At 29.8% G+C, this 251,851-nt stretch overlaps 10 protein-coding genes across 26 annotated transcripts in view; 5 read left to right on the top strand and 5 right to left on the bottom strand.

Annotated features, from left to right (window-relative positions):
* The first annotated feature begins 44,656 nt into the window (after positions 1-44,656).
* LOC107437364 (tubulin beta-4 chain) lies at positions 44,657-58,569 on the top strand. 2 transcript variants are annotated; one of them, XM_016049345.4, is made up of 7 exons: positions 44,657-44,950; positions 47,442-47,550; positions 50,079-50,189; positions 51,449-51,693; positions 54,538-54,941; positions 56,694-56,926; positions 58,239-58,569. In XM_016049345.4, exons 1-7 carry the CDS (start codon positions 44,894-44,896, stop codon positions 58,421-58,423), a joined length of 1,344 nt encoding a protein of 447 aa, XP_015904831.1. In that variant the 5' UTR covers positions 44,657-44,893; the 3' UTR covers positions 58,424-58,569. The 2 variants fall into 2 exon arrangements, with proteins under 2 accessions (XP_015904831.1, XP_071042832.1); XM_071186731.2 differs by lacking the exons at positions 44,657-44,950; positions 47,442-47,550 and adding an exon at positions 49,119-49,148.
* Positions 58,570-60,735: 2,166 nt separating this feature from the next.
* Positions 60,736-83,989, bottom strand: csul (protein arginine N-methyltransferase 5). The gene is made up of 17 exons (XM_087152323.1): positions 83,719-83,989; positions 81,104-81,222; positions 79,165-79,250; positions 76,122-76,253; positions 73,431-73,579; positions 72,609-72,822; positions 71,239-71,322; positions 71,071-71,142; positions 70,911-70,988; positions 69,066-69,124; positions 68,817-68,939; positions 68,046-68,221; positions 66,737-66,846; positions 64,996-65,089; positions 64,784-64,900; positions 63,945-64,009; positions 60,736-61,083 (listed from the first exon to the last, which is right to left on the bottom strand). The coding sequence occupies exons 1-17, from the start codon at positions 83,808-83,810 to the stop codon at positions 60,931-60,933; spliced, it is 1,923 nt and encodes a 640-aa protein (XP_087008449.1). The 5' UTR covers positions 83,811-83,989; the 3' UTR covers positions 60,736-60,930.
* A 4,641-nt stretch (positions 83,990-88,630) lies between these two features.
* On the bottom strand, positions 88,631-113,388 carry LOC107437358 (uncharacterized). 12 transcript variants are annotated; one of them, XM_071186734.2, is made up of 14 exons: positions 113,277-113,388; positions 111,356-111,439; positions 109,810-109,921; positions 108,487-108,539; positions 104,642-104,791; positions 103,244-103,363; positions 101,461-101,492; positions 101,178-101,346; positions 99,813-99,895; positions 96,801-96,822; positions 95,179-95,911; positions 92,445-92,518; positions 90,648-90,730; positions 88,631-88,807 (listed from the first exon to the last, which is right to left on the bottom strand). In XM_071186734.2, the coding sequence occupies exons 2-14, from the start codon at positions 111,398-111,400 to the stop codon at positions 88,786-88,788; spliced, it is 1,698 nt and encodes a 565-aa protein (XP_071042835.2). In that variant the 5' UTR covers positions 111,401-111,439; positions 113,277-113,388; the 3' UTR covers positions 88,631-88,785. The 12 variants fall into 12 exon arrangements, with proteins under 12 accessions (XP_071042835.2, XP_042904259.2, XP_042904256.2 ...); XM_043048325.3 differs by having other exon boundaries at positions 101,178-101,376; positions 113,277-113,376; XM_043048322.3 differs by having other exon boundaries at positions 101,178-101,376; positions 112,882-113,301.
* A 4,699-nt stretch (positions 113,389-118,087) lies between these two features.
* LOC107437366 (dymeclin) lies at positions 118,088-124,044 on the bottom strand. Of its 3 annotated transcripts, none has more exons than XM_016049347.4 (2): positions 123,884-124,044; positions 118,088-120,448 (listed from the first exon to the last, which is right to left on the bottom strand). In XM_016049347.4, the coding sequence occupies exon 2, from the start codon at positions 120,439-120,441 to the stop codon at positions 118,474-118,476; it is 1,968 nt and encodes a 655-aa protein (XP_015904833.2). In that variant the 5' UTR covers positions 120,442-120,448; positions 123,884-124,044; the 3' UTR covers positions 118,088-118,473. The 3 variants fall into 3 exon arrangements, with proteins under 3 accessions (XP_015904833.2, XP_015904834.2, XP_042904262.2); XM_016049348.4 differs by having other exon boundaries at positions 123,738-124,036; XM_043048328.3 differs by lacking the exon at positions 123,884-124,044 and adding an exon at positions 123,231-123,254.
* A 212-nt stretch (positions 124,045-124,256) lies between these two features.
* On the top strand, positions 124,257-128,626 carry sotv (exostosin glycosyltransferase sotv). The gene has a single exon (XM_016049346.4). The coding sequence runs from the start codon at positions 124,534-124,536 to the stop codon at positions 126,631-126,633; it is 2,100 nt and encodes a 699-aa protein (XP_015904832.3). The 5' UTR covers positions 124,257-124,533; the 3' UTR covers positions 126,634-128,626.
* Positions 128,627-133,315: 4,689 nt separating this feature from the next.
* Positions 133,316-146,619, bottom strand: Nop60B (dyskerin pseudouridine synthase 1 Nop60B). Its single transcript, XM_087152319.1, has 13 exons — positions 146,494-146,619; positions 144,852-144,904; positions 143,473-143,559; positions 142,415-142,756; positions 142,119-142,245; positions 141,156-141,286; positions 139,208-139,351; positions 138,798-138,918; positions 137,565-137,683; positions 136,395-136,495; positions 136,200-136,275; positions 134,224-134,355; positions 133,316-133,446 (listed from the first exon to the last, which is right to left on the bottom strand). The coding sequence occupies exons 1-13, from the start codon at positions 146,525-146,527 to the stop codon at positions 133,393-133,395; spliced, it is 1,521 nt and encodes a 506-aa protein (XP_087008445.1). The 5' UTR covers positions 146,528-146,619; the 3' UTR covers positions 133,316-133,392.
* Positions 146,620-152,856: 6,237 nt separating this feature from the next.
* On the bottom strand, positions 152,857-199,395 carry LOC107437369 (uncharacterized). Of its 3 annotated transcripts, none has more exons than XM_016049351.4 (7): positions 199,262-199,395; positions 172,133-172,199; positions 164,473-164,574; positions 161,699-161,783; positions 157,771-157,793; positions 155,181-155,244; positions 152,857-153,622 (listed from the first exon to the last, which is right to left on the bottom strand). In XM_016049351.4, the coding sequence occupies exons 2-7, from the start codon at positions 172,166-172,168 to the stop codon at positions 153,576-153,578; spliced, it is 357 nt and encodes a 118-aa protein (XP_015904837.3). In that variant the 5' UTR covers positions 172,169-172,199; positions 199,262-199,395; the 3' UTR covers positions 152,857-153,575. The 3 variants fall into 3 exon arrangements, with proteins under 3 accessions (XP_015904837.3, XP_071042848.2, XP_015904838.3); XM_071186747.2 differs by having other exon boundaries at positions 199,000-199,299; XM_016049352.5 differs by lacking the exon at positions 199,262-199,395 and adding an exon at positions 180,814-181,145.
* Positions 199,396-199,465: 70 nt separating this feature from the next.
* Positions 199,466-221,349, top strand: PQBP1 (poly-glutamine tract binding protein 1). The gene is made up of 7 exons (XM_087152318.1): positions 199,466-199,821; positions 203,245-203,518; positions 205,772-205,872; positions 214,549-214,607; positions 215,718-215,817; positions 218,943-219,009; positions 221,090-221,349. Exons 1-7 carry the CDS (start codon positions 199,755-199,757, stop codon positions 221,256-221,258), a joined length of 837 nt encoding a protein of 278 aa, XP_087008444.1. The 5' UTR covers positions 199,466-199,754; the 3' UTR covers positions 221,259-221,349.
* Positions 221,350-228,144: 6,795 nt separating this feature from the next.
* LOC107437362 (uncharacterized) lies at positions 228,145-236,006 on the top strand. The gene is made up of 2 exons (XM_016049343.4): positions 228,145-228,235; positions 234,531-236,006. Exon 2 carries the CDS (start codon positions 234,603-234,605, stop codon positions 235,833-235,835), a length of 1,233 nt encoding a protein of 410 aa, XP_015904829.3. The 5' UTR covers positions 228,145-228,235; positions 234,531-234,602; the 3' UTR covers positions 235,836-236,006.
* Positions 236,007-244,613: 8,607 nt separating this feature from the next.
* LOC107437370 (putative acyl-CoA-binding protein) overlaps positions 244,614-251,851 on the top strand; it is a 19,961-nt gene continuing 12,723 nt past the window's right edge. Inside the window, exon 1 of the mRNA XM_043048333.3 lies at positions 244,614-244,888. Within this exon, the coding sequence (XP_042904267.1) occupies positions 244,874-244,888 (15 nt within the window). The 5' untranslated portion in view covers positions 244,614-244,873. The remainder of the gene's footprint in view (positions 244,889-251,851) is intronic.

The raw sequence follows: 251,851 nt of genomic DNA, 5'->3' as shown, positions 1-251,851 counted from the left end.
AACGAGCGTCTCTTGTCTGAAAGCAAATTTTTATACCAGGAGAAGCTTCTTTCAACGTCTACTGATGTTATTGGTGCGTACTTGAAAAGGACGGTCACACTTACTGACAATTCTTCTTCAATTTGAAAAGATGTTGCTTCACCTGTTAATATCCTAGAGATTTTCTTCATTGTTTGGAAGCCAGTGTAATAATAAAAAATAATAAAAATTAGAAAAAATTAACAAAAAATTTAAAAAATGCTTTAAAATGCAAAATACGCCCCAAAATTTAAAGAAAATGCCCTATAAATCTCAAAAAATGCTCTAAAAGACAAAAAATGTCTAAAAATGCAAAAAATACAGAAAAATGCAAATGTCATCAAAATCCGGGCTTTAGTAATGAAGTATTAGGTTTTACTCGGAGTTATTATTATTTTTTTTTATTTCTAGCTGCAGCACTTGATGTGTATATCATTCGCTGGAGTGTAAAGACACTCCGCACAATTTTCCGGAGTTGTAGCATCGCAGAACATTAGTAGCGTATTTGTCTTTATGTTAGTTGGCTTTAGTATCGGTTGAACAAGGATGATACACCAAAACACAATCCAAAATACAATATTTATTACTACTATTAACAACAACAAAAAACTGTTGAGTGTTTGGAGTAGGTGTGATCCATTACGATTTTAAGAAACATTGCTTATCGATCGCAATAAAAAAATACTACAACTTTTTAGTGGAAAGGATGTAAAAACTTTACGAGAGATGGCTTATATATGATCAATAATTAATTCCATCATTTATTAGATCCATCAATGCATCAATTAATCTAAACTATCAATTATTTGAATATTATTTATTTAATTGTTGGGAAGATTGGTTTTCAGCATCATATATACATTCGATTAACTTCGTAGCTGGATACGTGATGTTATCTCTATATCGTGCATATTCTAAAAACCATAGAACACTGACAATGTGTGCGCAAATACACTATATCCAATGCTTCGCACAAGCGCGCTTCAAATACTTTTCACCACCTTGACCGTTGTCGATATCTTTTGTGTTTGGGGCTCCCTTTTTCGAAAACTATCTATTTTTGGAATTAGAGTCAATGAGAGCCGCGATGGCTCAGGGGATAGAGCGTTCGCCTTCTAATGAGGTGAACAATGTTCGAGTCCCAGCGATGGCTGGTCGATACGAATTCCGCATCCAGCTTGCACCGACCACAGTGCTCGCGGAAAATATACTCAGTGGTAGACGGATCATGGGTTAGAGTCCCCTTGCCGTCATGCTAACAGTTGGATGTTCTCGTGGTCTTCCTCCCCATGCTACGCAAATGCGGGTAGGCTCCATCAAAAAGTCCTCCACGAAGGCAAATTTCTGCCAATGCTCGATCCAGGAGTTCCTTTGTCTTCTGGATTGGGTTCAAGATTACAAGGCTACGGAGTTGAACATTAGTAGTCGTAAACCCATAAAATTGGGTCGGCTGTTCAACGACAGTTATAAAAAAAGTAAAATTCGAGTCAGTGAGAACTTTTGCTCAGAATGTTTTGAACAACAATATATATCTTTATATATAAGAAGAGAGTGGAATGATAACACATAGCCAATCACAGAAGACTTCTGGTTAGTAACGCACAAAACAGCCAATCAAAATTGAGAACGCATGTATGTGAAAAGGTAATAATTTTTAATAATGCTGTTAAAAAATACAAAATACAAACTGACCTCAAATAAAACTCAGAGGACTTCGAATCAAATAATTAAGAAAATTCTACAATTGGGTATAATATGAAAAAAACACAACTACTTCGATTTAGTAGGAACAACATATGACGCAATGCTAAACGAATGGAATTTAGTTGTTGTTTATTTAGTTATTGTTATTAGTAGTTGTTGTTATTTGTTTTAGTTGTTGTTGTTTATTTAGTTGTATTTAGTTTCAATAACTTTTCTTTATAATGCAATAAAATCTGGCGAGCAGCTATTTAAACGATCGAACACTTCGTTTGTTTATTTGTGGCTTGAAGTTAGGCTCGCAAAAAATGCCGTTCATGGGTTAAATTTAGTAGGAACAACACAACCTGTGACGTAGGCTATATTATACCCAATTGAGCAATTACTTGCAATGGTATTTGCTTTTGAAATATTACCTAAAATCAACTTATAAACATTACGTGTTTTAATTTGTTTGTGATTTTTGTAAAGTTTTTTTTTCATCAGGCTTTAATTGTTTTTAGTTTAAAATTTAAATTACTGGGGGAGGAGAGATAAAGCACCATATAGGGAGCGTCCGGCATCCTATAAGATCAACAATGATTTGAGTTATGCTCTACCAGGCGTGCTTCGGATACGGAGATGGCTAATGCCCTATAGTAATGTGTTAAATAATATTGCTTCCTCGCTTTATATAAGTTTATAATATTGTTTGTATTGAAATTGCTTTATATAAGTTTATAATATTGTTTGTATTGAAATTGCTTTATATAAGTTTATAATGTTGATAATAAGTTCCTCTGACATTTTACAATCCTATCATATTCTCTCTATGTGATGTTGGTGCAGAAAAATTGCCAGCTAATGTATATTAGCCAGCTAATCTACATCAGCCAGCTAATATATAATTGCCAGCTATAACCAGGAAAACGACTTTAAGTTTGTTCACGAAGCGAACGAAAATGTAATTGCATAGCAATTATCGGGGGTTGGCGAACGGTAGTGAGCAAGGGGCGGAGCCCTCTAGTGTATATATAAGTATACAACAATATACAGTAAGTTTTTTTTTTCTTTTTAAATATTATTTTAACTCATGACTAAACACCTCATAGGCTGTTTAGAGCCCGTATTCTCATAAAAATAATATTTATTTTCAATTCTTCCTGTTCATGCTGCAGTTGAGAAATTTTGATTCTAATAATACAACAATAAAAAAATAAAAATTTTCTCCCTAAAAAAATCAATTCTTGTTTTTTTCACACATCATAAAAAATAATTGGTTTCTATTTGTTGTCTTTCAAAATAATCGACACATCATGGTAATAAATTGTGTTTTCATTTTATAAGCTTTATTTCATCATTTTTGCAATTCAAATAAATAAAAATATTTCTGATGATATGATGAGTTTTAAAAATTATACACCTTTATCTTTTATAAAATGAACTACATGGTCGCACACACAAAATTTAACGGTCCTTAATTCAGAAAAAATACATTAAATTTTGATTACCTCGTCGTAAGTGACAAAGCAAATTGTTGCGAATGCATTATATGCATAATATTATTATGTGCAACTAAATAGGCATTCTAACTGACAGCCTATACCGTGTTTCTAAACATTTAATATTTAATTAGGCTATAATCACGGTAGCAGAATTTGCAGAGTAAATCTGCATTATAGTCTTCATAAATTTAAATTTGCATGTGACCCTAGCGCAATCAGAAAGATGCTATCATTATAAAAATTAAGTTTAATCTAGCATGTGTGTAGCAAGATTAGCACATAAAAGGTGAATAGAAATTATTTTAAAATTGTTAAGAATTTGTTATTTTGATTAAAAAACTTTATCCACTTTTAAATGAATGGAATAATTGAAATTATAAAAATGGGATAGTTGAAATTATAAAATTGGAATAATTGAAATTATGAAAAAGGGAATAATTGAAATCATAAAAATGAAAGAATTGAAATTATAAAAATGGAATAATTGAAATTATAAAAAAGGGAATAATTGAAATTATAAAAAAGGGAATAATTGAAATCATAAAAATGAAATAATTGAAATCATAAAAATGAAATAATTGAAATTATATAAATGAATAATTGAAATTTTGAAAATGGAATAATTGAAATTATGAAAATGGAGAAAGTCCCTTTACGGTATTTAGAGTTTCAGTACAAGTAATTAGATTTTTCGGAAATTAACAATAAATTTTTTAAATTCTCCATGTTTTGCAAATTTTTTATTTTTCAAAATTCCAAATTCGCAGAATTTTATCGACCTTTAAATAAAAGAACTAGAGAATAATTGAAATTTAAAAGAAATTCAATAGCTAAAATTACAAAAAGGGAATAATTGGAATTATAAAAATAGAATAATTGAAATTATAAAAATGGAATTATTAAAATTCTAAAAATGGAATTCTAAAAATTCTAAAAATGGAATAATAAAAATTATAAGAAAGGAATAATAAAAAGGGAATAATAAAAATTATAAAAAAGGAATAATTGAAATTATAAAAATGGAATAAATCCTTTTACGGTAAATAGAGTTTAAGTACAACAAGTAATTAGAGTTTAAAAATTACAAGTAATTAGAATTTAAGAATTTATTTTTAGCATTTTTTTTCTGTAATTTTTTTATTTTATGAAATTCCTGTTTCCTCAAAATTTTATCCACTTTTAAATGAAAAGAAATGAGGAATAATTAAAATTTAAAAGAAATTCAGTAACTGAAATTATAAAAGGGGAATAATTGAAATTATAAAAATGGAATAATTGGAATTATAAAAATAGAATAATTGAAATTACAAAAATGGAATAAATCCCTTTACGGTAAATAGAGTTTTAGTACAGCAAGTAATTAGAGTTTAAAATTACGAATTCATTTAAAAAAAAAAATTATTTTGTAAATTTTTTATTTTATGAAATTCCAGTTTCGCAATATTTTATCTACTTTTAAATCAAAAGAATAACGGAAAAATTCTAATTGTAAAAATGGAATATTATGAAAATGGAATACATCTATGACTTTTCAAGAATAATTTAGATATTCCACTTTGATTTAATGTTTTAATAGTTAATTTACTTCTTTGTTTCTTTTTTGCTTTTCTAAATTGGATTCATTTCATGATTAGATTCAAGAATGATATATTGTACACAACTAAACAATATATATCCTGGTTAAATCATTCAGTTTATAGGTTTAACAATTTGACTCCAACAACTACCAGGTATTACCTTAATTAGTTTGCTTTCTCAAGCATTTTTGGTTAAATAATACTAATAATAATACTTTTATTAAAAATTAAGATTTTATTAATCTAAAAAATTTATAAATATAAGTAATAATAATGCTTTTATTATAAATTTAATATTTTTTCCGTTGAGGATGTCAGGAAAAAAAATAGGCTTAAAAAAAAGAAATGAAAAAAAATGAATAAAAAAACCAATTTCATACTTTATCTGCTATTTTTATAAAATTATCTTGCACACATTTCGTACAATGTTCAAGAATCGTTTAATCTGATACATTTAGTAATTCACAACATTTTCCTGTTGTTTGCATGAAAAATTATTGGTTGGTGATGTGTTGATAAGTAATGTAAAGTTTCACTTTCACAATAACTATTTTATTTTATAACCGTCGTTGAACAGCCGAAGAAAATTTTTGAGTTTACGACTGCTAATGTTCGACTTCGTAGCCTTGTAATTTTGAACCCATTCCAGAAGACAAGGGAACTCTTGGATCAAGTATTGGGAGAAATTTGCCTTCGTGGATCCCCTTTTGATAGAACTAGCCGGCATTTGCGTTACATGAAGATGAAAACCGTGAAAACCTCCCACGGTTATTCTGGCTGCTAGGGGACTGTAGCATATGATCCGTCTACCACTGAGAATATTTTATGTCAGCACTGTGGTTGGTGCGTGCCGGGTGCGGTTCGTATCGACGCCATCGCTGGGATTCGAACTTGGTTCACCTCATTGGAAGGTTAATGTTCTATCCCCTGAGTCACCACTTCTCCATAATAACTATTAGTTATTGCATTAAAGCCTTCTGCTCTAACAATTTCATTTCGCGGGAAACATTCTGAATTTTCTCATTAATATTTTGTTGTGGCCTACAATTATTAAGTTTTATTTTAATTGTGAAATTTTATTTAAAGCATCAAATTATATTATACCTTATTTTTCTACGTGAAATTAAAGAGAATAAAGCGTTAATAAATTATGACTATCACTTATTATTCATATATACTAGTAGGCTCCGTACCTGCTAGCTGACGCTCTTCAAGTCCCAATAATTGCTATGCAGACTTACATAGTTTGCTTACATAGTTGGGTCGAAAATTATAAAAAAGTGCTTACGTAATATTTGAGGGTCCCTTATTGTGGTTGCGGCATATATATTCAATTCCCTTTTAAAAAATTAACATGTTTTGTTTGTAAGCATGGTAGGAGTTTATATTCTGCTGATAAATGTGAAGGAGGAGTGTAAAATTGTCAAAAAGAGCTTACGTAATATTTGAACGGTGTATCCCTTGTTGCGGCGAATTAAAACCGCAGCACATTATCATTCTAGGTTTAGTTATTTTAGTTAAATCGATATTTTTAAGTCCGTACGAATAGATGTTTTTTTACTTACTTATTTATTTAAAAACAATTGAGCACAATGATATTTGTGCATACAAAATATTGAAAGAGTTCAGTACTTTCAATGAAATGAAAAACATTTTGCTTTTTTTTCTTTTTTTTTGGAACTAAAAAACATTTTTCTAAATCATTACATGCAACATTACAAAAACATAAAGTTTAAAAACAAGTTCAAGTTACGTATAAAAAAAGGAAAAAAATACAAAAACTATTCTTCATAAAAAAATCCAAAATAGTAGTAAGGTATGTAAATTTTTTTGTTTGCGTCGATATTTATAACATGAAATCTTTTGTCATCCCGTTGACGCATAATTTTTATTAAATATATTTTCATTCTTTTTTATTATTATTCTGCATTAATTTTACTCAAAATAGGTGAAAAATATTATATTTAGCACCTTAATGATCTTATGAAAAACAGCCTTAGTGAAAATATAAACATTTAAAGACCTCTACGAAAGCTAGTTTGTCCCTTGACAAGAGTTCCCTTGTCTTCTGGATTGGGTTCAAAACTACAGAGCTGCAGAGTTGAACATCTAAGAGTTGGATCAACTGTTCAACGTCAGTTAAAAAGGAAAGAAAAAACACTACTCTTGAATACATTTTGATTTAACAATCGGACGTTCTGGAACTCCATCTTGATGGTTCGAGGTGTGATTTAAAACACACTAATTAATAAGTGTAAGCGATTTTTTAAGTTATGAAATCAGACACATGAACACATTCTCTTACTAAATAAAATAATAAATATTTACTAAAATTTATTTTCCTTTTGATAAACGAATATTATGATTGTGTGGAAAGATTCGCTTAAAAACTTCTAGATACGTGGGGAAATACACATAAAATAAAATCAACATTTGGGGATCCTATCTTTGGATCGCTCTCCTGACCAAACTATGGGGATCATACTTCCCAGATTGCGGCAACAACAACAAAAATGTGATTTCTTGATTTGAAAAAAGAAAATGAAATAAATCGAATCAAAACTTAAAAGGTTGGATATTTAATGATAGTAAGTGCAGAAAATTATTAAGAGTCAGATACCTATTACATTGTTTTAGAACCGTCGTTGAACAGCCGACCCAATTTTATGGGTTTATGACTACTTATGTTCAACACCGTAGCCTTGTCACTTTCAACCCTATCCAGAATACAAAAAAAACTCCTGTACCAAGCATTGGTTCAAACTAGTCTTCGTGGAGGACCTTTTTGATGGAACTAAACCACATTTGCTCTACATGGGGAGGAAGACCGCGAGAACCTCCCTCGGTTAGCCTGATAGCAGAGGGACTCAACCCATGATGATCCGTCCACCATTGAGGATATTTCACGTCAGCAATGTGATCGTTGCAAGCAGGATGCGGAATTCGTATCGACCAGCCATCGCCGGGATCGAACCTCAGTTCGCCTCATCGGAAGGCGAACGCTCTATCCCCTGAGCCATCGCGTCTCCTATTACATTATTTTTTTTATAACCGTCGTTGAACAGCCGACCCAATTTTATGGGTTTACGACTACTAATGTTCAACTCCGTAGCCTTGTCATTTTGAACCCTTTCCAGAAGACAAGGGAACTCCTGGATCGAGTATTGGGAGAAATTTGCTTTCGTGGAAGACTTTTTGATAATGCTAACCGGCATTTGCGTTGCATGGAGAGGAAGACCACGAGAACCTCCCGCGGTTAGCCTTACGGCAAGGGAACTCTGATCCATGATCCGTCTACCGCTGAGGATATTTCACGTCAGCATTGTGGTCAGTGCAAGCCGGATGCGGAATTCATATCGACCAGCCATCGCCGGGATCGAACCTCAGTTCGCCTCATCGGAAGGCGAACGCTCTATCCCCTGAGCCATTGCGGCTCCAGTTGCATTGTTTATTATCATTATTTATCAATAACCTTTTGACGATTTGTTAAATTAGTATTAAAATTCTAATCCGTTTTTCGGAAGTAAAAATGCGTGCCAAATACAAAATTTAAAAAAAAAATTTTAATTAAACACTTCCGATTTTTGAATTATACAATACTTTTTTTTAGAACATTTCGACATAAGATTAATGGCATTCCATCAACACAAAATTTTCTTCTTTTCATACAATTTTCTAGAAGCTGATAAAAAAAAAATTGATGTCGTTGAAATAAAATCACAATTAAGCGATAAAAAAGTTGGAGGAACGTTTAATAGCCAATTCAGAAAACACGCTTTTTTTCCCATAATACGTCTCAGATATTCTACTTATATTCGATAAGGTAACCGCGCATTAGGTAAACAAATAAGATAAATAGATATAAAAAAAATTACGTTTTAAGGAAATTGTTTGACGTTTGTTATGCGGAAAATGTGATTTCGATCTTAGCCCTATTTTGTAATCAGCATTTATAATTTAGTTTAAAAGCTCTTTTAAATACTCGAGATTTCATTAATTTTAATAATTGTCTTATGCTTATGAATTATTAATTTGAAAATTAACCTCTTAAAAATTTATTTATATAGATTTTTTGGAGTTGCTATCTGTATAAACGAACAAAATATAATTAAGGATCGTGACATGACGTTTCACCATCTAGTAATTGACGACTAACGTTGTTTGGCGTATTTTGATTTATTTGCACATGTAATAGGAAATAAGATAGATATTTTTTTCTACAACAAATACGTTCGTATTGAATACTAAATATGGTTGTTAAATTTTTCTACAATGCACTGCTTAGGCATCCTTAGGAAGCTTAAAACTGCACCCCATTTATGTAATATTTTTTTAATATAATATATTAAAAGCTCGATATAAAGAGTATACCTAATTACAAAAGGTTCGCTATTATCACGAATTTCCAAGTAACCGTTAAATTAAAGATAGAAAAACTGTATGTTTATAACAAGTTAAAAATTACTGGCGTGCCGCTATTATGACAAAAAAATATTTTAGGAAAATATATTTTTCTACTGTTAAGCTCACAATGTCATACGAAGAAGGTTTAAACAGAAATTAAATATTTTTTGAGTGGAAGTAAAGCTTTTCTGGAAGCAAATAAAAACTGAAACATCTAATATATATAATTCTCTTACGTGGCTCCCAGATTTTGGCTGTATTTCTTTTCCGCATGTGGCAACGTTTGCTTTGTTTTGTTTACTCTACTATTTCTCTTACACGGCGAATCGACCAATGATTGCCGCTAAAAATGTCACATGCCAAATCTAGCTGAGGTGGCTCAACATATAGCGCTTTTAAAAACGGAAACTTAAATAACCGGAGAGCATCAGCTGCGGCAATCTCATACTATTAAGCTAGGCAGAAGTGAGTAGTCTTTGTCGATAGATCTCTATTTTAGTATTTTGTCAAAAGCGCTTTTTTTTCACGAATTTATATATTACGAATTTATTTGACGATTTTTGACTTATATCACGAATTATACTATAGCACATTTCTAATAGGTTTAACGAATTACATGTCATTTATTTGAATTCAAATTTATTTTAATGACTTAGTATTTACTAAAACGATGTAATTTTTTTTAAAAAAAAAGTTTTTATATGGATTTGAATGATTGTTTTGAATTCTTAGAATTTTGTGCATTTGCAATGTACCGAAGTTAGTAACGAGCGCAGCGAGCTTGGTTTGCGAAACAAACCATATAAGATTGCGTAGCAATTTTCGAGGGTTGGCGAGCGTTAGCGAGCAGGGGGCGCAGCCCACTAGTTTTAGTTTATTTCTAGTATTAACACAAAGCAACAAATGAGCACTGCTTCCTTTTCACGTTTTTATTCCCTTGCTCTTATAAAGCAGTGTGATGCCGACCTCCAGCAAAGTTTTCTTCTTTCTAACAAAAGTTATTCGCTCAGTTCTGCTGATTTATATTATTTCATTGCCGGCGGTGTACAGTCGACTCGATTCTGAGTTTACGATTACCAATGTTCAACACCATAGCAATTTTGCACCAACCCAGAAGACAAGAGAACTCCGGGATCTGTCATTGGAGCAAACTGACTTTTCTGATAGAGCCAACCAGTTATGCGTTACATGGAGCGAGAAACCACGAAATCCTCTCGCAGTTAGTCTGATTGCTAGGGAACTCTAACACATGATCTCAGAGGATATTTTACGTCAGCACTGCTGTCGGCGCGAGTTGTGAGCAGAAATCATATCAACCAGCCACTGCTGGGGCTCGAACCTGAGACACCTTATTGAGAGACAAACGCTCTATACCCCAAGAATAATTAAAACCATCATTCACTGTTATCAATGACGTCAGAAGTTATGGCAGTTTATTCTATTTTTTTCTTGCCAAAACTTATTACGATTTGAAAACTTGTTGAAACATTCTTGCCGTTAACAATTCTGCCTTTCATAAGGAAGCGCAGAGCAACAAATTTCAGTCGACCATATGTTTACAGAAACAATCTAACTCCAAACAAGGAATTTAAACTAAAATACAGTTGTTCAAAATGAAAGAAATGTATAGTTAGTCTAAGGAAAGAACTCCTCTCACCACCAAGTTGAAGCTCGCTTCTGTCGCTATGGAAACAAGACATAGCGCATTTCAAAGAGGGGAGTTCCTCTCTCCCCTGATTCCTTTTCTCTTGCAGACCCGAACCAAAGCCCGTCTTTAATATTCACCCAATACCCTTACTTGAACTACCTCGTAACCATAGTCATCGCCGCTGCTCCAGATGAATAGCAGGGAAAGTTCTTTCCATAAACAGGCTATATGTCTTTTTCGTTTTTAGACTTTTTATCGCTATTTTAACATTGAACATGCGTATTTATTTGTAATGTCAAGCTCACTATAAAGACAATTTCATCTCTGCTATTATGATATATATATATATATATATATATATATATATATATATATATATATATATATATATATATATATATATATATATATATATATATATATATATATTTGAAAAATGTAATTTTTATTTCTGTTTGAATGCAACGAAATCGATTAAAACGTAATCGTCGAAAACGTAAGAAATCGTTTTACAAAACGATTACTTGAGTCCTGGTGGATCAGGGAAGAGAACTTCGCCTGCCGATGAGGGGACCCGAGTTTGAATCTCAGCGATGGCTGGTCAATACGAATTCCTCACCAAATTCCTAATAAAGAAAATTCATAAGAAAGTTAAGGTATTCCATTCAAGTTAACTTTTAGGCAGTTTTAAAGCATATAAACATCTTATTGGTGACTAGTAGATTTTTTTTCCTATGATAAAATAGCGAAGAAATAAATGCTTTATTAAATATCTATATACAGAAGGAAAAAAAGAAACTAAAAATTAACATTTTTCATTTTAACGTAACAATTAAAAATGTTGTTTTTAATGTCACGTGCCTATATCAGCATGTCTGTTTGGTGAAACAAAGTGAATTTTAAAGCGAAGGATGCGTTTCTTATTTTTCAGTGGCGCATTCTATGACCAAGAATACGACTTCAGCCACATGTGCGTCACAACCCGTTTATAGGACGGACAAATTCATACAACCATTCATTCATTCATCCACAGATCGTAATTTTGACCTGAACCAAAGAACGGTCAATCTCCCATTCAGCACTACAGATGTATATCTTGTCATGAAAACATGGAGGACTTTATATGACCCGACAGATTTATAGCGCACCACTCTCCATTGACCACTCACGGAGTCTTCAGCCGGATGGGATCGAACCCATGACTTCTTGGACATGGGCCGTATGCCCTACTAACCAGGCTATCCCTGCCTACAATTAATAATAAATCGAAGATCAATTAAGTTTAATTAAGTGATTTTTTTTTTAAAGAATTGCCTTTTCTCGTTTATAAATAAAATTCGCATTTTTCTGTCATTATTTTATCAGATGTACCCTACTTTTTTTTATATCATGTAATATATATGTAAGACAATATAAATTAAGCGAATTTTTTTTTTCTTTTTTATTATGCGATGTGACTGCAACAATTTTCTAAAATTATGCAGACAGGTTGCGGATAACCCAGAAAATTACTTAATCCCCTTCAGAAAAAAAGGGTAAAAAAAATTAATAACGTTTATTCGTGCAAATTTTTTTTAAAGAATTGCATTGTCGCATTTAGAAGTAATAACTCTTCCAAGTAAATTATTTCTAAGTAAAATTCGCATTTTCTCTCATTATTTAAAGGTCAGATTTCAGGATATCAGAGGTACCCTTACTTTTTTTCATATCATGTATTATATGCATATATGGCAACGTTACTTTTAAAAAGTAACGAGTAAAAGTACAAGTATTTTTAAAAAAAGTAACGAGTAAAAAGTAAAAAGTTCTTATTTTAAAAAGTAACGAGTAAAAAGTACAAGTAAAAGTACAAGTACTAAACAAAAAAAGTAACGATTTAAAAGTACATTTCTAGGAAATCGAAAATTCAAAGTAACCTAAAATTTTATTGAATAATATTCTTATGTTCTTTAATGTTTTTGCAAAATTGTTGTTATTTATTTAATTATTTTTAATTTTGAAAGTTATGGATATTAATTTATTTTTAAATTCGGAAGAATATTATTATATAATTTTATAATATAATCGTATAATATAATTTTAAAATCAAATATAATTTTTTCAAACTTTTTATGGATTTGCACGAAAAAGAAATTTTATCTATTGATTTTAATTTTTAGTTTCTTATTTTTATTTATTTAAATTACCATTGATTTAAAATTGTTTTACTCTTTAGAAACGCGTTTTAAAAAGCACAGTCATAAACAAAGCAAACACGGGGTTTCAGATAACTTTGTGATCTTTGAGCTAGTAAAAAATAATTGAATGTGCAGTATAAGTTGAAACAGAGGATATTTAAACAGGAAATTAGCTGTGAATGCATATAGATTGCACATTAATTTTATAAATTAAAAAAACATAAGCATTTTTTTAATGTAATTTTTAAATTTTTTTTTTTTAGAAAGCTTACCGAGTTTTAGAAAAAAGTAACGATTTTATTCGATATTTCCGTTACAAATACTTGTACTTTTTCCCTGAAAAAGTAACGAAAGTACAAGTAAAAGTACTAAATTTAAAAAGTAACGAAGTACAAGTAAAAGTACGTACTTTTTACTTGTACCGGCGGTACAAGTAACGAAAGTAAAAGTAGTGCCATATATGATTATATGTGTAGGACATTATAAATTATGAGGAAAAAATATTTTTAAAATTATGCGATCTGACAGAATCAATTTTTTTCAAATTATGTGGACAAGTGGTTATGTGCTACCCTGTTAAATAAGAAAAAACTTTCTTTGGAATAAATAATTTATTCATGCAAAAAAAAAATATTATATCTAAATATTGGCAAAAATAAAATTTTGTGTCACATGGTCTAGTTGTTATAAACTTTAACTTGGAAACTAAATGATTTTTCAAGTTTTCCTTACGACTCCAAAATTTAAATTCAGAATGATGAATAAAACTTTTAATTTTTTTTATAAATGAATTTTTTCTTTAAATTTAAGTTTTTGTTTGAAATAAAAAAATAAAAAATACATTCATGCAAAAGAAATATTAAATCTAAATATTGGTAAAAATAAAATTTTATGTCACGTGGTCTTATTGTTATTAACTTTAATGAAGAAACTGGATGATTTTACAGGTTTTCTTACGACTATATTATAAATGAATTTTTTCCCTTAAATTAAAATTTTTGTTTGAAATAAAAAAAATTTATTCATGCAAAAAAAAAAAAATTTTAATTGAATATTGAATATTGGCAATAATATAATTTTATGTCACGTGGTCTTGTTGTTATAAACTTTAATGTAGAAACTGTATTCCTTAAAAAATTATTTTACAGGTCTTATTGCAGCTTCATAATTTAACTTCAAATGATGAATGAAACTTTAATTTATTTATTTTTTACGAATGAATTTTTTTTCTTTAAATTTAAATTTTGTTTTCTTCCTTCAGATTCTTTGTTTCTAGTTGAATTGTATCTTTCTTTCTTTCTTTTACCGAAATAGCAACGGAAGAAGGCTGTTAAACCTTGGAAACTGAGAATCCAACGAAACTTAAACATTAAACTTTCAAATAGAGCGAATCCTTGTTGTTAAATGAGGCTTCCATTTTAAATTAAACTTCAATATAAAGTTACAGCATTTTGCATAGCTGCTAGTTTATGTTAAAAATCCAGCACCAGTTTACTTCATCAATTTATCTACGAATTTTTACTTAACTTACTACTAAGTTTATTGGTGTATCAGGTCTATTTTATGGGCTTTTTTTATAGCTTCGCGTCTATATAATTAAATGGATCATTAATTTTCATTTAAATCTCAGGAAGCTTCTGCTTGACATTTTAATGCCCACACTGAAAAATCACTGATGTAAAAAGGTCCTTAATCGTCAGCTAAAAATATGTAAGAAATATTTAAAACTTTTCTATAAAAACACATAAAAACTGTTTTAAAAAATAATTAGTATTTGTAACTATCGAAATTTCAAGCATTTTATTACAAAAAATATTTATTTGCAATTATTCGATCAATTTTTTTGATATGATCAAGTAGATGAAAAAACTAAACATTAAAACACTTCAGCACACCTAAATTTCTTAACTTGTTATACAAACTGTGTTTCCGGCGACAACATGCGAAACTGAAAGACATTTACCATACATCCAACATAAGGGTAGGGTATACCTTGTGAAATGTAGCTTAAAGCAAAAAGCAATGTGAATAAAGTACACATGAAAGTACAAAAATTCACTTATCTATAGTTATAGTCCTATAAACAAGAACCTACCCCAGGTGCGCCAAGGGGGTACACTTGCATCCCCCTGGTTTTTGTTAAACAATTATAGAGATACAGAAAAACAATTTTGCTATAAAAAAAATTTTATCAAAAATATTTTTATTCAAAAACAAATTATTAAGTAATTATTGATGCATAGCAATTAAAAAATTGTTTAATCAAACATGAATTGTAATCGTTTTGTTAGCTGTCCAAATCAGTTTATAACTTTTTCAATTAATTCTGGGTCATCTTTGATTCTTTTCTTATGCACACTGAGGATGCACAAACTACACTGGTGTGCAAAACTTAAGCAACAAGTGCGTTTTTTGTCATAACTTTACAAGAAATCATCCGATTGACATGAAATTTGAATATGATGTACATTATTTTGTACTTAAACGACGGTAAAAGAATAATGGCGCAGAAATTAATATAAAGCTTAAAGTAGGGTATGGAACAAAAAAAGGCTTTATTTGACATATAGTGGCGTTACACATGATTGCCTGAAGAAGCGCAAGTACAACTGGCAGATGTTCCCTAGTATGGGATATGCAATCCCCTTACTGTAATTGTTGCTTGGCATCGTCTCTCCATGCTAAGCACCAGGTTATCCAGGAGTTCTTGGGGTAAACGTCTCCATTCCTCCTTTAACGCATCTTTCAGCTGATGGGTGTTACCAGGAGGATACTGTCGTGTTGCAAGACGTCTCCCTAATGCATCCCATACATGCTGTATGGGATTTAGATCTGGAGAATAAGATGGCCAATCCATTCTTGTGATATCTTCACTTTCCAGTAGCTCTTGAACATTAGCAGTACGGTGTGGCCGGGCATTGTCATCCATAAAAATGAAGTCTGGTCCAATGGCCCCTCGGAACAGACGCACATGGGGTAGGATTACCTCATTGCAGTAGCGGTCTCCAGTTACAGAACCTCGGTCGAAGATCTGAAGCTCAGTCCGCCCGTTCAACATAATGCCACCCCAGACGACAACTCCAGGATCACCGTAACGATCTCTCTCCGCGATGTTATTGAACCTCTCTCCAGATCAACTGACGTTGAGAATCGCTTGTAGCACTAAAACGACTCTCACCTGTGAAGAGGACGCGACTCCATTGATGAGGTGTCCAGGTTTCGTGTTCTCTGCACCACTCTAAACGGTACCGCCGATGGCTAACTTTTAAAGGTATGCAGCAGGGCTCGAAAAACAGCCCGTCCGCCCGTCCTCGACGGTCAAAAATTCTCCGCGGACAACGAATTTCTCGAATCCGACGTCCGCGCGGACGGCCATTTTCTCGTTAATGTTCGTGATACATTTTCAATTTTTGTTATCTTACAAGAGTCTTGTAAGTTACAAGGCAGCAAAATGACCCACAATACAGCAACATACTGCGCATATATTGATGTTTTCTCTGTCTGGGAGTACTGCAGCGGTTGAAAGGGGCTTTGTAGCAATAAACTTACAAAAAAACACAATACGTACTGGTCTTAAACAAGAAGCTTTAATAGCAATTATGAACATCTACCTAAATGGAAAACCCCTTTCAGATTTCTGTTCAGAAACCTCTGTAAATCATTGGCTTGATTGTGGAACTGGCAAACGTCATATTTGATTCATTTAAAAAACGCAGTACCATCGGATAACTTGACATTCCAGATAACTTGACCCTTGTCATTTAAATTATTTCATAAAAAAAATACTAGGTTACTATTAGTAACCTAGTATTTCTTTTATTACTGTATAATGTAATCCTAGTAACGACTAATTCATTGTGCAATTTATATAAATGCTTGTAATAAATAGGAGAAAATTATATTTTTATTTATTTAAAAGCGACGGGTTAGTTTCAACGGAGGACGGGTGCATTGTTGGACAAGCCGTCCTCGGGGACGGGTAAAATTTCTGAGTTTTTTCGAGCCCTGGTATGCAGCGTTCAGGACGTCTAGCAAATAAGCCACCTTTGTGGAGGCGTCTGGCCACTGTAAATCTTGATACTTGTCGTCCTGTGGCTGTGCACAGTTGCTGAGATATGGCGCTCGCTGACTGAAAACGGTTTCTTTTCGCCTGGAGGACAATGTAACGGTCATCTCTTGGTGTTGTTTTCCTTGGACGGCCACCACCAACCTTCCGAACAGCTGTTCCAGTAGTTTTAAAGACATTCCAAGCACGAGAAACAACACTTTTGTTGATCCCGAACTCTTCGGCGACACTGGTCACACTACGCCCCTCCTCAAGCTTCCCAATCATTCTTCCTCGAGTAAAGTCGTCTAAATGATTTCTTGAAGGCATGTTTCACAAAACAAATCACTTGCACTTGCAGCGAATGTCTTTAACTACGGTGCTCTTCATCCTTTTATCACAGCTTTGACCTGCGCGCGCTGACCCACAAGGTTTACGTACACTTACATCACCTACGACGTTTTATTTCTAAAATTTGTATACAAATAATCCTTCTACTGAATTACGTGCATATTATACTGCAATTTCATGGCTATCTTATACTTTCTTGGGGAGCTGTGGCCGTAAAACCACTTGTTGCTTAAGTTTTGCACACCAGTGTACTTAATCTCTCGTGAGACATTGTAGACTGATTCCATGTTTTGATGCGTCGCATTGTACTAAAAGTGCGTTCAATAGTGCACGTAGTAGTTGGAAGAGTTAGGCCAATTTTGATTGCCCCCGCAACAGCTGGATAAAACGGTGTGGCCTGAGTAATTAAATCGATGTATTCGATGAATTCATGAAAATTTTCTCTATTAAAAAATGAAGAAAGTTAACAGATGAAAATATATGTAATAACAAAACAAAATGTAATGACAGAATATTTAAATTTTTTAATTTTTTTTTTTGGGGGGGGTAAGTTTGTTAGAGGGTTACACCCCCTCTTATATTATTCTGCCGGTGCGCCCTTGCGCAAGACGTTAACAAGATTTTGACGTTTAGACACTGAGTTTTCGGTAAAACAAAAATCCTAACTTATCAGTGGTACGCTACAGCGTGCAAAACTGAAAGGCATTTACCATACATCCAACGTAAGGACAGGGTATGCTTTGTGCTATGCAGACTAAAGCAATGTGAATAAAGCACACATGAAAGTACAGAAATTGACTTACCTATATATCTACAATTCTATAAACAAGAACCTTCCTCAGTGCTTAAACGTCAAGATTTTGAAGCAATACACTTAAACATGCAAGATTTTGACGTTTAGACACTGAGTTTTCGGAAAAACAAAATCCTAACTTATCAATGCTACGCGACCACATTCAAAACTGAAAAGCATTTACCATACATCCAACATAATACTTTGTGCTATGTAGACTAAAGCAAAAAGCAATGTGAATAAAACACACATGAAAGTACAGAAATTGACTTACCTATGTAGTAACAGTTCTATAAACAAGAACCTTCCTCAGTATCTAAACTTCACGATTTTGACACAAGACGCTGAGATGTTTGTAAAATTTTGAGGTTTAGACACTGAAGAAGATTCTTCTTTATAGAACTGAAACTGTAGTATGTCAATTTATGTACTTTCATGTGTGCTTTATTCACATTGCTTTCTGCTCTACAATACACGGTAATAATTTGATAAGGTGAAATAATTTCATTTTATTATTATTACAGTCTTACCTCGCTATAATGAACCCGGAATATGATGAACACTCGATTGTAGAGCACGTTTTAGTGGTCTCGTTCAAACTGCTTTTTAACTATAAATGTGTTCAAACTGCTTTTTAACTTCAAACTACTTTTTAACTATAAATGTGTTCAAACTGCTTTTTAACTTCAAACTACTTTTTAACTATGTATCTTTTTAACTATATATATGTAACTTTTATAATGGTATTCCATTCGCATATAGTGAACATCTCAGGAATCGGTAGTTCATTTATAATGGACGCAAATTTCTTTTTGCGGTTATTTAAATAAATTATACAAAATTTTTAGGCCTCTATTGTAAGTATAGAATTACAACTTTAAATTAAAAATAAAGCAATGACATTTACAAGGGAGAGATTAAAACGAGTCATTTCGCTGAAATGAATAATGCGTGTGTATCCCAAAACAGACACATGAGAAAGCGGATTGGTTGTTCAGAAATTCCAGATTTTAATTACTACTTTCTTCAAAAAAATAAAGGTAATAGAAGTTTTAAAAAATGGCGAAAACTGAAAAAAAACATCTGGAAAATAAGGGGACAACCACTTCGTAAAATAGTGATTACTTTGAACTTTACCTTACTTTCCAATTGCAAATTTCGTTATGGGAAGAAATTCGCTGTAAGGGAATTCAGTTCGAGAGGTGCTACATTTTTACTTAGGTAATAATTTGTTGTTGCTGCTATTTCTAATCCCAGATGGTGTAGCATAGCCACACCATCTCCAACAAGGAATTTTCTGCCCCGGGCCCCAATTAGGCCAAGTCGGGCCCTGGTGAAGTCCCTTATAGATTGCTACAAGATCAGACATAAAGACACAGCAACTGTCAGAATTTCTGATCCCGAGATCAATTGTACAATTAGGTGTCTCAGTATGCACGCCACTTCCAGAAACACCACCGTTTACCCTAATGCCATCAGTGTATACCTTCAGTGTCTAGTAAATTCAGGTAAATCAGTCCCTTGTCAGTTTAGAAATGTATTTGCTTTAGGGCAGACTTAAAACAAGAAAAGGGTTTTAAGGAATGGAGTTCCATGTCATCAGAAAAAATTCCCATGTCTCTTACCAAGAGAAAAGTTTTCTTTAAACGCTTATTGTTATGCCAAGAGTGGAGAAAGGCAGAAGTTCGAAATAATGATTGCAATAGTATGTTATTTGCTTTATAAATTATGTTCTCAACTTTAAACGCTTATTGTTATGCCAAGAGTAGAGGTAATAATTTATGAAGCAAATTATGAACAATTGCAATCACTATTTCGAACAATAATACTGAATATTGTTGCAAAGATTTCGGACTATGGGTCCCCAGTTGGTTTACTTTATCGGGGTTTTACTACGTAATTATTTGTGGTTCTTACAGGTAACTTTATTAGATAAGGCAAAAAAATTTTTTACTTACATTGGAGATTAATGTAGCCTCAAAAGTACGTATTCCGATAACGTTTTTTCTTCTTATTAATATATAGTTTAAATCACAATCACATTGGAGATTAATGTAGCTACAAAAGTGCGCATTGATACATGCAATTTTGTATAGTTTTAATCATTCACGTTGGACATTAATGTAGCAGCAAAAGTGCGTATTCCGATTAGCAATTTTTTATAGTTTTAATCATTCATTCACGTTGGAAATTGATGTAAAAGTACGTATTCTGATGTTTTTTTTATAGTTTTAATCTTTCACACTGGAGATTAATGTAGCTACAATGTGTCTATGCAATTTTTTATTGTTTTTATCGTTCACATTGGACATTAATGTAGTCACAAAAGTGCGTGTTCCGATAAACAATTTTTTATAGTTTTAATCATTCGCATTGGAGATTAATGTAGCTACAAAAGTGCGTATTCCGATTAGCAATTTTTTATAGTTTTAATCATTCATTCACGTTGGAAATTGATGTAAAAGTACGTATTCCGATGTTTCTTTTTATAGCTTTAATTTTTCACACTGGAGATTAATGTAGCTACAAAAGTGTGTATATGCAATTTTTTATTGTTTTAATCGTTCACATTGGACATTAATGTAGTCACAAAAGTGCGTATTCCGATAAGCAATTTTTTATAGTTTTAATCATTCGCATTGGAGATTAATGTAGCTACAAAAGTGCGTATTCCGATAAGCAATTTTTTATAGTTTTAATCATTCACATTGGACATTAATGTAGCAATTTTGGAATTTTATTTAAACTTATAAATTTTTTTTTCGGTTTTGATCAATATCTGCATTAATAACATTGAAGATAAATGTAGCTACAAAATATCTTTACATGAGCGATTTTAAATTTTAGTTAATCACCTTTAAGTTTTTTTATTTGAATAAATCAGGCTGGAAGTTAATGCTGCCAATAAAATATGTAATCCATTAAGCTACTTTTTAATGTTCTAATCAGTCACAGTGGAGATTAATGCAGCCGCAGAAATATTTATTTCGGTAAGCAGTATTATAAGTTTCAATCAATCTTTTGGAGATTAATTATAAAACACTCATATATGTATACTGATAGTTGATTTTTCTTTTATTTTATTGCGTTGGAGGTTAATGAAGCAACGCAAATATGGATTTTGTTCAGTTTCAATCAATTACTTTGTGGGTTAAAAGTCCCTAAATTATACGTTTCGAAAAACGACTTTTTAAAAAAAAAAAATTCTGAAGTTTTAATCTTATTAGAGTTTAATATAGCTTTCAAAATGTGTATTCCGATATGTAACTTCTTTCCCTTTTAATTAACTGCATTGCACGTTAATATAGAAACTAAAATATGTATTCCGATAAGTTTTTTTTCTTTCCTTTTTTTATTATCTTTTTATTTTAATTAATCAGGTCAATTTATACCAAACAAGAATGTATTCCAGTAAGTGACAGTTTTAAATTCTAATCTATAACAGTGGAGATCTTTATATAACCACAGAAATATTTATTCCAATAAGTTTTAATCAATCATTTTGGAGGTAAGTGTAGCCATGACTGAAACTTGTATTCTGGTAAACAATTCTTTTTCTTCTTTATTTTTCTTTTTATATTTTTTCTTTTAATAAACCATGTTAAAAATTAATGTAACCAAAGAAGTATGTGAGATTAGTGTAGTCACAAAAGTATGCATTTCGGTAAAAGACTCTTTTTCTCCCATTCATTTTTCGTTCTTCCTTGTTTTTTTATTTTAATAAATCATGTTGAAGATGAATGTAATCAAAGAAGAATGTGTTCTGATAGGTAATCTCCTTATATTCTAATCAATCACAGTGGAGATTAATGCCGTCAAAGAAATATTAATCCCAATTGACAATTTTTTTTAAATATTTATCAATTGCTTTAGAGCAGTGTTTCCCAACCTTATGACTTTTGTGTACCCTTTCTAAATTTTTCGTAACGCTGTGTACCACTAATAAGAAAATGAATGTATTTTTTATTATAAAAAATTGCACAAAAATTAAAAATCACAACTGGCTGTTGACACCATTATTGACTGTTAGCTCTGCAAAAAATAGCCAATAGAAAAATACGTAGCCGTAAATTTTTATGGCTAGTTTTGTTTTTAAATAAATTTTTTTGAAATTTTCGTTTGTTGCAAGATATTTCGCATAAGAACGCTTACCCCCGCTAAGCTGTTCCCGTACCCCTGGGGGTACGCGTACCACACTTTGGGAAACACTGCTTTAGAGGTTAGTGTAGTCATTGAAATACGTATTCCGGTGACTCTTTTTTTTTTCATTCATTTTCCTTTCTTCCTTTTTTTATTTTAATAAATCATGTTGAAGATTAATGTAACCAAAGAAGAATGTGTTCTGATAGGTAATCTCCTTATATTCTAATCAATCACAGTGGAGATTAATGCAGCCAAAGAAGAATTTATTTCATTGAACTAATTTTTTTAATCTTTTAATCAATCCCTTTGGTATGCATATCCACTGATTAGTATAGCCACTGATAGATGTATTCTGGAAAGCTATTCCATTTTCTCAAATTTCAATTACTGGTTTTTATTAAATCAATAAACTATCCAACACACTTTCACTTATTGGCAAATTCATCAAAAGCAATAATAACATATTATTAATTGTAGTTTCCGTAAGGAAGAAAACAAATGAAATTTAACAAAGATTTTAATACTGAAATTGATTTTTAAATGACAATAGTGTTTAAGTTACGGCTGAGCAAATCTAAAACACTGCTCTGAACAGCATCTTGTATGGTCAAAAGCGTATCGTAGAAGGAAGAGGGAGATAGCGTGCCTACAGGTAATGATTTTTAGAGAACTAAACGCGAACAAAAGATCAAACGTGTTTTTAAGCGGGATGGAATGGCTATTCCGACACGTTGCAGCAAGGTATTTATGACTGTGTCGTTTTGCATGAGTAATTTAAACATGCGAACATCAGCGTAAAACCACAGTCGTACTTTTTTGGGGAAAGAATAGGGCGGCAAGTTTGGCGCGATACCGAAAAATCTATTTCTGCCCTCCTTTTATTTATGTTTTGTTTTGCTATTGTTAATAACTGCATACAAATTGGTCCAAATAACGAAGGCATTTTAAAAAGAATTTTAGAGAATGCTATTGTCCGCTTTCTATCTATTTATCTTATTATGTCAAACACTAATGCGCTTATTGTTGAAAAGCCGATGAAATTTCTTTTTCTCGTTGGCAACGAAACACTGAAAGATGAAGCGAGTAAGGCACGAGCACTTAAGGTTGTTTTTCAAAGGTTCTGTTGTAGCTAGAAATGATACTTTTTTCCGAATAATACGCTGTTTTTTTAACTGTTGTGAGTTAGCTACAGTTACTTATGACTGTTAGGTCAAGTTCAGTACAGGCACAGCGCCGTATAATTCTGGAAGAAAGCGCAAAATGTTATTATGGAGAAGAGCCACTGTTTAGAGAAAGCGAAAAGCGTGCTGCATTATCTAGGAATTGATTTTGATAAATTTTCGTCTTGGTGGCAAAAATGCCCATCAAATAGATGATTTTCAACAAAAAAATGTTTAATAACTTTTTAAATGTTAAGCAAGTTTGTTCTAAAGACCAGATGTAATTTTGCATAACAATATAAAAAAATTTTTCACGAAATCGCGTGAATATTTCCAAGGAAATCGTATTTTAAAAAAGTCGAATATTTAAAATTCAATTTCTCATGAACTATTCAGCCGATTTTGCCCAAATTTTACATTTTACCAAGTAAAATTACATACTTTAAATAAAATGACGGAAAAAATTGTAAAAGCTAAAATTCAAACTTTTTTTTGACTATTATTAAATGAAATAATAGAAAATAATAAATATCCACTAAAATGTATCTTTACATAGAATTATCTTTGGAAAAACAAATGTCGTAATTGTGTGCAAAAATTTTTCAATCCGCTTAAAATATCTAGATATGGTGAAATAAGCAAAAAGTAAAATTAACTACAAGGGGTTCAAACCTTGGATCCCTCTCCTGACCAAACCATGGGCTATCCCCCATATTTTGGGATTTAGAAATCCGAATAGGTCGAAAAAAAGGTATATTTGTTCAGGGAAAATAAGTTTAGTGTCTGATTTCGTAAGTTAAAATATCGTCTGTCTTAACTAATTACCATATTTGAAGATATCTCCTCGAGCAATTAAGATTAAGCCCTGGAACGTGAAGATCCGATCATTAGATCAAAAGTTATTTTAGGGTGGTCCGTTTTTTTTATTTTGCTCTCTTTTCTCAGCATCGAAACTAGGTATTGCTGTAATTTTTTTTTTTTTACAGAATGTTTAAACTGCGAAGAACTGCTAATTATGAACTGAGAATTTTGAATTTTTAAAAAAGTTTCATCATATTCAAACTGGATCGTTTTCAATAATAATTCAGGTGAATATCACAAATAAGTCAGGAGCCAAAACCAATCCCGCTTTGATTCTGTTTCTGGATTACCGTTTCTGGTAGTGTGGTGGTGGATTATCAAATTCGTCGTCCCCGTAATCTTCAAGTTCAGATTCTTCATCTGAATCATCAGGATTGAGTTTAAACCTTCTGGAAAAGATTTATTTGAAAACTTTTCAAGCCAATCGAGATCAAAATTAACATTTTAGGATTGTTACAATGGTGTTTGAAGGAGATTGTAAGCTGCATCATACACCCGTTTCGGATTCACAAGTTCATACATGAAATAGGATTTGAAAACTAGGCGTTTTTTTTCCAATTTTACATGAATAGTGAATGAATCATTTATATTGCGTGAAAGACAGTCTACGGTCTTGTGCAAGTTATTAAGTACGTTGATAATGGATCCTTTTATCCCTAACTGGTGATCAAAACCCAGATGTCGTATTTGCATGAAAGGGGTTCGGAGAGCCACCATTCGCTCTACGGTAGGGTTCAATTCTGCCAACCACTTTGGTTGTTTAGGATAACGAAAACCGTAATTGACTGCTAAAGGAGAAATTTTCGGTCCAAAAAAAAAAAAAAATTAGACAACAGACATTTTGCTAATCGGTAACCTGAGATCGCCTTTCAGCGATAATTCTTTTTTTTTTTTTAAATATATATATTAATATTTTCATAGATTTAAAAAAAATTGTCTTTTTGCTAATTGTTTAGGAAAAATTTAAAATATTTTATGTTCTTCAGCAGCTATAGATATTTTTTTAATGAAACTGATAAAAAAATACTTTTATTCTGTTTTAGACATGCCTTTCGTTATAGAAAATGACTTAACATTTTTACTGAAATTAGCGCAATTTAAAATAATTTTTTTAAATAAATAATTATCGAAATCCCGCCATTTTAAGAGATAAATACAAGTAATACTTCTATTGTTGGACTTCATCTGTCTATGAATGACTTTTGGATGGTTTTTGGACAAACAAATACGTTAAAGGATTATTTTGCAACTTAAGAGTCTTTCAGGTCAATGCGATTTTGCATTCTTTCCAATATAGTTTAACCCGTTTCAAGGCCGTGGTAAGTATACTTACCACCAAGGGCGCCGGCAGAATAATATAAAAGGGGGTGCAACAAACCACCCCCTAACAAACTCCCCCCCCCCGAAAAAAAATTAAAATATTCTGCTATTACATTTTGTTTTGTTATTACATATTACTTTCATCTGTCAATTTTTTCAAGATACATTTTTTCATTGTAAGCAAGATATTTAAAAAAAAAAAGCACGAATTTCTTGTACTTGCAAATTTTGCCCGGAGAAACTGTATCGATGGCGCTGGCATAGCTACTGACTTTGAAACACTAATAACTACAAACAGTAGTTTCGTATACTAACGTGTTTGTCCACGCTTAACATTGGTCTTTATGGTGTTGATGAAGTTTTACAGTTGTGAGAAGTCAGTTTGTGTTATACACCTTTGCAAACTAAATAACTAATAGAAAATATAATATTATTTATATTTTATTAAATGAAATTTAAAAATATAGCTTAGATATCTGCCAAGTTTGTGCATACTCAGTGTGCATAAGAAAAGCATCAAAGATGACTCAAAATTCATTGAAAAAGTTATAAACAGATTTGGACAGCAAGAAAGCCGATTACAATTCTCTTTTGATTAAACAATTTTTTAATTGTTATGCATCAATAATTACTTAATTATTTGTTTTTCAATAAAAATATTTGTTTAATAAAAAAATTTTATAACAAAATTTTTCTGTATCTCTTTAATTGTTTAAAAAAAAGGCAGGGGGGGGGCAAGTGCACCCCCTTGCACCCCGCTGCCGGCGCCCTTGCTTACCACCACGTTTTACCACTTTTAATTTAGGTTTCCATTTTTCAATGACTTCAGCTTTCTTGAGGTGAGTTTGAATAAAATTGGTAACCATTTGTTACTTTTAAAAAACGTATAAAAGTTATAAATACATAATTCCTTTTGAAGTTTGTAGCATTTAAGGAATTTATTTTATAAATAAAGAAAAATAAAAGTCAGTAAGTTCCTAATAGGTCATGTTAAATATATTTACCACCAAAAAAATGGCATTTTTATAAACTAAATGAGTTTTTTTTTTTTAATATATCAATTACTGTTCTTAAAACAATTTCAATTCCAAAAATATTTTAATTTACCTTTACTAGAAATAAAGGGCCCGTTAAAGGGTTAAAGCCTTCAGAGATTTGAGGGACCTGTAGTAAATAAAGAAAGAAAATAAGCATTTTTGAACAACTTATGCTGGAAACTATAACAATAAGCTTGCAACTTGTATCGATTACTTTGGTTATTACTTGCAATAATTGCATAAAATTTTGTAATCTTAACTCAAATATTTGTGGAGATATTGACTTTTTTGTAAAAACATAACTAATCTTTTTACTTTCACGTTTTTTTTTTTTTTTTTTTTTTTGCTATAGCTTTAAAAATATTCAAAAAATTAAACACAATTTTGGAACAATTTTTAATTAATTACAAATTATTGTTTTAAAATTTGAAATTTTTTTTTTTTAAATTACGCAAGATATGAGCATTTAATATATTTCTTTCATACTGCGCATGCGCAAAAAAACATTTTTCTAAAAAAATTTCATTTTTGTAGTGAGTTGTATTCTGTCACTAATGAAAAAATTCCGATTTGAATGCCTTGAAAATTTTAAATGTTTCTAGCAATTTTCTAAACAGTTTTTGTAATTTTAAAAAGAAAGCCTTGAAGAATAAGGGTCTTTTCACAAAGACAAAATTTAATAACGAATGATAATACCTTACAATTATCTTCCTGGCACCAAAATGTGTTGATATATGGAAAGAAAGCATACATTTATTCATTTTCAAACATGCATTTGTAAAAGATTCATTCTTACGGAAAAACACGATTTAAAATTATATTCAATTGATTTAAAATCCTATATAGCGGTTCCTATCAACGCTATTCAAAACCGCACAGCGCGTCTCGTATTTTACGATTTTTTTATTTTTATCTAATACGCGATAATTCAATTATTTAAAAAGTGTTTTTGCTCATAAAATTTTTAGATTTCTATTTTCAGCTTTTTTTTTTTTTTTTTTTTTTTTTTTTTGTTACCAAGATCTTCCCTCTGTAATGGAATTAAAATAGAGTTCTATAAAAATGAAACATTAAAAAAGAAAAAAACGTGATTTTTCGAACAAATTTCACCAAAATGAAGTGGCGATGAAGGGTTGAAAATAATTACAAGAGTTAATCAATGCGTGCAGAAAGTTTTTTTAATTGAGATTTTGTGTCCGCTGAAAGTATTTCATTTTATCAAAATCTAGGTTAAACCCCGACTATATAAATCTAGTACATAATAGAGAAACTCTATAAATAAGTCTGCTTTCGCAGAAATTTTTTAATTCGGTTAAAGAAGTTCTCGACATATAGCGAAATACGCAAAAAGCAAAATTAACATGAAGGGATCCAAACTTTGAACCGCTCTCCTAACAAAACTATGGGGACTACATTTCCAAGATTGCCGTAACCCCCTATATTTTCCTCCTGAAATCCGTTGGAAAAAAGATATGTTTATTCAGAGAAAGTACGTTTTCGTGTCTGATTTCGTAACTTAAAATATCGTTAGCACTAATTAATTAGTATATTTGATTTCATCCCCGTGAACCATTAAATTTGAGTCCAAGTATGTGAAAATCCGATTGTTTGATCAAAAGTTATTCTGAGTATTTCGCTTATTCATTTTTTTTAACGTTTGTTTTTATTATTTTCTTTATTTATTTATTCATCTTTTTTTTTTACGTGTTGTTTTCTTTTTCCATCTAAATTAAATAAATTTAAAAAAAAATCTCCTCCGATGCGCATCGTGAAGTCACGTGACACACAAGCAATACCACACACAAAGGGCAAATGCAATTATTAAATATATCAGGGTGAGGACTTCTTTTGAATGCGTTTGACGTCATCTGACGTCACGCTCGAATCTTTCAGAAGAAAACAACCTTCTCACTTTGATGTTTAATTTACTCTAGACTTATAAATCAGTTGAGGTCCAGTAAAAATGACAAGACGCAGCTCAAAAATAGTTCCTCGAAGGTCCGATTCCCACAATATGCTTCAAGGTACTACGTAATCACTATCCATAGGTATAATTTTAAAGAATTCAAATAAAGCAACGAATTCCATTCTCTTCCTTTGCGAGAGGGGGGACAGGCATCTACCACGGCACGGAACGCTTTTGTGGTTCACTGCAATTATCTTTCAAAAAGTTTTTTTATTTATTTATTTATCAGGCCTACATTTAGACGGCATTACTTTGAGAGGAAACGAAAAGGGTAATAATTTTAAATTTTTTTTTTTTTTTTTTTTTGATTATTTGACCGCCTCTAAATCTTCATTTTTCTTGAATTTTTTAAAGCTTCAGAAGGCTCCGCTCAACAAACCCCGCAATTGATTCTTATCCACCGTTGTTTACTTCTTCTTAAATGTCAATATTTTCCAGATAAACGCAGAACGTTTTGGCTTCAAAACATACAATTATTTTAGCTTTATGTAAGAACAATTTGTTGTTTTAATCTTGACGAAATGGACAATTACCAGGATTTGAAAAAAAATAGCCATTTGAAGGAAATTTACCTAAAAAACATTGAATGTGCGACTCAATCAGAAGAAATAAATTCGAAGAATTTTGCTGGTTGACGAAACTTATAACAACTCAAATGGGGAATGGGTCATATCGCTCTTTAATAGGTTTTTTTTAATTATTATTATTTTTTTAAAATTTCACTATAAATCTTAAGATTTATACTTGATAACACGTAATTCTCTCTCTATCTTCCTTTCTTTCGTTTCTTTCTTTTTTTTCCTTTTTTTTTCTTCTTTTTTTTTCCTTCCTTTTTTCTTTACTATTTTTGAATCTACTCAGTTGCAAGAAACAAAGATCTCGAAAGAGAAAAATACATTTTTGACAATAATAGATAAATCGTCAATATTAAAGCAAAAAAGTTAGAGAAATTCTCAAATTAGAGCTTAAATTTGCACTAACTTACAAACAAATGGGAATTTCGGAAGAAAAAAATTGTGTTAAAATTATAATTCAAAATAGTCCTATCACTTTTTTCCCCCTTCTTGCTACTTTTGAATCTACTCGAGCGCGAGTTTATAAAATGAAGAAGCAAAGACCTCGTGAGGGAAAAATAATATTTTTATAACAATAGATAAATGGTCAATATTTAAAGCAAAAAAGCTGAAAAAAATCTCGAATTAGCGCTTAAATTTGAAATAACTTTCAAACAAATGGGAATTTCGAAAAAAAAAATATATTGTTAAAATTGTAATTCAAAATGATCCTATCACTTTTTTCTTCTTTTTTTTCTTTTTGCTACTTTTGAATCTACTCAAGTGCGAGTTTATAAAATGAAGAAACAAAGATCTCGTGAGGGAAAAATAATATTTTTATAACAATATATAAATCGTCAATATTTAAAGCAAAAAAGCTGAAAAAAATCTCGAATTAGCGCTTAAATTTGAAATAACTTTCAAACAAATGGGAATTTCGAAAAAAAAAATATTGTTAAAATTGTAATTCAAAATGATCCTATCACTTTTTTCTTCTTTTTTTTTTCTTTTTGCTACTTTTGAATCTACTCAAGTGCGAGTTTATAAAATGAAGAAACAAAAATCTCGTGAGGGAAAAATAATATTTTTAGAACAATATATAAATGGTCAATATTTAAAGCAAAAAAGCTGAAAAAAATCTCGAATTAGCGCTTAAATTTGAAATAACTTTCAAACAAATGGGAATTTCGAAAAAAAAAATATTGTTAAAATTGTAATTCAAAATGATCCTATCACTTTTTTCTTCTTTTTTTTTCTTTTTGCTACTTTTGAATCTACTCAAGTGCGAGTTTATAAAATGAAGAAACAAAGATCTCGTGAGGGAAAAATAATATTTTTATAACAATAGATAAATGGTCAATATTTAAAGCAAAAAAGCTGAAAAAAATCTCGAATTAGCGCTTAAATTTGAAATAACTTTAAAACAAATGGGAATTTCGAAAAAAAAATATTGTTAAAATTGTAATTCAAAATGATCCTATCACTTTTTTCTTCTTTTTTTTTCTTTTTGCTACTTTTGAATCTACTCAAGTGCGAGTTTATAAAATGAAGAAACAAAGATCTCGTGAGGGAAAAATAATATTTTTATAACAATATATAAATCGTCAATATTTAAAGCAAAAAAGCTGAAAAAAATCTCGAATTAGCGCTTAAATTTGAAATAACTTTCAAACAAATGGGAACTTCGAAAAAAAATATATTGTTAAAATTGTAATTCAAAATGATCCTATCACTTTTTTCTTCTTTTTTTTTCTTTTTGCTACTTTTGAATCTACTCGAGCGCGAGTTTATAAAATGAAGAAGCAAAGACCTCGTGAGGGAAAAATAATATTTTTATAACAATAGATAAATGGTCAATATTTAAAGCAAAAAAGCTGAAAAAAATCTCGAATTAGCGCTTAAATTTGAAATAACTTTCAAACAAATGGGAATTTCGAAAAAAAAAATATATTGTTAAAATTGTAATTCAAAATGATCCTATCACTTTTTTCTTCTTTTTTTTCTTTTTGCTACTTTTGAATCTACTCAAGTGCGAGTTTATAAAATGAAGAAACAAAGATCTCGTGAGGGAAAAATAATATTTTTATAACAATATATAAATCGTCAATATTTAAAGCAAAAAAGCTGAAAAAAATCTCGAATTAGCGCTTAAATTTGAAATAACTTTCAAACAAATGGGAATTTCGAAAAAAAAAATATTGTTAAAATTGTAATTCAAAATGATCCTATCACTTTTTTCTTCTTTTTTTTTTCTTTTTGCTACTTTTGAATCTACTCAAGTGCGAGTTTATAAAATGAAGAAACAAAAATCTCGTGAGGGAAAAATAATATTTTTAGAACAATATATAAATGGTCAATATTTAAAGCAAAAAAGCTGAAAAAAATCTCGAATTAGCGCTTAAATTTGAAATAACTTTCAAACAAATGGGAATTTCGAAAAAAAAAATATTGTTAAAATTGTAATTCAAAATGATCCTATCACTTTTTTCTTCTTTTTTTTTCTTTTTGCTACTTTTGAATCTACTCAAGTGCGAGTTTATAAAATGAAGAAACAAAGATCTCGTGAGGGAAAAATAATATTTTTATAACAATAGATAAATGGTCAATATTTAAAGCAAAAAAGCTGAAAAAAATCTCGAATTAGCGCTTAAATTTGAAATAACTTTAAAACAAATGGGAATTTCGAAAAAAAAATATTGTTAAAATTGTAATTCAAAATGATCCTATCACTTTTTTCTTCTTTTTTTTTCTTTTTGCTACTTTTGAATCTACTCAAGTGCGAGTTTATAAAATGAAGAAACAAAGATCTCGTGAGGGAAAAATAATATTTTTATAACAATATATAAATCGTCAATATTTAAAGCAAAAAAGCTGAAAAAAATCTCGAATTAGCGCTTAAATTTGAAATAACTTTCAAACAAATGGGAACTTCGAAAAAAAATATATTGTTAAAATTGTAATTCAAAATGATCCTATCACTTTTTTCTTCTTTTTTTTTCTTTTTGCTACTTTTGAATCTACTCGAGCGCGAGTTTATAAAATGAAGAAGCAAAGACCTCGTGAGGGAAAAATAATATTTTTATAACAATAGATAAATGGTCAATATTTAAAGCAAAAAAGCTGAAAAAAATCTCGAATTAGCGCTTAAATTTGAAATAACTTTCAAACAAATGGGAATTTCGAAAAAAAAAATATATTGTTAAAATTGTAATTCAAAATGATCCTATAACTTTTTTCTTCTTTTTTTTCTTTTTGCTACTTTTGAATCTACTCAAGTGCGAGTTTATAAAATGAAGAAACAAAGATCTCGTGAGGGAAAAATAATATTTTTATAACAATATATAAATCGTCAATATTTAAAGCAAAAAAGCTGAAAAAAATCTCGAATTAGCGCTTAAATTTGAAATAACTTTCAAACAAATGGGAATTTCGAAAAAAAAAATATTGTTAAAATTGTAATTCAAAATGATCCTATCACTTTTTTCTTCTTTTTTTTTTCTTTTTGCTACTTTTGAATCTACTCAAGTGCGAGTTTATAAAATGAAGAAACAAAAATCTCGTGAGGGAAAAATAATATTTTTAGAACAATATATAAATGGTCAATATTTAAAGCAAAAAAGCTGAAAAAAATCTCGAATTAGCGCTTAAATTTGAAATAACTTTCAAACAAATGGGAATTTCGAAAAAAAAAATATTGTTAAAATTGTAATTCAAAATGATCCTATCACTTTTTTCTTCTTTTTTTTTCTTTTTGCTACTTTTGAATCTACTCAAGTGCGAGTTTATAAAATGAAGAAACAAAGATCTCGTGAGGGAAAAATAATATTTTTATAACAATAGATAAATGGTCAATATTTAAAGCAAAAAAGCTGAAAAAAATCTCGAATTAGCGCTTAAATTTGAAATAACTTTAAAACAAATGGGAATTTCGAAAAAAAAAATATTGTTAAAATTGTAATTCAAAATGATCCTATCACTTTTTTCTTCTTTTTTTTTCTTTTTGCTACTTTTGAATCTACTCAAGTGCGAGTTTATAAAATGAAGAAACAAAGATCTCGTGAGGGAAAAATAATATTTTTATAACAATATATAAATCGTCAATATTTAAAGCAAAAAAGCTGAAAAAAATCTCGAATTAGCGCTTAAATTTGAAATAACTTTCAAACAAATGGGAACTTCGAAAAAAAATATATTGTTAAAATTGTAATTCAAAATGCTCCTATCACATTTTTTTTTCTTTTTGTTACTTTTGAATCTACTCGTGAGCGAGTTTATAAAATGAAGAAACAAACTGCTTGTTATATTATTAATTTATCAATAATTTAAGACACATTTATACGCAATGATATAATAATTGTACTTTTTTTACGCAACACTTTAATAACCCTTATAATTTCTGAACTATAAAATTCCATCGACTTTTTGGTCGTATTAAGTTTAGGATAAAAAAACACATAGGGTGCAATATTTCGCTTATCAGTAAAGTTACATTAGAGTTGTACAGAGGTACAAGTACAAAACTGTACTTCGTATACCTAAAAAATTTTATAACTTTAAAACTGTTTGGCCTATTGTCTTAGTTTTGTTTGGAATCCATTCGATTCATTTGAAAGTAATTCATAGAATATATTATCTCATTTGTTTAGTCAGTTATTTTAGAAGTGAGTGATAATATGTACAGAGCACAGAAGAAATGGAACGCCTCTGTTTAATTTTTGTTTGCATTTTTTATGTATTTAGACTCAAACTTAAGATGCTCTTCCTCTCCCAATTGAACTCAGGGGGGTGGAGACGAGGAGGCTTCCTCTAAATATGCTTTTAATTTTCTCTATTTAATTTTCACAAATAAACTGATGATGGATACTTACTCTATTTAGCAGTATCTTCCGATACGTGTAAAATAAATGGCCGCCATCCTATCAGAATTTGAGATATAGGGCTTGGGATATTTAAGATTTTCTATAGATTTTTTCTGACAAAATTACGCCAATGCAATTTTGCAATCAACAATTTTTGATTGATAGTTAAATAATATTCAGTTGCATATTTTTAGATTTTTGATAAGTATATCTGTTTTCATACAATTAACGTTAAAAGAATTTTTTTATCGTCATCCAGATCGGCTTTTAATCAGTTAAAACTGAAATAAAATTAGATTCTGAAGAATCTAAGAACTGAGAAACGTTTGTTTTAAACTGATGACTCAAAACAACAAATCGTATCTTTTTATTGCTTTAAGGCTTTGAGGAAAATTCGCAGCAGTTCTAAAAATTATCAAGCGCTATTCTTCGTAATCTATTAAAGCGACCTCTTTATTTTCTTCCTTTTTCAAAAAGAAATATTATTATTATTATTATTTTTTTTTATGACCATCGTGGAACAGCCGACTCAATTTTGGGCTTACGACTAATAATGCTCAACTCCGTAGCCTTGTAATTTTGAACGAAATCCGGAAGACAAGAGAACTCCATGATCAATTATTGGGAGAAATTTTGCCTTCGTGGAAGACTCTTTGATTGAATTAACCCGCATTTGCGTTACATGGAGATAAAACCACTACAACCTCCGACGGTTAGTCTGACGGCTAGGGGACTCAAACCCATGATCCATCTACCACTGAGGATATTTTACGTCAGTACTGTGGTGGGTGCTGAATTCGTATCGACCAGCCAGCGCTGAGATTCGAACCCAGTTCACCCTCATTGGAAGACGAACGTCCCAGAGCCACCACAGCTCCACAATAACTATAAGCAGTGGCGTAGCGAGCTTAACTCGCGCCCGGGGCACAATACCTTTTTAGCGCCCCCCCCCCATTCGAAAACCATATAGTATTATATATAAAATATACTCCCGAATTATTAAATAAATAATGTAAAATAAATAAAGTCATAGGCTCAAGCTAGACTTTAAATGTGAGACAAAAAATGCAGTTGAGAAAACAAGACTAGATTCTGAATTGTATATGATCATCTAGAATTAGTTCAAAAGATACATATTATTTATTTTACATATTTATAAAGAAATATTTTAAAAACACGCAGTAATAAAACAATAAAAAAGTAAATATTTATTATCTCTAAAGGGATACATATATTTGATAATAATATGATTATAATAAATTAATAAAACTAATTACTATGTATAAATTAATGTATAAACTAATGTATAAACTAATTACTATGTATAACTAATTACTATGTATAAAACTAATTACTATTTATAACAATAAAAAAGTAAATATTTATTATCTCTAAAGGGATACATATATTTGATAATAATATGATTATAATAAATTAATAAAACTAATTACTATGTATAAATTTTCCTTGCTTTTGATGAAGCAAATTTATCAATAATATCATCAAAGTTGATAATTACAAATTTGTTTCTTTCCACACTTAATGTTAGGTCACTTAAACGATCTTGTTCCTTCGTAGATCGTAGATATGTCAAAATTAATTTTAATTTGTTGAATGAACGTTCGCAGCTAGCAGTTGATACTGAGATAGTCAGAAGTACCAGTCTCAGATTTGGAAAAACATCTTCTCCATACCAGATTATGAAAGTACGGAGTTTTAGGTTCAATTTATTTTCTACTGCGGAGTAACATTTTACAGTCACATATTTCGATAAAAAGTTCTATTCCATTGAAATCTGTATTATAAAATTCGCCCAAATTTTTGCAATTTTTTTTCAAGGTCGTTATCAACATTATCCTCGTTTAATAAATTTTCAATGTCTAGTAGAAATCCAAATTTGAAATTAAGGTCACTTAATCGTGTAGGTACATATTTCTTGTTGCAGGCGATCAAGAACGCTTTTCGTAAAGCGAGAAATTTCTCTTTCTGTGGAAAAAACAACATCTTTAGCCAATTCTGCGAGCATTTTGCGGCGTCTTCTTACACGTATTGTTGCATCAATATCCCATTTTTCACAAAGAGACTTCGCTTTTTCTATTGCCTCTTCACAGAGCTTGTCTCGAATTTCAGGTAGTTCAGTCGCTAATGATTCAAGATCATTGAACCCTTCTCTAAAATTCATTCTAGGATCTTGTAATCTGAGCTGCACATGATCAATCCTCCTTAAGATTTCATATTAGAAATGAACTAAAGTTATGAAACTAAAAGTTAGTATATTTTGAAACAGAATTGTAGCTTCACTTCTGGTGTCACTTGTAGTGGTAGTGTCCTCTGCTAATTTTTCAAATAGTTCTGCTATATTCTTTAGCCCATTGATGATAACGCTAACAGCTTGCATTTTGCAGTTTTTGTTAAAGCATTTTTTAATAATTCCCATTGTAACGTTGAACGTGAGAAAAACAGATGTATGTTTTCTGTGGTCTGCAGTTTGTTAAAGAAATTTCATCGGAATTAATTATTCTATAATTGTATTTTTGATCGAGGCTGCATCTTTAACATGTATTTCAATACCCCCCCCCCCCAAAAAAAAAGATTTTTTGATGGAAAGTTTTTTATTCATAAAATCAACATCTACATACCTAACGACTTGGGACATTTGTTCTCGATGAGAGATGTCAGGAGTTGAATCAAACTAAAGTCCATAATATTTATTTCTTTTGATATCGTTTATTAGTTGATTTCGAACTGTAGATGCCAGAAGATGAATGAATTCATTTTGGATCTGTGTTGACAAATATGAGACAGTTTTTGGAGTTTCTGTGGCATGTTAAAGATGATTTGCTAATAGCGGATCAAACTGAGCTACAAGTTTAAGTAAAGATAATAGGTTTCCAACTTTTGTACCAACTTGAAGTGCTAGTTTTTTAACATGACTTCATTATTTGTTTCATTACTTACCAAGAATGCCTTGAATGCGCGAAATAACTTAAACGTTAATATTTCGAGTATTTCCCTAATTTGTTGCAGACTTCCACAACCTGTCGTAAGTATCAAAGATACGTACAATCATGAAAAAAAGTATCCGGAAGGTAACAAATAAGGAATCATTTACTTTTTTTAATATAGATATTTCTCAGGCACACAACAAATACGGCGTTTGCGTTCTTTCCTAGAAACGGCAAAACGCTGTATTTGTAGTGTGTCTCCTTTCGATCCTTTAGTTGTTATTTTCCGGCTACTTTTTTCCGTGTACATATAAGTGTTATTGTTATCGTTTTAACAAGCGTAAGCTACATTGCGTTTATGGAAATAAAAATAAATATTGTTCTGAAAGAAAGATTGTTTGTACTTTGTAAACTTCAAATACATTGCGTTTATGGAAATAAAAATAAATATTGTTCTGAAAGAAAGAATGTTTGTACTTTGTGAACTTCAAATATTTTTTATAACATATTGTTTCATCAGACAAATCAAGAAAGGAGATAATTTCTGTAACTACACAGCGTTGATGCCATAAGGAAGTGCTTGTCGAGTCAGCCCTGCTGCCAGTAGACAAGACGTGCCATTTCTATTATGAATATATTATTACACTTTAAATTAGACTATTAGTGTTCCTTTTTATTTATGAATTAACATTTATTATATTACACTGGCACTAAAATTAAAATATATTTTCCAGAAACCAATTATAATAAAAATAAAAATTATCCAGCAATTTTTTGTTTTGCGGACCATTTGGCGCCCCTTTGTGAGTAGCGCCCGGGGCATGATGACCCCCCTTGCCCACCCCTCACTACGCCACTGACTATAAGTTAGTTGTTCTTGAATTAAAACGTTAAAATAAATCATTATTAAATTATTGTGTTGCCTAATAATACTAATATCATCAAAAGTTTAAGTACCAATAAATAAATATATAAAAATAAAAGACAGGAAAACTCAAATTAGAAATTCAACTTAAAATCAAAATGGCGAGGGTAGAGCGAGGCGAGGGTTCTTAATGCTTTGAGACCCTAATCCTCAGCATGCTGATTAATTACTGAAGGTAGTATTTTTAGTTACGAAATCAAACTCAAAACCATATTTTTTCTGAATAACAGCCACAACTTTTCCATTCGGATGGATTTGACAGAGTCGGATATTTGATAACCAAAATATGGGAGGTTACCGCAATATGGACAATAGGGTACCAATAGTGTAAGCCAGTGTTTCCCAAACTTATGAATTTTGTGTATTCTTTCTGAATTTTTCGTAACGCTGAGTACCATTAATAAAAGGATGAATGTATTTTTTACTATAAATAATTGCACAAAAGTTGAAAATCACAACTGTATTCCCGTCTACGTTCTTTGACTTATTCCGTTTCGGTAAGTTTAGGAAGCCTTGGCATCTTTTTTTTTTCTTGCTTCAAATCTAACTTTTGGGACCGTGTTTATCAGTTTGGGCTCTCTTTATTTACGATATTCACGAATTTACCCGAATTGATATTGAAAACAATCCAGTTTGAACTGTAGGTTAAAATTTCTGATTCCAAATTAAAACAATGAAAACAAAAATATCGTTCAAATGATGAAATTCTCTTTTATTCACAACTCCAGAAGTCTTTATTGGATCGCTCTGGTCGCATATCTTAAATATAAACTCATCAACTTAATGCATAACAAAATTAAACTGAAAAAAAGAATTCTAAAAAAATTATCAAACAGCAACGGTCGCCATAGCAACGCGTGCAATGACGACGCATGCGCACTGTTTACTATTACTCTTCATTATTGTAGTTGAAAAGTGTGAGGACGCCATCGAATCCAAACCAAGACCCATTTTGCCAATGGGTAATAATTATTTATTATTATTTTTTACATGGAATTATTTGTGGTTAAACGAGTTTTTGAACGAGTTCTTTTTGCTTGATGGTGATGAGAAGTGTATTAATCGCTTGCAATGTGAAGAGTCCCTTTGTAATATTCCAAACTCACTGATTGGTGAAATACATTTACTCGTGAAAATCTCGCCAATCAAGTTTTTGTTCGCATCTTCTAACTTACATATGCGATTTTTTCCCCGCATACTGTTGGGATAGCCCTTATGCATGCTAAATACTGATACAAAATAAAAAATCCTAATGAGAAGCTGATTGTTGGAATACATTTACCCACGAATTTTCCACGAACAGTGGGAATGTCTTTAAGGTAGCATTTACACTCTATGCCATTGGCCGAGACACGGATGTGCATGAGTCAATCTCACTGTATGCGTATCACTCATCTTCAAAAACCGTTGAAGTGCTGTTCATTTAAATTTACCCGGGGAACACCTGTGAACCTAAGCTAAGGAATAAAGCAGCATTATTCAGGCCATACTGCCACAGATCCCAGCTACTATACCACAGAAGAATTAACAGAGAAAAACATCGGTGCCCTGAGCGGGATTCGAAGCCGCAACCACTAGTGTTCGAAATGAGCTACAGGTGACGTAGAACAGAACTCTCTACCTCTGGCAAACTTTGCATGCTTTCACCATTAGCATGTGGAGAGTCATAGAAGAAGGAAATACGTTAGTTTCTATTTTTAGTCTCTCTTGATTTTCATATAGCTTAAAATCTTTGTGGGGAGAGGAACATTCGACCATGTCAACCGTCATCCATGATAAGGTACCCCACAATAGAATCGAGTTAACATGTCTTAGGGAATTGGAATAATATTTTTGTAGTGGTAGATGCGCACAGTACTCCACCACAAGAATTATATCTGTGATAAAATTCGATGCACGAATACCACTAGTTGATTCATAGCTGTTTTGTGGGAAGCCGGGAGAGCTGTATTAAGATCACCGTACTTTTGCTGATCATGAGAGCTGTATTAAGATCACGGTCATTGTCGCTCCTGTGTTGCCGTCAGTCGAGTGTATGGCAGCCGACGTTGTGCGCGATCGAGACGAGACTGAGTAGCAACAGTGCGAGGAGGTGGATAATGTCGCAATCACAAGTAGCAAGTCAACTGTTTTAATGTGGACCATCCATCACAGTAGGTATATTCAGATAAAAGTGGGCTTTACTGTCAAGATAGGCGTGTTCACATCACGTCTGAAGGTCACCACCAGGAGTTTTCGACCATGTCAACCGTCATCTATGAAAAGGTACCCCACCATAGAATCGAGCTTGATGCTTGATGCGGGTTGTATCTCGGTGTTTGGCGCTAAGCGCCACTTACCGATTCGTCTACACTAGTTTGCATTATGCTCTCAGGTCATAGGAATATAAGTCTTATGTTAATCAAAGTATAGGGGGAATTCCCCTATCGTTAAAAACAATAATAAGAAATACAGAAAAAGATATGAACTAACAAAGGATATGATGACATAAATTGATAATACATAATTGACATTAAGATTAAGAAAAAAGATATATATACAAGATATTTACATAGCTATTTACATGTTTATGTTATTCAACATATGTCTTAGATAAAAATATGGCTCTGCTAAAACAGTGACCCGGTCGTCCTGGTAGATCACCACTCGTTCCGGGTTGCTCACTGTACTATACTTAATGGAGCTATGGCTTGCCCGGATCGGACCCTTTTCAGAGTTACTCCTTCACCGGGTTTGCCATAGTCCAGTGGATATGCTGTGTGTGTTTGTGTCCTATTTTTTATATAGTTTTGAAATTATGCAGTCTGATAATAAGAACGCCGTTAGTGGGCTATGATTGCTGTTTTCCTTAATGAGTTCTAAATTAAAGATTTGCTTGAAGTTGGAGGTATTGCACTCTTTAGCATCGCTGAAGAATTTTGTGCTAAGTTTAGCCATATAACAGTTAATTTCCTCTATTTTGAGATCTTTTCTTAAAAGTCTGTTGTTAATTGCCTTTGGAGCTCCTGTCATATATCTGAGTATTTTGCCCTCTGTTTTTGATAGTTTATTCTTTAAGTTGTTGCTAATTGTGGTTAGAGCTGGGCAGGTATAAGTTAAAATGGGTCTGATAGCCTGTAAGTATATGGTCCTTTAATTGGCCAGATTTAGTTTTGAGTCTTTATTGAGGATAGCTTTTAGGGTGAAATACGCACCTTTAGCTTTTCTAATAGTTTCGTTGATATGTTTGTTCCAGTTCAGGTTTTGTGAAATTGTGACACCAAGGTACTTGGCATGCTTAACTGGCATGATTTTGGTATTGAATAAGTCAATTGTATGAGAGTTGTAATTGTATTTTTTGTTGTTAATAATAAGCAGGTTACTTTTGTCTGGATGCAGTTTAATTCTCCATTTGGAGCACCATGCTTCTACCTCTTTAAGCTTATTTTGTAACAGGTCTACTGCCCTCTTGGAATTCATTGATTTGGTGATAATTGCGGTATCATCCGCGTAAAAAGCCACAAATTCATTTGGGTTGTCGCTGAGCGGAAAGTCTGCAGTATATAAGATATATAATAGTGGTCCCAGGATTGAACCCTGGGGTACCCCTGCCGTAATAGTATGATATTCCGAGTATGTGTTGTTCATTTTAATACGGAACTTTCGACCAATTAGGTATTAGTCAAGAATTTTTGGGATGTTTGATGGAAAATTCATGTATTTAAGTTTTACGATTAGACCCTTATGCCATACTCGATCTAGAATCGAGCTAACATGTCTTATATACTAGTGAATTGGAATTATATTTTTGTAGTGGTAGATACGCTACAATACAAGAAATTTCAAGAAAAGAAAAAATATCGTAGTGCACTCCTATTCTCGATCGCAACGAACTATAGGGGGCGTTGTTGTATCAAACGAATACCTGAGATTTCTATATGAACAGTCATTCAGTTACTCTGGAGACGTCTTTAATGTAGCGTAGCATTGTTACGATCCTACTTAAACTGGCTTATTAAATTTAAAAAAGAAAAATGTTTGATATTCTTTCTTATGCAAACAAAAACCAAATGGTAACTTTTTTTTCTTCTTTTTTTAGAGAAGGAACATTCGAAACACATCAGAAAAATATTTCTAAATAAACAGAAAATTTTTTTGTGTATTCTTATGAGTTAAAAACTAATGGCTAAGAAATAGTTTTACTAAATTTAATGATATAGCATGAAAAACTCATTAAAACTTTACATTCCATAGTCTTAAGAATCATATTACTTCAAAAATTAAAATGAACAAAAAGTAGGACATAAAGCCTCATAATTTTATGTAATTTAATTTTGTAAACAAAGTTTTTTGTTAACAATTTATATCAAAAAATTTCAAGTTTCAATAAAAATCATTATTTAAAAACCGAAAAACGTAAATTAAGAATGCTTACGAAAAAAAAAATAAGAAGAAGAATTCTTTTTTAACGCCATTTTTTATTACTACGAAAATGCGTCTTTGGGATTTGCCAAAAACAAAACAATTTTATTTTTTCAGGAGCGAAATATTTTACCGAAAAAAACGAAAATGACCTAATTCCCATGACATGAAACTTTATCTTAGTAAATGTACGTTTTGGAAATGTTATTTCATTTGGAATCTTATTTATTAGAGTTCATATGACGACAGCATCAGGTGAAAGAAAATAGAGTTTGTTTTGAATCTATGCTAAACTCTATATCGGCCCATTTTCCACCGAAATCCGATTGACTACTTTGATTTTAAATAAAGTGTTTTATTTTATGATTTGTCGCAAAAATTTTAAGTGTAGATTGGCGGCACTTAAAAACCGCCAAATCTGTAGCTGCTGCGGCGTTAATACGCAAGTACCTAATTTTTACTCCATACTTTTCTGAATCATATTACTTCAAGCATTAGAATATGCAAGAAATATACATTAACACATATTGTTATACCATTTAATTTTTCAAAAAAAAGTATTTTGACGACAATTTTTATCAAAAAATTATAAACTAAAATACGTAAAATAAAGAATTCTCTGGATAAAAAACGATTTTAAAAATTCTTCAAATTGAAATGAAAACTTTCATATTTTCATATTGTTTCTTTTTTTTTTATTCTTATAGTTCTTAATCAGACGTAAAAACTCATTCTGTAGAAAACGATCATCAAATAGGAAAAAAAAATATTTACAAGCAAATTTTTTATTATAAAAATCATAACACTCACCTGTTTTATAAATTCGCAGAATTCCAAATGAAATGTTCTTCGATTGAAAATTTTACTTTCAAATAATATATACATAGATTATTCCTTCATTACTTTTAGATAACATACCACACAGAAAAATTTTATAATTGTAAGATCTCGATATGAATTTGAATATGTAGCTTAAAAACAGAATAGCTGAATTCCAGTTGAAATTATTCCTTCAAAACTAAAAAATACTTACGAAGAAAACGATAAAAATTTATTAATAATCAGCGCAAAGGAAACTATATTTCAAATAGTACAGATGATTCTTTATTGTTGTTTTCCGAATTATATAGATACAGAAATATATACTATTCTATAAAGAAGAAGAATATTCTATAACTATTATACAGCTCTGTGTACGTTCTGAATTCACATTTATTCATTGGAATAACGAAAGCAATGTTGACTTCACTTTAATTTGTAATGAATTGAAGACAGAAAAAATTGTTTTACCGTAATACACACATCTGTAACAGCAATCATGTAATCATGAAATCGGAAGTTATGTTGTTAGTAATAGAAAGGTAAAAATTATTGAGAAATTGTTCTTCAAATGCTTGGCGTATTCTGCTTCAATGTTTGGCAAGTTCTTCTACCTTTTTCTTAGGGAAATTTTGCTTCTTAATTGCTGCTAAGAAAATGGCGTCTGTCATTGCCAAAGGTTATGAGGGAATTAATGACCGATATTGTCCGGCTCCCGTAAGAGGGCGTACTCGAGCGTTGCGATTACGAACACAACTAATAAGAGGAGGAGAGGGAAGGTGGATGGGACCAAAAGCATGGAACCTGTCTTATCTGCAGATGGCGTATTCGAGCTTTGCGATTGACTATAGCTCTTAAAAAAAGTATCGTGGAAATTTTATAAAATATATTTGACAATTGAATATAAAAAATTATGTGAAAAGGAAAATGGGGAGGGTCAAGACATGGAATCAATCTTCTCCCTAGATGGCGTATTCGAGCGTTGCGATCGTGAATCAGACTTGGGGCAACTACATGCAGTGGGAATACTCCCTAGAAAATTATCCGAAAAATAACCGCTCATGCATATGTAGAATTGCGTATTGATTGCGCTTCACATATGTATGTTACAATTAGAATTGTCCCGCAGTGGACTGATCATTAAGACACCGTTCCCAGCAGATCACCGAAGTCAAGCATCACTGGCTACGGTCAGTGTGCGGGTGGGTGACCACTTGGATCAGTCTGCGTAGGGTCTGAGGGTGTGCGGTATTGGTCCTCGTTAAACTGTGCTACCGTAAAGTGCTCGACTTCGCGCGCAGGTCATTGGGCTAACGAAGCAGGGGTGTCATCCCCTCCGCAGAGGATCAAAATTGAGATGGCATGTCTTCGGATCCTCCTCCGGGATGTTTCCCAGACCGTCGCCAATAGCCCATTGTGAAGCTCTAGTGCGACGTAAATTAACAACAACAACTACAATTAAAATTACAGTTTCAATTAGATTGCAGTTAAGAATACTTCGTAAGTATGTTTTATGCAAATGACTTTTGCTGTTTGCAGAGCCGCATTATATAGAGACAAAAGCAAGTGCGCTATTTTCCGGTAGTTTGCTGAGGAGCTTGCTTTTGCTGTGCCTGTTGCGCTTTCTAGCAGACAGCTTTTCTAATTTGTTTTAGAGAGTTTCTATATTCGGTTTTCTGTAATTAATTGCTAATTTTCTTTCGAAATGAGAGAAATCGTTCACGTTCAAGCTGGACAATGTGGTAACCAAATTGGTGCCAAAGTAAGTTTGCTTTAAGTTTAATTTGCTGGTTTGTTGTTCAAAATTTTGATTGTGTTACCAAGTCATTAAAACTATTTTTCTTGTTATTTATACGTTTCTATAGAATTTTTAAGTCATGAAAACTTATTAAATTAGGTATTAAATTTTTTAAGGCTCGTTTAATTCTTTTCCTTAAACACGATAAAACTTAAAAACGTAACTGTAGAATTTTGTTTTTTTTCGCCTGTCATAACGAAAGCAGACTAGTTTTATTTTTCACCTTTAAAAAAAAAAAAAAGAAAAATGTATGCTACCTGTTATACATTTTCGAATTTTATTTATTGAAGTAGTTTTTAATGTATTCATGAAAGTAATGCGGGTTTGTTTGTTTTTTATTCTCAAAGGCAATAATAAGCGTAAACGCACTTGTCTATGAAATATTAAATCAAGTCTTAGCAAATTTTTTTGAGTTTCTTAGCAAATTCCTTTTAGTTCCATCCTGTCATCGAATGATCAACACGCTCTAAATTCTAATTTCCATGTAATGTTTTTATCGTTCTTAATTATTGCTAATTTTTTTCATTATGCATTTTAAAGTTAAAAAAGTTTTAAAATAAGAGCTAAATTTTGCATTTTTGAGACTGACAGCTCATACAAATAGTACTATTGCCAAGGTTTTATTTCTAAGATTCTTCCACTTCATTTTCATTTTTTTAATTGTTTAATCAGGGATTACTAGTGCAAATTGAATAGTTAAACATGGGCACACTAATTTAAAATGTGACAGTTGGCAACAAATTGTTTTAGGAGAGCTTCAGCAATCTCAATTTTAAAATTCTGGCGATATGGAATTTGTCACCAAATCTTCTACAAATGGCGCTAAAATCATAAGCTTTTAGCAACAAATGTCCCCTTGAAATATATTTGGAATTTTCCAAATAACAACTAAAATAGTTTTTTTGCATCGAATTCTATGCATTTAAAAATCTTCTGTTGTACTAATTTTATTCTACTTGTGGTTTGGAGTTCAAATGTGTGGTATTTAAATGGAAGTACGAAAAATTTCAATTTAAATATTAAAATTTCAAATTTACATGTTCTGCTTTGCATTCTGGTACTGACAATATATTTGTTTAACAATTAAAATATTTTTGCTAATTTAGAACTGACTTTATTAAATTTTATAATTTATGGGTAATTAAAATTCCTAGTATAATTTGTTAGCTCTTCCTTTCTGTTTCCGTCATTTTGTTTTTTATTTAGTCTCTGCGTTTCAATTGCTATGTTGAATCATTACTTTTAGATGGCAATTTATAATTTTTGTATACCATAATGAAGTATAGATTTTTCAAATTTTTTTAAAAGTTCGTTGTTGGTGTGAACCCTACAAATTATTGCTAAACTTTTTTTTCTTAAGGGAACTTTAGTTGGCCCACAAATTTTGCACATTTTAAAAGCTTCTCAACCGAAATTAACTAAGATTCATTTTTATATTTTTGGTTACGTATTTATAGCTTGTGTTTTAAAATTTCTATATGGATATCCACACAAGGTTTGTGTAGAAATAGACAGCTTTATAAAAATAGATAATAAAATAAAGCAAATTTAGAAGGTTTAAGATCTATTTATAACCTGTATTTTAAGTTTGTTGTAATTGAAAAACTCAGACAGAAATAAATTTAATTTGAATGAATAAGTACATTGGTAGATTTCATTGTGAATGAAAGTCTAGAATGACAGTAAGAATATCTAGATATTTTAAGTTTTTCTGTTGCTAGCATAGTACAAACAAGATTGCCACTTTGAACTGAAATCCATCTTTAGAAAAATAAAGACTAAATTCCATAAATTAGCTTTTTTTTTTTTTGGTTAAATACAAATATTTTTTTAAATCAAAACAGTTTATTTTTAAATTATTGCAAAATGATCTTGTAATGTCTCTGTAATGGAAGATGGAGTCAGAAGTTTTATTTTTTAGCCTTGCTAAAGCTTTACCAAATCTTTAAGTCCTGACTGATGGAATTAAATTTCAACACCTGCTGGTATAAACAAAATTTGTACTATCGTTGAATCTAAATATGCTTGAGCTTGTGTTTCTCCCTAATGTATTGAAATGTTGGCCAAAGTTAAATTAGTCCCCCTACTCCTATCCTGCCAGGCATGAGACTGATCGATTAACACAATCTGCTATAGCTCAATGCCATTCCTTTTGCAATTAACTAAATGCTTTCAAAATTTACAGTTTATTTTCAGCTGGGTTACCTTGTATATTACTTAATATCAAGACATAGTTTAGAAAAATCTCATAATTCAAATTTTTATCATTTATTCTTTTACCAATGAATCATTTTATTAATAGAAAAAGAATTTATTTAACCTAACCCAGTGGTCGGCAAACTTATTAGCCAAAGAGCCAAATATGAACATTACAACTACTATTATAAGCTAAAAAGTTTAAATTGTATATATGTTTATTTACAGAATGTTTAGAAAATTGTTTGTCAATTTCTAGTTTTGGGAGGTTATTTCTGATGAACATGGCATTGATCCTACTGGCTCCTATAATGGAGATTCTGATTTGCAGTTGGAAAGAATAAATGTTTACTACAATGAAGCATCTGGTAAGTATTCATTTTTAGAGGTAGCGAATATTGGGCCATTATTCGATATTCAGACAGAATAATCTAAAATCATATTTTTTGCTACACATTATTAGATTGTTTTTAAATATATTCGTTAGTTTCGAAAAGTTAACTTGTGTTCTGAAAGACAAATGGAAAAGCTGTATTTGATATATTAAAATTGGATTACTTTATACTGATCCATGAGTTTTGTATATTTTAAACTATGTTCAGGCTATTTCGTCATTTTTTTCAACATTTAAAAAATTTCAATTTTTGTTATTTTTCCTTGTTTGCATTAACTGTAGTGCAGCATTGTAATCGAGCGTTTCTAATAGATTTCATTCTTTTTTGTTGTCACTTTTTCCTATACCGTAAGACAGATAACCAGTAACATAGAAAACTGCTCTTTTTTTCAACATGAAATTATATTTCAGAACTAAGAATAACTTTTTCTGTTTCTCTTTAGCTTTTTATTAACTTTTCTTTTTATCAGCATTTTATTATGTCTTGTCTAATGGTTATTCTTTTATAGTTACTTTTTTTAAAATACGGAAATGTAAAAAGTTTGAGATTTTTAGCGTCAAGTCTTTCGTTTAAAAATTAAGAACTATTTTTGCTTAAATTATCTTTCTTTTTTCTGTTTTTACATACATTTTTATTCGAACGTGGCAATTGACAGACAGGGTTTCCACCCTTTTATCAAAGCAAAAATTAAACTTTTTTGAAAAATTAAGGACTTTGAATGATAAACTATTCTGTTTTTAATGTACATATGCTCACAATGATGGTGCCAATTATTTACCTTTCTGTAAAAAAGATTTATTATAATTAAAGTACTGATATAATTGTATTTATTACCAGTCAGCCCAGGCAACTTAGCGAACCTGGGAAGGTTTTTCCAGATGGGCCCACTTGTAGAAACCCACTTTTTCCAAGGTGGGATTTTCAAAATTTATTGTACTAGATCAATAAATTTTGCCTGAAAAGCAAAGTAATTGTAAATTGTTCTTATAACAGGACTTTCAAATAATTTATCTCTTCATAAACTGAAAAGCATTCAACATGTTTAAAGAGCAAACTAATGTGCTTTAATGATGGGAAAGTGAAGTATCGGTTCTTTAACTGATTTTCTTAAACTATGTCTATTTTGAAGGTCATTAGGCTGTCCACTTGGAAACTTTTCTTGGTGAAACACAACCTAGCATGCACTGTATTGCACATGTTTTAGGCCACAAACAAATTGCAGTTACTAGCTTTCTATATTCAAATCGCCACATGACAAGGAATATCCGCTGAAAGAAAAAATTCAGGAAGATTCTCCTGCTTGTGGCAATTTGAATGTAGAAAGCTAGTAACCGCAATTTGTTTGTGGCCTAAAACATGTGAAAGACAGCGCATGCTAGGTCACATGGCACCTAGAAAAAGCTAATGTGCAGCCTGTATGTGGGTCTTCTACTTGGGTATCTTAGAACTGCCTCCCCCCTAAAATAAGCATGATCTTTTTCCATGAACACTATTCCTACACCCTATTTTTTTCTTTTTCAGAATGTTCCAGTCTAGTGTGGTCAAATTCTAAAGAAAATGAATATGTTAACGTAAGAACCAATATAGTAATGAAAGAAGGGCATGCTTCCTTCCTCTTGCATGTAGCCTCCTCACATACACACTTGTCTCAAATGCTCTACCCTCATGCATGCTTTCCCTTTTCTTAGACTTCTTGTTTTAAACGTTTTTGTATGGCTGAAAAATTGTTTCTATCAACCATAGTGATACTGAAAATTAAGGACTTAAGATCACTGATTCTCCAAAATAAAAATTAAGCAGTTAAGGACTATGGGAATCCTGAGAAGGTTTCTGTTAGACTTTAAACTTAACTTTTTCTTGCAAATATGGTTACTGAAATGTTTAGCTTCTAAAATTTTCATTCAAAAATTAAGATTTATTTTTATATTCAGTGTTGCTTTTGTAAATCTTTTTTTATCAGCGTCTTAATGATAGCACTGCAATTTAGACTTTTTTTATAGTCATTGTCTCTTAGTGGATAATTTTTTCCTGGAAAATATTTTTAGCATCAAAGTATTGTTTTACGAATTAATACAATACTTTTTCTATTTCTGTATTTGGCCAAATCTCTATTCGTTACATCCCTATTCATCTTATAAATTATGATCTATATATTGTTCTTTAAACATTAGTTTATAGAATTTTAAATCGAACTCTTAGCCTTCGCATTTATTTTTTAATGTTAATTTTGTTCCAGTTAAATTTTCTTGTGTAGTATCTTATAAAATTTGTTTAACATCTATTTAAAATCTATTACCTTTTGCCAATAAAAAATTAAAGAATATATCAAAGATGAATTGGTATTATATACTGGTATTATGTATAATACAAAGTTTTAGCTAATTGATTAGCTAATTAATTTTCCTATCTTGTTTAATTTTTTAGTTATAAATACCTTAAAGGGCTTTACTTTCAATACTGTTTTAAACTTTAAGCATTATCTTTTATTGATTTTATTTTAGGTTGCAAATATGTTCCTCGTGCTATTCTTGTAGATTTAGAACCTGGAACTATGGACTCTGTTAGGTCTGGCCCATTTGGACAACTTTTTAGACCTGACAATTTCATTTTTGGTATGAGCTTTTTAAATTTTTTATTACATGTTACGGGTGTTTGCCTTTTTATTGTACACAGAATTATTATATATATATATATATATATATATTTGTAGCATTTTAAGGGTTTTTAATCTAAAAAAAAATTAATCTCTTTTTTTTAAATATTTTTTTTTGAAAGAAAAAACTGGTTTTTAATTCTAGTCTTCTCATTTATTTTTTTTCATAGCGAACAATAGAACAATACATAAGTAATTAAAGTATTCAACATCTTTAAATAATAAATGTAATGAGTTTTTTAGAAACTTTGTCAAATCTATCAATGATTTTTTCAATATCCAAATCAATTTCTCGATGAATGTTTAATAATGAGAGTCCATTTAATCATTCTTGATTTTTGAGTTTGCTCTAAGCAAAGTTTTGAGACGTTGAAGAGTTGAAAAGAAACGTTCTGCTGTTGCTGCACTAACTGGCAGAGTTATTAAAATTCTCAACAACATATTGATTGATGGGTACAAGTCGATGTCACAGGCATCAATAATCGTGGAAAGATCGTACATACTTGGTATAAAAGGTGAAAATTTTTTACTTGTATGTTTTATTTGCTTAATTCGTTTAAAATTCAGCAGATACACATTTTATTGAAATTCTGTTTTAGATAACTATTTCATATTAAATTCTAAATTTTTTTTATAAAAATAAGCTAATAAAAATGTGGGTAATTTTTGCAATGCTTCAAGTACATTGAAGCATTGCAAAAATTGCCCACTTTTTATAGTTCATCAATGTTCTTTGTTGAAATTCGAAATATCTTATAATACACAAAGCAATAACACTTTGAATTAAAAGCAGAGAATCTTGAAACAGGTTGTAGAACCATTATGAAAAATACTTTTTTTGTAAACTATTAAAATTGTTATTTTTTTCAATTTTGGGTTCCCCTTCCTGCTGGATCTGCCACTGCTAAAAATTAACCCTTAAATTTAAGAAAAATTAAAAATTAATGGAATCTGCATTCAAGATACCTTAAACAATGATTGACATTCTCTTTGTGGTAAGTTATGCTGCAAGGATTGAGTAGTGTAACTTTCTTTAAATTTGTCGGAGAATGGTACGGTTAATGCAGGATTTTTCCAGGGTGTATATAATTTTGAAAAGGTGCTTATTTCTAGTATTAAGGGAGATAAGAGGTTATTAGTAGCTCCTATATAAAAACCAAAGTTATATTGATAATATAATGTGTGTTATTTTAAACTAAGCAACTTTTTTAATTTTAGGACAAAGCGGTGCTGGCAATAATTGGGCTAAAGGGCATTACACAGAAGGAGCTGAACTGGTTGAGTCAGTTTTAGATGTTGTAAGAAAAGAAGCCGAAGGATGTGATTGTTTACAAGGCTTTCAGCTGGCCCACTCTCTTGGTGGGGGTACCGGATCTGGTATGGGTACACTGCTAATTTCCAAAATAAGGGAAGAATATCCTGACAGAATAATGAACACTTTCAGTGTGATGCCTTCTCCTAAAGTAATTTAATTATTTTACTTATTCAACAGGGTGCATAGCGTTTTTAAAAAGTGTTTAAAGATATTTATTTTTGATTTTCGTTTTTAAAAACCCTTAAAGGTGCTTTTTTTCATTAGGTGTTTTTAAAAAGTGTTTAATTTTCCCTTTTTCAAAATGAGATTTTCCTTTACTATGTTGATTTTTGCTTCCAATTATGCAGAAAGACACAGTTTGCATTGTTCTATTCAACGTTTTCACAATTAATGCAACCACAATCTATTTTGGCGCATTGTCAGTCCGTATCATATGAAAACGCCTTTTGTTTCAAATTATTCAAAATTTAATAATTTTTGAAAATTGTCAAAAACAATGCCAAAAGTTTCTCTTTTTTTTTTTTGACATGACTGTTAAAACAAGATAAAACAGTCAATTATCAAACTTTTTAACCCTGCCTGATTATATTTTTTTAGAATGCTTAAAAATATTTTTTGAGTGCTTAAGAGGTGCTTATTTTTTGTTGAATAATTTGGCTACGCACCCTGATTTAGTATGTATCTAATTGTATTTAATATGAAGCGATGTATATTTTTAAGAATCCCTTATTACAGTGAAACCTTGGGAGCGACCACTCTGTTCCACAGTAAAATGGTTGTTGGAGGTTGGTCGTTCTTAGATGTTATCTCCAGTGATTTCAAAATTGTTATCGAACGCACATGATTTTTGCGAACAATTTTAATTTTTCTGGGTGCAGAAATGCTACTCTGATTGGCATCGGGAAAGGACTGATCAATAAATAAAATTTAGAGTCTATAAAAATGATCACAGCTGATATAATGTGTAAAAACAAATTTACATATTATGAAAGAATAATTTTAAATAATTATGTTTTTTGTATAAGTTTGCCTTTAATTTTACATCAAAATTGCTTAGCTTTAAAAGATAAGAGGTTTGTTTTGAGATGTTTTTTTTTTTGAAAATTTTTCTAATTTTACTTCAAACTATAAAAGTAAATCATTAATAGCATTGCTTTAACTGCATTCAGACTGCAACAAGAGATTGTATCCTCAAAGGGCTCTCAAACTAAGAGCCTCACATAAATATTTTATTACTATTTGTTTTAAAATTTTTGGTATTGTTAATGTTTCCTTATTTGACCTTTTCCCTGATGATGCAGATGTTCTTCGGGTAGCTAGATGCTTCAATGGTCTCTCAAAAGTGGTCGTAAATAGGTCTTTCCTGTAGGATTTACAGTATTTGCCAATTCAAAATACACATTTGTAAGAAATGTTCTTAAAACTGAATATACTAGTTAGTATAATCTGATATTTCATTTAGTTTTACTTAATTTACCAGTGACTGATGCAGTTGAATACAAACTTCGAACATAATTACGACAGAAATTTGAATCTAATTTAGATTTTTGAAATTAAGTAAAATAAATGTTTGTAAAGCGTGATTTGAATGTTTAGAAAGCTACATGTATAAAAAAATTTCAGTCATTTTAAAGATATAAACTGATATATCCCCCCATATGCTTATTTTGACAACTTCACGAAGAGAAATGGCGCCAAACAGAGCTTTCTACATATAGAACACTGTAGTCACGAGATCGTTGCTATTCATCATACGTCAATTTTTGGTATTTATTGCACATTGATACAGTCGGACTTCTATTTAACGAACTTCTATTTTGCTAATGTCTCCATTTTGAGAATTTTTTTCCTCAGAGAAACAAAGAACATTTCTTCGTAAAATTTTGGACATTTCTTCGTAAAATAACTTCCAAATAGCGAAGTGAATTTTCTATTTAAGGCACTTTTCTTTATCCACTTTCCCCATTTCCCAAAATATTTCAAACTTGTTAACGCATTTTATGAAGGAGATGACCTTGAATTGATTTTCAAACCCACTTTTAGAAAAAGCAGTAAAATCCCTCTTTTTTGTTTGCATTTCAAATGAAAAACTCAGACAAAATTGACTGATTTTTTTTATAGTTTAAGTATCTCAAATGGCGATTTTCTATTTAACGAATTTTCCATGTAACGAACTTTTCGGGATTTAATGACTTTGTTAAATAGAGGTCCGACTGTGTTTTGATATTATGTCAACATTTTCGATATATATGTAGTGTCTATATTTTGTATTAAAGTTACCTTGAAAATAAGTTTTACCCAGGTTTAGTTTACAGGTAATGAGAATCTCCTCTTGTGATTTTTATACATAAGATTATGTTGTAAGAGATATTTAATTTGTTATGAATATTGCATCAGCTTTCCTTAATCATGAATATTGCATTGCTTTCATTAATCACTGTTTCCTTTATTCTGAAGGCATAGGAGTAAGGCTTGAATCCAAGCGTTAAATGCTATAATTGGCATTCTCAGGAAGTGAAAGATTCTAAGACCAGAAGAATGACTGCACTTGTGTAGAAAAAAAGCTGACAGCCCTTCGTGAAATAAATTATCTTGCTGAAGGGGTGTCCAAATATATTCTTCAGCGATGGCTCTTGATGACTAATTAATAATGAAAGCTGTCATGAAAGGACCTCACTTTTCTTTAAGTCTCTGAAGCAATTTTCGGAGTAGTATTTTAAGACATTCTTAGGGAATAGTGAAACGATCAAAAATAAGTCATAAACTATGTAGAATTCTATTTTATACTAATTTGTATCCTCCCTGTTTTATTTGTAGTAATTCAATCAACCTACTTTTATCTCTTCATAAATGTTGTTGGCTAATAAACATCTCACAAACAAAAGTGGATTTTTGTTTTCAAATGTAATCTAATTAAAAATTGATCTTGTTTCTATAAGTATTAAAACTACTTTATTTGATCTTTTTTGACCATCCATATTTTTTCTTATAGGTATCGGACACAGTAGTTGAGCCATACAATGCGACCTTATCTGTTCATCAGTTAGTTGAGAATACTGATGAAACTTATTGCATTGACAATGAAGCCCTTTATGACATTTGCTTTAGAACATTAAAACTGACCAATCCAAATTACAGCGATCTCAACCATCTAGTGTCTGTTACAATGTCTGGTGTCACAACGTGTCTTAGATTCCCAGGTCAATTGAATGCCGATCTCCGCAAATTGGCAGTAAATATGGTTCCCTTCCCCCGTCTCCATTTCTTTATGCCTGGATTTGCACCACTGACCTCAAGAGGAAGCCAACAGTACAGAGCCCTTACCGTTCCTGAGCTAACGCAACAAATGTTTGATGCCAAAAACATGATGGCAGCATGTGATCCTCGCCATGGCAGGTAAGACGGCTTCAGTACTCGGGGGGGGGGTATTATGTAAAAGCTGGTTATAATGACCCATATTACTTTTCTTAACATCAATGACAATCTTATTGACATCAATGATGCAAAATATTTATTCCACTTCATTTCTTTCATGCAAATGTCTAATTATTTAACATATCTTTTAGTCTTGTTTTAATACTATTTGTAACATTAAATGTGTTTTTATATGACAATTCTATCTGCTACTGTGAATTGTTTTTATATCAATTCTGGTGTTACTAGAAGTTTCAAAAATGTAAAGGTTATAAATTAGCGGTTGCAAAAATATTTAATGCAGGTGCAAATGATGGCTATTCATTCATCAATAGCTTAACAATCCTGGATGAACCCTGGCTTTCTCAAGAGGCCTGTCTTTCTGCCCGCAACAGCCATCCAGTCTCTGGCGTTAATTGATACAGTCACTTTGTAGGCAATCCGTCTACCTCAATCTGGCTTCACCAGAAAAGTTTGTCATTCGATCATCATTCTTAATGTGGCTGACCTATTTCATACGTTGAACCTTATGATACTTCAGAATATCCGGTTCTCTGAATAACCCCGTAAAGTTCAGAGTGAGCTCTCATACGCTCTTTTTTTCTTTTCTTTTTTGGTGCTTAGGAAAATAAAATTCCTGCAGAGCAAATGACAGTTACAGCCATTGGAAAGTTTTCAGGAAGAAAACTATTACAATGTGATAGTCTTAGCTTCCAAAAGCATAAGATCGATGTTTAATTTCATGTGGCTGACATAAACAATTGAGGCAAAAATTTGTTTTTGAACACAATCTTTAAATTAAAATTGTGTGGCGATGTGTTAAGATGGGTAAGAAATTCTGTTTAACAAATTTCATCTGCAGAAAATTCTATTTGCTTACTAGAAAAACAAAGCATTTGAAGAGATTGCAGTTTCACTTATTTTATCATGCAATGAAATTAGCTTTTATGCTTTTCAGTTCCCTTTTTCTCAATAGTGATTAATTTGATTTTTATAGTGTTTTTTTTTTCTTTGCTTAAATATAAGTTAAAAATTCTTAGAATACTCGAAACAGAACAAATTAATACTGACTTGCAAATGGAACCGAAAAATCTGCAATTTTAGGTTTTCTTTCTCCCTCCTGCAGAAGTTTTGAAATTAGGGTTTCCTATGTTGATAAACATTGTTAAACTTCAGGGTTGATTGTGTTCCGGGTTCATCCAGGAATTCTGTGGGTTCTTATTATCCGGCTTGGTCTAGAAACTACAAGCAGGTCATGTGATTTTTTTTTTACACGAAGTTCCGTGAATCAAAACTTATAATCCAACGAAATTTTCACCGCAATCTAAGCTTTGGAACCTTTGCTAAATAATGTTAATGTAACGTTGGAATTCCTTTGGAATCCGCTACAATCTCTTTATATTCAGGCGATTTTAATATCAAACATGGATTTCCATATTTACCTAATTTAAGTTACTCACTGTAAATCGTATTTATGAGATTTAAAAATCTCACATTACAAAATTGAACAATCCGATGTTGCGATTATTTTAAAAACTAAGTTTTTTTTTCTTAGATTTACTTGTAAAATAATGCTATGAGAATACAGGCATAGCTCTTAAGTTGGTAAATTATAATCAGTTTTAACTATCTGTAAAATATTTTTAAGTTAGGTAAGAAACGTTTTAAGGCTCATCTTTTGCTCACAATTCTGTGTGTAATAGAACAAAGTCTAATAAATTTTCACTTTTATAGGTATCTGACTGTTGCAACTATATTCCGTGGCCGTATGAGTATGAAGGAAGTAGATGAACAGATGCTCAATATTCAGAATAAGAACAGTATGTTCTTTGTTGAATGGATTCCAAACAATGTCAAAACTGCCGTTTGTGACATTGCTCCAAGGGGACTTAAAATGTCTGCAACATTTATTGGCAACAGTACTGCCATTCAAGAGCTCTTCAAAAGAATTTCGGACCAATTCACCGGTAAGATTTGCGATACGTGTTTTGTTTAATATACTGTAAGTATACTTATATTTTCATACTCAATAAAGCGCTGAAAACTGCTTTGCTAAAATATGGAAAAAATTATTTGGTAATTTTAAATTGTAAATCCCTTTTTTTTCGCAATGCTAATAAAAATTTAAGCTAAATCATATTAGTTAAATGGAAAAATAAATTCACAAGGAGTCGTTTTCTTCATATATCAAAGACTTAATGTTTTTATATATAATGTTCATAATTCATATAGGTGATAGCAATGCTCTAATACACAATCGGGGGAGAAGACCGGCTCCATACCTTTAGCCCTTTTCCCCCTTTTCAGTTGTATAGGAATGTACTATGATATTTTTCCTTTTCTTAATACTCTTTTTTAATTTTTAAGCTGCCCATGATGGTTTCTTTTAGAACTATGTTTAATGTAGTTTTCAGTTCCATATAGTTTCCTAACTTAAAAGATTGTAATCTATTTGAAAATCAAGACAAACTAATATACTTCCTTCTTTGACGACTCTCCACACGCTAATGGTGAAAGCATGTGAAGTGTTGCCATAGGTAGAGTTCTGCTGTACGCCACATTTTGATTGCTAATATCTGTTTTTAGGCTTTTAGGGAGTATTCTTTGTTTTTATGAAGCTTTTGTAGAATACTCTTATTTAAATGTTCTAAAAAGCAACTAATCTGAGAAGATTGATAACGTAGAGAGGATTGTGACCATTTCTTTTTGAATGAAGAGGAGGAACTTCAAGATTTTATCTTGAAAATTGGTGTATTAATCAAATTTTCAAGTAACATGTATTTTATTTTCTCACTTTTAGAAATTTTTAAGATATGAATGAACCAAATATTCTGACATGTCTTGCTGAAACTAACTCTTATTAATATTTCATTGCCTGCTCAAAGAATAGGCGTTAGTTTTACCTTAAACAAAAGTATTAATAAAATGATTTGAGAAATTAAGTGCTCTAGGTAGGGTAGATTTTTAAGAAGTTTATTTAAACAAAGTTTCATTATTCGAATTAATGCTTTTATATAGCAATTGAGAAATAAATCATATTTCTGACCAAATGTAAAAAAAATTACTGTATGATCTCGACATTAGTTTTTAAGGATGTTAAAACATTCCACTACAGTTGTCATGGAACATAGCACAACCAAATGTGTGAATTTTTCCCATTGTAAATATGCAAAACTATCTTCCAAAGAATTTTTTCTCAAATTTTATGTGCAAAAAAAGTGGAATGATCAAAATTTGTATTTTATCTGCGCACTGATCATTTCTTCCTTTTGTTTTTAGCTATGTTCAGGCGAAAAGCTTTCTTGCATTGGTATACTGGTGAGGGTATGGACGAGATGGAATTTTCTGAAGCTGAATCAAACATGAACGATCTTGTGTCAGAGTACCAACAATATCAAGATGCTACTGCTGAAGATGAAGGTGACTTTGAAGATGTAGAAGAGATTGCCAACGAAAGTGCTTAATTTATACTTGTGATTAACTTTTTGCCTAATTGGAATTTGGACTTAACATTCCAGTTGTTGTGTTTGGTCTGAACTACTTACAGTGTACAGCTTCCTATACTATTTTAATACTAACTTTTTGAAATAAAACATTTAATTTGAAACTATTAGTTGATTTCATGTCCTTTTTCACAGTGCTTCTTGGGATATTCTCAATATTGCCAAATCAATGAATTTACAGGTGGGGCAGAGCAGAACCCTCTCTGCTTATGGCAACACTTGACATGATTTTGTCACTAGTGGACCATCAAAGGAGAAAGAACTGTTAGTTTCTGTCTTGATTTTTCAAAAAGATTAAAATTTTTAAGTTAAGAAATTACATGAAACTCCAAAATTTGCATTACATAGTTCTTAAAGTGTTGTGGACATTTTTAGAAATATTTTTTAAAATTAAATTCAAAAACTATTATGGAAGGGGTAAATATTGTACCATACTTTACATTACCATACAAATGAGGGGGAAATTAAGGGGAATTAGTGTAATTACATTAAGATGCATCGAAGTAATAAGGAGTGCAATGTTTGCAGTATGAAACCATAAATTTAGTGAGTGCACATATCGCTCCATTTTTATTTGCTATACGCTTGTAAATTGAACAACCCTTTGAAAATGGATTTACTTCTTAAACATTTTTTAAATCTTTCTTTTGGAAAAGATAAACCTTTCAATCCCATCCCTATGGTTTTGGCAAAACTTTTCATTTTTGCTGAATATTTAAACAATTAAAATCCTGCTGTGGCAACATTTGATTTTATAAACTAGAATATGTACTTATAGGAAGAAAAAGTTTCAAATTTTAACTTTACAAATACACTTTAAGTTAAATTGCTCGTTACATGTGTTTTAGATCCCAGATTTAAAGTGAACATGAGGTAATTTTTTTTTTTTTTAAAAATTCACTGAAGGATTTTAAAATAGCGTATTTGTTTAGTTACCAAAATGTGAAATCGATTCAACATTGTTTAAAAAAATTTGTAACTTTCAATATTCCTTTTTCTTTGCTATAAAGTTCATTTTAAAGTATCAATAAAAACGTTGAGAAGTGTTTGAGTAAATGATGATCACTGACAGTGTAACTTGCTATGTATTCCATAAGTTTATTCTATTCATAAAGTTTTTATTTGGATTCCTTTACTCTAACCCTCTATAGAATTCACGTTGTAACTTTCATCTTTTTGTTCTTATGGGGGAGGCAGAATGAAATTTGTTTTTTTTTTGTATAAATGCTACAAATCTTTCAAAACTTAAGAAAATTTTCATTATTCAGATAATTAAAAAGTAGAGTTTTTCATATTTAAAAAATATTCCTAACAAATATTTGATTTCACAAAAACCATCCTTTAATAAAATCGTGTTTCGACAATTTTTTTCTTCCATTCCACTGTGGGCCAAAAGCCAAAAATTAAATTTTAGACAAAAATATGTGTAGGCAGTTTTAATATAGCCCAAATTAAGTATTCATAATCATTCCAAACATTATAATTTGCTTTTTGGACAGACAAGAGTATAATGTAATGAAAAATATGTTAAAAGTTACTTTAAAAAAAAAAATTTTTAAATTTTTATTTCAGAAATACATATAGGAATTTCACTTTACTGTTAAATTCATTTATAGTACTATTTTTCAATTTGTTGGATTAGTTAATACTCTTGACAAACTTTTAGTTTATATCTTATCCTTTGATATTTTACAATGTTTGAATGACTTTCGAAACTTAGTTCCCAAAAGTTCCACGAGGTAATTAGCTAAACTTTTATTTGTGGTCTTTGTTTCTTCTTTCGAAAAAAACCTGCCCCATTTTGCAAAGGTGGATGAAATATACCGAAAAACAAAACTTATGTTTTTTTTCTTCATGTTTTCGCATTATTTTGTAATATTACTTCAGAAATATAATTTGCTTTTAATATGAAATTGCGAAAATTATTATATTTTCATTGCTATATTTAAACGTACTATGTTATTTTTATTTTTGCTCGCCATATTTCAGCCGCCATTTTGTTTTTTTTTGGGGTATTTTTAGTGTATTTCAAAATTTCAACTATGAATTCAATTTACCTGCACATAAAAACCCCCAGATTTTGAAACAAATTTGTATCGAAATACTAATTTTGGCCACGATACTTTGGATGCTGGCCCACTGTGCATTCCTGCAGATTTTAATTTTGAAAAAGTGGCTGATTCCTTAATCCTGTGGTTTATCACTACAATAAAACAAAGGAAATATTAAAAACTCAATGTTAACAAATTTAGCAAAATGAAAGAGACATGGTATCAGACTTGTATGTATTTATTTATAAAAATCTCGCTTCCGGGGCCGGGGGGGGGGGGGGGGATTGAGAATACAGGTTTTTTGCAACTGACTTAATGCTTAAAAAAATCGAACAGAAATTAGGATGAACAAAATGAATGTATCACATGCTGCTTTGCTACACAATAAATGCATATGGAATATCACTTGGTGGCTGTTTACAATCCTATGGTATATGACCTTCCATTGGGATTATGCAATGTTCCTATGGAGGGTTTAGTTACCAACCATTCGTACCACACTTGGCGCGGAGAAACACATCTCCAGAAGTGAGCTTCAAGCTGTTGATTTGTAGTCACGTGTATAGGATCCTGAAATTAAATAGGTAACAATTTGAAATTATTAGCGCTTAAAAGGGTTACTACTTCTTTACCAAGATTTTTATATATTATGGAGGTAAAATATGAAATATTAACAGGGTGCGTAGCCATATCTTTCAACAAAAAATAAGCACCTTTTAAGTACTATACACATTAACAAAATGCAAAATAATTTTCAAAGACTTTACATGATCAGGATAAAATAACTAGTTTCTGACAAAGAACTCTTTTTCTTTTCATAATGGCTAATATAATCAAGATCAAGAGATTTTTCGGTTTGATATCAGAGGGTGGGAAATGAAATCTGAAATTGAGAATATTTTGCGAAATTCAGCAGAGTTGCACATGAGAGTGCAATAATTTCACCAAACCCAGCTCAGTGGACGCACATGCGGACCAGCAAGTATTTCATCAAACATGTCAAATAATTGGCGCCTATGGGGGGCCAAGCTCCTAAATGGTCGAGCCATTTTTGAAAATTTAAAAATTTTCGCAAACTGCAATTAAATACTATTTCAAAGGTATGCAAAAAAGGTATTAATTTTTTTTTTATACATAAGTTATATTTATTGAAAGCATATAAGTAAAAGGACAAAATATGTGTATTGAATTTAAAATTAAACACATTTATTTTACTTCTCTTGATAATTCTTTAAAATTTAGTGAATAATTGGTGGCAGCACTTCTCATCAATTCTTTGAGATGCTTGTTAGTAAAATTCAGAGACCAATCAGTATTAACTAATTTTAAAGTGGAATAAAATTATTCACTTAAGTACGTTGTTCCGAATATTAAAATCATTCGACAAGTAGCCCTTTTTAATACAGGATACTTCGAATCGGGTACAAATTTCCAAAATTCAGTAATCGACGTCGACTTATATTTTAATTGTAGAGCTTGATCTTCTTGCGCCTCAATTAGTTCTAATCCACCCGATGCTTTTTGTGTCATAATTATATTGGAAATGGAAAATTTACCTTAAATTGATCAACGTTGCACTTAGTCTTTCATATTAGTTATCAGTAATTTAAAAAACATTTTGAAACACATACGGAACAATAATAATTTTTTAAAATATAATAGCACAAAAAGGAAAAGAGAACTTGGGTGCATTTATCGAGAACCACAAATAATTCTTCAAAGAGACGCATGTGGCTCGCTAGCCGCAGGTTGGCCACCCCTGCTATAGACCGACGACAAGTCGAAATGGATTATGGTTGAATGAATTGTGAAAACATTGAATAGAACAATGTGAAAAGTTTTTGCATAATACATGGCGAAAATCAACATGGTAAAGAAAAAAAATCTAATTTTCGAAAAGGGAAAATTGAGCACTTTTTGAAAACAGTAAATGAAAAAAGCCCCATTAAGGGCTTTTAAAGAACGAAAATCGAAAATAAGCACTTTTTAAAAATGCTACACACCATGATTAAAACATAAGATTTAATACATGGTTCAATTTTTTATAAAAAAAATTTGCTAGTCATGAAAAAAATGTCCATATCATTTAAGAAAAGACTTAACTTTTATAGAGATAAAATTTTTTGATTTAACTAAGTTTACTAACAAGCCCTTAGTTTTTAAGATGCAACCTTGACTGATAATAAGCCATCTTTTTTATTGCGTTCTATGAGGCTGTTAAAAAAAATTGCCAGTTATTATTGATGCGTAATTGTGATAATAGGTATTGATAGTATCATTGTAGCAAATATCGCAGTTATAGGCTTTTACGAAATAGTACCAAAATATTAAATCATTCTTTGTAGGAAAGTAAGTTTAGGTAAACAAAACTCACAATTGTGTGCAAGAATTGCTTCATTTACCAGTAAATTAAATGGGAGAATGCAAAAAAATAAAATTAACATTTAATAGACTCAATCTTTTTTCTGTTACATTTTTCGAATTACCTGAATCAAATTTTTACTAGTTAAAACAGGAGTGATTGTAACACAAATTGAAAACCCCTGAAGCTTTTATGTCAAAAAATTGATATCAATTTATATACCATCCATGTTTCATATTTAACATACATTTTACAATTAAATTAGCTACTAATGAAGAACATCACATTTTTATAGTAACTTAGGCAATAAAAGACTTACTTCTTACGAGAATCACGATGTTGGATTTTAAAATAGCGTGAATATGAATAGCAACGCATAACTTTTAAATCAGGTAAATACGAAAATCAATATTTGATAACTAAATTTGTGATAATAAGAATCCAATATTAGCAGATTCCAATGCAATGCCAAATATTCAAAATCGCAAAATTTCGCCAAACCAAAAGGTATCATTGTATTATTCTGAAAGAATCGTGTTTTAGTTTGATAATAATATTAGTACACTCTTACAATTTAAGTTTATTCTTAAGTGGAAAAAATTACCTCAGAGAATCAGGGTTTTTTTTCAACTCAAGTGCAAGAAAATATTTTTAATAAAAGAAATGTACAATATTAAAAAAATTTTTAAACACTTAATATTTAAAATTTTAATTTAGTTTAATTAATAGTATACTTCTTTAAACTATTTCATTATGACAGATTTAGAAACAAAATTAACATCCAATATCATTAACAGATTCATCAACATACAAAAGAAAGAAAAAACTTAAAAAGAAAATTTAATTAGAAAACAAAACTTTCATTGAAGTAATATTTTTAATAGAAAATATGAGGTCGAAATTTTGATAATAAATCATTTCTAACAAGAGTTTTACATAAAATTAGTAACATTCAAAAATACATAAATCAACAACAATAAAATTTGAAATACTATTTTTACATTAATTTTTTTAATAGGCAAAAGTTCTTATCAAGAACACTTTAAGAAAAATAAAGTAAAAAACTTACTTTTAGAGGGAAAAAAATTGGAAACCAACTAAACAATCCTGTTGAATGAGAATTAGGAAGAATACCTAAAACAGAAGATACAACTTAATGAATTAAATACTTTATTTAAAAAAACTTATTTTATTAAAAATAAAATTTTGAAATAGAATCCAGGAGATATATAGTACAGTTGCACATGATAGTCTGTAACCATAAACTTTAATTAATTTTTTAAAAAAAGTGATAAAAATGAAATTTAAATAGATATTTAAAATTTAAAAAAGCAAAAAAATAGAGCAAACTTAAAAAAAAAAAGTTGGCATATTTAATAACTAAACTTATAAAATAATTGGTTAATAGAGAAATTGCGAAAAAATTTACTGTCGGAAATTATTATTATTACTTTTTTTTTGAAACTGTAAATTATTAAATCTTATGAAATTCTTATAAAACTAACAATGTTTCACAGCATATTCAAAGCTGAAAAACAAATTACAGGAAATGAAAAATTTCATAAGAATTACAGTAAAATAAAAAAATTCTGTTTAAATACTGGTAGAATTAGCTTAAAATATTAATTTTATATTAAAAAACTATAAATCTTACTAAAATCTGAAACATTGTAATCAAAACTTGCATGTTATAGTTAATAACATGACTAATTACGGGAGTGTCCGCTTTATGTTGGGAGTGTATAAGGGTTTATTCATAGAAAATTCAAAGGGAATTAAGAGTATGAGAGGTGTCCATTTAATAGGAGTGTCCGTAACGTGAGGTTTTACTGAATTAGACATTCAACATAAACATTTCAATTGATTAGAAACAATCAGAAATTTTGAGTGAAAAGTAGCGTGACTTACTTAATGTGATATCTTTATACAAAACAGTGTCGAAATAACCAGCAAAGCCATGAATTGTGCTGTTATATGGAACGTCAAAAGTTAGCTTTCCGTATCTTGCATTATCAGGAACTTCAACTAAATTAAAGAGATGAAAATAAATTTAGTAAAACATAATTTTATGAGGCAAAAAAAAAAAAAAACTTATTATGCAATAAGAAGTTATACTTTACCATTGTTTGGATGAGAAAATGAGAACAGAGATTGAGGAACAGAAAGTGCTGTATGATTGTGTAAGTGAACAACGTATGGCATTTCAAAAAAAGCCTGTAAAAACATATTTGAATTTAATAACAAATAAGGTAGCAAGTTTGAGACAAAAATTTTATTTAAAATTGATTTTCAACTGAAATTGAGAAGGCAGTTAAGTCTTGGTCAATATCGACTTTGGCTGCTGAAATAAGTTTACTTGACACTTACTTCATTTCTCTAACATAGAATAAAACTGTTGAGGATAAAATAAACATGACATTTAACACACCAAATGTGGAAAAAGTTAAATAAGGAAACACGAAAAAATATCAAAACAAAACATATTATTAAAACAAATAAGTAGATTTAAATGTATTCAAAATAATTGTGATTGGCTCTTACTTAGAGAGCTCTTTTTGACGATCTATGAAAGAAATCAACAACCTCATGTTGCAGTCAGTGTGCTTTTTTAGAAAATAAATTTCAATTTAATAATTTTCAACAATTTTCAAAATAAAAATTTTATTTAAAAAAAATTTGTATCTCAAACAAACAAAGCTCTTCATATTTTTTAAAGCTTACTAATTTTTATGACATAAAATTAAATGCAAATTTAAACGAAAAACATATTCATTTAAAATAGTTCTATCGTTCATGATTGGCAAATTAATTTTTATACATAATTCAATAAAGGTCATTTTTATTGACACTAAATTTTATTTATCAATCCGGTTATCAAGGGGCATTTACACATCAAGGAAATAGCACTTAGTAAAATTAAAATTCCTTGCAAAAAATCATGTACCTTCGATAACATTTTGAAGTCAATGGAGGAAACCCTTAAGAACTAACAACCTCCATTAACAACTATTATACTGTGGAACAGAGTGGTCGCTCCCGAGAGGTTTTACTGTATTAATGTAAACAAGAGAAAAAACAGATCAGGCCTTACAGAAATCAGTTAGTGAACATACATTATTGCATTAATAACGTATAGTGAAGCTAACTTGCATTTGTGCTATAATAAAGTTGTGTGGCATAATTGCAAAAAAAAAAACATACTTAAAATTTATGAAAAATTATAACAAAATGCTAGGAAACACCAAACATAACAATAAGATACAACACATATGTTTTAATTATTTTATCTTGAAATTCATAGCACAGATAATTTAAATATTGTTCAAAAACCTACTAAAAAATTTGCATCTCTACCTATATGAAAGATACTTTCTCAGTTTCCATTCACCCTCTAGCTTCATTCTTTTTATAATTCCATATTGTTAATTTATACTTTGTCTTGTATGCGTAATTTTATCCCGTAACTTTTTTTTTGCATCATGAAATAAATTTGATTCTGCAGTCCTATAGATTTTAACTGGACTTGTTTACATTTATTTTATTGTATTTATTTTGCAGTACAGAAATGTTTCTTATTTTTTTAAACAATCTTAATTTAACTATTTTATTTCAGAACTCCTTTGATTTAAAAAAAATTGACCATATCTTTTCTTATATTCATAATAATCTGACTATTGTCATTCATTATTTAAAGAAGATATGTGTTATAAAATGGAGAAAATAGCAGAACCACTTTCACATATTGTCTCGTAAAACTGAACTCTCTTTCTGGATTATAAGACACAAACTTTACATTCAACATACAATTTGACAATACAAAAATAAATTTGTATTTCAATGATGGAAAGAAATTCTACTTACCAATGGTCCTTTGTCTTTTTCCCTCATCTGAGCTATTTCACTGTACAGTTTTGGAGCACTTACTGGAGTAACGTAATTTGTATAACTACAGGGTATACTAATTCCATCGTCTATAAGATAAATTTTTTTAATTAACTTATTGCACATCAGTGAAGCAAAAGAAAATTTATCCTAATTTATACTATGCTCTAATAAATAAATAGATAATTTGTCTTCATTGAGCATAAGTGTATATTACTTACATAACCAACATATTGCATGCAATTCTTGGTTGTTGTTTTTTTTTTTTGTGGCAAAGTATGGAATATAAGAATTTACTTTACCAAGGAATTGTATACAATGACAAATGCTCTTTAGATAAAGAATGAAAATGAGAATGATAGAGAAAGAAGTAACATAGTCTTTCCTTCTTTTTTTTAAAAAGAAACATTGACGAAGGTGACACCTAGACAAGAATAAAATTTTCGTTATTCTTCTTTTAATGAAACATAAATATTACTTTAACTGGCTTATTTGATTACTATAAATAATATCTTGTTAGGAAAAACAGAAGTGTAGGCAATAGCCTACACATATCTTTTTTTGGTTAATCTAGTTATTATAAATAATACATGGTGATTACTAAATATTTACGTCTTTTTTTTAAAGAATAATATTGAGAGCCTTTATAATCAGTTTTATTTATTCAGTGAATAAACATAGCCTATTTATAACATAAAACTATTTATAAAATTAAAATGAAACAAAATCCATAAAATAAGTCTTATGTAAAATTACCACAAACTTTTACTTTGTTCAGCATAAAATAACAGAAGTAAACATAAAGATTTTCTATTTATTACTAACATCTTTTAATTTTGCCAGTTCCTCACAGTCGTGATGAAAATCAATCAGGTAAGTGCTGTTACTCAGAACCTTGATGAAAATCAGTCAAAGGTATTGACAAGCACTATCAGGTTGCTTTGTTTACTTTCGCCATCACTTCTCGCTGAACAGAGTATAGTTATTCAATTTTAACTTTGCATTTATATTATAAATTATTTCCAATTTCTGAAACTTTCACAGTATTATTTGAATAAAACTTCTACAAAATCTAACCATAGGCAAAAGAGTTTTGGACACTTTAAGACAGCTTTGGGCGAAGAACCTTACTTCGCATTTCATTATTATATCTAAAACCTTGAGCGTGCTGTCATATTTATAAGAGCGCTTTATATCTTTCTTTTTAATTTATAAACAGTTCGGTAAAAGTGATTTTTAAATACCAAAATAAAATCTATTCTAACTGAAGAGATTTTTTTTTTTTTACCTTTCAAAAATTTCTGTGCTCCATCCAAGCATTCAGGTGACAATTCATTATCACCAAATGATCCCAACAGCTCTGAAACTATAATATCAGCCTTTTCTGATGGCTTAAAATCTCTCATATCACAGGGAACTACAGTTACTTGCTCACCCCACATTTCATACTGCTGTGCAAACAACCTGGAAAGAAGACAAAAGAGTTGAAAAACAATAAAAACATACAGGAAATTCTAGTTTTGTAATTTATAAATGTTAACTCACATGTAAAGATTTCTAAAAAGCTCGGATTTATTTAAGTAGAAATAAATTAACGAGTTTAAATTATTTGTAAGTAAAATTGAATAATTTAAAACTACAGGAAAACTCAATTAAATGTCATACATACATCAAGAAACATAGATTAACCCCTTGGGGACGGGAGATTCATAAAAGCATTCGTACAAAATCAGAATCACAAAATAAATAAAAAACAGTAGCTTAAATGTAGGCGTTGCTAATTTGACAGATTTACTTTGCTTTGACTTTAATTATTGTTAGTTTAATCATATATATGCAAGCAATGTTAGTTCAAAGTAAAACTAAACAATTTTACTTTGAACTAAGTAATAGTGAATTATATAAATCAAACAATTATAATCCCGCTTACAAATAAACTGTTAAAAAATTACTTTGATTCCCAGTTTTATCTTTTTACCTAGGTTGATATGGTTATATGCTGGCACGTATTTGTGACAGTCGGCGCGAAAGGGTTAATTAAATTAAAATTTTTACTTACGTAACTATTGCATTTGGATTTTTTTCAACTGCGTAGACTTTAACTAATCTATCAGCATTTTTAGCAGCAGCAATTGCTGCTCGCACTAAGGGTCCTCTTCCAGCTCCAACAACCATTATGACACTGCAAAAGTTTGAATAAATTAAATAATTTACACAATAACCTAAAAACTAATGAGTCTCTAAAAGAGGAATAAAGTTGCACAAATGTAATTAAAATGAACAGAAGAAGAACATATGAATAACTTACGATGTTTTAGTTTCTTTTTCTTCTTCTGACACCCTATCAAGAAGAGCATTATATATAGCCTGAAAATAAAGGAAAGGAGAATAAATTCTATAAATTTAATAGGGCATATCAATTACAAATAAAAATCTTTTCAACAGATCTAATTAGAGTAGTGATGACTTAGGGGATAGATCGTCTTCCAATGAACAGTTCGAATATCAGCAATGGCTGGTCCATACGAATTCCGCATCCGGCTTGCACCGACCGCAGTGCTCAGGTAAAATATCCTCAGTGGTAGACGGATCACGGGTTAGAGTCCTCTTGCTGAAAGGCTAACCGTGGGAAGTTTGTGTGGTTTTCCTCTTAATGTAACCCAAATGCGGGTGAGTTCCATCAAAATGTCCTCCAAGAAGGGAAATTTCTCCCAATACTTGATCCAGGAGTTCCTTGCCTTCTGTCTTGGGTTAAAAATTACAAGGATACAGAGTTGAACATTAGTAGTCGTAAACCCGAAAAATTGGGTCGGTCGTTCAAAGATGGTTATAATGTATTAAAAAAAAATAGATCTAATTATAGCTAAATAAAAAAATTTAAAAGTTTATGAACATGTTTCTTTAACCTATTAGCCTTTCGAACAAATGCACCTTAAAAGCCTAATTTTGTTTGAATCTTCAAAAACTAATCTTGACCTATATGACATTTACTGCTTAGTAATAATTTAAGATTAAATATTGCTATGCATATTATTTCAACAATATATTTATTATTATTTAATTATTGATTATATGAAATAAACAGTACTCATTTTTTTAATACATAAACTATCCAAATCTTTAAAAATGTCAATAAAACCTTAAAAGTTGTACTTTTGCTTTCTTAATAATCTTTTTAGATATCTACTACTCAGGCTTGCATTAAAAAATTTGCTACTTGCATAAATTTCATGCTTAATATATACTTTTTACACAGATAACATTTTTTCATAAATTGTAAAATTCAGTACTGACACACCTCTATTTCTTTCTTTCAAAAAAGTTTGCCCACCCATGCCCCAAAACAATATTGTTTTGAAAATAGTGTTGTCGTCGTCGGCCATTAAGGCAGAAGGGACGCAATTATTCTTGTTTTCCAGCAGCGCCATCTATGTCCAAGAATTCAACTTCTGCCACACCTATACATCTCACTCGTTTATACGACGGACCCATTTATACACCCAATTCATTCATCCACAAATTATAATTTTTTGAGCTGAACGAGAGAACAATTAATTTCCAATTCAGTACCCCAGAGGTATCGATTTGTTATGGAAACATAGAGGACATTATGACCCGACAAATTTAAACATGCACCAGTCACCAAATAGTGTTGTTCATTATATAATTAAAAAACTTTACGTAAAATAGTTTAAGTTTCAAAGATAAATTATAATAGGTGATTAAAACTTAGAATTTCATATACCATATTAATTCCTTTATGCCTAAGTACTATAATACTTTGTATGGCAGTAGCTTTAGGAAAATCGAAACTTTTTGATTTATTCAAAGAAAATCACAAAACAATGCATAATCAAAACAGGGTTCCCACTCAATTTCGGAAAAAAATTGCTGGACTTTTCCAGGTATATCAAGTAAATTTTTATTAAACTCCAGACCATATTTTATCTATTCTATGCATTTTTTCATGAGAGAACTTTGATTATTTTATTTGTAATGCCAAATATTAGATTTTATGAGCAAAAAAAATATAATTGAATGAAAATGGGAACATTGACCATAATGTGAAATTTTTATAACAAATAATTGTAATAGATATTAGAAGTATCTATCACTTATCCCTATAGCAATACAGCAATAATGTCATACTTACTTTTTGATATTCAGTATACTTGGTTGGATCCTTTTCAAATATCTCATAAGTGCAGGATTCTAAATTATCCATTAATGGCTGTGAGAAATAACAAGAATATTAGTTATTTATGAATTATTGAAATGTTCAGTTATGTATGAAATGAAAAGAAAATATTTACTTGCAAAGGGATCTGTAAATAATCTTCATAACCTTTCGCAAAATTAGACAGTGCATCCACAGGCTCTTGATTCTGTTTGAAATAAAACAAAGTTTAAAAAGGAAAAAAAATAATATACAGAGATTTAAGTTTGAAATTTGCAAAAAAAAAATATTGAAAACAACTTACTGTCCATAAATGATCCAGATATGACTGATAAAATCTCATATCTCCATGCTTGCAGCTACCAGAAATTACAACTTGGACATCCAGCTATAATATAATATTGTATTATTACCTATATGTGCAACTTTATTCATAAAGAATTTGAAACAATTATACTTTATAATTTTGGTAATGATGATTTTTTTTAGTATAAAATACATGAGATAAATATAAAAATTCAAATAATTAAAATAAATTTGCTTGTTTGAAAATTAAATAAGTCTGATATTCAAAAGGTTTCTAAATAGTCTGATATTCAATAAATATGCTTTGATAACACACTTTACAGATATGATAAAACAATGAATATTTCTAATTATTGAGACAAGAATAAAATATTTATAACATACATTAAAAGGAACTAGTATTTTGTTTAAACCAAGTTAGGCTTAGAAAACCAAAATGGGTATCTTTTTAAAATATGCCATTAACAATAATTATTATTTATGAAATATAAACTGATCTATAAAAATAAAATAACGAAAAATATAACCCCGATTGACAGACACCTTCGGGATTAGGAATAGGTCAGAAAAAAGGTACTGTTTGAAGATGGGGAAAACTTTTCAAGTCTATGTTTCAGTGTATAAACACTTTGCTTATAGTTCACTATCAGCAAAGCTACTTAAAATAAGAAGTAGCTATATAAAAAGGCTTTAAAGAAAACATTTGTGTATTTTTTTTCTATCCTAAATAGTGATAAAAAGTCATTAATTTGTTTTCTATTCAATTGTTCATTTTTAGTAACAATATTTCAATTTCATCAACACAACAGTAATTTGATAACACCAACTGTAATAATGATGAAATGTTTGTCGGAAACCTTATAACCTGTGTTGAAAGGGGTGTCTATAAATGAAGTGTTGTATTATTGGCATCAGATAATCAGGGGTAGTAAAAAAAAGGAGAAATAGTGACAGCTAATAACATAAATATTTAGCAACATAATATATAAAATATACATTTAATAAAATATATTTATTTAAACAGGAACAGAAGAGATGTCTTTATTTCATTTTTTTTATAAACATTTAAACTGAGTCATGAATATAATAAAAGATAATGTTTTAATGAAAAGCTTAGTTGGGAATTTTTTAAGAAAACCTATATAAGAAAAATTATTTGAATAAAAATTAAAGATAAAAATGTCAGAACAGCCTATTAAAAAAAGTATTTTCAGAGGATTTATTTAAATTATATAAAATTAGATTACTCTAACAGAAAAATTTTACATGCGAATAAATAAAAGATTAGGAAAATGCTAATCCTAAATAGCTTTAAGGAATGCAAATAAAAACTAGGCATGCCAAAACAAACTAAATAAATTTACTTACTTTAAAAAACTTTTTCAAAAGATTTTGGTGAGGACGAGGAAGAACTGGGTAATTCTTTTTGTTTAGTGTGAAACACGAAGTCTTAATGAAAATACATCGCACAGGCTCACCAAGCCATCTCTCAATCTCACAGTAAGTTGGCAAATTCTCACTCAATTCCAAAACTAAGCCTATCTTTTTATCAGTGCCACATACACTTCTAAAAGTGTTCCACCTATAATTTTTAAATGCACATAATATAAAATCAGATTAAGAAAACTTTCTATTATAATACATGGTAAACTTTCAGAAAAAAACAGAGCATCAGAATCATTGTAATACGGAGAAATCTTCTTATTGTAAAGCCTAGTGAAAATTCAGAAGAAATCAAAGTATCAGAATTATTACAATAAGAAGAAACCCTCTAATTGTAATGCATGGTAAAAAATTTATAAGATATCAGCGCACACACCACCGAAGAATGACGAAGCACCTAGTCCCATTTTACAGGCTCTATCTTTTAGCAATTATGGTAGGAAAGCCACGTAATTTTGACCAGGTCAAACGATGAAGACAGTCCCTGAGGTGGTATTCCTATCTCCAAATTTCCACACCACAGTAAAACATTGGACTTTCAGCCTTGACAGATTTGATGAGCGTCTTACAGTGCTCATCAAAGTGCATACACAGGGTTTGTTTAGTCAGAAGAAATCAGAGCCTGATATTAATCATCATGGCCAGACAATAGATCCAATATTAAAACAATAGAAATTTTATTCACAAAATTCTAAACATTTATTCATAGTATTAAAACATATATTAGAGAATTTAACTAAATATTACCACTCCCAAGTATCTGTAGTAGATTCGTTACTATCTTCTAAATCCTTAAGTTTACTATCACCATCACCATTAGTTACATTATTGAAGAATACTTTTGATTCATCAGCAGCAGATCTCATAGGTACATACACCCATACGTTATAGTTAGGCTATAGAAAGGGAAAATAGCTTCAACAGTTAACATAATATATGACTTAAAGACAAATTTCAACAAAAGCTGAATGGTAAAATTAAAATTAAATTATAGATCAATAAAATAATAAGTATAACAAATAAAAATTATTAATCAATGTTATAAGTTTAGTGAGCATAAAACATTTTTCTCACAAAATAGGTTTTCAGTTTATATATTATCTATTAAATAATTTTTTTTTATAAAAAAATGAGATCTGGTCAAAATTATGAAAATTGGCTCAAACAATAAAATAATTCATGTTTTGTACCTTAATTTTAAAATCAATAAAACAAATTCTATAATTAAAAAATCGTTAAAAAACTACTTCGTAAAAGAACTCATTGGAAAAAGGAAGAAAGAAACTACGAGTGCACTTAATTTAAAAAGAAAACATATTTCTGATATGCCAAAATCTTTCGTCCCCAAATCTTAACAAATGATTAAAAATAATAAAATATTTAAATAGTTCTTTTTTAGATGATATAGGAAATGCTGAAGTAAACAAGATGGAAAAAAAAATTATAGAAAAAATAATATTATTGAAGATTAATCTTTTTTTCTCCGGTCAAACTCTGAAATTTCGTACATCAGCTAAACGGCAGATTGATGTCAATTTATATACTCCCATGATTTCTTTTTCTTAGGCACGTTTATTTAATGCAGAAACGTAGTTTATTTTATTTTTTATTTCTTATATACTGTATACTTTCGTAAGCAAAACTGGCAGAAATTTTTAATCAGAGTTGAAAATAAATAAAAAAGAATTTCAACTAAAAGTATCTGCAGAAATTGGATCAATCCTCGTAATAAAAAGATTTTATTTTCTAGTTTTGCAACAATTTGAAAATAAAATATTTATGAAGAAAATATAAATGAGGATAAGAGAGTAAAAAATACAGCATGCTAGTTTATTCTTAAATTACAAATCAGAATTGGTAACCCTATTTGTAGTCATACAGTTTTTTGTCAATTGTAGACTTCTTTCAGAACCCCATATTTTAATTTAAAAAATAAGAAAAGAAAAAATTATTTCAGAGCTAACATTACTAAATAGGTTTGTCAATTCGGAAAAGTTTCTGTTGAAATCTGTTTTTGAATAAATCCACCGAGATCACAAAATTATCAGGTGTGGCTTGTGGGAAATCAATTCTTTGCATCGTGATAATCGAACTTTTAAGCACAGATTGGCCACTGCCTATCAGCTGGAAATTACTGTACAACAACTAAGGTGGAATTAAATGCATTAAGATGGAAATTTAAAGAAAAATATCAGACTAACATACGTGCCAACATTTATAATTCTTACCAGGGACGGCGAATTTCTTCAACAGTGGAAAAAACCACCCTGGAAGAACACTCCAACACCAGTAGAAGAAATGGAAGATTCTCTTGCTCAAAATATCAAATATTTACACAGTTTTATAAACAGTTCATATTTGCAATGTACTTTAAATAATAGTATTTTCAGGTAATTTAATATATCATTTTGAAATATGTAAAAATAAAAACTAACAAATAGAAAAATTTTGATATGAATTTCGTAAAAAATTAAAATAGGGATTTGGGCTATTCTGCTAATATTTATTGCTACACAAATATACTGGTGTATATATATAGGATAATATTTATTCACTTTGCCCAATTTTTTCACAGTTTCTTCCACTACCCTGGAACAAGTAGGTATCTTCCTTATGAAATGAAAACCCTGACTTTTGGAGAACTCTATTTTTTATAGTAGTCAATTTTATGCTTTAATAAATTATTCTGGGATTTGAATTACTCGATTTAAAACAATTTCAACCATCTTAACATAAATAATTTAAAAAGCATAAATAAGAACCCAGAAATACATGCTTCATATGCGTAAAAGCATGACTTTGCTCTTTTAACTACCACTATAAAAAATCTAAAGCAAAAATCCGAAAAGTTGGCAGCCATGGCTTAACAATAAAATCTGACAAGATTCCACGAGGAATAGATGAAACCATTTATTAAATAACTTATAATGAAAGAATCTTAGCACCTATCTACTAGACATTTAAAAATTAGGGGACATTACTACAACAATACCATACCAATTATTTTATAACTAATATACAGAATAAACTATAGAAAAAATTGTTGTTAACAATTTAAAAGTTGAATTTTCAGTAATTATATAGTAGATCTTCCTCTTCTTCTCATTGGCACGAAAGCCCAGGATGGGCCTTGGCCTTCTCAACAAGCCTATGCCAAGACATTCTTCCCTTAGCCAAGGTTCTCCAGTTAATTATATATAGTAGATCTATATAAGGCAATTCTATAAACCACAATTATCCATAAACAATATTAATTTCACAATCACTAATGCAAAACAAAATTGAGAAATTTGTTGGATTTTATTTCTAATGCTCCTGATAACTTCATTATATGTTTGCTTTTATAAAGACCCTTAATATAAAATTACATTTTAATACAATAATGTAATAATTAAAGACCTATAATATAATAATTAAAGACCTGTGATATAAAATTACCTGATGACCAGAGGATCCTAAAACTTTGGTATAAATGTGTCGAGCCAAATTAATACAGTTGGAGCTGCTAGGTGTCACCAAAACAGCTGGTAGACTCAAATGAGCTGCATAATTCAGTTCTTGATCTAGAGCCTGTAATATATTCAACTATTGTGAGAAGTAGAGGATAATTTTACAGGTAATTCAGATAATTTTTTGTATATAAATAATAAAGAAAACCTTACAAATATTTAAAAATTTTAAAGAAGAGTGAGATATTTTTAACAAATGCAATTATTTCTCCGAATTGAGTACAAGCAGAATTGCAAAAACATGCTGGACATGGGCAGAAACTAAGAAAATTTAGCCACTGGTCAAAAGAACTAATAACTAAAAGATATTATAAGGCAGTACACATTTCCATTTGCCTGCTTACCAGAGGCATATCTAGGAGAAACAGCACCTGTGGCAAACCTTGAATTGGTGCCCTTTAATATATATAGTTTGTTCAGCAGGAGTTGGCACTTGGCTCCACCTCCTCGGACCTCGGACGCTGAGTTCATTTGAACGCAGTAGTAAGAGGAAAAACATCTCCACGCTTGAAATTGAGACAACCCATAGAGTGCAAGTAATTGAAATTAACATTAGGTGGATATGTAACGCTAAGTATAAAAATATTTTTTTTTTTTTGACATAGCAAAGTTTTCGAGATATCAAGAGTATACTGGATGTATAGATATATAAAAATGCAAAATAAAAGCATTATTTGAAGTATGTAATCAACATCTTGACCCCTGCGGCAAAATTTTTTCGAGCTATCTGTGACAAAATTCTTGAACACTAATATCTTTCAGCAAGATACTTTTAATAATAACATACATATATCTTAATAATTTAAAATAACAAAAGCGCTGTGTTTAAAATATATATATATAAGTATATATATATAGATATATATATATAGATATATATATAAAAAAAATTTAATTGAACATATAAATATTTATTTGAATATTATGGGTGATATTATTACATTTTGCAGGGGGGGGGCAAGCACAAATTATTTCCTTTGTCAAATTTTGTAAATAATTATCAATATTTCAATAAAAAAAACATTTTAAATCATAAAATCTGGAGTAGAAATTGCCAGAAAAAAAATTGACTACGAAATCAGGCAAATCGGACTCCTCAAATGCGCTTTTTTTTTCTTTTCGAGATTAGGTTGTCGCAATAAATAATATCTGATGAAAATTATCGCATTTAAGAAATATGGAGAAATCAATAGTAGTAACTGCCAAAAATTAGATAAAAATATTAAAAGTAAATACTTAAATGCACGCTTCGAATTTTTCACATTGTTTGAAATGTATAAGGATAGAGGGATATTTAAAATCCACATGAAAATCAATATCAATAATTGCCGAAAATGCAATAGAATCATTGCATCGATTTACGATACTATTGGCGTAAATTGACTGTGTCAAAAAGAGATTATCTAAAGGCATTACTCAAATATTGTGTTTAAATTTCTGAAGAAAAGTAGTTTTTTTTTCACTTTTAAAAAAACTTTCTGCAAAAACTCTGTAACGTTCGGCGGCAATGTCGCTGAGATTCTGCCACAGTGATCTTGGCTATATAGTAAAAGATTGATCAGAGTGCATAGCCAAATTTTTCAACAAAAAATAAGCATCTTTTATAGCACTTTTCAAGCACTCAAAAAATATTTTTAAGCACTCTGAAAAATAGCATTATTAGACAGGGTTGGCAAGTTTTTGACAATTGATGGTCTTATCCAGCTTTATTTATAGTGGCAAAGACAATGGCGCGCCACAAACAATGAAATTAACAAGAGAAATGAAATTTTCTATCGCTAATAGAGGAAAAAAATTGACAATGTTTAGTTGGTCCCCGCAATCAGCAAAAATTTGAGAGATTTTTCGATTCTATTACAGAGAGCGGAAATTGAAGTCTGAAATTGAGAATCTCTTGCTAAATGCAGCAGAGTTGTACATGAGAGACAAAAATCCTTACCACTAAATCCAGCTCAGTATACGCAAGTATTTCATGAAACATGTAAAACAAATAGTGTTTTCATACACTACAGACCGACAGTACGCCAAAATAAATTGGGGCTGAATTAATTGTGAAAATGTTGAATAGAACAATGTCTTTTTGCAAAATTTGTGGCGATCATGGTAAAGGAACAACATGGTAAAGGAAACATGGTAAAGGAAAATATCGCATTTTAGAAAAGGGGAAACTAAGCACTTCTTAAAAACACCCTTGGAAAAAAACACCTTTAAGCACTTTTTAGAAACGCTACGCACTCTGTTGATACATCAGACGTAAAGATGTATCAGACGTCAAAATGTACTTTCTCTGAATAAACATATCTATGGATTAGCAATCATCTGGAAAATATAGTCCCAATAGTTTAAACAGGAATTGCCTAGTATACCCTACAATGGTGTTTTTTTAAAGGTTTTGTACCATTGCTTGGTGTACCTTTCACTCTTGCTTGGAATTAACTGTAATACAAGTTAAATTCATATTCCAAAGGATTACAATATTTGATTCTGTTTTCAGTGTCTGGTGCATGAATCAGAGAAAACAGTTGCCTGTGGGATAACATTTGATATAGATCTACAATTATACATGAAATGAATGTTATGTGCTAAAAACGACTGTGATATAAGTGAATCTTGACATTAACAGGGTTGAAATATATGATTTTGTTTTCAGCATGAGACAAAAATGGTGCCAGGAAAGGAAATATGAGAAGAGTTGTAGGCGAGAAAAAAACAAAAAACATTGGTGCAGATGCAAAACAAAAAGGTTTCACAATCTTTTACACTGCTTTATTCTTACACAATTTCAAATTATGTGCAGATTTAATTGAGATATAATAATAAATTTTCTTAATTTTTATCTTATATTTAAAAAAATATATATCTTCTTCTTAAAGAAAGTTTTGCAAAAAGCACAATCAGTTTGAGGATTTGCAATCCTGACTAAAAGTACTAGATACAGATACATAACATAGTAAATACAAAACATTAGTTACTTTTTCTGAGTTTCTTCGAATACTATATACAGACGAATCTAAATCAATCCAAGAGGAAATTCTTCCAACAACTAATGTGCTCCAATCTACATATAAGGAAGAAGAAAAATAATAAATGGTGCTATTTTATAAAATTTACACAAAATATTAAAGACAATTAAAAAATAAGAGTAAATAAAAAATTTAAAAAAACATTAGACAAAATCATCAATCTTTAAAATTTAAAAAGTTTCCTTTATCATTATAATGAAATGAATTATTTTGAAAACATTAAAAATTATAATAATAAAGTTCATAGCCATATCTTGAGAGCTCAGAACAAGATCAAAGCAGATAAAAGTCCTGAATTACATTCAAAAGTATAATAATAAGTTCATAGCTATTAAAAAATAATGATGCCAATAATGATGATTAAAAAATAATGATGATCTTATATCTGAATGCCCAGATGAGATGCCCAACTCCTGATAAAATTTGATAAACCTTTTTGCTACTTTTAAACAATCATTTGGTTTAATTATTAAGTATAAAGAATGTAAAATTTATAGGGTATGAAAAATTCAAAATCTGCTACTTCTGTTCGGCATTTTTTTTTTTTTTTTTTGAGGCTTGAGATTAACATGTTTACTTTAAGATTTTGATTTTCTCGTTTTTAAATTTGTTTTAGTTATTTTGGGATTACCGTCTGTACTATACTAGATGTTGGATGACATTTCTTGATGGGTAGATCTGAGCGAAATGCAGTTATAGTAAGTGTGGCAAACTTAGACGGAGTCCCTAAGTATATTTTAGTTCTTGTCTGTACAAGTATGTTCTAAGAATTATAGAATAATTCTTTTCCTTTAAATTTAATATCACATTTTGCTTATAATTTATATATAATTATGTAATTTCAGGGTGCACAACCAAATCTTTCAACAAAAAATAAGCACTATATACATGAACAAAATAATCTTCTAAGACTTTACATGATCATGATAAAATAACTAGTTTCTGACAAAGAACTCTTTTCTTGATTATATTAGCCATTATAAAATGATCAAGAGTTTTTTGGTTCGATATCAGAGGGTGGAAAATGAAGCCTGAAATTGAGAATATATTGTAAAATGCAACAGATTTGCACAATGTGCAATAATCTCACTGGACCCAGCTCAGTAGACGCACATACGGAATCGCAAATATTTCATCAAACATGCAAAATGAATGGCAATATCTTAAGTTACGGATCGACAGTACGCCGAAATGGATTGTGCTTGTCTGAGTTATATAAAAGTTGAATAGAACAATGTGAAAACTACGCTTTTGCATAATATACAGCGAAAATCGACATAGTAAAGAAAAAAAATCTCATTTTCGAAAAGGGAAAATTAAGCACTTTTTAAAACCACCGAACGAAAAAAGCACCTTTAAGGGCTTTAAAAATAAATTGAAAATAAGCACCTTGAAGCACTTTTTAAAAATGCTACGCACCATGAATTTTCCTTCGTGTATGAACATTTTTAAAGACTAGCATCCTCATACTAAGGACAGAAGGAATTATCTGATGTATATTTTGGCATATTTGAGGTGTAAGTAATCCTATGTATCTTAGGCGGGCTCAGACCTCCAAAAGTGAGAAGAAAGTCATTTCTAATAGCTATACCTTGAAAGCTCAGTGCAAATAATAGCCTTAAATTATTTTAACAGCATTCAAAATTATAATTAATAAGTTCATAGCTCTAAGCGAGTAAAATCCCTGAATTATTTTAAAAGTATTCTAAATTATAATAAGTTCAAAGTTATACCCTGAGAGCTCAGAGAGAAAGAAAGCCCTGAATTATTTTAAAAACATTCAAAATTATAACAAGTTCAAAGTTACACATTGAGAGCTCAGAGAGAAAGAAAGCCCTGAATTATTTTAAAAGCATTCAAAATTATGATGATAAGTTCATAGCTGTACCTTGAGAGCTCAGAACAAGATCAGAGCGAGTAAAAGCACCTGAGCGATTTCTTGCTTTACCATCCAAAAATTCTCTCCTGAATCGAGGATGTACTATTGGAGCTACTATAAAGCCATACCTGAATGAGAAAATTATTATTCAATTTATAAGTTAAACACAATAGCTTAGGGTACAGCAAAAAAATTTAAGCTAAGCAAAAAGTAATTGAAAGTAAACTGTTTCACTTTAAAATATTTTAAAGATCAATTTTGTATACTAACTATAGTTTTAATTTTTAATAATTTTAAGCAAACTCAAATTAAACAAGCGAATTGCCATCACATATTTATTATATACAGGTTTAAATGTGTTGTTTTAATCTAAACATAGTGAGGAGGGAAAGTTAGAAAATTCCACAAAATAGAAATTTTAATGTTCATATTTACTTAAGACAAAGAAAAGTTTACTTTAATCAAATAACTCCAAATCATTTAATTATTACAATAAAACATCCATTTTATAAAGTTCTATATCAGTGGTTACCAACTGGCGGCCTGCATCAGGCCCTAAAAGCTTTTTTTTATAGCCCGCAAACTAAAATATATTAGTTGTCATTTTTTGCGGAGAATTTTCGTAAAAAATCTATATGGGTTTAAAATACTTTTCTTTTGTTTAAAAAAACCCTAATTTCTTCGTTTCTGTGAAATTTAACATACCAACGGTGCAAAACAATTTATTTCTTAGGTTTTGCATCCAAGAAAATATTTATTAAAATACAAAATTAATCTTGTGCGTTGCTTAAAAATCTACTTCTTATTTTATTTTGTAATTCAATATGTTTGTTTTGTACAACTTGATAAAAATATATTATAACAGTAATATTTAATGTTCCTTCAAACATAAAAAGAGTCCGTGTAAAATTCAGATAAAGTTGCGGCTCACCATTTGACTGGTGTTTAAATTGCGGCCCCTGGCCTCATGTAAGTTGGAAACCCCTGTTCTATATTATATGACTCATTACTGTTTAATAATGAAAAACTTATCAACAAAAGGTACAGAATTAACATAACTTTTAACTACAAGCTTTGTTTTCCCATGTCATAAAACCTGTTTTTCTCCATGTTTTTCACTAGGAAAGCAGTTAAGGACATGGATTGCTCAGTGCAATATTGTCCAAGGACTCAACTTTTGGAGGGACAAGAAACATACAAAGAAAGAATACTTAAGTTTTCTAAGATAGATAAGAAATGCTTCTTCACTTGTAAAAAGTCTATGATGATTGAAAAAACAAAAATATATTAGAAATTATTAACAACTTTGGTATATTAACACATAGGTATCTGTTAGCAGCAAGTAACTTTGCAAAAATGCAAAAGAGTTTTAGAACTGGCAAAAAAGAAATTCTAGAAATATGGAGTGCTTTGCCTGGGAGTAGCTACTCGCTACATTCTTCGAACTGGTTTATATCTGCGATGATTTTTCTAGCTTTTGGTATGTTATTGCCAAAATAGATGTAGGTACCGATACAAAATATTTACACTACTTTTAATAGAGAATTATAAAGTTACAAGCAAAAATTACTTTCTAAATTAAACCACACTTCATAATATATAAAAAATTGAAGTCATTATTTAATTTTTAACATAAGAAATTGAAAATTCAAACAACAAAATAAAAAGTTAAAATATTTCCTACTACCTATCTTCCTTACATTATCTAAGCTGGTTAAAGATTAAATTTAATTTTGGGTGTTATTTCCCTATCAATAAATATTTATACCAAGGGTATTTGTAATTGCAAAAAGAAAGCGGGAACAGGTAACGACAAGGAAACAACCCTACTATTTATTTGATATCACCTTTAAAAATTATGGACCATTTCCCTATCATGATATAAGCCAAAATAATTGTCAAGTCATGGCGACTTCCTGGCTTATGGCTCGAAAGAAACTTAAAAAAACATCACAGAAAAGGTCTAATTCATATTGTATAACTTGTAGAACTTCTCAGCAGATATATTCATGTTATTTTTTAAAAATTAAAAAATTTAAAATCCTGTCATTGCTTTGGTGATTAAAGTTGGAATGGCAGATCACGATATAGAAACATTGCCGGTATCTTTTTTTTTTTTTTTAGTTTCTCACGGGCCAATATGGAAATGATAATCACCAATCTGTGGCAAAAAGACCACCAAGTCTTGGCAAGAACTGGGCAGTGACTCGGTAGAATTTTTTAAAAAAATCCCAGAAGGGGACTAACTCGAAGCATAATATAAGTACTCCTGCGCAAACATCTACAGATTTTCATTAAAAAAAAAGTTGCAAGTTTTCAATCCAGTTGGCATCTTAGCGATTGTAGTATGAGAGACAGATCACGATACAGACATATCCGAGGAACAAAGAGTATATAGAAGGGACTAGCGGCTTCATTTGGTATTAAATTTAAAAAAAAAAAAAAAAAAAACATTATTACTGATGATACGATTTCTTTATCTTTAAGGTAAAAGAGTAAAAATGAGACAACGAAGAAAGTCATTTATAAGTTTATTGTCCATTCAGTGATAAAACTGAAAAATACATATATATGATCTTTTTTAGCAATGATAATAAACTTTAAAAACATTTATAAATTCTTACCCTGATGCAGATGCACTACTCAGTGCATCATATATGTCATTTATATTATGATAAGAAATACCACAAGAAACATGATCTTTAGCCGGCGGCATTTTAATATTTTAAACAGAAAAAGACACTGTTACAAAATAAAAACAACACACACGATTTTTTAACTTTTCGCATTAGAAGTAGAACTATTTAGATGGCTTATTTCAGTGCATCACTATTAATATGTTCAATAGATGAGCCCTAATTTTAAGTCTCAAAAAAATAACAAGGATCACAAAAATAGCAAGGACCATTCTTACTGCATATGATTTACGCAACTCCGACAGCCATCTGGAGAAAAAGAGAACTTTTCGATTGGTGCAAAATTTTCAGAGGTGCGTGAATCACATGTATGAAGAATGGCCATTTAAATTTTTGAGACATTTTCATACGTGCGTCACAGTAGTTATATTTAATATAAGAAACAATGTTGTAAAATAAAAAAGCAATACTATAGAATTAATTAGTCTTCGAGGAATAATATGTCACGTTCGATTCATGCAGGTAAAGTTCACGTACGTTTGAGGAACTTGCTGAGGGAACTAAGTGCATGCAATGCACGCTGAGTTCCCCTTTTCAGTTAAGATAATTTAGAAACTAGTTTAGATAAGATTAAGTTTAATACTAATAAAGTTAAGATAATTTAGAGTATGTATTAACACATTCAATAAGTTTTGTCTGAAAAACGGAACTCAGTGAGAAAATATGATTTTTTTCCCCACATTTTTTTCCCCTTCAATTGTCAACATCATCTGCTCCTTGGAATACTCTCAAGTGATCTGTCCGCTTGGGTCAGAGTTCGTCTAAGTTTCCATATATGTTCGCACACACGTCCTGGGCAATAGATTGCTATGTGAAAGCTACAAACAGTTCCCAGTTGATTACTGAAAGCATGCCTCACTGAATGTTTTCATTGAGCAGGAGGGGGACCACTTTATACAGCTGGCGAAGGAACCGAGGGTCAACGATATATGTACTCGTTAAACTGTCCTACAGCAAGGTAGTCGACTGGTAAATCATCGGGCTAGTGCAAGGGATATCATCTTCTGGGGTTTTCGAATCATTCTCGCAAACAGCCTATTGAGCAACTTTAATGCGACCTAAATAAAATACTATTACTCAAGTGATTTAATTATAAAAATAGTTTAAGTTAGGAATCATAAAAATTTTAATTTATTTTAAGTAGATGCTTGCGGAAATAATTTCATGGTTCAGAATTTATGAATCCCAACAAATATTTTTAATTTTTCCAAAATGTAAAATAATTAAATTTTAAGGATCTTAACATTCATGATTAAATCTGCTTGAAAATTACATTTTACTTTTTATAAAATTCACAAGACGAATATTTAAAGAGTAAAAAATGTAATTAAATTAGGTAAAATACTGATTGATTTAAAGTTTCAGTGTCTTCAGTTATTGATTGAGTTCTCCCTTTGTCTGGATCTCTCCCTACACCACTAATTATATTTAATACCTTTTCTGATAATTCATGCATACAACTAGTTCACTCTTTATTGTTCTACAAACTTTTTCTATTTTCACACTCAACTAAACATACTTGATGGAATTTATTTACTTCTTAAGTGAAAAGTTAGTCAAATTATGTGTTGATAATTTAAGAACCGATTATTAATAATAAAGAACCCCCGATTGCACAACAGCCTTAGAGAAGAGGAGAGTGAAGGGTCAAGACATGGAACCGGTGTTAGGACAGGTGGCGTATTCGAGCGTTGTGAATAAGTAACTGTTGTAGAATTGGGCATCAAATAATTGGAAAAGGTATTGTAACTTAGACAGGGTTAGTGATGACGTACATCTTGACGTCGACCATCACCCCCTCTCTCAGCGTTCCAAGCATTGTCTAAAACTGAATCCTCAATATGACCTTTAAACGTAAAGTGCTTCGTGTTTAATGTTTATTACTAAATAGTTTACACTAAGGAGCTAGTTTGGATAGAAAATAATCGATTTAATCCAATAACATCATTAATTTTTAGTTTAAAGGCAATTATATTTAAAAAAAAAAAGGAGAGTTAAGGATAAGGGCCAGTTTACAGTTCGGTTTCGAAAGATTGTTTGCACTTTTTAAAGAATCACGATTTTTGTATAATTGATGATTTGATTAAAAGATATAGGGGAAACGTTAGTGTTGTTCTTAATACTTTTTATCCTAAATTAAAATACGTATTTTATTTGCTTATTTTGAAATTTTTAACCTATCTGAATAATAGTATCTAATAATGTAATAAGTAGTCTCAACACACTTGAAATAATGTTTACATTGACTGAAGTATTTCTTTAATGTATCTGTGTGTAGTTTATTTAAATTGAGTAAGTCTATTTTTAAAACACAAAGTTAAAAAATGAAACATTATAATTACTTTTATTTTAATATTTTTTTTATTATACTTAGCATATATTAAAATATTAGATATATCAATATTTTTCTCATGGAAAAGGTAATGCCTATTTAATGGTTTCGACAACAAAAAAAATTGTTTAAAAGTACAACACATTATCTGAATAAAAACTCTCAATATAAGACAGTTTGACATTATCCTTATGTATGAAGTATCTAGAAACCTTAAGATGATAAATATAATGCATAAAAACGTTTTTTCACTATATAATATGTAAAGTGCAAACAAAAGGATGTTAATAATAACAATTAATTAATTAAAAGTAGTCTGTAACAGCGCAATCCGTAAGCGGTCTATAACTGTTCAATTAAAGTGTAATCGGTTAAAAAAAAACTTATCACATTTTAAAAGGACCTAATTTTAACTGGATTCTTTCTTGCAGTATCTATATACATTATTAAAAATACAATAACAGAATAAAGACACAGAACCTTTAACTGGATTTTTATTAATTTCATATCATTTGCACTTGGACTTCTGCCTATTATAATAATTTTAACCCTTAACGCATTGCAGTCAGACTGGGAAAAAAAACAGCAATTGTTTTACTTTAGTCTTTATCCAAATACAATTTTTGTTATTTATATAAATCATAGGATATTTCCTTAGAAACAAAGCACTATGTTCAATTATGCTACTCAGTATCACTTTTTAATAATTATATAAATCTAACTTATTACTGTTACATTTCATAAAACTGTAATAATAAAAAAGCAGCATAGTTATAAAGTTACATTATTAATAATAGACTGTGTTTTTAAGATATGGGTTCATAAAACGTTTTTAATAACATTTAATTGTTATTAACAATGAAACCTTATATAAATTCATTAACTCGAAAATATTCCATAATTCCCAACATTTTCAAGGATAAGAAGTATGATAGTTTGTTATTTTTACTAATAATTAATAATGTTTTATTTTAAATTGAGTATATATTGTTATACTAGGTTAGTAAATCATGCATGTTTTTGCATTCTTTAGATTGGTCAGTAGAATTAGATTTTTTTCATATTTATATTAGCTTGCAACCACTGAGATTTTTCTCTCCCTCTCTCTCTCTTTTTTTTAAAGGTTTGAAAAATGTGTGCTATATTTGTAAAAAAATGTATCCTGCAAAAAAGGAGAGGAAACTTTAACTGTTAAAGAATTTTTTTAAAAAGAAAAATCCCCATTATTATTATTTTGTGTTTACATTCTTAATTATTTTCTGTGCTACAAACTCACATGAATGGTTTCAACAACCTCTCCGTTTCACTCAATTGGGTATAATATAGCCTACGTCACAGGTTGTGTTGTTCCTACTAAATTTAACCCATGAACGGCATTTTCTGCGAGCCTAACTTCAAGCCACAAATAAACAAACAAAGTGTTCGATCGTTTAAATAGCTGCTCGCCAGATTTTATTGCATTATAAAGAAAAGTTATTGAAACTAAATAAACAACAACTAAAACAAATAACAACAACTACTAATAACAATAACTAAATAAACAACAACTAAATTCCATTCGTTTAGCATTGCGTCATATGTTGTTCCTACTAAATCGAAGTAGTTGTGTTTTTTTCATATTATACCCAATTAATTTTTGTCCATTAACAAAAAAAAATAATATTAAGGTAATATATTTGAGAAAAAGTGAGTTAGAAGCTTAACTTCAAAAAGATGACAAAGAATCTCATAAAAATCGTAACCATCTTTTGTAACGAAACACATAATAAAACAAAACTTTAATTTTTTACATTTTAACAAGCCTTAAAATAAAATTGAATGATGCTATTATCGCTGATTATTTTCTATCAAAATTAGACCTTTAATATATTTAAACAAACTATTTTGTAATTAAAATTCAACTAAAAATATATGTCACATCAGTTTCAACAGGAAACGCCATATTAACCTTCGCTTCAAACTTACTATTGGAATGCTTTTGGGGAGCGTCGTTGGTAATGTAGGGATAACCCTATCTATTGAAAACATAAATAAAATCTCACATTACCAAAAACCTAAATGTACACAGTGTTAAAAGCTTTTATTAAAAAAAAGATGGAAATATACACTGAAACATTTTTAAACTTGTTCATTAAATTGCAATGTAAATTATTGAATATAATCAAGAAAATTAATTACTGCATTGGGTGTAATTCTTACAGTTCAGATTTTAATCTTTTTTAGGGTAGGGAAAAGATAGATTAACTACAATCAAGGAATAATTAAAAATTACTCTATTAAATTTAAACGTTTAGTGGTTACTTTTATGACTATAAATATAAATAAGACTTTTACTATTTTCAACTCAACTTTAGGCTTTTTAAGTTTTATTTTAAACAAGTTATCCTAATATCTGGATATACGATTGTCAGGACTAGGTTTGGCGTCTATCAATCTAAAAAATTTGTGTTAAAATTATATATAAAAAAGCTATTTGTAAGAAAGAGTAAAGAAGGAAGACACATCAAAAGCGTTGAATGAGTGCTTTATATTTAAAATACTCAGCTCTTCTATGAAAAATACAAGCATTTTAATAAAAATTTGATAATTTCAATAAAAACTATTTACAAAATCCACACATATTTTACAGATAAAATCATAAATCTGTGCACAGAAACTATCTTCTAAGAAGTATTTTTCTTCAGTCTGAAAGAAAGATAAACATTTTAGACAAGTGCATAATTAAATTACACCAAATTCCAATCATTTGTGATAAATTGCAAAAATTAAAATATAAATAAATAAAGAGTTGTTCATAAGTTTTATAAATGCATAATGCACGAAATAAAAAATAGATTGCATTAATAATTTTTAATCTGATAACCATAACTTCTCATACTGAGATGCAATTTTAATTATGAGTAGTGGCTTAAACCTTAAACTATGGAAATTAATTTGTGAAGATATTTTAAATTACAAAAATTCCTGTCCATGTGTAAGCTTGTCTATTTTCTTAGAATCAGCTTTAATGGACAAAAAGCCATTTTTTCTTTGATCTTAAATGTTAATAAAAAGAATAATTTCGTTTAGAAAACATAATTATAATTTTATGTAACCACATTTTATAAATATGTTAATCACAACAAAATGAAAAGCTAGATTTTAAAAATAATCAAATGTACTTGAAATGAAATTAAAACTTTAGAATACAGAATATGCAGCACAATAAAAAGTAATTTCAGAATGAAAATTAAAATATTAAAAAGGAAGTGGATAAAAGAATATCAAAATCACAAACTGCTAAATTATTCAAGATCCTGAAAAATACTTTGTTTACAATCATTATGCAATTTTAAAAACAGAAGAATAAAGTGTTAAAATGTCAAAACATTGTTCTTGCGAAGCAAAATTTCAAAATCTAAAAAAAACATTGAATGAGTGGCTAAAAAAAGCATTACAGTGCAATAGTATTAAGAGTTGCTATAAGAAAACATTTTGTTTTTTCAACCTTTCATGCAATACATTAATCAGTTTCATAATTATATTTAAATTGTGGCATGTTTTTGTCAAAATAAGTCCAGTATACATGACATTGAATAAATATTTGCACTAATTTTTTGTACTCTGGATATAGCAACCTCACAATATACAATCCATTGTTGTCTGGACCATAGGAGTCGTTATATTGAGCACTGATTGTATTTGTTTCTTCAGTAATAAAACACAAGCACAACATATATGTCATGTGTAAGATAAAAAAAGTAAAGTAAAAACTATGTAACCCAACCCAGAGGTGATTGTGAGCCCAAGTCAAAATTCCGGAAAATTTCCTAAGTTAAAAAAAAAAAAAAAAAAAAAAAACAGTTTAAATTGAAAAAAATTTAAACAAGGTTTTTTCCTTCCTTTTTCTCAATATTTCTTAGTTTACTTAAAATATATTTAAAATTTTACACATACCTATACCATTTACACATGCCTATGATGACCTGGAGAAGTAATTAAAATTTACAAATATGACTTTCTCTCGAGTTTATGATTATAACAACTATTTACTGATAGAAAATGAATATTAATCGTGAATATAAGCTTATAAAGTATCTCTCTGGCTCTCCCTTACAAACAAATAAAATAAACTGCGTTTTTAAGTTAGACCTTTGAAAATTTGATTTCCGGAAACTTCTGTGATCAATGATTTTTTTGAAACGTGTGGACCTTCGATCTCCGGAAACTTCCGGATCAATGTTAGCGAAAAATCCAGAATTTTTCCGGAGCACAATCAGCCCTGCCAACCCCCCACTGTTATATTATAAGAATAACAGAGATATCTATATCATAAATAAATGTGAAACAAGAAGTGTTACAGTAAACAAAAAAATTTCAAAATTGGAAATATTCAGGTAAAAAAAGGGCTATGAAATTAAAAAACATAACTATTAAAAAATGAACATTATCTTATCTTATTTATTCTAAAAGCTAACAAATACATTTAATCAAAAAAATAAATAAATAATAAATAAAAAATTATGGAAAAAGAAAAAATTTTTACCTCTTGTATCTATTTGAATAAGTTTGTTTATCTGTACTTGTAGATTCTTGTAATAGTTTTCTTTTTAAAACAAATTCTTCTATCTGCAATGATAAACAACAAAGCACTGATATCAATCTACAATTGAAGCAATCAATAATTCACATGAATCATTAATATTCAATAACATTAAAAATCAATATTAAACATATTAACAAGCAGTATTATACATAAAAATAAGGAAAGGAAAAACAACACAACTAAAATTGCATTAAGTTATTTAATTCTATTTTATAAAATTTTTGAAACTATATTTTCTGACAATTTGTCCAGTGGTATTTAATCTAAGGAATTAAACTTCAATGAGGAAAACCACTTAATATTAACGTAACGTGTGATTAATACATAATGTCGAAGACATGCAAAATGTTTCCCTAAAAATCTCGATTATATGCAGATCATGCATTTTTTCAATGGATTTTATCCAGGGATTGTAGAACTTCAATAACACTAAAACGTTTTTCAATATATGTTCTTCTTGAACATTGTCCTCTTCTGATCAACTAAAATAGTGAAATAAAGTATTAGCCTGAACTATCACAAGGTTCAGATATAGATAATTTGGTTCAATTTTTTCCCCATATTAATGAAAAACTGTGATATTGATACTATTACATACTTGCACATTTATCATGATAAAAATTCTTATGATAAAAGTAAGAATTAGGAAAATTTGGATAAGATCAAAATTTTTTTTTAAAATTACTATTGTAAAAATAATTTGCATAGTACTGTTAGTAATATTTATTCTTAACCACCAAAGCTTTTTTACCATTCCAATTGTATGTCTCTGCTTTCCACTACGAAACTAAAAGAACCATACAGATCTTATAGTTTTAAATTATTATCTTAGAATTTATTTTATTATTTTTTTTTTACATTATCTAGCATATGAATGTTAAATAATACTACCAACTAGTATAACAACAATATGTAAACTTAATGTTTTAGTCCCTCTATCTTAATTTTTTTAGCAGCATTTAATTGATTGATTTGTTCATTTACATTGCACTAGAGCTGCACAATGGGCTATTGGCAACAGTCTGGGAAACATCCCTGAGGATGATTCGAAGACATGCCATCACAATTTTGATCCTCTGCAGAGGGATAGGCACCCCCGCTTCGGTAGCCTGACGACTTGCACGCGATGTCGAGCACTTTACGGTGGAACAGTTTAACGAGGACCAATACCGCACACCCTTGGTCCCTACGCAGACTGATCCAAGTGGTCACCCACCCGCACACTGACCGCAGTAAGTGATGCGTGACTTCGGTGATATGTGTGTGTATATATAACCGTGTCTTAACGATCAGTCCACTACAGGACTAGCAACATTTAAATAGTTAACTGTCACATATCAGTTTTTTAAGCATTTTAAGCCTACCTACAAATTGCAATGTTACTTTTCGAAACAAACTCTGCAGCGAATTTGCAACACGAAGAAGATTTACTGATAGAATTTTCATATTCATGCAAATATTTTTTCTTTTGACATTTGTTTTCACAAAGTTGCAAAAATATTTCCACTGATACCATTTGGCTGCAATTTAAAATTTGTCATAATTAAAACTTCCAAGATATAAATAGATAAAAAAAAATACAATTCGGTTCAGCAGAAATAAGAACTTTGTTTATTTTATTTAAATATAACCATAAATGTGGTAATTGAAAATCAGAAAGACTTCTTCTTCTGGCACGAAGGCAAAAGTTTAAAAATGGAAAAATCATTTTCATAGTAATATTTAAGAATAACTTACTTCATCATCAACAATTGTTTCCACATCAATCACAGAAGAACAATCTGATAAATCACCATCGTGGCAAGATGATTCTGAAAAAGTAATGTTGCAATTAACGATGTTACAGGAAAGACTGTAATTGGATAAATATATAAATTAGGACAAATTTATTTTATGAGCTGTATTGAGGGATATAGGAAAATAAAAACACACAATTTTATACCCATAGTTATATAGTTCATAGTTTAACAGTTATAGCTATAGTGTGATCAAATATTAAATTTCCACAAATTACATTTGTGGAAATTTAATAATTTTAAATCATATTTCTCATTGTAACTTCAGATTTCTTCAAACTTTTTACTTGGTAACTTCTTTATCAGAAAGCAGTTATGAAATCTAAAAAAGGGAAGAAAGTACAGAGATGAAAATTTAATAAGAAAATACCTCAGATGCTTAGTGATCCAAGATTAAGCTTTCTAAAGTAATCTTGGAGTTCAGGTTAAATTTTTGATTTTTATTTTTGAAGTTGTTAGCTTAATGTTTTTTAAAAAAGTTGCTTTTAAAAAAGATTTCCTTTTTAAAAAAAACACAAAATATAGGCTTCGTGTTTGATTTGATAACTTAAAGAACTTGCTATTTTCTTTTTTTCAAACATGTAAAGCAATAAAATTAAGAGATAAGTAGTTTTTAATAGGTAATTTAATTTAATTGTCTGTTGTTACATTTGAAAATGTATTGATTAATTTAACCAAAACTGATTTGAAGTAGTAGTAGTACTCTGATAACATTGCATTAGATTTGAACAACGGGCGAAGTTCGGGGAAACATTCCCAAGAATGGTCAGAATACATGCTATCACAATTCTGATCCTCTGAAGGGGGTGGCTTCTATGCCTTGGTAGCCCTGCGACCCGTGTGCAAGGTCGAACCCTTTACGGCAGATCAATTTAATGAGAACTGATACAGTGCACTTTCTATCACTCAGGTTTATGAAAGTTGTCACACACCCGCTCACTAACCACATGATTTACTGGATGCCGTGTCTTACAAATAGCCTATTGTGGGAGAAACTAATTTTAAAGATGATAAAAAATTTTCCCAAAGTAAATCTTACAAAAAGGAAGACTTAAAAAAAAAAAAAAAAAAAACTTAAAATGGTCTAAAAAAACATTTATGAAAATGTTAATGGCATAAGTATATTTTTTATCAAAAAAAGTCAAATTCATAGAATTACCATGTCGGGTATTAAACACATGCTCGTTTATTGAAAAAAGGCTTCGGGCACAGATGGGCTCGGATTCATGATAAAATTTTTATAAACTTTTTTACTATTTTTAATCAAACCTTCTGGTTCCCTTGTTTGCTAGTTGCAAGATCGCAAAATTTGATCTTTATCTAACAAACATCTCAGGCAAGCTCTAAATAATATTATGTATCTCGAACCTTTTAACACATCTCTTTCAGTTCTCTTATTGACAGCTGAAGAAGATTTTTCTTAAAATACGTCAAAACATAGTTTTTGGGAGATTAAATATCCAACACCTGTTTATATGTGAAAATTAAATTAAGATATTTAAAAGAAGTTTAACATTTAACCATAGTGTTAACACAAATCTGGCACTTGGAATTTTGTTGCAAGGTAAGAGAACTGTTAAGGGGCTGACAGCGTTAGAAATTATAGACAAAGAAGTTATTGGTCTGAAGGATCAGTAAGTAAGGGAATTCTTTACTGGTTCATAGACAATATCACTTGTTTATGAATGATCCCTTAGTTAACTATTTTCAAAATTTCTGTGTATTTTAGTATAACTTTATTTAGTATAACTTTAGTATAACTATTATTTAGCATATTTAGTATAACTTTTTGAACTAACATTTATAATTAAATTACCAAGTAATGCAAAATATTACACCTCTATAGTAACTAATTAAATTAAAAACTTGCTTCTTACATGAATCGCGATATTGGAGATTAAAATCGCGTGAATATGAATAGCAAAATTTTAAAAAAGTGAAAATACAAAAGGCAATAATGAATTTTTAAATCGCGCAAATGTGTATCACTGTGCATAATTCGTGCGAATACGAATCGCAATGTATAGTTTGTCAATCAAGTATAAATGCAAAAATTTATGTTTGATATTAAAAACACCTGAATAGGAATTGCAATATTAGATTTTAAAAAGGCGTGACTATGAATAGCAGCATTGGATTTTACACTGGTGTGAACACAAATCGTTATATTTGATTTAAAAACGAGTAAATACAAATCGTGATATTGGATTTTTAAATAATGTGAATAGGAAACGCGATGTAAGATTTTTAAATCACGTGAATACGAATTAAAAAATTTACCTTTTAAACCAGGTAAATTCGAAAATCGATGTTCGGCACTGAAATTGCGTGAATAAGAATCGAAATAGCAGATTCCGGCACAGTTCCAAATATTCAAGATGGGAAAAATCTGCCACACCATAAGATCAAATTGGCAAAAGAATCACGTAAGACATAATTGACGAAAGAATGTATGTAAATGTTTTATTCACGAGACTTAGTAAAAGCTTCAAAATTTTGCCGGGGTTTAAGTTTTAGATTTGCAGAAGTCTGGGAACCAATGGTTTTGAGACACGAGTTCTGCTATATTCGCACAAAAATAGCAAGCCTTGCTTCTTATTTTTAAGTCCGGAATTCCGAGGTAACTCCGGAATACAATCACCCCTGATTAGTAAAACGAACCATAAAGAACATACCAACGTGATTCTCCTTTTTGTACACTGACAAGGCAGCTTTAGCACTTCCTTCAGAACAGCTGACCGTCGAGCAACTGGTACTAGTATGTGGGAGGGTCAGATGTCTACTTAAAATCTCCTTTTCAGAAAAATCATCCTGGCAAAGATGGGGTTTAAGATTACTAAACTTCGGCAATTTGGTATCAGAAGATATTTTAATATCACCATCACAGTGAGCTTGCTCTGAAGAATCACCTTGATGTAAAGCACTAGAATCGAATCGATCAGAAAGCATTTCGTCCTCTATTAGAATTTCGGGCGAAGTTCTGTAGTCATCGACAGAGTTTGGACCACTATACCTAGTTATAGTGTGATTTGTCATAGGATTCTGATTGTTCATTATTGCAGAGCTATTGCGCAGTGCGTCTATTCTGTCCCTGTGTAGCTGGGCATAGCGAAAAGCCCCACCTGAAGTTCTCGAAAAGGGTTCTTTCTTTGTTGCAGGATTGAGAGATATCGAAGAATCCGAAGTACTAGCAACTTCATTCCTGCCCTCTTGAACACCAACCATGATATCCAAAGAGTCCACTTTAGTTGTCTTCCGTAAGCAATGCCCACTCCGAGTTAAATGGTACGGTTTCCCAAAGTGAGAAGGGGTTTGGCTTGCTTTTTTAATTTCAGCTATTGCAAAGTTAAATTCTTGCATATAGTTGCACATTCTCGTTTGGATTGAGGGTTGGGTACAAGATTCCACCTTTAAATAGATAGTTATAAATTAATAAAATATTAAATAATTCAATCACAAAATTGAATTTTTAAAATGAACCGCAAATATTGCCATAAATTATACAAATTAAACCAAACTGCTTCTTATTAACTAAAACTATATTAAACAAAGCTTTTTTTCAACTGATAAAGAGATTAAATAATATAATTCGCATCATGAACTTAAAACTAATTAGTATTATCAGTAACTAACTAGTAATATTTATGAGTTATCTTGTACAGTATAATAAAACTAATAAGCGCAACAAAGCACATTTTTAAATTAGAATACACTGGACTGTTAGAAAATTCTGTAATGTTAGAATTTTTAAAAATATTTTTCTAAATAGAACTAATATTCATTGAATTTTTTGAAGCAATTCTTAACATAAAATTAGATTTTCAAAATGATCCTTCTTATATTTCAAAATATATTAAGAACAGAGCTAGCAAATAGAAATATATTTCCCCAACAGCTTGTTAACGGCCAAGATGAAATTGATGACTCCCAAATTTTGTGACCAATGGCAACAGGGTGGCAAGGCAATGTTGTCCAGCTCAGTGCCTTGACCACTGAGCGATTCTGACTCCAATAATTAAATAAGTGCAACTATCTGAGTATAGATATTTTTTAAATATGAAAAACATTCTTTTTATCAATAAGTTAGAGGATCTAAACTAGAAAATTTTTCTCTAAAAGAATATTAGCTTTTAAATTAGAATGAAATTTTGGTTCTCTTCATACGAAATCAAGATGTTTCAATTCTATATAGAAACCGACTTTCCACTATTCAAAACGGATGTGCCCCTATTAAAATTATTAACCCTATAAATAAGATTATGATATAGTTAAAAATTTTATTAAAATAAATACTTACTGAATCATCATCTACTTGATGGCTAAAAAGAAGAAATAAAATACATGAGAAGTTTATAAAAAAAAAACTGTATAAAAGTTTAGGTGACAATTTAGAGAGAACATTAGCTTTAAAGTTTAAATATTGAAAGTAAGGAAATTAAGATTATGTATTGTCACTTTTTTGTCCTAGAACTTCCGATCAGCCAAATCTATACATTTCTATCACTAATTTAAATTCTTATTACTATAATATTCATAGTCTTGGCATTTTAATTTGTTACTAAAAGAGAAAATTTCTAATGCTACTTAATCAGTAACCATATTTTATGTAAAAAAAAATACGTGAAAAGAAATTTCATTCATTTTAAAACATAAACATAGGTTGTTTTATGTAATATAGTTGTTGATTTTAGATAATTACATATTACTACTTGCTGAATAAAATACTGCTAATTAAAATTCTATGAACTATGCTGAATAAAATGCTATATACATTATGCTGAATAAAATACTACTTGCTGAATAAAGTACTAATTGCTATGAAATATGCTGAATAAAATACTAACATATACTGTGCTGAATAAAATATTAATTGCTGAATGAAATACAGTCGGACCTGTTTATTTCGAATCTCAATGGGAAAGGCGAAAAATTTGAGATAAAGTAATACAGGTACTTTAGAAAATTAAATTTCATTAAGAAATTCTATTAAAAGTGCTTTAATTGTTTTGAAGGCATTTCTGTAAATTAATTATACCACATACATCTATTTACATAAAATTTTTGTAACATACATTTAACATTGAAAATAAGACCTCGCTTCCTGGCTCGTACCCCCCAAACATCACTGGTACCAGAGCACCAGTCCAGGAGGTGCACTCAACATACATTTAACATTGAAAATAAGACCTCGCTTCCTGGCTCGTACCCCCCAAACATCACTGGTACCAGAGCACCAGTCCAGGAGGTGCACTCAACATTCGGTGCAACCGCAAGGACCAGACTGCACTTACCAGGCTTATCAGCGGCCACCTTAAGTCCCTTTCTTTTGAGGGTAGTATTAAAATCTACCCTAACTGCCCCAGGTGCCACAACATGCAGGCTTCCCCCCAACATATACTGGACTGTCTAGGTCTGGACAAAAGGGACATTCTTAATAACACACTTATGGTGGCCGACTTCCTCCGGGTGATGAATTTCATGGACATAGTTTAGCCCTGCTAATTTTGGGGATAAGGAAGAAGAAGAAGAAGAACATTGAAAATTTTTTTAAAATGGCTTTTGACACCTAACTTTCTTTGTTTTGATTATTCTTGTAAGGTTAGAAAGAGCAGTAAATCCCTTGTAGCTCACATTTTCCTGGAATTCACGAATAGTTTGTAAGAATTCTACAGCTTTTTCGACCTTGTTTGCACTCACTTTTAGTTCATCAATATGATCTTCAGCTTCTTCCTCTTAATCTAATATTCATTTTACATTATCTATGATTTTCGCATCTGTCAATGCTTAGCATGCTGCCAGGCAGTTGTCTACTTGTAAAAATCTTCAAAATTAACGTCAACATTAAATCCTGATCTTATTGCAATCCATGCTTGCAAATCTGGCATTGCATTTCCAACGTCAACAGTTCTTTCTTCTTCTTTACTAATGCCTTCAACCTCTTGTTGCACTGGTGGTCACTCCGTCCAACTCATCAACCCCTCACTTACTGCCAGAATCATTGCATTCCTTTCAAGTTAAAGAAGTGCAGGGATAACAATCGAAATTCCAAGAAACACTTCCCCCCAACCTGTTCATCCCTGTTGGTTCATGAAATTCATCTGTCTGCAAGTGCTACTGATAAAAAAAGTTATGTAGTTCGGGCATTTGTGCTTTATTATTAGAAATGCGAGAAACTGAGGTTTTGAAGAAAAAAATTTTTTTGACATAAACATGGAAAATACCTTGAAATTGGATAGTAGGGAATTTTAGAAATTGTAGAAATGTAGGGAATTTTAGAAATTTTGAGATATAAAGCTTATTGAGTTAAAGAGGTTCGAGATAAACAAGTTCAACTGTACTAATTGCAATACAAAAGACCAATATTGAAAGTAGGAGATCAAGATTATGTTTCGGTAAATTTTTTGTTTTAGAGCTTCCAATCAGTCAAATCTACAGGGTGATTCTAAAAAGATGGGCAAAATTTTAGGAAGTGATAGTACACACCCAAGCAAACAATTTTTATCAAAGAATGCATGGTCGAAAACAAAACGCAAAGGTGCTGGTGCATTTGGAAAGTTGATTGATGCAAACGTGAAAGCTCCAATCCTGTTGCGAGTTGCTGCGCTGCGTTACTTGTCGCCAAGCTTTCGGCCGCTATAGGGAAAGTTCGTGATATGCCTGGTGTGTTTCAGAATGTTCGCCTATCTTTTCTTCGCCGTTGTACTACCTGCATAGCTGCTGCCGGCCACTGTTTTGAACACTTATTGTAATCACATGCCATTAAATTTGCTTTTATAACTTAACTTCATCGTTCTTTGTGTGTTTTTGCCTCATATAAGAACATAAACTTTGATGCCCTCTAGCGGTTTTGCGTCTTGTTTTCGACCATGCATTCTTTGATAAAAATTGTTTGCTTGGGTGTGTTCTATCACTTCCTAAAATTTTGCCCATCTTTTTAGAATCACCCTGTATACATCTCTATAACTCATATAAACTTAACACTATAACATTCACAGTTTTAGCATTTTAATTTGCTACCAAAAGGGAAAATTTTTAAGCTTACTAGTTAATTGTTTGCAACCAAATTCTTTTTAAAAAATGTAAGAAAAAAATCATTCATTTTGTAACATTAAAAAAAAAAAATTAGGTTGTTTCATACAATATAGATTGCTGATATTAGTACCTGCTGAAAAAACATTTTATTAAAATATATTTTAAAATTTAAATTTGTTTCAAAAATTTAAAAAAAAAAGAATAACTGAAAACAATGGCAATAAAATAAGCAGTTGCAACTATAAGTAGTATAAAAAAAAGTAAAATAAACATTTACTTAATGCGAATTAGGGGTTCGTCCTTAGGTGACAGACAAGGTTTCCAACGTGACATGCTTTTCTCCAAGAGTTTCCTTTTTTGCTACGTTAATGGAGAAAATTAAAAATAAGGCTTACAGCAGAAAATAGTAATATACAAAAAGCACAGAAAAATTCTTACACAAAATTGTGAAATTTACATTATTAACTGTGAAATTAACACATGACACAAAGTAATCAACAAGACCTCTGAATCAATGTTAACGTTTATGGTTTGGATTAAAGTAATGAGCTACGATATGTTATGTATCTGCATTCAGTATTTTTTTTTTTAGGCCAGGATTGGCGATAATAACTAACAAAGTGGGGTTTGGATTGTACTTATGCTAGAAGATAAGTGTGATGTATGATCGGGGGAGTGGGAAGAAGTACTATAGATAAGGGAGGACATCATGATCAACCAACAGCAAATGAAAAAAGACTGGCCGACACTCATAAACTATAATATCATAGACTTAAGTCGAATGCATGAGAACGTCACCAAAATTGGGTTTCACAACTGAAAACGATCTGAACTTTCGCACAATTGATCAAAATACAGTCAAATAAATAAAAAAAACCTTTACAATTTATTTATCTAGCTATAAATATGAAAATCGATGTTCGATATTACAACCGAGTTTGATATGAATCCTGATATACAATTTTTTAATCGGGTGGATATGAATCGCAACTTCTAAATCAGGTAGATACAAAAATCGATGAAATCCTGATATTAGCAGATCCAGTGATGGGCCAGGAAAGCCTGGTTGGTAGAGCGCTGGACTCATGTTCATCAGAACAGGAGTCCGAAGACTCTCAGTGTAGTAATTGGTGACTGGTACACGTGAAGTCTGTCAGGTTATAAAATCCTCCAGGTTCCCATAACAAATTGTAGCCCCGAGGTGGGGGTACTGGATAAGAGATAGATTGTTTTCAGGTTCAGGTCAAAATTACAATCTGTGGATGAATGAATGGGTTAAATGAATTATTATAATTGTTACTAAAATTGAAAAAAAAAATCATCTTAAAGATCTATATTTCAAAATAATTAAATATCCTGACTCACAAATAATTAAATATCCTGATTTTTCCAGATTAATAAAATTCCTAGATATTTTCCTGTTCTGCAGCCACCCTGATATCTATCTATAGTTCTTAGAGAAGTCTGACATTCCTAGTCTACAGAGATTACTTTGGTCAATGAGGTAAATTACTTTTTCAGTTTATAAATCAGGTGTGGAATGAATTAATTTCTTAAACAACAATTAAGCAACTTAGCAATTGTAACTACACATAAATAAAATAGACTTTCTATTAAGAAAAAAAAATCAACATTTACTAACCCTATTGCTCGTAAGAATAGCATCTTTATAACCTAATACAGTTTCAGCTGAATGTGAAGTCACTGTGTTTCCCTCCTCCAAAGACAACTTAAAAGAGCTACTTCCTTCACCTCTAATGCGATTCCTACGTGCCTGAGGCTTTGATTTAAAACCTATACCTTGACTGCTACTAAAAGACATATAGCATACATAAAATTTACTAAACAAAAGATAAAATAAATAAAAAGAAGACTGAACAGTGAATAAAAGAAATAAGATAATAATAAGGCAACTCAATACATACGTTGAGGGTAGGTTATGGCAGTCATTCAGAGCCTGAGAAGAAGAAAAAAAAGTAAGCAAATAAGCACCTTCAGCAATAAAAATACAGTAAAAGATTATACAACAGGGGTCCGTCTAGGTTTTTTAAGAGGTACTTATTTTGTGAAAATTTAGACACAACTTATGAAAATTAAAAATTATATTAAAAAATCAACATAAAAATATGGTAAAGTAAGAAGATATTTTCAAAAATTGTCACTACAAATAAAAATGATCTATGACTGGTAAATTTTTATATATTTTTCCCCGTACGTTCAAAAATAATTTTGCTATTGTAAAATTTTGGGCTTAAAATTGTAACCAAATTTAAATATCCATAAAAATCATTGTTAAATTTCAACTTAAATTTTAAAAAAAATATACGTTTAGCAGTACTTGCACTAAAAGTTATTTTCATTATGAAAACATTTCCCACGGGTTTATGCAGAGAAAAAAAAGTTTCATAAAAAATAAAGGTCTGTTGGAATAAATTTAGAACAATGTTCGAATGTTTAGAATAATGTTCGAATTTCAACTTCCTGTAAAATTTACAGAGGGAGAGCCTCATTGTTTAATTTAAAAAAACAAAAACTCTCCGGGAAAAAAAGCTTATTGTTTCTTACGATATGGAAAAAAAATTTTAAGAGACGAAGAGAAGAATCTTAGAAACCACCGTTTTTCTTAAATTTGAATTTGTGAAGGTACCGCTAAATGGTAGTAAATTTGCCTTGAACATATCCTTGTACCAGCCAAATTACATATGCTTTGCTGAGCATGGGATAAAGGAAATAGAAGAAAATCACATGAAATAAATTAATAATTACAAGCACCTGAAAAACATTTTAGAAAACCATTTTCACACAGCAAATTTATTAATTACGGATATTTTTGCTTCAATGTTGTTTTAAGGGACAAAAAGTATCAAACTAAGTACAAATAATTTATTATTTTAACACAAACTTTCTCAGATAATAACAATTTAAAAGTGTTTTTTTTTTAAATAACTAAAATGGCAATAGGTCAGAAAATAAATATGTAGTTAAGAATAATGGAGTGCAAATTATATTAAGACTTAAATAAAAATAAACTATTCTGTAAAAATAAAATCATTTAACAAAACTTACTATAGCAGTCTGAATTTAACGAAATTTAATCTGTACAAGATTAAATTTCGATACAAAAATTTCATTACAAAAATTAATTAGTGAATGATGCACCATCCAAAACTTTTGACTGTGTGGTTATATTTCAATAACCTTAAAAGTAAATCAAAAAAAAAAAATTTAAATTATAAAATAAAGGAAATTTTTTAAATGCAGAAAACTCCGAATCGGAAGATTCTCGTGCCTGAAGTTAGTAAGCAGTCTGTAAAGAAATATACAAGGAACAGGCCATACAAGGAATCCTTGTCAAAAGAGAAGTTTAAAAAAATTATATAACTTAGGGGTTCCACATTAATATTTAAGAAACAAGAATAGAAAAAAGGGTACACAAACTTGACAAATATTTTTCAAAGATGGTGGGTTTAAAAACATTGAAACTTGTTTGATTGGCCAAAATTTGAAACCTCAAGTTTCATCCGGCCATTAAACATGCCTCCAAGCCCATTTTCCTGGGGTTTTTTTAAAAAAAAGATTCTAAAAGTTTTTTCTCCCATTTAAATACTAAATCATGGTCCTAGATGTATCAGCATTTTTAAAAGAAGGAGTCTAAAAATATATAGCAAGGGCTGCAATTATGGAATACTCAGTATAATTCTTACATACCAAGCTTTCCCTAGTTACCGTTGCTGATGCATTGTGACCACTCTTTCTATCAAATTCTGAGCTGGAATTTCCTTTAGTTTTGATGCCATTGGGATGATAATCTGTAGAATAGCTTGTAATCTTAAAAATAACACAGCTTCATTAATATACATTGCATTATAATGAAGCTGACATAAAAAGAAATAACACAAACATCAAACAAACAATAACTTACAATCAAGATTTGCATTATTAAACAAGAAAACATCTTTCTAAAAATATTTATAAATAATTTAAGCCAAACTTCCTGATCACAATTTTACTAAATTGAAAAAACACTTTAATAATTCATTTTTTCAATTAAAAATCTGTCTTTTATCATGTTTTATACAAATAAGCTTTAAATTAAAATTTCAAATTAACAATATTTAATTTGTTTAAAAACTTCATTTTTATATTTGCTGAAGAAAAAGTGGCAGCAAATAAATTATTAGGCTCTATAAAATTTGAAAAAGGAAGAAGAAAGAAAGGAAAAGCTCCCACGCCTGCACTTTCTTTCAGGAATCGTCCGCTTTCAATTCAAAGCAAATTCTCCCACAAAAGAAAAAGAAACTAAGTTAATGTTTTTTTTTTTTTTTTTTTTTTTTTTTTTTTTTTTTTTTTAAGCATAAACTGCTTTCATTTATTAATTTATCTTCAACTTTCTAAAAATTTTAACCCACCAAGTGTTGAGGCAAGTTAAAAATGTACAGAAATTTTGCTGTTATGCACTAATTGAAATAACATTTAGAAATCACTTTTTTAATACAAGGCTTGCATTAAAAAGTTCGGAAAAAGACAGGTCTAATGCTAAGAGGGTTAACCCACTATCGGTTTAGCAAATGGGCAAAATTGGGAGAATGTTTCCCCCTAATGCACTATCTTCCTGTATAACATGGAAAAACCGGTTCTGCTATGCAGAAAAGACTGCAGGTTAAAATACAGCTTTTTACATGCAGAACCGTCAGTGGGTTGAATAGCGAAAGCAATCTACACCCTCTTATTCCCAGACCAATCAAATGCATACACCTGCTATAAAAACATTTTTCCCTTTTTCAAAATTAGAAATAAAAACAAAAAATTTTTATAAAAAAATCAATTTATATTTAGATAGCACATATCACTAAAAAAAAATAATAAAGGATTATTTCTTAGAGAAACGAAAATTGGCAGACAATTTTTTAATCTCAATTTCTAATATTTAATCAACCCTTTGTAGATCATTATTTTTACATTTTAATGCAGGTTAAGGCTACTAAATTTTGACTTCTATAGATAGCACCTTGGTCTTATACAACGCCAGCTAAGTACCATAACATCAGTACAATCCCAGTTCTATAAGTATAAGCCCTTAACTTAAAGTAAGAAATAAAATATCACCTTTTCAGAGAGATCTGGTTCAGGTGATTGCTGAAAACTAAACTCTATTTCATCTTCAGGAAAATTCAAGGCTGCATTAGCATACTCTTCATACCATTGCCTTCTGGTTTTTTCTTCCTCTGCAGTTTTGAATGACACTGCGACAACAGTCTGGAAAAACAATCACAATGTTACCATAAATGTAAATGATAAATAGATTGAAAACTTTTGGTTAAAAAAAAAAAAGTAAAAATTGTGTCATTGGAAAAAGTTCAAAAATTACAATTTCATAAAGATCTTCATTCATTTCAGCCAGAGATGGTAAAACTATTTTGCTACAGTTAAAAAAAAAAATAAATAAATAAAAAAATAAAAAAGAGAGAGAGAGAGAGAGTTTACATATTTATAATAAAACCACACATCTCTTGTTTCTGAACTCGAACCCTTATTTTAATATTACTAACTATTTTTATAATAATATTCTAATTACAGAATATTACAAATGCATACCTGCAACGTTGGAGAAGTAAAATAAAAAAAGATTCTACTAGCGACATTTTTTTATTAGGCTATGAGTGAAGTTTTGATACATCATGCATAATAGTCAAAAAGAGAAATTCAAAATAGGAAATACAGACGTGCCAACCTAGCAAAATTAACATTCAGGAGTTTCCCTAACAAGAATTCAGGAGATTTCAGGAGGGGTAAAAAAAGGTGCATGGTATGCAACATTTGGCACTTCTAAGGAATTTTAAGTAAAAAATTTATTAAATATAAGAATGCAAGAAATTTTACACACTAATAGAGCAATAATTGTTTAAAAATATTAAATGGAAATAAAATAATTAAACACAGATTTAGCAACACAAAACTATATTAGGTAGATACTCTTTAAATAAATACCATTTCCTTAATAAAACATTATTCAAAAACCCTTGACACTGTAATAAAAATGCACAAAAACTTTTAAAAAATAAACAAATTGAATAACTATTTTATTTTATAAAACCAATTCAATACTAATGTATAAAAATACTAATGTCTGTACAATAAAGAACCAATTATCCGGGATGCTCGGGACCATCGCTATCCCGGATGTCTTAATTTCCCGGTTTCCTGGATCGACAAAAAAGTGTCGTTAATTGATGTTTTATCAAACCCGAATTACAAGGAAAAAATGTAAACACATTTTAAAGTAAGAGAAAAAAGAAAAGCACTCCTAAATCTAAAAAGGAAAAAAATTGTAGAAAAATAAAATTTAAAAGAATAAAAAAATTTGCAAGTTTAGACAAGAAAAACAAGTTTAAAAAATAATTACGATTCCTAAATCAACTAATAAACAAAACCAATGATTAAATAACGCAATATATTTCATGGGGGGGGGGCGAAAATAAAAGGAAAACCTATTAATCTAAATAAAAACAACACTTGAAAATTATCGAACCGAAACGATAGTTAAAAAACGGCAATAGCATAAATATTAAAACCTAGAACAAGGCAAGATCAACGGACTTTAAAAAAAAAAAAAAAAAAAACTAATGAAAAAATTTGGTAATACAAATAATTTTATTGAGTGCAAAATTTATCATGAAAAAAAAAAAAAACGTAGTGGAATCAGAAAAACGAAACTGCAATCTGCTTCATAAAATAATTGTATGCTTAAATTAATAAACAATTCTCCTTTTTTTTTTTTTATTTATAAAAACGCGATTTTTAATTAAAGCAGGTCGTGTGATTCCACATCAAGAAAAACTTGCGAATGATGCCGCACTTCCAAAGAATCAGATTTTATTCAAAAGAAAAACATTTTATTTTTATTAATCGATGTCAAATAGATAAATATATTTTTCTCTTTCATCTTCTGTTCACTGATATGCATGGGCAATGCATTTTCCCCACCCCCTCGTAAATCAAACAGCAAACGAAATCATCATGCCACTCCTTTGAGTTTAACGACCTAAAAGAGAATAAAGATCTAAAATCTTCAAGGTCGCGAAAGAAATGACGTTTCTCTGGGTAAACGGGGAAAAAATTCTTCCCTTCCTCACATTTTCCTCTACTCAACTTCAAGGATTAGTCCAGTTTCCGCTTTTTTTTTCATATCGTTTTAGTTCAAAATGGCGGGAGAACCGAGCAAAATTTTTTCCCGGATTATCTGGATACCAGATAAATGGTTCTCTACTGTATGCATGAAAAAAAGAGTTGCAGACTTAGCTCTCAGCAATTAAGTCTTGCTAAAGTCATTGGTACATGATTTGTTGAAATTGATCCATACTTCCGTTTCGACTTAAGACATCCTTGAAAATTTTAGTTTTTTTTTAAATATACGAAGACTAAACGAATAATTAATATCATGTTGCTAGTTTACGAGCTTGTTGCCAACCGTGGAAAAATACGCATTAAAAACAGCAAGATACAATATCAATTCCAACTACGAGAGTATGAGTTTCCCCACTCCTGAACGGACGTCACTCGATAACGACATGTGACGTCATTGCATTCAACTCCACACGAAAGAAGAGGAAAATTTCACCCGCCCCCTTACACTGGGGGAATATAACCTGAAATAGGAGTGTTAAGAGGTAACGTTGAAGAGGGGGGAAAATAAAGCATGTTCAGCTACGCTTCAGGCAGATGGTAGTTTGATAAGAGGGGATGGAATTCTGACTCGATAACGATAACGATATCACTCGATAACGACATGTGACGTCATTGCATTCAACTCCACACGAAAGAAGAGGAAGATTTCACCCGTCCCCTTACACTGGGGGAATATAACCTGAAATAGGAGTGTTAAGAGGTAACGTTGAAGAGGGGGGAAAATAAAGCATGTTCAGCTACGCTTCAGGCAGATGGTAGTTTGATAAGAGGGGATGGAATTCAAGCTAAAAGAAAAACTTACTTTCGCACTCGCGGAAAAATTAGGTAATTTTGAGTTTGGCCGTCGATCGCAGTAAAATTCGGGAGTTTTTCAAATCAATTCCGGAGGGCGGGAGAATAACTCAAAATTCGGGAGACTCCCGCAAAATGCGGGAGAGTTGGCACGTCTGGAAATAATATAAGCACTTACATTTAGTAAAGTAAAAAATATGTATATAAATCTTAATCTAATGAAGATTTTTTTAACCATTATTTATGATTACTCAAACTATTTTATTTTATAACCGTCGTTGAACAGCGGACCCAATTTTTGGGTTTACGACTACTAATGTTTAACTCCTGAGCCCTGTAATTTTGAACCCAATCCAGAAGACTTCCGGATCAAATATTGAGCGAAATTTGCCTTCATGGAGGACTTTTTGATGGAACTAACTTGTATTTGAGTTACTTGGAGAGGAAAACCACAAAAACGTCCCAAGGTTAGTCTGATGGCAAAAGGACTCTAACAGGTAATTTGTCTCTACCACTGAGGATATTTTACGAACAGCACTGCGGTCGGTGCAAGCTGGATGCGGAATTCATATAGGCTAGTCATTGCTGGGATTCGAACCCAGTTCACCTCATTGGAAGGTGAACGCTCTATCCCCTGAGCCATCACTGCACGACTTAAACTATTAACACTCAACATACTGCAGTACTGGCAATAGCACCATTTGCAGAGGAATAAGAGAAGTACTTTTGCTATCAGTGGATATTTTATCACCAAATTTTTAAAAAAAAACTTCATCAACAAACACGGAGAAATTTGAGAATATACACAGGTAAACAGGAGATGGTCATAAAATACAGGAGTTTTCGTTAAAAAACAGGAGACTTGGCAGGTATGCAAATGTAACACTTTTGCTTATTTTTAAAGTAAAAATTTTGTAGCTAAAAATAAACATGATTGTTAGAATAACATTTTTAACAGTAATTTTTTAACTTGCCAATAGCTCCTCTTTTTGTTGTATAGTCATCCCATCTTCATACAGACCCAAATCTAAAATGTAAAACTGAACTTTTAAAACCCTATTTAATTCTTATACATAAATACAATATATAATAGGAATATGTTTATATTCAACCAGCAACAAAAAATATTCAGTTGCATGCATGATGTAAAGTTAATTTAAATTTTGTATAGATATTAAACACAGATTTTTCTTTCTCGGTTGCTACTTGGAAGGGCAACATTTAAAATTATCAATATACTCTTTCCACATCAGGTGTCTGTCTAGGTGTTTTTTTAAGAGGTACCCATTTTGTGAAAATTTAGACATAATTTGTGAAAATTAAAAATTATGTTAAAAATTCAACACAAAAATATGGTAAACTAAGATAATATTTTCAAAAATTGTCACAACAAATAAAAATTATTTAAGACTAGCGACTTCAGAGAAAAAAATGTTTCATAAAAAAAAAATAAAGGTCTATTAGAATAAATTTAGAACAATGTTTAAAATTAATTTTCGGAATTCTGGCATGCTTCCAGTCAGGCATGGGGAGGAAAAACACTTCTTACAAACCGTGTGGGAAGTGAATTCTTCTACTACATCATAATAGCAAACCACAGGTGGGTTCCATTCCAAATCGAAATGAAAATTTTAGAACTTGCTAGGGGGAAATTTTAGAACTTGCTTTTTTAAAAGTATTTTGTGAAACTACCGTTTTTCTTTACGTTGAATTTGTGAAAGTATAGCTAAATGGTAGTAAATTTGCCCTGTATAGAGTCCTGGACATGTATATGCATTTTGATTGAAAATATTATTTACAAACAATTATTTAGTATTTGGGCTTTAATTTTCTAATTAATTTTGTGCAAGATTGCATAACTCTTAATAAAGTTTTCATAGAACTATTGTTTAATTATTAAAACTGAAATTGCGATGCAGTAGAATTTTATTGACTCTTTTTTTAATAAGAAAAAGGAGGTCAATAAGCAATTAAATGCAATAAGTAATAAGTATGTTTAATATACAATTAAACATACTTTATCTTTTCACCAGTTTGTCTTCATATAGTATTATTCACTGAGTTTTTTTTTTCCTACTGTACTAGAGCCTCATATTTTTTCTTTAAACAAATGTTTTGAAATATAAAAGAGATACTGGTTGTTGCCCTGTTATAATATTCAATCTAAATGAGCATTCTGTAGTAATGAATAGTTATTATTTGATTGAAACGAATTTAAAAATAAAAAAATTAATACTCAGAGTAAAAAAAAAAAGCAATTTAAATGAAGAAATTTATTTCAGTGCGAAATCTCTTACCTTTAAGCTTGGCATTCAGTTTTGTTTCATAAGATGCTCGTGATTCAGCATCAGTCTCTTCGTCATCTGAGATCAAAGTTTCTAGGTGTGTATTTTGGGGCAGAATGATAACCTGCACATTCATTAATAATATTAAAAGCAAATAAAAAATAAGACATTTATAATATAGAAAGCAATTGAAATTACAATTAGTGATAGATTAAAATATATTTAAAATTTTTTTTAAAATGAAAGCTATAAGTTTTACTATTGCAATATGGTTTTTAAATGTTAAATCAACTGATTATTAATCTTTTATAAGGTTATGGGAAGAATACATACCACGAACTTCATAATTTTTTAATGTTTTAAATAGGAAGATATTTTCCAACTATGATTTGTGCTGCCATCTGTTGATAACTTAAGAAAACAAAAAAATAACAATGAAGGGCTTTGTTTTCACAAAAAAATATGAATAACAGCAATGTTACTGTGGGGTCAAGAAAAGAGATCCATACTGAAGAAGTATTTTCCCATAATAAATTTGGTTATTCATAAGCATAAAAGTATAAGTTTATGGCCAATTATTGACAATAGATAGAAATTTGAAAATCCAACCTAAATTCCAACAAAATAAATAAATAGAATAGTTTCAAAGATCAAATTATTTTTAGGTAATAAGCTAAGTAAATGCATTTTTATAAAACAATTTCAATCCCAAAAATATTTTGACATAACATTACCAGAAAAAAGGGCTTTATAAAGGATAAACAAGGCCAGAATAATGAGGATTTCAATTGCAGGAAAAAAGTTCAAAATGTAATAAAAAATCAGCTTATTACAGGAACCTAAATTTCAATACATTAACAAAATTCACCATGGGAATTTACAGTTGAAATGCCAAAATTTGAGGTTGAAACGTCAGAATTTATGACATAACAAGAATAAATTAATGAATAAAGGATTTCATATCAAGTAAATTACTAAAAAAAAGTGAAACTATCAAAAACTTGGTCTCAATCTTTATCCATCAATAAATTAAAAGCTTTATTCTACTAGTTTTAATGCATTTCGTAAAAAGCATGTTATAAAATTTCTAACTAGGAAGTAATTTTTTTACTATCAACTCTCTAGGGTGGGGGGGAGGATTTATTTTAAATTTGCCAGTTACTTGGGTGAATAAATTATTCAACTTGAATCAATGAAATCACTTCAAACAATCACAACTTTATAAGAACATAAGTGACATTTAGTAAACAAAAAATAAGTCTTTATTAGTTATGGTTTAACTATATTATGTGATTGATATTATACTCCCAGTAGTTCTTATACAATTTTCAAAACTCATTACAGAAAACTACTGAGTTAATTATTTAATTGACAAGTTTATTTTATGTATTGTACCATTCACTTGTAAACATTGTTGCCAAACAAGGAATTTTAATGTATGAACAAGACGTTACAATAACCAACTTTTATGACCACTTATCATTAAAAGATAGAATTTAATATGTTAGATGGTTGAAGTCTTAATAAAAATGGTAAGTAAATTTACGATTATACCTACCTCAGAGCTACTATTTTCATTGAATGATTCTGTATCTTCTTGCATTTCTGTTTTAATTAGAATTTAAGAAAAAGCACTTGACATCTATAACAAGAAAAAAAAAAAATTACATTTCTTAAAAAGAAAATACCATGAATTCAAATTATTAATGTCATTAAAAAGTATTTTTTTCCCTATACATATGAAATATATATAGAAAATAGTTGTATAAACAAATAGTTGTTTTTCAAATTTATATAGATAGAAGTTGTTATAGATTTGCGGAATTTTAATTATATTAGCCATAATGAAAAGGTATAACACTTTCAAATGTACTTGATTTAGTAAAATTTAAATATACTCCCAAGTAATTAAATATTATCACATGATTAATAAATCATGTAATAAATTAACAAAAAATAATTTATTAATTTTTATATGATTTTAGTTTTATGTTAACAATAGTATTTAATTATGTTAATGTACAAAAATATTAACACAGACATTATAATTGTAAATTGTTAATTAGCATCACAACAACATCTTGGGCAGCTGCTTTTCACTAAATGCATATATGCTTATTATTAAACAAGACCTGAACACTGGAAACAGAAATGCTAAGTAGTTTCTATTTCTTAATAATGTAGTGGTGAAAATAAATGATAAATATTTAAGCATTTTAAAAAATATTATTTACTTTTTAGAATAAAATAAATTATCAATAGCACTAAACACAATTGATGCAAGTGCGACAAAGAGAAAAAACAATTTCAAAAAAAAAAAATAAATAAGTGCAAGTATGAAAACTCTTGAGGGCCTTTGTGTTGGTTCTTCATGCAAGCAAGCTCTAATGCAGCTATATCCCAATAATTAATTTTGCTAAGTGTTTTGAGGAACCTACTAAAATTGCCACCGCTTCAAAAGATTTTTGATACTGATTAAAGAGAAAATTGACTAGCTAGAGCTTGACGAATGATACGATAGAGTTAGCCACCTTTATAGAGGATTTTATATTAGTTTATCGTATGCCATTGCTCAGTTGACACCGTAACATGGCGAATTTTTGGAGATACCTATACAGAAATTTTCCAGAGTTTCATGATATTAAAAATTCATAAATATAAGTCATTCCACAAAAAAGCTTTTTACTGTCTAAAATTTAGAGTTGCCTTTTACCTTAGCAAAAACCACAAACTTCCTTCTCGAAAACTCCTTAACTCTTAATTATTTTGCAATTAAACAAGACAACTTATTTAAGTTAAATAACTTACGTAATATCATATATAAAACTTCTAAAATTGCTATTAAACTTACACAGGAAACATAATAAGTACACAAACAAAAATTTGACAGTAAACAACCTGAAAAATCTAAAAAGTACAAAAAAACAAAGTCATACGAAATTGGAACAAAATTTATTCAAGTTGATTTTCACAATTTGCACAAAAAAACTGCAAAATAATTTGCAATGAAATTTAATAAATTGTTGGTAGTGAGCACACAAGAATTTACAAGCCAACTGTGAGGGAACACAATGATTTAATTACCGAACACAGTTCACGTGTGAAGCATCACTTAAGATACGTACTAGGATAAAAGGGCAAAAGAAAAATATTGTCCTTTACAAAACACAGGTTCTATCAACACAAACTCGTTAATAATTATATTTATTACAAGGAAAACTTGATTTATTGTTAGGAACCCATTAGCGCTTCTCATTCTCGACGATATCTCACATGAGCAGTTAACGGGCTTCTACGCCATAGATATAATTAGAATAACAGAAGGTATTAAGTGCTTGATAAGAACAGTTGCTTTCGTATCAAACATATTATAGTATGGCGTAAATTTTTACATTAATTTATAAAAACATTATTAATAACATAAACAAACACAGTGAACCATTTAAAAAGACATCTTTTCGCATTTAGTTGTTTAATACCTTGTTTTATTGCGCTAGAAATGGGCCTTGTAGACAAAGCATCATCCAGAGAAAATGTGAATTTAAGGAGCATTCTGACTGCATGCAGTCACCGCGCCTCCAATCCCCGACGAGAGGGTAAAAGAACCTGATAGGTGAGTTCTTCGTATAGGCGATCACAACGCTCGGGGAGAAATCGGTTTCATGACTTTGGCCCTTCTTCCTTCCCTCTCCTCCTCTTTTCAGTTGCATAAGAATGTACTACGAAATTTTCCATTTTATTAATATTTTTCCTTTTTATTTAATAAAAATATTTTTCAAAATTTCCATGATGCTTTTCTTTAGAACTATGTTTAAAGTAGTTTTCAGTTCCATATAGTTTTTCAACTTAAAAGATTTTAATCTATATGAAAATCACGAGAGAAACAAACGTACTTCCTTCCTCTATGACTCTCCACAAACAAGCTAATGAGAAAAGCATGCGAAATGTAGCCATTGTTGTTGTTGTTGTTGTTAATTTACGTCGCCCTAGAGCTGCACAATGGGCTATTGGTGACGGTCTGGGAAACATCCCGGAGGATGATCCAAAGACATGCCATCCCAATTTTGATCCTCTGCGGAGGGGATGACACCCCCGCTTCGGTAGCCCGACGACCTGCGCGCGAAGTCGAGCACTTTACGGTAGCACAGTTTAGCGAGGACCAATACCGCACACCCTCGGTCCCTACGCAGACTGATCCAAGTGGTCACCCACCCGCACACTGACCGCAGCCAGTGATGCTTGACTTCGGTGATCTGCTGGGAACCGTGTCTTAACGATCAGTCCACTGCGGGACCGAAATGTAGCCATAGGTAGAGAGTTCTGCTATACGCCACCTGCAGCTCATTTCGATCGCCAATCACAGAAAAATATATTTCATGTCATAATCCATTTCTCATTTCATCCTTCATTCATCTATATTGCCGATCAAAATAGGCTACAGAGGTGGCGTGGAGCAGAACTCTCGACCTATGGAAATATTTGTATGCTTTCACCATTAGCGTGTGGAGATAGTCAGAGAATAAAGAAGTACGTTAGTTTCTATCTTGATTTTTTAATAGATCAAAACTTTTAACTTAGGAAACTATATGAAACTGAAAACTACATAGAATAAATAGTTCTAAAAGGAAGCATCGTGAAAGTTTAAAAAAATATTTTTGACAATGAAATACGAAAAAAAAAATAGGGAAGGGTTAAGAGTTGGAACTGGACTTCGCCCAATAAGACGTATTCGAGAGTTGCAATCATCTCCCAAATCAGTTTATCCTGAAATTTGCTGTAGATCATCGAAGTCAAGCATCACGGACTGTAGTCAGAGATCTGAAAGTGACCACTTTGATCAGCCTGTAAATGAATCGAAAAAGTGTGTTAAATCCTCGTTAATCTGTTCTGCCGTAAAGTATTCAACTTCGCTCGCAGATCGTCAACCTATACAGATTTGGTTGAGCCCAGCCATCTCACCGCAGAGGATCAAAATCGTTATAGCCTGTCTTAAGGATCATTCTCAGGGATGTTTCCTACACCGTCATTGGGTTGAATGAATTTTTCAAAACTGTGGAAAATAATAACTGATGCCACGGAGTACCTGGCTAATGAGGCCACCTCCGTAAATGATGAATTAGCTATTGAATCAAAGGCCTGTGTAATTAAAATTAGTTGATTATTTAAATTAATGATTAGTAATTAATTGAAATGAAGGAAAGGAAAAGAGAAGGAAAGGACATCACAAGTAGGGGACAACACAAACATAGAACAACAATAAACAAAAATTGGTAAATTTCTAGAAATGGAATTTTCCAGATCAGAAAGATTATTTCAGACGTATCAGATTCAATATTCAGAATTGAATTAAAAAGTTAAAAAGAGTTTACATTTTTTTTTTTCATTTTCGATAAGGATTCTAAAAATACTTAAAGTATGGTCTTTATGGACACTATTTTCCCTATTCGTAAGACGTTAGAGCGTATTGCTACAGATCTTGAGCTACCATATTTTATATCAGGAGGTAACAACATCATAGAAAAATTCTTTACATTCCTCACAAAAATTGCATTGGATATTACTAAATTGCAATACTTGCGGTTCAAGGAGACTACCTAAAATTTGTTCCATAAGAATTTGCTAACTATTACATTTAAAAAAAATAGTCACCAATGTGTACATTTTCGAAATGATACAAAAAATACCTATTAATCTGAGATGTGAGATATGAGAGGAAATAGGCTTTTATTCTCTAGGGAAAAAACCTTCTCCATTGCAGTTCAGGACCCTTTTTCATAAATTATAATTTTGCTGTGATGGGGAACTTATAATAATTTAATTCAAAAATAATTTTTTTATTTAATTTACTGCAGTAGCCAGGAAACATTGAGCGTATGCTTCTAACAGTTAGCTTTTTCTTTCAATTTAACTTTTTTTAATTTATATTTTATCAAGTTTTGGGTTTACGGCTACTAATGTTCAATTAGGTAAATAAGTAGAAAACATTTCTCTCTATTCACTCACAAAGGCAATCAAAGATTCTATCAATTTGAGACTATCATCGAAAGGAAGACCTTTCTTCTGTATGCTTATCGAAGTCTGATTTATTCTCGATTACATCACCACAAAATTCTTCAATTCAACCAACTTCTTCAATTTCTTTAGAAGGCAACGACAATCGAGTCTAGTTTTTAGAAGCTCTTATTTGTTCTTTTCTAAAATTTGAAGAACGGCCATAATTTTCCGTAACTTTTATGCAGTGCCGTTGATGTGTTTAAATGGGTGGACCACCTGAGTATCCAATGGATCTTTTACGACTAGTCCAGTCCAGATTCTAAGCATTCTGTTGTCCACCAAAAGGTAAAACTCGAGAAAAAAAAGAGCTGAATTTCTGTAAAAATTAAATATAATCCTCTAAGACACATCCCGCTGCTTGTGCACGAGTGACGTTTAAGCTATGTGCTAGGCTTTGTGAAATAATTGCGGTGGGACATTTTTTAACCTTGCATTCCCAGGTAGATCCCGCAGTGGACTGATCGTTAAGACACGGTTCCCAGCAGATCACCGAAGTCAAGCATCACTGGCTACTGTCAGTGTGCGGGTGGGTGACCACTTGGATCAGTCTGCGTAGGGAATGAGGGTGTGCGGTATTGGTCCTCATTAAACTGTGCTACCGTAAAGTGCTCGACTTCGCGCGCAGGTCGTCGGGTTACCGAAGCGGGGGTGCCATCCCCTCCGCAGAGGATCAAAATTGTGATGGCATGTCTTCGGATCATCCTCCGGGATGTTTCCCAGACCGTCGCCAATAGCCCATTGTGCAGCCCTAGTGCGACGTAAATTAACAACAACGACAAAGCATTTCAAACCTGATAATCATTTAACCTTGCATTTAAACCTGAGTACTTGCCTGCCATATTTGGTGAGTTATTCTATGATTGTCCTCGACAATCATTTATTTATGCCTATGTCATTAGGAAACGATATACAATAGTTTCAGATAACTATTCAGATTTACACCTTTAAGTTAGAATAAAATCCAAAAAACGTTTCACGGGAATTCCGTCGTTCACAAATGCCAGCTTATCTACGTAGGAAATAACTGGTGTTGAATCACTATTTTTTTTACCAAATTTTATTGACTTCAGTAAGACTTTTGATTTTGGTACAAAATGTTGAAAATATTTAAAAATTACAAAATCTCAGAAAAATTTATAATCTCATTAAGAGCCTTAATGATGGAAGTAAAACATGTATTGAGGATCATAGAATACTTACAGACTCTTTCGATGTTCAAACAAGAGTAACACAGGGATTGGCGATTGAGATAGGCTACAGGTGGAGTAGAGCAGAACTCTCCACCAATGGCAACACTTCGCATGCTTTCACCATTCGTGTGGAGAGTCATGGAAGAAGGAAGTACGCTAGTTTTTGTCTTGATTTTCAAATAGATTAAAATCTTTTAAGTTAGGAAACTATAAGGAATTGAAAACTGCATCAAACATAGTTCTAAAAAAAGTGTCATGGAAATTTAAGAAATACTTTTAAGAATTAAGTAAAATACTACAGATGGGGTACTCGAGCATTGCGATCGCCTACACATTTTGTCTGGATTTTTATTCAGAATTCATGAAGAACATGACCAAAAATGAAAAAAAGAGGGCTCAGATGGAATTTTAACACCACATTAGAAGATCTTAATTATGCAGGTGACATAACCCTCATTTCATCTAGATGCATCGATCTTGAAGAGAAAAAAAACTAAAAAATTTAATAAATTTGCAAATCAAATCGGTCAACAAATTAATAAGAATAAAACAAAAACCATAAGAACAAATGCAAAATCTAACAATAAAAAAGAGAGAAATAGATTCTTTCACATACCTTGGGAAAACAGTAAATAAACAAGGAGACAGCAACCTTGATATAAACCAAAGAATCATAAAAGCTAGAACCTGTTTCAGAAGCCTTCAAAAATTTTGGAGAGCTTCAAATATAAATATCAACAAAAAAATAAGTGTTTTTAAGGCTGTTTTTTGCTCTATACTTTTGCATGGTGCTGAATGTTGAAGTCTCCGCATTTATCATTGTTATCCGATTATTTTAATTATTGTTATCAATAAGTTTAAGATGAGCAATTGGTTCCAGTTCTTGCAAAATTGGGGTATAACAATAACTTTTAATGGATGAAACAAACTGCCACCTATAGCCAATTTTGAAAATTAAAAACAATATTTATTTAAAAAATAAAACTAAAATGTTTTTATTATATTTTCTTCAAAATTGTTTATACAAAATATTTTTTTCACACTTATTAACTTCTCAAAGAAATTTATTCTCTGCAAATTTTTTTAAATCACCAAACATTACATATAACAAACATAGGAAAATATTTTAAATCACCATCATACAAAGTCGAATAATAAAATATTTAATTTATTCCTAATAAATATTTATTACAAAAGCTTATATATTAGCATTATTCATACTAGTACAGTTAAAAATAAAAAAATTAATTGCAAAAATAACACATATGATTATATAATTGCAAACAAATATTTCTAATCATTAAAAAAAAAAATATTTGTTGTGTTTGTCTTATTAATAGTTGATAGGAAACTAAACTTTGAACAGAAGTAAATCCAACACACTTTAAACTAAACACTAATTTTAGTTACTTCACTTGAATTCTTAAAATTATTAAGAAGTTTTGTGAGGATTAAAAATTAAAATATTCTTAGAGTTCCAGTATATTTCAGAAGAGTGAAAAACAACAGACCATAAATACGGAATAAAAAATTCTTCCGGTTGACCCTCTTCGACGTACTTAAACTTCAACTCCGGTAATTTTTTAAGCTTTTCTTTAGACCATGTAGAAGCAGCTGCTTTTAAGATTTCAGACACTTCAGAAACAGATGAATTATGATCCATAGATTCTAAATGTGAAGTAAAGAACAGCAACACAATGTCAATATTTTGCATAATGTCTTGAAAATTAGGATTTGATCGAAACATGCCAAAAATTTCTTTCTTATAAAGGATTGTGTATAACAAATTGATATTGTTCTTTAGCTGGGAAGTGAAAAATGAATTTAAAATCTCCAACAGCATTCTCAATACCTCTTCGAGAACAGACAAATCTGAAGAAGGCAGTTCATCATCAATTTGCAACACGGTTCTCGACTGATCCGTCACGTGTATGTATCTTTTACCCATATATTCTAACAAACTAACAAATTTTTGGCAAACATATGGATGCAGGTTTTGAACATAGGCAGACATATTAGCCAATGCAGCCAGGCAGTTTGTATGGAGATACTTATCGTGCATTCGAGTCATGTTGTATTGTATAGTTCTAACCAGAATAAGAACCAATAAACTACCAAGGGAAATTTCAGATAATGTTCGCTCCATATACCATGTTATGTTTTTCAATTTTATTGAATGAATTTGTTTGTCAAAGTACTCCTCTTCACTTAATATTAATATAATTATTAATGCCATATAAATAAGATGAGAATTTTTTTCAGGTGCATCATACAGTAGCTTCAATAACGGTACAACAAGCAACGAAACATCTGATGAAAATATAATATATTGACGAAAATGTGGGTTTTGGTGAATTAACATATATGTTAACAAAGCGGTTTGATCATCTTTTAGTGTGTTACACAATGTAGTAAAGAGAGCATCATAGTCTAATTTAAAAGCCTCCATGCTTTCCTTAGGCATTTCACAAGTGCTATTTGAATTGCTAAATGATAAAAGAGCACCACGATAAGGGTTTTTCCCCTCCTTCTCATTAGTGCAATGATTAACTAATAATAAAAGAAACAATAAGCTTTGATTTGCGAGTACCGTCATTGGTTCACTTTTAGGAGGTTCTTGATGCACAGTACTTAATGACAATATATTCCAAATTCCAGTTGCAAGTCCAGCAATGATACTTCCCCCTTCTGCGGCAGTGACACAATGCGGGCATTTCTGCTGATTGCAGTAATTTTGAAAAAGAGTTTTGACCAGCAAGAGAGAGTGAATAGTACATTTCCCATGCATGAAAATCGAGTAGACACCAGAGAGATTAGCTGGCCTCGAAGAAAACATCTGCACCGAGAGCAAGACGATCAAAGTATGCACCGCTTCCACGGTTATAGCGTAAGTCCGGTTATCGAGGGATATGTCGACGACTATTTCGATCAGGGCATTTATTACGTCTTCGAGAAGCTTTTCGGGTTCGCAAGCATTCTGGGGGTCGCTTTTGTTCAGTTGAGCATCTTCAAGCTGTTTTATCATTCCTTCCTCACCTAAGGTTTCAATGAAATATTTCAAGATGCACCTCAAAATAAAAAGGGAGTTGTGAGCTTGCCAGATGAATACTTTATTTTCACACTGCACAGCAGCTTTCAGTTCAGAGGAGTGAATGAGGAACACTTTAATAAGAGAAGCCACATTTCCCGTAAGTGGATTGGTATTTAGCAAAGCATCTAACATCGGGCGAATACTGTCCTCCAGTAAACGACAGTCGGCACAAGAGTGAGGAGGGGCAAAGGTAAAAGAAAGCAGCTGATTCCAAAAGGGGTCATTCGGAGAAATAGCTTCTTTTCCAGAGAACATTTGTAAATACTTGTTATCTCGCAGCTCGTGTAGGCTGCTGCTTGAGGTACCCATTTTGCAACTGTAAACAAAATTAAAATCATCAGAAATTATATCGAGTCAATGTCAAATAATAAAATAACAGTAATTGTTATCTTACAAATACAAGGATTGAAGCTTCAATAAAGGCAACTTTTAATTGCAACTCACACAAAAAAAGATACATGGAACCATAGGGTTGGTTGGCTGGTTTAAACCAGATGATCTTATTTAAAAAAAAAAAAAAAAAAAAAGCTTGTTTTTTTTAAATTTTTTTTCTTAAATATAATATAAGTAATCTTTTTAAAAATTTAACTTTTTATTATTTTTTCAAATAGTTTTAAAAAAATCAAAAGAATTATTAGAAAGTTTTAGAATCAAAAGAAAAATAACATATTTCTGATAAAAATGTTCCACTTTTATGTTTAAATACTACTGAGAATCTGTATTTCTTTAAATCAAGCTTATGTACCTAATTTTTAAAAGTTTAGATAGCGTAGTTTTCTTGTAAAAATATAAAAATAAATTGATATGATATGAGCAAAATGTTTTAAAAATGCGTATTATAAAATAAAGTACCTAACACCAAATCTAATTACTTTTAAAACTAGTTAAATAATGTAATTATGGAATAAATTAGAATAAAAAGTTAGATAATTTTTTATCTTTTGTAAAGACACATTATGTTTGTTACAATCGAAAGCATAAATGGAAATTTTTTATACTTTAGTTTTACATTTTACTTTATGTATAATTTTTTGCTATCAGAGTAAAAAAAAAAAAAAAAAATTATGGTTCAAATGATTTTGTTAATTTTTGAAATATTTTCAGTGTATTGTAAATTAATTTTATTTAATGCTGCATGATGTTATTAAGTAAATTGCAGACCTCATAGTGGACTTAAGAAAAAGAAAGGACATATTTTGATAGAGTATATACATGTATCAGACTACTTTTAAAAAGGGCAAACAACAAATTAAAGTATAATTTGCTCCATTTAAGTACAATAAAAACAAATTTAATTGAAAAAAAAATTAATAAATAAATAAAACATACAATTTTCAATTTCAGAATTACTTTATTCTGAAAAAAAAGTTTTAACAGCTTTTCCAGTATTCTATAAATGGAGCACTGAGCAACTCCTAACAATTTGAGATTAATATTTAGGAAATTTAAATGGTACTGTTGCATTAGGAAAATAATCAGTACCAATTAGTTAATATTCCTTCAAACCGATATTTATTTAAAATTTGTAAGAGTGTTCATGACATCTTTAATCAAATCTTTTAAAGTAGGGTTCTAATAATTTTGAAACCAAAACTCAGCGAAGATGCATCTTAGCATTTATTAAAATAAAAAGAAATTAGCTGGAAATCCTAAATCTTTCAATTATACATAACAATTATTTTAAGAGCTGCATTAGTATTCGTAGAAAATGGGATCATCTGAGTTTACACAAATGATAAATATCAGGCCAAAAAGCTGATATAGACAAAATATATTTTAACAGGAAAATCAGAAATTTCAGGACATTTACAAACTTTGATACCCTTAAACTCAAAGCTCTATTATGTCAAAATGAATGAAAAAAAGTAGCTCAGTTACTTTATTTATTATTGAACTCTTAGTCCTAAAACTTATTTTTACTATTTTATATGCAACTCATGTCTTGTTTGTACCTTTTAATCCTTCAATTATTTCCAAGTATTTTTAATTATTAATAATATAAAAGGTATGATATATTACCTTAAATACATTATAATTTATATTTATTCAAACTTTAAGGGATTAAAAAAAACAAGAAATTCATATTTCATAAAACTTAATTACTAATATTATAAATGTATAATATTAATTATATAATATAATATTAATATATTACAATATAATATATTATAATAGAATAATATTAATTATATAATACTGAATTACAGTATTTTTATATTACTGGCGAGCAAGGGGTAGGGTGGGCAATCACTCTTCAACATATATTACTAAAATAAATTTTAATGTTTATTGTTTATTTTGCACATTATTTGTAGTTGTAAAGAAATATAAAAACATAGATGAAATATTCAGTTCTGCTTCTTTTTTTTATCATTATATTAACAAATTTAAAGAACAAAAGTGTATATTTTTGAATTGTTTATTGAAAATATTAATTAATAGTTAAATGGAATATTTAAATACTATGAAACACTTTGGAATGGTTCAGTTAATTTCAGTCAAGAGATTAAAATATTATTCAACATGTTTTTTTAAGAACAAAAAAACTGGTTTTAACCAAAATAATCTATAATAAACAAAAAGAGCTTTATTGGTTTTATTTAAAAAAATATTTTTTTCCTTCTAATTCTGTGAAACCAAATTTTACTGACATTAATATAATATAACTTATTGTCTGTATAAGTATCTATATAATAAGTTATAACTTATTGTCTATAAGTATATAACTTATTGTCTGGGAAGTGGAAGCTGTACACTGCCTGTTTTGTTGATAGTTTGGGTGGGGCAGAGTAAACAATTTTTAGAACGAATGCTATTAACATTATTATATTAATGCTATTAGTTTTACTCCAAAGAATCAAGTCTGAGTATGGTTAATGGTATCTCCAGTTTCATGAATCCATTTTTTCTACACTAAAACTAGAACCCACCAGGGCATGTCTGCCACATTTTGGTGCACCTAGTTAAATATAGCTATACATATTAAAGAGGAGTAATTTGATTTTTTCATCTAAGGGCACAGGATATAGTTGAGCTAGCCTTAGATACCAATACTACTATATTAGGTACTTAATATATGATATTAATAGTACCCATACCTTAATTGATAGAGCATAAATTTACATCAATAACTTGCCATTTTTTACAGTCCCTTTAATAGAAAGAAAGTATAACAATCAAGCATTAACACTATGGTGCTTATAGTTGCAAAGATAAAAGCTTTAGAGTAAAATTCTATTTTCAAGAATAAGTCATATATCTCGGAGTGAGGAAAAGCATGCGTCATGGATTATGCATTTTAACACTATAGTTTTTACTGTATATAAAATCTTCCATTTTCCAATTATTTCTGTCGCGATTTTTTATTAGAAAACCTCACTTTTAAGTAATTTTCACTACATTCTACAAAAACATAAAAATTGCCAAATTAAGAGAGGCATCCTCTTATAAACTGAAACTCATATTTGCTTTGAGAACATTAAGGTTTAATATATTCATGGGTTGAAGAGATTATTTTGATTGACTCATTCAAAATATAACAACAAATTTCAAGTCATGATAAATAAGCACAGATCATAGTAAAAATTTAAAGCGATTTTTCTTACATATAATAGCGGAATATATAGAAGCTCCAAGATTAAGAGCTTAGCAATGATTTATAAAACGCACAAGAGGATTAAAAGAAAATAACCGAGCATAAATATGTCTATCTAATTACTTATAAATTAATAAGAAGAAAAAAATTAATTGCCTTATATTTACTAAAAGATCCTAGAAGTTTTATACTTTAATATAATAAAGTATGTTCAACAACGAAGTTATATATATTTTTTTCTAAGTTATTATTTCTTATTTTTGTTTAGTGTCTGGTGTCTGCTTTTTTTGCTTACGATATGATTGAACTTGATTGTAGCCACTTTTAATGAAACTTATATAATTTAAAATATTTAAGCATTGAAAAGTTTAATACAATTAGATTAAATTGCTAAAAATGCATATAAAAAATATTTAATCATAATAAAACTAATAAATTTAATTCAAAGACGAAAATTAGAAAAAAAAGGATTATGTCATTTAACTGAGATCTACAAACTTAGCTTACTTATACTTTTACTAAACCTTCAAAAGAGCAGAATTAGGTAGTCGAAAACGAACTTGAATAAGTAATTTTGTTTTTGTTTAACCTTTCCTGCCAAAAAATATTTTTAAATAATATTATAATGTGTCTTGACACAATTTAATCGAAATACATTATGGAAAATATTCAAAGTTATGAGTTATAGTGATCAAAGAAGATTAGTTTCGCATATTAGGTTCTTGGGTAGATTGCAAAGTAATACACCCATTTAAATATGCTCTTATTATAATTATTTTATCTAGAAACATTTGAATCAAAATATCATGGGTTTTTCTCGAGCACCAAAATCGAATCCCATTTTATATAATGTTTCATGTATAGCTGTTTTTGCATTTATAATAATAACCGTAATTTTACTTAAACCATGGAACATTCATAAACAGGAAGAAAAATTCATGCTTCGTTCTATTGAGAATTCACCAGAAATAAGGATTCTGTCGTCGGCATTGAATGCAGGTCAACGAAACACTAAATGCAATTATTTCAATTGTTTTGACGTTTATAAATGTGGTCATTCACAAGATAAATTGTCTGTTTACATCTACCCAATTTACAAATACGAAGATGGAAAAGGAGTACCCATTTCGGTATCACATTCTCGTGAGTTTGTGGAAATATTACAAACCATCTACGATAGTCCTTATTACGTTTCTGATCCCAGCAAGGCTTGTATATTTATTCCATCTCTAGATTTACTCAATCAAAATTTAGTCAGATTGAAGGAAACTTCACAAATACTTGCTAATTTACCCTACTGGAATTCAGGTATCAATCACTTGTTGTTTAACATGCTTCCGGGTAGTGTACCTGATTATAATGCAGTTCTTGAAATAGACTCCGACCAAGCAATGATAGCTGGTGCTGGTTTTTCAAGTTGGACTTATCGAAGAACATTCGACATAAGTATTCCAACTTTCAGTCTTATAAACCATCCTTTTGATATTAATAGTTGTAAGGAAGCATCGAGACGTTGGCTCGCTTCATCTGCCCAAATAAATATTCATTTTGAATATCGTCATGAACTTGAAGATTTAGCGGAAGAACACCCTGAATTGCTTGTTCTTGGACGTTGTTCTGAAGATGCTAGTTCCCAGAATGCTACATCTAGGTGTAGAGGGGGAGATACTTACGAATATCCAGCTATATTAGAAGATTCTACATTTTGTATTATAATACGCGGTGCTAGACTCGGCCAACCAGCTTTATCAGAAGCTTTAAAAGCTGGTTGTATTCCGATTGTTGTTGCTGACGGATACATCATGCCGTTTGCAGAAGTCATAGATTGGAAAAGAGCTAGCATTACACTATTTGAAGAAAATCTTGGTGATCTAGTTCACATTTTAAAATCCGTCTCAGACGAAAAGATAACGGAAATGCGTCGACAAGCGTGCTTTCTCTGGCAAAAATATTTTAGTTCCATGAAGCAAATAACTACTGCAACTTTAGATATTCTCCAGTCAAGAATATTTCCACATAGTTCTAAGACATATGAGGACTGGAATGATCCTCCTTCTAAACTTGGAGCCTCTGCACCACTCTTCTTGCCTGCTATTGCTCCTAAATCTCAAGGATTTACTGCTGTTATCCTTACCTATGATAGATTGGAAAGCTTGTTCCAGGTCATTCAAAAAGTTGTCCAAGCACCCAGTTTGGCCAAAGTTCTTGTTGTTTGGAACAACCAAGTCAAGTCTCCACCTCCAGCTTCTGCATGGCCAAAGATCAGTAAACCATTGAAAGTGGTTCAAACGAAAGAAAACAGACTTAGCAATAGATTCTATCCGTATGATGAAATAGAAACCGAAGCCGTGTTGGCTATTGACGACGACATCGTTATGTTGACGGCCGATGAGCTTGAATTCGGTTACGAGGTGTGGCGTGAGTTTCCAGATCGTATTGTTGGATTTCCATCTAGAGTCCACCTTTGGGACAATACAACCAAGAAATGGAAGTACGAGTCTGAATGGACTAACGAGATATCGATGGTTTTGACTGGTGCTGCATATTATCATAAGTACTATAGCTATCTCTATACCAATTCCATGCCTGGTGATATCAAGGAATGGGTGGATGATCATATGAACTGTGAAGATATTGCTATGAATTTTCTTGTTGCTAATGTTACCGGAAAAGCACCTATCAAGGTTACACCACGGAAGAAGTTTAAATGTCCTGAATGCACCAATGTGGAAATGTTATCTGCTGATGTTATCCACATGGCTGAACGTACTGAATGTATAAATAGGTTTGCTCAGAGCTATGGTCTGATGACTTTGAAAACTGTAGAATTTAGAGCAGATCCGGTTCTCTACAAAGACAATTTCCCCGAAAAACTCAAAAGATTCAATAATGTTGGCAGTCTCTAGATTGTGATAATTTTGTTTATTCAAGTAGTTTTATTGTTAAATTATTTTCCAAAATAATTATATTAAATATTATTTTATAATTCTTATTATAAATGTTATTAAAATTATAGTAAATATTTTACTAAAAATATAAATTGAAAGCATTTATATAGTAATATAAACAAATGTTAATGACAATGAGTATTTGACTATGGTAAAAATTGTCAAAAAATTTGCCATTGCATTGTCAGGATTTGAATTTGGAGAAAACTTTCAAAAATTGGTGAATACTTTGAATATTTGTCTAATAATTTGAAATCTTTAAAGCGGGCCTTGCTAGAGTCTAATATTTTTAATTTTTCTGTTACATATGAAAACTAAATTATATTGACATTTAAAAACTGTTAAAAAATTATGCAGATTTTGGATCTTCTTGCTAGTAAAAATGAGGAAATTTTTTATGTGTGCGATCTAAAATGAATTGTGTTTTATGTAAATGTTTCCTCTCAGCAGATATGTTTCTGAAATGTACATTTTGAAATTGTGATGATTTTCAAAACTAGATGCTCTAAGATAGGTATAAAAGTACTTACTAGGCACATAATGCTGTGCCCATTAAAATTAGACGTAATTTTTTTAATTTTTTATGAAGCACCCAATTATAGACATATACGCTTGAAAAGAAAAATATTATGTAAGGATGACTTTTTTCCCCATTATTTAATATTGCAACAAACTAGCAGCTGTATGCACAATTTTTTTTTTGTCTATGTGTTAATTTTTTGTATTATGTAACTCAATGATGTCCAACCTTTGCTTTTTAAAATCAAAACTTTCCTTGTATTTGGGGAAAAAAAATGTAATTCGTTAAAGATAAGAAAGAATTGTGTATGTATTTTTAGTACAGTAAAATAAGAAAGAATTGTGATGTATTTTTAGTCCAGTATTCTCTCGATATCTCAAAAAACTTGTTATGACAAAAAAAAAAATATTTTCCCCCTTAACATTATATATCCACCTTTTTATAATTTGAATTCCTATGTAGAAGAGTTTCTTCTCAAAACCTTATTATGAATTTTGTTCGAAATAGGAATGAAATTTTTTTTGGAAAAATCACGATGTAAAAATGTTAACCAATTCTTTTCTATTTAATGCAAAATTAATTTTCTCTTACTTTTAAAAATAAAATTACCATTGTCGTATTTAGACTTTCAGTAAACTATGTCTGTGTACATTCATAGTAGTTATTGTTATGTTTCATGACTCTACTTTTTAGAGTAATATTTTAGAATAAATTTTTCAATTTTTTCGAAAATATTTAGTTCTGAGCTTGTTATCTTGAAATTTTCTTAGCAATCTCTTCAACTTTTAGATTTCGAGAGTATACTGTATTGGAAAAGCAAATAATCCCTTTAAATTAGCTACAAATCTTTTGTGACTATTTAACTGAGAAACATTGGGCATCTATTAAGTGTGTATATATGTATTTCCTTAAAAATGTAAGTATGTAAATAATGCTTCAAATTTAAAATGAGTGAGTGGATGCTTCTTTAACCAAACAAGAGTTAAAGTAATACTATCGAAAATGTATGCATAACGTTAAAGATTTAGATAGAAAATGGGCCATTAAAATTAATGTGCTCCAGAGCACTGTTAACACTACCCATTTAAAATATGATTGTGATAGTTTGCTGGATCATTTCTAAGCTAGTTAGAATGTTAAAAAAATGTAAGATAATTTCTTTAAATTAAATTAGATAGGAGTATTTTACTATTAGGCCTATAAAGATAGATTTCATCGAAGACTGTATCTACTTAAAAGTGTCCATAAAAACATATTTAAGTTCATAGATGTTTAACTTCACATAACTTACATTTCTAATCCAACTTAATAAAACATGCACCTTTTTTTTTAAAATCAAATTTTCATCTTCATTACGAGTTATTTTTGAATCTCACTAATGTAAATATTTGTTATAATTTTTATGTTACATCAATAAATGTTTTCTTTATATGTTTTGATGTTTAATTTTGTTTTAACAAATATTTCACACAGAAATCTATACAAGATTTTTGTTTCAAGTTCTTGCGAGTTAACAATGAGGAAAAAAATCTGGCGCCTATACACGTTAAACCATAAATATGTTAACTTTTTTTGTGACCACAAATGTTTTGCAAAAAATATGCAAGTATTTCAAACAGGTTTTTCAAAAAAAAAAAAAAAAAAAAGTTTTAACAGATAAGATAAATTAATGGGCTTAAGGGGTGATTTTTGAAATCCAACTTTACTGAGCACATTAACTTGGAGAAGTTAGTTTAGAAATCTACTTCTGAAAAGTATTTGTCACAGCTAATTATAGTTTTTTCTTCAAACAGAAGAATGATCCCGGACCTGAAACTCAGTTCAGGGTGATACTAAAAAGTTCTAATGGGCCAGTTTGCCTTTCTCAGTTTCTGGACATATTTTAAAGCATTAAAAAATATTTAAATTTAGTTTTCTACATGAACTTTACAAAAACATTTCTAAGTTTTTTTTTACACAGAGATATTCCCTTTATATTGAATCTTTTTGATTATTTAAGAATATTGAAGTCTTAATTGAGTTTTCCTTCAAAAAATTTTCTAGATCATGCCATAACCAATTGAACCAAAAAAATATAATGCACATAAACCAGGGACTAATATAGGGGATAAGGACATTTAACTTTCCCGGGGGGGGGGGGGGGGGGTTAGAAAAGCAACACGATTTTGACAGACCGGTTTTACGCACAAAAAGGGGCGTTCGCGTCGTCGTAGTGATTATTTTCTGACATCCCCGCCGTACCTTTGCATTGCGCGTAATCAGTGTTGATCATTAAAAAGCAATTTAATTTAAATTCTAAAACTTTTTTATTTCCGTAAACCAGTATATTATTTTGTATATTGCTTAAAGATGTCTATTCATTACTCATAATTTATTTGTTTGTTTATTGAAGCTTTAAAAGCAGAGATCATTCAGATTACGAGCAATTATATACTATAGTTTCGGTTTTGTTTAGTTTTGGTTTTCAGAACTTAGATTAATTAAAACCGAAGGAAGGATATTTACTTATCCAACCATAGTTATTAGTTTGAAGCGTCTGGTTCTATTACAACTGAAGTATAGATACTTATATTAGCATTTTTTTTATATTTAAAAATATGATTTAACAGAAGGAGTTCGAAACTAAAATCCTTTGAATTTTATAAGTTTACTATTATTGTCTTAAAATCGTAATAATTAAAAATGCACATCAATGACACATTTTTTTAAAGCCATGCAACCGTAAATTTGTTAAATTTTCCGATGAGAATTAAAAATAAAAATCTTTTTCATGAAAATAATTATTCGTAGTATTTATTATGAACTCGATTGTATTATCTATTAATTTCCGATCTTTATTAATGCCTTTGCACAAATAATTATTCAAATTATTATAATATATATATATATATATATATATATATATATCAGTATCAAAATCTCCCAATTCATTACTTAATGTCCGCGTAAGACTATGACTATGTCCGCGTAAGACTTCATTTTGTTTTGATTTACAAGGAATATAGATAAAATAATTCATAATTTATGTAAATATTTAAACATTGCTGCCTTTATGAATGTTTTTCTTAAGAAAACAATCATATTTTGCGTTACACGTAAAGGGAAACCACGAAAATATCTTTCAGATTGCTTGACGCTTAAGGTGTTCCAGCGAAATGCTCAGTAATCGTAATGAATTTTTTTTATATAATAAATAATTTTTTTAGCGTCTTTGACAGACAGTCAATTATTTCGGTGAATATAGCGAGATGCTCTTCATATTTTTTGTAATTTTTAACTTATTCCAAAAATCAAAGTAACGTGCAATTTAAATATCGGCGTAAAACAATGTTTATAAAAATAATTTATTTTAACCAAGATTAAGTTGAAATTAAAGTAATAAAATTTTGCGTTACACGCAAAGGAAAACCTAGAAAATGTTTTTCAGATTGCTTGGCGGTAATAGGATTTCAACTAAACGTTCATCTTTATCTCAATGAAATTATTTTTTTATAAGCAGCCATTTTTTATTATTAATCAGGCCTAGCCGTTGTGGTTCAGAAGATCAGGAGTCTCCTTGAAGTCAGGCTAACCATGGGATGTTTTCCTCAAAATGCAACGTAAATGCGGGCTAGTTCCATCAAGAAGTCCAATATGGAGGCAAATGTCTCTCAATACTTTATAAAGGACTCTCCCTGTCTTTTGGATATGATTTAAAATTGAATTTACGGAGTTAAACATGAGTAGGCGTAAGCACATAATTAGGTCGGCTGTTCGACGATGGTTATAAAATTATGAAATAGATAAGGTATCAACTTGCTGAATATAAACGAAAAGCTCTTCTTTTTAACTCAACCAGTAAAACAAAATAAGTTACAATTTAAGTATCGAATTACAATTATATACTTATGAAAGTTATAAAAATAACCTATTTTAAATAAAATTAAATTATCAAATTTTGCGTTACATGCAAAAGAAAACTACAAATGCGTTTTTCAGATTGTTTTTATCGGTAATAGGTATTCCAGCTAAATGTTCATTATCTAAAAGAAGTTATTTTTAAATAATCAATAATTTTTTTTCTTCCCATCCTTGATAGATGGCTTAACATCTTTGTGATTATAAGGAAACGTCCTTATTATTTTTAATTTAACCCAGAAATCAAAATTACTCATAAGTTACTTGGAGTACAAACATAATCATTAAAGTTATGAAAATAACTTATTTCAATTAAGACTAAATAGAAATAATCAAATTTTGCGTTACATGCAAGGAAAAACCGCAAAAAAGTCTTTTAGATTGCTGAACGGTAATAGGATTCTAGCTAAATGTTCGTTATCGCAATGAATTATTTTTTCAACAATTACTTTTTTTTATCATCCTTGAGAGACTAATTGTCATATTAGTTGATGTTGTGAAACACTTTTTACTTTTAACACGACCCAGAAATCAAAGTACCTTGCAATTTAAATATCAGAGTAAAATCATGTTTATAAAAGCTTTTGTAGTAACCTATATTGTATTTAAAATTAAATTAAAATTTAGACAAATCAAATGTTGCGTTAAATGCAAAGGAAAACCACGGAAAAATCTTTTAGATAACTGAACAATAATAACATTACAGCTGTATGTTCATTATCGCAATGAATTATTTTTTTAACCATTAATTTTTTTATCATCCTTGACAGACAATTTGTTATCTTAGTGGATGTTGTGAAATACTTTTCATATATTTTTAACTTTTAACACGACCCAGATATCAAAGTACCTTGTTATTGAAATAGAGGAGTAAAATCGTACTTTGAAAAACTTTTTGAATGAAAATAATTAGAATTTCCATTACACACAAATGAAAACCAAGAAAACGCTTTACTAGCAAACTAATTGTATGCTAACAGGCTAGCTTGGAATGTTTACTAAAATGTTCTTTATTTTATTTATTTTTTGTAAGTACATAAATTGTGTGTTTTATTTTATTTCAAATATTTGAATTTCAGAATGATATAAAGAATTAAATTTTAAAAACACATTAGTTTTTTTTTTTTTTAATTTTAAAATTTACGAATTATAAATCTTTAAAAAAATCTGGAGAAAAAAAATGTGTCATAAAATTTGCGAATTTCAGATTTTTCTGGCAAAGAGACTGAATGTTATCAATTATTATTAATCATTACAACTTATAAAAATCAAATAAAAAAAAGAACAAATTATGTACAGCTGCAATAAACAAGCACCGCAGTTCACTAGAGGGTGTGGACATAGAGTACAAACTAGTTACTAGACCAGTGATGTCAACGTTCACCGTGACGTCCGTTTGGTCGAGTGATTGATCTTTCTGCCTTTATATCTATGACATAAACTGAAAAACTAAAGCAGTATACTGAATATTCAAGGTAAGTGCCAATGGGAAAACAAATTTATGTGAGTAGTATGTTAAGGACAATCTATAAATATGTACCAAAAGGTTTTAAATTCTATTAGAGAATATTTTCCTGTTTTGTGGATTATGTCATAAAAGAGTAACAAAATGTTGTAACAGTTAAAAAAAAAAAATTAAGATTGAACTTTATTCTTTGAAGCTATAGAATTTTCTAGTCAAATAAAACAAAAAGAAAATTAAAACTTTTTAGCATTCTAAACTATTTGTATAGCTGATCAAAATTCTATAGTAGTTATCCAACATAATTTTTCTTTAAACTACCAAGTAAAATTAAATCATTACCTTAAACATAACAAACCAATATATTATCAATATGAAATTTTAATATTTGTTAGAAGTCTCAGTCCCGCAAGGATATTGCAGAAAAAACTTAGGTATTTTTTTTGTTGTAAAAATATTCATAAAAATTCCGAGATAAACAGATTAAAATAAAAAACAATCACTTATACATTTCTAGAAAACCTAGCTATTTCATTCAAATAAAATTTTTATTCAGAAATGTAAGATCTTTCAGATCGGAATATGTAAAAATATTATATTTTGCTCCTAATTTATTCATTATTTATGTCCTTAGTGAATATAAAAGGTAGATAATACTTACAATCTAGGCAAAAAAATAAAATAGTATGTTAAGTTTCTTAAACTAAAAGTGTCATATTTAAGAAATAGGCATTGGAAGAAAAAAAAGAAACAGAAAAATATAAAACATAAACAATGTGATTTATTATACAAATTCATGACAGCTAAAATGATCTCAGGATCAATAATTGTAGTGAAATTATTCATCATGTGAGGAACTTTTCTTTTTTTTCTTTTTCTTCTTTTCAGAACCCTTTGAAAAAGAAAATAAATATTAAGTTTTCATAATTATAATAAGTTAACAAAACATAAGTAAAAATAATATATATATTTTATTTTTAAAAAAGAAAATTAATTCAATTTCCTTTCTTATATTAAGAGGCAGCTTCCAATGTTTTTTTTCTTCAATCTGAAATATTTCATTGCAAACTCTAAAATTATTTCCCACAAAAAATCCACCTTAACAGTAGATATAATAGAAAAATATTTTTATACAGGTAAACATGATTTTTATTTATGTAAAGATTAAAACAAAAGTGTTGGGAATCAAAATTTGGCGTTTTAGTTTTTACAAGAGAAACTTATTACAAATAGGAAAACAGTCAAATTTTCTTGACATAATAAAACGTTAGAAACAAAGTTAATTAAATTACAATACAAAATAATACAATTTAATAATTATATTGTATAGTGAAGAACCCAATGCTAAATTAACTACGTAGAAAAAGCCGAATCTCAAGCATTTGCATTTAATATTTATCAATTTATGGGAATAAAGCTTTGAAAAAAGGAGAGGAAAAAATACACTATCTCATGCCTAATTCATACTTTAAATAGTGAAAATATAAGATAAATATGAAACATTTATTTAAATTAAAGAGATTGTTATTATGGAAAAGCAAAACCAATAGACAGTGAAAAAAAGTTTTTGTATGATAAAAGAAAGCCATATCAAATATATAATTAGAAACTAAACATAAAAAGGCAACTAATAATAGCTTAAAAGTGCGTTTATAAAGTTGATACTTACCATGGAATCTACTTCAGGAGCAGGAGATTCTTCTACCTGTTCCGTGGAATGTTTATGCTTCTTATGTTTCTTTTTCTTTTCTACAACAGCGGCAGCAGCTGCCTCTTCTCCACTAGATTCGGAAACTTCTCGCTACAAATGAAAAAGGAATTCAACTTCAATCGTAAAATACTAAATAAATTTATAAAATGATCTGAAATAAAGAATAAAATACTGATAACATTTTGAAATGAAATTAAAAATTTATTAATTAAAATAGCTTCTTCGTAGGATATTGGATGGAAAATGGTATAATTCGCAGGAAAATGGTATAATTTGCTGTCGAATACATATTTTAGAAGATGTAATTTTAAAGGAACTTATTACTCTCTAATATTAAATTTTCTTCTTATTTCATACATACAAATTTAAAAAAAAAAAAAAGCCCCTAAGAGAAATTTGAAAACTGTTTGGATGTAAAATTTTGTTATGAAGTAGAGACCACAAACTGCTCCTAGTGACTTTATTATAATTAATTTTTCTTTTGATTTATTCAAATTCTTATTAAGATTTAAAAATGTTAAATGGAGAATTTTTTTTTTTAGTAAAATGACATTTTAATTATTAAAGTTCAATTTTTAATCAACCAAAAACTATTAATGTAATGAGATCTACCTTATTAGAAATTCTTAAACTATTAGGTACTGTGTGAAAAATTTTATAACCAATGTTGGACAGAAAATTCATATAGTAGTGTGTCCATCCTTAAATCTCTCTCAGTATCCTAGTAATTATGAACCTTTAAAAGATAAAGTAACAAACAAGGAGCAAATTTGCTGATCACAAAAACTTTTTCTGAGAAACAAATGCACATTTTCGTTATACGGGAGAATAATAAAAACTTCCCTTGGTTAGCTTCATGGTAGGAGAACTTCTAAGAGACTGGTTGGAGACATGTTTAGTGAGAAACCCACTTTCTAATAAAAATTTAGTTCCAAGTTACATATGACTAATTTTATTCATACATGCCTCTTTTTAAGATTAACATTAAAAATGCTTTTTTCTTTGTTGACCGCTAAAAATTTATTTATTAAATTAGCATGGTTCTAACATTAAATTCAGTAGAATTGCCAGCTAAGTTATGTCAAATACAATTAAATGACTTATATTTATTGATTACAAGATATTTTTATTAACAGAATATTATAAGTTTAATTTTAATAAAGAAATGATATGAAAAGAGTGCTTAATAAAGAATTGAAAAAATAAATAAAGGAAACATATTTACTTAAATATTAAAAAAATTATCTCAGGGTGTATAGCCATATCTTTTCAACAAAAAATAAGCAACTTTTATGTATTTTTCAAGAACTCAAAAAATATTTTTAAGCACTCGTATACATTAAAAAAAGGCAAAATAATTTTCAAAGACTTGACATGACCATGATAAAATAACTAGCTTCTGACAAAGTACCCTTTTCCTGCCAGGATATATATTATATTAGCCACCATTAAAAGATCGAGAGATTTTTCGGTTCAATTTCAGAGGGTGGAAATGAGGCCTGAAATTGAGGAAATCTCGCAAAATACAGCAGAAAATGCACATTAGAACGCTAAATTCTCACCGAACTCAGACTAGTAGATGCACATCCAGACTCTCAAGTATTTCATCAAACATGTAAAATGGATCGGAATTTTCATACACTATGAAAATTCCAATCCATCGAACCCATAACGTTGAATAGAACAATACGAAAAGCACGCTTTTGTGCAATACATGGCGAAAATCGACATGGTGAAGAAAAACAATCTCTCCAAGAATCTCACTTCATTTAAAAACCACTAAATTTTAAAAAGTTGTCTTTTCTTAAAGTAATATACACAGTTAAATCAAATATTAACACATATCACGAAGAATAATGAAAACTGAGAACCAAAGTAAAATAACTGACAGAAAAAACAGTGTCTTCATTCTCTTTTAATAAAAGATCAATTACCTTCATAGGAGTGGACGTTTCAACTTTGACTTCTCGAATTTTTGCAACAGGCGTAGCAACTTCACTTTTGACTTTACTGTAAAAAAAAAGAAAGCATTGAAAAACAAGAAATGCTTGAAGCACAATACAAAATTATAGAATACTGCAATCACTTCAGTTCAAAGCAAAATAAATAAAACAAACAAGGATACTTACACATCACTATATACTGAACTCCAATCAGCAGGAGTATTTTCATTTGGCTTACCATACTTGTCTAACAAGCCATCCTTTACCATTTTTTTCTTTAAGGTGGCCTAAGAAACAACACAGTATTAAGCTACACAAATAATAGAATAGACTTTGTTGTACACAGAGGTTCAGTTAATATACTTGTATCAATTTATATACCATGCATGTTTTGTATTTAACATAATATTTTGAATAGGATTTATAATTAAATTACATACCAATGGAGAATACCAACCATTATAGTAACTAATTTAAGAAAAAACTTAGCTCCAACAAAAATCTTGGTGTTGGATTTTCAAAATCTCGTGAATATAAATTGCAATATCGAATTTAAAAAATGGGTAATACGAATTGTGACCCTGTATTTTAAATTCGCATGAATGCTTCATGGTTCCCACTCAATTTCAGAAAATAAATTCTTGGACTTTTCCAGGTATATTAGGTAAATTTCAATAGAAATCCATACCATATTTTATCTACACAACATATAATGGAATGAGAAGAGAAACATGGAAAAGATACACGAAAAAGAGGAATAACTTGAATCTCTACAACTGATTACTGTTCTTGACAATTCTAAGACTAGTTATTTTCCAGGCACAAGGTTTTTTTGTAAAAAATTGCAACTTTCCCTGTTTTTAAAGAGTCAAAATTAAATTCCCTGACCATTCCAGGTTTTTTCTGTTCTTCCTGGACCCTGGGATTGATATGCTTTGATGGGTGTGAAATCTATTCATTGAACTTGATCCTGCATTAGTAGTTCAACAGCTGCAAATCATGGCTCATGTTTTCTCTTCCGTTTATGAATGCCTCACCATTATCATCCTTTAAATGCTCCTATTTACATGGGTATTGCACTTGAAGTTGCAATGTTTAAATCTAAACCCATTATTTGATTAATTGTGAACAGCTAGGCTACAAACTTGAATGTTTGCTAGTATGTTGCTCTCAAAACAGCTCCACCAATATGAATTTATATTCAACTCTAAATTATATGTTGCGTCAAAATAAATAAATAAATAAAAGAAAAGCAGATTATCCAACCATGGATAATTGGGAGCTTATGGTATAAAATATGCAATAGACGATAATAGAAAAAATTAAGTTCTAGAAGAAAAAAAAAGGTATACATACTGTGGGTCCTAACCCCCATTTTCGTGGATATGTGTCTCGTTCCATTACAACTCTTTTGAGTTTTGCAATGACTCCATGATTGCAACTTGCAATAGTGGATGTGGTCATTAATGCAATACCTAAAAAATAAAGTAAAATTAAAAACCTATTTTTAACAGAATTTAAAATGTGTGCAGCTCATTTATAATTAGATAGCTCAGATTATTGCTTAGAATTATGAATTAATTACGAAAGAAAAAAACTGAATAAAAAAATTAGCTCTACAACTATGAAGTAATCACTGCTAATCTAAATAACAATTTACCTATGAGACACTTTAGAATGTTTTGGGAAATAGGACGTAACCATAGCAGATTAACATCAAAGATTAATGGATTGTTTATCACTTATCAATATAGCCGAAATTGCTAATAATGAGAGTGAAGTGACTAGTAAAAAATGGCACCCAGAAAATATTGTAGAAATTTATACATATTTTCTAAGATATAAACAAAATACCGTTCTTTTCTCCTTTTCTGTAGAACATAAAAAAAGTTATTTCATTTGATTTGAACTACCTTATTGTTTCTTTTTTTGGGTAATTAACCATAACTTCAGATAAGAGACTCAACATTTGAAAGAAAGAAGTTCAGGTGCTTTTAAAAACATTAATGTTTCTGCTGAATTTATAACACACTAATTTTCAGCTGTCTTTAAAGGGTTTTTAGCTAAATTGGAATGGTGGAAATTTTACGAATCACAAAAATATTGCTTGGTCAAATTGGGGTTAGCTCGTTAAAAGTAAACTATGCTACAAGACTTAACATTGAACCAACCAAAAATTTAAGATGTGTTCATTAAATCCAAATTCTTGTTAAATCAAGACTCATTATAAGAGATTTCTCTGAATTTCTCTTAAGTTATGCTGATTTGTTCAACAAATGTAAAGGAAATGATTTCTTGAACCTATGGGTACTGTGTCATATAACTTACTAGATAGATTATATAAATAAACACATAACTAAAAATGAACGTAAAATTGAAAGTGCAAAAATGCACTGTAATAATAAAAACAAAAATAATACATAAATAATAATTTTTTTTTTAAAAAAAAGCACAAATAAAATACAGCTCTAACCCCAAAATATTTAAACAACTTAAGGCTGAAGAGAAAAGAATCCCTTCAAATCAGACAGCAGTTTTGTGTACTATATGAAGCCAATACAGCAGGGAAAAGAGCCATATTAGTCTTACCCAAAGCGATAGCTTCACCTTTAACCGTCATAATTACTATTTCTTGGTTCAATTCAATGTTGTCTTCATACCTAAGAACACCAGGCAACATCACTTTTGCACCGTAACAGATAGCATTTACCTAAAATAAAAATGATAAAATCAATGCAGCAATGTTCAAAAGCTCAGTTAAAAAAAAAAAAAAAAAAAAAATTAAACCATCGAAAATTACCAAGTGTATCAGGTAAAAAAAAAAAAAAAAAAACTTTCTTTCACTTTTTACTAATATCTCTTCAAATACACTAATATAATTTAATAATTATAAAATAATATCATTATTAAAATAATTATACCTAGCTCATATTAGTAAAATTTTAATGAGATAATAAAACATTTATGAAAACTATTAGATTAAAGATTTAGTTACTCACGGCAGAATCTTTCACAATAACTCTTTTATGGGTCACAAGCAATCCCTCAAGTGGTTGAATAACTCTTCGTAGATAAGATTCATCTTTGTGGTTATTGTACACATACATGGCATCTAAAACATCATGCATTGTGTATAGACTTTGCTGGAAAAGATGCAAAACACCTATTTTTAATTTATGTACATTGTGTATTTAAATTATGTACAGTGCATTCATGAATAACTTATGATCTAATGTTTGGATCCTCATGTTCTAGGACTAAAACTCAAAAGGCTCAAGAGGGTAATTTTTAATATGGAAACTAGTAAGCGCAGACATTTTAAATTACGAAATCAGACACAAAAATGTACTTTCTCTGAATGAACATAGTTCTTTCTCTCTCGATGAATTTGGATTATATAAGGGGCAGCTGCTATCTAGGAAATATAGTTCCAATCGTCTGAACAGGAGAGTGCCCCAAAAATTGGACTTTTTAATGTCAATTTTACTTCATCAGTATTTCGTTATGAAGAGATTGAAGAAATTTGGAAGTGAGCTGAAAATTTTTCGTACTCAGTTACAAAATTCGTTTATTCAAACATAATTCTAAGGAAGAAAAAAAAAATTGCGGTAAATATTTATTATGATGATCATTTATAATGGTTGAAAAAATGTTTGAATTGTAAGGTATAAAATTTTTGGGTCATTTCAAAAAATATAATTTTACACAGCAATTACACAAAATTTGACCACAATCAGTCGAATAGTTCCTGAGAAAACAAATTCTAAATATCTAACTTGTTTGGAATTCCATTATATCAATTACACAAATAGTTAATAATTATATAAATAGTGTATAAATAAATGATTCAATTATATAAACAGTGAATCTCGGGCAAATCTTTATGGATAAAACAAAGCTCTTAACCACATTAACTATTACTAAGCATTATTGAAGCAAAAATTAACAAATATATCTGTTTGTATTTACAGTGTTCTCAATCTTTTATCAAAGCAAAAATTACACACCTTTTTAAAGAATTAAGGATAGTTAAAGAAGCATAATTATTTATCATCAAATACACTTATACCCTCAGTGACAGAGTGGATTACTTACTTAAAAAAAAACAATTTCATTGTATTGCAAGTACTAATAGAATTGTATTTATCATGGAACTATTTACTTTTTAATACAAGTGAAAATTTTTAAAAAAATGTTACTACTTTATCACACACATTTATTTAATTCATTACAATTTTTAGAATTTTCTTCTTCTTTTTTTTTTTTTAGTGGCCAGTGGGAGGATAAGAGCTCACTTATAAGAGTGACTTAAGGACTGTGGGAACTCATTTTCAGCCTCCCATTTCTCTCCAACTTATATTCTAGTTTGTTTAAACTCATTGTGGATGCAAGAAATGTTACATTTAATCTGTTCAGCGACAAAAATACTAGAGTTTTATAAAATATAGAAAGTAATCACTGGGTAATGATTTGACATGATTATATAAGCTGCATTATTTTAATTAAAATATTACGATGTTATACGTATCAGATATCAGTAACATCAGACATGATGTTATACGTATTCATTCTAGACATTTACGTACCTGCCAACATTGGAAATATCGGAGATTTTACGATCGACATTTTTTAGAGTGGAATACGAATACTTAATATACGAAATATTTTTAAAACCATTATTTATAATTACTTAAACTATAAACATTCAACATACTGCAGTGCTGGCTATAGCACTATCTGTTGAGGATTAAGAGAAGTATTTTTGCCATCAGTGGATATTTTATTAAAATTTTTTTTTCTTTTTTTTTCAAATTTGAGAATATATGGGTAAACAGGAGACTTGGCAGGTATGCATTTAGCGGACTCAAAAAGTTTAAAAAGATTTATAGAACAATTCAATATCAGTGTCTTTCAATATATGGTTTCAATGCATAACTTAATCATTACCTTTTCACTTTGAATACCAGAACGAACTCTTCTTAGTTCTTGCATCTGACCACCAACACCTAAGGCCAAGCCCAAATGAACACACATGGTCCTCACATAGGTACCTGCTTCACAGCTCACCCAAAATATACCTGTACATTAAATTACACACAATATTTATTAGGTGCTAATTTATATAAAATAACATCAAGTAGGAAACATAACGATTAACAATAAATACATCTCAGCTTCAACAAATTATATAGTCTAAGTTGTGTTATTTTTTTATTTATCTAAACAGATATTCCTGACTTAATCACACAAATTTTTTTAATCTTCATTGAAAAGTTGCAGGGACCTTAAGAATAAAGCTAGGATTCAACAATTATGCATACATTTTTAACAATTGCTCGATTCAAGCTTTTCTTTTGTACTAAACCTTAACATATAGCTTCGTTGAGTTACAATAAAAGGTTTCTTGAAACATATGAATCTAGGATTTGAAAATTGAAGATAGAATTTTTATTATTATAACAGTCATATAATTCTCTAAGGTACAATTCTTCACAATTATTACCCTTACTATTAAATGAATGATAATTGAAATAACAAACCGAAATTTACAGTTGATTTTTTCTAAAAAATTGCGTAAATTTTAAGAACCTAAAATTTAACAATTATACAAAAAAATTTCACTATTTTACAATCCAATAAATATATATATATTTTTAACAAAACCTTTACAATTTTAATGGATTGTAACCAAAATCAATCTATAGGTACTATTGAATTTTTTACAATAATAATCGAATTAACAAATCTAAACTTATACAACTAAACAATTATATAAAAAAATTTCTGTAACAAAGCTCTTCAACCTTCATCGAAACTATAATAAATATTTATTATAGTATATTAAATATACTATAAAAAATATTTATAATTTAAATTAAAAAAATAATTTTTAAAAAGAAACTAACAAACCTAAATTTTTTTCCATATCAAACTCATACAGCTTAACTTCATAAATTGTCCTTATACGCAATTGTCTTTTAACAGCAGAAATGAGAGGTGGTCTTTGAAACAAAGCTCCAGTCAACAATTCAAGACCCTAAACGAATTCAAAACTTTTTTCATGAAACAAATAAACTATGTATTTAATTTTCAAAGATTAGAACAAATAGTATTTTCATAAATAATTCAGGAAAGACAAAAAATTTAATGAATATGCAAATAAGTATATCCATTGAACAATAATGGGATTGGATAAATCACAATACCTTGCTAACTTTAACAGGATCTTCAACAGAATTATGCAACTTGAAAATGGCAACATACTCCTTTCCCGCACCTTGCTGTGACTTAACAAGACGAGTGGCCCTACCAATACAAACAACCAGGCACCCAGTAACTTTTGGGTCAAGGGTACCACTGTGACCAGTTTTTGGAACTTCTAATATTCGCTTTAACCATGCCACAACTTCATGTGATGATGGATTGGAAGGTTTGTCCAAATTAATAAAACCTGACGTAATATAGTCACGGATTTCTCTCTGAAGAGGTGAACATCCACTTGGAATAGGTGTGTAGTGATTAGTCCTGACATTTAATCTGTCAACATTCTGAAATAAAAATTATAAGAAACAGAGAAAAAAAAATTAATATATTTCAGCCAGGATAAATAATTAAAATAGACATATCTGAATAAATATACACCATATAAAAACCATTAAAATTTGTAGAGGAAACTGCACTACCATCTACTCAATAGTATAACTATTATAAAAAATCCAGGATTGTTAAAAATCAAGTTTTCTTATTGTTAAAAATATTTAATAATTATAAACTAATTTTTAATCATAATTTAATCACTAAAAATCAAATCACAATTATTTTTATACAAGCACAACACCATCATTAATTGTAAAGAGGGAGAGTTAATTTTTCATTTAGACATATAATAAACTGAAGATTATCTTTGACCAGAAAATATTAAAAAAGAAAAGAAATAATTATTCTATATTACTCCAAATAGAAAAAGCGTTTTAAAAAGTTTAACAGACTTATTAAGAATTAACAGACTTATCGGGAATTAATATAATATATATGAGACAGTAATTAATTTAGTTTTAAATGATAATATTTTAATTATCATTACTAGATCTCTTGCGAGGTTATTAAAAGAAATAGAAATTTGCAACAGGGAAAAAATTAATATATTTACGTTTCATAGCATTTAGAGGATTACAGGGTAATATAAATAAGACAAATAAGAAAAATGATAATTGGAAACAAATAATAATCTATGAAAAACAATAAGCAAGCAGTTAAATATTACCTTTAACAGTAATGGCCAATCACAACTGTTTAATGTGGCTGGCTTTTCAGAGGGAGAAAGCATAAAATTTTCTTCGCATTGTATTTCCTAAAACAGATTTAAAATTATAATTTCATTTTTTAAATATCAATAAAAAACAGTTTCAAACTGCACATAAGGCCATTTTAAATTGTGTAAAAAAAATTTTTTTAGAGAAAGCATTTAAAGGTTTAAAGCATATTAATACAAGATGGAAATATATTTTTTAAATTAACAACTCTTTATCTTCTCAAAATAACATTTTATTAAAATCAAAAAGAAATCGCTTTATTAAAATCAAATCATTTTTCTGACTTTATTGATTTTATTCAGCACAACACTTTAACAACAAATGAAGCCGATTAAAAAACAACAGAGATCTTTTGCAATAGCTACATTAATAAATAGTTATTTTTCATCCCTCATATTTAGTGCTCTGGATTCTGAAATAACTAGCATAATTGATTAAAGGATATCTAACTTTCTTCGCAAAGGTGAGTAAGCATGTCTCATCTTTTATTATTATTAACATTAATTGCTTTTGAGCAAACCGGAATATATATTATAAGAAATCAATAGGATTTTGATCCTATTATAATCATGTAATAGGATCAAAATAAGTGACAATGAGAAATTAATTTGAAAATGTAGGATTACCAATTCAGCTATATATGAAGGTTTAACAGCAACTCTAAAAGTCTTTTAGATAATTGAAGATTAAACTGATGTCTCTACTTCTTTTATTATTATTAACATTAATTGCTTTTGAGCAAACCGGAATATATATCATATGAAATCAATAGGAATAAAATCAATACGATTTTGATCCTATTATAATCCAAGGGATCAAAATTAGAGACAATGAGAAATTAATTTGAAAATGTAGGATTACCAATTCAGCTATATACATATGAAGGTTTAACAGCAACACTAAAAGTCTTTTAGATAAAATAAGTAATTATGTCAAAAAGAATTTCACAAATTATAAAACAAACATATAATAACTATTAAACCATCCAAATTTTTCACAACCTGAATAGCATAAATTTTTTTTACAGAAAAATCAAGTTAAAAATGTTTTTAGAACTAGGCCCATTTTTACATTTTTAACTACTCTCAAATCTACATAAAATTGAATATTTAATATATATATATGTACACACATAACTACTGAATATAAAAAAAGATTAACCTGATAAAAAAATACATTTTAGAGTTAAAAAAGACTTGAAGTTTTAAAATTAAGCAACACATTAAATACATTTTATAGTATAATACAACAGTGAAAAGAAATGACTATAGAATGAATCAAGTAATTTACAAACTTAATACAAAATAAGAGGGATAAAAAATAATAATACTCCAAGAGTCTTGGACTTCTTTTTCTTCTTCTTTTCAGGTGTTTTGCTAGTATCTAAAGAAAGAATTCAAAAGTCAACAATTTAAAATTCTAAATTAAATGTACAGACATTTTGACTTATAAATTTAGAATCACTAAAATTTGTTTTAATTAAGATGTATTTTCATCCTAAAATTTAGCAAAAATATATTAATATTTCTTTTGTTAAATTTAAGATATTTTAAATTGAATACTGCAAATTTATGAATTCTTATTAAATAAAATTAATAGGTTTAATCAAAATTCAATTTCATAGAGATCCACACAATCCCAAGTAGCAAAAAAACTTGGACCCTCATTGGGCTAATATTCACGAATCTTGGCTCTATAATTATTCAAAGAGCCGTTATTTTTCCAATATTGGCCTTACATAGAATTTTTCGATTCATCCGATATTTTGCAGCCACTTTACAACCAATATCAGTTTTTTATAGAATTGTCAGATTCTCCGATATTTTATAACCATTATTTAGCAAATATAGGTTCTATATTGGCCAATATTAAAAAATCTAGGGATCCTGATATTGGTTCTTTGATGTTTGTTCTTATAGGATCCATATTGAGACCAACTGGGGACAAGGTAAAATTGTTACTAAGGACATTTTATCTATAATCCATACCATATTTTATTTATACCATGCAATTTTCCATCAGAAAACTTTTTTAAAATTATTAAAGTCAAATATTAGTTTTGTGAGCATTAGAATGAAAATGGAAAAGTTTCACTATAAAGAGAAATTTAAAAAATAATTACAATAGAATTAATTAACTCAATATCAATAACTTATTACTATTACATACAAATCTAAGACTGGTTATTTTCCAGGTATAATACAGGAATTTACCAGATTTTTTTTTAAAAAAATTTCAAGGTTCCCTGATTTTCAGAGTTAAAATAAAATTTCCTGACAATTTCAGGTTTTCCCTGACCTGTTATGCTTAGGGAAAATCTCATTGAACAAGCATTCATATTTGGAGTGAAAAATTTACATCTTTTTTTTTTGTCACGCATATTGAACAGCACATCTAAATTTCAAATTAGTTTTGAAGTAATTCTTTGTAAATGGAGTTTATTTTAATTGTACCAACTAACTGTTGAAAATGAATAATTTTTGCAACCATCTAGTCTAACGCTTTTAAAAGCTGTTCAGCTCATCTTATTGTCTCAAACATCTCATAAAACTTTAAGTTCCGTTTCAGAAAAAAATCAAATGCACGATTGGATTTGCTTATTTCATAAAAGCATTTTCTTTATTTTAGAGACATAAGTTATATAACATGTAAAAATAAATATTTTACATATTTAATAGTTATAGCATGTTTATTAAATCTAAAATAAAATGTGAAAAAAATGGAGCTATGCATAATAAACATTCGAAAATTCATGAAGGAAAGAGTAAACACGATCTAAGAATGAATGCAATTTTACATGCAAATTAAAAGTAGAAAAGGCAATTACATTGATTGTAAATTTTTATTGATATATTTTAAGATATTAAAACCTTTAAGGACATCAACGTGGGAATAAGTTGATTGTCGTATAGGCAAGTTATCAGATACATATATTACAATATAAAATACAAATAATGTAAAATAAAGTTAACCTGGATCCATTCCTAAAACGTCAGAAGCCTGCATATTTATAATAATATATAATAACTAATTTTCTTAACTATGTAAACACCGGCTACATTACTTTAACAACAGAGACCACATGTAATAACTAAAACAAAGATAGCGATTAATCGATTTGGATGAGACCCCCTGGAAGTTTTATTTCAGCGGTGGCCCATCGAAAAGAAGGCCGTTTTCACTGCACGTGAGAAGAAGAATTTGGACCTTCACTGCATTCAAAGATCCAAGACGTGTGTGCGATTCTTTGGAAGCCACAGATAAATAAGCATTCTCACAATTGTCGCACCTCCAATCACCATCGAAAAAATAGAAGAACGTGATTCTAGAGCTTTTTGCGGGAGAGAGTTTCTCTCTAATCAAATTTTCATATCAGCTCAATCGCGTTCACCCCGACGTAGCATTCCTACTGTATACGATTCGCATATGCGATCGTACGTCAATGCGATTCACGCATGCACGAGTGGCACGTTTTGAATGTCATTTCTAAACATTTGCATGCTCGTCTAGGATAATCGCATAAACTAAGGCTACTATACTAGGATAGTCTAATTCAGGGGCTCTACCATAAATGCTTCCTAAGAGTTTCGTACAATCACGTGGATGGTATTTTCTCACTAAAGAGTGCTACAAGCTCTGCCGATACTTTCTAATTAATGTTTTTGATGTGTTTTGAAGCAGTTTGGCTCACAACGTGATCACCGTGCTTTGAGACACTCTTGAATAGTACTCCTTGTATTCGTTACGTGATTTATTATTTGTGCGTAAAAAAATAATCGTTATAAGAATCATTATTTGAAAACCTTTCATTTCAAGACCTTCATTCCTTCCTTTCATTTGAAAAGATAATCGTTATAAAACACTTCTTACCCTGTTAACAATATACCAACTTCGAAATGTAGACTTGAATGATAATTTGTAAAATAAACTAAATCTACCTGCTCGAACAATATGCTAACGTATGATGGTGCACGGCTTGCACCAAGAACAAATAGTAATAAACAAGTAAAAAGAGGCCAAATCAGAACTGCCAATGAAGAGAGTTCTTTCTAAATCTAGCAACCATGTCATCTCTTTAACAATAAATCTCTAAATAGCTAAAATAAATTTTCACTTCAAGCTCACCATAATTATTTAATATCATTAATTCATCATTTGCGCTTAGTAATTATGTAATTTATTTCTTTTATTAAAAACAAAATTATTCGTTTAAAAATACCGAATATAATGTGATTATATATCAGCTTTTATTAATTTTATTTTATTGTTTGTTCTTTCAATAATTGATGCAATTTTAATAATATACACACGTATACATGAATTCGAAATAATATATTTATCAATTTCTTCAATATATATTTTATAATTATTATTACGAATGCGTAGTCAAAATTTTTAAACATCTTGAAATTTCTCAACATCTTATATATCGTCTTAATCTTAAAATAAATTCTTTAATTACTTGACCACGCGTGTTTCGCAGAACTATTTTATCAACTATTTAATTGTATTTTAACATTTCTCAAAATTGTTTTCTTTACGCTATCACACATATTATTTTTTAATTAATATAGAAAAACTTTTTTTTTAGTATTTTAATTTAGATTTTCCTTTAAAGTAAAATTACTTTTTGAAAGAAAACTTAGAATATCTGCCAGCTTACTGAGAATTAAATCTTGTTAAAAAATTAAAAGCATTTTGCTGTTTAAAATTATTCGATGCAAAACAGCTGACTATTTGCGAAGCATACTATTTCTTGGATATATGTGCCCGCATATAATGTGGGTTAGTTCCATAAAATAGTTCTTCACGAAGGCAAATGTCTCCCGTTACTTGCTCAAAGAGTTCTCTTGTCTTCTGGATTGGGTTCAAAATTATAAGGCTACGAAGTTGAACATTAGTAGTCGTATATCTAAAATTAAGTCGGATATTTATGGACGGTTATAAAATGAAATAAATTAGAAAAAATATAGATATAATACTTGGAAAAACGAGTATAAGTCAAAACAAAGTAACAAGATACACTTAGGTAAACGTATTTAGAGAAACGATCGAGAAATAATGCTTACAGACAGAAAGTATAATTCAAATTTTCCGGTTATTTAAAAAAAAAAAAAAATGATAACTTTTTTTTATTATGTTCAGGTCTTCCACAGATTGTGATCGTGCGCACCCCCGCACCGCGAAGTTGTTTTTTGCGCCACTGAAAGAATCACACCCAATGTGAAAATGGTCTCTCATGCGAATTGAACAAATACAAATCTGAGCAGGGGAGCTGCGAACTTATATTTCTGGGAAGCCGAGCAAATAAGTATGTAATAGACAACTAGTCGAATTTTCATTTTACAACGCAGCTAAGTTAACTGCTAACCGATAACTAAGCCAAAGCGTCCTCATAAAGTCTTTTTTAAACGTACGAAGAAGTTTTCCATTCCTCAAACATACATAAAGAAGAGTTCGTTACGTGATCGAACTTATTGAACCTAACTCCTTGCTTCGAGAATCACCTTACTCATGAGGCAAACATAAACATTCAAACCGAAACAGTTAAGATATTCTGCCCCGTTCGCGTTGTGCATTCATTTGCTTCAATAATAATAATAATATTTTGTTGCTAATATTTCCCCAATAAGTTAATTTTTTCCCACCAATATATTACTAATTTCACAATTTCATGCTTAATTATTTTAGTCAATGAACCGTGATTGCTCAGAGGTTAATCAATGTGGAACTGTTGCGGTAAACTGGGGTTCGATCACCAGCCTTCCGTGGCGCCCACTCAGTTTCAAATCGATAGGTGCCAGCTTGTAATAGACTGATATGCAAAAATCAAGGACGAAATGGAAAAACTAGCGAAGTCAGGTAAGGTAAAGTAGAGGGGCTTGTTGTAAGGAAATCAAACGAGCTGGCAGAGGAAGCTTAGTATTTATGTGAATGGTATTGCACGGTATATATCAGTTTAAACGAAGTGAATTTGTTGTCACTGTGTGATATGGACAACAGACAACACAGAAGACGACATATGGATGAGTTTACGTGAGGACGAATCATTGGGAAGTTGGAAGAAGGTCGAAGTGTGACCAGTGTGGGTGCGGAGTTCGGGTTTGTCCACAGTATCGTTTCACGAGTTTGGAACACATTTCAGAGGACAGGTACAGCTGTCCGGAAGTTTTAGTAGAATTCGTCCTAGCACAACCAGGGCAGCAGACGACCGGTATATAGTCCTAAAGGAACATATAACTGACAGCAAGAAAAATCACTAGGCACACACAGCTAAGTACTAGATGCCCGATATCGCGTTTTACCATGGCCAGAAGACTGAAAAAAGGTGGTTGATTTGCACGGTGGCCAGTACGATGTGTTCCATTAACGCCAGTTCACCGGAGACTCCGTTTAATGTGGACTCGACAGATAAGCACAAAGACACACAACGACTCGACAGATGAGCAATGGGATGGAGTACTCTTTAGTTACGGATGAGAACAGATTAAGTCTGAGCAGTAATTCTGAACGCATACACATCTGGAAAGAGCGAGGAATGCGTAATAACCCCTCTTAAATCATCGAAAGAGATCCATTTGGAAGAGGCGGAGTTCTTGTATGGGGCGGTATCATGCTTGGTACCCGTACTGATCTACACATTTTCCAAGGTGGTTCAGTCACTGGTGCCCGCTATTGCACCGAGGTTCTTCTTCCTATTGTACGTCTTTTTAGAGGTACTGTGGGTTCTGAGTTCATAGTCGATAATGCTACACCTCATCGTACCGTGGCTGTCACAGAACTGTCGGAGAGAGAAGATATTGCACGCATGGAATGGCCGGCGAGATACCCGGATTTAAATCCATTTGAACACACGTGGGACACTCTAGGAAGACGCTTCGCAGCACGTCCCAAGCCGGCAACAACTATTCCGCAGCTGCGATTAGCACTACAATAGGAATGGGCAGCAATTCCTCAAGAGCTTCGTTAACAACCTGGTCCTCAGCATGGGCCGACGATGTCAATCTTGAATAGCAGTCAGAGGTGACTATATCTCATACTAAATGTTGGAATTTTCTTGTCATTTGTACACGTGTGTTTTAAGCCTATATTTCAATAAAGTTCTTGGGGATTAAATTTTTCAGCAAGTTGCTTACTTTCTTATATTCTTACATTTTGAGGATCCTATGGTATGATTTTTATCGATTTCCAACACTGCTGTTTAAACTTACACTCGAAAAACCACTTCGTCCTTAATTTTTTCACACTAGTGTAGAAGTAAACGCGATCTCTGTGCCTTAACCTCCATGAACCCCCTGGCCCTCAATGGGCTGTAGAGGGCATGCTTTATTGTAGCTAATAAATAATGAACCATTTGATATAAATAAATGTGTAAAAAATTATCAATACGCAGTCATGATAAAGATATATTTTTCATTGTAAGACGAATTGAATAACAAATAATTTGGCGATCGTCAAAACTCGTCGAATGTGTTGGATAGAAATTAAATATTTTGGGAATAACGCTTTAGTACAAAATTAAACAGTAATAATTATACAGTAGTACAAAATAAAAAAAAATCTTAATCATAACATTTGATAAACTTATTTAAAATTCATTTATTTGTTAAACTTGAAAAGTGAACAATGAAGTGGATAGAGGTATAGTAAACAAAACTTTATGCCTAATCAATCCAATCAATAAATAAAATAAAACTAGCATCTAATCAGATGAAATGAAATTAATTTTTTGATGATTCGTTGATTGATGACTTCAGATAATTCGTTGTTTGAATTAAACTTGAAATTTTTTTCTCACGTAGCATCGTGGAAATTTGAAAGACTTCCATAAATTTAATGGATACGTAACTTTTATGTGTGAAAAGTTAAATTTTTTTCTTCAAAAATCTATAGAGGGTGCCTGCCTATACTCACTAACACTTGAGAATGCTGATTTTTTTTTTCGAGCGTGCATCTCACACTCTTATCCTAAAATTTATTTAACGTTTAATTTAATTACATTAAAGGCTACGTCCTCACCTTTTTAATGCTAAACAATATTTGGAGTTTTACAATTTAATCACCCCAATCTTAATCAACTTGATCTGCTGCTCTCTGCATTGTGATTTGTCATATTTTAAAAGCGGTTTCGTTTTTTTTTTCTTCCTGTGCTTAAATTTTAATTTGGGACATGCATGCTTGATTTTTATTCTCTCTCACTTTTGATGATGATTCGTGAAATATATATCAGGGACGGTTTTCACTGGCCACTCTGTATTTGTCCGCAAAAAAGTGTTTAATTATTTATCATATCACCATTAAAAGTACGAAATTTGAGCGAAATCAAATAGTTCCCGAGAAATCTAATTTAAAAAAAAAGTATATTTAAAACTCGATTACTCAGAAACTGTTAGATCGATTTTGTTCAAATTTTGTATTTTTCCCTGTAAAATAGTCTTTAAAATGTTAAAATTGTAGACCTTAAGATTTAAAATTCTTTCGATTATTTTTAAATTGAATAAAAAATGTTTTTTTTTTCCTACTAGAATTTGTTTTTTTGCACGGATAAATGAATACATCTTTGCCTTTTGCAAATGAATTTCCTAATTCTGTGCAAAAAATTTCAATTAGTTTAAAGAGTTTTCGATAGATGGCGAAATACGCAAAAAATAAAATTAAAGGATCCAAACTTTGGACCACTTTTCTGACCAAACTATTAAGACCATATTTCCCAGATTTCAGCTATCCCTTTTATTTTGGGGGTCAGAAATCCAAATCCGTCGAAAAAATGGCATGTTTATTCAGATAAAGTACTTTTTTGCTACTATTTCGTCTTAAAATATCGTCTGCTCTAAATAATCAGTGTATTTGAAGTCATCCTTTTAATCCATTAAGATTAGGTTCTAGAACAAGAAGATCCACTCATTAGATGAAAAGTTATTCAAAATGTTTTTTTCTTTGCGCACTTTACATTTTTACTATATTACAAGAAATATTTGTATTACATTGTTTGAAATATCAATAACAATAAACATTGCTTATTATTGGACAGTTCTCGAAAAGTGGAAGCATAACACAGATCTAAACTTTAAGCTCTGACATCTAAATTTAACTCACAGTAAAATTGTTAAAAACTTATAATTCTGTGTAGTGATGGGAAATAACAATGTAAGAGTACAGATAATAATCAGAAGAAATTATTAAGTGCTGTAACTTTTTCACTCACTTAAACTTTCTGTTTGTTGCCATTCAGCTACTTCTGGGTAATTTACTACTCAACATATATACAGGATAAATTATTTTTGGAGAAAGCATACAATTTGGCATATAAAGAAATGAAATAAAAAATGCAATCATAATTTCAAACATTACTTTTAATGTACAAAATATCCATATAGTAGAAAAAAAATGCTACAACACAGATGAAAAACCAAACATAAAAGCCAAAGTGCTTTTCATGTCCTCTAACATTCTAAATGCTTTTCAAACAAAGATTTAATCTAAATAAACGAAAGTTTATTTGCTACCATATTTGGTCTGAAGAAATTTTATAAGCACCTTCTTTGATGGACGATATAAAAGGCACGCATGAAAGGTGTCTAAAGAAATATGGCCAAAAAGTGGAATAAATTACGAACTAATTCAATTTTAACTACATTATTCTAATTAAGTTAAAAAGTATAATTCTCCATAAATTTTTTTTAAAAAAAAACGAACTCAATGGTTCAAACTACAATAATATTGCATCTCACATAAATATCACTAGACGGTACAGTTAAAGTCTGAATTATATTAAAAATAAAACTTTTTTTTAAAAATTTAATGTCAGCATAAAAATTAGACTACTAACGTACTTTTAAATGTTCAATTGAAAGTTTTTACTTATTAAGAGTGAGTCGTTTTATCCAGTAAAAAAAGGAAATATTCTAAATATATATATTTCTAGTGAAATGGAGAAAAAAATTGTTGTTAACGTGACATGTGACATTTCCAAGATAAATTCTAACAACATTTTTAACAATATAAACAATATATATATAGGGATGATTATCACAGTTGAAAATAAATACAAAAATTAGGATTCGGCTGCTACAGTTCTAGGCCGTAGTGTTCTTCCAGGGCCTGAAAAGATAAAGTTTAATAATTAAAACAATTTATTAATAAAAATTAAAAAAAAAAAAACGCAATTATTTTTTTTTTTGGCGAGCTAATAAATTGTCTTGGCATTAAGGGAAATGAAGGTTATTTGCTTATGTCCGAGTTCTTGCTTGGAACGATCGTCGTTTATAAGCGACAAATTTATACACAATTTTCCGCAATGAGCCGCGATGGCTCAGTCACTATGACACTGACCTGTCATTGTGAGGAACTGGGGTTCGATCCCAAGTGGCGGCTTGCAGCCTACCCAGCTTTAGATCGATGGATACCAGCTGGTCTAGGAAGGTAAGGCGGTCTGAGAGCAGTGCCGACCACATTGTCACAATCATGCTGTTGGTCACGAAATTGTGGAGCTTTAACCTCCATGCCCCCCCCCCGGCCCACAACTTGATGTTGCGAGAATGTTTTTTTTTTTCCTGCAGTGACCTCTCCTAAGAGGACGTCCTACCGTGAAAGAAATTTTTCGTCCCAAATTCTCTTTTACCTCAGTAACTAAGTTAAAATTTAAAGCATAGAAAAAGTGAGTTCCGATAAACCTAAGGTAAGTTTCAAATACTGAAAAGAAAATTTTAAAATATCAAAATGAAAATAAATAAGAAAATAATTTAGGACCACGTGATGGAGAAGTTCTCTTTCAATAGTTTCATTTTTATATATTCATTTTTCAATTCATTTTTATATATTGAAAAAAAAAAATTTTCTTCTTTTTTCAGAAATTGAAACTTATTGCTTGCTCTAGATTTTGCTTGAACTCACTTTTTCCTTTTTTTTCTTTTTTAACTTTTAAATTAGTAATGAAGGTGGCGAAAGAGAATTTGCGATGATGAGGAATGCGAGGGGATTTCGATGCTGCGTAGTCGGTCTGGCAATGCTAATTCGACAAATGCTACAAACCACTAGAAATGTAAAACTAATTGCTTTTAAAGGTTTAGCAACCACTATTCTTAAAGCAAAAAAGAGCAATAGTTCATTGCCAATGTCTTGCCTAAAATTTTCAATTTGCTGTTCCGGAAAGAGTTAAAAAATAACAAATTTTCAACGATTCAATTTTCAACAAACTTCCAGATCGGTTCTTTTGGTAACTGAATCCCTAAAACTATTATCAAAATTAATCATTAAAAAATAGTAAATATGGCAATAAGCAGTATAAAAAAACATCAGCTATCAATATAATAATTATATAATGGATTCTTAAAAAAAAATGTAAAACTGTTCGAATACGTTTGATTATAAAAAAACTGAGTTTTAAATCAACTGAAAGGTAAGTATTTTAGAGCATTTTTCATTCACTAGGCCACTTTTTTTAAAAATAAAAATTGTCAAAGTACTCACAACCAATGACGTAAACTACATCATTAAAATATAGGCTGCTAAATTCTTAAGCCAATCGGAAGAAAATTAATTTTTAAAACCCGCAAAAATGACAATTTTGCGGTTTAGTCCATTATTTCATCCAATGCAATAAGCAAAGATTTAACATTGGAATACAAACAATTTAATTCAAGAGAAAATAAAATTTTACCTGCAAAAATTTTAAGATCTCCACCGTTAGCAGCTTTAATGGGTGTTGATTTTTCACTTTTTACCTAAATTTTGAAAGGAAATATGTATTATAAAATCAGTCGTTATTAATCTTTAAAACATACAATTCAACACGCACAGTAAAAAAGATTTTACTTTAATTTTTTTTTTTAAATTTACCTCCAAAACAATTTTTGCACAATTAAATAAATGTTTTAAAACTTTTTAGGCAAACGAAGGGTACAATTTTGTAATTATTTCGTGATATGAAATACAATAAAGACAAAAAAAGAATAAAAGAAAATAGTGATTAACGAAGAAAGATAAGTTAATAGTTTTATTTACTGCGCATAAGCTGCAAGTACATAAAACCCATAAAATAAGTTAAAAATAATTTTTTAAAGAAAAAAGTTCAATAAAAAAGTTTTTAAAGAACAATTACTAAATTAAATATTTTTAAAAATAATTGAAAAATTTAAAAAAAATTGGAATTTAAAAGCCGGAAAACAAAATGAGGAAAATATATAATCTCGTTATAAGCTCACACGAATATGCCCGTAAAAAAAAAAAAAAAAAAAAAAAAAAAAAAAAAAAAAAAAAGAGGGCACCTATTAGAGCGGTATTTTTTTTTCTGCGGATGCTAACGTGTGAGCAATAGTGTAACGAGATTATTCCTTATTTTGCAATCCGGCTTTGAAATTAATTTTTAAATATTTTTAAAAATAGTTCATTTAATAATTTTTTTTTCTCTTTAAAAAAATTATATATTTTTTTCCATGTTTTCTTCGTACTTTTAGCTTATATATACTATATGGGTCATTCTCACGAAAACTGTCATTTTTCAGTTCATAAAATCCCAAAAAAGTAAAGTGAATAAAAAGCTCTGAAACTTTTTATATTAATAGAAATATGTAATGACATTATAAAGAAAGTATATATCCTATAAATTATACTTAATATTTAAATTAATAAATTTTTAAATAATTAATTTATAATTAATTAATTTATAATAATTAATTAATTTAATAAATAAATTAATTAAATAAATAAATAAATTAAATAAATAAATTAATTAATTTACTAAATTAATTTATTAATTTTTTAATTCATTTTTCAAATTAATTAATAAGTAAATTAATTATTTTCACTATTTAAAAAGTGAGGGAATGACACTAATAGTGAGGGAATGATATTTTATTTTAATACATGTTTTTATCTAAGTTACATCTACCTAAAGTTTGAAAATTATAACATACCGAGTATATCTAATATTTATTAGAATTTAGTCTTATATATTTAATAGTTTTTACAGGTTTGGGAAATAAAATTGGCTGGCACGATTGAACAAAAAAAACATTTGATAATATATTCATCTTGAATCATTCCCTCACTTCAGCGTCATTCCCTCACTTTATACACTAGTGAGGGAATGACGAATTCAATAAAATTTAAAAATAACAGTTAGGCCTAATTAATTTCTGAAGTCAATCGCATACAATTATATTCATACAAGAAAGCAACATATAATTATCCACTGTCTCGATGAAGTTGTATTTTATTTTACTCTAAAAAATGACATGAGGGAATGACGAATGTAAAAAATTTTACCTGGTTTGATTCATTCAAATTTATACCACAGCAAAGCTTCTTTAAGTTGCTGATGGAAACATACTGCAATTTTGTTCTATGATGCCAGTTGTTAACTTCTGAAGTTTTTATTAAAATATTTTTATTCTAAGAAGATTGCAGGTGATAAGAACATTGTTGTGAGGGAATGACGCGAAACACTGGGGACAAAGTTTAAAATAGTGCTGTGTTAATATTTTTATCAGAAATTAAATTTAAAATTGATTTCCTGAATTCTATATTTCAGTATTCTGAAATAAAAAATACGAATTTGTAAAAAAAAAAAATTTATTTCTGAAACAATTTTTTTCTTTTTTTAAATCAGCAGTGGGGACAAGTGAGGGAATGACATATTGGTATATTTTAATTACCTAAAATAAATAAAAAATAAAAATTGATAATTTTATTTTTATTCTTTTGTTAGCTTGCATTCTGAAGGACACTTTCCCTGAATTTTTCTTCTTCGTAAGCTGTAAAACAAACATAAAATATACTGGGGACATGAAAATGACTGTTTTTGTGAGAATGACCCATATATAATTTTTATTCAAGAAGAAAAATAAACCAAGAAAAGGAATATCTCAAGAAAAAGAATATCACGTGATTAATTTAAAGTTATAGTTAGCAACTCAGCATTATCACATTTACTATGAATAGCATGCATATAGACTACCTTTTCCTGGTAGAAATGTTTAAGCAATATATATTAAAAAAAATTACAACAATTAGAGCATGCAGTAAATTTAAAAGACAGTGTAAGGAAAACGTTTTTATTAAACCTCAAATGCAAGCAATAGTACTAAGTATATTTTAAAATAAGAGAGATTACAACTATTACGATACTTCAGAACTAAAACTAGAGGCAAATAAGGAAAACTTGGAGCAACTATAACTATGAAAAGGAAGTGATTTAACAATAAGCTTTTAATCGTGACATATTAAATATAAGAAAAAAAAGGTCTTACTTCATCTCCATCAAATCCATCTTCTGTAAAAGAAAAAGAACGGTTTAAAGACGTGTCACGGTAACTACAATCTAACTTTACCAAATAAATAAATAAAAGAAAAGCAAAAATGAATTAAAAAATATATAAAAGGAAATTGTCCAAATGCAAAGAATTCAAACATTAAACATTTGAATAGGCCAAAAATTATGAGGATTAAAAAAAATTAGGCCTTTTTCTAGCAAATTAAAAGCGAAAAAAATATTATTTCGAACTATTATAGAAAATTTTTAAAAAATTAACAAAAATATGCAATGAACTCAAATAGTAGCGATAATAATTGATAAGCTATTGAACAGGTTAAAATTCTGAAATTCATAAAAATTTCCGTTTAGAAACATTAAAATTTCAAGAAATGTAAGAACGTTAAAAAAGTTTTGTACAACGTATAAAGAGAACTGATCAAAGATTCAAGGGTTTTAAAAAAATTTGCTTTTATAACAAATGAAAAAAAAAGTAACTATATAAAAACTTTTCGAATTCTCCGTAAAATTTTTCGAATTGTTTCGAACTATCATACTAAAATGTAAAAAATTAACAAAAGTATGTAATGAATTTAAACAGTAGCAATAATAACAGATAAACTATTAAACAGGTTAAAATTCTGAAATTCGCGATGATTCTGTTTTAGAAACGTATTATAATTTCAACAAACGTAACAACGTCAAAAGAGTTAAGAAAAATCCTTGTGAAAGTAATTAAACAATTATAAGCTACGGTAAAGAATTCTTTGTATTATGTAATAACTAATTAAATATTGAATAAATCAAAAGATTTGAAGATTATAAAAACTTTTTTTAACAAATTAAAAACTCTAGAAATCTATGTAGTAGGAATGTATTATTATTCAAGAGTTATTGAATGACTTAGAGAATTTTGATCATCAGAGCTTTCTTTCGTGTATTTTTTTTCCCGATCGCATTATGAATTTATCGAAAATCGTTCTTTTTGGTTTAGTGTTATCAAATCCTCACATCAATATGTTTTTCTCAAAGTTACTTTTTCTGCTTAATCACAATGCAAATAATGATCAAAAACTACTTATTCAAGTTAAATGATTCAACAGAAATTCCAACGGCGTGACTTTAGAAAACTAGAATTTCTGAAAACGATGAAATATTTAGGATTTTATTATTTTTGTTCAGTTAAAAAAATAAGAGTTTTACTGTAAAATTTATGTTTTGCATTGTTTTAATGAAAGCGGAGCAGTTTTTTCCTACTTATAGTACTTTCCTCTTTTCTTTTAAACAAGATTTTTAAATTTTAAAGCACTGTTTCTATTTTAATGAAAAAAAGACATGTTTTTTTTTAAATGCACATGAGCCATTCGATAGTGACAAAAGTAAGACTTGTAGATTTTTGACATGTTTATTCATTAAAATAGTTTTCTTTTTTGTGCAAAAAAGTTGTTTGGCATAATATTAACTTCGGTGAGTTAAAAATTTGGTATTTGCAATTCGAGAAGAAGATCACTGATACACAGACACATCACGTGATCTACGATCTCTGCGCCCACTGATCGTCTATAACAGTGGTGCGCAAACTTTTTTCGACTGCGACCCCTTCTGTAGAGAGAAAATTTTCGGCGACCCCTAGAGATAAATGTTCACAAATACGATGTATATTTCGCGCATTTCTTTCGTTTCATCGAATAAAAACATCATCATATTTAACTCATATTAATTTTTATTTATAATTTTAAGAAAATACTTTTTGTATAACTCAAAAATCAGTAATTGCCCTTTAATGAGATGTATGTGGCTGCAAGTTTCTAATTATCTCATCGATATTTGGATGTATGTTACTAATTGCAATTCGCATACCATCTTCAGGGTTTAAACGCGAGCGGTATTTAGTTTTTATTGAAACTAGTTTGCTAAATCCAGTTTCACATAAATACATTGATGCAAATTGTATTAACACTCTGATGGCATTCTTGCATAAAACGGGATATTGTTTTTCCACGGATAGCCAGATAGAGAATACATTACGCATTACGGTCAAAGAAAGAGTAGACAGCATGAAATTGCGATTAAACAGTTAGTGGCGGCGCTTCACTCTTTATATGTACACTGTATAGTATGCAGCATGCAGGGATAATGCATTTCATAAAAAATTGGCGACCCCCAAAAAACTTCTGGCGACCCCCACAGGGGTCGCGACCCCTAGTTTGCGCACCACTGGTCTATAAGATGGCGAGTCGAAATAAATCTCTCCACATAAATTAGAATTATGTAACATGAAGTTAATTAAATATAATGCCGTATCCCAAGTCGGATTTGTTAAGATAAAATTTTTTTCTTGTCTACGTCTTTTACTTAGATTTATTATTTGTTTAGATATTTTATTGTACTCAGATTATTTTTGCTTTGTGAGTCTGATAACTTCGATGCATAATTAATTTGTTTATGTTCTATATGACTTCGCTTCTGTCTTTGTTCTAAGTAAGAAATAAATAGTGAAAGAATTGAAATCTTTGTGAAAGAATATAGAATGTGCCATTTAAGAGAAATGATACTTGATGGGCTTGGTTAACTCGAAATAGAATCGAAAGAACAGTTGCTAACATAAATAAAAGTCATGTTTCAACAACCAACAAAATATTTTTTTGAATCAGGAGTAGTTGGCATCTTTGTCTTGAGTATTTACGGTTTCGATATAATTTTTTTTGTAGATATTTTATGACTCTATTTCGCTTAAATTTTGCATTTTGTTACCTAAACTGGCATAGCTTAAAAAGGTATTAAAATTTGTCTATCTTAGAATTCGAAATATTAATTATTATTTAATAAAACAATAAAAAATTATAAAAAAAATTATTTTAACTTTATTTTTGAATAAATGAATTACATAATTGTGTGCAAAATTATTCAGATTCACTTATACAAATTCCAGATATTATGCAAAATGCACAAAAATGTTAATTAAACCCTATCTTTTCCCCTCCATTTCTCATGCCCGTGATATTTCCTTGCTAGAGTGTTCAAAAGTAACATGCCAAAAAAACTAAAACAATCTATTTCTCACACCGGGCATCATGTTTACTTCTCAATATATGCTCCAGATGGCAGGACCAGGCTATTTGTAAATTGTGAGCAAATCTTCAAGTGTCTTCAAAGAGTTTTCAAAAGCCGTCTTCAATTTATTGTGACAGCTGAAGCCTCTCTCACAGGAAGCTGTGATCACTGGTAGAGTAGCACAAAAATTTTATACTCTGGCGACTATCTCTGGGAGCACCCGAAACATAACACTATTAAAGTTATCAATGTTCTCACATAAATACTCAAACTTTTCCAATGAATATTAGTGAAGCGAATATAAACTTGAATTTCGCTTACTCTTCTAACACAACATTCACTTGCTTAAAACACTTTTAATGTTTAAAACATTTTGTTTAACATCCACCTGTTTGTTATAGATTTGGGTTTAAATGCATGTCGTTTTCTTTTCTTTTTTATCTACCTCATCCCAAATTCAAGAATTTTTTCCCTTGGAAAGCCAGTCCGAGGCATCAAAAATACGCCAAAATTTTAACACATTTGATGAGATACGTTGTAGTATTTTTGTGATGCACATTTTATTAACCTCTCTTTTAAAGTCTGAAAATATTACACCGAATTTATAAATTTTATTAACTGAATACTCAAAAGTCCAGGAAAAATACGGTAGTTTGATTTGAAACAACATTTTATAAGGCAGAACTCAATCGCCAGTGGCGCCAATGACGAAGGGATATTTCACACGTTCTGAACTACACTACATAATTAGCATATTTGAAGTCACCATTTTTAAGCTTTTTTTAATGCTAACTGTATATACACTTTCGTCAAAATTTTTTTATCCTGTGTTTATTTGTACAAATTAAAAAATTTCTGAGTATATGAATTACCTTGAGGGTGACAAGAAGTTGCAACAGCAACCAAAAATTGCATCATAGCATCTAGCATTGAAAATTTGGAAAGGAATTCTCCACTCTGAAAAGAGATAGCATAAAATAAATTTTAATGTTCTAAAATTTTTTTTTAACATTAAATAGGAAAAAAACACTAATATTAACAGTCTATATTTTCTACATTCTAAACATATAGTGTAAACAGATGAAGGTGAAGTAATTCGCAAAAAAGATATAAAAGGCTTATAAAATAATTCTATCGATTTGTTCTCCATCTTGCTCATTTGGGAAAATGGTCAAAATTTCGAATGGAAATCAACTTTGTTTGCGCCCTTTAGGAAATAATGGAAAACTAGTCAAATTTTTATTTAGTGACGTAGCTAAGTTAACTGTTAACCGTGCTTAAAACCAAAACTTAAATCTTTTACTCATCATACTGCTTCGCCATTGCTCTGAATACATTTTATTTCATAACCGTTGTTGAACAGCCGAACCAATTTTTGGGTTTACGATGTTCAACTTCGAAGCCTTTTAATTTAAAACCCAATCCAAAAGACAAGGAACTCCTGAACCAAGTATCGGAAGAAATTTGCCTTCGTGGAGGACTTTTTTTACAGAACTAATCAGTATTTGCATTACAGGAAGAGAAAAACTACGGAAACCTCCCACGGTCAGTCTGACGGCAAGGGAACTCTAACCCATAATCCGTCTACCACTAAGGATATTCTGCATCAGCTCTGTGGTCAGTGCCGAGTGCGGAATTCAAATCAACCAGCTATCGCCAGGATACGAATCCAGTCCACCTCATTGGAAAGCGATTGCTCGATTTCTTGAGCCACCAAGACTCTGAATATATATTTTATTTCATAACCGTCGTAAAACAGCCGACCCAATTTTGGGCATACGGTTATCACTGTTCAGCTTCGTAACCCTGTAATTTTGAACCAACCCAGAAGACAAGGAAACTCCTGGATCAGTAACCCCAGAGGTATGATTTGTTATGGGAACATGGAGGACTTTGTGACTCGACAGTTTTAACGTGCATCAGTCACCATTTACTACACGACTAGTCTTCTGTCTGCGGGGATTGAACTCACAATCTCTTGGACATGGGCCCAGAACAAAAACCGGTTTTGAAGCGTATGAAGAGGTTTTCAAAACGCGAATGGTTCGAAGATTCAGAACGGTTTGGGTAACGAGCTTCGCACGCTTCATAACAGGGGCCCGTTGAAGAGGAGGCGTGGGTACTGATAGTGATCTTCAGCTCTGACGTCATACATCGAATCTATGTTTCAGCTAGTCTTGTGTTAGTTATATGCTGTGTTGATTCTAACGTGTTATAAATCATATATAAAATCTTCGAAAGTCACTTTACTTCATGACCTGGGAGAGAGAAATTTTACATAATTGTTTTATAAATAATATCCAGTCATATGTCCAGTCATTATCAATCTCTAATATTGATTTGTTAAAAAGAAATGTTGCATATTAAAACAATGGTAGCTTTGTTAATTGGTATTATCCTGGATGATGAGGATAAATAAAAATAATTCTAGTGATAGAATTTTAAAATAGTCTCGTAAGCAATAGTCACGTTTTGTTAAATGCACATCAATTGAAATATTTTTACAATATCAGTTATAAAAATGAATTCTTTTTAAATTGTAAAGAACTTGTTAAAACTTGTAAGTGGTTTCAAGTCAAGTTTTGAGGTGAATTGATTTTCTATATTTAAAAAGACATTTAGTTACTTGTTTTGCATAAAAACATGATTTTTTTATAGTTGAACTATTTAAATGTATCAAGATTTAATTTTTCTTACTCTGCTTGCGAACACCTTGAATTATAAATATGCAATAATAACTAAATAACTGGAAATAATAACTAAATAAATTTTCCTTTAATGAAATTCAACAATTATATTTTCGATGAAAAGAAGATTCCCTTTCAAGCAGAGCTTAAAATTTAATGGATGAATTAATCTCTTTAGAGCACACTAAAATCTAAATAGAAAGTGAAGAAACGTAGATAGATCATGATGCGGGACGTCACGAAACGAATGCCGTGGCACCCTGAACTAATAACTCTTCCTTTCTATGCGGCCTTGTTCAATACCGATTTTCGTTTTCATTTAGAAAATATCTACGTTTTAGTTCTCTGTCGGTTTTTTTGCTTCAAAATTTCGTCCCAAAAGAAAAATTTTTATTGCTGAAAATTAATAAATGCTCTATCCTAAATTCAAAAAGGTAAAATATTTTTGTCAGCAAGCAGTTTCTTGCTTGACCTATTGATGGTGAAATATGTGATGTCCCCGTCCACTGATCTCTAGTTTTCCCAGCAGAGCCCCCAAGTTTTATCTTAAAAAAAAAAAAAAAAAAAAAGACGATCGATGTTTGGAATGTTACATGTCATGCAGCTTTAGTTAAAATTTTATTACTCTACATAGTTTTTAAAGAGGTCAAGTATCAGATTGACGATACCTTTGACAATCGTATCGCGATAAATACTGAAAACGATTTAAACTTATCGAACATGAAGCTCCAGTAGAGATTTGAGTGCTCTAGCTAGTTGAAAAGTGATCAAAATATTGGTTGCAAGACATCGTCAGAGATATGAAATGGAGTTAATAGAAATATAGTTATGAATTATTTTCATATCTACTAAGAGTATCGTGAAACAGAGAAAAAAAAACCGTCAGTAAAAAAAAAGCAAACAAACTGTAAATAATAATTTAAAAAAATTGTTAAGAGTAAACTAAATAAATACTGTACCTTAAAGTCGGCAAACATATTAGTTACAGTTTTTGGTAAAGTTGCGAACCAATTCCATACCCAAAGTAGAACAACTGTTGGACCAGAAACGGATTTTTCCATCTTTAAAGGAAGTAAAATAGAGATTTTAATACATTGCTTAGAAAGAAAATCTCAAAATGATAATAATATTATTTTTGCTAGTAATTTTACCTTATAATAAAAAAAAGATAATTACAAATTGAATATATATACATGTTTTCATAAAATATTATTTACGTATAATATTTCCTGTAGTTTTGAATGAAAGTTTATATAATATTTTTTGTTTAACTTCAAATGAATTAGATGTCTTCCTTGTATGACTTTTTCTATGCTATGAACGCTAAAGTAAAAATCCAAAAAAAACTGTTAAAACAAAATTTATTTTTGAATTTTTTTTTTGCTATAGGTAGTTGCAGTATACGAAAATATCAAAATATTCATTATTAATAAAAATATCAATTTTTTTTTTGTAGCGTTGATTTTTTTATTGCACGGTAGATTACTCACTTTCAAGCGAGTTTATAATGAAGTGGAAAAAAAAAAACTGATTTTTACTCTATTAAAAGGTCATATTTAGGGATGTGTTTAGTCATTTTAACTTAAAGACCACACCTTACTCGGGAGGTTAAGCAATAATCGACCTCTAAGAAGTTTTTTGAATAATGTAACTCGTTTCGAGAACTATTTTCATGATTTTTCAAACAATAACAATGCATTATAATAAATAAATAAATTCACGCGTAACATATAAATAAATATATGTTACGCGGTATGTTTAGAAATAAACAATTAATTATAATATGAATTAAATATGGTGTTGCAAGAGTTTATGGCAATTGATGCTCACGACTAAAAACCATAAGAACAAACTTTAATCTTTTTTCTTTCCTTCAAAAAATGCCTTCATAGCTTGAATTTTAGCTACACATTTTTAAAAAAATTTTTTTTCTAGATTCTTCAGCCTGTTGAATAGAAATTTAAAATTATTAAGGAATATAGTTAAAAGCCAAGGAACTGGCCGTTGCAACTTATAACCAAGAAGGAAAAAGTCACAGCGTTAATCGATTCTGTAGGAATTGGGAAAATAGTGATTGTGAAAGAACTTGATGCTCATATGTAGAATGAGTTTGAAAATTTGGAAATTAGACAAATTGTCATATTATCAGATATTCTTAGAAAAACGCCATTGTTTTCGCAAAAAAAGGAAGAAAAAATAAATAATTTTTTTAAAATTTATAAATTGCGTAATTAAACGTGCGTAAGTTCGATAACAGTAAGCCCTTTTTTCTAGGCACGCATAAAATCTGTTCTCTTGATAACTTCCTTTAATTTTTATAAGATTTAATTTATAAAAAAATTAACAGCTTGTTGTTTCTAATGCCGCTTGCTATGGGCATCCAAGCGGTTCTTAAGGCAGAAGACGCGCTTCTTGTTTTTCAGTGGCACCATCTATAGCCAAGAATGCTACTTATGCCACACACACGTCACAGCCCGTTATACCAGGAGGATCAATTCATCCACCCACAGATTGTAATTTTAACCTGAAACAGAGAACGATCAATCTCTAATTCAGTACCCTCAGAGGTTGATACCCGAGGTTGAAGATGACCCATTTTGGGGATTACGACTCTATGTTCAATTCCGTAGCTTTGCGATTTTGAACACAATGCAGAAGACAAGGGAACTCCTAACTTCAGCAATAGATGTTTCAATAATTTTAATAAGATTACTAATAAAAGATTTTTGGTGGTTACTTCTCTCGAAATGTCAGTATTTTTTTCATTTCTTTTTTCAAAATAAATCAAATTAAACAAAACTATTTACGAGTAAATTTAAGACTATTTTTCAGATTTAAGAGGAAATGTATTCGAGCTCTTGGAACAATCACGGTATGATGTCTAAATAAGACTCATTGCGTCGTAAAAAAATGAATATATATATAAAAAAAGACAGGATTTCTTTGTTTGAATCTAAAAGGAAGTAATTTGTAAAAAAATAGTTTCAGGCGTGATTACTCTCCTTATGTGGAAAATTTAGGTAGCTTGATGCAATAGTTCAATTTGCTTCAATTTGATAAAAATATTTCTATAATATTTCAGAATTTTTAAATATTTTATTATTTTAATACTCCACAGTTTTTAATTAAAAATATATGATTTTTAAAAAATATGAAGAAATTTTTGTCAATTCTAATAAAAGAAGCTAATTCGAAACAACTGTAATTTCAATTTCTTACTCAAACTTTTTTTTTAATATTTCAAACGCATTTTTAACATGTTTAATAAAGACTATAAAAATAATTTATTTATGAAAAATACTGAATTTGGTTTTTAAATTTTGAATAAAAGGTTAGCTTTCAACTACTACAGTAAAATAATTTGTTATTGTAGTAGTTGTACATGATTTTTTCGCAAGCAATTTTAATTTTATTTAGCGTCTTTTTCTCGTTGCAGTGTCACTTGTGTTGGCGTCGAGAAAATCGGATGGATGAATAAAATTTAGCGTCAATAAAAATGACCCTTACACACATAATTTTATGTAAAAGCAAATTAAAAAATTATGAATAATAGAACTATTTATATAGAACTGCTATAATTTATATATATTACTAATAAATAAACAATTATGCTTTCTGCTTAAATTCGCTTTTAATTTTAAATCATAAAAATGAGTTTACTTTTAAAAAAATGAAAGATTTATTTGAATTGAATGTTGGGTTTAATGGCACAAAGTCCACAGAAGGACATGCTGCGCCAAACGAACGGTTTTAAAATAAAATCCTAGGTAGATGTATACTACAAGTTTTTCCCATCAAAATCACACGGATTTTATAAAACTGAATACAACGAAACCAACGCATTCAAGAGTGAGTAAAACAAGATAAAATTTAAATGTAGTTAAGTATCATAAAACAGTTGCATTCAAAGCTGAATAAAATCACATAAAATTGTAAATAGGATAAAAACAGTTATATACAGTATAAGAGCCCAATTGCGCGTAGAAACGCAAAAATGTTAGGATGATGGCAGTCACCTAACAAATCCTGCAGTGTTAAAATGGAACTACCAAAAAAGGTTAAACGATGACGGTTAAAACATGGGCAATAAATTAAAATGTGATGGATTGTGAGTAAAACGTTGCAAGTATTGCAGTGAGGTTCATCAAACAGCAAGTGAAGGTGGGTCAATCGAGTGTAGCCAATTCGAAGACGAGTAAGTTTGACGTCTGCCCTATGATTACGTAGCACAGGCAATGTATCTAAATCAATTTTTATAGCGCTCAATTTATTATTAATTTGGAGGTCCCACTGCTGCAACCATAGAGACTTTGTTAGCTGTCTTACGTGTGTTTTTATATCTTGGTATGGTATAGACCAGGACTCGAAAAAACTCAGAAATTTTACCCGTCCCCGAGGACGGCTTGTCCAACAATGTACCCGTCCTCCTTTGAAACTAACACGTCGCTTCTAAATAAATAAAAATATAATTTTCTCTTATTTATTACTAACAATTATATAAATTGCACAATGAATTAGTAGTTACTAGGATTACAAATACTAGGATAACATTATACGGTAATAAAAGAAATACTAGGTTACTAATAGTAAAATCTTGTATTTCCTTAATGAAATAATTTATTTCTTTAATGAAATAATTTAAATAACAAAGGTCAAGTTATCTGTCAATTATCATGTCAATTTATCCGATGGTACAGCGTTTTTTAAATGAATCAAATACGAAGTTTGCCAGTCCCACAATCAAGCCAATGATCTACAGAGGTTTCTGCACAGAAATCTGAAAGAGGTTTTTCATTTAGGTAGATGTTCATAATTGCGGTTGACGCTTCTTGTTTAAGACCAGTACGTAATGTGTTTTTTTGTAAGTTCATTGCTGAAAAGCCCCTTTCAACCGCTGCAGTACTCCCAGACAGAGAAAACATCAATTCCACCATGCGCAGTATGTTGCTGTATTTCGAGATTAGAGGGTCATTTTAGAAGTGAGGAGCTAGACTCTTGTAAGTTAACAAAAATTGAAAATATATCACGAACATTAACGGGAAAATGGCCGTCCGCGCGGACGTTGGGATTCGAGAAATTTGTTGTCCGCGGGAAATTTTTTACCGCCGAGGACGGGCGGTTTTTCGAGCCCTGTCTATACTATAGACCAGTGTTTCTTAACCTTTTTCATATAATGGACCCCTTTTAAAAATTTTTAGAAGTTACCCCCCAGTGAAAAAAATAATTGCAAAAAACATCAATTATTGGAAAACATTTTATTTTATTATTTCAATAGTATACAAAATTTTTTAAATTAAAATTTTGTAATGTGAAGGTTGCTGCTGCTTTTGCTTAATTAATAAATTGAATTGGGGGATGGTTTTCGACAAAGCAACGTGCATATCATGTTCAACATTCAATGGATTTCGATGTTATGTTTTTATTGTCACAAGTGTGGAAAATCCCGTTTCGCAAAGATACACTGTAGCAAACGGAATTTTAGCTGCCAAAGCTCGCTTTACAAGCAATGTGTAGGCTTCCAAACGTTTTAAAAATTAGGAGTAGTCAGTGGACCCCCAAAATATAACTCATGGACCCCTTAGGGGTCCATGAACCACAGGTTAAGAAACCCTGCTATAGACAGAGAGAAAGGGTTTGTAGCAGATCGTGCGGCAACATCGGCCAAGTCATTGCCTGGAATTCCGACATGACTTGGAACCCAATAAAATAAAATATCAAACCCATTTTTATGAAAAGAATTTAACAGATGATGTATAAAATTTAAAATTGGGTGAGTCGATTCTTCGAAATGTCCCAATTGGCGCAACACGCTCAAACTATCTGAATAAATGCAATATTTTCGAGTAGGCAGTGATGAGATCAATCGCAGAGCTAAAAGAATAGCTAGAAAGATTTATTTGATTGAGATGCTTAGTTTGTACTAAAATAACTTTTTATTCTACTGTCACACGAGGTTGTCAATGTCTTTCAGCAATCGTCAAAAAGAGCTCTTTAATTAAGAGCCACTCGTGATTATTTCGAATACATTTGAATCGACTGATTTGTTTTGTTAATATTTTTTCGTGTTTCCTTAATTGACCTTTTTCCGCATTTGGAGCGGGGATCTGATGGTCTATCCCAGGGATGGGGAAACTACGGCCCGCGGGCCAACTGTGGCCCGCCGGAAGATTTTATCCGGCCCGCGGACAGAATTTTAACTAGCCGATCAGTGGCGAATATATCTACTTTGTTTAAAACTATTTTTGTTGATTTCTTTTTTAACAAAGTACTGATGACCTTTTCACTTTCTCTATTTTTGTTCTACAAAACATAAATTAATCAAAATAGTTAGCACAAACAGCTTTAACTGGTAAAATGTTGACAGCAAAAGTTCTTTATAGAATAGCTGTAGATTAGCTCCAACTAGTATTTGTCTTTCTCGAGGAGCAGACATATGGAATCTAATATAGGTGAATTGTACTTCACATGAGGCTGACTACGCGTTTTAAGTTCCAACGAACGGATTTTTCTGCCGGCTCTAGTTCTAACATAATTTACTGCGTATGGAAACGTTGCACACATACAACGTCATTGTAAATAATGGTGAAATTAGTAAATGTATAAAATGGCTACTGCCTTTCTGAGTTATTTGTAAACATTTTGTATCCCAAAATGGCAACTAAAAAACGCTAAGTTGATGTAGAGTGACATGCACTCAATGAAGAATTGACTTTATTTTATTTCAGAAGTTTTTACTCGGCCCACCAAACTTTTTTTTCTAGATTTTTGGCCCACGACCCAAAATGTTTGCCCATCCCTGGTCTATCCTATAGGTTTTCTTCAACACTAAGTCTATGGAAAAAATTCAGTGCCTCCTAAAAGTGGTCTCAAATAGAGGAGGTCGCTATGCAGAGGTGGTCTTTCTTACAGGTTTTAGTGCATATAATAAACATATTCTAGGATCCAATCATTATAATTCAGGGGTACCTCAAATATTTTAATTAAGCAGTACAGACGATACTTTTAAATTACTAAATCACACATAAAAAGGTACTTATTAATAAAAATACTTTTTTTTTTGGTGGATTATAATTTATGATCCCTAAAATTTAGAGGGTAGCCGCAATCTGAGAAATATGGTCTGATAGTTTGGTCAAGAGAGAAATATTTCACCAGATCTAGAGAAATTTTTAAGCGAATTTAAAAAATTTTTGCACACAGTTATAAAATTCGATTATCTAGAGATAGTTCCCTGCATAAAATAATTTTTAAAAATTACTATTTTTTGTTATTTTATTTAATAATTATTTTATTTACTTCACACCATTTTAAATAATGCAATTTTATATGGCAAAACACAAAACTTTTACGAAATGAGCCGACAAAGTACAAGTGAAATTTAATTAAAAAATATCTGATTTTTCTTTTATTTGATTTATCAGGCATTATTTGACAGATTTCTTTCAAATTTTATATTTCGTCATGTCAAAATACATTATTTAAAATGATGTAAAAATGTGAATACTTTACATTTAAAAGTATTTTTGACTAATAAGAAATCAAATAAATAATAAATTTTTTTTTCTTCGATGGAATTACCTTTGCATAAATGAATTTTACAATTGCACGCAAAAATTTTTCAATTCGCACAAAAAATTCGAGGAATATGGTGAACTAAGTAAAAAGTGAAATTAAGATTGACGTGCTTCAACTTTCAATCGCTCTTCTGACCAAATTGTTTGAACCATAGTTCACAGACTGTGGCTATCCCCTATAATTTGGGGGACAGAAATCATAATGAGCGGAAGAAAAAAATGTATGTTTATTCAGAAGAATTCAGTATGTTTATTCAGAGACATATGGCGAAACAAGCAGAGATGTACGTATATTCGTTTTTATGTTTGATTTAGTAACATAAAAAATCGTCTGCACTAATTAATTAGCATATTTAAACCATCATAATTAAGTCCTAGTACGTGAAAATCCAATTGTTAGATCAAATGTTATTCATGATATTTCGTTTATTTTTTGTGCATTGCACATGCGTCAAAACAGGTCTTCCTCTCCTTTTCAGCCTTTTGTTATTTTTGCATTAAACAGATTTAAATTTAATGAAAATTACTCAATTTCTCTTTATACATATAATATAATACAATTATATATGAAGTTATACGAAAGAAATGATAGATTGATTTTTTTTTGTTCTTGATAATTAAATTTTTGTTTAATTATCAGGAGTTTGCTATACTATGGGCATCCTTTAAGGAGTTTTTAGTTTATCAAAATTTTATCACTAAAGTTCCCAGTCCTTCAGATAAAGCCTTTTCCTAGTTTGAAATTTTTTTGATCCGTATTTTGTAAACAAGAAAAAAAACTACATTTATTTAAATTTAAATTTTTTTTTTTTTTTTAAATATTTTTTTTTCCGAAATAAGGCACGTTAGTTTCCATGGAATATATGATTTCCCATAAACTGTTTTCAATTTCAATAAAATCAGAGATTTTAAGAAAGAAAAACGTGAGTTTAATAGTGGGAGAACTTTATAGTGGTAACAGCTTTTATCAATGATGTAATTAAAATAATAAATAAATGAATAACAAAAAAATAAAATTAAAAAATATTTAGACGTCAAAACTTACATCGTGTGAGTCTTTGTCATCAGATGGATATTTCATTTCAATTTTGATGTGGAGAATTCGGCTGGACCTGTAAATAAAAATATTTTAACTTAGTTTACAAAATTTGTTCAGGCATTATGTTTACGGAAATAAAGGGAAAGCAGACATTGCATAGAAAGCATACCATTTTGAGTTAAGACATAAAACAACCAAATAATTTAAATATTTATATTAAATACAAACATTTTCTGAGTACTTAATGTGATGCAAACAGGCTGTATATGTTAGAAGCAATTTATAAATATTAAGAGTTGTTAAAAAAAAATTCATGATCGTAGTAATTTGGTATTATAGTCTCGGAATCGTTAGAAATATTAGATGTTTCTCAATTCGTTGTTTAGACGTAAGTAAAAAAATAGACTTAGGAAAATTAACCCACCTCAAAAAGGGCGTTTAAGAAAATGGACTCAGCTTAAAATGAGCAATTAAGAAATTTAACCCAGCTAAAATGCGTATTTAAGAAAATTGAGAGCTGAAATTGCGTATTTAAGAAAATGGACATTGCTCAAAAAGTGCATTTTTAAGAAAATGAAACTAGCTCAAAAAGCGTCTTCAAGAAAATAGACATAGTTCAAAATGCGTGTTTAAGAAAAAGGACCCAGCTCAAAAAGCACATTTAAGAAATCAGGCCCAGCTCAAAATGTGTATTTAAGAAAATGGTCACAGCACAAAATGCGCACTTTTTAAACACGATATATTAAGTAAGTATAACCATCATCACCAAAATTTCAGAATCCGAGGTCGGAGTGGTATATGTCGTGATTCTCGGATGTTTATAACAAATTCAAATCCAGACCTCTATAAATGGTATTTACGAAATTAAAATTCTACAAGTACTAACGTATATTTGCAACCACAATTATACATTTATATGACCCGTAACCAAGGAAATCGGACCAGAAAAAATTTAATCGCGGAGGAAACAAAAAGGAATTAAAAGATGATTATAAGAAACAGATTACATGTTTCATTGGACAATTAAACTGGTTTTGAAATTCCTAAAAAATAACTGGATAGATTTGAACGGCGTTCTTATTGTGACACCTAATATGCATACTTTACATAAATTCATATTTGGCAAATGATTATAAAACGCTTGTCTTTTGGATTGCTTTCAAAATTACAAGACTACGTTGTTGAACATTAGTAGTCGTAAACCCAAAAATTGGGTCAGCAGTTCAACGACGGCTATAAAAAAATAAAATAAAATTATTATAAAACTGTATACTAAGGGCGGTCGTTACGGAACACTAATTATGTTCATACATAAAGAATTTAATAGATGAACATTTTATGATCAGCTATAAGTATGGAATGAATAATTTGATTTGTTTAGAGCAGTGGTGGTTCAGGGTAAAGAGAGTTCACTTTCCAATGAGGTGAACCAGGTTCGATGGCTGGTCGATACGAATTCCGCACTCGGCTCGTACCAACCACAATGCTGACGTAAAATATTCTTAGTGGTAGACGGATCATGGGCTAAAGCAGTGTTTTCACTACAGCGCGAGAATCTCGCATATTTTTTTCCTTTCTCGCATTAAAAAATGATTACCGCGAGAAATTCGAGCATTTTATAAATCAATTTCAAAATTCGCGAATTTCTCGCATTTTGGAAAAAGTTTCGAACTACGCTATTTAGAATAAAATCCATTTCACTTTTCTTTCTGGATCTTTCATTATTTTCAACATTTGCCCTGTTATCTAGCTTCCCTATTTACTAGTATTGTTCAGAACCTTTTCGAACAACAGAACACAACCCCTTCGAACCACGGAACCCCTTTCAGAACACATTTCTCTGAAACCACGTGTTTAACGTAGGTAAGGTTTTTTCATGTAAGACGTTCAAATTTTTTATGCACTAATGTAAGATGGACAAATACGTAGTAAAGGCAAAATCTTCTATGATGATGCAGCAAAAATATTCAATGCTTTCAAAAATAGACGTTAAAAATGTATTATAATAAAAGAAATTTTTTCTTTCAAGTCTATTTGTATTTTTTCAGTTTTTAGAAATCTCACTTAACTTTCTGAAATATCACCCTGTTTTTGAGAAAGGGTGAGAAATTCTCACCCATTTTTTTTCTATGCTGAAAACAATGGGCTAAAGTCCCCTTGCCGTCAGTCTAACCTTGGGATATTTGTGTGGTTTTTCCCTCCATGTAACGCAAATGTTGGTTAGTTCCTATGCTTGATCCATGAGTTCCCTCGTCTTCGGGATTGGGTTCAAAATTACAAGGCTACGAAGTTGAACATTAGAAGTCGTAAAGCCAAATTGAGTCGGTTGTTGAACGGCGGTTATAAAAAAGATGATTTGTTTATGCGTTGCAAAATGTGGTTTACCACGTAAAAAAACAAATGTTTTATGCATGTTTCTTAATTTTTTATTAACTCGCTTCTGTCTGTGAGAGGGTGTGATCTAACAACAATCAAAATTTGGACAAGTTTCTGACTAGCCGGAGCACTTAAACCACTGCTACAACTCCCTGCTTGATGGTAATGAAAGTTTAAATAGTTTCCTAACCGCTAAAAGCAAAACCTCAAAAGTCGAAATTTTGACCTATTTCTGCCTAGCTAGAATGCTTAAGTTTTAACCGGAACTCTGTGTAGGTAGACAAAACAAATTGCAATAGTTTCTTGACCATTGAAAGAAAAATTTACAATGTCAAAATTTTGTCCAGTTTTCGACATTAACTAAATGAACGTGAAATAAGAATACAATAAAATGTCAATCTTAAAAACTACGTGAAAACTATGCTTGTCACCGAAAAAAAGTTACTATTCTTGTAGTAGTGAGATAAGAGCAGTGGGGCGCGACCTCTAATTCCAGAAGTTTTAAAACATGGTGTTGTGCAAGTCATAAAAAATAGAACCATCACTTCAAGGAAAGTATTTTTGTAATTTATTAGTTTATGTAGCAATTAATGCCTCACGCGTCATATACTTGTGACAAGTCAAGTGATTCACATTGTATTTCAACTACTCATAATGATACCTTCATTAAACGAGCTATTAGAGGTAAAAAATATTCCGGAATATTTTTATAGCTTATTAGAGTCGTAACAAAAATATTACATAAATTTAAGGGGGAGGGGGAGCTAAGATATTAAACTAGCATATTCGTTCTCATTTTAGAACACTTTTCTCTCTTTTTTGTAAAAATAGGTGGCTAGTGTAATATTTGTGAAGCCCGGTGGCTGAGTGGTAGCGCTTTGCGCTCCCGGGCCACAGGTCCTGGGTTCAATCCTCAGGCCGGGCAAGGTTGACTCAGCCTCTCATCCCTTCAGTGGGTCGATAAATGAGTACCAAACATGATTGGGAACTAATGGGGGTTTCGCTTTCGGCTGACCACCTAACCGGAACATCTGCTCCTGTACCCCAGAGCCCAGGGTCAAGAAAACTGAGATGGGCACAGTAGGCCTTGGCCCTCTATGGACTATCGCGCCACTGAGTTTAGTTTAGTGCAATATTTGAACTGGGGAATATTGAGTGCAGGCGAAAATGTTTCAAAGAAAAAATACTTATTTTATAGTACAGCAAACAGTTCTCTTACGTTAAGAAATAAACGTTTAGTTTTCAAAAACAATTAGTATAATATCTCCTTCTGAGACCCTAACTATAAATAATGGCAGAAAATGCGGTATAAACTCAGAAATACAAATTTACTTTCTCATAAAGGTGGTGAAAAAAAATCTTTAATAAACTTAGATCACTTAATCTTAATTATTTTTTAAGCACATTATTGAATAATCTATATATATATTTCTCTTACACGGTGACAAAAAAAGCCTCATTATAACTCCCCGAATGGCAACGCTAGAAAATAGACCAATGATTGCCGCTAAAAATGTCACATGCCAAATCTAGCTGAGATGGCTAAACATATAGTGCTTTTAAAAACGGAAACTGAAATAAATAGAGAGAGCATAGGCAGAAGTGAGTAGTCTTCGTCGATAGATCTCTATTTTAGTATTTTGTCGAAAGCGCTTTTTTTCACGAATTTATTTGACGATTTTTGATTTATATCACGAATTTATTTGTTTTACTAGAATTTACTTGTTTATGCAGGTTTTTTCATTGCAATTCACTTATTTCAATTTTTAATAGACTTAATTATAGCCAAAATTTTAACCTTTTTAAAGAGATCAGTTTTAGAAATTTTATCTTAAGATTTTATACTATAGCACATTTCTAATAAGTTTAACGAATTACATGTCATTTATTTGAATTCAAATTTATTTTAATGACTTAGTATTTACTAAAAAGATGTAATTTTTTTTTTTTAAAAAAGTTGTTATACGGATTTGAATGATTGTTTTGAATTCTTAGAATTTTGTGCATTTGCAAAGTACCCAAGTTAGTAGCGAGCGAAGCGAGCTTGGTTTGCGAATCAAACCATATAAGATTGCGTAGCAATTTTCGGGGGTTGGCGAGCGTTAGCGAGCAGGGGGCGCAGCCCACTAGTAAATAAATAAATTTTAGTTTCTGGCATTACTTGCATAATGTAGAATACTTTTAAAGGGTATTTCTGCATATTTGGGTCGTGAAACTAAGTTTACCGACTAGACTAGGCCATTAAAAGTGTTCAAAAGGTTACTTGAATTTGTCTTTCTTTCAATTTTTGATTTCAATAAAAAAAATCAAATTAACGAGAATAAAACCAACTATATTTCTAAATAGACAATAGCTTTGTAAAATCATACAAGCGGAAAAATGCTAAATTATTATTTTAGTGTAAACTGTACCGAATGTCGTTAAAAAAAGTCAAAAGTTTTAAAAAATTTTCTTTTTAAGATTTAATGTTCATTAGAGTGGACAGCATTTTGTATCACTTAAGATATTTTCAGATTATTTTTTTTTGTTTGTTTGAATCCCTTATAAAGCAATCGTCTACATAAATGACTATCTTAAAGTTGATAATTTGAATTACACACGGTTAATTAGGATTAAAAGTCGTTCGATTAAGTAATCCTTTAGAACGTTTTATGACATTTAGATATCTTATTATTAGAGTTTAGTCTCACGGATTTGTCTTAATGTGAAGAAATATACGATGAAAATATCCGACAATTTGCAAAAATTATTCAAAGTTAAAAGTTTTCTCTTTTATGTAGTTAGGAAAAAATAATTTAAAAAAAGAGTTAAGTTTAATGATTTTTTTTTAGTTATGAGTTCACTTTTTTCTGTGCTACATATTTCTAAATAAAAATCACATTTTCTCTCATTATTTAGGGCTTGGGTCTCAGAGAATAAATAATAAGTTATAAAGAAAGTCAATAAAAAATTTTCATTTTAAAATTAAAGATGTCTTTAGTTGATACAGATCTTTATATTGTACGTCTGGATTCCAATAATAGACTGTGACAAATAGTTGCATACATTCCGTTATATGAGTCGCTCAGAAGCCAATGCGGTTAAGTCCAAAACACAACAATTGAGAAAATTAATGTTTTTTGATACATTAGTTTTTAAAATTCCTGGTTTATTAATTTAATTAGAAAAGTGTATAAAGTCTTTTTTCGAGGTGTAAACTCTGCAAAAAAACAAGATATGTACAGGATGTGTAAATAAAAATGTAAGTATTTATTGAAATAATGACAGCATCTTAAAAATTTTAGGACTTATACCTTTTGGCAGCTGAAAAAGATAAGAAATTTATGTCTTCTAGTATAAACGAACTTCGATTTTTCTCAATCATCACTAGATACAGTGACTCATAGAAAATAAACTGTTGGATTATTTCAAAAATTGTTTTTTACTTCAAAACTAAAGTGGCACTTTTCCTTGTTTTAGGAAATGAAAAAAAAAATTTTAAAAAAATAAAAAATACCACATTTTAAAAAAATACTACGAAAAATACCATACCCCTTTTTTTGGTGAAAAAATACTACCGTAGTATTAAAAATACTACGTCTGGCAACCCTGGTTTCTATGAATTTCTTGTTTTTCAGTGTTACCAACAAATATCGAAAAAAGAAGAAGAATTTAATTTTTATTTCAAAAATTATGTAAAAAAATATTGATAAAAGGTGGACTTATTCACAATGGCTTCTGAAATTATTATATAATATATTCAGAAGCTATTAAAAAAATTGCTGTCAAACCTAGAAAAAAGTAACCAACGAGTAAATCCTTTAATAACTAAGTAGATTATTATTTATTTCATCAAAATTTCCAAAAATTAGAAAATATCAAAAAATGGACTTAACCGCATTGGTTTCTGAGCGGCTCATATAACGTTCTGTTATCTCATAGTTGTATACGTTCTGTAATGAATAGTTGTACACAAACTAATCAAAATTTAAGTCAAAACATCACTTTATTTAATTCCGTATTAGTAAATTTCTACTTTATTTAATTGAGTTTTTTTCCATATTGTTATAGCTAAAAATACAAAAAAAAAATTAAGAAAAAAGTAACTTAAATTTTTTCTCCTACAAAACTACCATAAAATTTAATTGATTTAAGTATTGTGGATTGCTTCAATGCTAATTATTTAAACTCCAGATATTCGGACCTGTTTTGAGGGGGGAAAAACTTATAATCGGAGACTTAAGTATTTCAACGAAAAAAACTGTAACACAACTGTAATTTAATATTTTTGCTCACCAAACGAACGTATGTATATTTTGAATACAATTTTTGCATTCATAACTTTGTGCATGAAGTTGAAATTTAAGTTCCAACTCATTTAACGAACCTCTTTAACCATAATTCATAATAGTATATTAATGTAATTTGCACCAAATAATAATAATTGCAAAAAGGTTAAAAAGACGAATTAAATAACTTTATCTTAAAATGTAACGTATAACTACGTTATTCCAACAATAATAATAATAAAAACAATCCTTTTAAACTCTTAATTTAGAAAACAAACAAAAACGTACTAATAACAGCACAGGTAAATACCTCCAAATTAAGGATGCAAAAATATTCATCGCAAAACAATGCCTTTATAACTTATATCAATTTTATGCTGATGACAACCAAACCAATATGAATAATTAATATGGGAAAAATTGATCATACCATGTGATTTTACGACCAATGAAAATGCACCGACAACAATGGAATGCGACACCATCATTACATTTTTATATAAAGTAAGACACCGAGTTTCTTAGAGGGGGAATAAAAGAAAGGAAACAAACCTTAAGATCCCCATGACCCGATTTTGTCTGAATTTCCTCAATATTAGGAATTTTAAAAGATAAATTTTTAACAAAGCTATCACCAGTCCTCCAGACACAAAAGGGATTCTACTTTCACTATCTTGATTATACAAAGAATTATATGAACGAAATTTCCTTATTTAATAACTTATTAAAAAAATCTTTTTTTTTTTAATTTTTATTAATTAAAATGTTTTATTGAACACCGCTACTAAATTTTAAGATTAAGTATTGTTGAAGCTTAAACTTTGAAAGTATTTTAAAAGTACTTAAATTTTAAAAATGATGAACTACATTTTCAGTAAAATAGGTAAAATATTTAACGATAACAAGGTGTAAATTTTCTAAAGCCTTATATAGGTATTAACTTCGATCATATTTTATCATGTTTAATCATGATACACAGTAATAGAGTTTAACAAGATTGATTATTCGGTTTGTCCTAACTAAGGTGCTGCAAATTTGAATGATATTATGGTTCAACACGGGCCAAAATTCTTGGTTCGAATCGAAAACGAATAAAATAACACAAACAAATACTTAAAAAATTCCTAAGTTTCTTAATAAATAAGGAAATTGAGTTGAAAATTTTTTCGTAGATTAATATTGAGGAAGAAAAGATAGATTTAAATCAGAAAAGACCTTTAAAAAAGTTGTAGCATAAATGTTAATGTAATAAGCTTAACCAAATTTACTTGATTCAGCTAACAAGTAACATTTATAAGGAAATTAAAAATAATCATTAACAATAGTAGTATTTTACTTAAGTTGCCCTAGAGCTGTACAATGAGCTATTGGCGACGGTCTAAAGAAACATCCATCAGGATAATCCGAAGACACGCTATCCCAATTTTGATTCTCGGCAGAGGGAACGGCCCCCCGGTTAGGTACCTCAAGGACTTGCATGCGAAATCAAGAAATTAACGGTAGAACAGGTTCCCGATAACTAATACAGCGCACCCTCGCTCCCATCGCAGGCAGATCAAAGTGGTCTAACACTCACTCACTGAGCGCTGCTTGACTTCTGTGATCTACTGGGAACCGAGTCGTACTATCAGCCTACTATGAAACTTAATCATTAATAAACATAATTAATCAAGCAATGAGACTTAATTATTATTTTTAAAAAAAAAGTTTTTAACCCTTAAACCAATAATATAGCAAAAATTAAAAAAAAAAAGTTTGCTTGATACATTTTAATTCGTGTAGTAAATGACTTTTATCTGGATAATAATGCGAAATTATCATTATTAAATCGCAATTAATATTAAGTAATAATGATTAATATTTTAATTAATAATTAATCATATCAATTGTCACTCAATGATGAATTTTAATGATTATTTCTAAAATTTATTTTGATAAATAGCGATAAAATATTATCCAAGAAGAGCTGCATTCTTTTATAGAGTCGAAACTCAACTACAGAAACTTTAAATAACGTAGCAAGTGTTCGTAAATTTCACTCACCTCCTAACAGACTACAGACATATCCTTTTGGGTAAATCCCTTAATATTCTAAATGAACTAGAAACCGAGGAGTAATGCTTATCAGCTTGGGAGTTAAAACTCAAATGGGATATAGGTGGATCTCTAAAAAGCCAAGGTGAGGTTAAAGAGAAAACCAAAAAAAACTTAATTGACGTTCACCGATGAGGAAATGGCACAGGACATTGCCCAAAGGCATTCGAAGTTTTGATTCACGTTCTACCCGAATGAACTTAAGGCGAGACTCAAGAGAGAGTTGTGATTCAAGGATTCAGTTGTCAGTTGCTTGCATTATGTAATAATAACTCTTTCTCTGAGTGAAAATTACCTCATCTTGGAAGTTCTAAGGGTAATATGACCTCTCGCAGCACGTGATGTCCCGTGGCACAGTTCATACGCGTGTTTAACTTACGTCATTTTTAATTGATGTCATTAGTAGCGTCTTAAGACAAAGGATCAACCTTTTACGTCATTTTTTCCCCTTAACAACAGTTGGTATTTGTGAATAATAGTTTGAGTGATCAGTTTTCACAAGAATGAGTGACTCATTTGATGAAATTAACTATTCAAACCTACAAGTTATTTAACTACAAGGTTTCATTAATGATTTCAAGTCTCTAATTTACATCCCATAAATAAAATTTGACAAGCATACAAAAGTGTATGAACAAGCACTTACTTTTTATTTAATACTGACAAACGAACTCATAACAAACTACTGTATTACTAGTGCCAAACATACATCTAATCAGATTTCATAAATCATTTATTGGAACATCTTATCAACGATTTAAAGTTTCAAGGTTCCAAGACAGCTGGTTCGTCCTCTGACATGCGATTATTATTATTATTATTTTGTCAATGTGCCGCTGCTCGTACCACGGAAAGTTACGACTGTGGCTACTACTGCTACTCATAAACAAAATTGGAAAAACATCAAAAAAAAGTCTAAAAATATTGAATTTTCTGTTCCTAGAATCTACGACCTCAAGATGTCCTACTTATGTTAGAATAGTTATTGTAAACATTTCACCTTCAATTTGGCGCAACATAGCCGCATCCAGCTAGTGTGCACTTGAATCGTACACTTAAACTGATCTGTTTTAATACTGTAATACTAATATCAAACTACGGTTAAATGTACAACAATTCGGTAGTATTTTTCAATATTATTAATCGCAGGTTCTTAATTTTCGAGATAATCACCCATTTTTTAAGTCGAAAATTACAACGCTCACAAACAAAACAAGAACAAAAAGAAAACAATGAGATTCTCAAGTTAAACTTTCTGAGAACTAGCATGCAATGTATTAGATAGGCAACACTACGTAAAATTTCATCACATATTTTATGATTTTTTCCCCGTTTGCTTGCTAAGCGATTGTTTATGTAAAATTAAACGAAAGGTTAAAAGTCTGATTAGAGAAACCTTTTAAACAGTCTTATAGCATATTAATATGTCATTAGTTGAGATGGATTTTATTTCATTTTACTGGATTTTATTTCATGAGCGAAATTTAAAGAAATATGCTATAAAAGCATTTCATAATACGAAACAATTTTAAAAATTGAAAATTATCACGTCTATAAGCACAACCAAATAATTTTTTTTAAAAAAAGAATTTGTTTTTCTCTCTATGTAAAGCAAATGCGGGTTAGTTGGAAAAAGAAAAAAACTCCTCTACAAATTTTTTCACAAAACATTTTTTCACAAAACATTTTTTCCAATACTGCATTAAACAAACACCAATTTCTCCCAAGACAGGAATTCCCTTGTCTTCTGGATTTCAAAATTACACGGGGCAACGGAGTTCAACATTGGTAGTCGTAAACTCAAGTGGGTCTGTTGTTCAGCGACTGCTATAGAATATGAAATACCTGGCGTTACAGTTACAGTTACTAATTTAAATGTTGAAATTTCAAATCCATATGTTGTGCTGTGCTTTGCATTCATGTAATAACAGTATCAGTGCTCATTAATAAAATTATATTTTTTGCTGTTTTAGAATTGACTTCATATAAAATTTTACAATTTTGTAGATACTTAATAGTTATCATGGCCTCAGCATTTTAATCTCTATGTTGAATTTGTTTAATAATATTATTTTAGCCTTTTTTTCACTTAACTTCAATAAATACATCATCGATCATTATGGGGTACTGAACCTAATTAATTTTATGGTGTTTATCGATGGCAATTAATCTTTGATGTGTACCATAACAAGAATTTTCTAACTCTCAAGTTCGATTTTTTTTCCTCCTCAAGTTTGACTACCATATTAATTTTTTGGATCATTAATTAAAATTTTCATTCTAAAATTACGGTAAAATAACCGTCAGCAGTCTGTCCATCCAATCACCCGTGAAGTTCACAGTGAAGAATATTTTTCGCCTTTATGGTTTTGAAACCGTTTACAACTGGTATGGTTACAAAACTAGGAATACGAAACTATACGGTTTTTTAACCATTTCGAGCTACCATGGTTCCAAAACCGTAAAAAAAGAAATTTTAACTAGACATAGGACCCAGGCTTCTCGTTAGGTAATGGGCATTTGAGAGTGCAAGACACAAATTAGAGAGAGCAGGACGCCGAAACTCTTCATGTGCTAAAGGGAATGGAGGTGTTAACGCTGGGATTCGAACCCCCGTTCCGTCGGTCATACGATTGACAGATTAGCCCTTTCGGCTATAATACTTACGCAGTTGCAAGAAACTAAATTGCTTCATTAGGTGGGCTTAGTCGGTGCAATAAAGTTCTGGTTATTTAACAGTTTTAGATTTTTTTTAAAAATAGTTAATAAACGATTTTTCTCACTGTCAATTGTTTGATTACCATCTTATTTATGGATATTTGACTGCTTTATTTAAATACGGTAAAATAACAATTAAATAGATTATTATTTAGCCATTTTCTCCGAGAAATTTCTAACGGTGCACCTAAAGGTCAGTACTTTAATACACGTCTCCCCTGAAAAGGTATGCCAGTGCGTCTAAGCTACATCATCCAAAAATAACTATGTCCTGAATAGACGCATCTTTTCAAAACTTGAAGATTTTAAAATAATACTTTCAATGCTGACGAATAAATTAACTATTTATTCAGTTTTTTCTCTTCGTAAAAATAGTTGTACCAAAATAACTCTCCGAACTATAGAGGAAAACTATCATTCTTGAACAATAGTTATTTTTCTTTACTGAAGTCTATCATTTGATGAAAGACGGAAGACATGAAGAAGCTAAGTTTCCATTGTTTTTGTCCATTTTTTAAACAATGTTTGGTACGCATCGAGAAGAATAATGCTTGACCTGAGTTCAAGAAAAATCTATCTACTCAAGCATATCCAAAACGCAATGAAGTGATGGCATAGTTTTCAGGTGAACTTGACTCGAGTTTATAGAAAACTTCCAACGCAAACAGCTCGAAAGAAAAGTTGTTTCAATTAGTAACTTCAGTGTTTAAACGCAATATTGGTCAGGGTCTCCGAGTTTCATAAGAACGGGATTTGGATTGCTTGTTGACATAATTTTTTTTAATCCTTTTTATCGATGTGTGAAAGAACGTAATCTATGATATGAAAATAGCTTTATGCATTCTTTTAACTGATATTAAGCAGTTCGAACATATTATTACAAGCAAATTTGCAGCGAAAGAAAATAAAAGAATTTAAAAATGCGACGAGTACCTTATATTTTTGAATTAATAGCGCTGCTTTTGCTTTGCAATTGACATATATTTACTAATCAAGAATCATATCTATAGTATCATGTTGTATTGTTGTTCCCATTGGCATCAACTTTAGAAAGAAAAAAAGTTGAGAGGGCTGAGAATTCTTAGTATACTTACTAATGTCCATTATAAAAGCTCATACGAAAGCAGCGAAAAATGCTGGGCTTTGATATAATGGACAAAAGTACTGAAGAATGCATTCAATAGTTAACTTTTCATTATTAAATTAAAAACAAAAGTAGTACTTATTGAGTCTCTTCCAGACCTTCCTACCTTTTTTAAATAAATCAATCTAAAGGAGATATTTGAAGAAAAAAAAAGTGTTAAAGTTTATTACAGTCTTTTTCAATATAAAAATAATTTTCAAGGTTTGTAATCAAGGTCGTAGTGTAGCTTTAATATCAAAATACAATTAAAATAAACAGAAACTAATATTACGATTATAGAGCTCGTATGAGGAAGAAGGGCGTTGAGAATTGTGATAGAAAATTGGATCGCAAATACTAAGCGATCGAGAAACGCTATTCAAACCTATAACTTGAACTTTAAACTATGAAAAATTTTAAAAATTTTGTTTGTCAAGTGTATTAGCAAAATTTTTCTTATTCATACAAGAAGCTTGCAGGGGTCTATCTAGATTTTTCTCAGAGGTACCTATTTTGTGAAAATTTAGACATAACTTGTGAAAATTTAAAATCACATTAAAAAATCAACACAAAAATATGGATTTATCGTTTCTTACAGGATACAAAAATAAAATTTTAAGTAAAAATATGTTGTGAAACTATCGTTTTTCCTAAAGTTGATTTTGTGAAGGTCGGTAGTAAATTTGGCCTGGACAGACCCCTGACTTGAGACCGTTAACATAAAAGAAAGAAAGTTAATTTTGTTTTATTATATATATATATATATATATATATATATATATATATATATATATATATATATATATATATATATATATATATATACACAATATCTCGGTTCCTCGGTGAGTCGGCTGTTCCCTTTTTATTAAATTAGCACAGTTTGTCATAATTTAGGTGTCAACCAGTCAGGTGTCTGATGGTTTCGTTTAATTTTGCTATTAGTTCTAGCAGGTCGCGATAGCCTGGTCGGTAGGGCGCTGGGCCCATGCCCAAGAGTTCATGGTTTCAAACCCCGTGTAGTAAATGGTGACTGATGCACGTTAAATCTGTCGAGTCGCAAAGTTCTCCATGTTCCCATAACAAATCAATACCTCTAAGATACTGATCCAGGAGTTTTCTTATCTTCGGGATTGGTTCAAAATTACAAGGCCATGGATATGAACATCAATAGTCGTAAACCCAAAAATTGGGTCTGCTGTTCAACGACGGATATAATATAATATTAGTTCTAGCAAAACATGAGATAGTGGAAGTAAACATAATAATGTAAGTTTACTGCTAATCGGCAATTGGTTCCTCGCTGAATCGGCGGTACTTTTCTTACTTACCATTGGTCAGTTTAGCACTCCTTCTCATAACTTTCGTGTTAATCAGCCAAGTGTCCAGTGGTTTTGTTTGCTTTCGCTATCAATTTGTTTGCTATGCTTTTGCTAGCTTAACATAGTTAAAATTTAAAGTGCTTATAATTTTTTTTTTAAATTAAAATAAATAAAATGATCCACTATGAAGCAATTTCTTGTTGAAAATTTTTGACTTATCATTTGATAACTTTTGACGTATTGACTTATCATCTTTGTCATAAAATTATACTAGTAGAAATAAATATTGTTAAATCTGAATCAGAATAGTGTAGTTAAAAATTCTAAGGGAGAAAATAGCAATAAAAGTATTTAGTAAGTAGTAAATATAAGTATAAGTAAGAGGAAAATTTGAGTGAGGCTGTAAGTTTGTGGAGCATTATGGGTGATAATTACGGTGCCCAACCTACCTCAATGCTGTTCAATTACTACTATGACGGTGCATGACGTCGAGAACATTAAGCATGGATGTAGGAAAATAAGTGCAACACCACTTGATGTAATCGAGACAAAAACGCGATATCATATTAGAATAATAATAGCACATCATCATAAACAGATCAAATTAAAATTAAAAAAAAATTACTGAAATATCATTGTAATGTGATTTCATTAACATAATTCATAATAAATTAGCACATATCTGAATAACAGTTTTTCACATCTGTATGACGTTTTTTTTTTTTTTTTTTTTTTTTTTTTTTTTTTTTTTAACGATTCTACGAGGCTTAGGTCACCAGCACTGTAATTTATTTTAACCTATAATTTAATATTTTCCACAAAAATGAAGAAAAATTTGATAACAAAATTTACAATCATTGTAATTTTATATGAAGAAAAAAAAAAGAAAAGCATTTTGTCATGTTAGTCGTAACGTAATGAACGATTACCTGGATTTAAAAAGTAACCAACTGTAAAGCAAAAAAAAAAATTTTTAACCTAAAAAAAAAAAAAAAATTTTTAACCTAAAAAAAAATTTGAATGAAAAAAAAAAAATTTGAAAAAAAAAATTTCAAATTTTTTTGAATGAATTGAAAAAAAAATTTTTTAACCTAAGGAATACCGCGTGATTCAATAAGAAGAAATAAATGGCAATTTTACTCGTTAACGAGACTTACAACAGTTCAAATAGGTAGGGTTTTTAACTCTCTGGTCCGTAGTTTCTTTTTTCTTTTAAAAATTTCAATATGATTGTTAAGATTTTTATATTATTTAATGACCTGTCAGAAAAAAAAATCCTATCCATACAAATGACTATTTTCAAACCCAGTTTTAAATAATTTTTTTTAAAATGTCACTTGGTACCTTCTTCAAACTTCTTCTTTAACTGCTCAGTTAAAAACTGAAATAAAACTTCAAGCTAAAACTCAATTAAAAACTAACACTTCAATATTTGTGTGCGATTACTTGATAAATCCCAATAAGTTGTTATTTGCCTATCTGGAAATAATACTAAAGAAACGTTTCATGCAAAAATGCCACATTTTCAAAAAGTGTGGCTTACTGCCTTTTCAATTCTAGATTTTTAATTTCAAAATTTGATCGAAAATTTCAGTAGTCTTTAGGATTAACTGCTTCGCATTAATAAAAATAAAAAAAACACCGAAACATAAATAGCTTCAATAATAATTCTCATTTTATAATCTACATACGACTAACCTTTAATACCTTGTCATGATGAAGTTGAAATCAATTTGTACAGAAAACTAGTTTATATTTACTCAAAGTTTCACTTTCCCACACTTGTTTTTTCCTCCCCTTCTTTTATTGGAAATATTTTATGTATTGATGCAACTAACGTGAATTGGAGAGAGTCTAAACCGGTTCTATAATAAGTAAATAATAATAAAAAATTATTTCGAAAGCTTTTTTTTAAATAACTGGTTGCAGAAGGGGGGGATTAAGATAACCTTTGCTATCACCTCACCTGGTGACGACACACTAAGCCCCGACGTGATGTTCAAAGTAAACACTTGTGAATTAACCACACGATTTGGATTAAGTGAAGCAGGCAGTTAAGAGCAAACTGCCGTTGGGAATAATATTCACTCTTTTAAAGAACCGTAAACACAAGAATTCCTTAAAAGAAATTCTAAATTTGAATTTGTGAGATATTTAGTTTAAGAAAAAGCATTGTTTCATAATTTTTAAATAAATTTAAATGCTTTACAATAGTAATCGTAAGTAATAACTATATATAATCACAGTTACAAGTAATTGGGCGATAGATAGTAATCATTATCTGAAATCAATTATATTTGTATTCGACTCGAAAGTTAAAAAGATGGAATTCAGTTCATGAAAGCTCGCTGTTTTCAAATTTTTTGCGTGAAATTTAGATCAAAATATTAATTTTTTCATTATTTATATTCGAATATACTGTTATTGATGACAGACTTAAATTTTAGAATAAAATAACATAAAGACAGCCTTCCTAGCTAAGTATAAACTAAGGTATAATAAAATAGTATTCTCCAAATGGCTCGTTTATGGGAAAATATATCGAAGTAATAAGTAATTAAATAAAGTAAAAATATTATAAACTACGTATTAAAAACGGATTACATTTAAAAAAAAAAAAAAGAAAATTTAATTCTTGTTACATCTAAAACGAAAAAAGCAATGTGAAATGAGGGAAAATTTCAGTTGTGATGCGCCTTGTTTTTTACTGAGCAAAATAAGAACTATTTTACTCCTTTTCACTCTACAGCGAAAAACGTAGCTTTGTAAATTTTTACATTTTATCATCGTTTATTTTGTGTCTGTTTATGTCAGAAACTTGAAAAAACTATGAATAGCCATAAAAAATGAATTTTGTTCCCATTATTGCATTGTATTGTTATCCCACACAGCTTCAGTTGAAATTTGGATACCTTGGAAAGTGGTCAGAAGTCGAGCAAGTTTTTGGCGATAAAATGGGTTATAAATACTAGATTTAATGTGCAATTCATGCAGCACAGATCTTCGGTTTAGTTTTGAATACTGTATATTTGGAAAGTGGACAAAACTTTTATTGCAGAAGCAGGTAAATTCCTTTTCACGATAATGTGGCTATAAATTTTGCTTGTAACGGCCAGAAAACTATCGAAACTTGTTTTGTAATCCAGAACAGTAAAAAAAAAAAAAGAATTTTTTTATCTGATGGGACAGTTTTTTCAGCTAATAGAATAATTTTTTCCAACTTATAGGACAATTTTTAATGAAAACTTCGGAATGCTGATTGGCAATAACTCCCGTTGTCAAAAATATTGTGGTAAATTTTGATCCGCAACACTGATTTGAGGTCTAGTCTGATAATGCTCGAAAGACTCCATGATCACAGAGACGAACACGATTAAATAAAAACGTAGTAAATATTCTTTTTTAAAATTAAGAACTTGGGACATAATGTGTTTTGTATCGCATCTGAGCAAGAAAAACCTCATTTATCTAAAATGCACAAATTTAAGTTTTAATAGTTCATAAATTTCAGGCTTTTTACGGGTGTTTAAAGAGTCTTAAATAATGAAGTTCCTGCCACACTAATAAAGATGCAGTGGGGAAAAAGAAAAAAAACGAAACACCCTGAATAATTTTTGATCTTATGATCGGACCTTCACGTACTAAGGCTCAATCTTACACCCGTATTCACCACGCCGAGTTAAATTCGAGAGTAACTCGGGGATCGGAAAATCCACAGTTCAGAGTTACTCTCGGATTAACCCTCGCTTTTTATTCTCCAACCGTTTTCAACAGAGGATTTCACAACTCGAGTTTAACTCTTGCAGGAAATATAACGAGGCCTTTGATTGGGCAAGGTAAAACCATGTGACTTTGTATATAATATAAACACGTGAATAAACAAATTAGCGTGAGTATCGCTCAGCATAAAATCTTACAGCAGTTAGAGTTAAGGCATTGTAAGGCAGCACTTTTTCCGTTAGAGTTAAGGCATTGTACCGATCTGTATCAGATTCCAACTTACTGCCAATTTTGGAGATCAGTTCTTCAATCGTTGGTTTTAAGAAACGATATCTTTCAAAAAAGTATATTTCATCTAACTCTTCTAGGTCATTATTTCTGATAGTTGGGACATATCTTTCTCTTCTTTCCACAGTTTCAAGAAATTCAAGATCTTCAAGCTCAAACGCAGCGATAGAATCCTCCATCTTTTTTGTTTACAAGCTCCTCGTGAAGAGGTTACCCTCCGATAACTCGGCAAAAACGGAGGGTTACCCGAGAGTCAGAACTGTCGATGAAAATCTGCGAGTTTGGCGAAATTTCGGCTGGAGAATAACGTTTCGCACTTAACTCGTGATTTTACTCTTACCCATAGATTACCCGGAGGTAATCCGTGTTGGTGAATACGGACGTTAATGGTGTTCGAGGGGGTGACCTCAAATATGCTAATTAATGTGTGCAGACGATATTTAAAGCAACGAAAGTCACAAAAATGCCCTTTCTCTGGTGGACAAACATAATTTTTTTTTGACGTATTCGTTTGCTTGTCTTTAAAACTTATTAGGTAGCCGCAATCTGAGAAATATGGTCCGAATAGTTAGGTCTGGATAGAGGTTTAAAGTTTGGACCCCGTAACCCCTTCCTTCTCGCTCCAGTGAAAATGACGGGCTGAGTTTTCGCCCGCTATTTCTCGCTCCCGTGATATTGACGGGCTGGAGTGTTCAGCAGTAACGCGCCAATAAGAATAAAGCTAATTCATTTCGTTTGCCAGGAAAACATTTTATTTCTTATTTTACACACCTGATGGCAATTGTAGATAGTTAGTTTATTTTTAACTAGTTGCAGCACTAATCAAATACATAATACAAATACAAAAGGCAAAAAATAGGCACTTTTATGATCGTTTTCTTGAAAATTAACAAATCGTTAAGGGGTTAATATTGATTTTTACTTTTTGTGGATTTCACCATATCGTGAGTATTTTCTAAGCAAATTGAAAAAATTTTGCGCACAATTATAAAATTCGTTTATCCAAAGATAATTCCATGCAAAAAATAATTTTTAATAATTTGTCTTTTATTTTTTTACTTAATAAAAGTCAAAAATATTTGAATTGTAAGGCTTAAAATTTTTTACATTATTTTAAAGAATGTAATTTTGTAATGCAAAATAAAAAATTGGAACGAAATCGATAGAATAGTTATAGAATTTTAAATATAGAATTTTAAACGCAAGACTTCTTTAAAATTACATTTTGTAACTTAAAATATCGTTTGCACTAATTATCATTTTTTAAGGTCACCCTCTCAAACTATTAAGGTTGAGTTCTAGAGTGTGGAGTTCCGATCATTAGAGCAAAAGGTATTCAGAGTGTTTCGTTTGATCATTTATTTATTTTGCAAACTGTAGATGTTGAGTTGTGTTGTCTAGACTGTTTGGATAGCAATTTCGCAATGAAGGTGAATTTTATTTTTGTTGTACAGTAAGAAGAGGTTTCTTTAGAATTGTGAAGTTATTCCGGGAAGATATATAAAGAGATGCTCCTTCAGTCTGTCATTTAAAAATATTCAGACATATTTTACCTCTACCTAAATTCAATTTTAGGAAAAATGTAAGATACTAAGACAGATAATTTTCCTTTTACTACTCACTTCAAGGCTAATGACAGTCACGCCTTAACTGAGTGTAACAACTGTCTAGGCGTGATACAGTAATTGCTTTCACTATTTACTAAGTGAATGGATAGAAAATTTAAAAAATGTAAAAGATTTTTTTCTTGAAATGGGATTTAAACTTTTTTAAAGTTCTTTAAATATTAAAATTAATAATAGTAACTTATTCCGTATTTTTTATAATTTTCAGCTATAGTTTCAGTTTGTAGTAAAACATAACATATAAAACTAACTAATATGTGCTATAAATCTATAACATTAAAAAGTAAATTGATAGATAGATTTAATGTAGAGCTAAAAAGCATAGTACTCGAGAACGGTTATACTGCGCCAAACTCAAATCGCAATTTCTGACAAACGCAACGAAATTAAATTATGTTATAAAACAAGTCTGACAAAGAACCTAAAGCAAAAAGTCGGACACAAAATAAAAGAAGGGAATGTCACTGGAATACTCAGGGGTCATGGGATTCGTGCTTACTTGGCAAAGGTAACCCCCTTTGTGGTTAAAACTTTTTATCATTATGTTAAACTACGTAATTTCAAATGACGCCGAAATTTAAAATAAATCGATGAAATAAGACAAAATTAATGTGACTTAAATTTCAACAGTAAAACATTATATATGAAATTCAAGCAATAGCATAATATCACGTAGCATACAGTATATCTTGAAATTTAAATAAAATATTAAGAATTTTAAAAATATTTAAGATTGAGTACAATTAATTAGATTGTTAACATCGCACATGGGCATCATTAATGGGCTATCGACTAATGCTGGAAATGTGTTAATCCTAAAAATCGAACAATTTTAAGATCACGAAGTAAATGTGAACAAACATCTCTTTAATAAGTGAGATGATTTTCGGAGGTCACATGAAATTCATACGCACAAAGGAGGGCTTATTTTCAGATATAAGTAATATTTCTGTAATAAGTAATTTTTAAGGACTTTATTATTTTTTTTTTTAATAATTCTAACTGTCTTCAATTAGAGAGGAAAATAACGGCAAGCTGAAATACATCATTCAATTTATATAATGGATTTCAGTCTATGGTGTGATGAAATGTTAACAAAGCTACATTTTGCTCCTTTTAAATTTAAGTAGCAGAAAAACTTTAAATGAAATAAAGTTTTAATAGCATGCTTAAAATCCGTGTTAAATTTTTTTTCTAAGATATATATTTCGTAAAAATGCACGTTGGAGAAGGATTTAAGAAAAGTGAAATTCAAAACAATAAGTGCACCGGGCAGAATTAATTTATATAATTGGAGGCTAAAGAAACGTTATGGTGAATGTAAATCTTATGACTTGGTTGGTAGGACGCTGGGCTCGTGTTCGTGAGAACTGGAGTTTGAATCCTGCCGGCCGAAAAATTCCCGTGTATTAAAAGGTGACTGGTGTACGTTATATCTCTCTGGGGCACAAAGTTTTCTAAGATTCCTAAGCAAATTAATACCTCTAGGTGTACTAAATTGGAGATTGAACGTTCCCTGGTCAGGTCAAAACTACGATCTGTGGATGAATGAATGGGTCAGCTCTTTAAAAAAGTGGGCTGTGACGTGTGTGACTGAAGTCGTATTCTTGGTCGTAGATGGCGCCACTAAAAAACAAGAAACGCCCCCTCGGCCTTAAAAATTCGCTTGATTTCGAACAGGCTTACTGGTATAGGAAAGTGGCATAAGCAATAACAACACAACGAAAGGTAAATCTTTAAGAAAATTTCTTAAGCTAAAATTAGATACGGAGAATTGGTGACTATTTTAAATCGTAAGTGGTAGGGTAGGGAACAAAATTTCACGCAATCTGCTTGGTCATTGCGTGAAACGTGTTCTTCTCCCCCTGTGTCCTCGTGATTCTCACGTTTAATATAAATCCATTCATGCAAAAGCATAAAATTCTCTATATAAAAAATACTACCGTCTAAATAAAAGTGGTAGAACATATTTGTTTACATTAAGTGGATCTTTCTTTCTGTTACCTACCACTCTAACTTTAAAAAAGGAATGTGACTTACTTCAGATCCATTTACATTATTATTATATTATGGTAGACAGAATTTCCTTATTTTTGCAAAGTAAATCCTAGCAACGAACCATTTGTGCTACCACTTTTCACTTCTTTGAAAAAGTAACTATCCTTTTAAAAGGACGCTAGGCACAAATGGGTTAATTTTTTTTGATGTCAGCTTAAATGAATGAATCATCAATTTTATATAAGGATTTCAAATTCTTAGCCAGATATCAAAAGTATTAGCCAATCTCCGAAAGTCTTCGCCAAATGCAAACCTTAATAATTTTTTCCCATAGAAAACTGTTTTACGGTAGTTTGTTTCAGGTTTCTATTATTTGGACTCAATTAAAATTTGTTACGCGGCGCATTTATCGAAAAATTACGGTATCGAATAAAAAAAAAATAGTGATTTGTTTAGAAAAATTCATTTTGACGTAATTTTAAAGATCGAGTTAAATATATTTCTTTCCAGTGGAAAAAAAACATTCGCCAATACTTTCACCAAAACACAATTTTATTCTCTAAATTTACGATTTTATCGCATTTGGTGAGGTTAGCGCGGGACCTGGATATACCGGGTACCCGGCAGTATTTCGTTACCCGGACCTGCTAAAAGAATTTCGGTACAATGTACCGGGGGGTGCCCGTACCCGGTCAATTTTACGGGTATATTCATTTACATTAAACACAGTCATATCCTAGTTTATAGCAACCTTATAACAATCATAAAAATTTTTAGTTTTGGAAATCCATGAATTTGTTAATAATCAAACTGAAATAAAGGGTTTAGGCACGAGATATTTTGTTCTTGTAAGGAATTTTACTTTAGGGAAACCTTGATCAGGTTAACGAGGAATTTAAATGCAAGACCTAAATGTAACCTTAATACAATTAATAGGTAAACCGTTGTAAAGTGGGCATGTTCGCTAAAGAGAGGCGTTTCGTTAGGTTCTTCAGAACATGTAAATTCAGAATCTAATAATGAGAACTATTTAAATAAATGCAATTTAGAAATAGGGAATTACATTGATATTTATTTCAAAGTTAATGAAATTGTAATGGAATAAAATTCAAAGATAATCAAAAAATGGTATATGTGTGTTTTACTTTCATACTTAATTTTCACTTAGCAAATGAGTAATTTTTTTTAATTTTTTTAAATTATTATTTGTGTCAGTAGACTTAGAATTTCATTGCCGTTGGACAAATACAAACAAAACTTAAATATTTTCTTACAAATGACGCTGTAATTATTCTAATGCTATTACTAATTCAGATATCAAAGATTAAATTTCTATTAAGTAAAAGTATGTGTTAAAAACCAAGGCATTATTTAAAAAAAAATGGATAAATAAATTTAAGGTAGTTTTTATTTAGAAAAACACTTTTTAGTTTTGCAAAAAACTCATTTAGAAGCATTTTATTATACTTTCAGATAAATTGATTTACGTTTATATTGAAAAAAAAAAAGCATATATGAATAAAATTGGCTTAGTGAACCCAACCAAGATGACAAGGAAACTCCTGGGTCAAGTATTGGGAGAAATTTCCCTTCGTGGTGGAACTGAACCGCATTTGCTTTACTCGGAGAGGAAAACCACAAAAGCCTCATATGGTTAGCCTAACGGCAAGAGGACTCAAACCCATGATCCGTCTACCATTGAAGATATTTTTACGTTAGTAATACGCTGGCACCAGTCGGATGCAGAATTCATATAGATCAGCCATCGTTGGAATTCGAATCCGGTCACCTCATTGAGAGGGGAGCGCTCTACCCCCTGAGCCACAACGGCTCGGATTATAAAATATAAATCAATTCAATTGTTTTATGGTATGTTCAGAATTGAATATAGTGTGACAAGAGTTATAAGCAGCTTTAACACAGTTGACGCCCAACGACGAGTAATAAACCCAAATTTTACCGGGTACTCGGAATCGGCCGAGTAACAAGTAAAGTTTTTACCTGGTATCCGGAACAAACCGAGTTAATATTCAGTTTTCAATAGTGCATTTTACCATTAATTTTACCTCTAATTTTGTACCATTTTTTTAAAAGCAAATTGGCCCGCTTTTGGCAGTCAAATACATAAGGCGGTAGCAAAATTTAAATTAAAACATTGCTTTTTTAGTCAAATAAATTCGATTTTCAATAATTTTGATTAAAGCGATTTACCAAATATTTCTTACAATAATCATGCATATAAAATTTATATAAATATGACATAAATTACATATTGTTTACAAATAATGTAACTGAAATTTACAATAAATTTGGATACAATTCATATGAATTCTTTCTAATTTTATAATTAATTACTATTCTATCGCTAGGTTTTTATTAACTCGCTTACTCATCTGTGACGGGAAATCTTGCAATCGAAATTTTAATGCACGAGATTATGCACGAGAAGCTAAATTTGCCAACAGCTAATACTTAATTAAAAAAAAAAAAAAAAAAAAAAAAAAAAAAAAAAAAAAAAAACTACGATAAGTTGATGAAAAAGAAGTAAACTTTAAAAGTTTTTCGAAAGTTACAAGCAATGCAACTTACGTTTTAGGACTGAGAAAAATTATATTTTTTCTACTTTTTTGTCTATTTGAAATTCATAATTTTTAATGGTATTATTTAACATCAGTATTGAACAAATAAAATTATATTTTCAATTTTTAATGAATTATAGAAAATATAGTTCTTTGCAGAAGAGTTTGTGAAGACCTTAAAATTTAATAATCACTCTTCTGCTTCCCCCCCCCCCCCACACACACACATTTGTTGAGGAGCGAACGAATCGGTGCCGTGGGGCTCTTGGGTTAAAGGACCCTCAAAATAATTTCTAGCTAAAAAGTTATTAAAATACATATTAAAAGTATCAGATTGTTGCATTTGTTTACATCGCATTACACTAATGTATTAGGATACTCCCTATATTAAAAAATAGTCAGCGCTGTTTTGGTTCTCAACTTAACGTTACATTTGGTTTTGCTGCGCAACAAATAAGAATTGGGAATTTAGGAACAAATTATGCGAATTAGGAACAACAAATTATAAGAATTACGACTGGGTGTTTACTTAGTAGAATGTAATAAAAAAATTAAAATTTGATTATTAGTAAAAGATTTATTAACTGTAAAATTTGTAATAAAGTTGGAATCTCTGCAGATCGCAACAATGCAAGTAGAGTTGAAACATAACTTGCCGAAAGGGAGCATTTTTATTCAGAGCATAAACACAGGCTTTTTTTCTTCTTCAAAATACCGTTTTTTTCTTCAAAATACCAAGTTGTTGCAAATTCAGGTTCTCTTTTCATGAATCATTTTGATTGGATGATGACTATTTATTCATTGTTGAGTAAAATTTACTTCTCTCAAGATGTTTATTTGATAAGTTTAAGTTAATGTCAAAAATTGCAACGAAATAAAAAAATAAAGGCGTTCCATGTTGCCAGAAATTAACATTTAAATATCTATATAAGTTTTACTCTAAATTGAAAAGTCGTTTCGTTTTTGAACTGTTATGAGATAAATTTCATTATGTCATTAAAATAATCTATTAAAATTACTTCTCAAGTAATTTCTTAACATTCTGCTTGCTATTTTTTCTGTTATTTTTTTTCCCAAGTACAGTTGATTATTTTTCAAGTCAGGAGAATCTTTCATTTCCTTACAATTGACATATTAACAAAATTTTATTACATAAAATTTTAATAACAATATAATTTTTTAATAAATCTTTCTTTTTTTTTTATAGGGAAATATCAATTTTTAATAGAAAAACAATAATGAATGTGGAACAATCATTAGGGTTGGCAAGAGGAGGGAGCAGGAGCTAGAGCTGCCAAGTTATTTAATTAAAAGGATTATTATACTGAGGCACTGAATGTTCAATAAGGTATATTTCAATAAGGTACTGAATGTTCACAAAATAGGTACCTCTCAGAAAAACCAAGACAGACCCCTGATATATATATATATATATCGATTCACAGTACCCTTATCATGTATAATTCCTGAATAAATTTTGTTTTCAATTTAATTTCTAAAAATCAGTTTTGATGGTTGATAGTGTTGTTGTTGATACAACTTATACAATTACAAAATATACAACAAAAATATACAATTATGTAAGTAATTAAATAGTAATTTACAAAACTTTAAATTTATAAAATTGCATTGGTAAACGTTTAAAAGATGAATTAATTTATTTAGAAAGCAATAATTTAACTTATAAAGCATCAAATTTTTTTTAAATTTAATTTTAAAGTTTAATATAAAATATCACTAAAATAAATTTTAAAAAAAATAAAAATACTCATTAAACTGTATTACACAATTTATACATCTTTTGAGGAAATAAACCTTTACAGAAATAATATAATATACATAATTCATAATACCAGTTATAATAAAAAAAAATAATTTTTAAGCCTAAAATAGCAAAATGTTTCAATAAAATTAAAGATTTTTTTCTTAGATGCTTTTAAATTGTTTATTTACAAATTGTAATAAGTTATAGCCGATTTTTATGTATAATCAGGGGTCTGTCCAAGCCAAATTTACTACCCTTTGGCTGTACCTTCACAAATTCAACTTTAAGAAAAACGGTAGTTTCACAAATTACCTTTTCTTAAAATTTTATTTTTGAATCCCATAGGAATAAGAAACGATAAATCTATATTTTTGTGTTGATTTTTTAATTTTCACAAATTATGTCTAAATTTTCACAAATTAGGAGAATTTTCCCCATATTAAGATTTTATTGATTTTAAAAAAAATCAATAAAATCTTGATATGGTTTCAAAATGTGAAACAAAATTAAAAATTTTAAGCGTCTTACATTAAATTAACACAACGTCATTCAGTTTTGTTCAGTCAATAATAGAAATTAGCATTTTATCTAAATCTCAATTTTCACAAAATAGAACAACTCGAAAACTGCACGTTTCATAATTATACAAAATAAGAATTGTTCAGAGGATATGAAAATTATTAATTTCTATCACGAAATTAAAAATTTATTAAACGCAAAAGTTTTAAATGCGTTGGAAAATATTTTAAGCACAAATAAAGTACAGTATAAAACGTTTTCCATTTAACTATCACGAACTGTTTTTTTGTTTAAATAGATACAAAGTAAATAAAAATGCGTCATTAGACATTAATTACAGGATAATTATAAGCATTAAATTGCCGAAAACGATGTTTAAATTCTGATTAATGTTAATTAGTTTAATAATTATTTTCTGTAAATGTTTTAACGCAGATTTAGAATAAAAAAATTGTAAACGGAATAAAAACAAAATTACCTCTTGCATTTTATTCTATAAAAATCTTCCCAGATATTCCCTTTTTCGACAACAGAGAGATTGAAAATATGAATAAATAAATATTTGAAATTAAAATGAACAGTTTGCCAAAAAAAAAAAAAAATTAGAGTTTCGCAGTTTATGATATCAATTTGAATCGGGTATCGTATTCGCAGCCTCTGTTCGAAAAATGCAAAACAAATTAGCCGGGCAGGAAAATAAATTTCTCATCCCTTACAAAACAATTAAACAGTGAACAAACCTGTAAAATTCTTTATATAATCCTCCTAACCTTTCTGGAAACTAGAACTCGAATGAACGTTTTTTCGTCTGTCCAAATTTTTCTTTCGTCAAAAATCATAAAAACAAATAATTTGACTTGATGCCAGATTTCATAGTAAATATATCAGAAGTAAAAATCTTTCCAGATTAAAACTTCTATTAAAGCTATAAGCGTCTTTTCTATATAAGCACAGAACTCAAAATTGCTTCTACACCAACTTTTTTATGATTTGTTGATATTAGATTTCTTGAATCCAACGAGCTTGAATCTTAATTAAAGAATTGCTTTAATTTTGTTGTAAAGAGCTACATGATTGTGGCAGTACTTTTATAAGGAAAATAATTTAGCATTAAGTTTCAAAAAATAGATCGTTTTTTAGTGGTGTTAGCAGAATTACTCTCCTCGGAGTTTCAGGAATTACTAGAATATTATTGATTCAAGTGAAATTTACGTTAGAGTAAAAATAAATAAAATGCCTTTACCGGCTGCCTTATTATCACGACTCAAAAAGCGTGGCATTGTAAAACAAGTTGAACCGGGTATGATTTATTATTCTATTTATTCTTATTTGTATTTACAAATTAGACAATATTTTGGTTTTGTAAAAATTGTGTATCAGATTAAGCTAAATGTAGGGGATATTTCCGTATGGGGATCTCCCGTGCCAACAATAATCGCCAAGGCAACAAATGGATCTTAAACTTCCAAATATTTATTAAAACATGTAGAAGTTTGCTGCATGGCTATTAGTTCTACACTTGGAGTTAGTCCCCTCGTGGGCCGCTACCCGAAAGTTGCCAGACTTGCCGATTGTTTTGCCGCAGATCGGGATACGAAAATCTTCGCTAAATTTATAACCACCAGACTTTAAGACGGAATCTTAGTCTTTCAAAGTATTTTTAAGTGTAATCAGGGTTAGCAAATTTTTGAAGCATATCTGTTTTTACTGTCATGTTACAAGATCTTTTGTGACATTATATTTTCCTTTTTATTTCAACTAATTAAAATTTAATTAAAGAATATATCTTAAAGCATAAAACTTTTTTTTAAAAAAAGTTATAAAAGATATTTGACGAAAAACAACTTAAGATAAAAATATAAATTTTTTTTAAGTGTGATAATATCTGAATTTCATATATGTTAAGCAAAATAAATATGACATTTATAATATTTTCATTTATTCAAAACCAATATTTATTCATTTATCCAAAACCAATAGTTTCATCAAAAACCAATATTTAAAGGTATGGATCACACACAACTTTTAATAATTTATTTTTAATGGTATATTAAAATAGTGTAATATATTTGTACATAATTGCAAAATTAATTGTAAGATGAAGAGAAAACTTTGTTAAATTTATTATTCGCTATTCCATAATTTGAGTATAAAAGTAGGTTTTGATGGATTTTACCAGTCAAACACCAGTTTTTAATGTCAAAAATCAAACATTGAAGTGTATGAATAGATGGGCCCTTGCACACTTTGCATTCAGCTGCTAAACTTCTTTTCAAAAGATGAGTGATTTTTTTTAGTTCGCGCGTATTTGGTTTGTTGTTAATTCCATCTTAAAACTATATTTTAAAATAATTTATTAACCAAAAAAAAGAGCATGTCACAGTTTTTAACTAAGGGTATATGAAGGATTTCTGCTTTAGAGTAATATTTTAATTCATGCTACAATAGCTAATTTGAGAAACATTTCAATTATTTCTTTTTCAACAATATTTTTTTAAAGTTTTTGGAAACTAAAGCAAATCCCTTTTCTTGATATTCTAAAAACTTAGTATTGTGCTTTATAGTGTGAAGACATTTCAAAATTCTTTTATTCTTTTGATCAGATTTTGATATTTTAGTTGCAGGAAAAGTGAAGCCTATATTGTGTTGGCAAAGTTATGGTGACTTTAAAAGTCATGAAAAAATTCAATCATGTAACAAAGTTACAGACCTGATTCATCTTATCTTTTTCAAAATGAACTTTTGGACTAGGAATTTGATGACTAGGAAGGCTAACCAGAAAGTTCATCAGAATAGCTTTTATATTAAAGTTTTTAAAAAAAAACAATAAATCAATCGAAGAAATTTATTTTTGTTAATATGATTTACAAAATATTGACTTTATGAAACTGTTTTATTGAAACTTAGACCATTTGTTTATGTCTACTTTCTTGCAAAAAAAGTTTTTTTTTGGCAGAATTTAAGTTTATTTGTTATCAACACAATTCGTTGATAAAATAAATACAACTCTAAAATTGAAGAACAAATATGACAAATGATTCTCCAGCATTTGTGTAAGAAAATGCAAGTTGACCTCACCCACAATTTTTAATTCATTTGTTGCCACTCTAAGAGGCCATTCAAATATATACTACGTAACCATGTTTTGGATTTTGGATTTCTTTTCCTCCTTTATCTGCAAAAATAAGTAAATCGTGAAACCATTAATTTTGTTGCCGTAATTCATAATATTTATCAAATTTTAAGATCTAAATCAAATAAACGATGTACTTTTTTTTAGGAATATTTTGTGTTTTCTTTCAATGAATGACCTCTAAAGCTAATAAAAGAAATGTTTTTCTAACTTTAACTTTCCCTGAAATAAGGTTTTGTTTCAAATTTAAAGTTTTTCAATTGTAACTAAATGTCTTATGTAATCAGGGGTCTGTCCAGGCCAAGTTTACTACCGTTTAGCGGTACCTTCACAAGTTCAACTTTAGGAAAAATGGCAGTTTCACAAAATACTTTTTCTTAATATTCTATTTTTGTATCCTTTAAGAAACGATAAATCCCATTTTTACCATATTTTTTGTGTTGATTTTTTGTGTAATTTTTAATTTTTGCAAATTATGTCTAAATTTTCACAAAATAAGTACCTATCAGAAAAACCTAGACAGACCCCTGGTAATACCTCTTCCCTCTTGTTAGCAAAATAATCAAATCCTAAATACCCCTCTCCCCACAGTTAAGTGCTTAAGCAATATTTGAATGTCTGTTAATAACCCTGTGATTTATAACAAGACATGTTAGAAACCTCATTATAACTCTATTTTGCCTTATTGCTCACATTTTTTCTTAAAATACTAATGAAATAAAGTAGATGTTTTATATTTTTGAAGACAGTGAAATTTTCAGAGACAATCAAATGCTTTTTTCAGACAGCTTTAACAAATAATTTTTTGAAATGCTATAAAATGTTATCCTTGTTAAATCCAGTTCTTGCTTATAACATCAGGATTATACATAAACTTTTTAGCATGTAGCCAACCATTTAATAAATAGTTCTTCATCAAACCCAACATCTCCTAAAATCAGGGCATTGAATAATCATGTTTAACTGTATTTATTTTTAATTTCATATGAAGCTATACAATACATACTGGTACAGTTTCACAGTGTTTCATGTTTTTAAACTAAACTTCATGTTTTTGTCCATATTTAGAAAAGTAAAAAAAAAAACAAAAAAACATTCATATTATTAAAAAAAAAATAATAATTTAAAATTGAATTTAAAGGGAAAAAAAGTTTTGTAACATAACAATGTCTGGTTCTTTTCCATTTTCCCCACACAAGAAAATTTAAAAGTTTTTTAAATTTTTTTTATTATTATTTTATTTATTTTTTGGAAACACACAAAAAAATTGAACACTTTTTTTTTATTATTATTTTATTCATTTTTTGGGAATGCCCTTTTCGCTTTTTTGTTAAATAAATAAATAAAGTGTAATTGAATTTACTTCGTCTCGGCTAACGAAAAAGTACCCATTATACCTTCAATGAAGTAACAGCTGAGAGTATTATTATACCATTGATCTATAAATAATATATTGTTGTGTTTTTTTTTTTTTTTTTTTTTAATTTCATGTTTAACTAAGAGTAAGCCTTTTATATAGTTGAGTTACTTATAAAATACTGTATGTACCTGTTACAAAAAAAAATATAATGCTGTTCCCTATATTTTTAGAAATTGAGGAAGAAGTTATAGCTGAAGACTATGATGACAATGAAAACAGAATGGATACTCAAAATGGTGATGTGGACTTGACTACTGAATTGAAAGAACCGTGGGATGGTTGCCCAAATAAGTGGAATATATATCATGATTGTACAGTATTCTGTAAAGAAACCTGGGGTTTTGGAAAGAAGCAGCCATCGCCTAAGTCAGAAAGAAAACGTTTAGCAATGCTGAAGAAATATCCTCTTACAAATGGATGGGAAGAAACTTATGATCCTGGAGCGTAAGAGTCTTCTCTTTTTTAATTCTGTTGTCTTTTAATTCCATTGATTTAAATTACCAATTAAATCAAATGGTTCATTGAAAAATCATTGATTTAAAGCGAAAGATTTTTTTTAAAGAAATTGTTATTTAAATGTTTACGAAACATTTTTATATGAAATTGAATAAATTTTTTTATTGATTTTCATAATTATAAAATTTATACATGTTTTATTTTTATATTAATAAGTTTGATATAGCAAATTTACATTAGTACTAGGTGTGTTATAAACTTTAATAGTTTTGACATGACATTTTTTAAATCTGAATTTTAAAGAATGCGAATAGAAAACAGAGAAAAAATTTCATGTAGTTTTACTATTAAACTTATACATCCCTTAAAAGTACTTATTTGTGGAGAATGCACGATGAAGTAGTTATAAAGTGATTGAAAATAATTATCATATAATGTGATCAATAATAATTATAAAAAGTAAATGAAAATTCCATGCAATTTTATTTTTAAACTTATTGCAGCCCTAAAAAAATAGTTATTAGTGAAGAAAATAAAGAATGTAAGATGAAGTAAATAGTGATACACCACCATAAAGTGATTGAAAATAATTATAATAGAGAACAAAGTGAAAATTTCATGCAGTTTTATTTTTAAACTTATATGACCGTAAAAATTAATTTTTAATGAACGATATGAAGAATGTAATATGAAGTAGTCATAAAGTAATTGTCATGAGTCAATCACAACGTGTGTCTTACAAAAAGCATTTTGTGTTTAACCACTGAAGAAGGTTCGCGTTTATAGAACTCAAACTAAAGTGTGTCCATTTATGTTTTATTTATGTGTTGCACCAAGTATACCCTTTTCTTATTTACAAAGGTTCATTCTTTAAACTATACTAGTTTCTAAACTAACAGAATTTTTAAAAAATAGCAGAATTTCCCTTTTGCAAGGTGGAAGATAACTTAATTGGTGATTATTTATTTATTCATAACTTTATAAACATAGAAGGCTAAATCTAGAGGAAAGGTTGAAAACGTTTTTTATTTTTATTTTTTGTGTTAATACTAGAAATGAATAGAAATATTTTCTGTTTTGCCATTTGCGTAAAATATTGCTCACTTTAATAGCAGAAAAATGTATTTACCTCAAAAATTGGTCAAATAATGAGATAGAAATTTTATAAGAGTATACAATTTTTATATCTATTAAATTAACATTTTGATTTTGAACTTGTCATAATAGCAGACCTCTCATAATATGTTATACTCACTACATCAAGCATCTACTGTATAACTCACATTCCAAAAGAAGTAGCTGATTTTTATTTAAAAACTTTTACTGTTCATATAAGCTTTTATTTAATTTTTTCATTTACACTTAATATAAGGGTGATATGGTTCATTTACTTTTTGTTTTAATTCTTTTGAACATATTGAATGATTAGATTTTTTAGAGAAAATAGGAATTATAATTTTTCAAAAAAAAAAAAAAAAAAATGCAATTTTTTCCTTTAAAACTTTGAAAAATCTTACAACAAACATGGAAAATAACAAATCTTAAAATTGACAGTAACAATAAGTAGCTGATGATACTCAAAGTTTATAATTTAAGTTTCAAAAACTAAGACTGAGACAAAGTATATATTTAACATCTGTTTTTATTATTTACAAAATTAGTAATTATTATTTTTGGTTCCCTTATCATACTTAATCCCATGTGAGATAATTGATAGTTAACTTATATGACTGACATTTAAAAGAAAGGAAAAGGAAGTTGTTTGTTTTGAGACGAAAAATAGTAACTAATTCCTGATGCTAGTGATAAAGAAGAAAATTATAATTTGTTACAGCATGAGGAAAATGCCTCGAAAAGCACATTTGATGTTTATTTATTAGGAGATGAGATGAAAAAGTTGAAGCTTTGTGGTGTTGTCAATTCAAGAAATGGTTGCAAAAGCTGAAGAAGTGCAAATTGAAACCGATTAAAAGGGTAAAAAGAAACCACAATCAGTGCCAACGTTAGCAGAAGGCTTTAAAGTCTTTGAAACTATGAAGAATTCTCTGTATTCACTCAAACTTACTGAAGAGAAGCAGTAATCTGTTACAAGTGTCAGAAATTAATTGTTTGCTCTGAGAAGATAAGATCTTGTTTAAACTAAACATTTCAAATATTTGAAATAAATAAACATGCTTATTCATAATTTTTTATTGTTTTGTATTAGCCTTATTAATTAATGATGAAGGATTTACTTTCCAGAGGTAGATATTACTACTGGAATACAGCTACGGGTGAAGTTGCTTGGTTATCTCCTTCTCATCCTCGCTGCAAAATTTCTCCACCTGCTGAAAAGCTTCGAGGTAAATATGATTCATTGCGGAGAAAATTTTTGTTGTGTTTTTCTTACAGCCATAGCTTGGTTATTATGACTCATTCAATAAGATCTCAGATTTAAGGAGAACATTTTTAATAAATGAATGACTTAATGTTAAAAGTCTGTAAAAAATAACATTATTACCATGTGAGCTAAGATTTTTTTGTAGAATTTTTCCATAACTTTTTAAATATGTGAAGCAGTGAGAAAGTATTTGACTATTCTTGAAAACTTCATTTCCTTTGAAAGGGTTTAAAAACACTCATTTTGTTCAATTTGCTGAAATTTTTTGTGTATAGAAAGTAAAAGACAAAGTGAAGTTCCTTAAGTTCTTACCATGAATCTCTTATTTTAAATAAAGATGTTGCTATGCAAATCATTCTACATCTACTGCTCCTTATGTGGCTCGATTATATTTCTGACAAAATATTTATTAAACAGGGAATCATATAGAGATGGGAAAGCCATAATTAAATTGATAGAAGGCATTGTTAAATTGTAGGGTAACATTTCTGGTTATTGATTGCTGTGCAGTTCTCCATCCTTATGTGCTTTACCTCTAAGCTTGTTTTTGCTATACTGAATTAAATCATATATCCAGCCATTGCTTTTATCTCTTAAAGAGAATTAATTTAATTTATTTTTCTTTTCAATTGTTGCTAAATTATTTAAAAACGATGTTTTAATTTGCATAGAAATTAATCACTGGATTGCAGTTATAAACTGTGTAAAAAAATGTTTTTATAATTGGTTTTCCTTTTTTCAAATGAGTTTCTTTCATTTCTCCTGTTTGGGTTGGAAGAAACCTGTTTCTTCCATGAAGTTTTTTTTTTTTTTCATGGGGGAGGATGTAAGAGTTAAATAAAAATATTTATATTGGTGCGTATAAAGTAAAGTAAATTTATGAATTATAACTAATAGATTGAAATAATTGGTATATGTACTAGTAATTGGATATAGTCATGATAAAAAAAAGTTAAACGATTGAAACGTCGTGATAAATAAGATTAAGGCCGAAATGTATAAAAGGTAATTAAATTAAATTAAAGGGAAATGTGATCGTTAAGGAAAGTGGTAGTACAATGCTAATGTGGGATAACAATAACCCAATAGGTTCAAAGGGTCACAAAGTGTGAGGTTTGAACAAATTGGATGATTTGGTATCACCAAATTTAGAATAAGGGTGAAAACTAAGAAAATTAAAGATTAATGATAAATACGATAAAGTCATGCTATATCCAAACAATATATGATTTAATACAGTAAGCTGATGTTTCCAATAAGAAAAACTAATGAATTCACATATATGCATGCCCATAACAATAATTGGTATATGTACTAGTAATTGGATATAGTCATGATAAAAAAAAGTTAAACGATTGAAACGTCGTGATAAATAAGATTAAGGCCGAAATGTATAAAAGGTAATTAAATTAAATTAAAGGGAAATGTGATCGTTAAGGAAAGTGGTAGTACAATGCTAATGTGGGATAACAATAACCCAATAGGTTCAAAGGGTCACAAAGTGTGAGGTTTGAACAAATTGGATGATTTGGTATCACCAAATTTAGAATAAGGGTGAAAACTAAGAAAATTAAAGATTAATGATAAATACGATAAAGTCATGCTATATCCAAACAATATATGATTTAATACAGTAAGCTGATGTTTCCAATAAGAAAAACTAATGAATTCACATATATGCATGCCCATAACAATAATTGAAAGGTACTCACCCTGTATACACAGGACATGATAAATCATGAAAATAGAGGCAAATAAATTCTCCAGCACAAGATTAAATTATTAACATATCATTTTATTTAGAACATACATCTTTCACCACATCTACCAACACAAGAAAGGCATTTTATTGAAATGGGTGACGGGAGAATTAAAACACAGAAGGCGTTATAGATAAATGTTAATTATAAAAGAACGAGTAATTTAGAGGTTAAAATAAATATGGAAAGAAAGCTTCAATTCGAGAAGGTTTTTCTTATGTTAAAGAAAATTAAAGGTATAAAATGATTTTAAATTTACAGAATTTGATTAGAGATATGGATTTAATTTAAGATAAAGGTTAAGAAAAAAATAAAAGGAAATCCCTCGATACGGACCGAAGTCCGCATCTCGGAAAAAAAAGGAACCAGCAAGAAGGAAAAAAACCAACAGAGAATCTTTTCAAAAAGTCACTTAAAAATTCCTTAACTGGGGTAGACCAGAAAAACTACGACCAATTAAAATTAAAGAGGCGGAGAGTTTGAAATTTAAAGTAAAGGGATTGGCTAGTTAGCCCCCCTAAAATTAAAAGAGGAAAAAGAAAGGCGTGAATAGAGGGGTTGGTTGACTTTCCCCACAGGAAGTGCGATGACCGCAACGACCATGAGAAAGGTCACCAAGAAAGTTAAAAAGATTGCTAAAATAAAAAAAAAGGAATAACGTTTAAAGAAAAATTAAAGCATAGGTAAAATTAGATATTAATTTGTCACTTTACATTAAGTGTAAATGTGACAATACCCGGACAGACCGGAAATTTTTATAAAATTTTCGAAGTCGTAAGAAAATTTTAATTTTAAACAAATATTAATTAAAAAAATCAAAATATAAGAATTTTCCTCAATACAAAAAAAATGTTCCAAAAAGTTTGAAACAAAAATTTGCCTAAAATTCAAAATAACGAAAAATTAAAAAAAAATTTTTTTTATAAAAATAGATACCATAAAATAAAATTCAAAACTTAGCATAAAAAGTAAAAGTAGAAAAAGATAAAATTGGAAAAAAGAGTCACCCATTTCTGTACACAGCTCTGAATTTCTGTACTTAGCAACATAACCATTGTTACAGGCAAAAATCTGATATGTTAACATAACTCTTTGACGACACTGGAACGAAAAAACACAAAAACAGCAGTAATAGTTCATTTAAGCACAAAAAAAAAACAATTTAAATCAACAGTAAATAACAGGTGATTATATGGTGAGCAAATATTGTTAAGGGCAACAAATTGGAAACATCAGTGAAAGTTTAAAAAAAATTAATACATGGATCTCAAACATATTGTGACGCAACTAAAGCGAGGAAGAAAAAAACGAATAAGGCCAAATAAAACAAAAAAATGTAAAGACAATTACTAATAAATGTCAATTAAAATGACATAAAAGGAATAATAACATTAAATTGGAATCAAAAGTAAATTCGATTGCATTTTGCAATAAATAAACAATTTGTCGATTAGTAATATCAACATAATTATTAAATTTTGATTGGAAACGTCGTTTAGAACGCACTATGTTTGAGATAATCATACATTAAATTCATTGATCATAAAATATGTGAACCAAAAATACGCTAAACCGAATTAATGTTAACCATACACTCTAATAAAAAATAAAAATTTATAAGATATTGTGATAAAAGGATTGAAGAAAAAAATAGTTCATTAATTAGCAATATAACATTCAAATTGCTGACACAAAACTAAGTGCTTAAAATGAGTAAAATAAATTAAGAATTATTCTCATATTCATGAATATAAGGTTTAACATATAATATAAAGAACATCTTATCTAAGAAGCATCTCATTTACTGATAAAAAATGATCGCAATTAATTAAATTGCAAGTTGAGAATAACAAGTATTGTACATTAAAGTCTCAAAGTTTATTGTGTGATTGAAAAGTCTATCTTTCAAAAAAAAAAAAAAAAAAAAAGGTTCAGCTTGAAAAGGCAGATAAGAGAAATATCTTTCCCCTTTTTTTTTTTGTTGAGGAAGTTGGGTGGAGGGGGATTTTCTTGACACTGTTTTATTGAAGGTGACACACAGGGTTCTGATGGTCATTCCCGGGTGCAGTTGGCTCCACAAAAAGCACAACCTTATCTCGTCATTTCGTCACAGGACTCTCCCTTCAACCTTGGACATTGTGGGGAAGGGTTCCCCTTCAGCAGGTGTTTTCCCCAATTAACGAAATTGATGAAACAGGAATCGACCAGGGGTTTTACAACATCCTGTCGTGGAAGAGGCCATAAAAATCTGTCTAAGCACTCCAGAGAAAGTAAGTAGTAAAATTCATGCTGTGTGCGATTTCAACTGGACAGCGCTTTCTCCTTCACCCCATGACCTTAGATAAGAGACCACGTCCTAGAACATACATCCATGAGACAAAAACGGTAGTTGAAAATGAGGGGTCAAAAGTTATTCATTAGAGGGGAGATTCTTCTTCTTGAAATTCTCAGAGCATGGAATGATGAGGAATAAAATAGGAAATTGTCCATTTTCACACAAATATGCTTAATAAGAAAACCATTGTATCAAGATCAGTAATTGCGATAAAGTGATAAATTATAAAAATACATTCATTAAATTATTGCAATTTATGCAAAATATAAAAATATTGATTGTGATCAAACCAACAAAAAAAATTATGAAATATCAAGTACCTTAAATTCTGTACAACATAAAATTGAAGATAAGAAATTGATTTGAACGTAGATTAACTAAATTGTTTAAGAGACAGAGTGTATGGTTAAGTACATTAAATATTATTCATAGCAATCACATTTACAAAGAATTCGCAAAATTCATGATAAGCACAGTTAAAAAAATGATTGGTAGTGACATTAATTTATTAAATTTGAAATTATTATTATTATATAAATTTAATGATGCATTTAAAGATTTAGTTTACACAATTTATATATTAATTGAGTAGGAAAATGTATACAAAGAATCTTGTATAATTATTATTATTATTATTTTTTTTTTTTTATAGTTCAACATGTGACCTCTTTTGTATATTTACTCATTTATACAAATAGTCAATAAATAATTAAAGCATCGTTAATTATAAAAGATTTTGTAAATAACGTACTATTATAACAACAATCTTAAAAAATATGATGGTAACAAACAAAATTGTTTTACGAAAGAAAATATTCATATAATTAAAAAAAATTTTTTTTTTTTTAAATACACTTAACAAATGAAGGAATGTTCTTAAACAAAGCAAAAAAAAGTAGTTTTACCTCAAAAGATACTTAATTATTATTATTTTAAAATAATGAACGTAAATTATGAAAGTCATTTACTTTAGTAAATATATTTAAATTATTCAACAGGTTACGCAGATGATTTTTCCCATAGAGCATCAACACAATTCAATTTATTTAATAATTCACTTGAATCATTATTTTTTTTATATATATATCATCTGGTTTCTTTAACCAGGAAATCATAATTTATCATCTGGTTTCTTTGACCAGGAATAACCTTCTGATTCATTTTTGATCAGGAAAAATAAAAATAAAAATTAACTTCTGGTTCTATTTTGACCAGGGAGAAATCAAAAAAAAATTCTGGCTTAATTTACCAGCAAAAGAAAAGTAAAAAGTAAGAAGAAAATTCCTTAATGAATAAAACCTTAATTAACAGTGGACCAGGGTTTGAACCTGGGCTTTTGCAATGACGCAATGTACTTCATTTATACTATCGTATTAACCAAATTTAACCTTAAGGAAGAACCTCTTAAAAATAATATCATTCCCGAAAAAATCGTTGAGCTCAGGTATTACCCAGAGCAATCAGGACATATTTTATCCCAATTATATTAATAAAGTAATCCCAAATAAATTTTTGAGGCATCTGTATTACCAGACACGATTCAGGAAAATCACTATCCCAAATATTTTTTTGTAATAATTCAAATAAACACCAAATTATCAGATACACCATTAGGAAAAAGGAAACAAAACCAATCAAATAAGCCTGCCAAATCTTATATCAAAACATAAATTCACAAAAGTTGATAACATTAAATAATAAAAAATGGGAAAGACGAAAAACAAAAATTTTTTTTTTTTTTTTTTGTTTGTTGGTAAGAAAGAAAATTGACCAAAAGAATAGTTTAGCCAGTAGATAGTAGAACCAAAATAACCTAATCAGGAAATTATTTAATTCTTAATATACATAAGATCACGTATAAATACAATTATGGTAAGTATATTTATTTATAATTATTTCTTTTTTTTTTTTTTTTTTTTTAAAAAAAACAAATTTACGTTTAGATAGGAAAACAATTAGAATAGTTTGAAAAAAAAACTTTGGACCATTTTAAAAAAGATCCAAATGATGGGTAAAGTAGCAATTTTGAAAACTTACTGAAGACGTCTTTTCAGTTTTGTATGGCCAGCATACAACAAAATTTATAAAAATTGGGACTCAGTCCATCAATATGGAAACTTTGATTAATTTAGCTCAAAATTAAATATTTTTCATGTAGAATAATAGAACAAAATACACAACTTATTAGATTGTGTAAAAAAATTATAATCAGAGCACCTTGTTTTGTAAAATTAGCACTATTAAATAATATACATTACAGTTTATAGTAGCTAAAATATTTTTGTCTTTTTTTTTTTTTTTATGCATACCTCTTTTTTTTTTTTTTTTAGGTTAAACATAAATACAAAATAAATCACTTTTGTAATATTATATTAATATGCCTATTTAAATAGTTAAATACACAGTTAGATATAGTTCAATAAACACTTTGAGAATATTTTATGACATTCTTATAAATATATATATCAATTTTATCACTACCAAATCAAATAGCAAAACACATAGAGAAAAATTCAAATAAGAACAAACGTATTGTTTCATTTAATTCATTACACCATAATAAAACCTAGGACCTCACAACAAAAATATACGGCACCATTTGTAAGAGTTTAATTAGAATTATTTGGTGCGTATAAGAGTAAAGTAAATTTATGAATTATAACTAATAGATTGAAATAATTGGTATATGTACTAGTAATTGGATATAGTCATGATAAAAAAAAGTTAAACGATTGAAACGTCGTGATAAATAAGATTAAGGCCGAAATGTATAAAAGGTAATTAAATTAAATTAAAGGGAAATGTGATCGTTAAGGAAAGTGGTAGTACAATGCTAATGTGGGATAACAATAACCCAATAGGTTCAAAGGGTCACAAAGTGTGAGGTTTGAACAAATTGGATGATTTGGTATCACCAAATTTAGAATAAGGGTGAAAACTAAGAAAATTAAAGATTAATGATAAATACGATAAAGTCATGCTATATCCAAACAATATATGATTTAATACAGTAAGCTGATGTTTCCAATAAGAAAAACTAATGAATTCACATATATGCATGCCCATAACAATAATTGGTATATGTACTAGTAATTGGATATAGTCATGATAAAAAAAAGTTAAACGATTGAAACGTCGTGATAAATAAGATTAAGGCCGAAATGTATAAAAGGTAATTAAATTAAATTAAAGGGAAATGTGATCGTTAAGGAAAGTGGTAGTACAATGCTAATGTGGGATAACAATAACCCAATAGGTTCAAAGGGTCACAAAGTGTGAGGTTTGAACAAATTGGATGATTTGGTATCACCAAATTTAGAATAAGGGTGAAAACTAAGAAAATTAAAGATTAATGATAAATACGATAAAGTCATGCTATATCCAAACAATATATGATTTAATACAGTAAGCTGATGTTTCCAATAAGAAAAACTAATGAATTCACATATATGCATGCCCATAACAATAATTGAAAGGTACTCACCCTGTATACACAGGACATGATAAATCATGAAAATAGAGGCAAATAAATTCTCCAGCACAAGATTAAATTATTAACATATCATTTTATTTAGAACATACATCTTTCACCACATCTACCAACACAAGAAAGGCATTTTATTGAAATGGGTGACGGGAGAATTAAAACACAGAAGGCGTTATAGATAAATGTTAATTATAAAAGAACGAGTAATTTAGAGGTTAAAATAAATATGGAAAGAAAGCTTCAATTCGAGAAGGTTTTTCTTATGTTAAAGAAAATTAAAGGTATAAAATGATTTTAAATTTACAGAATTTGATTAGAGATATGGATTTAATTTAAGATAAAGGTTAAGAAAAAAATAAAAGGAAATCCCTCGATACGGACCGAAGTCCGCATCTCGGAAAAAAAAGGAACCAGCAAGAAGGAAAAAAACCAACAGAGAATCTTTTCAAAAAGTCACTTAAAAATTCCTTAACTGGGGTAGACCAGAAAAACTACGACCAATTAAAATTAAAGAGGCGGAGAGTTTGAAATTTAAAGTAAAGGGATTGGCTAGTTAGCCCCCCTAAAATTAAAAGAGGAAAAAGAAAGGCGTGAATAGAGGGGTTGGTTGACTTTCCCCACAGGAAGTGCGATGACCGCAACGACCATGAGAAAGGTCACCAAGAAAGTTAAAAAGATTGCTAAAATAAAAAAAAAGGAATAACGTTTAAAGAAAAATTAAAGCATAGGTAAAATTAGATATTAATTTGTCACTTTACATTAAGTGTAAATGTGACAGAGGAGATTTGTCATTCTTAAACAAACATGAATATCCCCCTACAATATGATAGGCTCAGCTCAGGATTGTGTCAGATTATTGAGAGATTCCCATTTGTTTGATAATAATGCGTTTACAGTTTTAGTTTAATGGTTTCTAAATAGTTATTTGTCAAAATTGCAAATTTTGTTTCAGCTTCTTTAGTGTTGGCAAGTGTTAAGCAAGTATTGTTAACTTCATAATCTTACAATGTATTTTTTATATATATTTACCATATAATAAATGTGGTTTAATTTTAGCTGTCTTGAAAGAAAATTTCCTTGAGCCAATGGATGAAGGTGAAGATCAAGATCAAAGTGTAAGTATGAAAAACTAATTTTTAAATCAAATCTAAATGTGAATTATAAAAACTATAATATAAATTTTTTCCAAATATTTCATGGATTTATTAACTATTTACTTCTATAGTAATCGATTTTCAATTGAATTCACACTGTTTTTATTTAAAGCTGTTAAAAATTATAATTAGTAGAAAAGTTGTAAATATTAGTTTTAATATCATTTGTTTGCCTGTTTGGGCACTTACCTTTGTCAGAATAGCACAGACCCCATACATTCTTTGAGATTTTTGCTTACATTTTTTTTAAACCTTTCTTTGTAATATCATTATTTGATTTTTGTACTTAATGTAATGTCATTAATGTTTTTCACTGTATAATTTTTTCCTAATTTTGAGTTGCTGAAGTCTATACCTAATTCTTTTCTCGTATTATAGATATTACAATTTCATACAAATAATATTCCCATTTATATTTTGATACTAATAGATGAAACTTAATTGACGGTAGCAAATATTCTTTATGTGAAACACATTATAAGAGTTTAAGCATTTTTTAAGTAATTTAAAATGTATTTTTTTTCTTCAAAATTTATATCTTGGTATAAAAATAAGTACTTATTTTTGCATTTCTAATTTTATGTCAAAAAATATGTGTATTTATTTTTTCATCAGTTATTTTAAATTGAATGTTATTCAAAAGTATTGTCTTGTGCTCGTAAAAAAATTTTTACTAGAAGAATTGCACTAGAAGGTACCAATTTGAATTGTAAAGATGTGAGAAAAAGTCTAATCGACTTGAAATAAATAAAATTTATATAAATGAAAATAAAATTCATTTCAATCATTGTTATTGTTCTGTTTTATTATTTTTATTTAAAGTTTTAAAGCATTGACTGCATCAGAAATTAGTAGTGGAAGTAGAGAAATCAAAGCAATATCCTACTAGAATAATATCATCATATTAAATAAATCTATCTTAAAAATAAAAAAATAAAAAGTTTTATGACATAACAATTTTGGAATTCTAAAATACAATTACGTCTCAAAAAATTTAGTTGAATAAAATGAAATGAAACTGATTTTTATGTACATTTTTTCTTATTTGGAAATGTATGCTTTAAATTTTAGGATTCAGAAGATTCTGAGGATGAAGACAATGAGCTCAATGAAGAAAGAAACAGAATGGAAAGACAGCGTAAAAGAGATTTGGGCAGAGAAAGAGCACGAGGTGATTATACAAAAAACTTACATCCTTTAACATTGATTCCCTGTGTGTAAATAGTTTGGGGCCATACTGGTGATCTCGGCAATCATAGAGTGGAACAGTTGGCCCGACTTGCCTTGATATTCTTTTTTCGATGTGTGTCCGGTTGTTGTGCTGGAAACATGTAGCTTTGGAAAAAACTGTTTTAGGTCAAAATCTAAAAGATTTTTTCCAAGTTTCATTGTTTTCCGTGGTTGAAGTGTAAGGAATTTTCTTATTGGCTTTAAATAAACTGAGATTCTTACAGGACATGAAAATTTTTAAAAGCTATTTCTTTAGGTTTAATTTAGTGAATTGTAATTTTTGTTCTTGTGGTCAGGATGTTGAAATTGTAGAACACGTTATATTTTATTGTAATTTATATTCAACTCAAAGCTTGAAAAAGGAACTGAGACGCTCAGGTATTTCTTGGTCATTTGTTTTGTCCTTGTTTGCTAAATGCGCCGAAATCCTAGTATTTTATGAAATTTTGTTTACTACAAAACAGATGTTGCAACAGAAATAAAACTGGACTGACTGTCTTTGTAAGTACTTCCAATACATCAATGTCACCTCTGATTCTTTTTGCCCCTTGAGAAACACTATGGCGAGCTAAGAGGTCCCTTTCCCCCCCCCCTCTAAGATTTTATGTTAAATTTTTACTTTATGGGTTCTTAATGTTCATTTTTTTCTTCTTTCATTCTTAACAAATTTTGAGGATAGTGTCATTCAATGACACTACTCCTTTCATAAAAGATTGTGCTTGATAGCAGAAATAGTGCTTGGTAAATTACTTTTAGAAAAATGTGTATTAATATAATTTTACCAGAAAGATATGAATGGAGTGTTTAAAATACCCCACCCTTGTATATCAAATTGTTATAGAATGTTCTGCATTTTACATTTTTCTTAAAGATACTGCTGATCGAGTAAATATCCATCATCAGCTTATTTGTGAAAATGAAATAAAAAGGAGTAAGAGCATATATTTAGTATTTTCCTTTCCTGCCACCATACCTTCGATTGTTGAGTTTGGCCGAGAGAGGAAAAAAAGGCCTCTGAAGTAATCTTTGAAAAGAAATGAGATTGCCTCATCGTGACATAAACCTTGCTCTCCTTCATGTTTCGATTTTAGACTTGAGGACTAGGAATGCCCTGAATTAATAAATATACTAATGTCAGTTTTTTAATTGTTTTTTTTTAATTCTATTTTTTGTTCTATTGTATTGTTACAAACGTGAAGTTAAAGAAATTTTATTTTGAAATTTTGTATTGACAAAACATGCTGCCTCAGTTTTTTCTGAAAAAACAATTCTTTTCCATAATTAAAAATGTGATTTCTGAATACTCTACCTGCCTCATTCTCATATTAATTTTATTTCCAACTGATATGCTATGTAATGTCTCTGTGTTCATTTGTTAAAAAGATCTGGACTAAGAATAATTGTTTGTACTCTTATTGTTTTCCATTAGTTTTATTTGCGTCTATAAGCTTGTATTTTTATTTTCTTCAACCAGACCAATCGTCTCTAAAGGAAATTATCTTCTTCAACAAAAATAAGCTTCTTTAATAAAATTCAATAGTTATTTTTACCATCATATTTTTTTCACACTAATATGTAACTATAGTTATGATTAGGAATAAATAAAATTAGTTAAATATTTTATTTTGCTTTTCTTTAGAGAGTTAATAAAGTTTAGACGTCAATAACAAACTTTAAGCTTGGTGAACAAGTATTGGCTGAATTAATGCATTAATTGTAAAGATTATTTCCTCCATGTGTACCATACTCATCTTTATTAATTTAAAATTTTTCATAATAGTATGGAGCTGTACTTAACGTCAAGCTTAAGCAAAGAAGCTTAACGTCAGAAATGCTAAATTTAGTCTTCATGAAATAACTTTTTAATCTTGTCTAACTGTAAGACCAATTTGTAAAGTTTACAATAAAGTTAAAAATAAAGAATAACACATAGGAAAATAAGGTTAAATTTTTGTAAGAAGTAAAATAATTAGTAAAAAATAAGTGAGGTTGCTAAAAAAATTGATATAATTTTTTAGCTAACAAACAGAAAACAAAGGAAAGCCCTCTTAATATTAAAAGCTTTAAAGAAAAATTATAAAAAAATATGAGTGCTTTTAAAATAATATTTAATGTTAATATATTAAGGATTTTATGTATATATATATATATATATATATATATATATATATATATATATATATATATATATATATATATATATATATATATATTCTTAAATATTCTAACCTAATGCATTTTGACTTGGTAATATTCTATAGCTTTTTGTAACAATGTTCAAATTCGCTAATTTCAGACAATACAAAACAAATATGTCCTCCTTTGAATTAAAAGGGAGCAATTTAAATTTAACAGAATTGTGGAAGGAATTAAATGCAATTAATTCCCTCTGTGTGCAATTAATTAATTGCGTGCATAAATTAAAAATTTTTAGCATTTTATTTGATAAATTAAGTGAGCTTTCAAACTAAGTTTTTAGTGGCATAATTAATAAGTTTATTCCAGGTTTTATCAATATAGATTTAAACATATGTAAAATTGAGCTATTCAACATCATCAGTTTAGTTAATCACTTCTCATAACACTTCTCGTTATTTTGTTATGAATAGATGTTGTTCTTATTAAATTGATGTTAGATAAAAGTAAACTAAAGCAAAAAAAAAAAAAAACTTTGGGAAATCAAGCACAAATGAAAGTACATAAATGGACATACTATAGTTTCAATTCTGGAAACAACAATAAGTGTCTAAATGCAAAATGTTTGGGATTTAGACACTGAGGACAGTTCTTACAGAACTGAAACTATAGTATGTCCATTTATGTCCTTTCATTTGTGTTTTATTTACAGTGTGTTTTGCTTAATGTATTAAGCACAAAGTATTCTTTGTTGGACAAGAGATGTTTACAAAATTTTAACGACATTATAACATTAAAGTTTTACCAACCCTCAAAAATTATGTTTTTTTTAATAAGTATAAATTTTAATTTTATTTATAAATTTAATGTAAAAGATATATTACCTTTGTTTTTTGTTTTATTGTAATATTATATGTTTTACTTTTGTAGGTCGGCCAAAAGTGAGAGAAAATGATTTAGATCCAATGGATCCAGCTGCATATTCTGAAGCCCCTAGGTCAATATTATTTAGATAATTATATTATTATATATTATTATTATTATTATTATTATATATTATTATATATTATTATTATAAATTATTATATATTATTATATATTATTATTATTATAAATTATTATATATTATTATATTATATATTATTATATTATATATGTATATTATAGACATAATAGGTTTATATTGTTTATAGAGTACTGAATTTAAATCACTTTTAAAAACTATTGATTTATGCCAAAAATATTTTTTATACAGTATAATTTATTATTTTACTCTTAAAGTTAGGATTTTTTTAAAGTTTTATTTCATTGATATTAAAGGTTTTATCCAGAGTAAGATATGTATGTTTGTAAATTATTATTTGATGTTCAATAGAGAGATAATAATTTAAAAAATTGGACTAAATGAGAAAAAAAGTGGAAAGAATTGTAATTTTCCATAAGATGCAACTTGTGGTTTAATTAATATATTTCAATTATACCCATTTATATTTATTTAAATACTTGTACTGTCAAAAATAATTATATATTTGTTTGTGTACATAAATAATGTAGTACTTGTTTTGAGGTGAATAGTTGAGACTATTTTTTTTTATGTTTCCTGATCTAAGTTATTCTTCATCTGATATCTAACTCAAAAATTAGGTCTTGGTGTTTACTAATTCATGAGGGTGTTGAGCTTACATAAAATTGACTGCAATCATATTTATACAGTGATTAATTTTGAAAATTAAATAACAAATGAAGCCATTTTACAAAGGATTATCTGAAAAATAAGTTTCCTATGATCCATAAAAAACCATATTTTCTTCAAAAGCTTTATTGCAAAAGATACAGCTAAATTTCTGAAACTTCTCAACATAAGAACCACTGGAATTGTCCTGCAGTTGGAATTAGTGCTTCACGATAGATTTCGAAAAAAATAGTGTAGCAACTATTTTCTTTTTATTGCTTATGCAATCAACGCTAAAATAGAATTTTAAAAAATTATAAATAAATAAACAAAACTAATAAAATTTAATTTATTTTTGAAAAACAAAATGTTTACAGTCAAACAAAAATGACATATACTTAAAAAATCTGTTTTCTTTTTTGTTGTTGTTTTTTTGTCACTTGCTTAGATTTTCTTTTGAACAGCAGTATAGTGAGATAAGACTTATATAGTCCAGTAGCACTATTGTCTGCTGTCTGATAATAAAGCCAGCGTGTCACAACAGTCTGCACGCCTTACCTGTGGAAAAGTAATGCTTGTATGCAAAGGCGAATTCTTGCTGAGAGCTGATTAACCATTCCTATAGTTCAGATCTTGCTCCCACTGACTTCTATCTGTTCTTGCACATATAGAAACTCCTATTCTAACATCGCTTTTTGACAAATGTGACTCACTGGCTCCATTCTAAGTGGACTCATAACACATCTCGATAGCTCAGATCTTATTTCAGTAATCACATGCAGTTAAGAAAATCTATAAAGGCTATTTATTTTCTCAACGCAACTGAGCTCACACCAATACAGCAGTTCTCGCTAAAGGCTCGTTAGAAGCATAACAATGAACTAAATCGTTCTTTTGCTACCTTCTAATTATAAATACATTATACTTAGTACATACGCTAGATGGCATTGGAGTGGCTCAGAATGATCAGATGGCAGACTCCAATTAAATTGGACTATGAAAACTTATTCTGCTATTTGACAAATTTTAGGATTTCAGCAGCTCTTAACATTAAAATGTATCTAACATGTCGCTGTATATTTTGTGATAAATCTTCACAAATAATTATGTTTTGTTTCGTTTTCTGGACAATAGTAAAAAAAACTTTCAATTTTAATTGCACTGGTGTCTGCATTATTAAAACTTTATTAGAGCTCTGATTGATAAATGTAAAAAAATTCGATATTTTTTAATCATTATTTATACCAAACTTGGTAGAAAATGTAGAATATATAGTATAATTTTTAACTTTTATTGTACAATTTATTATGCTGATATTTGTTAAACACTATTCTTTCATTGAGCTTGTCAACTATGAAAGCTTTTTTACCGAACTTGTATGCTTAGTCAAATTTTTACTTTACAGAGGTACTTGGTCATCTGGATTGGATCGCAAAGGTGAGGCTAAAACTGGTGCTGACACTACTGCTTCTGGTCCTTTGTACCAGATGAGGCCTTATCCAAGTCCTGGAGCAGTTTTACGCTTGAATGCCGAAATAAAAAATAAAGATGCTTCAGATGATGAAGAAGATTAACTGTAATTATTCATTGCATTATTTTATATTGTACATAGTACCTCAGACTTTGTAATGATGCTGCTGTTCATTAAATCCTTTTGTCACCTTATCTTGATAATTATTATTATTACAATCACTTTAATTGTAGTATTTATTTACAGTGATGGAAGACTACTTAAACAGCTTCTGCAACTTTTATTTTTCATAATGAAATTAATATGGAAGTACCAGAAAAAATAATATTTAGGTTTAAAACAAAATTAGTTTTTTAATAATTTCCAAGTTCAAAAATATTTCTGACGCAAATATCCTAGGTTATGTAAGTTTTAGTACATTTTTAATTATCTCCATTTAAACAACCCGTTCATGCAATTCCATCGCTACATGTAACCAATAAGGTAGACAGTTTCGTTGTATTGGATAAAGAATAAAGTTTATTGGTTCTGAATTAAAGTAGATTTAAATTAAAAAGCAGCAGTTATCAATTTGTTTTGGCGATGAAACTCTAAATGATCAACCTTTTTTTTGGAGGAGGGGGGAACCCTCAATTTATAAAGTTACTATCTATAAATATACTAACCAAAAAAAAAAAAAAACTAATCATTTTTTAAATATTTGATGTGAAAAATATAAAATTATGAATTTCTTCTTGGTGGATTTATTTCTTTCCTTTGAAATATTAAATAAATTATGAATTATTGATTGGATATAAATATGATTAATACTAGTTAAAGAAAATCTAAACTTTCAAAATTCCCCGTGAACTTTTCCCAGAACATTTAGGGTTCCGCAGAACATGATCTATGATAGAGCATTTGATCAGGAATGTCTCAAGGCAACCTATTTTTAATTTTAGAAGAATTGTATGCAATTTTGACTTTCTAGTATTTTGTAAGTTTTTAAATTCTGGTTTAAAAATTGAGAAATTTTTAGAACATCCATGCAGAACCTGAGACATAAAAATTTAAAAAAAAATTGAATTACATGGAGAAACAGATATGTTTGTTATGGAAACGTACATTTTGTATCTAATTACGTAACATAATTAATAGTTAACACTAATTATAACATGTTTGAGGTTATCATTTTGAAGGTATTAAGATCAGACTCCGGTTGCGAAAATACGTTTATTAAAACAAAAGTTGTTCAGAGTAATTTTTTCTTGCTGTTTGAGGCTTGCTTGTCTTGAGGCACCTCCAGGCAAAATACGATTGAGCAAAATCGGTTGAATAGTTCATGAGAAAATGAATTTTCAAAAATTTCAGGTATTTTAAATTTGATTTCTCAGGAAGTATTCGACCGATTTTACACAAATTTTATATTTTGCCTTGTATTTTTTAAAATGATGCCGAAAAATTTTATTCTTTAAAATGATGCAGAAAACTGTGTACCTTACTATTCAAAAAAATTTCTTTTGGCCATTATTAAATAAAATAATGAATATTTACTAAAAGTTATATTTTGCATGGAATTATTTTTGGATAAACGCATTTTACAATTGTGTAAAAAATTTTTTTCAATTTGATTAAAAAGTTTTCGAGATATAACGAAAAACCTAAAAAGAAAAATTAACATTAAAGGGTCCAAACTTTGGAGTACTTTTCGGGCCAAACTATTGAGACCATATTTCCCAGATTGCGGCTACCCACTATATTTAGGTCGTCAGAAATCGTAAAGCGTCGGTAAAAAAGGTATGTTAATTCAGAGAAAGTACGTTTTTATGTCTGATTTCGTAACTTAAAATATCGTCTGCACAAATTAATTAGCATATTTGAGGTCACCCCTTCGAACCATTAATATTGAGCCTTAGTATAAGAAGATCCGATCATAAGATCAAAAATTATTCAGATTGTTTCGATTTTTTTTCCGCACTGTACCTTTATTAGTTAGAGAGGAACTTATTATTTCAGACTCTTTAAACACCCGCAAAAAAACTTGAAATTAATTAATTGAAACTTAAATTTTTGTATTTTAGATAAATGAGGTTATTCTTTCCCAGAGGAGATATAAAACATATGTCCTTAGCTGCTATTCTTAATTTAAAAAAAAGAATTTTGATTCCCAACGTTTTTATTATATCTCTTTCGTTTCTGTGTCCGCGGAGTCTTTCGGCCATTCTCAGATTAGACCTCAAATTATTGCTGCAGGGCAAAATTCACCACAATATTTTCGACAATGGACGTTTATTGTCTATCAGAATTCTGACTTAGTTAAAAATTGTCCTATTAGGTAGAAAAATTTTTCTTTATTGCTAAAAAGATTTGTCCTATCAGCTAAGAAAATTATCCTATTAGCTAAAAAAAACTGTACTATTAGATAAATAAAAAAATTATTTTACTGTACCGGATTATAAGAGAAATCTCAATAGCTACTTGGCCGTTACAACTAGAATTTATAGCTACATTATCGTCAGCACGTATTAATTAGCATACTTGAGATTGAGTCCAGAACGTAAAGATTCGATTGTTAGAGTAAAAGTTATTCAGGGTGTTCTATTTTTTTGCGCACTGTACATCTCAAAAAGACTGAAATCTATGTCATCAGATTTATTAACACCTCTGCTTGTTTTTGATACCATGAGTTTGTATTTGAAGTAGAGGATATAGAGATGACTAAGCTGACGTCATTTCTCTTACTTGATCGCTGAAAATACATTAATGATCAATGAGTTACAGATTGCAACGAATAGGAATACGTTTCTATACGATAGGAATATGAATCGTCCTATAGGAATGGTGAAGAGTATTCACCTTAAAATGAGGTTGACCGGGTTCGAATCCCAGCGATGACTGGTCTATGTGAATTCTGCACCCAGTTCGCACCTATCATAGCGCTGATGTAAGATATAATACTCAGTGGTAGACGGATAATGGGTTAAAATCTTCTTCCCTCCAGGCTAACTGTGGGTGGTTTCTCTCTCCATGCAACGCAAATGTGGGTTAGTTTCATCAAAAAGTCCTCTACAAACGCAAATTTCTCCCAATACTTTTTGAACCAGGAATCCCCTTGTCTTCTGGGTTGGGTACAAAATTACAAGACTGCGGAGTTGATTATTAGTAGTCGTAAATCTAAAATTGGATCGGCTGTTTAACAGCGATTATAAAATAAAATAGAAATGGTGGAGCCGTAGTAATTCTCGGGATATAGCTCTCGTCTTCCAATGAGCCGCCCTGGGTTCGAATCCCAGCGATGGCTGGCCGATATGAATTCCGCACCTGGCGTAAAATATCTTCAGTGGTAGAGGTGAAATATCCTCAGTCGTAGACGGATCATGGGTTAGAGCCTCCTTGCCGTTTGGCTAACCATGGGAGGTATAAGTGTTTTTTAGTCTCGATGTAACGCAAATGCGGGATCGTTCCATCAAAAGATCCTCCACAAAGGCAAATTTCTCCCAATTTTTGATCCACGAGCTCCTTTGTTTTTTTGGTTGGGTTCAAACTTACAAGGCTACGGAGTTGAGCATTGGTAGTCGTAAACGCTAAATTGAGTCGAATGTTCAACGACGGTTATAAAAAATAAAATAGAAATGGCGAGTTCTTTTATCTTCTGCATTGTGTTCAAAATTACAAGGCTGCAAAGTTGAAAATTGGCAGTCGTAAATTTAAAATTGGGTAATCTGTTCAACGACGGTTATAAAGAAAAATAAGAATAGTGCAAATGACAATTGAATGATTTATTCCACTCAAGCTATATAGTTCACCTTCTGTTTTGGACGTTTTCTATAAAGAAACTGTTCTCGTAATTAAACCCAAATCTCTTTAATGAACAAATGATGTTTCAAGTTTAAGTTCGCTTCACTGGATTGGAAAAGTCAACAGTTCTGTTAGCTGAATTGGAAAAGTCAACAATGAGGACCGTTGAACGAGTATCTAATTTGCACCAGATTATACACGGTTAGAAATTTCTCTGAAAGAATTGATAAATAACAATCTATGTAATTTTTATTTTTCCATATTCAAACAAACAGTCAAATATCCATACGCAAGATTCTATTCAAGCTGTTAACTGTGATAAAAAACCGTTTTCTCCTAATACGGTTAAAGAAACAGAATTTTTCTCACCAACTAGAACCACCTAATGAAGTCACTTATTTCCTTGCAGATCGTTACGTACAATAGCCGCGAGCTCTATAGTTTGTCTAAAGTAAGAACTCCCTTAGCCATTCGTCTGGACCCGTGGCGGTGACTATGGTAACGTGGTATAACTATTTCAAGTAGGGGTGTGAGGTTACTGTTTAAGACAAGTTTTGACTCGGATCGGTGATAGAAAGGTAATCTCTTTCTCTGGTCTATCGTCTTAGCCCAATTAGCCCTACAATGAAGAGAAACTACCCCTTCCTGAAATGCGCTATTCTTGTTTTCGTAGCCGCAGACGGCATCAGACGTTGTGGCGGGGAGAGTTCTTACCGTAGACAATCTTTAATCTGGCAATCTCATGACCGACTGAGCGGAGATTCGAGACCCAGCGTTGACACTACAACATTTCCTTCAACGCATAAAGAGTTTACCCTGCCCTTCAATCCCCACTTTGTGATTCCCAATTCTGTTAGAATACGATACTTTCATTCACTCATAGATGGCAGCATCATAAAGCTGCTTAACTATCTCCAATGTCCAGTTAAATTTCTTTTTTACGGTTTTGAAACTGTGCTAGTTGCAACTGGTCAAAAAACCGTATAGTTTTGTATTCGTGCTTTTTCAACCATACTAGTTGTAAACGGTTTGAAAGCAGTAATGGAAAAAATGTTCTTTACCTCAAACTTTACGGCTTATTGAATGGACAGACTGGTTGTTTTTACCATAATTTTAAAATCGAAATTTTAACAGTGTAACATTTTGTTCTACATTGCATTTTTCTGTTCGTACATTCTGTTATGCTATTGTCCCTCAAAAGTGCTTTAAACGACATTTGTTAAAATTATGAAAATTGTTCGCATTATTCGTAGTAGTAGTAGTAGTTCATTTACGTCGCACTAGAGCTGCACAATGGGCTATTGGCGACGGTCTGGGGAACATCCCTGAGGATGTTCCGAAGACATACCATCACAATTTTGATCCTCTGCGGAGGGGATGGCACTCCCGCTTCGATAGCCCGCTGAACTGCACGCGAAGTCGAGCATTTTACGGTAGAACAGTTTAACGAGGACAAATACCGCACACCCTCGGTACCTACTCAGACTGATCCAAGTGGTCACCCACCTGCACACTGACCGCAGTCAGTGATGCTTGACTTCGGTGATCTGCTGGGAACCGTGTCTTAACGATCAGTCCACTGCGGGACCACATTATTAGTGAAAATAGAATGTAGCAAGAATTTTAGTGCGATTAGAATCCTTAGCACAGAAATTTCATGCACTTATCTATACAAATCAAGTATATACTCTTCAGTGTTTTTCAGATTGCATTGAATGAGATAAACCACAAGTTTACTGAATAAATAGTTTAGGCACTATAAGGGTTTAATTCATATAAAATACAATTCGAAATTAATAATTTTTATTTAAAAAAAAATCTTAACTTTTGAAATGTTAATTCCATTGACTCACTTTATGTCCCATTCGATAAAGCTCAAAAAATACTTAGCAAACAATACTGCCAGATGCATTAATATGCAAAAGTACAAAATTGTACATTTTGTACTTTGACTCTTTATAACTTCTAAATTATTTCGAATATCGTTACATGCTTCATCTAAAACTGATTGGTTACTTACAACTCGAGAAAAAGTGAACTGATTAATTCTAACCATATGATTTATAACAAATTCAATAGGGTGCTTATACTTCAAGAAGAAGATCACAGATGCCCCACATATATGACCTATTACGTAAGCACCAGCTGATCGCTTATAAGCAAGATGGCGTGTTAGAGTTGAGCTAAATTTCTCCACGTAAATTATGCTAATTAACGTGAGGTTAATTAATTCCAGCGCTGTATCGCTCATCAAAACTGCTGAAATATAATTTTTTCTCGTCTACGTCTTGGGTTTATTATTTGTTTATATATTCTATGGTAAACGTGATACATTTTTGTTTTGTATACCTGGCAACTTCGATGCATAATTAGTTTGTTTATGTTCTACATCGCTTCGAGCTTGTCTTGGTGTTAAGTAAGAAATATATAGTGAAAGAATCATTGTGAAAGAATATAGAATGTGTCACTTGCGAGAATTGATACTTCACAGGATAGGTTTACTTGAATTAGAATGGAAAAACAGTTGCTAACGAAAAACAATGCCACTTTTCAACAACCAATAAGGATCGAGATACCCACACTACGTCACTTGCAGGCATCCTATTGCATACCTGTAAGCGACGTCGCATGTGTGTGTCGATGTTGATTGGTTTCTGAATCGATAAACGCAAAGATTTACTTACAATGCCCTTGCTGGTATCTACGGTACTTGCCTTTTCTGAAAAACTTTTATAATTTACAAACAATTCAAGAATCTATATCTAAAACTAGGAAAAAGCTTATATTTTGAATTTTTTTTTGAAGAAATTAATAACTTCTATTTAATAGTTAAATGACTTGGTTTAGTGTAATGCCTCTTTAACCATCATACGTACACCTTTAAGTTTTTTTAAACCTTTTATTTGCCTAATGTTCAAAGTTAATATTTTACCCAATATTGTAATTTATGGGAAATAATTTTTAAGAATATATAGTTCTACTAGTTTAATTCGTGTCGTTATGCAGAAGTAAAAAATAAATGTCGTTACTCATTAAAAAATAAAGATTGTTAAGTTTTGCTAAAGTTTTTCTCTTAATAAAGGGTTTGTTGCACTTCTTCAGTTAAAAATCAATCTTTTTGTGAACCCATAAATTGTTGATTCGTACAATATTTCAAAAGTTAATTATTATCACGAGCTAGGTATCACGAGAAAAAAAATAAATAACTAATATTTTAAAAGAAATTAATTTTGAAACAATTATTTTCTGTAACGTAACTATGTCGTAAGGTTTTCATCAAGTTGATAGATACCTATATTTACGGTAAGTTATACATTAAATATATTTATATCACTGCAGTTTTATCTAACTTTTTAATTTCCATCTACGAATAATATTTTACAATATTGTATTGCATATTAATCTTGACAACATAGTGCTAATTTGAAAGATTCATCATTATTTATTTTGCTTCATACTATTAAATTACCACATTCATTTAAATTTCACTTTTCTTTTTCTATTTTCTTTTAACAAAATAGGACAATTTTTAATAGTTGAAAAATAATGAGATCTACATTTTCAGTCGTTTTGAGCTTATAGATTTTACGACTTGCATTTTTGAGGTTAGGAAACTTGGCAACCATTTTGGTTTTTTGTTAGATGACATGGCTATAAACAACTATGTTTATTAAAACAGCTCATCATAATTAAACCAACTTATGATGAGCTTAAGGAAAAAGCTTCTTAAGTAAACAACTTAAAGTTAACCAATATAGTCGCCAAATTTCCAAAATTGAAAAAGAGACTATAAAATCTATTACCAGAGATTTAGGTGGAAAAAATATTTACCGAAACTTGTAAATATTGACCGAAACTAACTTTATTGCCTTAGTTGTTTCCTATTGAACTCAGTTTAGTTTAAAACATGTAAATAATATATGAACAAATACAGGATTTTTTTAAATTCAATTCATGGTAAACAATTACAATTGGAGCCCGATTTTTAATGGTTTTACAGAAAATAATAAAAACAGCATAAACATGAGATTTTCTAACTCTTGAGAAATCGAGATAGAAATAATCGGAAAAATAGAAGATTTTATAACAGATTTTATATGTTCTCTGACAATTCAAGGGACATTAAATTGGAACTCAAGAAAAAAAAGTACCTCTGAAATCACATGATTATGTATAATAACATGGTTGTGCGTGGTGTGTTATTCCTTATAACTTTAAAAGCTTGAATTCTTACAACAAACACCTTCGATGAGCGTGAACGTTTCACTAGCTCCCCAATATGTCGTCAAAAAAAATGGTATGCTAAGACCTCACCTTAGGCAGAAGCCCAAAGATAAACAACACGAGGAAAGAAAAATATATAGTACAATATTTTTGTTTTTTTACGAATAAGCTCTTATGTTATAAGCATATATATTTCTTTTGTTATAAGTACACTGATTTTCTGATGAGTCCCCCAGCACATATAAGTTTATGCATACATATTTAATGATTTGTTTTAAACAAATAGCTAAGAAAAGTAACCATTGCTCTTTTTAAATATCGAATAGTAATTTAAAGAAGGTAACTTATACTTTTATAATGGGAGTGCAAATCAGTTCGGTCTGTTTTCAAAAGGTGGCTCGGGCTGTTACGAATGTTTCATAGTGACAGCTGGTTTCGGTGGTTTCAGAGAGGTTAGATATCTCTCAATAATATTCAGTTTATAGCGCTTTGAGTTTCATACAAAAACAATGTTTTTTTTCTTTGTTGAATATGTCAAATTGTGGTAACTAAGCAGAATTTGCGGGTAGTTTTATGTTTCTGCTTTAATTGGAAGAAAAGTGCAGCTGAAGCGCATCGAATGCTTGTAGAAGTTTATGGTCACAATGCTCCAAATGATAAATCATGTAGGGAATGGTTTCGACGTTTCAAAAATGGTGAATGAAAGTTGCTACAATCTGGTGATTCCATTACGGACGATCAGTATAGGCTACAACTGATTCGTTTGAGCTGTGCATTACGAGAAAAACGGCCGGAATACGAGCAAAGACATGACAAGGTTATTCTTGTGCATAATAACGGTCGGCCTCTTGTCCCAAAAGTCGTAAAAAATTATTCGGAAACACTGAAATGGGAAATTTCACCGCACCCACCGTATTCGCCGGACATTGCTCCTTCTGATTACTGTTTTTTCTGATGGATGCAACATGATTTGGCAGATCACCCGTTCACTTCTTTCGCAGAAATCGAGAATTGGCTCCTAACTTGGATCGCTTCAAAAGACGAAACATTTTTTCGAGATGAAATTCGATAATTGCCTGACAGGAGGAAAAAGTAGTAGCGAGCGATGGACAATACTTTGATTAATCTGTTCATTCATTTTGTTCTGAAATAAATGCATTTTTGACCACAAAGAAACATGGACCGAACTTATTTGTACTCCCAATAATTAAAAAAAAAATTTCAAATATTCATATTTTTATGTACTTTATTTTATAAAACTACAATTTATAAATATTTATTTGCGATATTTGTTACAAATAATATTAGTTTATAAAATAAACCGTTCATTTTCAGCTGGCAAACAATTATATAGTTAGAGATAAACATATGCTGATATTAAGTGATAATTTGCTTAATTTTATTGAAAAATTCCAATTCTGTTTAATATCAGGAAATGGCTATTTTTATTATTTCGAGAAAATATTCAGTCAAATTAGTCATTCACTCAAATTATTTATTTGCAAAATTTTTTTATTTTCATACGACATTCTCTAATTTCAGGGTGTTGATAGTTTCATACATGTAAACATTTGAATATTTTCAATGATTTCTTTTTCAGTAAAATAAACTTATAATGTATTATTTTATTAAATTTTTTTAAAAATAGTTTTAGCTCAGACAACGTTGAAAAAAGTGCAAAAAGTAAAGAAAAACAATAGATTTATTCTCTAAACCCAAAATCAGAGTAGAGAGATAATTTAAAGTACATTCATTTGTTGATCAATGTTCGAACTACAAATTCTATCACTAAAATGATATTAATACTAAATATTTGCATATTCAGATTTAAGAGCACAATGATAACAAGCTTAATAGAGCAAATGTACGAGCTTATTTTAATGACAAATACCATTATCCCTCATTAAATTTAACATTACAATGCTTTTTAGCATATTTTGCCATTGTAACTGCCGACTTCGACTGCACATCGAAATTAAAGCAAAAAAGGTGCGAGTGGCAGTAAGCGCACCTGATTAGTGGTAACACACTACAAGTAGTGAAACTACTGTAGTCGCTATTGTAGTGTAGCGTGCTATTTTTTTTAAAAAAAAGTAGTGTAGAGAGTAGTGCGATGCAGAATAAAATTTAAAAAAACAGCAGTTTGTAGTCCTGGCAACTACATTTTACGTTAGTTTAGTATATGAACAGGGTTCCTTGGGGTATTCATCCACTTTTCCTTCGAGTTTAATATCTTCCTTACCTGTACCATGCATGATTCTTTATCGCCTTACGAGATCATCGCCAACAAAACCAATTATTTTTATTTTTTGAAATGCCGGATGCTATTTAGGCAAAGTATGAAATAATCGTCCTGATGTTTTTTCTATTAGAATTAAAGGAAGTTTTTTCTATTTAGAATTAAAAATATTTGTATTTTCTTTTAGTATCGTCCTGATGAGGTTATTATGTAAATGATGTGCATGTTACTGTGAATGACCGAAATCGGTGGTTGTTGACTTTCACCGGTGAATGTTGATAATCAAATTAGTAGCTTTGGTGAATGTCCGAAATATTTATTACATCCGATTTGATATTAATTTATACGTGGATATAATTACATTTATTCGATATTTTAATACTTACTGACGATAGATTAGAAGAAACATCAGTGTTTGGAGTATCGGGCAAATATTTAACGGGCAATGGCACTGAACCTTAAAAAAACATCAGTGTAGGGTATACCGGGCAATGGCACTTGACCTTAAAAAAAACATCAGTGTAGGATATACCGGGCAATGGCACTTAACCAGACCTAGTATGACTAGACCTTTGGTAAATGTCTGAAATATATACTAGGTCTAGTGCCACTTTTGCTATAGCTTAAATATTTAAAAAAAATTAAACAAAGCGTTTGAATCAATTTTAAACTGATAAAGAAATTATTGCTTTAAAATTAAAAAAATAATAATAAAAACTGCTCCAGATAAGATTAATTAATGTAGTTGCTTTATACAGCGCATGTGCGGAAAAAAATTTAAAAAAAAACTATCCACGTGCATCTAAAAGTGAATGAATATCCAAAGACACCTATGAACAGGGTTCTAACACAACTAATTTTTCGAATTTGATATTTACAAATCTTTGAGGGTCTGTCAAAGAACGCAAGTTTAAATGCTTCTGTGACTGTGAGTTCACAAGAATTGCGTTTTTAGAGTTGGGCATAACTAATATTTAAGCTAACCATTATGAATAATAGATAATTTATCTCTTTGGTCACACTTTCACATGCAAATGTAGACTCGTAAAGCATAAATGATATTTCAAAGCAAGGAAACATATTTTTAATGTGCTTAATTTCTTAGAGGAAATAAAAGAGCATTAAACACTTAACGAAATTACAAATATTTGATAATTTTCTAGCATTTCTTAAATTAAATATTCGCTGTCAAGAAGGGCATAAAAAGTTGAATGATCAAATTCGAACAGAAATATTTTGGAATAACAAACTGGCTCATGTAAACATGAATAAATATTTCTAAATAATTCTTCACACTTAATATAAGACAACTTTTTATTCAAAAGCATTTTGAACATTAATTTCTCCAGCAATGTAAATTATGAAGGTATAAATTAGTTTCTACAGCGAACTTCGTTTCCTTAAAGTGGTGTGAAGTAGTCACTGCAATTCCAAAGTAGTAACTATAGATTTACAAAGAAAGTGGTTGTAGTTAACTGAAAAAATAATGTAGTTTTTCCGACCACTGCAGAATCAGCATTCGGATTAGATTTAATTGGATACCTGCAAGCGACGTCACGCTTGTTTATCGAATCTCATTGGTTTCTATAGTTTGGCATAAGCAAATGCCACAATTTACTCATGCGTAAAGTCGCTTGTAGGTATCCAATTCTGTGTTCAACTCAATTCTCGGTAAATTTAGGGTATTTTTCAAAGCCATGGAAAAAAAAAACTTCTTTAATAATAGCTTACTAGGTTGAGATGACTGGGCTTCAAAATAAGCAAATAGTTTCAATTAAAAAAATTGCAGAACTTTTTACGAAATCGCCAACTAGGTGACAGCCCAGAGGGAATCATTAAAATCATTGAAAAATTTTAAACTTTTCAAGTCCATCGGCATCACAGGAATCCAATTTTTGACGGGGATGAAATTAAAATAGACATTTACACTAGTTTTCTTAATTTCACTCATAACAAAATAAATATTTTAAATCTGCTAAACATGTGTAAAAAGATTAATCTCTTTCTTGTTTTTGCTTTCAATGAATTTAAACCGATAACAATTGATGAAAATATTTACTGTCTATCAGAAATGTTGAGGGCGACTTTTAGAGAGTTTTAATTATTACGGGGTACATAAATCCACCATCCCCTCAATAACAATGCCAATCCATGCAACGTTAGAACAAATTTTCAAATATTAAGAAATTAGATCACAAACTCTTTTTATCTATTCAAAACTAAAAATCTTTAGAATTAGAAGATATTGCATCTTGCAGAAATTGCATAAAAATCTTTAGAATTAGAAGAATTGAAGATGAACATCCTTTAACTTAAAAGGAAGCTGTACCACGGGATAAACTTTTCACGGCAAATTCTGTCTCACCAAAATGCAAACTAATTATAAGCTGATACTATTCAGCTTTATTCTCTAAATAACGAAACATTTGTCATTCTTCAGTACAACAAAATATCTGCACTCGAAGAGCTTTCTTTTCTTTTTTTTTAAATCGCATTTTTGTTTAAGTTGCAACATAGAATCGTGTAATCAAGTTGATGAAATTCGTGGTGACTCAGGGGATAGAGAGTTCGTCTTCCAATTAGGTGACCCAGGTCCGAATCTCAGAGATGTTGGTGTATACGAATTCTGGTCCCTGCTCGCCCCCCGGCCACAATGTTGACTTAAAATATTCTTAGAGGTCGACGGATCATGAGTTAGGCAGCTCTCACTGACATGGTTTTCCTCTCCATGTAAAGCAGATGCGGTTTGGTTCTATCAAAAAGTCTTCCGCGATAGCTAGTTTCTCCTAATTCTTGATCTAGGAGTTCCCTTGTTTTCCGGGTTCGGTTCAAAACTAAGACATCTACCCATCTGTAATTATTTCATTTCCACAGATTATTTTTTTAAAACTGTTAAATCATACCTACCATTCGTACATAGTATTTACTTCCAAACACTATTACTGACGCCATTGATAGTGATGTTTTATTAATTGTGGTAATAGGTTTTACTGGCATTATGGTAATACTATACGAATATAAGTACTTAATATGGGTAATGCGGTAAGAGATTTTTATGATCCTCAAATCTAAATAGTACCAATTTCTTTTTTAAAAAAATTATTAATTGATGTATTCCTCTGTATTTAATTTCAGATAAATTTTAGGCACAATTAATATAATCAATTGTTACATCATCATTTTTGTTTTGAAAGAATTCTCACGATAATGAAGAGACAAAAATCAACTTATACTTTGCGGTCACCTGATGATTCGGCATCGAGACAAAATTTCGATTCTCAGTACGCAATGGCGACAATGACAGAAGGTCCATCGAACTGGGGAAGTGACTGGACCTACGCAGACTCCGATAAAATCAGCTATTTTTCTTCTGAAAACCAAAGTTTTGAGCCTCCCATGTACTATATATATCCGGACCCTTGGCAGCAGTTCAGTTACTGCGAAGATCCTTCTAAAGCACCGGAATTCATAGCGACGGCTTCAGACCTATACGAGGAGTGTTCAGAAATTACCATACCTTTAGATTTCAGCGACATTGAATCGGTTGATGACGCTGATCCATACTCACGGAACAATTGCTGGAAGAATATGATGGAAAACTATGCAGATAATAACCCGAATTTACCGATACCGCAATCAGATCATGAGTATTCATTTTTGCCAAATTATCCCTGCGACCTAAATCTGATGCAATCGTACGATACGCAGTCTCGACTCTTTCTGACTAGTTTCAGATCTGTTTCCATCATGTTGCGACACCTAGTGAGCGTTGATGTAAGTCCAGAAGGGGCAATATATGTTCACAACATCCCTGGCCAAAGCATCACGGTAGTTAATGATTCCGGAGACAGGGCTTGCATTGTGCATCCGAACAGTCGTGTGCTCCAGGAAGGTCAAACTGTGAACATCATGACGCATCAAGCTCGCGTGGTCAAGATATGTCGTAGAGGAGTCATATTCAGAGCCAGTCCGAGCAGTATTGTCTACCTTGTGGACGAATCTGGTACTAAATCCACATCCGGGAAATTTCTGGACCTTTGCGAAGATTTCACTTCTGATGTGTTCTATGGATCGTTTTCTAAAGACTTCCACCTGCGATGCACCGACAGCGTGAGTATGCTTTCGAATGCCACGTATCAGCTACGTAAAAACGGGAACGATGTCTGGTGCGTCGGTGATACGCAAATAAAGCAGGATCAGTACGGAAACATTGAAGTCTCGCGAAATAAGGACAACGTTCTCGTCACTTTGTTTCCAACTGCGGGTGAAGTGTCAGTCCGAACACCTTTCTTCAAAGCAACGGTTGGCTGTTTCTCCAAACGATATCTTTATGTGCAAAAGGGCGATTGCCACGTTAGTTCTGGATTTTGTGGCATAACCGCACAGAAAGGCACGCAGAAAGCTGGATTGGATCGCAAAGGAAAAGTCGTGATTTTTTAGTTATTGAAACTCTACAGGCCTTAAAATTCTTTGTGTCAATCAGATTGATGTACCAATTTCAATTATTAGATTTATTATGGATCACGGTTATTCAAATTCTATGGGCGTTAATTGAATACGATTAAATTGAAAATTGTATATCAAATTATTAAAATAAAGAATTTAAAGCATTTAAGTTTTTGCTTTCATTCTTCAAGCTTTCTTTCTTTTTTGCAAATATATTTTTTAACAGACTTACAGCATTTCACTTTTATAAAATATTTTATACTTCATTAATCATTATTTTACTGCAAGAGTAGTGATAGTTCAGAAGTTATAATAATTTAATATAAATGTTTATAAGTAATATATGTTTGTATAAATATTCAGATGTTATAATGGTTTAATATAAAAACAGTATAAATTTTGACTTATACCCATTTACTCGTCAAGCATGACTATCTAAGTTCCTCCGGTTTCCTATAATTTTTTTTACGCTTAATCGAATGAGAATAAAATTAATTGGGTTTAAATACTCGTTCGAAAGTTATAATAGTAATTATGTATTAAAAAAATACATGCTTTGTACCTACACCCATGGCTGTATGAAGACAGACGAAATATTGAGTTTATAATAATTGTCCCTTATATGACTGAAACCAGTTCGATCTAGAGAAAGTTATAAGAGAATTAAAGAGAATTTATGAGAGTTATATGAATGAAAAATACAGTTGTGGGTGTAATTTTATAAAAGCATATTTAAAGTCTATATTATTAAAGGATATATAATAAAGGCATATTTAAAGACTATATTATTAAAGGGAATATAATGAAGGCTTACCTAAATACCATATTATTAAAGTATAATATTACTATACTAGTGTACTACTTCGCAAACCAAGACTACTACTTCGCAAACCAAGATCGCTTCGCTCGCTACTAACTTAGGTACATTTCAAATGCACAAAATTCTAAGAATTCAAAACAATCATTCAAATCCATATAAAATCTTTTTTTTAAAAAGAAATTACATCTTTTTAGTAAAAGCTAAGTCATTAAAATAAATTTGAATTCAAATAAATGACATGTAATTCGTTAAACCTATTAGAAATGTGTTATAGTATAATTCGTAATATAAATCAAAAATTGTCAAATAAATTCGCAATGTATTAATTCTTTAAAAAAAGCGCTGTCGACAAAATACTAAAATAGAGATCTATCGACAAAGACTACTCACTTCTGCCTAGTTTAATAGTATGAGATTGCCGCAGCTGATGCTCTCTAGTTATTTCAGTTTCCGTTTTTAAAAGCGCTATATGTTGAGCCACCTCAGCTGGATTTGGCATGTGACATTTTTAGCGGCAATTATTGGTCTATTCGTCGTGTAAGAGAAATAGTAACGCAAACAAAACAAAGCAAACGTTGCCACCGGCGGAAAAGAAATACAGCCAAAATTTGGGAGCCACGTAAGAGAATTATATATATTAGATATTATACTACTTAAATAATAGATTATTATGCATATCAATTTAAAGACTATTTGCGGTTAAAAAAGAAAGTCATTTTCATTCATGTCATTTTTTTAAAGCAAGACAAATATTTTTTAATTGTTTAAAATGATTCATTTTTATAATTTCATTTCATTTATAAAATACAAACAACTTTGCCCTAATTTTTTATATCTTAAAATTCAAATTTAATTGCTTATTATAACACAGCAATTGAAGAACAGTAGAGAAAATATACTTTCCATTGCAATCTTTAATAATAACTAAGCATTCGGAAATAACAGAAAAAAGCACATTCAAAAACGCCTGAAACCACCATTGAAAAACACCTCACTAACTGTTCTATAAACTTTACGTTTGATTCAATTCAGAGCGTTGAACCCGAATTTAATGTAATTAAATATTTATTGTAGGGTAATAAGATATTTTCGTTGAAAATTAATTAAGATGCTAAGTTTAATTTGAATTTGACAGAAAGAAACTTTAAATTCTTTAGATATTTATATAAATATTAATCAACAATAGTTTATTATTGATACGTTTAAAGCATTAACGAAATTGAAAAAAAGTATTTCAATTTAATACAATATTTAAAAAAGACATTAGTTGAAGAATTATTATTTTTATATTATTATTTATAGCAATAAAAGATAATTATTGCAATTTAAAACATTTTAAAAATTGCTTAAGAGTCCTAATCATTCTGTTAAACAGCATAAAGTGGGTAAAATTTTTCCGTAAACATTTAATTAATGGGTCAGTTCCCCGACACGAAGATTTTGGAGGCCGTTTTTAACTGCTCTGACGATGCCGTTCGGAAACAAACTAAAAAGTTTAATAGTTTTAAGAGAAGAGTGGAGATATTCTTTCCTTCTCATTTCGTTACAAATAAACGACTTTATGTAGAAATCAAATGTTTTGAAAACAAACTTTTCATTTCAATATAAAATACTTTCCATGCTGCATCGACAATATTTTTGTCACTTTTTCATCAAAATTAAAATTTTTACTAAATATACAATCAGAAATTAAGAATTCGATTGGCACATTTAAAGTAGAAAAATCAAATCACATTCAGTAGAAATGTTTCCTAAATTTGCAAAAATCATGAATTTATTATTAATATTTAAGATTTTAGTATTTTTATTGCAAATTAATTTTTTGAAGGAATGATTTAAGATATTGATCAAAGAAGTATTATTAAGCAAAAAATAATGACACCAAACTATTGACCGTTAAACTTTTGGTTAAATTAGAAATTTAAAGCGGGCTCCGAAAACTCCGGAACAGACTCAATCCTTATAAATGAAATAATTTTTTTAAAAAAAATATCTAATTTCATTTGAATAAATAAATTGCAATAAACTATGGCTCAGTCACAGAATTATTAAATTCATATAATTATGAACGATGTGCTTTTTCCCATTTTGCTTTTTTCCAGTCTCCAGTACATTGTAATAATTATTTTGATTTTAAATTGGAAAAGTGATTTTGTTTAATTACTTAATTTGTTATAGAATTCTTCAAAAAAAAAATCCACTTGTAACTACTACTAAACCAGAATAAATGCAATAAATTATTTGAGAATAATTTTTAATTCGATAATTTAGTCAGTAGTTAAATCATCAAAAGAAAAATTATTTTCGACGAATCAAATAAATTATCAAATGAAAAATTAATGATTTTCACCGACTGACTAATGACAAACGTTAACTATTGTAATTGAAAAAATAAATTCATATATTCATATATTATATAAATTTTCAAAGATTGTTTGAAAAATTCTTTTATTTTTTGACGAAACCAATAAGTTTTAGCAGCAGGAATGATTAATGCCGTTTTTCTTTTATTATAACAATGAACGACAGAGAAAACGACAGTCTGACGATGTTTACATAATTAATTAATCAACAGCATTGGGCCCCTCTCGTCCCCTTTCACCATTAAATATTATCGAGAACTGTGGTGGCTCAATGGATGGAACGTTCGCCTTCAATGAGGTGACCCGGGTTCAAATCCCAGTGATGTCTGGTCGTTGAAAATTCCGCACCCGGCTCGCATCGACCACAGTGCTGACGAAAAATATTATCAATGGTAGACAGATCATGGGTTAGAGTCCCCTTGACATGAGGCTAACCTTGGGAGACTTTCGTGGTTTTCTTCTCCATGTGACGTAAATGTTGGTTAGTTCCATCATAAAGTACTCCACGAAGACAAATTTCTCGCAACACTTGATCCAGAAGTTCCCTTGTCTTCAGGATTGGGTTCAAAATTATAAGGCTACGGAATTGAGCATTGATAGTTGTAAATTCAATATTGGGTCGGCTATTCAACGACGGTTATAAAATAAATATTATCGATAGAAATGTTCTTAAAAATCTTGGTTTTAAGGAATGGGGCTCTTGGGGATTATTTTTTGGGGGAAGGGACTCTTTTCGTTATTTAAATCAAATATAAATAGAGGGGGAAAAAACTCATATTCCAAACTTTAGAAAAAAACGAGTTTAAAAACAGAGAGACCGAAAATTAAGGTTTCAGGAAAATTTTTTAGAAAAATATGGTTATTCGGAAGGTGTAGGTTAAGGGGCAAGCCTTCTTCTCAGGGGTTGAGAATAAATTGATGAAGGGAAAATGAAAACTCACCTGAGTGTTATTAGAAGGGTAAATTGGGTAAAAATTTAAGACAAGCGGAAAAAAACAGAAATGGAAAAGACCCAAAAAATTATGATTTTGGGGAAAGGTGTTGGAAAAATTATGGTTACTGGGGGGTGGGGGCGCAGGCAGTTCTACCTTTAATAATTTTTTTTTGTGGATTAGTAGATTTTAAAAAAGAATTTTATATTAATTTTTAATAAACCTTTATTAATTATTCTCCTTCATTTTTTTTCCTTGGAAAAATTGACAGATGCGTCATTACAATGTTATAGAGATATTCCGATTTATCATTTTTAGGTTGATTACCCTACAAGTACATTCTAGGCACAGAATTTGTCGAAAATTTTCTCCACTTTTCACGTATGCTATCAGAAATTATTTTATTTTAAATTAAAAAAAAGGCTATATGCAAAAAGACTGAATTTCCCTAACTTTTCTCGGAAAATTTTGGCAGTGAAACGTAGATCCATGTTCAACACTCAAAAGGAAACATATATGCTCAAGAAATAAAACCTCCAGCTAGTTTCCCAAGGTAATATCCTTTATTGCCTGGACTATAAGGCTAAAGGTGAAAAGACCACTTATTATTAACGTCAATAATGCTTGATTAATTCTGGTCATGGGAAATATTTGAAATAAAAAAAGAAGATATAAACTAAAGATGAAAATTAATGGAGAAATGGTACTAATTCGTATAATAGAAATTGTATTAATTCTTTTTGGATAAATGTAAAAAGTCGCCATACAATTATTGACGTCAATAATGCGTAATAAATTTTGGTTATAGGAAACATTCGGAAAAAAAAGAATAGCTATGCACTAAAGGTGCAAATGATACTTAAATTTGTTTATAGGCACTAATTTAAATTTAAAAAAAAAGCTCTATTGTATAAAATCCAAAAGAAATTGTGAAATAATTCTAATTCATTTAGAAGAAATGTAAAAAATCACCAAACCCATTTTGACAATAATGCTTTTCAATTAATTTTACTAATGGGAATTAGCTGAAATTAAAAATAATGAGCTTTGTACTGTATAGCAAATTTAATGAAGCAATGGTACTGAAGGTAATGTTTTTTATTAAACGACTATGTCAACTTTAATCTACCTAACGATACCTCATGATGGAATCAAGCTAACATGTCTTATATACAGCCGATCGGCCTGTGTAAAGGGCAGGGAACTGTCCTTGCATCAGAAAGGTTCTGGGTTCGAATCCCGGGCAAGGTATGGATGTTCTTTCCTTCTCTGTACTAATTGTCATCGCTGCGGGAGCGACGTTGGCCCACCTAATATGGTGCCTCTGAAAGAGAGGCCAACAAAATCGCCCTGTAAATGCCTGAATTGACGGATGTTAACACAGGTGGGCATTGGGAAAAAAAATATTTTATATACAAGTGATTTGGTATTCGATATTTATAGTGGTAGTTGCGCCACATTACTCCCCTTCCAGAATTTTATCTGGGATAGAATATGTCTTATCTGTGATAGATTTCTAGGAATAGATTCCACTAGTTGATTCATGCTGGGTTTTTTTTCTTTCTTTTTTTTCTTTTCTTTTATTTATTTTATTTTGCTCATTATATTTTTTCTTCGTCATTTTTTTTCTTCATTTTTTGTTTGCAGCAGTCCGTTCATTATTTTTGTTCTTCAAAATTGCTTATTATTCGGAAAACTCTATTTACTTAACCATTTTTTTTGGGGGGGGAGCAGTATATTTTTAAGCAAACCTTCGTTTATCAAAAGGTATATACTCTTGATTTGGTATTCAATATTTATAGTGGTAGTTAAGAATCATTACTAATTAATTCAGGTGAAAAATAAAAAAAATCTTCTTACCATTTTTGACGCCAATGATGCTCAAATGATTGTGGTAACAAGTTCTAAGTGAAATAACAAAAGAGTGAGCTACTTTTTAAAATGTTAATTTGAAGGCGAAATGATACTTATTCACTTAGGAGAAACGTAAAAAACTATTATTGAAGCCAATAATGCTTAATTATTCTTATTAATACGCACTACAAGTGATATGGTAATAGAGGTGCAGTTTTAATCTGTACCAAATATACTAAAGCAGTCCCAGAGTGTTTTATGAGTAATTTGGTACTTATTAAAACTGCACCTATACTGTGCGTTTTTATTATAAATACTGTGTATATAGGTTTACACTGGTCCCTCGGAAGAACAGGAGAAAATTGCTTGATTATGGTAAGCTTAAAATATCATGAGTTAGCCTCGAGCAAACAATATTATGAGAGATGCTGCAGAATATAGTTAATCTCCTTAACTTAAACTTTTTAAAGAACTAAAAAAGTGTTTTACTAAATCTAACTATGTAAAGTCACCGGGAAGAGCAACGAATAACAATAAACAAAAAAATATACAGAAATTACTTTAGCTTTTTGAATTGTGTCGATATTAATTTGCCGATTTCGTGCTTTATTTCATAGAGTTGTCCAGTTCTGAATATGATTTATCGATTCTTTTTTCTCCCACCCCGTACAAATAACGGGTATTCAGCTAATTATTAAATAAAGAATAATACTGGATAGTTCGAAAACTCGATCGTCAAACGATTAATTTTCAAAAGTTAAAGAATTTGGAATGAACTCCAAAAGCTCCATGCGGAACTGTAACTGACCCCATGTTTCAATCGAGTAAGTTTTTTTCTTTCCCGTTTGATGAAATGCCAATTTCTTGAAAAACTCAATTCTCACAGGGAATGTGGATAAATATATAGTATCTAATATTGATTTTATTGAGTGTATTATACATTTAGTGTGACTTGATAGATTTTATTATATTAGAATGTGAATAGTTGGAACGTTAGTTCTTGAGTTATTTTATGCCGAAGTTGAAGGCTTTTCTTTTCTTTTCGCAATGAAATTTAGTTTTGCGACAACTATTAGGAGTAGCTTTAATATCTTTTGCAGATGAACAGTAAGCTTTATTTTATTTTAATTTTTTTATTAATATTAAATTAACTAAATTAAACTGCAATTTTGTAATTTTTTCACGAACAAGTATCAATTCTACCTTGATATTTTATCACTTTATCGGTACTCCTTCCCACTAAGGGGTTGGACCAACACTGCTTAGAATAGAGAAGCCATCAGCACGGATTAATTTAGAAGTTCGACGTAACGAACATAAACTGCGCAAAGTAGGAAAAATAAGAAAGATACGAAAAATAAGAAAGATACTACGTTCGAGAAACTAAAGGAATCATCATAAGTATAACCACAGTTACCATAAACAAAAAATTTCTTGTTTATGCTTACCTGTCCTGAGGCATTCTCTCTTCCAGAAGGTATTGGGGTAGTCACTGTCTGGAAAAATTTAAAAAATATCATTAAAAGAACGAGGAAAAAATGTTTTAACCCTTTAACATAAAATTTTTATTATAAATATTTTTCACTATTTTGTATTAAATTAGATCAAAATAAGTAAAAACAATTTTACAGTTAACATTTTAGTAATTTATGGCAATGAAATACAGCATGAGACACCTGTGTCTTTTTTTGCGTTGAAAGTAAAATTTACCAACCACGTCTTCTGTCGAAACAATAATTTTTCAAATTTGTACTATTTTCATAGGATTTCAGAGTCTTAAACAATTTTTCTTGGAAGACTTATTTAATTGATTTCTTTATATATCTATAATAAAAAAAAATTTGTTGATTTACATTGAATCGTTTCGTACATTATCATTGACAAAAAATTCCTACGATATATTCATTAATAAAGAAGATACTTGTATTTGGTTCTCAGAGACAAAAAATTAATAAAAACACTATCGTAATTACCAGTAAATTATTTATTTATCCCTGATTTAAAGGTATTTATGATCCCTCCTAACTATTATTTTTCCTGTATAATTTTCGATATTAATTATTATTCAAAATTAAAAGCTTCGCTTTTGATAGAAATGTTTTTAGTTATCGTTTCACAATCATTAAATGGTAAATGGGTGATATTTATTATCTAATAAGTCCTATTTACTTTTACAATAAATTTTATATAAAATTGAATTCTATTATTGTGAGCAATTAAATTAATTAATATTAAGTAACTAAAGCAATACGAATAGAATTCTAAAGTAATACTATAAACATACGGTTTGTTCCAATGCTAGACAATCTCTTTGGAAAAAAAAATACTTAACAAGTTTTTATTGTAATCAAAAACTAAATAAGAATTTCAGAAACTATTATGTGGACAAAATAGCTATGGTAACCGAGTAAAATTGCAATGTTTAAATTTTATCACTATAGAATCGAAAGCTAAGTCCGTTCAACCAAATCTGTGTTAACAATAGGAAATATTTTGACTGAATTATTTTTTTTGTGTAACAATTTGTTTATCCCTAAAAATTCATAAATAAAATAAAGAAAGAAATATTGAGAAACAATAGAAGGGGTTGGTGAGCGGATTGAGCAGGGTATGTATTACTTTTAAGACACACTATTTGTTTTAAATTTTCTAAAAGCCCGAAAACCAAATAGAATTCTGTTATTATCTTTCACCCAACGGAAGTGAACTATTATTTGTCTGATATCTTGTCAAAAGGCAATAAATCCACTAAGTAACCATGGTTACATCCATAATCCTTTAAATTATTTTGTTTGTTTTCCTTACTTCTCTCCAAAAAACCAAATTGTACTGATGAGGAAAAAGGAAGGGCAAGAGAGACCACTGACTCACAACACAACGTCATTAGAGGGAAAACTTCGATGTTTATTGGAGCGCAGCTCACTAGGCGTCGCTTCCTTCTCATGTAGACTACAAAAAATGAAACCTTTTTGATTACCTTGCGCAGTTTCTGTTTGACACTTGAGCTTTTCAGTTAAGTATCTGACAGGTTTTTCTCGGGATTTGTTAATTGTCGTTAGTAAGATGTCCCTTGACGAGGTAAGTGTCTCGACTTATGCATTAATATTACTTTGTTTTTATTAAAAACGAAAATAATATTTTCTATTATTGTTCATGTATAAATTTATTTTTTAAGAATTGTTTTAATTTCCCCCCAAAACAGTGATTATTACATTTATGTAGTCAGAAACGAAGTTTCAGATGAAGTGCAACTTCCAATGTTATTAAATAAATTTTTTAATAAATTTTTCAACTTTTTTTTAAAATTAAGTAGTTGTAATTGAAATTTTTAACCGTATTATTTAATCAAATAATATTTTAATCAACTTTTATAATTGAACTGTGATTGTTGTTAAATAAAAAATTAATTTAAATTTTAATCTTAAATCCAACTTGTCTGGGAAGCAAAGGCGGTCGGGGTGCAATGCTGACCACAATATCCTCATCAAGCTGATAGTTACAAAGTTATGAATATTACTTAATACTTTATTTTATATTAAATATTAAAATACATATCACTAAATACATATTACGTGTCCTGTGGTTCTTGAAAGTGTTTAAAAAATAAAATGTAGTAAAAAAATGTTTTTCTATTAAACTAATAAACTCTTTGTTTTGTATACATATTATTGAAAAATCTCGAATTGTAATGAAAGTCTATGATTCTAATTAACAGCATACAAGTCATGATTAAAGAAAATTTTTTGAGTTCGTAGCTAAATATAATCCAGCATATATTTGAATTTGTAAAAAGATGCAGTTCAATAAATTTCAAAAAAATTTTTTTGTTGTAAATGTGGGAAAATTAAATCGTTGACATTAATTATGCCATTATATTTAAAAAAATCTATATATATATTTCTTTATTCAGTTTTTAAATAAAAATTATAGAAAAAAAATTTAATATTTATTTTGTTACAAGAGCAAAAATCCTCAACTAGATCCAAATATCCCGTTCGCATCATTAAAAAATATTTGCTTGAGTATTTTTAATTTATTCCCAGTTTTAGTTTTAATGTAAATAGATTTTTCGTTTATTCAATACTGGTTCATGAAAAGATTTTGAACTTAGAAAAATAATAATTATTTGAAGTTTATTTTTATTTATTTATTTAATTGACAAGCGCGGTCAACTTCTAATCTTATTTGTGTTGTTCATGTGACCATTTAGGTAGATATTTCTTATTTTCATAATTTTAGAATCACTAAACAATTTATAAATAATACTGAATACATAAAATTTATCGAATGCTTCATTTTCTGTTAATTCTTCTATCGAATTACTGCTCAATGCTCTTCGTTGTTATTTTAGAATTTAAGTTTAAAACTTTCTAATTTTTCGACAATATGTAAAAAGAATCAAACACCTGAAAAACTTTTGATAGAATTATTGGATTTTCTTAAATTAACACACAATCTTGATGGTTCGAAAGGCTGACTTTAAATGTGCTAATTTGTGCAAACGATATTTCAAGTTAAGCAACCAACAGAGTAGGCAGAATTCAAATCGTGATTTAAATCACTTGATTTTTTTAAAAAAAAGATTTAGATCAACTGTTTTTCTTATGAAAGAAAATCAATGATGTAAATAATTTTTCTTTATTTTAGATAATTTAATAATAATTTTTTTAAAATTATTTACAAAATTTTATCATTTTTGTAATAAGCATTTAGAATTATACAATAATAGTAAGTACCTTACCAAAGTATTTTAGTTAATGTTGTTTTTGAATAGTATTAAACATTATAAATATTTTGTTTTGAGGATTTTGAAAGATATTAGTAAAAAAAAAATCTGATTTAAAATATATCGTCTGCACAAATTAGTTAACCTATTTAAATTTAGACCTCCAAACTATTAAGATTGCATCTTAATAAGTAACGATCCGATTAATAAGTGATGATCCGGAATTTTATTTTGTGCACTGTACATGCATAAATCAGTACTGCTATGCAACAAATGCAAAAACCATGTAATGACTTCCATTCATTTTTCACAAAATATTCTACCCGATACTTCACAAAAATATTCTACTGTAAAAGCAGACACTTCACAAAAATATTACCGTAAAAGCAGACACTTCACAGAATATTCTACCGTTAAAGCAGACACTTCATAGAATATTCTACAGTAAAAGCAGACACTTCATAGAATATTCTACAGTAAAAGCAGACACTTCACAAAATATTCTACAGTAAAAGCAGACACTTCACAAAATATTCTACAGTAAAAGCAGACACTTCACAAAATATTCTACAGTAAAAGCAGACACTTCACAAAATATTCTACAGTAAAAGCAGACACTTCACAAAATATTCTACAGTAAAAGCAGACACTTCACAAAATATTCTACAGTAAAAGCAGACACTTCACAAAATATTCTACAGTAAAAGCAGACACTTCACAAAATATTCTACAGTAAAAGCAGACACTTCACAAAATATTCTACAGTAAAAGCAGACACTTCACAAAATATTCTACAGTAAAAGCAGACACTTCACAAAATATTCTACAGTAAAAGCAGACACTTCACAAAATATTCTACAGTAAAAGCAGACACTTCACAAAATATTCTATCGTAAAAGCAGACATTCTACAAGATATTTTATCATATGAAAGGACTCCTCTCAAAATATTTTATCACGAAACGTGATCCGTTGTTGTTGTTGTTACTTTACGTCGCACTAGAGCTGCACGATGGGCTATTGGCGACGGTCTGGGAAACACCCCTGAGGATGATCCGAAGACATGCCATCACAATTTTGATCCTCTGCAGAGGGGATGGCACCCCCGCTTCGGTAGCCCGACGACCTGCGTGCGAAGTCGAGCAGTTTACGGTAGAACAGTTTAACGAGGACCAATACCGCACACCCTCGGTCCCTACGTAGGCTGATCCAAGTGGTCACCCACCCGCGCACTGACCGTAGCCAGTGATGCTTGACTTCGGTGATCTGTTGGGAACCGTGTCTTAACGATCCGTCCACTGCGGGACGATTGAAAATTATGAATTTTAAAAAAAATTATTGTTCCTGTATTTCAAAAGAAAAGCTTTGTGAAAGATCACGTCAGATCTTTCACAAAGCTTTCTTTGTGACATTGGCAGATCACCAAAGTCAAGCATCACTGGCTACGGTCAGTGCGCGGGTGACCACTTGGATCAGTCTGCGTAGAGACCGAGGGTGTGCGGTATCGATCCTCGTTAAACTGTGCTACCGTAGAGTGCTCGACTTCGCGCGCAGGTCGTCGGGCTACCAAAGCGGGGGTGCCATCCCCTCTGCGGAGGATCAAAATCGTGATGGCATGTCTTTGGATCATCCTCAGGGATGTTTCCCAGACCGTCACCAATAGCCCATTGCGCAGCTCTAGTGCGGCGTAAATGAACTACAACAGCATAATTTTCAATCTAAAACTTCTTAAAAGACGTGATTTTTTTTCCCTTTACATATACGGGACCTTATTTTTGCACACATATAAATTTATGAGTCGATTTTTTACCTTTTCAAGAAATCGGATCTTTCACAATAAGTCTGATAAGACTGCTGGGTTTTGCGTCAACTCAAGTTCCCATCTTCGCAAAATGAGTATATTTTTCACAATTTCACCAAAACAGAACTTTTTCAAAAATACTAGAATAATCCCTTGTTATGATATAATTTAGTAGAGCTTCCTCTATCTTTTGTATGAATCCAATTTAGAATGATTATGAGTAATTACAGACTTCTTTTATCAGAAAAAAAAGAAATTTTTACCTAATTTTAAATTTCTAAAACAAATTTTTACTTAATTTTAAATTTTTAAAAGAAACTTTTACCTAATTTTACTTATCTCTTTGGTTTCCGTTTGAATGCAAATTTCTTAATCTAACTTTTGACTACTTTTTAGCTAAAAAGAATGTTCGATTTCGACTGGAGCTCTGTGCGCGATGACAATAAAAAGTCACACTTATTACCTGATCGCTACAAGCATAATGCATCGGCATATTTTTGCCAAAATTTCGACCATTAACCGACAATTTGGTTAAGTTCTCAAAATTCCACTGAAGCTCAGTGCTTGTTGAATATGTAAGCTTCAATTGGGTACTCGCACTTCAAGAAGAGGAAGATCAACGATACCCACACTTGTGACCTATGACATCGATGCTAGCTGATCATTTATAATCAAAATGCCGTGTTAAAGCTGAGCTAAGTTTCTCCACATAAGTTAGAATGTTGATTAAAGTGAAAATAATGAAATAAAGCGCTTTATCAAGCATCGAATTTATTCAAATGTAATTCTTTCTCGTCTATGCCTTCTACTTGACTTTGAATTATTATCTGTTTATTTATTTTATTGAAACAGCGACATATTTCTGTTTTGTGTACCTGGCAACTTCGATGCTAGTTTATGTTCTACGTGGCTTCATGCCTGTCTTTGTGTTAAGAAATATAAATAATTGAAATCTTTGTGTAAAAAAGTAGAATGTGTCACTTAAGAGAATTGATACTTGAAGGGCTTGGCTCACACGAAATAGAATGGAATGAACAGTTTCTAACGTAAACAAATGGCACGTTTCAACAACCAATCAGGATCGAAATACCCATACTACGTCACTTGTAGATATCCTATTGTTTCTTAATCGCTAATGGCAGAATTTATCGCCATATAGCAATGATCGAACCAATTGAAATTGCTGACCATTTTTGACACATTAACTAGTTTACAAGATACTAAAAATAATAAAATAAAAGCAAGCTTTTATAAAACACATTTTTCAAGTGAACCGAAAACGATTCTATAAATTTAATTTTGTCACCCATTCGACGAAAAATGTGGAAAGATGGTGTTTTCAGAAGTGATGTTCGTTACATTTTTCGTTTTAGATGCTGTAAAAAATCTAAATTTTTTCTCGTTTTTTAAACTTTTTTTAAAAAAAACTGAGTTTTTAAAATTTCAAGTATTTTTTCTAAGGAATACCATTAGATGTGTGTTGTGAATCAGGTGTTATTCTAAACTTCACACGAAATCGTGAAAAATGTACTGATTATTTTCTGAGGATGGGATCCTGATTTAGCAAAAATCACAAAACAAAAAAAAATTTAATACGTAGAGTCACCAGTGAGATCTTTCTCTTTGAAATAGTGAAAAATCTACTTATAATTTTAGATTATCACTTATAAATTTTTTAAAAAAAGAGTTCCCGTTTATGAGAGGAAAAAAACACAAAAATATTTTTTTAAGAACTTAACTACAAAGTTTAAAATTACGTATTTAAAGACTTCATTCATAAAAAACTACGTTTTATAAAGGGTCCGTTTTTGCAAAAATTATTTATTTATTATTTATTTATTTACTTTTTTTGAAGCACCTGAATTTCATCTCAAATGATGCCATGTTTATTACAGAAATTTCGAAGAATTATTTGAAATCACAGTAACTATACATTAATTTTCTGAACTTTATATTAAAATTGAAAAGTTACAAATCTATTAATTTTTAAAAGATAGTGATTTGTCATTGAATAAGCTAATAGTTTAATCTTACCTACTTCTTAATTAATATCAAGTATTTCTCAAACAAATCTAAGTAAAATGATGGGATACACCACGAAATACTAGGCATTTTAATAAATACCAGAAAATCACAGTTCAGAAATTTTTGAAATAAGAGAAAATTATTTAAATAAAAAATGAAAACTTTTAGTTTCCTAAACTTTAGTTTCCTAAACTTTCGATAATTTCTGAATCATTAAAAACTACTAGAAAATTACTCATATTAATATAACCAAAAATTTTATACACTATTTTTGTCGTCGTAATTACAGAGATTTCTGAAAAAGAAATATCACCAAGTATTAAGCTATGAAATATGGTTCAATTCAATAAAAAAGGTAGGTTTTGAGGAAATTTTCAGATTTTGTGACAAAAAAGATTGATTTGGACAATTATAATTAAAATTCAATTTCAGACCACTACATTATTATTTTAATGTGCTTAATAACATATTTACGTTTTCTTACAAATTTATCGTTTTCTTAAAATACATTGAAACAAGAACAAAATTTAGAACATGAAGTAGCGACATGGTTTTAAATAACTTCTGCAATATCATTACAAAACACGGAAAACTCCGATTTTTTTTCATTTCTATAAATAGGAAATACATTGTTTTTAGAGCTTTGACTAATTTTTAAATCGAATCACGGAGCACGTAAACAATAAGTAGAACGCAAAATAGAACTTTTCAAAGATCGTCTGCTGTTTCATTCACCTTAAACTCACTTTCATACCTTAAAACAATAAAGAATTGTTCCATGTTTCTTGCTTTACGACTTAATTTTATCATTACTTAGAAATTATTTATAATCTTTTTGTCTATACATGTTTTTGAAGAAGAAAAACCCGGGAAGATATATATATTTCAAATAAGGAAATAGCTTCCCGAAAATATGTGAATATGTGTTTGAAAAATGTGAATTAGTCCGCAATTTTCCCACAATTGAATTATCAAAGTATTTAGAAGTAGCTACTTGATTTTTCTATTAATAGAAAAACAATACTTTATGAGAGAAATTGAAAATATTTTTTTTTTCGGATAATAATCATTTTTTTCCAAAAAAAAAATTGTGATAGATTGATTCGATTCGTTTGTCAGAATAATCTGACAAAACTTTGACTGAAACTTTAGGTTATTTATAATAACTAAAATTATAAATTTATATTTAACAATTTTGTTTGCCAACTGTACTTTACGACTTTAATAATAACAATAATAACTTTGATATTAGTATAAGACTTCGACCTCTTTCTAATTATAAATTTATACTTAGCCATTTTATTTATCAACTATACTCTAATAACTTTGATTTATTATCATAAAACTTCAATCTTTTTCCAGTTACAAATTCATACTAAACCATTTTATTTACTGACTGTACTTTAATAATTTTGATTTATTAATACAAAACTCTTTCAAGTTTTACGTCTCAAATTTAAAATAGCTTTCAGAAAAATAGTTTTATCTTT

The sequence above is a fragment of the Parasteatoda tepidariorum genome, chromosome 9, assembly GCF_982258835.1.
Source record: "Parasteatoda tepidariorum strain Cologne lab strain chromosome 9, Ptep-v5.0, whole genome shotgun sequence".
Classification (NCBI taxonomy): Eukaryota; Metazoa; Arthropoda; class Arachnida; order Araneae; family Theridiidae; genus Parasteatoda; species Parasteatoda tepidariorum.
Note: the sequence above shows the minus strand (reverse complement) of the source record. Positions and strands in the feature narration are given on the sequence as shown.

What these genes read in the sequence shown, in the direction of transcription:
- csul (XM_087152323.1), bottom strand. Translation starts at nt 83,810, where the DNA reads ATGCCGCCGGCTAAAGATCATGTTTCTTGTGGTATTTCTTATCATAAT. An exon ending in TTTTGAAAAAGTTTTTTAAA is followed by an intron (nt 71,323 to 72,608) that starts GTAAGTAAATTT and finishes ATTATATTATAG; the next exon opens with CTGGATGTCCAAGTTGTAAT. An exon ending in ATCTGGATCATTTATGGACA is followed by an intron (nt 71,143 to 71,238) that starts GTAAGTTGTTTT and finishes TATTTCAAACAG; the next exon opens with AATCAAGAGCCTGTGGATGC.
- Nop60B (XM_087152319.1), bottom strand. Translation starts at nt 146,527, where the DNA reads ATGCAGGCTTCTGACGTTTTAGGAATGGATCCAG. An exon ending in TTATTGTGAAAGATTCTGCC is followed by an intron (nt 138,919 to 139,207) that starts GTGAGTAACTAA and finishes TTTTTATTTTAG; the next exon opens with GTAAATGCTATCTGTTACGG. An exon ending in AATGGGGGTTAGGACCCACA is followed by an intron (nt 136,496 to 137,564) that starts GTATGTATACCT and finishes GTTGTTTCTTAG; the next exon opens with GCCACCTTAAAGAAAAAAAT.
- LOC107437369 (XM_016049351.4), bottom strand. Translation starts at nt 172,168, where the DNA reads ATGAAATATCCATCTGATGACAAAGACTCACACGAT. An exon ending in ATGACAAAGACTCACACGAT is followed by an intron (nt 164,575 to 172,132) that starts GTAAGTTTTGAC and finishes CTTCCTTTAAAG; the next exon opens with ATGGAAAAATCCGTTTCTGG. An exon ending in ATATGTTTGCCGACTTTAAG is followed by an intron (nt 161,784 to 164,472) that starts GTACAGTATTTA and finishes ATCTCTTTTCAG; the next exon opens with AGTGGAGAATTCCTTTCCAA.
- LOC107437364 (XM_016049345.4), top strand. Translation starts at nt 44,894, where the DNA reads ATGAGAGAAATCGTTCACGTTCAAGCTGGACAATGTGGTAACCAAATT. An exon ending in GTGTGATGCCTTCTCCTAAA is followed by an intron (nt 51,694 to 54,537) that starts GTAATTTAATTA and finishes TTTTTCTTATAG; the next exon opens with GTATCGGACACAGTAGTTGA. An exon ending in AATTTCGGACCAATTCACCG is followed by an intron (nt 56,927 to 58,238) that starts GTAAGATTTGCG and finishes TTTTGTTTTTAG; the next exon opens with CTATGTTCAGGCGAAAAGCT.
- LOC107437358 (XM_043048325.3), bottom strand. Translation starts at nt 111,400, where the DNA reads ATGCAAGAAGATACAGAATCATTCAATGAAAATAGTAGCTCTGAG. An exon ending in AACCAGATCTCTCTGAAAAG is followed by an intron (nt 103,364 to 104,641) that starts GTGATATTTTAT and finishes GTTATTTTTAAG; the next exon opens with ATTACAAGCTATTCTACAGA. An exon ending in TATTCAAATAGATACAAGAG is followed by an intron (nt 88,808 to 90,647) that starts GTAAAAATTTTT and finishes TCTTTCTTTCAG; the next exon opens with ACTGAAGAAAAATACTTCTT.
- sotv (XM_016049346.4), top strand. Translation starts at nt 124,534, where the DNA reads ATGGGTTTTTCTCGAGCACCAAAATCGAATCCCATTTTATATAATGTT.
- PQBP1 (XM_087152318.1), top strand. Translation starts at nt 199,755, where the DNA reads ATGCCTTTACCGGCTGCCTTATTATCACGACTCAAAAAGCGTGGCATT. An exon ending in GAAACTTATGATCCTGGAGC is followed by an intron (nt 203,519 to 205,771) that starts GTAAGAGTCTTC and finishes TTTACTTTCCAG; the next exon opens with AGGTAGATATTACTACTGGA. An exon ending in GCATATTCTGAAGCCCCTAG is followed by an intron (nt 219,010 to 221,089) that starts GTCAATATTATT and finishes TTTACTTTACAG; the next exon opens with AGGTACTTGGTCATCTGGAT.
- LOC107437362 (XM_016049343.4), top strand. Translation starts at nt 234,603, where the DNA reads ATGAAGAGACAAAAATCAACTTATACTTTGCGGTCACCTGATGATTCG.